The 288,358-nt window shown below is 42.6% G+C and overlaps 2 protein-coding genes across 11 annotated transcripts; both read right to left on the reverse strand.

Moving 5' to 3' along the window:
- Window positions 1-6,266: 6,266 nt before the first annotated feature.
- Window positions 6,267-129,743, reverse strand: IPCEF1 (interaction protein for cytohesin exchange factors 1). Of its 8 annotated transcripts, XR_012158098.1 has the most exons (12): window positions 129,721-129,743; window positions 70,217-70,268; window positions 65,223-65,259; window positions 64,432-64,601; window positions 53,141-53,214; window positions 49,289-49,360; window positions 46,878-46,939; window positions 42,704-42,795; window positions 33,146-33,518; window positions 19,618-19,808; window positions 15,190-15,873; window positions 6,267-9,407 (listed from the first exon to the last, which is right to left on the reverse strand). XR_012158098.1 is itself a non-coding variant. In XM_073337715.1 (11 exons), exons 1-11 carry the CDS (start codon window positions 129,726-129,728, stop codon window positions 15,709-15,711), a joined length of 1,101 nt encoding a protein of 366 aa, XP_073193816.1. In that variant the 5' UTR covers window positions 129,729-129,743; the 3' UTR covers window positions 11,627-15,708. The 8 variants fall into 8 exon arrangements, 7 of the variants coding, with proteins under 7 accessions (XP_073193816.1, XP_073193810.1, XP_073193811.1 ...); XM_073337715.1 differs by lacking the exon at window positions 6,267-9,407 and having other exon boundaries at window positions 11,627-15,873; window positions 33,146-33,323; XM_073337709.1 differs by lacking the exon at window positions 6,267-9,407 and having other exon boundaries at window positions 11,627-15,873.
- A 21,681-nt stretch (window positions 129,744-151,424) lies between these two features.
- On the reverse strand, window positions 151,425-250,643 carry CNKSR3 (CNKSR family member 3). Of its 3 annotated transcripts, none has more exons than XM_073337708.1 (14): window positions 250,413-250,643; window positions 213,417-213,494; window positions 201,439-201,602; window positions 188,206-188,408; window positions 186,750-186,837; window positions 179,496-179,537; window positions 177,281-177,400; window positions 175,514-175,573; window positions 167,934-168,002; window positions 166,994-167,140; window positions 158,114-158,238; window positions 155,457-155,665; window positions 154,900-154,989; window positions 151,425-153,002 (listed from the first exon to the last, which is right to left on the reverse strand). In XM_073337708.1, the coding sequence occupies exons 1-14, from the start codon at window positions 250,462-250,464 to the stop codon at window positions 152,704-152,706; spliced, it is 1,746 nt and encodes a 581-aa protein (XP_073193809.1). In that variant the 5' UTR covers window positions 250,465-250,643; the 3' UTR covers window positions 151,425-152,703. The 3 variants fall into 3 exon arrangements, 2 of the variants coding, with proteins under 2 accessions (XP_073193809.1, XP_073193808.1); XR_012158097.1 differs by lacking the exon at window positions 213,417-213,494 and adding an exon at window positions 154,206-154,495 and having other exon boundaries at window positions 152,915-153,002; XM_073337707.1 differs by lacking the exon at window positions 213,417-213,494.
- Window positions 250,644-288,358: the final 37,715 nt, after the last annotated feature.

Consider the following 288,358-nt stretch of genomic DNA (forward strand, 5'->3'; position numbering starts at 1 on the left):
TGGGTAAAAACTAGGAGATCAAAGAGCTGATCTGGCTATCTGATTTAGAGGTTTCTATAGTGTCTGCAATTGTAATTGCTATTTCCAATCAATTATCAGTTCCCACCATGAGGACAGTATTCAGTTCTAGAAGATGTAGATAAATATTGTTATATAAGCCAGTGGCTCAAATCAGTCAGTAGTGCACTCTTTTATAACATCTGTTGGACCAGGGAATCTTCTGGAATACTACCAAACACTCTGAGAGAATAGTGAAAACCATTCGTCTAGGTCTGAATCACTGCTGGAGAAATGAGTCAGGTTTCTTTTGAAAGTAATTGCTCATATTTTTATATGAATTCCCCAAACAGACCGACTGAGCTTTGGACAGAGTGATATGGGGTTTAACATACTGAAATTAGTGCACCAGAAGAGCCAAAAGCTTTACAGTTATCAGAGGAAATGAGATTTGAAGACTAACTCCTGTTCTTGTCAGATTCTTTTCAGAGAGAGACACCAGGGGCCAGATTCTGATCTCACATGTGTCAACAACAAGTCATTCAGTTGAACTCAGTGGAGTGAAAGTGGTAAAGTCAGCATCAGGCTCAAGAGCCTCACATTTTGCAGCTGTGGTGTGGGTATAAATATAAAGAAAGTGGGAAAAGTTACACCCAGAAAGCCCCAGGATTTGGGCTAGGCTGGCTCCTCAGCGATACAACAATGCACCAGTGGGAGTCTGAACAGGAAATCTTCTTGACATGTTCTCTCACTCTGTCCCACCACAACATGCTCTCTGGGAAGCGCAGTGTCAGGCGGAGGGAGTGACCCACAAAAGAAGCTGCTTAAAAGCCCATCCCCAAGATCCGAGAAACTTATATTGCCACCCCTTTCTGCCCCCGTCTGTCTAGGTGCTTATATAGTCCTCATCACTGTATCATTTGAACGCCCCACAGTTACGAATGGATTTTTATCTTCACTGCAACCCTGTGGGGTTGGCAAGTCTTATCTCCTTTTTACAGTTGGAGAATTGAGACACTGGATAGATGGCATGACTTGACCAAGGTCACACAAGCAGTCTGTGGCTGAGCTGGAAATTTAATCCAGGTCTCCTGAATCCCAGTTCGGTATCCTATCCATTAAGCCATCCTTCCCATCACATGCAGATCTCTTACACTGTGTGTATGGGGGGGGGGGTTAGTTACAGTACTTTGTACCATAAGCTTGATTGCTCTGGGATGAGATCAATATACTTTGTTGTGCAGCTGCTCCAAACTCTTCCCCCAACCAGCTGCCATGCAGTGGCTCCTTAGCTGTTACCAAATTTCTGCCTTGGTCTACACTACAGAATTACTTCGGTATAACTACATGGTGCAGGGGTGTGAGTGACGTAGTTATACAAAACTAAATGCTGGCGTAGAGAATACTCTGTCGGCAGGAGAGCGTCTCCTGCTGACTTAGCTACTGCCTCTCTGAGGTGGATCAACTAATCCAACAGGAGCTCTCTCCATCGGCTTAGAGCATCTTCATTAAAGTGTTACAGCAGCACAGCTGCATTGGGGCAGCTGCACCAATGCTGCATTTTAAATGTAGACAAGCCCTTTGCAACAGTTAGATTATAAGGCAGCAGGATGCTGATGTAGATAAAGCCCCAGGTCCCTACTCAGGTAGGTTTTCTGTGATTTTCCTCTGATCGGCATCATGCTGCAGAAAGGAGCATGCGCCCCCTAGTTGGAGAGTTCAGCCAAACACTCAAGCAGCCATGGATATAGAAAGTGACTGAATTGATCCTATCCTTAGCTCCAAATCACAAAAACATTCCCATCTGGAAAATCTACCAGCCTCAAACTATATTCCTGCCTGATAAACTTTACCTAGAATAAATATCATTGATTAGAGACAGGACTCACAAAAACCAATTTGCAATATAAACACACAAAGATAGCAAAAGCCACAGATTATCTACAGATGCAATCTGCCCCTCACCTTGCACTCAGAAAGCTTTCAAGCTCCCCGTATTTGACAAGAGTCAGGTGGGAGAGCCTTAAAACCTCCAAACAATGAAGCAAGTCCAAGTCATCCTTCTTCAAGGCCATTTGGGCTGCTAGAGTTAAAAATAACATTTTAAAGCTAGTTCTATCATCTGTACAACTTCTATCCAACAAAGATGCATGTTACTGTCCTGCCTCTCTTGTGTTAGTAGGGTGAGAGGGGATAGAACTGTCTGTACACTCCACAGAGCCACAGGAAGGGCACAGACAGGTCAGGCTCCATAAGAGAGCGCCACACCTGAGACACTGGGAAACCAGGTGCCAGCCCTTGCCAGGGCTTTAGGCTCAGCCGAGCACTGACAAATTCATTGCTGGAAACCAGTCTGTTTCACCTGCATGTTAGTATGGTTAAGATGGATATTGCACTTGTAACAATGGGTTTAGTGTTTAGACTTTATGAAATGCTTGGACGTTGTTGCATGCATTAATTTCACTTATAATATTTTTATCACTATTATTTATAATATTTTTATTAGGTAATATTTACATTTTTGCTTTATAACTGTAAAAAAATGTTTGCTCTAGAATCAGACGAACACACACACACGCACTAACAGAGCGCGTCTGAAAAGGACCGGGTTAATCAGCACTCTGACCCCTTATATGTCCCTGGACTCAGGAGGCTGTGTTGAGCAGCACTTCCAAGCTGCCACCCTCATATGCCCCAAGTTCAGCACGTCCCTATCCCCACTTTCACGTTACAATTGCACTGGTAGTAACCCACCTGATGAGCAAACCCCACAGGATTTTTGGGTGCTGCAGGGATTTTTAGCTTAGGTACGAGAAGTGTTGCTGCAGAGTGAATGGGGAAGCCAAAAAACATCCACGAGAGAGAGAGAAGCAACCAGCTTAATCATGAAAGTTATTTATTGCCAGGTAATAACCATACAAGGGGAGCCAAACAAACAAAACAGTTATAATATTAAATCTAACTTAAATTTGATTATAAAAGTCAGGTTTAGAAAACTATAACTGATCACACAACTCAGGGTCAGAAGGTCATACCTACAGAGAGAGAGTGAGAGCTGGGTTCTCACCACGCCGTGAAACTTGAATCGATCGGGGCTCCCAGGTGGAGGTGGTAGCTGAGGGTCTGGAGTGCTGGAGACAGGCAAAGCTCCCAGCACAATCAGTCAGGAGAAGATGAAGTCCCAATGGAACTGATGCAGATTTTGGATCCAGGCATCAGAGCACTTACTTGAGCATTGGTAGGGGTTTTTGTAGGCAAAGAACAGTGGTTCAAGGGAGAACCCTAGATTCATTTATGGGTAAACCGATGGCTCAAGGAAATATACTAAAGTTGTTTTGTTCAGGCTAGACAAGGAGTGGAAAAATTTTTTGGCTCAAGGGCCACATTGGGGTTGCGAAACGGTATGGAGGGCCAGGTAGGGAAGGCTGTGCCTCCCCAAACAGCCTGGCACCCACCCCCATCTACCCCCTCCCACTTCCTGCCCCCTGACTGCCCCCCTCAGAACCCCCGACCCATCCACCCCCCCTTGCTCCTTGTCCCCTGACTGCCCCCTCCCGGGACCCCCCGCCCCTAACCGCACCCCTGGGACCCCACCCCCTATCCAACCTCCCCCGCTCCCTGTCTCCTGACCACCACCCCCCAAACTTCCACCCCATCCAACTGCCCCTGTCCCCTGAGTGCCCCCCGGGGCCTCCTGCCCCTTATCCAACCTCCCCCCTTACCCTTACCATGCCGCTCAGTGCGGCAGGATAGGCTTATTTGAAAGCCTGGGAGGTGGGTGGGCACAAGCTGTGCTGCCCGCAAGGCGGCATTGCTGAGGGGGAGGGGCCGGGGGTGAGCCTCCCCAACCGGGAGCTCAGGGGCTGGGTAGGACGGTCCTGCGGGCTGGATGTGGCTCGTGGGCCATAGTTTGCCCACCCTTGGGCTAGACAATAGGAACTGCTCATTCCTGACTATGGGTGATGTTCCTTCGAGGGAGCTAACAATACAATTAGGCAGCTTCAGTATTTTGGATTCCAATAAAGGATTTATTATTAGAATTGGTCTGATAACTACTGAGCTGGATGTGTGCAGGCATGGGTTCGTTAACATCTGGAGCAGAGATCCCCCATCATGCAGTGCTTCCCTGCTTTTCTGGTCCCAGAGTTCAGTGCGGTTCCTGCCTTGGAATCTCTGTTCTCCATTCTCTATGCTAATGGGGATGCCTCCCTGTCCCATCCTTGATGCAAATGAGGCACAGGGAGTTTCCTTAATCCTGTCACCCTTGTTCAGAGAGGTTTAGGTGCGTCTCCCACTGCCTTTTCATTGTTTTTTGTAAGTCTTTCTTCTGCTCAGCTTTGGTTCAAGCGGGGGAGGGGGGGAGAGATCTTTCATGAGTCAGACGGTCTGGGTACTGTGCCCTGGTTCCCCAACAACACAGAGCTGATAGGTAACAAGCTCACAAGAAAGGAAGCATTAAGGTGACGTAATGTGAAGCTCAGCTTGATCCTTCATGCTGACTGCTGGAGTTTCAAATAACATACTCAGAGCCAAATGTTTGTGATCAACCCACCCAGCAGCACAGAAAATAAATACATGTCTTTGGTAAAACTGCAATAACAAATTCAAGGAAATCACACTCTGCTCACTGATGTTTCTTGAGCAAGGAGAGAGGCTAAATTAACTGTGTGTGTCAGTCAGTTCTACTTCGTACCCTTGTTCTTACATGGACAGAGTTGTTTTACAAGCCATTCCTTCCTATATCCTCAAAGCCCATCTAATTTCCTGAAGACTGCGGAAACCATGTTTCCTTGGTAAGCAAGCTATGTCTCTCAGTCACAGCAAGCTATCATTTGTGTCACTCTCAGAGGCTCTGAGTTGTGTCTGAATAGACGGGATGTGAGCATTCTAGAACTGCCCAAGCCAAAAGTATTAGCAACATAATTCAGCATTTTACAGTATAAGAAAATGGGGTTCAAATCACAGGCTGCTTGAATTTGAATTCCCTTTGCTTGTCATCATGCAAGCAGGAGAATTTCCAGACTGAATAATAATACAGAGTCAATAGCAACTGACAAGCGGCCTCAACGTGAAATAGAAAACAAAGGCCACACACGCAGACAATGAAAGTAATGCACATTTTTTCTAGTTATGTGCAACATTGTGTATGGTTTCTGCTGGCACAATCCCCCCATTGCAGGGTTGAAAGCTGCTCTCCTTCAGCAGAACTCTGCTGGGTGGACAGCAGTGGCAACATTGCCTTCACCACTCATGCAGTTTCTGTCACCACGTGCTAGCAGGAACGAATATAATTCACTGTCTTTAAGAAGACTGAGAATAAAAAAAATGCAGCTTGATCTACAAAGAGAGCAGTACTTGAAGTGCCATAAGGAAAGATGGTTTTGTGGTAACAACAGTGGATTATGATTCAGGACTGCTGAATTCTATTCCTAACTCTGCCATAGACGTCCTGTGTGACCTTGGGAAAGTCACTTCTATTCTTTAACCATAAGTTTCCCAATGTGTAAAAGGGGAAATTTCCCTACCTCAAGGAGAGATTTGCAAGGATAGGTTCATTAATGTTTGTGAGGTGCTCCGCTACTGCCTTGAATAATGCCATAGAAAAGTCTATAAACACAATATTTGAAGGGCACATTGCTTGCTCAGACCAACTTCCTCACAAGTTCATAACTTTGATAATTTCTAACCAATTTTTCTAAGTGCGGTAAGGGGGATACAGCATATGTGCTAAATTTCATATTTCAAATCACAGCTGGGTTTTAGCTATTTGTAGGAAGAAAAAATGTAGCATATTTTTAGAATGGGAAGAGTGTATTTTTATCCATGCTCTCAGTAACTTAAAAGCAGTTGGATTCAGCTTGCTTAAACTTTCACCAAAAAAAAAAATCATTTTTGGGACTGAGACAAAGCATGGAGTATCTCAGAATAAAAAGGCAAATGTTTTGGGAAGTTCTGACGTGTTGTGAGAAAACTGTGTATTATAACAGAAACAACACAGCTACTCTCACAATAGCATTTGCTACCTATGTGCAAAATAGGTAAGGGAGAGAAAATAATTATGTATAAGAATGTAAGTGAGGGACCATATATTTCCGTACCAGTTAATACCTTAACTAGACTTGAAGTCTGTTAGATAATACAATGGTGTGTTTTGTGGAGCTTCTGATGTCATTTCTACAGTTAGCTAGGATTTACTAATATTTCAAAATCATTTTTCTAGCCCTTTAAAAATTATTAGTAGATTCTAAAATACAGAATTGCTTAGATATGTATTAGTGCCCTTGCATTGATATTTGCTTGTACCAACTTAATATATGGAAGCAACAACAACAAAAAACCAAGGAGAGCCAAACAACCTTCATAAGGCGTCTAACAAAATCAAGCTTCTGTCATGAAGATAGATAATGTTATACCATTTAATTATTAGGCACCAACTTCTTGTTTAAGCCACTGCACATAATGGATGTGCCTGAATCAGGTTTGTTGAATGACAAGGGCCTCATCCCAAAAAAAGCTCCACCTCGAGTGCTCCAATACAGAGGTCTACTGGGATTCCTTGTGGGCAAAGAGTCTGCCTGTCTGGACTTCTTGCAGGATCAGGGCCTAACTTAGCCGTTTACATGGCACATAGCAGAAGCATAACTGACATACAGCCTGCATAACATGTTTTTGTGCCGGGGAAAGTGAGTTGGCCAACTGACGTACACGGTTACTATAATTAGGTTTCAGTGCTCAAGTTCAAGTACCTATAGATGTGACAATGGTTTTTGTGCATAATGCCAAGACTTTCAGTGATGCAATAAAAATACAGATGGGAAAATATAAAGATATAAAAAGGAAAAAAAATCATTAAGTCCTATGAATGAGCTCATTGCATTATTACTTCACTTGCAATATCACTAAAAGCCAGCAGGCTGTGCATGTGTACTAGCTTTCTTAATTAAAAAACCCTACTATTTGATAAAGCTATCATAAAGCTGCCTTTTCCCAAAGGCAATCAAAAGGTAGTTTTAGCCCAAAACATTGTCACCTGCTTTCCTTTGTTTTATTCAAATGTAATAAGGGAACATAGGCTGAGGATCTTGCCCAATAACCATAGATTACTGTGATATATACAGAATGATACACACATACACACATTTTATGTATATATAACACAGTCTCCCACATATTTAAACCTTTTAGTTACAGATAAGATACATGCCCAGATCAAAGAGTTCCCTTCATTTACATTCTTACAAAAATAAGTTGATGAGCAGTTACACTTTATGCCACCAAAGGACAGTGTAACCTAAAAAACTGACTCGAAAGGAGGAAATGGAGAAGACTTAAGTTTACTTCATAACAGTGTATGACGAGGATCTGGAGGAAGGATATTTCCCATGCTGTTGCATGTGTTGCCTTTCTAAAGTGAAGTGAAATTTCCCTTATGCAGCTCCCATCACCTTTATTATTTTATTTTGGTAAAAAGAGCTGCCTGGCCGTGCTACATATATGAAAATGTAAACACATCACATGTCTTTCAAGGACGTTCATTTGGCATGAGGTGTCTTTCTTTAGGAACAGATACAGCAGCCAGTTCAGGGGACTGTTTCAGCCAGGCTGTTCCAAAAAGTACATTCTCTCCCAGAGTGCAAGGCATTTTTCAAAATAGCCATTCACAGAAACTTCCTGATTCTAAAAAAACAGGCTTTGAAATAATAATCCCCAAGTAAATGTGCCTGTCTTAAGAATGTGCCTGTTTTTTATGTTACTGTTAGGTTTGTTTGGGGGTTTTTTTTTCAAAACCAATTTGGAAAAAAAACAAAAGTCTGAGTTAAGAATTCTGTCTTGCATGTTTAACACAGAAGTATCAATGTAAGAGGCTAGTTCCCCTTGGCTACATGCATGTCATGTCCCCTAAACTTAGGAGTTACATGCATGCACTAAGAGGCAAAAATATTAGTACTGAGCACACTTATAGCACTTTAAATTTTAAAATACTGACTATTAACTTAACTAGCTAGTAAGCACCAGACTGGGGCTCAGAAGATCTTAGTTCTGTTCCTAACTCTGCCACTGGTCTATTGGGTGACCTTGGGCAATTCACTTCATTGCTCTGTGCCTTAGTTTCCCTAACTGTAAAAAGGGGATAATGATACTGCCCTTCTTGGTAAAGTGCTTTCAGATCTATTATTATTATGCATGTGTGTAACTTTATTCATGTGAGTCATTCCATTGACTTCTCATGGGTGAAGTTACTCACCTGTGTAAGTGTCCACAAGACTGGGAATTAATCAATCTTCACATCACCATATGAGGTAGACAAGTGTTTATGTATCTTCATTTTACAGCCGGGGGAAAGTGAGACAGGAAGGATAACTTGTGAGTGCAGCTACAGTAACCTGTTCAAGGCCACACAATATCTGGGACAGAGTGAGCATTAGCACTCAGATGGTTCCTAAGTTCTTGACCAATCTACTAATGCAAAACAAATTTTCTTGGAGAAAATTTACCCCTGTGCAGGTGGCCCACAAAAAAGCTCATGTTCACGTAACTCCTCAAAATAGGGTTTAAGTGGAATATTAGTGGCACGTCAACTTGGTAGTGCCCCCATGCAGAGGGGGAATTTCACTTTAATAGTAAGCCCTTCTGTTTAAAGGGCCCATGTAAAAAAGAAAGCAAGATTTCTAATTTCAGTGGATGGGAACAGAGTAAACTGCAGAACTTGCTGACAGTTCAAGGAAATCATGACTGACATTTCAAAGTTTATCTTCTTTCTACATGTCCCACATAAAACAGGAAATACCACTTTGGCCCTACCACTAGAAGAAAACCGCTCCATTTCCCGTTATTAGAGTTTAGCTTTTCTCATAAATGACACATACTGCCATTGCAATTGGTCACTCTTGAGCCACACAAAAAATCTTCCCATACAGTACAGGGAAACTCCTCCTGCAGAAATGCCTTACAGTTAGAGATGGATTTTATCAAAAAATAAATTGGTATACCAAATATACAGTATTATATTCACACCCATGCCCATATATATAGACCTGATACCCATGTGATAAATTGCATTTATCTTCCACATTGATTTACCTGAACTCTGCCCATTAACTTCTCCAATCAGCATTAATTCCAAAACTCTGAGTAGATTTAAATTAGCTCCATTATCACACATACACATACTTCAACATACTGCCACAAAAACATTTCCTTTCCCCCTAAATGGTAGGATTTTCTCCCCCCAAAAATGACGTCTGTCTGTGGCACAAGGCTGTCGCCATTCAGTCCTGGACCAATGACAACTTTTCCGTCCACTCTCTGATTAAATCATTACAGCTAGAAATGACGCTCTGGGATTCTCTCCCATCTCAGTGGATTACAGCATTCACGTCTAGTCCTTGTAGCTTCTGAGCTCTGGAACACTGAAATAGAGAGACATCCTTGATTTACAGAAAAGCCATTAAAAATGGATTTTAGAAATGACTAAAATGGTTAAGTTCTACTTTTCCAATCACTCCAAGATCTGTACAGCCGGACTCCCTGTACTAATGTAGAGATGGGCCTTACGGACAAAGAAATAACAACAAAGCTTTTTATTTTCTCTCTCTCTCGCGCGCGCGCGCACACACACTTAATTCTAAAACATTTCTAACTAAGTTCTCCTGAATAATATATGAAACAACACACATGTATGCGGTAATATAATGGCACCCATTTAGCACCATGTGTATTTCACATTTTAGAGTAATGCTGCCATTTGAAATTCATGCCCAAAACCTTTTATACAAACACAATTGATGGCAAACACCACTGAGCAGAGAACATGGTGCTCAGTGCTCTCTTGTATTGATGTGATTAGCAGTTACATTCACCTCTTGTGTACATCTATTTACATAGAATTCATCCCCTCCTGTATTTCCTCTCACCCTGACTTAGAAATCTGAGATTTTTGAGCTGTTTTTGCTGCAATTATTTCAGCATCTGACAGTAGAGTTATTTATCAGCTAAGAAGATTGGAATGTTTTCCCTTAATGAAAAATATGTCCTTTTATTCTGATGCTATCTTCACTTCACATGCTCCATGCTTTCTATTCCCTTCATGTCTGGGAGGCCTCAAAACTATCTGAAGAGGCAGGAGATGAGTTCTGATTGCTGCACTTATAGTAAGGTAAATTTACTTTTTCAGACAGGAGTTTTTTGCCTGAGATATTAGCTACTTTAAAGTTACCCCGTGCTGAGAATTCTCTGTTCTATTTTAAGTAAAAGTGATGTGACCCATTCTCTGCTAGTTGCGGAAACGTCAATAGTTCAAAAATTTATTGGCCAGCTAACAGGGCAGTATTCCAAAACTATTTCAGGCTACATGACCCTGTTACAACCAATTGTACTGCGTTTGTCAATCCAAGGACATTGTTGCATCGCTATACATTATACAAGACATACACTCATCTACAAATACACACGTGCGTATGCATGCATTCACACTGAGAGTAAGAGAATATGAATCACTGGGCCAAACTCTGCTCTCATTTGCACAGTGTAAATCTATTTCAACCAGTGGAGTTACTCCAGGTTTGCAAGGGTCTGAGGGCTCATCACTGCTGCTGCTGATCACTCTGGCCCTGGTTCAGAAAAGCTCTGGAGCATGTGGGCAGTGGAGGTGTTTAAAGTTAAGCACATGGGAAAGCAAACAGCAGCTTGCAAGACCAACCCCCAAATGACTGAAATTTGGCCTTCATTTATTTATTGATTGTTTAGCACTAACAACAGGTTTAAATTGACCCCAGAGATTAATCCCCAAGTTGGTACCTCATGAGGATACCACAAATGGGTTAAGTAATTATTTGATCTAATGCCAAATACATGGGCAGAGATCCCTCTTCATTTCCACATCTCTTCATTTTCACATCTAATCATGTAGTTCTCATTTCGGGAGGCATCTCATCCAGGCATCAGACAATTGGATTTTCCCACCTTCTACAGGTTTTGCTGGAAATGATGCAAGATAACAAAAAACACTCCATTTGCTGTTATTAGAGTTTAGTTTTTCTCATAAATGACACATACTGCCATTGCAATTGATCACTCTTGAGCCACACAAAAAATCTTCCCATACAGTGCAGGGAGACTCCTCCTGTGGAAATGCCTTACATTTCAAGAGATGGATTTTATCAAAAAATAAGTTGGTATACCAAATATACAGTATTATATTCACACCCATGCCCATATATGTAGACATGATACCCAGGCAACAAACTGCATTTATCTTCCACATTTGACTGATTTACCTGCACTCTGCCCATTAACTTCTCCAGTCAGCATTAATTCCAAAACTCTGAGTAGATTTAAATCAGCTCCATTACCACACATATATGCACTTCAACAATCTGCCACAAAAATGTTTCCTTTCCCCCCAAATGGTAGGATTCCCCCCCCCCCCCCCCCCACCATGACATCTGTCTGCGGCACAAGGCTGTCATCATTCAGTCCTGGACGAATGACAACTTTTCAGTCCACTCTCTGGTGGAATCATTACAACTAGTAAAATAAAAAAAGAAAAAAAAATGTTACAGGTGAAAAAATATATACACAGATAAGTCAGCCATGAGACGCTAATTAGTAGATAAATGTCTTTCTTCACTGGAGTCTGTACTGCTATAAAGCCAACAATTTAATTCTCACTTTCAGTTGTATGCTAATCATTTACATTATTTGTTTTACTTCCGAATACACATACACATGGGTTCTCCATAGGTAAAATCCACTCCTATGCAGAGGGCCCATACAAGGCCTAGCCACGACTTATATCCCACTTAACATTATTTCAAGGGCTTGCATGGGACTGATGTGGTGGATGGGCCTTGCAGCTCACCCTATGTTGGTATTATCCAGCTGATTTAATTTCAAGTTCATCACATGCACTTTGGGAGGTAATTTTGTCTGTCAAGCCAAAAACGTACTGACAATAAAATCTTACATCATCGGTAGACTTTAAGGCTAGAAGGGCTCAGTTTGAATAACTAATTATATGACCAAAGCATGTATCAGAGGGTTGGGGTGGAATGAATTTATTCCATACTGAGTGAACACTGTAACAAAACAGAATTGAAAAAGTTAGGCAAATACAAATACACACACACACACACACACATATATATATATATATAAAATGTGCAACAAATTTCTGCATTGTCTTTATATTTTTCCAAGGCTTTGGCCAAGTTACTAGACTGAGGTCCAGCTGTTTGGTGTCACTTTCCCAGTGGAAAGCGGCCCTAAACTCAGCAGATCAAGCCCCTAAAGTGACTCTCCTGGATAGATATATCCTTGAGTGGTACAGAGCTCCTGTATGACTCCCACACCAACTACTCTGGCTGTCAGTGTAGAGGGTGTGGCTAGGAACAAGGTCTACTATTTTGAGCTTCCATAAACCTGGCTGCCATATGGGGCCATTGGCAGCTGATGAAGGTGAAAGGATCTTGGGACTGTGGCCTGGTACAGAGCAGCCCCAGAATCAGGAAGTCCAAAGGGCACTGCACCAGGCACTCTATGCCTACAGGTGAAGATCTGTCCCTTCCAAGTTTAGTTTATTTTAAGACTTTTTTTAAAATGTACTTATTGTCTAAAATCTTGACAATTGACTTTTTTTTCAGAAATGAGGAAATATTCTAAGTGTGAGTGAAAATATTGGTTTAGCATAGTTTGTTTGTTGGGTAGTGGGTGCACACTTTACAAAATGACAGATGATTAGCTTTAAGGAAAGATTTTTTACCAGAATAATAAATGTCACTAAAAAAAAATCTGAATTTTGTTGTTCACTAGGAACAACTGAAAAAAATACGCACAAAGTCTAAAAACATAATGAGGAATTCCTTAATTTCATAAGTCAATATTTTCTTGATTTCTCTTAAACAGAATTTTCTTTAAGTTCCTGAAGTATTTTACAGCTTTGGCTGCATAATGTCAGTGTGCAACTGTCAAAAAAAGAACAAAAAACCTTCAGTATTGTTGCTTAACACAAGAGAATCTATATATCTATATACACACACACACACTTAGACATAAACAAACCTTCATCATGTTACAGTTAAGGTTGCTAAGTGCAATTCAAAAGAATGGTCTGGATGGGAAAGGCTGATGTCAGATCTATTTACATCACTTAGCTTGTGGTTTCCATAGTTTAGAAGGTTTAGTTAAAAGATTTTGTGGTTTTATTTTTAACAGATGTGCCCAGTGATTGTTTCAGTTTCCTTCTCTGATTCCTATACTAGTTCTTACCACCCAGTTCCAGTCCCCAGCTAGTCCTTGTTCTCTAGCTACAGCTCTCCATAGTCCAGCACTAACGCGGACTCAACAACCAGTCCCACTCCCTAGTTCCAGTCCTGAGGCAGTGCTGGTATCTCAAATACAACCCTACTTCCGAGCCACAGCATCTAACCACCTCCTGTTTTTGCCTCCTGTGTCTCTCCATCCCTCAGTCCACTCTTCTCCTCCCGCTAATATCTGCAGAAGGGAAAACCTGCTTCACGGGAACTTATACAGTCCACCTAGGCATGGCTCCCTTCAATCAAATTTTAGTAGATTTACCAGCTGCCAAAAGTGCCCAAACCTCAGAGCCTTCCTGCTGCATTCAATTCCCAAGTCCAACCCATCTCTAATGATCCAACATTTCCTGGATGTTCTGGGATACAGCTAAGGGTTTAGATCTTAAAACATTAATTGCTTAGTAATGAAACATTTCCAAGCAATTAAAACTAATTGCTAAGCAAGTGGAGGAAATCCAATCTGTTCCAGTGAAGATGGTTAATTTTTTTTCATAATCAAAATTCTAATAATCTACACTATGCATACACATGGGTCAATATCTGAACATGTATGATTTTTTTATATTTATAGCGTATTCTGCTTTAAAGCTAGATGAGTCCAAAAACTCTTGAGAACATCTTTACACACTGGCTAACTGGAGTGCATCTCCTTCACACCAGAGTATTTGGGTGTATATCTTTAAATGCTAGTTCCTGTGCTGGGGATCCATTTAATAAGGAGGAATATTTCTTAAAACTCAGTGACTTTACAAAGTCACATATGCTGAAATGTGCAAATCAAACTATACTGCACATGTATAGACAATTCAACACCCAATTGGGAGTTCAAATGTGTATCCTGTGCTGAGAAACCTAAGGCTGAAAATTATGACCCATTGCAGCAAAACAATGTGTTAATTTTTTATTTGATTAACATACTAGTTAAACTATGCCACCTGGGGTTATGAAACCATGTCACCTGGGGTTATGAAATTTTATAGAAAAATATTTTCCTACCCTAGAATATACAGTGAAATTTTCAACCAAATCTCACACTGAGGTCAAAAAGTAGAAGCAAGGTACTCAAAAATAAAGCTTACAATGCAACTCCCAATGTGTCCGTAACTTTGGAATGGTATGAATAATATAAATGTATATTAATTATATTTGGGTATGAAGACTGTGCAGGCATTTCTCTTGAAATCAACAGATAAACAATCTCATCTATAACATGTGGTCCTTTTTACAGTAGAAAATGTACAGTACATAAATATATAAATAAAAATATATACAGTACATGGTCACACATTCACATAAGCCATAAAGTGACACATATTAAAAAAAAATATAATCAACTATGTTTTATATGTTTGGATCTACCCAGCTCCACCACTGCGTGCTGAGTGTCATCAGCCAAGTCACTGCCGTTCTGTGCCTCAGTTTCCCCTGTAAAACAGGGATAATAAACTGACTTCCTTTGTAAAGCATTTTGTGTTCTACTGATTAAAAGCGCTGTAAAAGGTCTATTATTATGACTATGAATTCAAGATGAACTTGTACTTTACGTATTCACTACTATCAAAAATATGTAAGCAGAAAATTGTCCTTTACTGAGTCCTATATTCCATAAGAAAAGTTGAAACTTGATGAGACAGAGTTTCCGCATTGCAGAACAAATTTATTTGTCACGAACACACATTAAGGGACCCTCTCCAGATGACGTGGGAAAACAGCATCTTGATCTTGTCCATACACAATTAGGAAATGTTTATGGTGTCCATTGACTGGGTGCCTTGAAAATTATTTAAAATTCAGATTTATGCATAATCATTATCCTTGTTGCCACCGTTTACATAGTAATGCAGTCAAAACAAATGTAAGTAGAGATAAAAGTTCTTACTTGTAGTTGTCTTGAAGAGACAAATGGTAGGAGAGAAGATTGTATCCTGTTAGCATTATCATAGCTTTAAAAAAGTTTCTTCCATCAATAGGTTACATGAATAAAATGACCCCGAAGGTCTAGTATCTACAATATGTACATTCCTCTGAGACTTTCAGGTCTGTGTGTGCTCAGTTTACCTCTGATGAAAGATCAGCCATTCCTGAATGTCAATCCATTTCCTCTCTGCTTCAGATAATGTTTGCCTCAGACATGTACCCAGAGGGGGCATCTTTTTTTAATTTTGGGGTTCCATTTTATTGGCATGAAATGAGTTTGAGGAGAGGAAATAATGCTTTGGAGAATGGGTTGTTTTTCTTTTAAAGGGGAAGAGATAAGCACTTGGAAAAAACAAAACCTGAAACTGTAGTAGCTTAAAGCATCAGGAGGTAAAGAGGGACAGGGAGGAATCCTGTTATGTACTGCAGGTTCCACTGTCCTCAGATAGCATTTTCAATTAAAGAAAGGTGGTGGATTCATCTATGGTTCCTTGCTATTCCCTTCCACAACAGCTAGGGCATCGTGCTGCTGATAGATCTCTTGGACCAACATGGTGTTTGTATTCTTCCATTCTCTATACTTCTTTGCCGTCAGCTCAGGATCTTCCAGCAATTGGTTAATCATGGCCAGGTCATGCTCTTTACACTAGTAGGAAATCAAGAGGGTTAATAAATATATATTTTCCCATACGAACTGTACACCGTATTTTCCTTAATAAAACTAGTATGAACCTAAATTGCCCATCTTGGCAATGTGATTCCCTTTTTGAGTATGGGAATTTTAAAACAAGCCCATGGCAAAAGTTTCTTCCAATTGAAGTTACAGTTCTGTTTATACCTGAGTCTTTAAAATATCCCATATTTTTCACAGGATCTTTGCACAAAAGCCCAAGAGAAGAGTTACATGAAGAACTGATCACTTTTCATAAAATGCTAAATTTTAAAAAAACTGGTAACAGCAGCAGCAATTACTGCAATTTGGACACAGCTTTTGACCTTCAAGAAAAACACTCCCTTCCCACATTGTAAATACCCCTACTTTCAGTCCTAGACATATTAAATTTAGATGTAATCCACACTCACATAGGGTGGCTATCTGTCCCACTCTAGTGGCTAGACCATATAGGGAGGTTTACAAGGCTGCTGCTACTTGTAAGTTAATGAACCCCGTTCCTTTAGCTCAGTATGTAGGGCTCACATTTTTAGGCCCACAGATCTCAGCTTCAGTCCTCACAGAGGATGTGAGCAGAGACATCAGTACATGGAGAATAAACACCTTAAGGTGGACAGGGATGGTGTCCCTCGCCTCTGTTTGCCAGAAGCTGGGAATGGGCAATAGGAGATGGATCACTTTATGATTATCTGTTCTGTTCATTCCCTCTGGGGCACCTGGCATTGGCCACTGTCAGAAGACAGAATACTGGGCGAGATGGACTTTTGGTCTGACCCAATATGGCCATTCTTATGTTCTCTATTGCAGAGCTCCATTTTCCTTTTCCAGGTCTACAGTATCTTACTATTCTTTTAGTGTGTCCCAGGCATACAGGGCTTCTCCAAGCAGTGATACTGGATTTCAACTATGGAGACATAGACTTCAACAAAATGTTCTTAGTAATTCTAGGATGAGGACAAATGGATCTGAACTGAAATGGTTCTCCACCAACCATCATTTAGCTATGCCAGCTCCAGACAGAAGCCTCTGTTGAGACAAATTAACTGCAAAAGTGCCAATTCTCTCTGGCGTATGCACGGAGTAGGCCTCTGCTGTTAAACAGCCCCATGAGATGGAATTCTAGTATTATAATAAGAAGGGATAAGCAAACACCCATTCTGGATAGAAAAAAATAATAAAAACAATGTATGTAGTTTGTCCGTTGCTCGTCTCCCTCCAGTGGATGTGAGGCAGCGGACCCCTCCACTGGCCTATGTCAAGCACCTCTAGTCAGCCTCAGGTAAGGGTCATTACAGAAGAGAGGCAAAAGTAAGACAGAGAAGGTTTCAAGGTCAGAGCTAGGAGGATGAGACAGAGAGTAAGTGGGGAAATAAAGGCAGGTAAGAGGGCCTAGAGCTTTCTTGACCTCAAGAATTATGCACAAAAGTGATCCTGACCCATAGCCTCAACAACTTTCCCAGAAGGCCTAATCTCTGTGATCTGTGATTCTTGAACCAACTGGAATTGGACAGCTTGTTAGAAAGGCAGATTACTCAGGTTCAGCCCTATGTCTAGCTGGCAACTTTTGTAAGAGGACAGCAAAAGGCACAGGACAGAGAAACAGACAGGTGCTGCTAACATAGAAGCGGGGATTTTTTTTCCCCGATGGAGAAATTTTCTGACAGGGTGGATCTATCTTTCGTATCTCTGGAAAAAAGACTAATTTCCTCCAATCATTTAGCATATGAAACACTCTGCAAACAGCTTCCCTCTCTTCCTAGCCATCCGAAATATGTTTTGCTATTGATATATTGTGGCAGCAGCAATGATTCATTGCTAGAGATGTGGAGTAGCAAGTCCAAACTAATAATCCCAGTCAGCCTCGGTATGTTCATAAATCACTCTGCTTGAAGCTGATAAAGGTTTAGTCAAAGCACAGCAAATATGGATCAGATGTAAGACTTCCCGGAATTCTGTATTTCCAATAGATCACGCAGGGTTAATTATGTCCTGCTTCATATAATATTAAGAAGAAATTACTTTAAAAGCATACTTTTTTACTGATTCACAGTTTGGCATTTCCTTACTATGAGAATGTACCTTTCACACTAACTAATGTAAACACCATTGCTTAAAGAATTCTATTTGTCTCTGTATGAAATTCTCTAATGCCATATTTATCTTGTCGACACTCCAACTTCTTGGTTTGAATAAAGCAAAACCCATATTTTCTGCATTAAGAAAAGCATCCAAGAAAATGATCTTTCCATACTCAATTAGTGTTAGACAAAAAAAAAAAAAAAAAAAGTCTGGTTATAAAAGAGTGCTAACCACAGTCAGATCCATAATTTACTCATTTGTTTACCCAGAGGAATGTGAATCCCCTTAGGAAATAAACAAAAACTCTAATAGCACTAAAGTTTTTATCCCCAACTCACCATCATTCTAATCTGAAGATTTAACACTAAAATGTGAGCCACCAATTCACTTGGCACTAAGCAGTTCTGTTCTTTCCTTTATTGGTGACACACATTACACTGGAAAAGCCATGTAACGTTTTTCTGTCTCTCAGTTTCCTCACCTGTAAAACGTGGATACTATTTATCTATCTTACAAGTATGTGGTGGGGCTTACTTCATTAATGATGAGATCCTCAGACAGCAGATGCTACAGAAGAATGTATTATTATGAGTCTCAGAACAGCTGATTTGGCATTAGTACCAGTGAGAAATTTCTTTATAAATTTCTCCAAAGTAGACATGACTTAAAGCTAAGTAAAAACAATTGAGGTAACATACTCATTTCTTACTTCTGATAAAAAAAGCAAGAGGATGGGGAAGGCAATTGTTTTAATGTTCATTCATAGAATATCAGGTTTGGAAGGGACCTCAGGAGGTCATCTAGTCCAACTCCCTGCTCAAAGCAGGAACAATCCCCAATTTTTGCCCAGGATCCCTAAATGGCCCCCTAAAGGACTGAACTCACAACCCTGGATTTAGCAGGCCAATGCTCAAATGACTGAGCTATCCCTCCATCTCTCTATTTACAATTTAATTTTATATTAATAAGTTTTCTCTCTCTCTCCTCTAGTACCACCCAGAAACAGGACTAGAAATTCCATGAGACACAAATGAGGCTCCAAGTGATTCCTATCCATCAGAGTATTGCAGAGTCTATCTATCTCTCAGACCCTCCAGGGAATGTGCTGAGAAACCCTCTCATCCTCTACCCATGGTAAAATTCCAACATGAAAGCAGGATGCTTGTGTTATTGAAACTATTTTAGTTCCAGGAGGCCCTTAAAATAGCTTTAGCACATCCTGTGCATTCTGCAGTAATCCCTTAAGGAAAACTTTCTTGGCTAAGGGTCATTTGGTTGTCCACTACCGTCCGTGTACTTTTTCTGCTCTCCCTCCTTTGACACTGTCCCATTCAGTGAACTCACCAAACATGCACTGAGTGTGTGAATTTGACAACTGACTACCATGTGATCTCTTATAAATTCCTGACACCTTCTCCAGTCAGGCTGGAACTACAGCAAGAACTGAACTATTGCTTCTGATTCCACTTTCAAATATAGCCACAAAACACAGAGGCAGGAGAAAGTGAAACATTATTTGAAAGACTTAACTGAACAACATTCACTTTGAGATTGGGTGAAGCTTCAGATTGTTTCTTTTTCAATACAAACTGTTTTTCCTCTTTTCAGGCTGGAACTTTACCCCTTGTGACACCTCACCTTTAATGTGCTATTCAGCATTCGGATTTGGTGGAGTTTCTCATTCATGGAGGGGTTTTTGCTCCGTTTGGCGAAGGACTTTCTGAGCTCTTTTTTGGTTGAAGGTCGACGGTCCCCGATGGGAGACAAACTTGCTTGTTCTAATGACTTGTAAAGTCGCTCCATTTCGTCTTCGGAGCATTTTGCCTGTTCTATAAAGAAAAGAATAATAATAAATAAGATAAGAATGTGACTACGACAGCAAGTTGCAGTGATGCTGGATTCAGTTAATAGGATTTTTACAAAGTTAAAGGGACTATATTTTCAAAATAAAAACAGATGGCAGTAACATACATATGACCAAAAAAAAAAAAAAGTAAATGCTGGTATTGATACTTCCAGCTGCTGTCTCAACAGTGACATGTCTATTTCTTGAAGTGAAGGGTTATTTTGTGTTCTGAGTGTCTTTATTATTTAACTCTGAACAACTGTTAACAACATGCACTTTGAGCAAAAAGAAGCTTTGATAGAATCTACTCTCATTCAGCTTTTCCCTTCACTCCAAACACCGTTCATCACCTTGAACACTTGTTCCACTGATCTCTCTCTGTTCCTAGAAAACACAGAGCAAATTCTGCTTGGTACAGCAGCATATCTTAAACTAACAGTTTGTAGTTTTTAAACACACAACCAAAAATATTTTGATTGAGGGAATAAAAAAAAGGGACATTTCAGGAGTCACATAAGAAGTTTCCAAGACACTGGGACAAAGTATGAACAAGTAAGACATATGGTCACGTTACATATAGTTGTCAAATTTCATACACTGTGGCACACAATTCCGCATGGAACTTTCACAATGAATCCTTGTTTAAGACTGTTTCAGTTATTCCTTTCAGTCTGACAGCTTTCTAGTTGCAGCACCATCTCCTCTAGATGGGGACACTTGGGAAAAGGAGAGAACAGCTGGGAATTTAGCAGAAAGATAAGACAAAAGCAACCTGGGATAAAAGGTAAATTTTTAAAGACACTATTTAATATGAAGGTGCAACAATTAATATGTGCCAGGTTTAGATGAGTGACGATTAGTAAAAAGTAGGACTGTCACTTAATCACAGTTAACTCATGCGATTAACTCAAAAAAATTAATCGCTATTAATCACAGTTTTAATCGTACTGTTAAACAATAGAATACCAATTGAAATTTATTAAATATTTTGGATGTTTTTCTACATTTTCAAATGTATTCATTTCAATTACAACACAGAATACAAAGTGTACAGTGCTCACTTCATATTTTTATTACAAATATTTGCACTGTAAAAATGATAAAAGAAAAAGTATTTTTCAGTTCACCTCATACAAGTATTGTAGTGCAATCTTTTTATCATGAAAGCACAATTTACAAATTTTGTTACATAACTGAACTCAAAACCAAAGCAATGTAAAACTTTAATGCCTACAAGTCCACTCAGTCCTACTTCTTGTGCAGCCAATCGCTAAGAGAAACAAGTTTGTTTACATTTATGGGAGATAATGCTGCCTCATTCTTATTTACGTCACTTGAAAGTGAGAACATAGCTGGCATTCCAAGGTATTTACTTGCCAGATATGCTAAACATTCATATGCACCTTCATGCTTTGGCCACCATTCCAGAGGACATGCTTCCATTCTGATGATGCTTGTTAAAAAAATAAAGTGTTAATAAAATTTGTGACTGAACTCCTTGGGGGAGAATTGTATGTTTCCTGCTCTGTGTTTTACCCACATTCTGAAATATATTTCATGTTATAGCAGTCTCGGATGATGACCCAGCACATTGTTCGTTTTAAGAACACTTTCACTACAGATTTGACAAAATGCAAAGAAGGTACCAATGTGAGATTTCTAAAGATAGCTAAAGCACTTGACCCAAGATTTAAGAATCTGAAGTGCCTTCCAACATCTGAGAGGGATGGGCTGTGCAGCATGCTTTCAGACGTCTTAAAAGAGCAATGCTCCAAAGCAGCAGCTACAGAACCCAAACCACCAAAAAAGAAAATCAACCTTCTGTTGGTGTCATCTGACTCAGATGATGAAAATGAACATGCGTTGGTCTGCACTGCTTTGGATCGTTGTAGAGAAGAACCCATCATCAGCATGAATACATGTCCTCTGGAATGCTGGTTCAAGCATGAAGGAACATATGAATCTTTAGCACATTTGGCACATAAATATCTTGCTGGCTACAACAGTACCATGCGAATACCTGTTCTCACTTTCAGGTGACATTGTAAACAAGAAGTGGGCAACATTATTTCCTTCAAATGTAAACAAATCTGTTTGTCTGAGTGATTGGCTGAACAAGAAGTAGGACTGAGTGGACTTGTAGGCTCTAAAATGTTACATTGTTTTATTTTTGAATGCAGTTTTTTTTGTATATAACTACATTTGTAAGTTCAATTTTCATTATAAAGAGATTGCACTACAGTACTTGTATTAAGTGAATTAAAAAAACAATTTCTTTTATTTTTACAGTGCAAATATTTATAATAAAAAGTAAATATAAAGTGAGCACTGTATATTTTGTATTCTGTGTTGTAATTGAAATCAATACATTTGAAATGTGGAAAACATCCAAAAATATTTATATAAATGGTATGCTATTATTGTTTAAGAGCACGATTAATCACCATTAATTTTTAAAGCACTTGACAGCCCTAGTAAAAAGACATTTTCAATATGGGAATTTTGACTGTAGGACTCATTTTTCTGCTGGTCTGACAAGGGCAGAGATTTTTGGTCATCAGAGATTTTAGGCTCATATAGTCCACATAATCTCTCAGGAAAATGGCCTGAGTTTATTGTTTCTTTCTGTGATTTTGGGTCCTTTAGCTGGCAGGGGTATAACATTCAACTTTATTTCACTGATTTTTTTTTAAATGGGCACCAACTGACTTTTGTTGATCAGAATATTTTATAAACTGAAGTAAATTAAAAAGTGAAATTAATCCTTTCCTTTCACCCTACCAAACTGTCTTTTCTTGTCTGAAGTAACAGGTGCCACCCACCTTCCCCCCCACCCCACCCCACACACACACTCTGTCTGTCTGTCTCTCTCTCTCTTCTATACAAAAGAGCCTTCACATTATGACTCCCCTAACCTCTCCAAGGAAAGGATTAATTAATACTGCCTACAGTGAGCCCTCTTCTTGGATCTCCACAGTAAATGTCTTAAGGAAAAGGCAAATGGAAGCCACCACTGTGTCACAAGCTACTTTTATAAGCCTATGTCGTACAGGTTCTTGAGTGACTCTTGCAATTAGAGAGCAGCACTAGAGGAGATCAAAGAGTAGGCTAAGAGCCAAGATCCCAAGAATATCTCTGTAAGGTTTTCTTATAGCACCCATGACCATAATGTCTAACGGCCTCATCCTGTATCCACTGAAGTGAATGGGAATCTTTCCATTGACTTCATTGGCAGTGGCTCAGGCACAAAATGCTGAAGTAGTAGAAAAGATCTTTCCCATGTTCTAGAAAATGTTGCTCTCTTTCCCCCTCCCCACAATGCTTTTTAAAACCCTTTGGCTATAGTGAGAAAACTTTAGTTTTATGGTACATTACACATATTTGTGTTTCCAGTGCTCAAGGCGTATGTGGGTTATCTGGCATTTTTACATTACTCTGCAAATATAAACAGACTGACTTTACCTTGACTGGAACTAAATATAGCTTATGGCTTTGATACAATATTTGAGGGAGGGGGGATATTTAACAAGCTACAGGAAACCGAAAAAAAATTGCACGTGCTAGGCATAATACACGGCAGTAATATTTCCTGAAAATTGCTGGCTCACACTGTTTACTTTGGAAGAAGCAGCTGCGTTTGGTTCCAAAGTGGATTTCTGCTCATGGCACGGTTGGTTTTGCTGTTAACATCACACACTGGGATCGTAAATTTGACACTCAATTTCAGAGTGAAGGTAACAATTACCAGGTGTATAAGCAGGCTATTAGCCAGGATGGGTTGGGATGCAACACCATGCTCTGAGTGTCCCTAAACCTCTGACTGCTAGAAGCTGGGAATGGGCGACAGGGAATGGATCACTTGATGATTGTCTGTTCTGCTCATTCCCTCTGAAGCACCTGGCCACTGTCAGAAGACAGGATATTGGGCTAGATGGACCATTGGTCTGACCCAGTATGGCCGTTCTTATGTTCTTACACAAGACTTTCTTTTGGAGCTACTCAATGATGATCACTGATGCACTACAGGGGCCACTGAGGAGCATGAGACATGCCACCCATGAACACACCTCTTCTGATTTCTGCATACTGACATCTCATAGAGCAAAATTAATATTCTTAATAATAAATAATAATAATAATCAGGGTATTTTATGTGGCAACACAGAGCAGTAATTCCTAGGCCAACCAGCCAATTTTCAAACTCTTTTTGATCAAATCCCCTTTCCATCGCCTCCACAAAACAATCCAATTGGAAAGATTCTCAACTTGCTACTAAAACACTCACATAGTCAAAGCCGAAAACCAGCTATCTATCTCAAAGCCTATATGACAATGAGCTGATGTAAATTCACATTTAATTAAATCACTTCATCAATTTGGAGAGGTTAAGGCCAGAAAGGACCATTATATCATCTAGTCTAACCTCCTAAATCTCACAGGCCATTAAATGTCACTCATTTACCACTCCACTGAGCCCAGTAACTTGTATTCTCATCCTACCTGCCTATTTTCTCAATGTACATCTTATGATACAAGAAGGGAGGATTTCCTTATGGCCAAAAAATCCACACAGCAGCTCCCAAGAAACTCCATATGGTAGCTCCCAAGTGACTAGCACTTCAAAGGACAGACAGAATAGGGTGACCAGATGTCCCAATTTTATAGGGACAGTCCCGATATTCAGGGCTTTGTCTTACATACGTGCCTATTACCATCCCCCATCCCAATTCTTCACACTTGCTATCTGGTCGCCCTAGACCAGAATTTTGAATTCCACTTGCAAAGCCTTTCAAAACTGCAGAATTAAAGATTTTTGCCAAAAAAGGTGGGTCAGAGTCAGTAGATTTTACATGGAATGTTAAAATACAAAGCTGTTTTGCTCAGGTGAATAAAAGTAGCAACAGTGTAGAATCTAAATGGAATTTTAGGAAATGGTTTAAAACAGGGTTCTGTTGACCATGGTATGTGGAGCACTGATGGAGTGGTCACATGATGTTCCCTGTTTCCAGTTGCTCATCAACCAGGAGCTGTAACCAAGTAGAAGAGTTGCCACCAGAAAAGTTAAAAATTACTAAATAAATATTTTCCTAATATTTCTCTTTTGTAAACAAATCCTGTAGTTATCAATAGATAACATGTCTGTCTATAGATCAGAAGATTTCAGATTTGACTCCTGCCTGGCTTGTAGCTCTGACCTCAGCAGCCTGGCTTTTGAGCTCCCCTTCCCCAGAAGCAAAGCCCAATGCTTTGTGGCATTGAAGGTTTTGCTCAATATTTCATATTCAATGCTATGTGGTTGCAAATGTGAGAGGTGATCCAGATGACTATAAATGGCAAAGGAGTTGTCCACAAGACACTCATTTTTCAGATGTGGTCCATGCCTTTGAAATGCCTCATTTTAATATGTCAATTAGGTGTTTTAACAAGTCCAATAAACAATTTGTGATAATAAAAAATACTTAGCACTTGGACAGTGCTTATCAACTTTGAAGTGTTTCACAAGCCTTTTGTCATGTCAGAAAACAAGACACTAATTGTAGTTTTGTTCCCATAAAAATATTAGGGAAAAAATTAAGGTTGGATGGTTGTGATAAAGTAAACACTGACCCAAACCTTGACCTGGAACTGAACTTTTTCTGAGGTTCAAATCATAGGTGCTGATCAGCTGTTCAGTAGCAGGCAGGAGGTGCTGGGGGGAGTGGAGTGAGGGTGGGACATTGGGGGAAAGGGTGGAGTGAGAGTCGAGCACCCCCAGGGAAATCTGAAAGTTGGTGACTCTGGTTCAAATAATGTGATGTACTCACAAGTACTCAGCTTAGTGCTTCTGGTTCCATCCATGACTGGAAACAGAGTACTGATACAGTATATCACAAGAGTGACTCAGTATTTCTATTCCAAACAGAATCAGGAAGCATAAGAAATCTCACAAGGAAGCAAATTCTCATTAGCTTTGCAAACAGATGTTTTGGGTTCCAGTGAATTCAATAGTTCATATAAAACTTGAGCAACCTTAGGGTGTATTATTGTATCATTGCAATATGTTTACTTTGTGTCAGATAGTGAAAGGATATGCAGAGAGTACACATCACTCAGTCTCACATGTCTGCGTGAAAAAACAATAGGTCGTCTATATTGTCACACCCATGTAAAAGTTTATCCTTTCAGGGCCTTCCCCCAGGGTTGGCTGATCAGCCAAATGGGGTTTGTTCTGATGATGTACAATAGAACCTCAGAATTATGAACACCTTGGGAATGGAGGGGGGGGTAAAGGAGACAATTGCCCATAAGCCCGCAGCAGGGCTAAGGCAGGCTTCCTGCCCTCCCTCGCTCCACACCGCTCCCGGAAGCGGCCGGCATGCTCCTGAGGCCCCTGGGGGCGGGTCTCTACCCACTGCCTCTGCCACAAGCACCGATTCCACAGCTCCCATTGGCTGGGAACTGCGGCCAATGGGAGCTATGGGGGCAGTGCCTGAGGGCAGCGGCACTCTGCGGAGACCTCCTGAGCCCCCTTCCTAGGAGCTGCTGCCAGAAGGGTGTGCCGATCACTTTCGGGAGCCTCCTAAGGTAAGGGGCGACCCTCTGGCCCCCTCCTGAACCCCCACCCTCTGCCCCAGCCTAGAGCCCACACCCCCTCCTGCACCCAAACTCCTTCCCAGAGCCCACATCCCCTCGGACAGGGGCCCCACAAAATCTAATAGCCTCAGGCCCATAAAAGAGTTAATCTGGCCCTGTTTGTGGCTATCACAATGCCCCAACTTCTGACTGTACCAAATATGTTGGTGTCAAGGTTCACAGAAGAGAAAAGAGATCAGAGGGAAAAATTTAAAAACAAAAACAAAAAAAAGAGAGTGAACTCTGCGCTTCCATCTTATGGCTCCCTTTCTCTCTCTCTCATCTCGTCTCCTTTCCCAGTTATGACTGTGGGATTCCACTGTCTGTTTTCTATGGTAATGGAAGAACATAGAACCTGTGGTTAAGAGGAAACCAGGGAGACTTAAAATCTTATTGTTCATTTTTTTTAAAAAAAAGTTCTGTTTCAAGATTTTGATGATGTCCCTGGGAAGTTAATTACAGCTCCCTCAAAGCCTCAGACAAAAGAAACTGGGAAATAATTGACTTAAGAGAGCATAGGTTAAACATACTAGTCCCAGTGAATGCAGAGCTGCAAAACTCAATTCTGTAAAAGGGAGAGACAGAAGAATCAGGAAGGACATGTCATTACAAACATTAAATACCAGGCCATTTACCCAGCTTGTACTTTGGGTTCAGAACTGAATCAATTTTTAAAGAACTGAGACCTGACTAGGAGCTGCACCGTTGAAAGCTCATTTGCAAAGTTCTGAAAAATGTATAGGTAAATTTTCACTTTAAAACTTTGATCCTTTTCTACATCAATCAGAATTATCATCAAAATAAAGCTCAGGTTAGCCGCATCCACTTACAGGGCTACCTTCCACATGCAGCGCCAGATTCTCTCCTGAAGCAGAACTGCACCAAGAGAACTCTGTTACTCAGCTACAGCCAGAATCTGACCCCTTTATACTGTCAGAGCAGGAAATGGGGGTCAAGGCATACTATTGAATCTGGTCCATGGCATTATTAGCAGAGCTGGGTTAAACCAAGGGAAGAGAATGTCAACTCTGAAAACCAGGAATTGTTCAGATCCAGATCTCATTAACAAATTCCTTCCCACAGAGCCACCCCTGCCAAAGTTCAAGGAGATTGGAGAACAGGCTCCAGTTTTGCACCATCTCTAAGTATAAGCATGTGACAGATCATCAAATGTTACTGTCTAAAATGAAACAACAGAAGAACCATCATGAGAATCATTCGCTGGAAGAATTTCTTGCCTTAAGCTTTAGGCCATTGACCTCAGCTGTTCGTAAATCCTCAGGAAGAAGGATGTTATTGCTGTTGTAGAAGAAACCTATATAAATATAAATAAATGTTCCCATTCTCTTGTAGTAATATTTCAATATCTTCTGCTTCCTTTCTTTCTTTGTTGTTATTATTTGTGGTGGTGGTCATAATCAGGCAATTTGTTCCAACAGTTGCCAAAATAAATAAAAATTATAGGGATTGGCTATTGAGTGTAGCTTGCTGCCAGGGAGGAGGTAAGAGAAATTCCTGGATACAGAGCACGTAGTCAGATACTTGTTTATATTCTTAACTGACTGGTGTTTACTTCTCTGTTTCTTTATGCCAGATGGAGTTTTGATTCCTTTGTCTTATGTGCAACAGGCAACAATCCTGCAATATTAATTTCTATAAAAAGCAGATAATGGAATCAACCTACTATTTCAGAGTGAGAAACCTGTTACTTCTCTCTACAGAAAATAGTCCCCTCTGTCTTCTCTCTTATCTAGGGTTTTGTATCACACTCATTTCTACAATATCTGAACCTTCCTCAAAATACAGCGCAGTGGATTTAATACTACTACTGCTATTTAAAAGCGCTGTGCAAGTCTCAAAGTGTTCAGCATTTCAGTCTGAATAATAACTCGAGTCTGAACATTTAACGGAATCCTTTGCTTCTCGTAAGGACATAGCCATTTTAAAAAGTGAGAATGGGTTTGTTTCATTTCCGTCTTCCTGTGTCCATACAACGTTACTTCTTAAACATGATATTTCCCTATGACCCACTGCGTGGTTTTGGGTCTACTGAATTCGGTCTCCGAAGGTGCATCACATAGTAGGGTAGGGACTCTGCTGGTGTAGCTGGGATTGTATTTCATAAATTTACTGTTGCTTGTTCCTACTCTTATCAGCTCATTATTATACAGTTGGTTTTCTTTGCAGCAGAACATTTTTGTTTAAAACTGGGGTTGCTGCGTTTCATTTGGTCTTGCCAGTATATCAGTAACACAAAATTCCTTGTTTAGGGTTGAACATTCTCCGAGGTTTAAAATAACTGTTTAAATCTATTTTTGTCCCAGTTTTTTTTTTCTTCACATATATAGTCATCAATGGTGCACATAATCCTCATAGCAAATGGCAAAACATCAGGCTAAACTCAGCTGAAGACAAACAAGCTGTGTATATGCAACTAACCTGATGTTGGGCTTGGAAAGTCTCATTTTGGGTTATGGAACCCTTTTCCCACCAGGCCCCCTTCTTTCCTGCACAGCCCCTTCCTACAAAGTCAGAGATACTCCTCCCTCCCCGTAGGTCAGGATTTTCCCTATGTAGATCCTTTTTCCCCAGTTGTTGATAACCAAAGAATTCATCAGTTCTGGCAACCTTTCACCTAGGTCCTACATGCCACCATGTTAGAAATTCCATTCTGGTACTTCCCTTTGCCAAAGGGCCTCAAAGCAGATTGTGTGATAGGTTATTTCTCTCCCCTCAAGAGTGAAGAGGGAGGCATGTGCATGGAGCTGAATGTGTCAAAGCCAGAGTATTAATCAACTGTATAATTGTTCTGGTTACAATGGTTCAGGCCATTAGGCAATAGAAGTATTGGGCCTTCAAGGAGCTGCAATATAAGCTGGGACCTTGCCCCTTACATCCTATCTCAGAGGCAGAGCGGTATGTAGGGGCACGTCTACACTTACCTCCGGAGCGATTGATCCAGCAGAGGTCGATTTATCACATCTAGTGAAGATGCGATAAATCGACCGGCGAGCGCTCTCCCTTCCACTGGAGCAAGAGGCACAGGCGGAATCGACGGGGGAGCATCAGCAGTCGACTTACCACAGTGAAGACACCGTGTTAAGTAGATCTAAGTACGTTGACTTCAGCTACATTATTCACGTAGCTGAAGTTGACTAACTTAGATAGATCCCGCCCCCCCGATTGTAGACCAGGCCTAAGAGAGTGCAGTACAAGTACAGGGAAGAACCAATACTGGTTGCATTAACAAATCTTCAAGCCATGGTATATTTGTTTCACTGATTAAAACAGTCCTTTTGTTCTGTTGTTGCTTGCTCTGAATAGAGTATTTTTACATCTGGCTTGCCTGGGCTTTGCTAATGTACTTCACAGGGTTCAGACACATCACTATTAGCTAACTGGAGTGGGAATGTCCTGCTTGATGAGCCTCAGAACCAGCATTATATTCTTTCCAATATGCTCATCTCAAGCTGAATCCCTGATTTTCTCAAATCTCACAGCTGAAACACCATGAAATTTATCTGCCACTGAGACTTCACCCCCCCCCATCTGCTACAATAAAAAGCTTTCACTCTCCACCCTCACCCTCACCCTCCCCTCCACCCCCACTCCCAACCAAATAAAGGAGAGAAAGACGTGTACAGTATGTAATTGGATTACTCGGTAGTGGGTTATGATGCACACAAGCAAACATGGTTATTCAGTTTCCATAGTGACTATGCTGTTGAAGTTATCTATTTCTGGAGTTCCATCACAGACCTTCAATAGCCAGGGATCAGTTTGCAAGCACTCTGCCTTTTTGACAGCTGCCAGCTAGACAATGGGGGAGGAGGAAACATTACTTTTCTCCAAAATATGTTCAGCCGTTTTAAACCAGTGTACCAATGGGACCTTTATAACTTCACAAGACAATTATACCAAAACATTCACAGATTTTCTTCATCGTTTTTAGTGGTTGGTATCGTGTTATCTTAGTAAGATTTGATTCTGAAAAATTGTATTCCTAGTTTTTTATATATTCTTGTGCCTATTCATTATCATGCTAAATCTTAGAGACAAGGTGGGTGAGGTAATTTCTTTTATTGGACCAACTTCTGTTGGTGAAAGGGACAAGCTGGTCCAATAAAAGATATTATCCCACCCATTTTGTCTCTCTAATACCTTGGCACCGACATGGCTACAATTATACTGTATATGCTAAATCTTAGTAATACAAGTAATTGTCAAAACAACTTATTATATCACAGTAGTATATACTAAGCAAAAAAGGTACAGCTAAAAGGATTTGAATAGCAACCTCTGAGCGATTGGGGCAGTCCTCTCCCAGAGGCATGGAACCAAGCAAATATTGCACCCCATCACCTACTATTTAAGGAAGTTTACCCCACCTGAGTGAAACTATGGGATCTTGAACATAGAGCTCTTGGCATTAACACTGCCTTTGAACAGTGGTGTCACTACTTGGAAGGGATCCATCATCCAGTCCATGTATTTACTGAGCTCAAGAACCTCGAATACAGCGCAGGGCCAAGGCCATAAATGAACAACAACTCCAGTGGGCCCTATTCTTTTCTCAATTCAACTTTACCTTGACCTACCTCCCTGGAACTAGAAACAGCAAGACTGACACCTTGTCCCAAAAGATATAGCTCTAACCCACAAGGCCCTAGTCCAGAACCAGCTCACATTCACGTGACCCACTGCCAGGACCTGCTGATGCTCATCCGCTCTTCCTCTGTCTCTGGAGTTCCACCAGATGAGATGGCCATTACTGACTGAGAAACACATGACACCCAAGAGGGGATCACGTTTCTCAGGGACCACATTTATGATCCCCCTGGACTTTCAAGCGTGGCTGTTCTTCAACTATGCCAAGACTCCACCCAGAAAGGACACTTGGGGTGACGTAAAACAATTAACATCTGGTACTTCTGGTGGCCCTGTATGCACCCCACAATAGGGACCTTTATTGCTTACTGCCAGACATGTGCCTGCACCATGATCCCATGCCAGAAAGCCTATGGTCTCCTCCGACCTCTGGACACCCCATCTCAGCCATGGAAGGCCATTTCCTTGGACTTTGTGGTAGAACTATCAGAATCCAGTGGTTTCATGACCATTCTGACAATGGTGGATTGCTTTTCCAAAATGTCCCACTTCAATTCCTGCTTTGATTTACCCTTTGCAGGGTTAAACCACCCAGCTCTGGCTAAACAATGCAGTCTATCTTCATGGCCTCCCAGATCATGTCACCTCTGACCAGGGGCCCCAGTTCACTGCCTGCTTCTGGCACTAGGCCCTACATCTATTAGGGGTCAATGTGCACCTGTCCTCTGTCTACCATCCTCAGTCAAATGGCCAAATGGAAAGAATCAACCAGATCCTAGAACAATACCTATGATGCTACACCAACCATCACCCGGATGACTGGTCTACATGATCACCATATGCTGAGTTCTTGTATAATAATGCAGACCATGCAACCAGAGGCCACAGCCCCTTCTTTGTCAACTGTGGGTCCCACCCCTGATTTCACCCACAACTATCAACATCCTCATTCCCTTTCATTGGCCTCGGACCTAGTATAACACATCCATAACACCCAAGAAGAGGAGAAGTAGGACTACAAAAGGCATATAGACCAGCATAAGCAATAAGGCTCTACCTACTCTGTAGGACAGAAGATATGAATTTCTATAGAGAGAGAAACAGACCTTCTCAGAAACTAGACCACAGGTTCCTTGGCCCATACCAGATTTGGTGGCAAATCAAACAGGTCATCTTTGAGCTCCAACTCCCCCAGTCCCTTGAGTCCACCTTGTATTCTATGTCTCACTCATAAAACCCTACACTGAGAACGCATTTCCCCATAGACTCCCGTCACCACTCCTACCAGTACAAGTACAAGATCAGGAGGAATATATTGTTCACAAAGTCCTTGATTCCAAAGTCAAGCAGTGTAAATTGTGGTACCTGATTGACTGGGAAGGTTACAGCCCAGAGGAGTGCACTTGAGAGCCAGCTGAGAACATTCACATTCCTGTCCTGGTTCAGGTCTTTCATAGGAGCCACTCTGAGAAACTTGGACCCATGTCACCCAGAGGGCATCCCTAGGAGAGGGGATGATGTCATAACCCACAGGCCTTGAACGTTGGCCCACAGGGTTCACAGGAGCAACCACGCTCCAACACACCCCTTGGCAGCCTGCTGACAACTGTTTACCCAGGACTCATGAAGCCCAGCCCCTGTTTGAGGTTCCACCCTTGAGGTCCTATTGGTGGCCTAACCTAAGCCAGCAGCAGGAACAGAAAGCTGTCTGAACTGAGATCCACCCTGCTCTGGGCTGTGTGCTTCCCACTCCCACTCCTCCAGCTTGACTTTCTGGCATCCCAACTCAGCTTGACTCCTGGCATCTGACTTGTGGTTCTGATCTCAGGTTTGTCTCCTTCTTCTGATCTCCCAGTATCCTGACCTGGCCTGACTCTTGACTCCTGTCTCGTGATGGTGGACTCTAGCTCTGACCACTAGATCTGGCTGCTAACTACCCAGCCGTGACAGCACTTTATATACTCAATGCACTGTACAGACATTCTCTCATCAATCACACTCCACTGGCAAGTTATTCAGAGAAAAATTAAAAAGAAGAGAGGAAAATGCAGAATTCATGTTGTATAGTCCTGCAGAGAGATGCCTCTCCAACATGCTCACCTTTGGATAGTGTCCTTGCTCCTATCAAATCTTCTGGCACAGTTAGGCGATCCCTGCTGCTGTCTGATGAAGTTGTGTCTTCACTTAATAAAGAGTTCTGAGATCCATTATTAGATCTGAGAAGCTGGCTTTCTGCCATTTCACTACAGTCTGCCGTTGGATGATCATCATCATGAATCTGGACACAGAAGGATAAAGGCTGATCAACCTCTTCCGTGTTAACTATGTCAAGCCAAGACTGTCTCTCTGGATGAGCCATTTTGGCTATCAAGGAAGATGAGGAACCTTGTGACTTCATGGTGCTTTCCAGGGAGGAGAGAGAACAGGATGCTTCACTTGATAGAGGCGAGATCAACAAGGGCTGCTGCTGAGCCTGTTTTCCGGAACAAATTGCGGGGGGGGGGGGGGGGGAAATAGTTATCTTATTATAATGGCCCATGGAATAGGAGATAGCTATATATATAGTTTTGCTGAAAGTTTCCCACATTTTCAAAGTATGAAAAGAAGTGCATGGTCACAAATCAACAACTTCTCCCCATACACACTTTCACACACCATCGAGTGCACATTCTCTTTTGAAAATGTGAGCATATGGCTTTCAGATATCAGCTAAGGCCTTGTCTATACCAGGGACCCGCTCTGCTTAAAGCCATTGGTTGCCAGTCATTAGGAGTGCAGCAATGGTGCAAACTCCAGTGTAGACATGCACATCCACTATTTGCACTAGTGAGACTTACCCCAGTTTCAAACAGGGGAAAACTCTATCAGTGGAATGCTTATATTTTGGATTTGGTCTTCTTGGTACCTCAAACTTCAATAGATTTTAGTTGTCCCAGCTTTAATGATCTGTGTTCTGGTGACTACAGGTGTCTGTCCTACACGTGTCTCAGACCTTGTCTATACTAGGCAGTTGCACTAGTGCAACTACACTCATAGCTGGCCACCAATGGCTAAAATCAGATCAAAACCCCATTGTATACTAGGCCTGAGGTACAACAGGCAAGGTCCTTCACAAGATGCTATTTAAGAAAGTAAGAAGTCAAGGGTGAAATGCAAAATATTGTTATGACAAAAACTGCCGAAGACAGAAAACAAGGAGCAAGAATAAATGGTCAATTTCCGTCATGAGAAAAGGACAACAGCAGGGTGCCTTCAGATTCTGTATTAGGTATGGTGGTGTTTAATATATTTATTAATGAACTAAAAAAGGAAAGGGCGGAAAAGGCAGTGAGGTAGCAAAATTTGCAGAGGACAAAGTTATATAGGTTAGCCACACCCAGAGAAGACAGAGGAATTTCAAAGGCACTTCACTATGATAGGTGAATGGGCAACATGACAGAGGATGAAAGTGAATGTTGATAAATGCAAAGTAATGTACATTGGAAGGAAAAACTTGTACTACTCATACACCTAACAGGGCTTTAATTTTACTTAATCAACTCAGGAAAGGAACGTGAGCATCACCATGGACAGATCAATGAAAACATATTTCATCAACATGAAGCTATAGTCATCAAACCAAACAGTGTTAGAATGTACGGAAAATGGGATGGAGAAAGCTTACAGAAAATATTATGTAAGTCAGTAGTGTGGTCTCATCTAGGACACTGTATGCCATACTGCTCACCCCATCTCAAAAAGGATATTGCAGAACTAGCTGGGGTTCAGAGAAGAGCGACCAGAATAATTAGGAGCATGGAAAAAGTCTAATATGAAGTGAGATTGTAAAGACTGTGAATAAGAAGGGAGTAATGAATATAATAGATGGAGTAATGAAAGGTATAGAGAAGGTAAATTGGAAGCTTTTTGTTCTCCCTCTCTCTTGACACATGAGCAAAGGGGCAGTTAATGAAAGTAAAAAGATGGCAAATTCAAAACTGATAAAAGGAAATATTTTTCTACAGACAACACAGTTAGACTGTGGCACTAAGAGATTAGCAAGACTCAAAGAGGGACTGAACATTTATATAGATAACAACAGCACCTTGCATTCAAACAGTTGATGTGAAAAATAAAAAGAGTATGGGAAGGGAGGCAAAACCACGTTTCAGGGTTTAAATCAATCTCAAACTATTCAGGATTAGGATGAGACCTTTACGGAAGCATATTATCCCACATCTTCCAACTGTGGAGTTCTTTCACCTTTCTCTGAAGCATTTGGTACTGACCACTGTCAGAGACGCCATGGGTCACAGCACTGAGCCAGTATGGCAATTCTTATGTGGGAAGGGGGTGTTCACCCCACACCAGAAAGGATAGGGTTAAAAGCAGCCTAGGGAGGCTGCACAGGGAGCAGCCAATCAGGGCCCAGCGGGCTTACATAAAGGGAGATGCAGGGCCTGAGACATGCAGTTGCCACAGGGACCCTAAGGAGAGAGGACTGTGTTCTTAGTGGACTGCAGGAAGGTAGCACTTTGAGCAGAAAAGCTGCTGTCAGGGACCGGGGGAGCCAGAGGGAGCTCCTGGCTGGCTGTCGGGTCGTGCTAGCTGTAGGCCCTGAGAAGAGGTGAAGAAGTTGCTGGGACTGTGGGCAAGTGGCTCAGGGAATTGAAGCAATATTGCCGGAGCAGTTAAGGTGAGGCAGCAGGAATAGGGTCCCTGTCTATAGGGTCCCTGGGCCAGGACCCAGAATAGTGGGTGGGCCTAGATCCTCCCCACTCATCACTGGGGAAGTGGCTGGACTATAGAACTGGGAGATACTTCCCCTCCCAGAAGGGGAAAAACACGGATAGTGATGCAGCCGGAGGGCTAGGTCATACAAAGGATGCTGCAGTTCCTGGACTAGGGTGGGTCTACAAGTGGAGACAAGGCCAGGAGAGGCACTACCAGGAGAGGGTGCGCCTGATGAGGGAGCTAATCTATGTGATGGCAAGCAGGGGGCGCTCCTCTGGGGAGCAAACTATGTCCCACTGTGTTCCTAAAATAGGCGAGATATCTGTAATGATCAGAAGAGAGAACATAAAAACTGGGAGCACGGGAAAATGTTGAAGGTGGGTTGCTAGGGAAACCTGCTGGCTAGGCATGACAAACATAATACATACTCCTATCCTTAGATAAAGGGCCAGTCTATTATACCTATTAACAGTACACTAATGATCCATAGATTAACAGCGTATCTAAAAACCAAATACAACATTTTATATTATGCTGTACCAGCTTTTGCGATTCACGATTTCCTTTTAAAGTTGGTGGGAGGGAAATGAAGCATAGTTTCTTCCTGGGGTGTAATCACTAATCTTTTGCAGCAGACAAGGAGAGTTGATTAAAAAAAAAAAAATCCTGGCTAGAGCTATGTGAGTAATTGATTTTTCAGTCACTGGCTGGTCTGAAAAATTGAAAAAAAAATCTCAGTTTGGGTGGAATAGAAACTGAAATTTTTCAGAATTCTCAGTGAATCAAAAAAGGTGGAAAAAAAATTATTTCGTGTCAAACAAAATGTTTTGTTTGGGTATTTTCAATAGAAGAAAATGAAGGACTAGATTCACAAAACTGGAGTGGGGGGGGCAGAGGTGATGTATGGGGGGCTACGTGCCCCCTCATTTGCACCTTGGGTTGTACTGAGCATGCTCAATAACTCTGCTGACACTGGCTGCCCTTCCTCTGTCCCCCCACTATTGGCAGGCACAGGTCGTCCCTGGCAGTGCCCTTATATCCAGTAGCCTGGTAGCTAGGGCACTTCCCAGAGATGGGGGATCCAGGTTGAAATCCCCTCTCTGGAGCAGATATTTGAAACTCAGACCTTCTCTCTCCCAGGTGAGCGACTTAACCACTAGGTTATTCTGGAGTTGGTCTCTCTCCATCTCTACTGTTCCACTTTGTATAAAATATTCATTGGGCCAGAGAAAGAGAACAGGAATGACACTAGTGGTTCAGATACTCATCTGGGAAGATTGATGCCCAGGGTCCAGTGCCAGCTGCAGAGTAGGGGTTTGAACCTGGTTCTCCCATTTCTCACATGAGGGCATAACTATAGGGCATGATGAGGGCGCTGACAACTCCACTAGCTACAATTTTGTGAATGGTGAGTAAATCCCTTTCTGAATCTAGCCCCAACACTGAAATGCTCCGTTCTGATAATGACAAAAGGATTTATTTTGACATTTCCAAAATATTTTCTCTTTTTGTTTTAACAGAAACAATTCATCCAAAAAATTTCATCCAGCTCTAATCCTGGGACCCTGCTTGTAGCACTGACTGCATTCTGGTAACTATATTAAAAACATTTTTTTCAGAGCTCTTGAGCCTAACCCAGCTGCTTACAGAATTTAAATTATTTACACAGTCATAAATTTCATCTGCTAGAATCAGAAGTTCCTCATGGTATCCCAAGAAATAAAGCTGACAATAAGCAAATCAGGAGGGTTCCTCTTCCCTATAATTTAAGTCAAGGAGAGACACTGGCCAAGTATTTGTACCCCAAAGCAGTACAAGTAAAACATAAAAATGAATGCCAATGTGATGTTAATGTTCTGATTTTAAATGCTCAAAAATCAGGAAAGAAAAAATTGGAATTTACATATGTAAAAGAAAAGCCTTAATGATATGTAAACTTTGCATCTGTATGAAGGACTCTTTTTCTTTTCATTTTGTATTACAGAGAAAAAGGATGAGGGGGAGACAGACGAAAAACTCTTCCAGCTCTCTCTCTCTCTATTTATTTATTTTAAAGATATCCAGTATTTACCTAACTTACCATAGTGGTTGCTTTGGAGCTATTGCAATCTTCCATATACTAGTAAATCTTCATTTTAGAGACATTTTTAAAAGCAGATGTTTGACCAAGGCAATCCTAAGGATCCCACTAGAGATCAATGAGTCTTTAGGGCCTCTTTTAGAGAGAAATTACTGACATGAAACCCCTTAACTGTCCTCTTGGGACCTCTGCAATCTATTATCTCAAGGTAGCTGCTGTTTGGGAGCAATAAATACACTCACATGCGGGAAAACCTAACACACATGGGCAGCAACAGTTTTTGTCCTACAAATGTCCAAAAGGACTTGTTTTTAATATTTTTTTTCACAAATACCCAGGGACACTACTCTACATAGTAGACTTATGACCATTCATGTTTTGTTTTTAAACTATCAAACTGATTTTGGGTTAGAGGACTACAAAGAAGCAGCTGAAACTTTACATTGGGAGTACAGCTCAATCCTCACTACCCTAACAGACACCATGAACTGAACTGGCTGCCTATTAGTGTCTGGAGAGAGTTTAAGATGCTGATTTTGACCTTTAAAGCCTCAAGTGGATTGGGACCTTCCTGCCTGAGAAGCCACAGTTTTCAAGAGAGCCTAAGTGACTCGAAAGCTTGAAGTATATAGTCCGGCTTGAGAAGACATACCTGCGCTAGCTCTGACCAAGAATGTACCTATGGCCTTGGATGGGCTCAGAATCAGGGTGGCTAGCTCCTCCTGCTAATTCCTAGCGCACTGGCTCAATCGAATTTACACCTTCCAGCTCTTGTGTAGACATACCCTCAGGAGCATAAATCCCATTTTCAAAAGTGACATAGACACTTAGGGGCCTAAGTGTCATTGAAAGTCAGAAAGATTTAGGCTCCCAAGTGTATCACTTTTGACATGGGTTTGTGTTCCTAAGATAAATGTTACTTCTAATAAAAATTAGAAAGTATGCAACTAGGGTATGGATTCCAACCTTGGGTGTGTCCCAAAGAGCAGATTTTTCATACAAAAGCATCCAAAGTCTGGCAAACTTCAGGGATTTATAGCACAAAAATTCTATATTGAAGGCACACGTCAAAAGCATCACTTCACATACCTTCCCAAAACCAACTGCTCCATTTCAAACATTACCCCAATATGAGACATGCTGTTCATTTGTCCAGTGGCCCTGCTGCTCCAACAGCTGCCTCTGGCGATTTATGAAATTTTGGCCAAGGAGGACTTTGGTATGACATTGAATCAGGTCTGCTGGTGTCTGAGTGCGCTCTGCTAGCTGTGACTAGCAGTTGAAGAAAGCTGTGGGTAGGACCGACCAATGCCAATCAGTGCACTGCCTACTGACCAGTTCTAAAAAAAGACTCGGTTGCTTAGTGGATAATAGGCTTGTTTCCATCAGAAAGGTGATGTGGGGGTGGAGAGATGAAAGCTAAAGGGGGAAGTGGGTGGAAGAAAGGAAAGAGGAGCTTGATGAGGGGAGAGATCAAGGAAATGTGAGTCCTCACAACATCCATCTTGCTTGCACCCCTCCCACTCCTCTGCCTTGCTGAAATCCTAAAGCCAGCCTTACTCCTGATGCAGTGGATTTTACATACAACAGAAGAACATATGGGAAGGAGACACCCAGTGATGGCCTTTGCAGTAATGGAGTGGCAAGCTTCTGGCATGCCAGAAAGAGAATATTAAAAATAGTACCTGATTAAACCCACTTATGGAGAAATGCAGAGATATTCAATTAAAAACTCAAGATCAACATAAGGGAAGGGCAGCTACAAAGTATTGTAACAACCCATTTGCTTTTATGCTGGCACTCTTAAGACAATCATTCACTGCAGTATAAAATTCAAGATACTTTATTCACTACTAGCCTTTGACCCAGAATAAATCTTTGAGCAGAGTCTTTAAGGTTTTCATTCTCTCTGCTATTTATAGCCTCTAGACCACATTTAACTTTCAGTTAGTGCAGGAAATAAAGAATCTTGAATTTTATATACCAGTGAACAATATATGTTCCAGGAGTGCCAGGTGGGTTGTTTGACAGTGTTTAACATTAGACAACGGTTTTAGGAGAGGAAGTGCAGATTAATTTATCTGACTGAAACAGAAGGGGAAATAAGTGAGCGTGTGACACATAATCCTAACTTTATAAACGCAAATTTAGCTCTGGTGCAGGGTGCCAGACGGACATTCCTGCAGACAGATTCTCTTTTTATCCACAGAACAGTACTCACAACTACAGTGCAAGCTTCACTGACTAACCCATGTGCCTCAACGTATTCAGGAAGAACCACCTCTATAGGTGAGGGGGTATTTAGTATTTTACTTTTTGCTTAGGAAAAATCAATATGGGAGCCTCTTAGTACCAACCACGCTCATGTTTATTGTGATGTGGACACCTGTTTACTAGGAACTGGAAATAAGACCAGTTTATTTCATGTCACTGCACTCCTTTTTGATGTTAACAACTTTCATTTATTCCTGGCCTGGGGTGGATTATTTAGTTTGCACTAGTGCCCAGAACACGCTAGGCACTTTCCTAACACAAATTAAGACATAATGTAAGACACACACACACACACACACACATTCACTTCAGCTGCAAAGGTTGTAGGTCCCTCTCCATCTGAACCCCCTCCTTACACATGAGATAAGTAGATAAAAATGTATAGCTAGACCTACTGTCTAGAATATTCCCTTCTGCCTGGCTTCTGTTATAGATTAAAGTAAATGGCTCCTGGGTGAGGGGAAGGGAACATAAAAACAAAAAATCAGACAAATCAACACCTGCCATGAGTTGCAGTGTCAACGTTTGGGCTCAGGTTCCAGCCCGAGCCCAAACGTTGACACTGGCCATTAAACAGACCCTGACCCTGAGCCCTGCAAGCCCAAGTCAGCTGGCCTGGGCCAGCCACAAGTTTTCCACTGCAGTGTAGAGATACCCTGAAAGAGTCTAAAGAGAAAGAGAAAGGAGGGGGTGGGGCAATGTGCTGCAACGTGCAAGGAAGATGATAAGTAACTCACGGCAGGTGTTGATTTGTCTGATTTTTATTTTTATGTTCCGTTCCCCTCACCCAGGAGCTGTTTACTTTAATCTATATCAGAATCCAGGCAGAAGGGAACTGGGGAATATTCTAGACAGAAGCTCTATGGGGAAACAGAAAGAAAGAGACAACCAGCCTAGCTTTAGCAATAGCACTTTTTCCCTTTTTCTTATCGTTTCCCTGTTCAATGTTAGAAGAAAGTGATTTTTTATCATTGTCACATGACATCCTCCTCCCTCCATTCTCTCTCTCTCTCTCTCTCTCTCTCTCTCTCACACACACACACACACACTGAATTAAAGTAATAATTAATACATTTATGTTATGGAAAAATGTAAAAATGAATAATTCCAGAACAGACCCCAAATTTTGCCTGACCCCATTAGAAAGAAATAGGTCTCTCAGTCTGCTGAGTTTGTGCTAATTGAAACATGCCTTTCAGTTTACAAGGTCTGTGTTAATTGTAGGAGAACATCCTGAAACAGAAATCTGTTCTAAAGTAATAAAATAACCATTAAGGACAGCTGTTGTTACAACTCTGTTTTCCAAAATTCAGAAATAAAATTTGTTAACCCCCACTCTTGCATTCTTATCTTGATTGTTCTATTTTCATATGTAACAAGTGGTATGAATGGGCTTATTAAAGTCTGTCATGCCCAATGATTTTAAAATAGTCATGGTAAAAAATAAATAGGCAATAAAATGTAAATGTAATAAAAAATATGTTAAGTAAAATAAAATGTAATTGTAAATGCATGTTTAAATAAACAATAAAAGGTTAAGGTGCCAGCCTTAAAATAAAAAAAACAACTACCCAGGACCGTTTGGCTGAAAAATGCACTGGGTGAAATAGACTGATAACCCTGAGGGCACACCGGAATCCACCCACAACCACCCCAAGGACAGAGGGGGGCCAAAGAATCGAAAAACAAGATAACAAGTCATCATTGCTGTGCCATCTGCGTGATTGATTTTCACTTCAAATGTGAGAACAGCATGATGAAGAAAACTCCATAGACTTGTATGAGAATGAATCCCTATAAAAACAGATCCTAAAGACTGGGGTCTTTGGGTCTGGTTCTGCAACCAACTTCCAGGGGCATTGGATGCGCATCTGACAAGGCCCTGCTCCATCCTCGTGTCCAGGCTGCCTGGCCAGTGACTTGGCACGAGCAGCTTCTAGGCTGGTAACTATAACAACAACCTTGCAGAACTTGTATTCACAATAAACATGGCATATTGCCTTATCCCCTGAATAAGATCCTGCTGGTTTTTATTTTCTAAGTATAACACACACACACACACACTCACTCACAAACACACACACTCGAGTTCCAACGGTTTTAGGTCCCTCTCTCAACACCAAACCCCCTCATTTCAAGCTAATGAGAAGCTTACTCATGAGATAAGTAGATAAAAATCGATATGCTGGGTGACTATGAGCTAGATTCTTTTCAGTATCACAGAAGAGACTCTTTGGGAGGGATTTAAATGAGGGCAGGGTAGTGCCCTCCAACTTTCATTCTAAAATGATAACTTTTGGTTTAGCTCTTCGTGCAGATTAATCATTTCGTCCATGTGTTCAATTCTCAGTGCACTATCATGGAGAAGGATGACATATTAGTGTGAACTGTCACCAGGAAGGAGGAAAGGAAAGGATGGAGGGGAAGGGTGCAGCAAAATAAGAGCATCCATATTTCACAGGCAGATTAAATAAATGCTTACAGCCCTTATTGTAAATTATTAGTCAGATGTGCACCTTTTGAAGAGGGTGTGATGACATTTGTGCCAGCGGTTTAGCAACTGGAAACAAGCTAATTACTGTAATACATACCAAATGAGGAGGAGGTGGCTGTTCTGTGTAAGGAGGGGGTGGAGTCTCTCCTGCTATTTCTGGATCTTCATGTTCACTCTCACTATAGCATTCTAGGAAAAAAGAGTAAAATGAAACAAAAAATAAATAGACACCCATTTATTCCTTTTAGCTGCTCAGCAGCTGAAGATCATTATATGATTATATTCAATTGTATGATGGAGTTGCCGCCGATTGCAGGGAACTGCACTCAATGACCCAGGAGGTCCCTTCCAGTCCTATGTATTTTGGTCTGAAGGCCAAAACCCATGGTCTTAATGTCTCCTACAGCAGTATCTCTTCATTGGTATTTTATGGCAACTTGTTTTGAAATGTATTTTTATTCCAATGTTATCGTTATGGCAGGAGTCATCAGATGGCACTGCCATAGACAATTTTACCAGTTCCTTTTCTTGGCACGTGAGCAGTTTTCAGTCTGCAGAAATGCTGTGTTGTTGGTTTTGCAATTTTGGGGAAGCTGTGGCAAGCAGTAGGAAAGTTTGTTCCCTTGCTTAGTCTCTCTATCTCGTGTCAATTCCTGGGGCAGAGTTGCTCCCGGAGAAGGAGGCATTGGTGTTTTGGCCAAGATTCCTGGAAGAGGGTGATTGCCTGCATACTGTTTGTGACCATCTTCATTCTAGGATTGATGTACATAGGGTCAAACAAACAAGTTGCACTAAGAATACACTCAGATTCCACCTCACTATTTTTAACTCCAGTGACAAAGACCTGAAAGGCCCCAACATCTGCTACTGCTCAGCAGAGGGACAACAAAATGAATAAAAAGGAAAATAGTAGGGGAGTTAGTGGAAGTATTCACTGCTGCCACTTGGGAGGGGTTTTTTTAAAACTAGATGAAACAAACAAAGCATTCACAAACATGGTATAGGTTCTAATCCAGTTATACTCTTTTCCGGACCGAGAAATTGAGACACAGAGCTTAAAATGGCAAAGAAGGTGACAAACGAAATCAGCATGCTGTTGGTCCTAACTTCCAGGGCCCTGCTGTAGTCACTGAAAAACACTGCTTCCACTGGATTAAATCCCTCAGCAGCAGCCACCAGCACTGCAGATTCAAACTTGGAGCAAGTGTTTATCTGAGAGACTTCAGTCTGTTTAAATGCTTTCCCGTACCACATACCATGTGCGACAGAGTACACACATACCCTGTACCTGGACATCTGCTCTGAACTGAGACATTGTGTGGTCAGCAAGAATCAGTTAAGCAAAGTGTAATGACGACAACATCAGTGGGTGCTGGCAGACTGAGGTACTGACTGTCCCTGTGGTTTCAATTGGAACCAGTATTCTGCACTTCCTCTTCTAAGCTGTTGCACAATATTACTATGTGCTGCTAAACAGCAGTAGCAAGACCACCTTACTATCTTTGACATCGCTTACAGGGAGTTTGTGAGGTTTCTATTTTTATGTTCATGAAGCGTTTTGTGGTTCTTGGATTTCATGGCATCATACAAGTGTGCAGCATCACCATTTGGTAACAATCAATTATCTTTCAGATAAATTATTGGCTGTACTTTTTTTCCCCTTCTTTTATCTATGGAAAACTGTGTGGGTCACTTTTTTGGTTCTAATAATTCACCTGTCAGCAAAAAGCTCTGACGTGAAGACTTTAAGCAAAGGAAAGATGTCACAAAGATGTTGATGAAATGACATCCAGGGGATTTGCCAGGTTTTGTGTAGTTTTGCACATGTTCTCATTTTATTATTGGCAGAACTAGAGGATTATTTTATAACATAGCTACGGTTTTGTTTACTGCAAACTTTGGCCAGCTACATATTTTAAAATCATATTTAGAATAACAGATTGAAATTTTATGCCAGTAGAAACATTTAAGAAATCAAAGGAACTATTGATTAATAAATAAAATATTCTTTCTGCGGTTTTTCTTTTATTCACACACATGACACAGGAAAAGTAAAATCTATATCTGGTTTCTGATATTGGAAACTGATTGAAGGAGGGACTAAATACACAGGAACCATTCCCCTCAGTCTCCCCCCTAAAAAGGAGGAATCCAAGAGTGGGGATCTAAGAGCTCTTTGAATAGTTATGATGTGTGACACTCAGGAAAGACTTACAATACTGGAAACTGCAGCATGTCCTTAGGCTATGTCAGCATTTTCCCAAAATGTGAGGTGTGCACACCTAGCTAATGGCAAGAAGATGGATAAGCCTTTAACCACACACACACACACATCAGGAGTACAGATCAGGAGATGGGGAGGGGTGCATTTTCCTGAAAACAGCGGTGCGGGGTGTCAGCTTTAAAAAGTTTGGGCAATACTTGACGATGTTAAGTTTGTTCTGATGATGAAGTGCTGGTAACTTGGTCACCTGCTGCAGAGGTCAGCTGGGTAGAGTTTCTCAGGACAGGAGCTCTCTCGTCTGCTTACATAGTTCCCATTAAGATCAGTTGACTTTCCTAATTTTAATTGCTTCTTATTTTCCTAACTCTTCTCTTGCTTCAGCTATTTCTCCAAACACAACCAGCATACTGTACTTCCTGGAACTTTCATTTTTAAGCTCCTGTTTGTTTCCATAATACTGAGAGGTTGCCAGTCAAATTATTGTCATCATCTTTCAATCAGCCATTTTGCTGCTTGTCTAAACAGCTCAAGCCAAAGCTGGACCCCTTTCCTCCTCTGGTAAAATTATAGACTGGGTTCCCTGCTACCTAAGATTCAGTATAGCAACGTGCCCTCCACTTGCCCCAAACCACTCTGCTCTAACACCTGGGTGAGGGGATGAAAAGGCACTAGGGAACGTATCCACAAATGGCAAGTTTCTGGAGAAAGCCAGTGGACCAGTGAATAGAGGTTTCTCTTAAAGAGAAGGAAGGGGAAATGCACTGTATCCCAGTCAAAACAAAGGAGACAGTGAGGCATCCTGATTCTCCAGGCACCTCAAGTTATCATCACCAGTGATTTCTATCAGCACAAATAGCTTGTAATACCACTCCATATGGCACTGAACTAGCTCAGCAAAGTTAACACTAGCACTGTATGAATGAGTCCTATGTATGAGCTATGCCCCATTCACAAACGTGGCAGAGGGCCTAAAGCAGGGCGGGGTTAACCTTTTTTCTATCATGGGCCCATAGGCACCAACTCCTGGGTGTTCCGGTGCTGGAGCACCCACGGGAAAAAAAATGGTGGGTGCGAAGCCTCCCCCTACGAGAACCTCCCCCTCCCCCCAGCACCTCTTGCCCGCTGGTGGGACCCACCGATCAGCACCACCCCCTCCTTCCCAGGGCCTACTGCCTTCTGCTGATCAGCTGTTTCATGGCATCAGCAGGCTCTGGGAGGGAGGAGAGGAGCAAAGGCAGAGCGCTTGGGGGAAGGGGAGGAACTGGGCAGGGAAGGGGTGGGAAGAGGCGGAGCGGGGGTGGAAAGAAGCAGGGCAGGGGTGGAGTCTTGGGGGAAGGGGTGGAGTGGGAACAGGGCCTGGGCAGAGCTGGGGGGAGCACCCCCACAAATCAGAAACTCAGTGCCTATGCACAGGCCATTGACCCACATAAAAAAATCAATCACGGGCCACATACATCCCCACAGGGGGGCATGGAGCCTCAGGGCTTCCCACCCGCAGCAGGGAAAGCCAGTGCTCACAGCTCCAGCCCCACAGGGTGGGGCACTGAGGCTCGGGGCTTCAGGCCCGGAGCACCAAGACTAGCCACGAGCCAGATGAAATCAAGCAACGGCCAGATCTGGCCCGCATCCTGTAGGTTCCCCACCCCGGCCTAAAGAGAAGATTGTATCAGAATTCTTTGATGCTCATAACACAAATAGAGTGAACCATTTAGGCTGTAAACTCCTTGGGTACAGGGACCTGCTATTTTATATCTCTAAAGCACCATCAACACATATAGTACTGTATTAATGAATAAATTAAGGGAACTCTTTTAAATCATAAATTCCACAGTTGTCAGACAGTTAATTGTTGTGCCTTGGTTGATATGGAAATCAGATATTTCAGGGCACAACTGGCTTTTTGGTGCTAGTGAAACATGCAACAGCTGATGAGCCACAAACTGAAAGTTTAAAAAGAACAGCGTTGATATGAAATTAATTGTAGCAAAAATCTCACTGTGTAAAAAAAATGAAATCGTTCCATGCAGAAATTGTGATGTGAACATACCTTCTTCATTCTTTCCATTGGATGCCTGAGGAATTACAGCTAGCCCCAGTTTATTTAGCCACCTATGTTATAAACAAAAAGCAAGCACATTTTAAGGGATATTTGTATTCTACCCTGCAACACCTCTGACAGTCTTCAGATACAGTGATCTTCCTATCTTTTATTATCACCACCAGTATTTTTTTCTTTCATCCTCAGTTTAAACTTCCTGTGGGATTCAGAGCTGGTCTACACTAAAAAGTTAGGTTGAAAAATTTCTTGCCCTCTGCAATGTAGTTAAGCTGACATAAGATCCAGTGTAAACACCACTAGGTTGATGGAAGAATTCTTCTATCAACCTACCCACTGCCTCTTGCAGAGGTGGATTTGCTACAGCAATGAAATAACCCCTTCCGCAGTGCTACAGCAGCACAGCTCAAGGTGAGCCCCCCTGTAGTGCAGACTTTCCTTAAAGGGTGCTGAATACCTGCTACTCCCTTTGATTTCAAAGGAAGTTGAGGAGCATTCAAGCACCTCCCAAGGAGATATGTACTCCTCACCTCACAGGTTAAGGAACAGTTTATAAGGCTATTTAGAAATCCCTCTGTTTTTAAACTGCTTCCATACATGGGTATCTGAACCAGTGACTTAATTATTTAAGATACTGTAACAAATTATTTATTCCTCACAGTTACGCAATCTTATGCTCTTATCAGACCATGGCATACTTTGTAAGAGTAGGTCCTTTAACTCAGGCTTCCTGACCAAATTTAAAATTATGTAAGTTATGCTCTACGTCCCCTTACACCCCCAGTTTTATATAGCATTCTTCACTTCCTGTTCTAAACAGTTAGGTAGCATTGCTGCATGCTATTAACAGCTGCTGCGTTTCCCACCTTCCCTAGAGGGCTGTGTTTTCTTAGTGCATGAAGTGACACCTGGTTATAGTTTGTGTATCTTTTCAATTTATAAACCTTTTGGATCCTTTGAACTGTAAGGTGCTATAGTATGTAAGACATTACCTGCTCAAAAATTCATTCACCCTCCTCGTCAGACCAATCTCTAGGTTTAGTGGGCCTCTGGGAACTAGTTATACAATAATTAGATGACAGTGTCTGATCTTGCTCCCATTGAGGTCACTGGGAAATTTGCCAATAACTTCAGTAGGAGTAGGATTGGGTCCACCTCCTCCTGATCACTGTATGAAGCATCAATGTGCATAACAACTAAAGATTACGGATTGTCATTCCTGTAAAAATGGAGAATGAATTTTGGCTCCAGTTTATTAAGGACCTTGACCTTACTCAATGAAGATTAATAGAAATGAAAGTAAAAAAGAATTCTTAGTATTTCAAACAGAATGGATAGGTCAAAAAAAAAAGTCCAGATTTAAAAGGTTACCATCATGTAGGAGTGTAAAGTGCACCGTGGTAAATGCATGCGGCTATCTGCTATCTTCTAGCACATGTACTAAATAAATGAAGCAAACTACTTCCTGAATAAACCCATTAGTGGTTTAATGGATGGATGCCTGTAAGAGTTACAAACAAATGTCCTGCTCCTATTAACATTTATGTACATGAGTAACTTTACACGCATGAATAGTCCCAACGAGTTCAGTGGACTACTCACAAGTGTAAACAGTTTCAGGATTGGGACCAAAAAGGCAGATACCGCTCACTCTAGTTTTATGCATGTGTGATTTTTATATATAATACATTTCCATGGAAAACATCAGTACTAATACCACACTCAGCAATTAAGTTCTCATAAATCAGCAAATCCACAAAGATTAACTCTGACCCTCTGTAGGGGTGTCTCACTCCATCCTCAAGAAAGATTTTCTGCAAACTGCAGTTGTTAAGTAAATTTCATTATGGCTTTAAAAATCAAGGCCAATATTAAATTAGTGTATGCCTTGTTGTACCGTAACTTAGTCTGTAAGGTTGTATAAGAAATTTCAGTTTGTATTATATAATATATATTAAAATTTGTCAGACAATTCATAATTCACAATACACATCATATTTTAAAGGCCTAAATTCAAGGGTCAGAGTTAATCTTTGTGGATTTGCTGATTTATGAGAACTTCAGGAACATTGATTTATTTTTATGAAACATTGGTAGGCTTATTGAAAATTGGCCTTATAATGGGATCCTAACTTAACCTTAACTATGGAGCAAATATTGCCACTCCATAATATCTTAATTAAATTGACATGTTTTTAAATAGCCACCACTAGAGCAGGGTGTTTTATCTTACATTTACCTGGAAGATAACCACTCCATCAGCATGAAAAAACAAAAACAGCAGTCCAAGAATACTCTTGAATCACAAACTACTACTTGACAACTAAAGAACCAACATGCAAACAAAGCAACGGTTCTAAGATGGTGGGCAAGGATAGAGATGTTCAGCTGCTGTTACTTACCTATTCATTTCCTCCACATTCTCTGCTGCAAAATAAAATGTCTTGATCTGTGGGTGGCTGACCTTAATAGCACTTCAAGAAAAAACAACAACAACAATGTACACACACACAGAGGAAGGAAAAGTTAATGTACGTAGGAAAAAACAATGAAATTGTGAGAGCAAATTATCCAAAGCATAACACCTTTGTACATCCCATTCTATTAATGCAGACCAAGTTATCCATTAAGAAATGTATTTCTTTCCTCAAAATTCTGTGCCATTTTTAGTGGAATTTTATAGGTTTGTCATTTTAGCAAAGATACAAAGAACTTTGGGTCAAGATAGATAAGAGGTGTTCTAGTACTGAAAGGACATTTTCAGAAGAAAAAAAAATAGACGTATTTCTAGTCTATTAGCATCATTTTATGTCCTCCTGATTTGTACACCTTTTTGGTGAAGAGAAGGGAGTAAAAAAGATTCTTGTGAAAATAAACGTTATAATGATATTAGCTGCCCTCTAACAAACCAACAATGGTACACGCTTGGGAATCAGCGCTAAAGTATCACAAGAAAGATGTGCCGGCTAAAGAAAAAAGTTTCTAATTCTGGATGTTCACATGCCAAGAATCCATCTCAATTCACCTCTGTTCAGTTGCCCCCCCAAAAAGAAAAGTTGCCTTCTAGTGAAGGACTGGAGGGCCAATGGGACTGGAATCTGCCTACGGGACTGAATTGAAAGTTGATTCCATTTGATGGTTGTCTGGTGGCTTATATAAAATGAATTGAACTCAGTCCAAATACTGCAGGCAAGTAGCTACATAAAGACCATCATCAACTCTGTCAATAAGTGGCAGCTACAATGAAGAACTGTAGAGCAACGGAGACTGAACTAGCTAGTTGAAACACACTGGTAAGTTAAAACAGAAGAAATTTACACTTCAACAGCCAATTTTATCTCTGTTCTGTGGATAACTAGAGGATTTCAGGCAGCCTAAGCAGATCATGGGGCACCTTTTCTCAAAATACCTATGATTTTTTCATTTAAGACATCTCACCATTTTTGAAAGGGCACAACTTTATATGCCCTTCTTCCTACATGTTATTAGGTAGCTTTCTAATTATATGCACCAAACTCTAGAAAGGAGATTATTGTTATCACATAATTTAAATAATAAAGCAAATTATGCTAATTTCTGCATTTTGAAAATAAGATCATAGCAGGTCCCCCATATGTGATCATTAGTACTGGGAGAAAACTTCAAAAGTTTCTGGTAACATTCATTCCAATTTTTAGATGAATTCATTGACTGTTTGCAGCCTTTTTGTGTTGTTTTATTGCAAATATTCTACCAAACCAGTTTCTGTCAGAAATTATCACTGAAACAACCAGTTGGAAATTAATTGGAGAATATCCACAGAAAGCAAACACTGAATTTGCAAATAAGAGTATTTGCAGAGGAATCCTCATTCTAAGAGTTTCACTCATCCAGTCAGAAAATGTAAACACACCCTGTGACTTAAAATTGAACACTTCATACTTGAGCCCCTAACTTTAGGCACCTGTGCCCCTCATTTGCAAACACCATCTATCAGGCTTAGCACTGCAAACGGTCCATTGAAGCCAAAGGCAACAGTCACCACTTGCTGTGTGTTATGTGGATCAGCAAACAAGGGCTCTGAGAAACCAACAGGGAACTCTGGAGCCACAGACTTTCATACTCAGAACATTTTGCCTCTGTTCCTCAAGAATTCAAGTAACAGGCCTGCCAGCAAGCATGCCTTAAGAAAAATGTGGGGATAGAGCACCGGGAGGAAGGCTTTCTCTTAAAAGCTAGGATAAAACCATGTAGTGTTTTGTAGATGAAAAACCAAATCCTTGAACTGCATTTAGAAGCATCTGGAAGACAGTGCAGTGTATGGAGCATGATGGTTGGGGCCAGGCCTAGATAAAATGGTGCCCTAGGCAAGGAGCATCTCCAGCACCCCCATCCCCTTCCATTTGTTAAAATTTTGAATACCTTATTTTTTATTGCATTTGTAGCCCTTTTCATGACTTTGATGCATGACTTGCATACATGACTTATCCCTGTCATATAAGATGATAAATTTTCACGCTAGGATCTGTAAATCTGTATTTATTCATGCCATATGTAAGCAAATAAGAAAAAAAATGTTTCCTCAAATCTTATAGAAATATTTTAATTTTTAAGAATAACTGAAATATACTAATATCAAGAAATTGAACTGTGCACCAACAGGGTGGACCAGTATTAAATACAGGTTTCAGAGTAACAGCCGTGTTAGTCTGTCTTCGCAAAAAGAAAAGGAGTACTTGTGGCACCTTAGAGACTAACCAATTTATTTGAGCATGAGCTTTCGTGAGCTACAGCTCACTTCATCGGATGCATACCGTGGAATCGGTATGCATCCGATGAAGTGAGCTGTAGCTCACGAAAGCTCATGCTCAAATAAATTGGTTAGTCTCTAAGGTGCCACAAGTACTCCTTTTCAGTATTAAATAGTGTTACAGTAGGTGACAATCTTAGAAGGTTACCCTAGTGCTGGGCTCTCATTTCACTTCACTTTGTTCTTATATCTCACTGACTGACTGCTGATGCCCCTCCCCTTATATAGCATGGCTGACAACATTCTAGGAGGTTCAAGGAAAATGTAGTTCTCGGAAAGTCTGGAAGATCCCACAAGATTCTGCAAAGAACATTCCAGCAGGTTAGTGAAAAGTGATTTCACATATGGAATACCTGAAACATTTTACTTCAGACATTCTATTTTCCCCTTTGTTGCTAACAACAAAAACAGCATCTTGAGCCTGGTGCCCCCCAAGCCTGGCACTCTAGGCAGTCACCTAGGTCACCTGCCCCAACTGTAGTAATATATTAAACAGTTTATGCTGCTAAGTAAGTAAGCTGTCATGTCCTGAACAAGCAGAGATTCTGTGTGATCCTCAAGCATATCCCAAAGAATTCATTGCAGTAATCTAATCTAAGGAATAATCCCTGTTAATACACAGCAGTATTATTTATATCATTATTAACCCTCCCAGTTAAGAAAAGGTAGCTAATCAAGAGTATTCTCATTTGGACACCAGTTGGAAGAAAGCCTTTGGCATAAAGTCATATTTGTTGTTTAATAGAGTATTATGACTCTGCATACCAGAGATTTTATCTTTACAAGGGTGCACCAAATTCACTTTCCACAACTCCTAAAACTGCATAAATCCCATGCCAGGTTCTCCGTGGAAGGCTAGCTGCTCAGTCCAGATAGGGCGGCAATACACAGGAGGCGTAGTGAGCAAAAGGCATAGCAGGAAAATAAAACAAAACAAAATAAAATAATAATAATAATTTTCCAGGCAATGTCAAACACACAAAACTAGCTATTCTTTGCACAAAAGTTAAGCCCAGTCATGGTGAAAGTAAGAAACTCAAAAAGAAAAGGAGTACTAGTGGCACCTTAGAGACTAACCAATTTATTTGAGCATAAGCTTTTGTGAGCTACAGCTCACTTCATCGGATGCATTCAGTGGAAAATACGAGGTATTTTCCATTGAATGCATCCGACTGGTATTTTCCACTGAATGCATCCGATGAAGTGAGCTGTAGCTCACAAAAGCTTATGCTCAAATAAATTGGTTAGTCTCTAAGGTGCCACTAGTACTCCTTTTCTTTTTGCGAATACAGACTAACACAGCTGCTACTCTGAAACTTGTAAGAAACTCAGAAGTTCTTGAGATAGTCTATTCATGCCATTTCTGACCTCCATCCCTTTTCATTGACCTGCACCAAATTCAAATGTAGCTTTTGGCATGTAAAATCTTTATTCAGCCAAGCATGGGGCTGAGTGACAAACTTACTACTTTTTCTTGCATTCACTCGCTCGGTCCACAGTGAAGTCTGGCAGGTTGATGAATCCTTCAGCTTTCTCTGCCTGCAACAAAATACGTCACCAGAATTAACCCAGGCTGCAGTGGTGGACACTGCTGACCAAGATTAGATTAATTCCCGACAACCTTTTATTCCATGCATATACATTCCTAGTGCAAGGAGCAAGATAGGACCCACTTTTATGTGACTGTGTGTAGGGGAATCAGAAACCCTGCATGGGTTGCCCATCTCATTGTGATGGCGGTGCCACTCCACCTCCTGTGCAAGTGGGCAGGGTGTGGGCATAGCTTTTGCTCCACACCCCCAAGAATCAAGCCGCACAGGTGAACTGGCACAGCAGGGGATGGAATCTGCACCTTGTATAGGGTTAGGAAAGATTACTCCCCCTTCTGGAGCAACCATGCACTGACTCATATTCAGGATTTGTCACACTCTGGTTCATAGGGTCAGCTATGGATACAAGTTCCAAAAGCAAAATTTAGCCTCGGGTCTGAAGAGGACTAAAATAGAGGAGGCGCTAGGGGAAAGCAGCTCCCTTTGTAATGATCAGTGATCACATGCTGGTACTGCTGTACATGAGCAAAGTCATCAGCCAAACCTCATACATGCAGCATGGGAAACTGAACCCTTAACCTTCAGCTCCAAAAAACAGAAGTTTCTTCTCATTTGAGGTGAAGGATAATGTCAATATAGGTCAGTAGGAGTGAGAACCATATCCTCTTTTCAGGTGTGGCCATTAGAGACAGTCTCAGAGGGGTAAGCACTTGAGTTGACATTCAGTACAACAGTGCTTCATACACCTTGCTAAAATAAAGGGCTCGATTTCCCAGGCTTCCTTTATTCACCCACAACATAGCCAGTGCAATTTAGACATCTAAATCTCTGATTTGCAGGTATAATTAGTTAATTAAGCATTTGCAGGTGGGATTTTCAGAAGTGCTCATCCTGGAGCCAGTTAAATGCCTGGTAAGTGAAACACAGAGGTGCTGAGGAAGGACGGACAAAGTGCACTTCCCCTGATTTGAGTTAATAAAGTTGCAGCCTGCTGCTGAAATCCATCCCCATGTCTGTCTTCATTCACCTGTGCATCCTGCTCAATCACTGTAGACCTGAACCCTTCCCCTCCTATGAATGGCGGTGATGCAGACAAATAAGAACCTGCATCTGTATGTGTGGGGGGGAATATGGATTTGTTCTTTCAAAAAAAGATTAGAAATATTAATTCCTGAACTATGCATTTCTTGTGCCTCCCCCTCAACCCTACCGCATTATAATTCTGAAAACATATACTGTGAAAAGCAGCTGAGCTATCTAAAGATATTTCAAAGAGCAAGGATAATTCAGATGGAGCAAAGATGCAGAAGACTGACAGCATCTCAAACTACATTGTTTGTCTGTGAATCTGAAGTGACTATAAAAAAAGGAGGATATTAGCCAAGAATAGTCTCACATTTTTATACGTCAAATATTTAAACTAGAGCAACTGAAGACATTGATTGAGAAAGTAAGTGCAAAGGAAGCAATGAGGTTAATCATAGGAGGTGAGGAAATTACAGTTTGGTAGACGGGCTTCTTCTGCAGTGAGAAATGTTATTGGTTTGCTACTGTTGTTTTTTGTCTTCTCTGGATTATAATTTTAATTATCTGTCCAGGGTGCTGAGAGAGTGGGTTAGGTTTCTTTTATGTTTCACATGTTGAAATGTAATGAAGTTAAATTAACAGCAAGCAGGAGATCAGAAGTTTGTTTGTTTTTTTAAAGGAAAAATAATGTGTAGGAGAGAATTTTACCAAAATCGTATCATATTTAAAATGGGATAAACAATACCCTGAACAAATGCTTTCAACCTAGCAGCCACAAAATAAATGAAAGCCAGTAAGAGAAAGAGGAATTCTGGGAAAGTGCCTTCCAAGGTTTGGCCACTGACAGTACTAAGGGAAGAGAACAAGTTATGCAGGTGTAAGCAGTGTCAGGATGAGCTCCACCCTGACATCTGGTGGTGAGGTGTGTCAAGTTGTGGAAAAGAACTTCAGGGGCTGATCTCATTTGCATAGGCACACCGACCCCACCTAGAATGAGGCCATAGCTGCCCAAATGGTCACTTTGGCTGCTGTGGGATCCCCAGTGTCTCTGTTATTGGGGCAGGAAGAATAATTTGTTATTACCCTGATTATGGGAACTGTGCTTGGAACTGTACTTGGCCTTTTGTTATGATGGAGGGACTCACCATCAACTAAGTAGCACTCGCTAGGCAAGGGTCATGGGTTTTAAAACTCTGTGAATTGAGAGAGGCTGGGGACAAGTATTAATACTTGGTGGCATGGGCCCCCTTGGTGAGGGCCTTACATGCTAATTGCACTTCCTCCTCTCTCCACTGTGGAATATCAGAGCTACTTTTGATTCCATTAGGAATCTAGTTACAGGCTGCTGAGCTCACTTTGGGCTAATGGTGCACCAGCACTGAGGCTCCCCTACTACAAGCTGAATTCACCAAAGAGCTGAACTGACTAAGAGCTGAAATCACTGAGTGTTGTGTTAAGTAGTGGGGGAGCCTGAAGATATATTGTGGAGCAGTTTGCGGGATGGCTGGAGTGCCTTGTGGACAGGCTGGTGGAGCAGTCCGTAGGACGGAGGGAGCTGCTGGTGGGACGCGGAGCAGTTTGTGGACCGGCTGGTGGAGCAGTTCGTGGGACGGCGGGAGCTGCTTGTGGGCCGCGGAGCTGAGTGAAGGAGTTCGTGGGGCAGCTGGCAGAGCGGAGCGAAGCGAAGACCTATGGAGCTGTGGGGCGGTCAGCTTCAGATCATGTAAGGTGCCTCTTACCCCCGTCCCATCTCCACCCAGGTTGGGAGGTAAAGCTCCGCAGATAAACTTTCGAACTCTGGGGCTGCCCTGACCAGGGACAGAGACTTTTGGGTCATTGGACTTTTGGGACTTTGGGTGATTTGGGGTTGCTGGACTCAAGAACCAAAGGGAAAGGGGCATGCCCCAGTTTGCTTGGGGTGGGTTTTTTGCCCATGGGTTGTGTTATGAATTCTGTTGGTGGTGTTTCCCCAACGTAATGCCACATTGTTTCTCTCTGTTATTAAAAGGCTTTTTGCTACACTCAGACTATGTGCTTGCGAGAGGGGAAGTATTGCCTCTTGGAGGCGCCCAGCGGGGGTGGTATATATTTGTCCCAGGTCACTGGGTGGGGGCTCGAGCCGATTTGCATTGTGTTATTGGAATGGATCCCCTAGATATTGAACCCGGCCCTTGTTGCTGCCAACTCTGACGGGCAGAAGGGTTACACAGGGTTAGAGTACCGAAATCTTGGTTACCTCCTGAGCTAAGTACAGTAAACAGACTATGTCTACATTTCTCTTCCCAGTATAAGCCTACAAAAACAAATGCCAACACAGTTGAGTGCTCCATGTGGTGCCTAGCATAGCATTGAAACAGAGGTTATTAAATGCACCATTGGACTGGAAAGGTACATCCACAATGCTGGGTTCTCCACTCCATCCACCGCCAATCTAGCTATACAATTTTAGAAATCGAGATTAAGATGATCTTTCTAAAAAGGAACATCCCTCACACCCTCACCCCCAGCCCTAGCCACACACCAACTAACCGAAATTTAAAGCAAGAATGAATAAACTTTGCAACACCAGGAGGCTCTTTGGCAGCACATAATACGTATCTCCATTTATAGAAGAAAGAAGAAGAAGAAGAAGAAGAATGCACACTACCATACTATATGTTTTTATATCTTCCTTGAGGGATCAACAAGATACTACTTGTTGGTAAATTTTGCCATTACTGAAAACGGATGCAAATTTAAGGCATTCAGAGTGTTCTTAATACACTTTTTACCATTTTAAAAGGTTGTTCAAAAATTGGAGCAGGTTCAGAGAATAGCTAAAAAATGGATCGAAGTTTGGACAAAATGCCTGACAGTGAGAGATTTAAAAAGCTCGATCTGTTTAGCTTATTAAAAAGAAGTTTTAGAGATGATTTGATTACAGTGTATAAGTACCTTCATGGGGATGAAATACCAGGTATTAGACTCCTTAATCTAGCAGAGAAAGGTATAACAAAAACCAGTGACTGGAAGTTGAAGCCAGCTAAATACAAATTAGAAATAAGGCACTAATTTTTTTTAACAGTAAGGGTGATAACCATTGTAACCAGCTCCCAAGGGAAGTGACACTTTTTCTATTGATACCTTCAAATCCAGATGGATAGCCAAACACTTGTTATGCTTCAGTCACACAAGTTACTGGGTTCAACATGGGGAGAACTAGGTGAAATTCTATGGCCTGTGGTATACAGGAGTTCAGACAAGATGATCTAATGGACCACCCTCACCCCCCAACCTTAAAAATCTATGAATTTATAAATCCAGGGAATCCTAGCCCTTTCCATTCATCTACAGAGAGTGTACCTTTATAAACAAGTGTAGGATATAGCTGTAAGTCTCATTTGGGGATTTTTCAGATTACAGTTGACCTTCTTGTTCCACTGTGGGCCACTCAGTTTTAAATGGGAATCTTTCCCCTCAGTCATTTAGGAAGATGGATACTTACAGCCTCAGTACAACAGTGCACTTAAAAAAAGGTGCTTCAACTAAGCATGGGATTCAGTCCAGCTGAAGCCACATGACTATTCATGTTCTTAACGTTAAGTAGGTGATAAATACTTTGCTGGAGCGGAACAATGGTGCTCAGCACTTTGCAGGATCAAAGTGTAAGTGCATTTTAGGGTTCCATGTTCATTGTGACTTCATAATTTCCACAACACATTTGATTCATTTGCAAGTTGGACATGCCTTTGTTGTTTTGGGTTGTGTGTTTTTTTATTAATTATTATTCTTATTGCTTTGTTTTGTTTCTGTTTTAAACTGACAGCTCTATAATCTAGACCTGGTATCTTCCCTGAAATCCCAAGACATGCAGCAGGTATAATTGGGAACAAAGTTGTGATAGCTGTGTTTGCTCCCCAATATTAGCATGTGTAAAAACCAGTCAAATTTTATTGTCACAGAAATCAGCAAATGGGATGGATTCTAAATAAGCACAGGGAGCAGAATAATGTGCCATTTTGACAGTCACTTTTTGGAGTGGAATGGCATTTTAAAAGCTTTTTAAAATTTTAAAAGCTGAAAAGTCATAAGCCATTATCTTTTGTCTCAAGAATTATTTTCTAACATTATTTTAAATGTACCATTATTAATTTCATAAGGATATGGTCAAGCTTCTCTATGATCCTGTTGTAATATCTCAAGATGGCCATGAAGGATTCAAATTAAAAGAACCCTGATCTACCTTTATAGCAGGATGTTCAAAAAGAAAGAACAAACTGATACATTGTGATTTTGAGATGGGTTACCCTACATAGAAAGGGAAACTGCCCAATCGTTTGAAAGTTCACAAATCAAGATACAGTATATCATCATGCATAAACTGGGATGTGCATTTAAAAAATATATATATATATCATTGGTATGTTAGAGCCTAGTATTAGAAGCAGCTCTCTTGCTGAAAAGTCAGTGACTATAGCTGGTTTGTGAAAAATTTCAAAATTTTTAAGCTGTCAAATGATTTTAAAAATCATAATTAATTGCGAGATTACAAAAATTGTTGCAATTAATCGCACTGTTAAACAGTAATAGAATACCAATTTAAATGTATAATATCCATTTCAATGGGTTTGAAATAAACCCATTTGTTTTTTAGTTTTAATGTTTTGCGATATTAAAGCAATTTATAAAATATAAATCATTTCCATTTTAGGCAAACAAAAAATATCTATAAAAATCTTGAGAAGTATTTTGATTAAAAATGTCACCAGATTTGTTGCAAAACACAAACTGGTTCATTAATGCCAACTTTTTTAAAAAACGGATCAATTTTTGACCAAAAAAACCCTTTTCATTCAAAAGATTTCAACCAACTATATTTGTGATAGACACAAAACACAGGATCCCAGTGAAAGATACTAAGCCACTTTACCATTTACTTTAATAGGTTGAATACCCTTGGCTATGGTTTTGGATTCTTATCTTTACTTTTTACGTGTTATTTATGTGATGCTGTATGGAATCTGGGGGACACTTGAGGATATTATGAATATCAATATTGTCAAATTGCAATGAGTTGTGCCAGATATGCCCTGTAAGGTATCTGAAAAAAATGTTATAATTTGCCAGATATGATGATCTTGTTTATATGTTTGTACCACCTTCGTATTATGGGTTATAGATATGTATGTATGTCTGTATTTCAAAACTTGTGCTATGTTTCTGGGTGACACCCCCAGAGAGTTTCAGCAGTGCCTAGCCTGCTTGATGGCTCATTAAGGATCATCAGCTATACAACTGACTCATTGAGAGAAGGCAGATACACCTTGTGACTCAGCAAGGCATGCAGGGACATGCCTATGGACAGAACTCTAAGGTTTCCAAGCCATGTGCTGGGCAGCTTGCGTTTGGGACAAAGGAAGCACAGGCCACATGGCAAAAGACTATAAGAGGCAGCTGCATCTTCTCCATTTTGTCTTCAGTCCTGCTTCTTGTCTTCAATCCTGCTTCTTACCTCTGGAAGGACTTTGCTACAAACTGACGCTCTGAACAAAGGACTGAATGATCTATCCAAGCTGTGGATGTGTTCCAGAGGGACTTTCAAGCCAGCAAACACACCAATTACTGCTAAGAACTTGATATATTGACTTTGAAGTCTTTGTACATATGTGATTGTTTTACCATGTAACATCTCTCTTCTTGTTTTTTCTTTATAATAAACCTTTAGTTTTAGACACTAACGGATTGGCTGGCAGCATGGTATTTTGGGTAAGATCCAAACCTATATTGACCTGGTAATGTGGCTGACCCTTTGGGGTCAGAAGAACATTTTGTATATGTGAGCAGAGTTTTTTTAAAATAACTTCTCACTGTACTGGACTTAGGGTGCTGGCTGGGAGCCAGAGAACTGGAATGCAATAAAGAGGGCTGTGTGATTTTTTTTCTTCTTCTTCTTCTTGATAATTGGTGTGGGGAATCAGAAGCACAGTTTGTCACTGGTTGGGGAGTTTAACTTCAGTGTTATCCACCAGTCTTGGGAGTATCTGCTCTCCCTTTTGCAATATGCCCTGACCTTGGCATTTCCAGTGAGGGCTATCCCAGGCACCATGCTTCTGTTCTCTTAAAAGTTAAGAGAACATAAGCAATAGGGGGAAAGGTGAGAAATTGATAGCGCTGGAGATTGAAGTTGTCACTTCATCCACAGAACAGCAGAGCACTGACAGCACAAACTGGTTTCTGTGGCCTCATCAGCATGCTTCAGTTGTGGCTGGGGGGACCATTTGTAGACATGAGTGAGAAGTTCAACCTCCATGTCTACTCAATGCTCTGCTTCTCCGATAAATCCTAAGATTGTCAGTTGTGGATAATTTTTGTAATGTTTATCCAGGCCTGTGAGGAACCAGAATGAAAATGAACTGACCTCATAGTCCAACGAACAGTCAGCAGAAGGCAATGACTTTTCGTCAGTGCCAAAGGGTCTGATGAGCACAGTTTAAACACAATTAGTTAGAGCAAAACTTAAGGATAAATGTTGAGTCTATCATCACCTGAACCCCCTTTTATTGTATTCATCAGATGATTTTTCTAAGCTGATTCCTCATGAAACGGTGTTAGAGATCAAGACTTTGAACAATGTGTATAGCTATAGAAGGAAACTTGGAATTTTTGTCCATCCACTGAAAGTCACACAAGTAATCCTACAGATACACAACAAACAGTTGATTAGTCTCCCACTTTCCAATGAATCACAGGTGCACATGTGAGACAGATGTGAGATGAAACAGGAGTCTAGCACCAGAATTATTTGTGTTCATTTTTTCCCTTCCATGCAGAAGTAATGCCCCACTCACAAGGTTTCAGTATGAATGCTCCAGACTAGAACTAAAACTGCTTGGGGGAGGCAGAACCTGATGATGTCCTTTCTAAATGTTCCGTTTAGAAGCATCCATCCGTACAGAACAGCAACAAAAAGAGGGAACTAGAGACTAGCAGACAGTGACTCTCAAAGATGTCTGGAGTTCAGTCTGGATACGCATTCAGACATTTTGGAGCTTATCAGACTAACTTATTAAGATTGCCCCACTTACTCCCAAATCAGTTCTCATTCACACCTTTCAACCCAATCAGATCCTTCTCCGTTTCCTTCTCCCAAGGTACTTCCTGACTACCTTAACTGTCTCTCCTCATCCTTTTTTATTAAGGTCACAAATCTGCCACTGTTCCTGTTGAGATTTCCCAGCTGCTGTCTTCTGATACACTGCTGGTGAGTCGTGAATGCATTCGTTCCCCATTCCCTCTTCCGTGGAAGACCCAATATTTGAGCACAATAGCCAGATCAACAAAGTTCCAGAGCTTCTGAGGCCTTAGGACAGATTTAATCAAGAGCATGCAATGCACTGGGGACTGTGGAGAATACCTCACCCTAACCTGAGAAAACAGAAATGTGGATTCAGTTAGAGATTCCACACAAATTCTGATATTTCTCCAGCCTTACTAGAAAAAGGCCATCAACAGCACACTGCTGTTGCTATGCTACCGTTGTCAGTATCTGGTTGACTGTAGCATCTACAGAAAGTGAAAAAACCTCTTGCTTCTTAAAATAAAGAAAGGGGTCATACAGAACCACAGACAGCCTAGGTCACTCACTTCATTCATTCATTTGACCTCAGCTTGATTCCGCCCTCACCACTCTTCACCAGTGTGTCAGTGTCAAAGGATCTATGTTTAAAGGCCCTTTTCTACAGTAATCTGAGTTGAGTGTTTAGATGCTAAAGTGGAAAGTTACTCTGCTGCCTCCTCCCAGCCTGACATACAGCAGCTGATCCCCACATTGTTGAAACTACAGAATATTCTAATGTTCTTTAAAACATATAGGGCCCAATTCTTAGGTCAGTTGTGCTGGTGTAAGTCAGGATTAACTCTACTAACGGTAATATAATTGCACCAGTATAAAAATTGGTGTCATGCAGGTGAATTGGGTCCATAATATCTTTCAGCAAGTCAATAAGAAACCAGCAGAATCTTATTATATGCTGGTCCACAAACACTGCATCTTTATTCTGCTTCAGGCACTTGCATTTAGGAGCAGGAGTGATTAAGTGGCCAAGGCATTAACGAGCATTTCTAAACATCAGTGAAGAGGTGAAAATATTCGCTAAGCTATAAAATATAATGGGCAAAATACAGCCCCAGGAGAATTCCCCTGAAATTAATCAAACTGCACCTGGGATGGCTTCGATCTAATAAAGGGTAGGCGAGAAAGGTTTCCTCTTCCTTTGACACCTTTTCGTTGGTGTGATGCTGCTGAGCACTGTCTAGAGCTACGCTGGGGGGAGGCCTGTTCTTTAAGTTGTCCAAGGTAACAATAGACCAGCTCAGCCTGTTACATAAAATTGTTTATAAAATCAAGAAAAGGTGGAGACAAATGAGCCAGTACAAACTGGACTGCTTACATTAAAACAACGGTGATGAGGGGTCTTCCAGGCATAAAGTTGCAGATTGATAGGACATTGATCTGAAAGAGTCTCAAAATGGGAGGAAATGTTTAGGGTTGAAATCACTGAAATGTTTTTTGAATGGTTAACTAAATAAAGTAGCCACCCCTTTTTGGACATGGTCCATCTGGGGGTCACTCAGTGACAGTCAGGGGTGTGGGACATGGACTGTAAGGAGACAACTTTATCACCATAGCTTCTATCTCCATCATCTCCTCGGACCCCAGAATCTACCATTGGGCCTTCATCATCCTGATCCTAAGAGAGAGTCCTGAACAGAGCAAGCCAGGGAGAGGAAACTGATGATAGCGCCACCTCCACCTGGGATGTAAGATTTGCATTTCACTCCCTCATGTCAATTTCCTTCCCACTCTTAGTTTTCCTCTTTCCGATCTCTCTCTTTCCTTTTACTTTTGGTCCAAAAAAATTCTGTTTAGCAGGCCAAGTCTGACATGTCTCAGAGTGGCTGATAAACCTGTGCTATGCCCGTGCCTCTCCAGTATCAAGGCTGAAAGTCAGATTCAACAGCAGAGTCAGGAGCTGCATTTTCTAGCCTTGTTATTCTTCTCTCCTCGTGTGTCTGTCTTCTTTTTATATTAAAGAAGGAAGGATTGGACTCAACAACAACGGCGGCAACAAGAACTGCTGCAAACCACCTCAATGGTCTTCTCTTTTCCTCTAAAAGAACAGTTAATAGCATCTAAAAAGAGCCCCGGAAAGGAGTTTCTCTCTATAAAAGAACTCTCTCCAGCTAAAGGGATGTTAAAATGAAAACCTTTCTTTATATTTTACGTTTAAATGTTTTAGCAGCTTTCTTTGACAAAAGGTTTTTAAAAATTTTAGCGGTAATTGCTACAATTTAACTAAGCCAGTGAAGATGTGACAAGAAATCCCAGACCACACTTAACTGTTCACTGTTGTAATTGTAAACAAAGCTTTCAGTGACATCTTACCCCTTGTTGGGCCCAAGACATCCCTTTTTCAGCAGGACAGCTATTTGCATTTTTAAAAGTTAATCATTCACTATTCAGCAATTTAAACTCCACTGTGCTGTCCTAGTCGCCTAATCCCCTGACCCCTCCCAATTCAGTGCAGGTGTCCACAGAAAAAACACAGTAGGAGCTTTTGTGCCAGATCCATGGGACACATGAGTGAAACAGAGCAGTGAATGTGATGACAACAAGACAAGAGATAACACCACAATGAGCTGGCCAAGCTGTAATTCTGACACCAGCTTTACTATCAGGCAACAAAAATATCAAAAGGAGAGTAAAAGACAGGTCAAGCAAGGTTCAAACTGCAGGTGGGAGAAATAAGCAAGTCCCCTTATTAAAATTATGCAATTAGTTCCATTGAGAACATGAGGAGAGTGCTGCCCCTTCCTTGACGGTAAGTGCCTGTAAGCTTCTTCAATTTGCAAGTTCCTTCCAGCATTTAAATGACAGTGGAGCCTGTGAAGAACACGCAGGCTTAAAGGAACAGACTGTCTGACAAATCCATTTCACAAGTGCTTGCAGAAACAAAAAATGTAGAAAGTTTCTAGTATTTGCTCATTTTGCAAGAAATCTCAGGGCTGAGCAAAAACTAAATAAGCCCGATCATTTATATATCTCCAGATTATACTTCAGATCTTCCCCAACTCTTTCCTTCCCAGTGCCAGTAGTCCCTGCTTAGTCACTCACACACAGTTAAGAGTTTATTGTACTCACCAATTGGCTGCTGTACCAGTATAATGATGACCCCTTCAGCACAAACCAGAACTTTTTCCATTTGTTACCAATGAAAGGTCCTTTTTCCTTTTTCTTGTAGAGCCACCCCTGGTAATCAGCTTGTCCCAGGTCCTTACACGATATCCTCCGTCGACTCATAACAACAATCTCTGTGCCATTAAAATAAATGGTTCTGCTTGTTTAAATCTACAAAGCTAAATAAATTAAATATATCAGACCATCTACATTTGCTATATTAACAGTCATCCAAGTGTCTCTTAAAATGCACATCAAAGTCAGATGGTCAGTCAGTTTTATGATGTCTGTTAGACACATTCATTTAAAAGGCATTCTAAATGTACAAAGATAAAATGAGAAGATGTTCTCAGAAAATAAATTACATGTACTGATTACTCTAAAGATAATTGCACACAAATAAGACATGAATTATTGTAAAATAAAACAAACTAGATAAAAATGTGTTTCGTCCTTCTTACAGCTGCATTAGAAAACAATAGATCTATTTAAGTCACAGCTAGAGAGGACTAGCTTTCAACTAAATGAAAAGCTGCATGTCTCTCTCTAGAATCTCCAGCTCTGTGTCTATTGACATACCACAAAGGCTTAGTCCAAAAGAACAGCATGCTGTCATTTTTTCAGAATTGATGCAAAAATAAGCAGAGTTTAACCAACAGTCCTTCACCAGCTAACCAGCGGTACGAAAACCTCGACCTCCCCCCAACAAGACACACTTTTAAAAAAAAGAAAAGAAGAGGGGAAAGATCCGTTACCTTGACTTTTCTGTTTGGTCTTCTGACGCAAGGGAACCTGCAAGAAATGCAGGAAGGAAAGAAAGGAAATTTCAGATTGTGTTACAACATTTGTAAAGAAAGACTGGGGCAACTGGAGAGGGGGGTGTTTATCTAAAAACCCACTTGCAGCTAAAGGGAAGCTACTAGCTGAAGCATAAAATGTGTTAATTAAAACTGATGTATGTGCAGTTGAACAAGAACAAATGTAGCACTATTATACATATGAATCAATCCACTAGTGCTTCCTGTTTCACACCCACAGGAGCCTCTCTCGGATTGCTTTTTAGCTGAATCGTATAATGTTCTCTGAAGCAAAAAAAAGAAAAGTTAAGCCTGCAACATTTTAAGCCTCATTGCCTTTATTAGGGATAATTACTAATATGTAAGGGTGAAAAAAACATGGCAGGTATTTTATCATCACTGATATAGCACATTGTGGGCATTACTGTAAACAAATAATAAAAACAAAAATATCACTGCTTTTCCCCCCTCTTTGTCTTTCTGGTACACATTGCCCCCTACATGAGTAAGATGTTGACAGAATACGTTACAGATAGGAGGATAGTGTCTCAATATTAAAAAAATATGGTCCACATTTGGTGGATTTTCCTCATTATAATGTATAATATATATGCTTAGTTGATTATGTTATCCCATATATATTTATGTATTTTAATTATAGGCACTCATTTTCATATTTTACATATAGTATATTTTATCCAACATTATTATATGGAAAATACATTTGCCTTACTGAAAAATAAAGACATGAAACTAAGGGTTATCAGCTTGAGTTAAAACCTATAGGGGAGCCTGACGTTGAATTTGAGCTGCCAACTCAAATTAAAAGCTGAGTTGCTGTGTTTTCACTGCTATTTTAACCTGAGTTAGTTCATGTGGGTTAGCTAACCCAAGTTAAGAACACACCATTTTGTGCAGTGTACACATAACCTAAACTGAATGAAGTGGAGTCCAGAGAATAGGGAATTAGGAATCAAAAGTCCTGGGTTCTACTCTTAGCTCTCCCCTGACCTGTTGTGTTACCTCAGACAAGGCAACTCACTGCTCTTTGCCTCAGTTTTCCCATCTATAAAATGGGGAAAATAATAGATACTCTTTTTAAAACATTCAGACCTCTCACTGAAAAATGATGCATACAAGCTTAGTATTTTGATATTTGTTTACACACACATCCAGCTATGCAGAGGTGATATTCATCTGATGAATTGCAGAACTGTGTAACAAAGGACTATAATGTATCTTTGAACACTTAACTTGCCAAGATATTCGTCCTTTAAGTTATATTATCTTTAGGGAGAGAAAAGCTATTTTATGCTCTTTGGGGAGGTTTTCATGGCTCCACGTACCGGTGAACTCATGGTAACTAAGACGCTTAGCTTTAGAGTGGCCAGGGACACACACACACAAATATCAAAATCATGTTTTTCTAAACCTCAAACATTTTCTCAATATTTTGCTCTGTAACATAGGTAACACATACATAACTGTGCACCAGAAAGTTTTTATTGGTGCTTATTTGGGATGACCTACCTAACTCACTTGTGGATGGCTTTGCCAAGAGTGAACGATCCCAGACTCATCATTTTTTATTTATGCTGTAGTCCATTGGATGTTTCTCTCAGGACAATGTTTTCCTTGATCTATTCCCATGGAGCAATGAGCAAATAGACCAGTTACATGGGAGCCACTAATGTTCCCCCACTCCCATATGGGATGACCCTGAAGTCGTCTTTCCAAAGGAAGTTGTCCCTGACTCAGGCCTGAGCCCATAGGAAAATAGTAAGGGCTGCCAGGACTACCTCCTTGGACCCAGTACCTCCTACCTAGCAATTAGGCTGGGATGACGAAAGAGGGAGACGAAATAACACCTCTTATGCAGAAACCAGGTAGTGGGAATGATTCCATGATGCTGTAAATCGCATCGTGTAAATCCAGATTAACGAAATGTCATGATGGTAAAATTGCAACACAGTGACAGGATGTGGCTCTCTGTAACTATTTGATGAAGAAGTAGCTCTCCTGCTAATGCACGACCTTTATCACTGAGCTAAAGCAAAATAGCTTAGACCATAGACTGGTTTGAACGGAAGAGACAGAATCCTCATTGCATGAATCATTTATAACTGAACGGGACGAATCACTGGTAAATACATTGGAGGCAGCAATCCCAGGATCTGGGCATGGATTGCAGTCACCATGAATTAATATACACTTCTGGTACCAGTTTCTATGGTTCTAGTAGCAGAAAGCCATGAACTTTTCTGTTAGATGACAAACATGAAACCTATGACTAGTGTGCTCTGTTTTCACAAGCCCAACAGCCTTTATTACGTGTTAATAAAATCATATAAAAATAAGAACAGGAGCACTTTTTCTTCTTTAAAAAAATATTCCATTTATTCCTAACAGGTCATGGGCACAGTCAAGGGTCCCTGTAGTCCAGGACTCTGCAGCAGTGGAATTTGTCATGGAATCTCCCCACTCTCACAGAATTTCAGCTCTGATATCCCTCCTGGTCCCAAAGCTAATAAATTTAATATGGGGAAAAAACAGCTGTACTCACTGAACTCGTGTTCATATTTAATATTGTTGAAACCTCCATTTTTTTAAATTTAATCTACCACTACACTTGCAGTCTGCAGTTTGACAAAAAATCCAGAGACTTGCAAAATTTAGGTCCAGCTTGTCACAAAACACACAGGATGTTGGGTTGTACTAGCAAATGGTTCTCCAAAAATCAGATTGAAGTTTCCCATCTGCAAGATATCCAGATATGGCCACCATGTATAGGGAATCTTTCAATTCAGGATACTCAGGTGGGTAGCACAAGGAATCAATAGAGAGCCACTTGAGATTTTCCGGTTTGCAAGTTTAATTTCAGATCAAGAGACAAATCCTTTCAACAAGGAAGAGTTTTTCAAGACAATGAGAAGCAGCTGAAAATCACTATAAAAACACACCCAACCATAACCAATAGAACCGATGGTCCAAACCAGTGGTATAGCAGCCATGTCAGAAGAGACTATATGGATTACATAAGGTGCACTCACTGGAACAATATATGACTATTTGGTATGCTTCTTAAAGCCCCAGCTCCTGGAGTCATCCAATTTATGTGAGAATCTCAGCTTTCATTATCCTTCAAAGAGGAAAGATGAAAACATGAATCCCCTAATGGTCCCAAAACAGAAAGGCAAATAAACCGAATTTAATTTTTAAAAATTTCATTATTTTTAAGCCACTCCTGATTTTGTGCAGCCTGACTCCTGATTTTTGCTTGCAGTTGACAATACTGCAATTTTTTTCATTGTAGTTTTACACATCAGGAATGTGGTGGACAGTGATGGGACTGTGGCCTACTGGAACCTCTGCACCTAAATGTAGACCGCAAACCTATGGCTTACTATCCAGAGCTCCTCCTGCAGAGTGCAAATACATACATGCCCTAGCTGTAGCTTGATGAAACTGCAGAGCTCAAACTAGGGCACATTCACTTACCTCACTGGCTGACCCAATCAATAGGCAGGAATTATAGAGGTGTGACAGTTTGGGGGATACGTCTGTGGCAGCTGACGAATTCCATTTTGGTTTTGTGAACATCACGTTGTATTTTCAACCTCCCTCTAGAAGGTAGCCTTTGGTGTGGCTTTGAACATTCATTTGGTAGCAGGAACTGACATCTGGAGGACAGATTAGGAGTATGCTCCATAGTGTAGCATAGCTCCATAGTGTAGACTCAGCCTATGCCAATGGAAGGGGTTTTTCTGTTGCTGTAGGAACACCACTTCCCTGAACAACGTTAGCCACATCAACAGAAGCACTCTTCCAGCAATACAGAGGAGTCTACACTGGGGGTACTCTTGGAATAGCTGCGACACTAATGGATGTGGATTTTTCACACCCCTAAGCACGAACCTAAATTTTAAATGTAGACCAGGCCTTAAATTTAATATGGGGAAAAAACAGCTGTACTCACTGAACTCGTGTTCATATTTAATATTGTTGAAACCTCCATTTTTTTGTAAATCTCTTGTGTTTTAATGGTAGAGTGTTAGAGATTAAGGCCAAAAAGGACCACCAGATCATCTAGTCTGACCTCCTGTATAGCACAGGCCATCAACACCACCCAGCAACTGCACACTAACCCAACAACCAAAATGAGGCCAAAGTATTAGTCCATAGGAGACTAGACTATTGCACTGCAAGTAGAGAATAGGAGAGCCCAATGTGCACCAATGCCCGAAGGACCCATAATGGTAGGGAAATGATTAAGTGAGAAATACCCAGATCATCCTGGCAAATGACCCGCATGCAGATGCTGCGGAGGAAAGCAAATAATCCCCCAGGTCACTGCCTATCTGACCTGGGGAAAATTCCTTCCCAAGCCCACATATAGCAAAGTGAGAGTATGAGAGTGAATATAGAAGCAAATATATTTGCTAAGCCTGTGTTCCTTGCTTTACTGCCATGCTATCCCTGAAGGGTGTAAGTAGAAAACCAGAGCTCCCACACCAGGTGATCTCTGGGGAAAAATGTGTCTAAGCAACAGGAGGTTTGGGAGGGCTGACACACTGATTCTGGGGTCTAGGCTAACAGATTGTGGGATACCACTGCCCAAGAAGGGTCAGACATGGGATCTGCACCTGAGAGAGTGCCAGAGAGACCCAGAATCAGGAACAGTGATCAGAGTCACTACCAAGACCCAATGGGCTTAAAAGAACATGGGACTCAGCTGTTGGATCAAAGCAAAACAGACTGGCGCTCCTCCAGAGAGCAGGACTGGACCAGGTTGTGACAATCTCATTGGCTGTCCCAATCAATAATCAAGAACTTATTTAAAGATTGAATGTGACCTCAACCTTTTGGAGAGCAAAACTACACACACAAGTAGGGCACTTCCCTCAACCCATCCTGCAACTAATGGCTGTAGCCAAAATTGTAGATATACTTACAAGAGCATTCCCATCAGCAGCCATGTAGGATTCCAAAACCCAAGGGGAAAAGCTGCAACAAAGAAAAAATATATGTTTATTTAAGATCTAAGCCACACTTTTACAGCATAAATCTCAGTGAACCGAGAAAATAGTTTTCAAAAATGTTCTAAATTGCCTAAGTTTACAAAAGTTATGTTCTTCAAACTTAAGGGTGCTGTATATGATGTAACTTTACTAGCAGAGAAGTAAAATAATGATCTGGACCGGAGGTCTAGCTTCATCAAGTCTTTTTTCAAGATGCGCAATATAAAAGCTCAAGGATAAAATTTGTTTTAGGCAATGGGTAGAGCTGGTCTAAAAATATTTTTCCCTATAGAAATTTTTGATTAATATGAAGAACTGATTAAAAAAAACCTAAAATTTTCATCAGAAATGTAGTTTTCCGACTAAAGACTTTGGCCAAAAATGGGAGTAGTGTATCAAACGAGTTTAGTTTGTTCCTCATGTCCCCATTCTCCTCTATGGGCTAGGATCCCCAGCTGGACTACATCTCCCATAAGCCATCCTGGTGTCCACTTTTGGTGGGAAGAAACAGTGCAACATTAAGTCCTTGGCCAGGGTGTTTTATAGGAGATATAGTCCAGCAGGGGATCTCTCCCAAAGAGAGAATCTCTCTCCAGGTTTTAGGCCACCAGTCTAGATAATATCAACTGAAGACTCAGTATGATTTTGGAGAGCAATATTCTTTTGGACCCTGAAATATTTGTGTCAGGGAAAAAATCAAAGCAACTTACTAGTCAGAAGAAAGCCACAATAACTTTACTAGGACCAGATAACTAACTAGAAAACCAATCCCTCAAAAATAATGGACATCAAAGAGTCTTTCAATAAACCGGAGAGTTTAGAGAATATAGTATTTTGTTTAAATGAGCAGCAGCAGGAATGTAAGGAAATATAGTCACTCTTTAGTGAACTATAATTAGTACTTTTTTTCTGTGCTGTCTAAAACTGTGAATTTAAGAGATATGCTATTCTTAACATGTAATATTTGTTTTATTTTGAAAATAAAAACAGTAAACAGAAAAATACATATATACAGAATCTGGCCTCCAACAGTTTCAAACCAAAAATAAAAAGATGAAAGTACCTAAATCTGAAAAAAATAGATTAATAAGGAGAGATGCTATAGAAAAGAATGTCAAGGTTTAGAAGTCATATCCAAGTAAAAACAGAAGGGGGGAAACATCTTAGTTATACAAGCAAATTAAAGCAGAAGCATCAAATGCTGAACCAGAAAACAAGGGAGTAACTGAATGAACAATTGACAACGGTGATTACTGTGATGTGACAGGTCTTTCCATAATTTTTCATTAATTTTTTTGTAATTATGAGAATTTACAGATTCAGATCACTCTGAGCCTGTGAGCGAAAGATAAGAGATTTAGGTAACTGTCAAGGAAAAAGCTTCTGTATGGCTAATAGGAATCATAGAATATCAGGGTTGGAAGGGACCTCAGGAGGTCACCTAGTCCAACCCCCTGCTCAAAGCAGGACCAATCCCCAACTAAATCGTCCCAGCCAGGGCTTTGTCAGCTGACCTTAAAAACCTCAAAGGAAGGAGATTCCACCACCTCCCTAAGTAACACATTCCAGTGCTTCACCACCCTCCTTGTGAAAAAGTTTTTCCTAATATCCAACTGTCACAGGGTCCCCGCAGGCTTTCTCCCTCTTGAGCCTGTGCCCTGTGTTTAAGCTGGTATAATAAAGAATCCTCCATGCCTTCTTTTGCTGGATCACCCAAGTGTCTTTATTTACCGTTTCAGAGGGGTAGCCGTGTTAGTCTGGATCTGTAAAAGCGGCAAAGAGTCCTGTGGCACCTTATAGACTAACAGACATATTGGAGTATGAGCTTTCGTGGGTGAATACCCACTTCATCGGATGCATGCAGTGGAAATTTCCAGAGGCAGGTATAAATATGCAAGCAAGAATCAGGCTAGGGATAACGAGGTTAGTTCAGTCAGGGAGGGTGAGGCCCTCTTTTAGCAGTTGAGGTGTGAACACCAAGGGAGGAGAAACTGCTACACACAGATGGAATACAAGCTGTCAGGAACAGTATCCCTGATGATGCCACCGCACAACTGGTTGCTGAGCTCTGTAACTTTATCCTCACACACAATTATTTCAAATTTGGTGACAATATATACCTCCAGACCAGTGGTGCTGCTATGGGCACCCACATGGCCCCACAATATGCCAACATTTTTATGGCTGACTGGGAACAACGCTTCCTCAGTTCTCGTCCACTCACACCCCTTCTCTACCTACATTACATTGATGACATCTTCATCATCTAGACCCATGGGAAGGAAACCCTGGAAGAATTCCACCACAAATTCAACAGCTTCCACCCCACCATCAAACTCAGCCTGGACCAATCTACGCGGGAGGTCAACTTCCTAGACTCCAAGGTGCAAATAAGTGATGGTTTTCGGTATAGGGTGGTGTTAACGTGACCTACTGACCGCTATGCCTACCTTCATGCCTCCAGCTTCCACCCTGGACACACCACACGATCCATTGTCCACAGCCAAGCGCTGAGGTACAACCACATTTGCTCCAACTCCTCAGACAGAGACCAACACCTACAAGATCTGCACCAAGCATTCTCAAAACTACGATACCCACATAAGGAAATAAGGAAACAGATCAACAGAGCCAAATGTGTACTCAGAAGCATCCTGCTGCAAGACAAGCCCAAGAAAGAAACCAACAGAACTCCACTGGCCATCACATACAGTCCTCAGCTAAAACCACTCCAGTGCATCATCAGTGATCTACAACCCATCCTGGACAACAATCCCTCACTTTCACAGGCCTTGGGAGGCAGGCCAGTCCTCACCCACAGACAGCCTGCCAACCTGAAGTATATTCTCACCAGCAACTACACACCGCACCATAGTAACTCTAACTCAGGAACCAACCCATGCAACAAACCTCGATGCCAACTCTGCCCACATATCTACACCAGCGACAACATCACAGGACCTAACCAGATCAGCCACACCATCACTGGTTCATTCACCTGCATGTCCACCAACGTAATATATGCCATCATGTGCCAGCAATGCTCCTCTACTATGTCCATCGGCCAACCTGGACAGTCCCTATGTAAAAGGATAAATGGACACAAATCAGACATTAGGAATTTTCTTCAAAGATGAATGTTTTCATTTTCAGAAATCCTTGATATTGAAAAACCATTGAAATTTCTGCACATTGGGGAGTCAGGGGGTAGCTTGCAGAGTTTAGACCAGCACAAATTATTAGTAGTCTTTACTCCTGTTCTTACAAGATCTGCATTAACCAAGTGGCATGTGAGTAACAGATGATGCAATGAGCATGAGAACACAAGCAAGTGACTTATAAGAAATATCTTGCAATCATTTCCACCTGGTTACTGCCTCCATTCTGAAAAATAGAGATATCACTGTCAAAGAGCAAAAACACAGAGAGGAAATAAACAGGTACCCACAGTCCTCATGTCAAAGGGAAGCCATAATCTGCTAATCACATTTTTCTTGCAGAATTTAAAAGCTACAGTGTCTGAGTTTGTATCTCACAGGTTGTAAAATACAGTGCATGTGCTGATTTCCAGTGCTTTTGGCACAAGTCTGGCTTTTGGCACATCCCTCAGATGACATCCAGAAAGAGGGAATATGCCTTGCAGCTTGTGAATAAACACTTTAGATGTGTCACATGACCCTATTTGTATTGTGGTAACATCCAAAATGAGCATGGCTCCGTTCCTGCTCAGAAAAGTGTACAGTATAAAACAGACTGGCCGAAAGAATTCCATTTTTCACTCAAGCTAGAATCAGGGCTCTGAAACAACCTGAAAGTAGGCAAATGATTTGGAGTTCTCTCATTTTTGTTTGCTTTTCTTACGTTTCTCACTAACTTTAGCCCCACTGTTTTTTTGTTGCTGGAAAGACCGTGCTGCAGTAGATAATGAATTGACAGATTACATTAAACTAGCCACAGCTTTATTTAAAAAAAAAGACTTCACCATAGATTTCACTTAATCACCATTAACAATTTCATCACAACAAACTATAATGATGCTTGAGGCATGTCTGCAGTTGATTTGCATCAAGGTCATAGTCTTACATAACAGTCCTTGAGTCATCTCTCATTCTCTGGGGAAGGTCCTTTCAGCCACACGGGGTAAAGCCACATGAGCTTTAACCCCACATTGACTCATCTGGACTGAAAACAGATGACTCATCTGGACCCAGGAAGCAACACCTTTTGTGTTGTCCTTTTGGCAACTGGAGATGTTCTCAGTTAGTGTGGACTTCCCTATTCCCAAATTACTATCTCACTTGTATCTCAAGGAGATGGAGGATCATCTGTAGATTTTCTCTGACGTACCTGTATCCAGGAAGGTCAGAAACTAGACTGATCAGTTGTTTCACCAGGCCAGCTTCAGACCCAAACGGTGAACACTTTTTGAATTCCCCATGTACTGTACCCCATGTTGATGCAGCTGCAATCTGCCCTATGTTGGCTGCAATTAAATAACATTTCAAAATGTAAATGCATTAAAGCAGCTGCAAAACTACAGATTCCCCATTTGATTTTTAAAGGACAAGAACTCTACACTGAAGCATCGTCAACAATTAATGTTTTTCTAAAGAGTTCCTGCACCCTGGACTAGAATTATATATTCAGGGGTTGACAGGGCCCCCTCTGGATAAATGGCCCTTTACAAGGTGATGATAGGTATAAAATCAAGGCCAGTCCTGGAAGCAAGAAATGCATTTAACATTCTACACAGCTTGGTTAGAGGATTTCATATATTTCCAAATAGGTTGAAGGGGATTCAATCCCCTCACATGGATGTCCCCCAAAAAGAAGATTTCTGACTCCTCTTGAGAGAGGCCCAAGAAAAACTGGGGCAAGGTTCACTGATCCTACTGTAAATGGAACCGTAGATATAATCCTGACTGGATCGCAGGCAGTTACTGAGCTGTCAATCCAGCAGGGAGATATGCAGACAGACTGAATGTGCAAGCATTTCTGAGGAAGTCTGAAGGAAGCAGTTCCAAGAGTAGCTGGCTCCCAGAAGAGAAGGGGAGGACGAAAAAGTAGATTAAAGGGAATAAGGATGCTGGTGCTAAAACCACTCCTGAAGCACTCAGGACAAAACCAAATTGTTATGGTGGCTGACTGTACTGGGGGTATATTTCTACCCTTTATCTGCACTAGCCAGTGTAACCAACTGGTGAGTATGTGGTATAGGATACCTTTTGTGCTGATCTACAGAGGGTCTGAGCTGTTACAGCCCCTAACTATAGCACTTTGGCTCCAGCTCTAGCAGCTCATGCTGCTAGGTCTGGAGATCCCTGGTTCAATCCCCAGCATATCAACGATGTGAGCAGTCCTCACACTTGCAGGCTTGTAACATGCGGCAAGTTCAGGTGGATGAGCTGACTGGCAGCCTGGCTCTGAAATTTACTCTGCTACTAGCCCCAAAATAATCCCAAATGGGTTGCCAGAAAAGCAGAGACCTGCTGAGAGACAGGACTGTGATTCTGAAGGTGCTAAAGCCCTCTTACTGAACCCCTTGTAGTGTCCTCAAACAGTCATACAGCAAAGCTAAGCCAGAGGCTGATGAAATGGGTGAGAACAGCTCCTGAACGCCCATTGCTGGTGGGTGTAGGTGCTCGGGGGAAGCGTTCCCACAAGCTGCTCTCCATTCCAAAACACAAAATTCCCTTGGTAGTCCAGAAGATGAAAGAAAGGAGCAGTGAGGCAGCAAAAAGGCCTTGCCTGGAATCCTTCCTGAGATACTGAGGCCCAGGAAAGACTGACAACAAAGGCAATGCAGGGGTCCTAAGCTGTAGTGTTTTTCCTTCCCTCTGTGGAAAAGTAAAAGTAAACTTTTCCCCCCCAGAAACAAATCCCCGGCAAATAACACACACACATGGAACAGACAAGAAACATCTACTCCCCCCTGTGGAAGCCAACTGCAGAGAGCACTGTCCATTCAGCAAGCATGTCAGCAGGGGAGATTTCAAATATCACCTTCCAAAAAGAGAAAAAGCAAAACTCTGCCTCCATTCACCAGAAATGGACAAGCATATCCAGAGCAGTCACTCCAACACAAGGTAAAGAAAAATCTCTCATACTCCAACTCCTGTTGCTCTCATTCAGAATAACTGAGTTCTTGGTTAGCCGAGTAGAAAGAGGTCTCAGAGTGAATCTCCACAATAGAGAGCTCCAAATTTATTCTTAGAAGCCACATTCATCTGAGTCTAAATATAGCGAGTGCGTCACTGTTCCCTCTAAGCTGTGCATGTGTGCACGTGCATGCAGATCCCAAACCCCGCGCACAAGGCGAAACACCATGTGCACAAAAATTTGCACAGAAGAAAATTTTTGCGCACACAGCCTGTCAAAAATTAGAGGGAACATTGGAGTGCGCTTAAAAATTTCTCCCAGTTGTTGAAATAGAAGGTATAGGGAATATTTCTGGAACATGGGAAATAGGATGTAGAGCTAGAACTAGTAGAATTTTTTAAGGGCACCCACTAAAATAAAATATTTGTTTCCAAAACATTCCCTGAGGTTTTAGCTGCACAACTCACATTAGTCAAGTGAAGGAATCCTGGGAATAAACCACTGACAAACATTTAGAAAATGTAGGGGGTAAGGTTCATTGTAGAGCTGGTCAGAAAAATGCTGACAAAGCATTTTTTCCAGTCAGAATTTGGTTAGAATTTGTGGATTTGTCAAAAATCAAAATCTCTTGTAAAGACAGGTTGGTTTTGATATAGTTCAAATGTAACCCCACCTGTCAGGCAGGTTTCCAGAATAAACCTACCAGGTTTGTTGTCAGCTCACCTGCCCGGCTCCTCAGTAGCCCACCTGAAGAGGAGCTAAAAGCCTGGAAATCCCAGCTCCTAGGCTCACAGCCGCCTGGTGTGCTAGGGTCCCTTGCTCTGGGGCAGTGCACCTACCAGGCTGACAAGGAGCGGAGATCCTGGAGACCCTGGTTCCCACGCTCCTCGGCTCCCAGCTCCTCTTCAGCCACCAGGCAGAATTTCATTTTGAAATTATCAACATGTTATGATTTTTTTTAATGTAAATGTATTTTTAATTTCTGTTTCATGTAGAATTTCAATTGCGGGGTTTTGTTCCAAATTGGAAGGAAAATGCATTTTAAAATCCTTTGAAATGGATTTTACCGATTCTCCTCCCAGCTCTAGTTCATTGCTATGTCATCCGCATCAAGGTCTTAATAAGGAATTTACCCTATAACTGCATATATACAGTTATTGGTATTTATTGTTTAACCAATTTATTGGTTAGTCTCTAAGATGCCACAAGTACTCCTTTTCTTTTGGCGAATACAGACTAACACGGCTGCTACTCTGAAACCTGTATATATGCACAGAGCCATCTAGTGGCCAGAAATAATTTAATTTAAGACAGTGAACTCATTAATACTTCAGAAACTAATCAACCCACCAACCCATGCCTAAAATGCCCTCTGATTTCATTAGAATACTTCATGTTCCAAACTGAACATAGAACAATCTAATATCTGAATCTAATATAATTGACTGGCAGGCAATTGAGGCAAGAGCAACCAGTCCTTTTAAGAAGTGATACTAAACATGTCACGACTGTCAGTGGAACAAGATAATAGTAGCATGTTTCAGAGTGGTAGCTGTGTTAGTCTTTATGAGCAAAAATAATTAGGAGTCTTTGTGGCACCTTAGAGACCAACAAATTTATTTGGGCATAAGCTTTCATGGGTTAGAACCCACTTCATCAGGTGCATGGAGTGAAAATACAGGAGCAGGTATAAATACATGAAAGGATGGGGGTTGCTTTACCAAGTGTGAGGTCAGTCTAACAAGATAAATCAATTAACAGCAGGATACCAAGGGAGGAAAAAAACTTTTGAAGTGGTAACAGAGTGGCCCCTTACAGACAGTTGACAAGGTGTGAGCAACAGTAGGGAGAAATTAGTATTAGAGAAATTAAGTTTAGGTTTTGTAATGACCCAACCACTCCCAGTCTCTATTCAAGCCTAATCTGATGGTGTCCAGTTTGCAAATTAATTCCAGTTCTGCAGCTTCATGTTGGAGTCTGTTTTTGAAGGTTTTTGTTCAAGAAATTGCCACTTTTAGGTCTGTTATTGAGTGACCAGAGAGACTGAAGTTTTACTGGTTTTTGAATGTTATGATTCCTGATGTCAGATTTGTGTCCATTTATTCTTTTGCATAGAGACTGTCCAGTTTGGCCAATGCACATGGCAGAGGGGCATTGCTGGCACATGATGGCAGATCTCACACTGGTAGATGTACAGGTGAACGAGCCCTTGATGGTAAAGCTGCTGTAGGATTGCTCAGTCACTAATACTCAGCCTTTCCCTTTGATGCATACATTTAAGAGTAAAAGAAAACAGAATGTCTCTACAATTTTTGCTCTTTCTGGTTTGTGACTGGATATTCTCCCTGATCTGGCCACCTTTGTAAATTCATTGTATGTATAAAGATCTGGCACTGAGAATCAAAGAGAAATGTCATAGAAAGTGAACAGATATAAAACAAAGCAAAACAAAATCCATGATGCTGGTCAGAAAGGGGAAAGCTGTGGAGAAACAGCTTGGCCACAGCTGTCCTCTTCCATCATAGAATCATAGAATATCAGGGTTGGAAGGGACCTCAGGAGCTCATCTACTCCAACCCCCTGCTCAAAGCAGGACCAATCCCCAATTAAATCATCCCAGCCAGGGCTTTGTCAAGCCTGACCTTAAAAACTTGTAAGGAAGGAGATTCTACCACCTCCCTAGGTAACATATTCCAGTGTTTCACCACCCTCCTAGTGAAAAAGTTTTTCCTACTATCCAACCTAAACCTCCCCCTCTGCAACTTGAGACCATTAGTCCTTGTCCTGTCCTCTTCTACCACTGAGAATAGTCTAGAACCATCTTCTCTGGAACCACCTCTCAGGTAGTTGAAAGCACCTATCAAACCCCCCCTCATTCTTCTCTTCTGCAGACTAAACAATCCCAGTTCCCTCAGCCTCTCCTCATAAGTCATGTGTTCCAGTCCCCTAACCATTTTTGTTGCCCTTCGCTGGACTCTCTCCAATGTATCCACATCCTTCTTGTAGTGTGGGGCCCAAAACTGGACACAGTACTCCAGATGAGGCCTCACCAATATAGAGGGGGACGATCACGTCCCTCGATCTGCTCGCTATGCCCCTACTTATACATCCCAAAATGCCATTGGCCTTCTTGGCAACAAGGGCACACTGCTGACTCATATCCAGTTTCTCGTCCACTGTCACCCCTAGGTCCTTTTCCGCAGAACTGCTGCCTAGCCATTCGGTCCCTAGTCTGTAGCGGTGCATTGGGTTCTTCCGTCCCAAGTGCAGGACCCTGCCCTTATCCTTGTTGAACCTCATCAGATTTCTTTTGGCCCAATCCTCCAATTTGTCTAGGTCCCTCTGTATCCTATCCCTGCCCTCCAGCATATCTACCACTCCTCCCAGTTTAGTATCATCCGCAAATTTGCTGAGAGTGCAATCCACACCATCCTCCAGATCATTTATGAACATATTGAACAAAACCGGCCCCAGGACCGACCCCTGGGGCACTCCACTTGACACCGGCTGCCAACTAGACATGGAGCCATTGATCACTACCCATTGAGCCCGACAATCTAGCCAACTTTCTACCCACCTTATAGTGCATTCATCCAGCCCATACTTCTTTAACTTGCTGACAAGAATACTGTGGGAGACCGTGTCAAAGTCAAGAAACAATACATCCACTGCTTTCCCTTCATCCACACAACCAGTAATCTCATCATAGAAGGTGATTAGATTAGTCAGGCATGACCTTCCCTTGGTGAATCCATGCTGACTGTTCCTGATCACTTTCCTCTCATGCAAGTGCTTCAGGATTGATTCTTTGAGGACCTGCTCCATGATTTTTCCAGGGACTGAGGTGAGGCTGACTGGCCTGTAGTTCCCAGGATCCTCCTTCTTCCCTTTTTTAAAGATTGGCACTACATTAGCCTTTTTCCAGTCATCCAGGACTTCCCCCATTCGCCACGAGTTTTCAAAGATAATGGCCAATGGCTCTGCAATCACTGCCGCCAATTCCTTTAGCACTCTCGGATGCAACTCGTCTGGCCCCATGGACTTGTGCACGTCCAGCTTTTCTAAATAGTCCCTAACCACCTCTTTCTCCACAGAGGGCTGGCCATCTATTCCCCATGTTGTGATGCCCAGCGCAGCTCCCAGACTGCTGACTTTGTTAGTGAAGACAGAGGCAAAAAAAGCATCGAGTGCATTAGCTTTTTCCACATCCTCCGTCACTAGGTTGCCTCCCTCATTCATTAAGGGGCCCACACTTTCCTTGGCTTTCTTCTTGTTGCCAGCATACCTGAAGAAACCCTTCAAAAGCCTCCATCCTATATTCATGACAGTGAATTTCTTAGAGGGCTAAAAGGATGCTAGACTGTCATGACAGGATGTAGTGGTGATGAAAAATACCACCATTCGAGAATGAAATCCATTCAGATAAGGACCATTTTGTGCATGTCCTGTGTATAGAATGGTGAAGGGCACTTCCAGAACAACAGGGTGCTAGGGGAACCAGAGTGCCAGCATCGGAGTTTTTGTTGTAACAGTTGAATTGGCAATGGCTCCAGAACTTAATATCCAAGCCTAAACATCAATACGGTGCAGAGCCAGATTCACCAAATCATGCTGTTTCAGGTATTTATGAATCAAAGCAGGTATTGCTCCACTGAAGGGAAAAATTCTATTTTAAGATATTAAACTCAAAGAGCAACTGTACTGTAGACACTGTTTGCACTGAAAAATATTTTTGCTACTTACTGGACAGTCTCCCCACTAACTGTATTACTGATTTTAGCAACACGTTTCATTTCCTTTTATTCCCCTGTTTGATTGACCTTCACTTTTTTCACCATCATTTTAGAAATGAAAGTTTGACTAGAAAGGAAGAGGTTTGTAATTGTACTAAGCACTTATGTAGCACTCTATAGCTCCAAACTGCTACATGAACATTAAGGGTGCAGAGTTGCACCTGTAGGAGGAGGGTTCAGAGAGAGGCGGGTAAGCAGAGGAGTATGAACATACAAGAACAATCAGTATTAATTGCATTCAGTCCCCACAGAATGGGAACCTTTCTCCTTCCTCGGTCTTTTAGGGCTTCCTTGTCTCACTGACTCCTGCCCAAGGAAAACCGGCAATATGATTAGCCTTTATCGCCATGTGATGGGTGAGGATATTAGACTGAACTGGTCTGGGTAAAAGGACTCTGGGAATGACACATGATAATTGTCAAGAAGAGAAAAGAAAAAACTGACCCTGAGCACCCTCACAGTGTCATCTAGGGAGGGGTGCACTGGAAGTTTTCCCACAAGTGTGAGTTCTGCACTTTTAGTATTTATACAGTATTTGAAGATTCTGGCACAGATTTTCGGAAGCGACTAATGGCTGAGACATTTTCAGGAAAAGCTGAGCACTTGCCCAATGAAAATCAGGCCTTTCCAAGGTGTCTCAAATGGTGCACCCACAACCACTAGTCGCTTTTGAAGAAAATTTGACCATAGCTTTAGTATTGCTGAAGCTAATATAATGTAGAAAAAAGGGGATTTCTCCCCCTACATTCAGTGTTGCTAACTCACAATTTTATCACGAGTGTCGCGATGGGCATGGATTTTTTGAAAGCCTCAGCTCTTGGGGTCACATAAGTATGTAAGAATCTCAGCTTCCATTTAGAAAAGTCTTCACAGTTGGAGAGAAAAGATTAAAAAATGTGAATTCCAAAGATTCTGGAAGCAAATAAAAAACCACACAAAGTTGATTGCTTTTTACAATCATGATTTTATTGGGGCCTGACTAATTTTAAAAGCTGGAAGTTGGCAATAGAATCCACAAATGGTGACACACGGACAGGCAAAAGATGGCAGTGGTAATAAGCTGCATGGCGTAGTTCAAGAATTTCCTCTATACATACCCAGAAAATGTAGCAATCAGTCATAGTCTGACACCGTTTGCGCAGAAGGAAAGAGAGAAAATGGTGTTCAATGAAAGGATAATTAGTACTAGTGTGTTTATATTATTAAATCGTTGGGAATTCAGACCCCCAAGTAGAGGAGGCAGGAAGGAGAGAAACATGTGCGAGGAGTGAAGCTCCAAGCACTAGGAGCTGCATGTAGAGAATGTTAGGTGTTTCTCCTGTAACTGAACCACAGATAGTATTCTAGTTAAGCAGCTGTTTCATAATACAAATCTTTTATCTTCACCTAGCACTCAAATGCTACACACCACAACCAGGGAGAAGTGGCAGAGGTTAACTGTCCTCTTTACCATCTTCAAAGCTTCTAGAAAAGTGTGACAATTTCAGTTTGGACGTAGGAATTGTCTGCATGGAAACTGCTTCCTTTGGATCATTAGAGAGACAAGCGGTGAGATAATATATTTTATTGGATCAACTTCTGCTGGTGAAAGAGACAAGCTTTTGAGCTACACAGAGCTCTTCCTCAGGTTCTGGGAAAGGTACAAGGTAGGAGACATTAAGCACAAGGAGTTAACACACATGTTGCAAGAGACCATTCAGGTTGAAGTGGGTAGTTAGCACCTGCAGCGATAGCACAGAGAGTTAATGAGTTACGGATTGTTGTAATGAGCCATAAATTTAGTGTCTTTACCAAGTCCATGATTTTTAGTGTCTAGCAAAATTATGAATTTAAGCTCCCAAGGTCATCTTTTCAAGGTGTAGTGCAGGTTTCAATTGAGGACAAGGACTGAGAGGTCAGTTGTGGAGTGATTATTCTGTGAAAAGTATTCACCCCACAGGTGATATGGTATATTTGTCTTATTTTTCTGTGAGAGTTCATTTGGGAGCCTAGGGATTGTTTCATTTCACCTACATGGTTGTTACTGGAGCGCTTAGTGCACTGGATGAAGTACACCATACATTGTGATGGGAATGTATAGGACCCATGGATCTTGAAAGGGATGTTGGGGGCGGGGGGGTTATTGATCATTGTAGCAGTGAAAATGTCTGCAGGTTTTGCATCTGTTGTTCTGACAGGGCTGATGCTGCTTTGAGTTGGTGTGTCTTAATCTGTGGGAAGCTTGCCTTTGATGAGTTTGGTGAGGTTCAGGGGTTGTTTGAAGGCCAGAAGAGTGGGTTTTGGGAAAGAGTTCTTTCAGGATGTGGTCCCCATCAAGTATGGGTTGTAATTGGTTAAATGATGTTCTATAAGGAGTCCAGTGTGGGGTGGTAGGTGACAACTAGGGGTGTGCAGTCAGCGGTTTTGGTTTTTTCCCCCCCTGTACCGAAGTAGGTTCTTTTAGGATATTTGGGTGGCCCATTTCATGAGATGATCTATTTCTCTGGTGGAGTGTCCTGGTTTGGTGAAAGCAGTTTTAAGTGTGTCAAGGTGTCATGATGACCACAAAGAAACTCAGAAGCAAGACAGTCACTCGGAAGAGGCACCTCTCTGTAGGGATGGAAATATCTCCAAAGGAATCTTACTGCTGCTCTGCTAAACTTGAGCTAACCAAGCCGTTCCTCCGTCTCTGAGTTAAAGTCCAAGAATTTATGTAAGGCAGCAAATAGCCAGATTCAGATTTTAAATATAAGAGCAAATCCAGAATAAATTCTTTTAAATCCATGGCTTTATTTGAGTAATATCAGTGGGTATAAGACAGCAGATTCAGGCCCAAAATTACCAGATGTTTGTGCACTTGTACCCTTCACAGATCTTAGACATGCCCCGTGCCTTTTTTGGTTAGGGTAGTGATGATGGAGAGGAGACAGAAGAGAGGAAAACCTGCTGTGTTTATAGATTACACAAAGAGCCTATGTTTGGAAAAATTCCTATACCTATGGACAGTCCGGAAAAGGGATCGCATATGTACCAGTTATTTAAAAAAAAAAAACCCACCAGAGAGGCCTAGGAGCAAGAATAAAACATTAGCAAAGCTCACTGATAATGGCAAGGGTAGTTGTAGATATTTTACTGTTGTAATCGGCCAGACTGAACAGACTGGATCTATTGTAGCTATAGTTTCCTGTTTAAGCCTAAAATGCACAGAAATGGATCCCCAATGGAAGATTGTTAATTACCACTTGTAGGGGGGTAGCCCCAGCTCAGACAATTGCTTTTTGAACTTTTTACTGTTGAATAGCTGATGAACACACTCAACCCATAGATTAAGAATTGCCATCATTGCACCTCAAATTGGTATCTGATTGCAACAACTTTGGTCCAAAATAGTGACCAAAACTTGCCTCTTACAAAAAATGGCCCTTTTTCTAAATGATTTTTTTTAACAAAATTAAAATAGTGGTGGAAAAATTTTCATCATTTTTTCCCATAAAAAAAATTGAAAATTTCTGTGAAAAGCCTGGAAATTTTTCAAAAATTTTAATCAAAAATACTTACTATTTTGTGACCAGATCTGAATTACACTTTTTGCTCTCATGGGCTGTAGAGTGTGGAACTCATTGCCCTCTAAAATCTATCCTATTACATCTCTCGCCACATAAAACACAGCTTGAGTGCTCCTTTTTTAAAATGGGAAAAAATGTATTTTTGAATGACCACAGGTGACCCTCTATCACCTTCCCTCTCTCCCACACCCCCTTTTTCTCTAAATCGGACCCAATTTGTTTGTATAGGGTGTTTGTATTTTAAGAAGATATTTTATTTGAATTTACACTGTTGTACAGCACCTCAAATACTTCACCAATAATTTTGATGCAATTATTATTTTTACAGTTCTGATGGGAAAAGAAAGCATACTTTCAAAATTTTAGAGTGATAAATGCATGGACTACTCTGTTGAATACAAAAAGTACAAAATAAAAACATTGTAACAAACTGTTTAGGGTTTTTGTGTAATTTAAGTCTAACGATATAGCTTGCATATTTCAGTGGCACATGGGTGGGGGGATATGGATCAGCGTTCACATCACACTCCCTATCAGTACCCGGACCAAGCCGGGGAAGCTAATGATCCAAACAGCAGACCAAATTTGGTGATCAGTCCTGGTCATGTGTCACCTGAGGCATGTTGTGCATACGCTAAGAAGAATGACACATGGTAAATAGAATTAGGAACAAAGACTGAAGAGATTCATTTAGACACATCACTTCTTGAACATGGCACATATATGTTATCAAAAAGCAGTAAGTGCCTGGAAGGTAGCTAACCCACACTCAGTACATCCAACAGTCATGTACGTTGATTTCAGCTGCAGTAATTTAAATCAGCTAGAGTATTTTTTAAAAGATTAATATCAGTAGTTTAAATACCAGTGATTTAAGTTGCCTTGACTTAAACCAATCCACCTGGCAGGACAGTGCTTTTGGCCTGAACTCTTGCCTAACATATGGAATGGCACTTTTGTCCCTCCCACCTAGTATTAATGGCCTGTCCAAGTACATGCTGCTATGCATCCTGTTTTTGTTGGCTGCTACATGACTCTTCTCACCTTCTGACCAGATATTCTAATCTAGTGCATACGTTTCAAAAGTGCTATCATGCATAAGATAATAAACAAATAGTAATGTCTTACAGAAGTACTGTAATGGCAAGTTACCTGGGCAAGTTACACAGGCTACGTCTACACTGCAATGAAAAAACCCAGGGCTGGCTCGTGCCAGCACACTTGGGCTCACGGGGTTTGGGCTGTGGGGCTGTTTCATTGCAGTGTAAATTTCCAGCTTCAGGCTGGAGCCCGGGCTCTAGGACCCTGCAAGCTGGGAAGGTGCCAGCCCAAGCCAAGAAGACTACACTGCAGTGAAACAACCCTGTAGCCCAAGCACTGCAAGTCTGAATCAGCTGGCCCGTACCAGCCATGGGTGTCTAGTTGCTATATAGACTTGCTATGTAGGAAACTGAGGCACAGAAAAACTATCTGCAAAATGGGGTTAACAGCTGTCACAGGGATGTTGTGAAGATAAATACATTACAAGTTGCGAAGTGCTTTGTGACCTACTTATGAAAAGCACTATATAGGAGCTAGGTATTATTATTACTATTATTTAATGTTTTGGATGTAGCTCATCTAAGACCAGTCTTTGGCTGGCACTAGTACCCTACCATAACTGAATTAGTGCCTTGTGACCAGTGATGATGCCTTTCTGACACCCGGGTCTGACTGAAGACAGTTAAAAGATCTCAGAAAGCTGTGAGTGCACTTGCAGAAAACCAGGTTCCTATTCAATAAGGGCAAAAAGCCAGTCTTCCTGAGATAGGGCTTCTATACCGCATGCTCAAACCTGCTTTTAAATAGTGAAGAAATATTTGGGAAAATTAAAAGATACATAACAAACACCACAACTGAGGGACAAATTTGCCCTTGCGTATGCAAATCTCACAAATCTAAATCATATCTGTTGAAGTAAGTGCTGGCCAAACCAAAAGAATCAATTATTCACCCAGCTCTAGTTAGAGCAGAATGTGTGTAGAGGAGTGTACTACATAAGGTCTTGTTTACACAGGGAAAAGTCCCAAAACAGCTCATGTGGAATTGCTCTTGCTGAATAGCTATTCATATTAGCTCACTAGCTCCCTACGTGAATACTCTTATTCTACACTAAGGGCTTACCTACACAGGGACAGGCAGGGAAGTTAAGGTGACTCAGCTGTAGGTGTGATGTGAATGTGCGTGAGTTAAAGCATGCTACCACCAGCTTTCACTCCGGAGTAAAATGATCTTAATTTGCTGTAACTTAATCCAGCAGCAACCAGAGGCTACGCCTATACTACGGAGCCTATGCCAGCACAGCCCCCTACTGTAATCACAACCCATACCAACACAAGGAGTTTTTCTGACAGTGCAGGAACACCTCCCCAAACAACATTAGCTACGTAAACAGATGCACTCTACTGGCATAGCAGCGTCTCCGCTGGGGGAGGTTGCTGGCATAGCTACATTGGCTAGGGAGGTAATGGGGGTGTTTTTCTTTCACAGCCCCAACTGACATAGCTATAGTGATATAACTTGTAATTGTGGACCAAGCCTAAGAGTGCCTTTGTGAGCTTTAGCTTAATCCACTTCTGAAGTGGACTAATCTAAACAGCACAAAGGCACTCTTGGGGCATGTCTATATGGTGACACTCAGAAAAAATAAAGTGAATCAAGTAAAGGCGTGAAATCACTGTGCATGAGTTAAAGCACATTTAACACCCCCTGGCTCCTCACATGACCCTGTGGATGCTCTCACTCAGGAATAAAGTGTAGTCTTATGCTTGGACTAAGTTATAAGTTATGCTTAAAAGTTTATATCAGCATAGCTATAGCAGTCAAGGGTTGAAAAAAAACCAAACAGATGCCAACCAGCATAACTATGCTGACAAAAATCCTAGTGTAGATGCAGCTGTGTTGACAGAAAAGCGCTTCCATGGATGTAACTATTGTCATTCAGGGAGGTGGTGTTCCGACAATGACAGAGAAACTGTCAGCATAGGCGGCTCCGACACAAGAGGTCTATGACGGCACACGGTCTGTAGTGTAGATGTAGCTTTAGTGCAGCATAAGAGTGCTTACATGAGGAGTTAGTGCAGAATAGCTTTGCACTTTAAATTCACATCTTAACTATTTCTCATTAACTTTCCTGCAACTTACCTGTGTAGACAAGCCCCAAACCGTAACTGATCTATTGAAACCTTATTCCGAAATAGGTGTAACAGCAACAAAGTGGGGAAGTCTGTTTATGGAACACCAACAGGTTTATTGCATGACAGATGTTTTTAAGAAGTTATTCAAAAGTATTCCTGCAGATTTCAGAGTAGCAGCCGTGTTAAGTCTATATTCGCAAAAAGAACAGGAGTACTTGTGGCACCTTGGAGACTAACAAATTTATTTGAGCATGAGCTTTCGTGAGCTACAGCTCACTTCAAAAGTATTCCTGATACTGTTTGCAAATGTTTGTGTTTGTATTACTTGTTTGTCAGTAAGAACTCGCATGGTACTCTCTCTTTGAGGCTGTGAGACAGCTATTATTAACACCTACATTTAGAGTTTTACATTTCATAGCTCTTAGGTTTAACTCTGTTTAACACTCCTCTGAAAAAATTGTGAAAAGACAGAACTCTGACCTGTGCTCCCTCGAAGAGGTAAGCTGCAGTGCAGAAAATGTGGACAGTAAAAAAAGTGAGTGGATTTCCTGCTAGCAAGTCAAACACTGACAGGTACCTTACATGGAAACTGGATCTGACCAGGCCACAAATCCAAAGTGCAACTCCAACCTCCTCATGGTGCAACCCAGGTACTTAGTTACATAAACCAAAAAAACAACAAAATGAGTAAGATGGAATCTGCTCATAACCTCAATCCTACCTCAACCTTGGCATTGGAAAAAAAGAGATGATAATGATGAGAGTTATACGTAATATTATCTCATCACCCATTGCACATGCAAGCAGCATTGCTAAGTCATCATGGAACCACATTCAGCCTGGTTTCACTAGCAATAAGTGGTGCAGCAGCCAGGCCTCTTTCTCCAGTTCCACTAATCATATTACATGCACTATCAGAAGTCTGAGTGGCCTTCAAGCCCAGCCCTGTGCACAGCATAATAAAATAATTAAACCTGACAGTGACAAAGGCCTGGACAACTGCAGCAATTTGCATGTCAGAAAAAAAGGGGTGCACCCACCCAGCCAAATCTCAAAGGTACAGTGTTCATGGCTTCTCCTGTATGCTGGAATCCAGTAGCAGTTGAAGATCCAATAGGATCTCCATTCTGCAAACCTGCTCACAAAAGTCTGCATATTCCCCATCCTTTAATCAAGGGAGCAAACCATATCTCCCTCCCTGGATAGTTCCCTCCAGCATATTCCCCATCCTTTAATCAAGGGAGCAAACCATATCTCCCTCCCTGGATAGTTCCCTCCAGCCACTGCTACTACCTCTTTCATCCTGATTGAAGCCCAGCCAATTCATTCCCATCCATGGCCCTATTATTTTAGCTGGGCACTGAAACCATAAAAACAGAGACTTTACCAGAAGCCTGTATTGTCTCACTGTCTCCCCTAGCTGCCTCAGAGTACCTTGAACAGGATGGGGAACAGTATAAAACTCAGCAGTGTAACACACAAGCAAGCACACCATGCTGAACTGTAACATCAAAACACTGCGCCCATCCTGAAAGACATTTAACACCACCTTAAAGTCCTTTGCAGTGTAGTTGTAGCCAGGTTGGTCTCAGAATATTAGAGAAACCAGGTGAGTAAGGTAAACTCCTGTTGGTGAAAGAAACTACCTTTATGCCCTGTAAGCCCTGCTTGCTGGATGCAAGAGAGCTCCATGAAAATCAGAAGTGTGCCACAATTATCAGGACAATTGGCAAGCAGCTTGTGCATGAAGAACTAACAGTTACTCCACTAACGTGTGCAATTTCACCGCTCTCTCTCTCTCCAATGAAAAAGTCAGTGCCATATTCATAAAGACCACAGAAGCTGCAAACAGAATGTGCACACCCCACTCCTTCTATTAGGAGTAAGAGATTTCCCATTTCCAAAAGGAAAAGAGAGAGAGCGAACAAAATCACAATGAAAACACAGTTAAAAGAGGAATGTCCACACATCACTGAATTCAGAAATATGGAAATAGATTTTCTTGAACTGTAGGACTTCTACCTGATCAAGGTACATGCAGGAATGTGGCTAGAAAGCCTATGTAATAATGGCATAGCAGGAATATTTACTACTCCCAGAGTGCACTAAATATCTCTAGGAAGCTACAGAACTTGAAAGACTAGGAAAAGAACAGAAGTGATAGCACCCAATGGAAGTTACCAAAACATTTCTCACTATAGTAAGAGATACCTAAAAGAAGCTTGCTCTAAATGCTGAATTGTAAAACACTGGCAGAACTGAAAGACTACCAAATCCTGAGAGAGACAAGGTGGGTGAGATCATATCTTTCATTGAATCAGCTTCATAAACAAACTAGGGAAATATAACATAGATGGAGCTGCTATAAGGTGGATGCATAACTGGTTGGAAAATCATTCCTAGAGAGCAGTTATCAGTGGTTCACAGCCATGTTGGAAAGGCATAACGAGTGGGGTCCCACAGGGATAGGTTCTGAGTCTGAATATCTTCATCAATGATTTAGATAATTACATAGAGAGTACACTTATAAAGTTTGTTGACGATACCAAGCTGGAAGGGGTTGCAAGTGCTTTGGAGGATAGGATTAAAATTCAAAATCATCTGGACAAACTGGAGAAATGGTCTGAAGTAAATAAGATGAAATTCAATAAGGACAAATGCAAAGTACTCCACTTAGGAAGAAACAATCAGTTGCACAAATACAAAATGGGAACCGACTTCCTAGGAAGGAGTACTGCGGAAAGGGATCTGGGGGTCATACTCGATCACAAGCTAAATATGAGTCAACAGTGTAATGCTGTTGCAAAAAAAGCAAACATCATTCTCATCAGTATTAGCAGGAGTGTTGTAAGCAAGACACGAGAAGTAATTCTTCCACTCTACTCCATGCTGATTAGGCCTCAGCTGGAGTATTGTGTCCAGTTCCGGGTGCCACATTTTAGGAAAGAGGTGGACAAATTGGAGGAAGTCCAGAGAAGAGCAACAAAAATTATTAAAGGTCTAGAAACATGATCTATGAGGGAAGATTGAAAAAATGGGGTTTGTTTAGTCTGGAGAAGAGAAGACTGAGAGGGGACATGATAACAGTTTTCAAGTACAGAAAAGATTGTTACAAGGAGGAGGGAGAAAAATTGTTCTTCTTAACCTCTGAGGATAGAACAAGAATCAATGGGCTTAAATTGGAGCAAGGGCGGTTTAGGTTGAACATTAGGAAAAACTTCCTAACTGTCAGGGTGGTTAAACACTGGAATAAATTGCCTAGGGAGGTTGTGGAAACTCCATCATTGGAATTTTTAAGAGCAGGTTGGACAAACACCTGTCAGGGTTGGTCTAGATAATACTTAGTCCTGCCTTGAGTGCAGGGGACTGGACTAGATGACCTCTCAAGGTCCCTTTCAGTTCTATGATTCTATGATTCTATCAAAGAGACAAGTTTTCAAGCTACACAGAGCTGTTCTTCAGGTCTGGAAAAAGTCAACAACAGATATTACCTCACTCACCTCATCTCACTAATATCCTGGGACCAACACAGATGCAACACTGAAAATAACAAATACTCAATAACTGAAGACACTGTATTCAGATTTCTTAGCTGAAATAAAATAATATATTAGCAAGGGGTATATTAGGATTTAAATTCAACCAAGCAAAGAGAGACTATCATACTTCCCAAAGGGCACCTCTTGGGAGTCAGAGATGCTTGGAGAGGTTACTTATCTGAACCTTAAATAGGTCTGAGTTCAGTTTAGGGGAATTGGTATTATGTTTGGATCCAGTGTTTTGTAATCTGGAATAACCTATTCACAGAGAAGCCCAGGATTTGAACAATACGAGAGTGACAGTTAAAGCCTTAGCTGAGTGAGAAAGCTGACATAATACATGCCTGTCAATTTGGATACCACCACCGCCCCCCTTCCCCACCGCCACACACATTTTTATGAGCAAAAAAGATGAAAGATTCACATATTCATTCCTTCTTTTAAAAAAAAAATTACTTAGGGCTATTGCTACAGCAGATTAAATCCCATTGTTTATATAGCACCATAAATCCATATACCGTTATGAGACTGGCACATTTTTCTCTGAGAAACTGAAATTGGTTTAGCAGTTTCTGTTTACTTCACTATCAAATACTCATCTTCACATACATCAATCATATTTCAGTGAAGTAACCAAAACGAGGCTCTCACACTCACTTCTGATGCAGCTGAGAGATAATCAGTGGGATCTTTTACAAAGTAGAAATACATTCATTTAAAAAAAATATTTCAGAATAATCCATTTCCTTTGTTTAACCAAAGGAAAAAAGGAAGTAGCACATCTCTTTTAAGCAGACCTTTATAGAACAGAGCAGTTACATGCCAATGTGAACAGTTTCTTTTATAAGTGTAATTACTGATCATTTGAAAGGAAGTGAAAATTCAATACCATAATAGTCATTCAGCAAAGACAAGAAAGCATCCAATTTAGGAGGAAAGGATTAAAAGTTACATACCCACCAGCTAAGAATTCCTGTGACCAGCCACACACTTGCCCTGCCAACTCCTATACATCTCAAAATGGAGAGGAAATTCTTACTCAAATTAGTTGCAATGCTGAAGTTGCCCAAGAGGAAACTGGTGCGTCTCTGAAAAGTCATGACTATGCAAACTAAAGGTGGTAAATTGGTTGACATAGCAACTGCTGAACACCATGCCAACCAGGATCATGCTAGTTGGGCCTGCAAAATTGGGATGGCTATTTCATGAACAAGTTCTCTCATGGTATTCCTGCACATCTAGTCCTGTAATCCAAAAGTGTAGAATGAAACAACGGGGCAAAAATTAAATGAAACTTTACAATCGTCTTAGTTTAGATTTGGGGCTTTCAGTGCTAGTGGTTCCATATTACTGTGGTTAGCTTCTTCTTGGGTTTGTTTTACGGCACAGCACATTTATTGTTTTGACTACTGGTGTCATTGACACTATTGATGTCATTTGTAGACCATTCAAAAGACAAATTAAATCTGGGTTTGCTTTGATCTGGCCAGAAAGGCCGTATTACAGATTATTGCGCTTATTGGCAATGGAGCAGAGGCCCAGGATTTAATGACCACAGAAAATGAATGACTCATTTCACACGCTAGTGGCAGTCATTCTAAAGCCTCAACCATACTGGGGAGATTGTACCACTTTAAATATATTGGCATTGTTAAAGCAGTACAGCTACTCACCTCCATGGGGACACTGTTAGATTGGCATAAAGGTGCTTGGATAATTAATCCTGTATGGGAAGGGGAATACCTACAGCAGTGTAAGGTACCTTTACACCATTACAATTCATCTGTACTAGGGTTTGTACTGGTATAACAACTTTATCGGTAGAAAGTCACACTCCTAACCAACGTGGATATATGGTATAACTTCCAAGTGCAGACTAGGCCTATGCTAGACCTATGTTAAGACTAGGCTTATGCCAAGGTTGAGACAGGTTAATAAGGCAAAAGTTTACACTGCTGCTGCCCATGTCAGATTTTCTTTAAATAGAGGACTTCTGCTCTTAGCAAATATCTCCAACAGCCAGAGATGGGAAAGTAGACATGGAGGGCTCTGAGTTACTACAGAGAATTCTTTCCCAGGTGTCTGGCTGGTGGATCTTGCCCACATGCTCAGGGTCTAACTGATCACCACATTTGGGGTCAGGAAGGAATTTTCTCCCAGGTCAGATTAGCAGAGACATTCGGGTTTTTTCACCTTCCTCTGCAGTGTGGGCATCTTCACTTGCTGGTTTGACCTAGAGCAAATGGTATAACTTGAAGACTTTAAATTAAGATCTGTGGATGTCAATAACTCAGACAGAGATTATGGGTCTATTATAAGAGTGACTGGGGAGGTTCTGTGGCCTGTGATGCGCAGGTCAGACTAAGTGAGCATGATTGTCCATTCTGGCCTTAAAGTCTACACACCTGTATGTAAATTCAGCACCAAGGTTACTTTTTTTAAACAGAGTAAAAATATGTTTTATTATTAAATATTTAGTTGTTCTTGTGCCACATCTCCATGATGGATGAAGTCATCTGTGTTTGGAAGTTTGTACTGTTTATAAAGCACCACTGGAATTTTCTGAATGGGAATGTGCTAGTTAAGCATTATTAGGTACTAATATTTTTTAATCAGAAGCAGTTGTACAGTACAGACCCATTTATGTGCGAATCTGCTTACCGCGCAGTAGCGCCATGCCTCCTATTGCTACCTATTTAACACGCGAGGCTCGTTAACATGTGGTACAGGAACTTGCTATGTAGCGCTACAGATTTGCTCACTAACTTGCTGACGTAGAAATCGACAGGAAGTGCGGAGCGGAAACGTGTTGTACATCTTTACCGATATTGGTAAAGACGTATCATGCACGCTTAGTCATAGTCACGCTAGAGAGAGAGGTAACATATAGTAGTTATATAGTTATGTATGTGTGTATATATAGTTATATATACACACACACACACACACACACTACATTAGAAAAGCTAGCTGCAATAGATCGAGTAAATAGCGGAGAAACCCAGGCCAAAGTTTCAAAAGATATAGGGACTGCCGAATCTACTCTCCGAGGCTGGCTAAAAAACAACTCTAAACTGAACGGCTTTGTACAAAATATCGATTCTGCCATGGGGCTTAAGCGAAAACGTGTGTGCTATTCAGCAAAGCCCACACCAGACAAAGCCATGCCCGCGGGGTTTGCTCAGGAAAGGCTGAAAGGAATGCCACTAAGTGGGCCAAGCCTTCAAGCCCAAGCAACAAAATTTGGAAATTTAATGGGGGGATGAATCATTCCAAGCCAGCAAGGGGTTTATAAGTCGTTTTAAAAAGCATCATGGCATAGTGCAGGTATCAATTTCTGGAGAAAGACGATCAGCCGATGTATCAGCCGCGAACGCGTTTCATCTGCAGCGAATGACAGACTTCATAAGAAAGAAAAAAAATGCGAGCCAGAAAGACCATAAAATAACAGCTTTTTTTCTAAGTGAATCAGAGACACTTTTTTCAGCATGGCCCTTTTAACATGCAGTCGTGACGGGTTGACTCCCGACATCCGCACGTAAATGGGTCTGTACTGTATTTATTAGTCTATTTGCTATATTTTTATTCTATATTGACAAAGGTTCCACTCCCTCCATGACTAGTCAGTTTGAGTCCCCTACCTGACTCCAGGGAGAAATAAAACTGGAAACAGGTGGACATTAAAATCAGAAGCTTTTCAGTTTCTCCAGTCCCTAGCTATCTAAGGTACTAGTACTTGCCAGAGAGAAAAGTCTATTTACGTCTTCTTTCCACTGTATAATTTGAGGGTACATAGGAAAGACAAGGGTAAGTGTGTGCATATTTGGCTCTGTATTACCATTTTAAATATTTGAAGGGTATTCAGCAGAGTAATCTGTACCAACTGAACCACAAAAGTATCAATTCAAAAGAGGAACCTGGGTGTCATATTAGACCGCTCAGTGAAGGCCTCTCTGCACAATATGCAGCTGCAATTAATAGTCTGAATAGGATGCCCAAGAAATGGCATGGGGAATAATACAAGTAATATTACAATGCCCTTACAGAAATTTAAGGTGTGACCTCCTATGGACTACTGTGAGCAGTACTGGTCACCTTGTTTCTAAAAGGATACTGCAGAACTAGAGAGAGTTCAAGAGAAGAGTCATAAGAATGATCCAGAGCCTGGAAAAAACTCTCATATGAAAAGAGATTGAAAAGATTAGGATTTTTTACCTTACAAAGGCGATGAATAAGAGGGGACATGGTAAAATAGCGACTGGTCTAGGGAAGGTAGATTAGGAAATTCTGTTTTCCCTGCCTTGTAACACAAGAACACGGGCTGTTCAATTAAATTAAAAGGTGGCAAAATCAAAATTGAAAAAAGAAATACCGTTTCACACATTGTGTAGCCTGTGGAACTCACTGCCACAGAAGTCATTGAGGCCAAACACATCACATGTTTTAAAGAGACTGGGTATCTAGAGGGATATCAAGAATATCCAGGCTTATGACAAAAAATGGAAGAAATATTAAACCTTATGCTTCAGGGTTTAAATCAAACTATCAGAGATCAGGGTGAGACCTGACCTAGGAGGCAGTTTATCCGATATTGCCCTTCTGGAAGGTTCTGACACCCTCCTCCAGAGGTGCTGGAATAATGTTTATAGTGTGGGAACTGATGATGGAAACTATGTATTTGGGCTGTTATTACTACTTCAAGCCAGGGGAGCAGAGCACCCCCAGTACCCCTAGTTCTAGCAACACTGTCTTCCTATGAAGCATCTTGTGCTGGCCATAGTCAGAGATAGCATTCTGGACTAGATGGACCTTGGGTCTGCTCCAGTCTGGCAATTCTTATGTTCCTAAAGGTATGAGGGACATAATAAAGAAAGTGGACCCCTAAGGTCTGGCAATCAGGCAGCAGACCAAGTGTTTTTATAGATAGCTCCTTAGAGATTTGCATTGCAGTTTGTGTAAGTAAAGATAACATGTGAAGGGGATTCCTTGCAAACACAGAAGCTAGAATGGAAGATTGAACCCATGGGGTTTTCCAGGTGCATGAAGGCATCAGCAACTGTATGCTACACCTAGAGCTCTGGAAGCTGGCATGGAAGCAGAATTATTATACCTGTGAAGCATAACAAATGGTGGATCACTGCGTATGGGACAGCCAGGAAGAAAGTACTTCCCAGTAGAAATATTACATCCCACATGTCTAACAGGCAATAATTCAAATATAAGAAGTTAGCTATAGGCATAGTTTTCCAGACTCAAATGGTTATGCAAAATAAAAGGCCATTTCTGGGCCAGAGGATAGATTCTGTGCACTGAATATGTGTGGTTTTGATTCTGCTGAATGATGCAAACCCCCAGAAGAATCAAAACTATTTTCCCTCAGCAAAAAATAAATCCTACTAACATTACCATGTATTACACATATCTCAAGGGAAAAAAAATTGACCCCCACATCCCCTGCACACATGCACATACACACTCTGTTCATTTAAATGTTTTGTCAGAAAAGCTCAATAAATACGTTTTTAGCACAAAAATCTAGTAATCTCTGTATCTCCCATCTGAAAGGAAAATCAAGCTGTCCATCTATTCTTCCCATCCACTCCTGATTGTCTATCCAATTTAATAACTGGTGGCTATGCATAAAGAAACAAAAAAGCCACTGAAGGCAAATTGCTCAGCACACTTCCCAAATTCTGCACTCCGTGTGATTTCTGCCGAATATTACATACCACAAATGAGAAGATGCAACTGTTTTCAACCAATATGATTCAGATTTGCCACACCCACTTGCTACAGAGAAACAGTCACAGCACATATCTAAGATTTATATTTAAAAACCATACACCATCCTCACCTCACCCTTCCCTCTCCCTCCCCCCCCCCGCCCCGCCTCCCCACTCCACATACACTATGTTCAGATAACTCTAAAGGATTTTACTTTAACTCATCAGAGCCAGGAAGTTCTGAGTCATGCACAAAGTCGTTGTTTGGGTTCGTTTCTACTTGCATGCATAAGAGCGTGAAGTGGTTTCACAGCTCATAAAAATCAACTAGTGTCTGAAAACTGTAGCAACGCTTCAATACAAAGAGGCTGGTGGGACTTAAAAACACATTTGTAGCCTGAATTTTACTTTTCCTTATGTTCTGTGTTCAAGTCAAGCCCTCAGGAGTATTATTTCAAATCAATTGGGAGGGATTTGGCTGTGCAACTCCCATTAAGGCCAGTTCTTGTCTTTGAAAACAATCTCAATAGATTTTGAGGGATTCATTTTCTTTTGGTTAGAATAGGGAATCAGACCTCCTAGGTTCTAGTCCCAACTCTGCCACTGACTCACCATGTGATTTAGGGCAAACAACTGACCATCTCTGCACCTTAGTTTCTCCATTTGTAAAATGGGTGTCAATAGTAATTACCTACTTCAGAAGAATGTTGGATGGTTTCATTAATACATACTTGTGATGAAGTGTTGGATGCTGCTTAGATTAAATGTTTCATATGCGGGCAATATATTGCAGTTGTTAAAAAGACAACAAAAGAACAAGAGGAAGGAGAAAGAGAATCTCATCAGAGTGAACAGAGGGTTGATTAAATGATTTGAAAACAAAGAGCAGCCAGTGAACCTAGCGGAGAACAAAATACTGGGTCAACAGCAGCACTAGCCAGGGCAAGGTGTTGTTAACATTTTGTGAACAGAATCGTAAATCTCAATGCATCTTTTCAAATTACTCATGTAAGCAGAGTCAGGATGAGCTCCACCCTGACATCTGGTGGTGAGGCTTTCTTCCGGCAGCTCACGGAAGCTACTAGATCGCATGCCCTGATTCTCATGGGTGACTTTAATTTTCCTGATATCTGCTGGGAGAGCAATACAGCGGTGCATAGACAATCCAGGAAGGTTTTGGAAAGTGTAGGGGACAATTTCCTGGCGCAAGTGCTAGAGGAGCCAACTAGGGGGGGCGCTTTTCTTGACCTGCTGCTCACAAACCGGGTAGAATTAGTGGGGGAAGCAAAAGTGGATGGGAATCTGGGAGGCAGTGACCATGAGTTGGTTGAGTTCAGGATCCTGACGCAGGGAAGAAAGGTAAGCAGCAGGATACGGACCCTAGACTTCAGGAAAGCAGACTTCGACTCCCTCAGGGAACGGATGGCCAGGATCCCCTGGGGGACTAACTTGAAGGGGAAAGGAGTCCAGGAGAGCTGGCTGTATTTCAAGGAATCCCTGTTGAGGTTACAGGGACAAACCATCCCAATGAGTCGAAAGAATAGTAAATATGGCAGGCGACCAGCTTGGCTTAATGGTGAAATCCTAGCGGATCTTAAACATAAAAAAGAAGCTTACAAGAAGTGGAAGGTTGGACATATGACCAGGGAAGAGTATAAAAATATTGCTCGGGCATGTAGGAATGTTATCAGGAGGGCCAAATCGCACCTGGAGCTGCAGCTAGCCAGAGATGTCAAGAGTAACAAGAAGGGTTTCTTCAGGTATGTTGGCAACAAGAAGAAAGCCAAGGAAAGTGTGGGCCCCTTACTGAATGAGGGAGGCAACCTAGTGACAGAGGATGTGGAAAAAGCTAATGTACTCAATGCTTTTTTTGCCTCTGTTTTCACTAACAAGGTCAGCTCCCAGACTGCTGCGCTGGGCATCACAAAATGGGGAAGAGATGGCCAGCCCTCTGTGGAGATAGAGGTGGTTAGGGACTATTTAGAAAAGCTGGACGTGCACAAGTCCATGGGGCCGGACGAGTTGCATCCGAGAGTGCTGAAGGAATTGGCGGCTGTGATTGCAGAGCCATTGGCCATTATCTTTGAAAACTCGTGGCAAACCGGGGAAGTCCCGGATGACTGGAAAAAGGCTAATGTAGTGCCAATCTTTAAAAAAGGGAAGAAGGAGGATCCTGGGAACTACAGGCCAGTCAGCCTCACCTCAGTCCCTGGAAAAATCATGGAGCAGGTCCTCAAAGAATCAATCCTGAAGCACTTGCATGAGAGGAAAGTGATCAGGAACAGCCAGCATGGATTCACCAAGGGAAGGTCATGCCTGACTAATCTAATCGCCTTTTATGATAAGATTACTGGTTCTGTGATGAAGGGAAAGCAGTGGATGTATTGTTTCTTGACTTTAGCAAAGCTTTTGACACGGTCTCCCACAGTATTCTTGTCAGCAAGTTAAGGAAGTATGGGCTGGATGAATGCACTATAAGGTGGGTAGAAAGCTGGCTAGATTGTCGGGCTCAACGGGTAGTGATCAATGGCTCCATGTCTAGTTGGCAGCCGGTATCAAGTGGAGTGCCCCAAGGGTCGGTCCTGGGGCCGGTTTTGTTCAATATGTTCATAAATGATCTGGAGGATGGTATGGATTGCACTCTCAGCAAATTTGCGGATGATACTAAACTGGAAGGAGTGGTAGATACGCTGGAGGGGAGGGATAGGATACAGAAGGACCTAGACAAATTGGAGGATTGGACCAAAAGAAATCTGATGAGGTTCAATAAGGATAAGTGCAGGGTCCTGCACTTAGGATGGAAGAATCCAATGCACCGCTACAGACTAGGGGCCGAATGGCTAGGCAGCTGTTCTGCGGAAAAGGACCTAGGGGTGACAGTGGATGAGAAGCTGGATATGAGTCAGCAGTGTGCCCTTGTTGCCAAGAAGGCCAATGGCATTTTGGGATGTATAAGTAGGGGCATAGCGAGCAGATCGAGGGACGTGATCGTTCCCCTCTATTCGACATTGGTGAGGCCTCATCTGGAGTACTGTGTCCAGTTTTGGGCCCCACACTTCAAGAAGGATGTGGATAAATTGGAGAGCGTCCAGCGAAGGGCAACAAAAATGATTAGGGGTCTGGAACACATGAGTTATGAGGAGAGGCTGAGGGAGCTGGGATTGTTTAGCCTGCAGAAGAGAAGAATGAGGGGGGATTTGATAGCTGCTTTCAACTACCTGAAAGGGGGATCCAAAGAGGATGGCTCTAGACTGTTCTCAATGGTAGCAGATGACAGAACGAGGAGTAATGGTCTCAAGTTGCAGTGGGGGAGGTTTAGATTGGATATTAGGAAAAACTTTTTCACTAAGAGGGTGGTGAAACACTGGAATGCGTTACCTAGGGAGGTGGTAGAATCTCCTTCCTTAGAGGTTTTTAAGGTCAGGCTTGACAAAGCCCTGGCTGGGATGATTTAACTGGGAATTGGTCCTTCTTCGAGCAGGGGGTTGGACTAGATGACCTTCTGGGGTCCCTTCCAACCCTGATATTCTATGATTCTATGAGGTGTGGCAAGTTGTGGAAAAGAACTTCAGGGGCTGATCTCATTTGCATAGGCACACCCACCTCAACTAGAATGAGGCCAGAGCTGCCCAAATGGTCACTTTGGCTGCTGTGGGATCCCCAGTGTGTCTGTTATTGGGGCAGGAAGAATAAATTGTTATTACCCTGATTATGGGAATCAAGGACAGTGGAACTGTACTTGGCCTTTTGTTGTGATGGAGGGACTCGCCATCAACTAAGTACCACTCGTTAGGCAAGGGACATGGGTTCCAAAACTCTGTGAATTGAGAGAGGCTTGGGACAGGTATTAATACTTGGTGGCATAGGTGAAGGCCTTTTATGCTAATTGCACTTTCTCCTCTCTCCACTGTAGAATATCAGAGCTAATTTTGATTCCATTAGGAGTCTAGTTACAGGCTGCTGAGCTGAATTCACTTTGGGCTAATGGTGCACCAGTACTGAGGCTCCCCTACTACAAGCTGACATCACAAAAGAGCTAAACTTACTAAGAGCTGAAATCACTGAGCGTTGTGTTAAGTAGTGGGGGAGCCTGAAGATATATGGTGGAGCAGTTTGTTGGATGCCTAGAGCAGCTCATGGGACAGCTGGCAGAGCAGAGCCCCATGGAGAGGTGGGGCCATCAGCTTTGGACCATGTAAGGTACCCCTTAACCACCACCACCCCATCTCCACCCAGGTTGGGAGGTAAAACTCTGCAGATAAATTTTTGAACTCTGGGGCTGCCCTGACCAGGGACAGAGACTTTTGGGTTGTTGGACTTTTGGGACTTCGGGTGATTTCGGGTTGCTGGACTCAAGACCCAAAGGGAAAGGACATGCCCCAATTTGCTTGGGGTGGGTTTTTGCTCATGGGTTGTGTTATGAATCCTGTTGGTGGTGTTTGCCCAACATAATGCCACATTGTTTCTCTCTGTTATTAAAAGGCTTTTTGCTACACTCAGACTATGTGCTTGCGAGAGGGGAAGTATTGCCTCTTGGAGGCGCCCAGAGGGGGTGGTATATATTTGTCCCAGGTCACTGGGTGGGGGCTCGAGCCGATTTGCATTGTGTTATTGGAATGGATCCCCTAGATATTGAACCCGGCCCTTGTAGCTGCCAACTCTGACAGGCAGAAGGGTTACACTCATTTCATAAACGTACATCGCTGCTTTTTCCCCTCCCACCACCTTTGACTGAGTAGACTCCAGCAGCTCCAGTCACAAGTTAACACAAATACTGTCTATTGTATGTACATAATTGTAATGTGTTTGTGTAATTAGTAGCATGCAGTAGTTTATCTTCATATGAGTACTCATGTAGACAGTTTTCCTTGACATCTGTCAGGAACTCGTCTGGCTCCAGGTGCAGTCACCTACCAACCCAATGAGCTCAGCTGGACCCAATAAATCCCCACCAAGTGACTGTGTTCCCTGATTAGACAGAAGGGCCAATCGATCACCATTTAAGTCTTGTAGCAACAGTAGGACAGTGGCAACTCCATGCATTCCACGGCCTGCAGCGGTGCCAGACATGCTTCCTGTACTGGTCCTGGCTCCAACCCATGCCTGCTCCCACTCCAGCCCTAGTCCCTATCTTCCTTAGAACTCCTGGCTCCGACTCCTGGCTTTCCCCTGACCACACCTCTGGCTCTGCACTTTGATTCTTCTCCAGCTACTCAGCCAGACTCCAGTTCTGACCACGAGGTCACAGTGCTTACATCCCAGCGTGACACCACCTTTGTATAAACCCCCATAACCCTTGATTGATACTGAATATTCCAGATACAGTAGGTACCTGCTGTGGTTGCTGGTGTTACCAATTCCATACGAATGTTCCACTAAGGCAGGGGCGGCTAACCTGAGTCTGAGAAATAGCCAGAATTTACCAATATACATTGCCAAAGAGCCACACTAATATGTCAGCAGCCCCCATCAGCTCCCCCAACTCCAACCTGCAGCGCCTCCTGCCTGGCGGCAGCTCCACCAATCAGTACCTCCCACTCCCTCCCCCCACCTCCCGTGATCAGTTGTTCAGCGGTGCGCAGGAGTCTCTGGTGGGGAGGGGGGAAGAGTGAGAGCATGGCAGAGCAGGGGGTTGAGCACTCCCCAGCACGTTGGAAAGTTGGCATCTACAGAGCTCCAGCCCCAGAGTCGGTGCCTATGCAAGGAGTCGCATATTAACCTCTGAAGAGCCACATGCGGCTCCGAAGCCACAGGTTGGCCACCCCTGCACTATGGACAGGTCAATACTAGAGACTTCTGCTGATATAGTAATGTTGATTAAGGGTGCGATTATTTTTAAGGACATTTCTATACGGACAATAGCCCTAGTATAGATGAAGTTATACCATCCAAAAAAAGCATTCTTTTGCTGCTCTAAGCTGCGCCTGCACTCATGAGGATAGTTATACTGGCAAATGTGCTTAAAGTGCTCTGAAAAAAAGGGGGAGCCTATCACAATCTGGGCGCTCAGCTTTGGGAAGGCAATGCTTAAAGTGGCCCCTTCCCTGACATGGCTCGATTAAATATATTTGCCGGGTTGTGACCCATCCCCCCACGGCACCTCCACTTTAAGCACTGCCAGCAATGTTTTCTAGTGTACTGTAGGCCTAAAAGAATGATGGCAGCACAGCAGGTTCAGCTGAAGGCCTGCTATAAAGGAGTTCAAGAGACTTTAAAGGTAAGGAAGGCGGGGGGGGGGGCAGGAGTGCAAACTTATAGAATCATAGGACTGGAAGAGACCTCGAGAGGCCATCTAGTCCAGTCCCCTGCACTCATGGCAGGACTAAGTATTATCTAGACCATCCCTGACAGGTGTTTGCCCAACCTGCTCTTAAAAATCCCCAATGATGGAGATTCCACAACCTCCCGAGGCAATTTATTCTTCATACCAATAGGGCCTGATCCAGCAAGACTTTTGCACATCGAAAAACAATGAAAATCACTCTGCACACAAACTGCTTGGCCGATTAGTCCCACCGATTACAATACAATTATAGCAACTTCTTTTTGACATGACAGGTTGTAACAGCCCCTTGTAGGACCAGCCAAAGTAACACAGTATGGATGTAATGGCTAGACAGATGGCGAACTGAGATTGTTTATTATAAAAAAATGGGTGCATTGTAGCATATACCTCTCCCTCCCAAAGTACAAGAAAAAAAATGTAAGTGTTCCATTTTCAAAAACTGGAAATGGAAAAAAAATGCATTTCCTAATGAACATTTGCATTTAGAAACTTTTCTGCCAAACAAATTGAAAAAATCTTCCAACAAAAATTGTCGAATGAAAACTTTTTGGTCAGAATTTTTTAAAAAACAAATAATTACATATAATTTTTTTCAACCAGCTCTACTTGACTGTGAACTTTCTGGGGTAGGGAGCAGTTTTTATTTATTTGTAGAACACCTAGCACAATGGGATTCCAGCCCAATGGTAATACAAAGGACAAGAACCACTACATTGATATGGATATGCAATTAAACCATTAACAATTGTTACTCTATATAGGCCTGACCTGGAGTCTATTGACTACAGTAGTCTTTGGTACAGGCCCCATGTGCAGCAGTCACCTCTCAATGTTAATATGACGTGAATGTTTTAACATGCAAGACCTCATCTTCATTACGGACTATTTTAAATTTACAAAAAGGCCATTTTTATATTAGTAACAAAACAGGAAAGTAACATCGTGTAAGTTTTATGTTTGCATCCCAAGTTCTAAAATAGTGGCTTTAAAATATATATAATGCAAGAAGTATGGGGAATAAGCAGGAAGAACTTGAAATGCTAGTAAATAAACACAACTATGACATAGTTGGTATCACAGAGACTTGGTGGGATAATACACATGACTGGAACATTGGTATAGAAAGGTACAGCTTGCTCAGGAAGGACGGGCAGGGAAAAATGGAAGGAGGTGTTGCCTTTCTATTAAAAAATGTATACACTTGGACTGAGGTTGAGCTGGAAATAGCAGACAGACTTGTTTAAAGTCTCTGGGTAAGGATAAAAGGAATAAAATACAAGGGTGATGACATGGTAGGGGGTCTACTAAAGACCATCTAACCAGGAAGAAGAGGTGGATGAGGCTTTTTTAAAAACTAACAAAATCATCCAAAGCACAGGAGTGAAGTTCTGGAACAGCCTTCCAAGGGAAGCAGTGGTGGCAAAAGACATATCTGGCTTCAAGACTAAGCTTGATAAGTTTATGGAAGGGATGATATGATGGGGTAGCCTAATTTTGGCAATTAATTGATCTTCAGCTATTCAAGGTAGATATGCCCAATGGCTTGTGATGGGATGTTAGATGGGGTGGGATCTGAGTTACTACAGAGAATTCGTTCCTGGGTGTCTGGCTGGTGAGTCTTGCCCACATGCTCAGGGTTTAGCTGATCACCATATTTGGGGTTGGGAAGGAATTTTCCCCCAAGGCAGATTGGCAGAGGCCCTGGGGGTTTTTCGCCTTCCTCTGAAGCATGGGATATGGGTCACTTGCTGGAGGATTCTCTGCATCTTGAAGTCTTTAAAGCATGATTTGAGGACTTCAATAGCTCAGATATAGATGAGAGGTTTGTTACAGGATTGGGTGGGGTGAGATTCTGTGGCCTATGTTGTGCAGGAGGTCAGACTAGACGATCATAATGGTCCCTTCTGACCTTAAAGTCTATGATTCTATGACTTGGTGGTGAAGGGGGACTTGAACTACTCAGGCATCTATTGGGGAAAATAACACAGCAGGACACAAATTATTCAACAAGTTCTTGGAATGTATTGGAGACAATTTTTTATTTCAGAAGGTGGAGAAAGCCAGTAGGAGAGAGGCTGTTCTAGAGTTGATTTTGACTAATAGGAAGGAACTGGTTGAGTTTCAAACTGGTTTGAAAGTGGAAGGCAGCTTGAGTGAAAGTGATCATGAAATGGTAAAGTTCATGATTCTAAGGAATGGTAGGTGGGAGAACAGCAAAATAAAGACAGTGGATTTCAAGAAAGCAGACTTTAGCAAACTCAGGGAATTGGTAGGTAAGATCCCATGGGAAGCAAGTCTAAGGGGAAAAACAATTGAATACAGTTGGCAGTTTTTCAAAGAGACGTTATTAAACGCAGAAGAGCAAAACTATCCCACTGCGCAGGAAAGATAGGAAGTATGGCTAGAGACCACCCTGGCTTAACCGGGAGATCGTCAATGATCTAAAAATCAAAAAAGAGTCCTACAAAAAGTGGAAACTAGGTCAAATTACAATGGTTGAATATAAACAAATAACACAAGTATGTAGGGACAAAATTAGAAAGGCCAAGGCACAAAACGAGCTCAAACTAGTTAGAGACATAAAGGGAAACAGGAAAATATTCTACAAATACATTAGAAGCAAGAAGAATACCAAGGACAGTGTAGGCCCATTACTCAATGTGAGGTGTGGGGAAGAGAAGAGACAATAACAGAAAATGTGGAAATGGCAGAGGTGCTTAATGACTTATTTGTTTTCACCAAGAAGGTTGGTGGTGATTGGACGTCTAACATAGTGAATGCCAGTGAAAATGAGGTAGGAGCAGAGGCTAAAATAGGGAAAGAACAAGCTAAAAATTACTTAGACAAGTTAGATGACCTGATGAAATGCATCATAGAATATTCAAGGAGCTGACTGAGGAGATATCTGAGCCATTCACGATTATCTTTGAAAAATCATCGAAGACGGGAGAGATTCCAGAAGACTGGAAAAGGGCAAATATAGTGCCCATCTATAAAAAGGGAAATAAGGACAACCCGGGGAATTACAGACCAGTCACTTAACTTCTGTACCCAGAAAGAACAAATACTTAAGCAGTCAATTTGCAAACATCGAGAAAATAAGAAGGTGAAAAGTAATAGCATGGATTTGTCAAGAACAAATTGTATCAAGCCAACCTGATAGCTTTCTTTGACAGGGTAACAAGATTTGTGGATGGGGAGGAAGTGGTAGACGTGGTATAGCTTGACTTTACTAAAGCTTTGGTACGGTCTTGAATGATCTTCTCATAACAAACTAGGGAAATGCAACCTATATTGAGCTACTATAAGGTGGGTGCAAAACTGGTTGGAAAACCATTCCTAGAGAGTAGTTATCAGTGGTTCACAGTCATGCTGGAAGGGCATAACAAGTGGGGTCCCACACGGATCAGTTCCGGGTCTGGTTCTGTTCTATATCTTCATCAATGATTTAGATCAGGGGTTCTCAAACTTCATTGCATAGAGACCCCCTTCTGACAACAAAAATTACTATATGACCCCAGGAGGGGGGACCAAGCCTGAACCCGCCCAAGCCCTGCCGCCCTAGGTCAAGGGGCCAAAGCTCAAGGGCTTCAGCCCCTCATGGGGGGCCTGTAACCTGAGACCTTCCACCCCAGCCTGAAGCCCTTGGGCTTCAGTCCCAGGCGGGGGTTCGGGCTTCAGCTTCACCCCAGAAAGTCTAAGCCAGCCCTAGCAACCCCATTAAAATGGGATGGCGACGCACTTTGGGGTCCCAACCCACAGTTTGAGAACCACTAATTTAGATAACGGCACAGAGACCACACTTACAAAGTGTGCAGACGATACCAAGCTAGGAGGGGTTGCAAGTGCTTTGGAGGATAGGATTAAAATTCAAAATCATCTGGACAAACTGGAGAAATGGTCTGAAGAAAATAGGATGAAATTCAATAAGGACAAATGTAAAGTAATCCACTGAGGAGGGAACAATCAGTTGCACACGTACAAAATGGGAAATGACTGCCTAGGAAGGAGTACTGCGGAAAGGGATCTGGGAGTCATAGTGGATCACAAGCTAAATATGAGTCAACAGTGTAATGCTGTTGCAAAAAAAGCAAACATCATTCTGATCAGTATTAGCAGGAGTGTTGTAAGAAAGACACGAGAAGTAATTCTTCCACTCTACCCCATGCTGATTAAGCCTCAAATTGCTGTGTCCAGTTCTGGGTGCCACATTTCAGGAAAGATCTGGACAAATTGGAGAAAGTCCAGAGAGCGCAACAGAAATGATTAAAGGTCTAGAAAACATGACCTTTGCAGGAAGGTTGAAAAAAATGTGTTTGTTTAGTCTGGAAAAGAAAAACTGAGAGGGGGACATGATAACAGTTTTCAAGTACATAAAAGGTTGTTAAAAGGAAGAGGAGAATTGTTCTTCCTAACCTTTGAGGATAGGACAAGAAGCAATGGGCTTAAATTGCAACAAGGGAGGTTTAGGTTGGACATTAGGAAAAACTTCCTACCTGTCAGGGTGGTTAAGCACTGGAATAAATTGCCTAAGGAGGTTGTGGAATCTCCACCATTGAAGATTTTTAAGAGCAAGTTAGACACCCGGTCTAGATAATACTTAGTCCTGCCATGAGTGCAGGGGACTGGACTAAATGACTTCTCAAGGCCCCTTCCGGTCCTATGATTCTATGATATACACCGGGGGGGGGGTGGCTGCCAAAGCCAAATTAACACCCAAGTTGCAGCCCTTTGTGAAAATGTACAGATCAAAATGAATTAATGCCCAAAATGAAAGCTTTACAATGGAAATGCTGATAAATTCTTGGTTAGAGCAGGATTAGCAGGTGCCACCCTCCAAAACTGTTCACTTGTCATTTCTCATCAGCACTTTCTGCTGAGACTGCAGACAGCAGTGTTTTTCAGTTCCTCTTTTTATACTTTGCTCCTCCACTTTATTGCTCTCTTGAGCATTGCAAATGCTGTTCTAGCATGCAAAGAATGACACAAGTTCCTTCTCTTTGGGTTATTTTTCTTTTTTCTGTGCTTCCTCCACCCCCGGTTTATTTGCATTCTCCATTATTAAAGATCAGTTCACTAGGCCAAGGAAGGGACTAATTACTCAGACACATCAAGAAATACTCTGCTAATGTTAGACTCGTGGTCTAGTGGTTAGACTCCAGCCTTATTTATTTTTAATGTGCCCCTTACTATAGTATCTAGGAACCAAGAATCAAGACATCTGAGTTCTCTCTATTTTGCCATTGATTCACTTGTTTACAGTAGCACTTTTTTCACCATTGATTTACCACTGGTGCAAACGCCACTAGAGGTTGCAACAGCAGGAGTAACAGAGTTGAGAAGGAACAAACTTTTTCACTCGTGTGCTGCCTACCACTTGTGTGTTAAAACTGGAGACTTCAAAGCAACATTAAAGTATGGTCCAGTACTGTATTATTCCCACTTTGCATATGAGGAAATTGAAATGCTAATGTTAGATGACATCCTGCTTAAAAATAAAAACCTCTGCCATTTCTACTCTGGCACTTTCACCATTGCTACTGGTAATGAAGATGCACTCATACTAGACTAATAGCAGAAGCACTGGAAATGCCTAGTATAGTTGTTCTCACTCCATGAACTTGGGCAGGTCACATGATATCTTGGTGCTCAATTTCCTCATATGTAAGATGTGAATAATCCTTAACCATCTTTTATTTAAAAAAAAAAATCAGATTCCCATAACTATTATCCAGTCGTAGTGGCACGCAGAATGGACTTTTGTCTTGAATGACCCCTTGCAAGTCTTCTTCCTTTGGCAAGAGTCCGTATGGAAGGGGTTAGGCTTCTTAAAGCCTTCAAAATTGCATCTTCCAAGATCATTGGCCTATGCACTACATCCTTCAACTTCAGTTCTATGAACCTTCTGTAAAAGCATACCTTCTTCTGCATGTCGGACATGACCCCACCATGGCGGTTATCTCGTTCTCAGCTGGCACAAGATTCCAACTTGCTGGGATCATCCAAATATCTTGTTTGTGACAAAAAAATATCAAACCATCAGATGCTAAGAACACACCATAACTTTTCACATTGAATATTTCTTTTAGTTTCCTCTCTGCTTTTAATGACCATGTCTCTCTGCTCCATATAAGACAGCTGTCATATCTGCTGTGTTGAACACTTGTATCTTAGCTGTCACACAGACATCCCATCACCCAAACAGATGCCTTGGAGGACACTCAAATGCCATTGGCGCAAGACCAATCCAAAGTGCAACTTCTTCGGATGTAAAACCTTCTGCTGTCAACCGAATAGCCACGTGGATAAAAACTATACGCCCATTCAATGTCACTGCCATCTATGTTCAGCATTGGCAGGCCATTCATTTCTGTTTTATAGGCGGCATGCATAGCTTTAGTTTAATCACTGTTGACCTTAAGTCACATAGATTCTGCCGTTTTCCCACCGCTCCTCCAGCATTAGCTGTAATCTCGTCAAATAAGGCAATATCATTTGCATACTCAAGATCATCTCATCAATGTGACATCAGAGCAAAAGTTAGCTATTGTGTTTTTAATTCATGAACACCTTAGATTCTAAAGGAGAAATCTGCTTTCCTTTTAGATCCTGGTTTAATTTCAAAAAACATTTTTAGTCATTTTTACTGATGAGAAGGAATATAAATTAAACCCATGAATGGCAATGTAGGAAAATTGCACTCATTTTTCTCAGTCCACAAGTCTAAAAAAAATCCTGAAAATTGTATTATTTTTATAAAAAGGTCTTTGAAGTTGGCACTGCTGACCCAATTGGTGGAGGTGGCCATCTTGGTGAAAGTGAGCTCATTTGAGAGTCTGACAGCACATGAGAAGAACTGACAAGAAACAAGTTTCCAATAATCAGAATACATTTCACAAACACACAATCTACAGTTTATAAACGGTGACCACTGTTGCTTATATTGTGCACTTTCCTACTGCTGGACTGAGTAAAAGGGATGCACATTTTCTTTTCACTGCTTAAGCCTTCTGCAGTGTAGGAATGATGAGAGAACCCCAAAAAGTACAAAACCCTTTAAAAACTCTGCTTTCAGTATACCTACAAAACATTGAAACTTAGTGACTCACAGAGGACTGTTTATCTTGTAAGATCCTCTTAAGAGTTGGCAATGATTCCAACTGCTCAAAGCAAGCAGATGCAAAGTCCTTCCTTACCCACTCTCCTTACAAGAACAACAAGGTGTCCGGTGGCACCTTAAAAACTAACAGATTTATCTGAGGATAAGCTTTCGTGGGTAAAAACCCCACTTCTTCAGATTCATGGAGTGAAAATTACAGACGCAGGCATAAATATACTGACACATGAAGAGAAGGGAGTTACTCCACTTGTGAGGTACCAGTGCTGACAGGGCCAATTCGATCAGGATGAATGTAGTCCACTCCCAATAATAGATGAGGAGGTGTTAATTCCAGGAGAGGCAAAGCTGCTTTTCTAATGAGCCAGCCATTCCCAATCCCTATTCAAGCCCAAATTAAAAAAGGGAAGAAGGAGGATCCTGGGAACTACAAGCCAGTCATCCTCACCTCAGTCCCTGGAAAAATCATGGAACGGGTCCTCAAGGAATCAATTCTGAAGCACTTAGAGGAGAGGAAAGTGATCAGGAACAGTCAGCATGAATTCACCAAGGGCAAGTCATGCCTGACTAATCTAATTGCCTTCTATGACGAGATAACTGGCTCTGTGGATCAGGTGAAAGCAGTGGACGTGTTGTTCCTTGACTTTAGCAAAGCTTTTGACACAGTCTCCCACAGGATTCTTGCCAGCAAGTTAAAGAAGTATGGGCTGGATGAATGGACTATAAGGTGGGTAGAAAGTTGGCTAGATTGTCGGGCTCAACGGGTAGTGATCAATGGCTCCATGTCTAGTTGGCAGCTGGTATCAAGTGGAGTGCCCCAAGGGTCGGTCCTCGGGCCAGTTTTGTTCAATATCTTCATTAATGATCTGGAGGATGGCATGGACTTCACCCTCAGCAAGTTTGCAGATGACACTAAACTGGGAGGAGAGGTAGATACGCTGGAGGGGAGGGATAGGATACAGAAGGACCTAGACAAATTAGAGGATTGGGCCAAAAGAAATCTGATGCGGTTCAACAAGGACAAGTGCAGAGTCCTGCACTTAGGACAGAAGAATTCCATGCACTGCTACAGACTAGGGACCGAATGGCTAGGCAGCAGTTCTGCAGAGAAGGACCTAGGGGTTACAGTGGACGAGAAGCTGGATATGAGTCAGCAGTGTGCCCTTGTTGCCAAGAAGGCCAATGGCATTTTGGGATGTATAAGTAGGGGCATTGCCAGCAGATCGAGGGACGTGATCATTCCCCTCTATTCAACATTGGTGAGGCCTCATGTGGAGAACTGTGTCCAGTTTTGGGCCCCACACAACAAGAAGGATGTGGAAAAACTGGAAAGCGTCCAGCGGAGGGCAACAAAAATGATTAGGGGCCTGGAACACATGACTTATGAGGATAGGCTGAGGGAACTGGGATTGTTTTAGTTTGCGGAAGAGAAGAATGAGGGGGGATTTGATAGGTGTTTTCAACTACCTGAAAGGTGGTTCCAGAGAGGATGGTTCTAGACTATTCTCAGTGGTAGAAGAGTACAGGACAAGGAGTAATGGTCTCAAGTTGCAGTGGGGGAGGTTTAGGTTGGATATTAGGAAAAACTTTTTCACTAGGAGGGTGGTGAAACACTGGAATGCATTACCTAGGGAGGTGGTGGAATTTCCTTCCTTAGAAGTTTTTAAGGTCAGGCTTGACAAAGCCCTGGCTGGGATGATTTAGTTGGGGATTGGTCCTGCTTTGAGCAGGGGGTTGGACTAGATGACTTCCTGAGGTCCCTTCCAACCCTGATATTCTATATTCTATTCTAACGGTGTTAAATTTGCAAATGAATTTTAGTTCTGCTGTTTCTCTTTGAAGTCTGTTTCTGAAGTTTTTTTGTTCAAGTATAGATACTTTCAAATCTGTTAGAGAACGTCCAGGAAGATTGAAGTCTTCTCCTACTGGCTTTTGTATGTTACCATTCCTTATGTCCGATTTGTGTCCATTTATACTTTTACGTAGGGACTGTTCGATTTGGCCAATGTACATGGCAGAGGGGCATTGCTGGCACATGATGGCATATATAACATTAGTAGACGTGCAAGTGAATGAGCCTCTGATGATGTGGCTGATGTGGTTGGGTCCTCTGATGGTGTCGCTAGAGTAGATATGGGGACAGAGTAGGCAACAAGGTTTGCTACAGGGATTGGTTCCTGGGTTAGTGTTTCTGTGGTGTGGTGTGTAGTTGCTGGTGAGTATTTGCTTCAGGTTGGGGGGCTGTCTGTAAGCAAGGACTGGTCTGCCTCGCAAGGTCTGAGAGTGAGGGATCATTTTCCAGGATAGGTTGTAGATCGCTGATGATGTGCTGGAGAGGTTTTAGCTGGGGGCTGTACGCGATGGCTAGTGGTGTTCCGTTATTTTCCCTGTTGGGCCTGTCCTGTAGTAGGTGATTTCTGGGTACCCATCTCACTCTGTCAATCTGTTTCCTCACTTCCCCAGGTGGGTATTGTAGTTTTAAGCATGCTTGATAAAGAACTTGTAGGTGTTTGTCTCTATCTGAAGGATTGGAGCATATTCGGTTGTATCTTAGGGGTTCGCTGTAGACAATGGATTGTGTGATGTGTCCTGGATGGAAGCTGGAGGCATGTAGGCAAGTATAGCGGTCAGTAGGTTTCTGGTATAGGGTGTTTATGTGACCATCACTTATTAGCACTGTAGTGTCCAGGAAGTGGATCTCTTGTGTGGACTGGTCCAGGCTGAGGTTGATGGTAGGATGGAAATTGTTGAAATCCAGGTGGAATTCTTCAAGGGCCTCCTTCTAGTGGGTCCATATGATGAAGATGTCATCAATGTAGCACAAGTAGAGTAGGGGCATTAGGGGACGAGAGCTGAGGAAGCGTTGTTCTAAGTCAGCCATAAAAATGTTGGCCTACTGTGGGGCCATGCAGGTACCCATAGCAGTGCCGCTGGCTTGAAGATATAAGTTGTCCCCAAATCTGAAGTGGTTGTGGGTGAGGACAAAGTCACAAAGCTTAGCCACCAGGTGTGCTGTGGCCTCATCAGGGATACTGTTCTTGACAGCTTGTAGTCCATCCTCATGTGGAATATTGGTATAAAGAGCTTCTACATCCATGGTAGCCAGGACAGTGTTTTCAGGAAGATCACCAATGCACTGTAGTTTCCTCAGAAAGTCGGTGGTGTCTCAAAGGTAGCTAGGAGTGCTGGTAGCGTAGGGTCTGAGGAGAGAGTCCAAATAGCCAGATAATCCTGCTCTAAGAGTGCCAATGCCTGAGATGATGGGGCGTCCAGGATTTCCAGGTTTATGGATCTTGGGTAGCAGATAGAATACCCCTGGTCAGGGCTCTGGCAGTGTATCCTTACAAGATGCTCCCTCCAGGTGACTCGCCTACCCTCAAATCAAGCAGGGGTCAAACCCATTCACCCACTCAACACTCGTAAGAAATTGTTTCTTCAGTGCAATCAAGTGCTGAGCCCCCACCCACTCATGACACAGTGTTCTGGTTGTGGTACTATTTTCAGCAGCTTTCAACTCCTGTTTTCCATGATTAAAACAGTTCCTTGTTTAACTACCCAAAATGGTGAAGCAATTAAGAGAATGAAATAGAGTGTAAAAGGAAATAGATTTTGAGGGTGGTGGAGGAAAGGCAAGAGACAATTAAGGCTCTAACTGGGCTGGCATTGTATTGCTCATTCCTGCTTTACTGAATTTGCTTCCATGATGTTCTGCTTCTCTGCTACACACTGCATGTGTTCCATCCCCCGGCTCAACATTTACAGACCCTTCAGGGAGGGATGGAGATCCTGGACATTTAGCCAGAGAGGTAACAACATATTTTGGGAGCTCAGCACAGCACTGGATAGTTTCTAGCTCCAGTCACTCCCTGCTTTCCAAACCCAACCCTCTTAGGCGGGCTCAATTTTTTTTAAATGTCACCATTTCAAGGGCACTGCCTGTCCTGAATGCTGCCTGCTAAAACCTTTTCTAGCCCCAGTTCCTATCCATTTGGGATTAAATAATGTAGGTTCAGCTCCAGAATTTCACAGTCAAAACTAACAAGGCGTTATGATGGAAATTCTCTCTTGCCCCAGTAGATAGCCCCCAGGAGACCCCCTCTCCAGGTGTTTCACACTAAACCATGCCCACCTCAGTCCCTAGCCTTCAGTTAGAGTTGCCTCCCAACTCAGACTGTCCCTGCAATCTTGCTCCTGAATCAGTGCTCATCTGAGGCCGACATGACCCAGGGTGTGGAGGAACAGCAAAAGGCCCTTTGCACTCTTTGGCCCCACAGCAGGACCAGGCAGTGAAACCGTGAGCAGAGCAGTCATGCAGAAATGCCCTTATATCTCCTGGGTCTTTGAACCAGCCTTAAATAAACTAGAGCAAAAAGCTGACCTGAGGGTCCATAAAATCCACATTTGTGCAGATCCAGTGGCTTCCAGGTCCATGCGACTGGTGTGTGGGGCCAGATTTTCAAAAGTGCTCAGCACCCAATATGCACCCAATGCACTTTTGAAAATCTGGCTGCAGCACCTATTCTTCTTATACGGGGGAAAAGCGGCTTCAAGAGGATAGCATTGCAGCTCTGTACCTTGGATTGGGAAAATCGCTTTGACTTCTTCAGTCTCTGCACAGAACTGCACCAAGTTGTTCTAGCTTTACACAAGTGAAGTGGATTTCAACTGCTGCACTGACCTCAATACATGGATCACACCTATAATGCTATTCTCTACATGCAGAAGGCAGTCTGGATTTGTCTGATGATGCATTTGTAAGATGATGCAGACCTAAAGCTCATACTTTTTAGAGGACAGAGTTGTGGTAGATGGTTTCCATGGGGGCGGGGTGGGGGGATGAGAAAACCTGGATTTGTGCTGGAAATGGCCCAACTTGATTATCATACACATTGTAAGGAGAGTGATCACTTTAGATAGCTATTACCAGCAGCAGAGTGGGGTGGGAGGAGGTATTTTTTCATGCTTTGTGTGTATATAAAAAGATCTTCTACACTTTCCACAGTATGCATCCGATGAAGTGAGCTGTAGCTCATGAAAGCTTATGCTCAAATAAATTGGTTAGTCTCTAAGGTGCCACAAGTTCTCCTTTTCTTTTTGCGAATACAGACTAACACGGCTGTTACTCTGAAACATGTTTTTCTCAGTTAGTTCACACTGTCCTAATGGAAAGGAAACAAGTGTTGAATAAGTAGATCTATATCTGTTCAAGTCTAGTGAAGGTGAGATATGTGGGACTGATTGTAGCATGTAACCTTTCCCCGCACCCTCCCAAAATCTGTTTCTCAGGGCTACCTCATGTCCAGAACAAAAGTTTTGCCTATAACATTTTTCCCACTCAATAAAATTCTGAGCCAAGTTCATCCTAGATATGCCTATTTATAAGGCTTCCCTAGCCTGAAGGCTTTTTCAATCCTCAGAAAGAGCATCTGAGGGTGAGTAAGAGTCCATACCACCTTGAAAAGAAATTCTATGACATTGCATGTCACTCATAAAGATCTTGAACTGCACTAAGATTCAAAACAAAAGCTGATTTTTCACTGGCAGTCCTGGCCTCTCCTTGAGAGCAGCTGGAGTTTGTCTGTCATGGTTTTGCCCAAGAACTTCCACAAGGTGGCAGCACCTCAGACCACAACTCCCGGGTAATTTTTACATTGTGGCATTCATAGGAGTTTTAAAGGTCACTGGCAATGTTGTGCTGGGAAGCGGCTGCACACACCAAACAAACAGAAAAATGGAAACAGTTACATGCCAGCACTGCTATGCAAGACTGCTTGATTAATAGACATTATACAGTCTGTATGTATTGCATGCACACTCTAAGCAGCTATTGCTTATTTTTTAAATATTAAGTATTATATTTACATCATCAGGCCTTCTACTCCAAATCTTTGGGCTGTCTGCCATAAGCACTGAAGTGGAGTAACTCCCAAGATTTTTCTAGATCCTGACCCCATATAACAAATGTAAAGCATTCTGCAACCCTATCTCCTCCAGCCGTAATGTCTTTAACTATTAACTACTTGCTGGACTGTGAAGGATTTCTAAGAGGTACAGAATAAGTTCGGTTTTACTCAGTGTGTTAGGGCTGGAGCAAGCAGTGTTATAAAAAGAAGGTATTTTTGTGATGTGACCCACCTGAACAACCAGAAAGACCGTGGGGACCCACTCTTCTCCGTCGGGGCTCAAGCTACAGAGAATTCAAATTTCAACCATGTGCTCCTTTGTACAGATCTCAGTTCAAAATGCCAGAGAATCAGGGCAACAAGTGAGGCTATTAGTCCCTACAGGAGGCTACAAAATAATTTAACATGATGATCCCATCCACTGTAGCTGGCCAAACCGTGATGAAAGCTGGTCAAGCTAGAACAGTGTTGACTTGTGTTATATTTTAGAGCTTATGATCAGCACTATGCAAGATTTTCCAGAGAGTGCAAGTTACAACCGGCGCTAAATTCCCTGAACAATACTCAGATTAAGCACTTAAGAGCCTTACACAGTCCTGCCCTACAACACATATGGGCGCACAACTTTCTGTGAACCCAGCCAAATGACCCTGGGAGAAGAAATGGGCAGCAAAGAGAGACTTTGAAAGAAAGGGCACAAGAAGGTTATTAAGATCCTTGCAAAACTATGTACAGATCTTACTTCAATGCCATTTGAACAATTATAACCCAGTACAAAGCTCCCCTCTATTCGACATTGGTGAGGCCTCATCTGGAGTACTGTGTCCAGTTTTGGGCCCCACACGACAAGAAGGATGTGGAAAAATTGGAAAACGTCCAGCAGAGATCAACAAAAATGATTAGGGGTCTGGAACACATGACTTATGAGGAGAGGCTGAGGGAGCTGGGATTGTTTAGTCTGCAGAAGAGAAGAATGAGGGGGGATTTGATAGCTGCTTTCAACTACCTGAAAGGGGGTTCCAAAGAGGATGGCTCTAGACTGTTCTCAATGGTAGCAGATGACAGAACGAGGAGTAATGGTCTCAAGTTGCAGTGGGGGAGGTTTAGGTTGGATATTAGGAAAAACTTTTTCATTAGGAGGGTGGTGAAACACTGGAATGCGTTACCTAGGGAGGTGGTGGAATCTCCTTCCTTAGGAGTCTTTAAGGCCAGGCTTGACAAAGCCCTGGCTGGGATGATTTAGTTGGGGATTGGTCCTGCTTTGAGCAGGGGGTTGGAGTAGATGAGCTCCTGAGGTCCCTTCCAGCCCTGATAGTCTATGATTCTATGATTCCAATTTCTGTGGACCCCTACATTCTACCACTACAAAAGGACAATCTAGGAACTTAAATAGAACTCACCCTATATGTGTAACAGATATAGCAAACTACAAATCTCAAGCCTCTCTTACACATAACTTTCCAGTAACTTGTGAATATCATCTCTCTCTCTCTCTCTCTCTCTCTCTCTCTCACACACACACAAACACAATTTGGTGGTGTGTGTGTGTCCATTCTCAAAAATGGGAAAAAATACAGGCACTCTATATTATTAAGAAAATAAAACTGAAAACTAGCAAAAAACAAATGACAAAAGGCTACAAGGCTGTCTGAGATGCATCTAAAACTACGATTCGTTAAGGACAAACATCTTACACTGACTTAGCTCCAGTAGAACTTCAAACGATTTAGACATTGATCATTGTTGTCTCTGCCAAAGAAATAAAGAGGGGGTGGGGAGGGGGACTACAAACATAAGTTATGGAATTGCCCTGACAGAGCAGAACAGTAGCTGGAAAATCAAAATCCTTCTAGATAGAGCGAAATCCTACCCTACACCTTTCTCCGTGATATCATATAGATTCTTAGTCTCATGTGTTCTCAATAAACTAGGCTTCTGACCATGCACTGAATGCTCTGCGGGCATATGGGTCTGTCCAGCCAGAGGTCATTGCAGGATCACAGAATCCTAGAAGATTAGGGTTGGAAGAGTTCTCAGGAGGTCATCTAGTCAAACTCCCTATTCAAAGCAGGACCAACCTCAAATAAATCATTCCAGTCAGGGCTTTGTCAAGCCGGGCCTTAAAAACCTCTAAGGATGGAGATTCCACCACCTCCCTATGTAACCCATTCCAGTGCTTCAGCACCCACCGAGTGAAACAGTGTTTCCTATGTCCAACCTAGACCTCCCGCACTACAACTTGAAACCATTGCTTCTTGTTCTGCCATCTGCCACCACTGAGAACAGCCTAGCTCCATCCTCTTTGGAACCCCTCTTCAGGTAGTTGTACGCTGCTATCAAATCCCGCCTCGCTCTTCTTTTCTGTAGACTAAATAAGCCCAGATCCCTCAGCCTCTCCTCATAAGTCATATGCCCCAGACCCCTAACTGTTTTCGCTGCCCTCCACTGGATTCTCTCCAATTTGTTCACATCCTTTCTGTAGCAGGGAGGCCCAAAATTGGATGCAATACTCCAGATGTGGCCTCTCCAGTGCCAAATAGAGGGGAATAATCACTTCCCTCGATCTGCTGGCAATGATCATACTAATGCAGCCCAAAATGCCATTAGCCTTCTTGGCAACAAGGGCACACTGTTGACTCATATCCAGCTTCTCATTTACTGTAATCCCCAGGTCCTTTTCTGCAGAACTGCCCCTTAGCCAGTCGGTCACCAGCCTGTAGCAGTGCATGGATTTTTCCATCCTAAGTACAGGACTCTGAACTTGTCCTTGTTGAACCTCATCAGATTTCTTTTGGCCCAATCCTCCAATTTGTCTAGGTCACTCTGGACCCTGTCCCTACCCTCCAGCATATTTACCTCTCCCCCAGCTTAGTGTCATCCACAAACTTGCTGAGGGTGCAATCCATCCAGATCATTAATGAAGACATTGAACAAAACCAGCTCCAGGACCGACCTCTGGCTCACTCCACTTGATACCGGCTGCCAACGAGATACTGAGCCATTGATCACTACCCTTTGAGCCCAATGATCTTGTCAGCTTTCTATCCACCTTATAGTCCATTCATCCAATCCATACTTTTTTAACTTGCTGGCAAGAATACTGTGGGAGACCATATCAAAAGCTTTGCTAAAGTCAAGGTATATCACGTCCAGTGCTTTCCCCATAACCACAGAGCCCGTTATCTCATCATAGAAGGCAATCAGGTTGGTCAGGCATGACTTGCCCTTGGTGAATCCATGCTGACTGTTCCTGATCACCTTTCTCTCCTCCAAGTGCTTCAAATTGGATTCCTTGAGGACCTGCTCCATGATTTTTCTGGAGGTGAGGCTGACTCATCTATAGTTCCCCAGATTTTCCTTCTTCCTTTTTTTAAAGATGGGCACTACATTTGCCTTTTCCCCATCGTCCGGGCCCTCCCACAATCGCCACGAGTTTTCAAAGATAATGGCCAATGGCTCTGCAATCATATCCGCCAGCTCCCTTAGCACCCTTAGATGCATTGCATCTGGCCCCATGGACTTTTGCATGTCCAGCTTTTCTAAATAGTCCTTAACCTGTTCTTTCACCACTGAGGGCTGCTCACCTCCTCCCCATACTGTGTTGCCCAGTGCAGCAGTCTGGGAGCTGACCTTGCCTGTGAAGACCTAGGCAAAAAAAAAAAAAAGCATTGAGTACTTCAGCTTTTTCCACATCATCTGTCACTAGGTAGCCAGAGGTCATTGCAGGATCAGGGGCTAGGTGACTGATGGTGCCTTACCATCATAGTTTAATGAATAGTCTGCCAACACTAAATTGAGGGACCTTTGAGAGGCAGGAAGGATGGCACAGTTGTTTGAGCACTAATGTAAGACTTAGGAGACCCAGGTTTAATTTCCTGATCTGCTACGGGCTTCTTGTGTGATCTTGAGCAAACACCATGAAGCCTTGTGCTATTCCCATTAAAGTCAATGGCAAAACTCCCATTGACTTCAGTGGTGTAAGAGCAGTAGTAAGAATAAATACATTAAAGACTGTGAGGTGCTCAGACACTATGGTTACAGAGACGATATAAATATCTTAAATACTAGATAGATAGTCATTCTGCATGAAGACCCAGCCATCCATAGCAGTGTCCACCTTAGAAATTAGACAAATTCAAAGAAATACAAGAGCATATTAAACTGATCAGCCAAAGTGTGATTAATAAAGGCTAGGCCCTGTAAACAATAACTGCAGTTGTACAGAAAGACTTCCAACTAGGTCTGACTACAACAGAATGCAACAGAGCTGACCCCGCTACTAAAGAAGTCCTTGCCCTCAGCACCAGAGACGTAGACCCTGACGCTGCAATGGGATCCATGCAGGCCAATTCTGATATCCGCACAGAGCCCTATTGAACACAGGGGCTGCAAACGTCCACCCATGAGGATCCAATCGCAGAAGTAGGGCCTAAATACCGAGCAAGCCTCCCTTTGTCTGAAATCAATGAAATAGAACAATTTTCCTGGACCCAGCAGAAGACATGATGTTTCCCTCTTCCCAGATACCAAAGGTAACAGGGCAGAGATGCCAACTCTTCCTATTTTCCACCATATTTAATCTAGTATTTTGTCACTTTCCCTCCACAAGCATCTCCCAGGACAGTTAATCTCAGTACAGTGAAAATTATGGGGAGTTGTTTTAATTCCCTACTTAAAACATATTCAAATGTTGCCAGATATGATATGGGTATTCACCCCTCCATACAATAGATTTCCCTCTCCATTTTGCTCTTTAAGATGGTCAGGCAGGGGCAGGGAAGGGCTTCTGGGAACGTAAGTTAGAAAAGGAGGCTTTCTTGCCACCAGCTTGTTTGTTTGAAATACAGAAGTTAGAGAGCAGAACTCCTGAGAAAGTGGGTAGCAGTCTCCTTTCTTCCATTTTTAAAATCCAGCGATATTACCCTTTCATTTAATCTTCTCTGCTCAAAGAATCTTTTCTCCAGGGGAGGGAGAAAGAAATACAAAAACCATGAATGATACCAAACCTTCTTTCAAAATGATATAGTATCTGTCTCCCGAAGCCTGCCACAGAGAAAACACTTTTTCCTTCCTTCCCCTTGCCCTTTAAGGAATTTATTTCGCCTGCTGTCCTCTCTCCAGCCTGATCCAGAGTCTAGATCTCTGAAGCATCCAGATGTTCCTGGCAGTTACTATTGTTAGGGCTGCACTAATCCAGCTGAAGCTAATGTAAAGACTCAGGTGTGACAACAACAGGAATGGAGGCAATAAGAGCCCCACTGTTCAATAGGCTACAAACAGATGGGCAGACCAAGACAGCTAAGCAACAAAGCACTGTGAGAAGCCATTGGTTGGAATACTTTGAGCTATCATTGTCTGTATACGCCAGGGATCGGCAACCTTTGGCAAGTGGCATGCTAGGATAAGCCCCCGGGCGGGGCAGGCCTGTTTGTTTACTTGCCGCATCCACATGATCAGCTGATCGCAGCTCCCACGGGCCACGGTTCGCCACTCCAGGCCAATGGGAGCTGTGGAAAGCAGTGCGGGCCGAGGGATGTGCTGGCCTCTGCTTTCCGCAGCCCCCGTTGGCCTGGAGCGGCGAATCGTGGCCAGTGGGAGCGGCAAACAGTGGCCAGTGGGAGCTGCAATCAGCCGATCCTGTGGACGCGGCAGGTAAACAAACCGGCCCGGCCCGCCAGGGGGCTTACCCTGGTGGGCCACGTGCCAAAGGTTGCCAATCCCTGGTATACGCACTTTTGATAACCAATAGCTGTCTCAGAGACTTTCCAGGTATTAACAGTAACCACTAGTGTTTGGCTAAACTGGTGCCAGCTAAAATAAGGAACAAGAAGTCAGGCCTCCTAACGTTGTTTCCTAATTCAGCATTAAACATTGATATTTCATTATTATCCAAAACCCACAGATAGGATCAGGGCCCCGTTGTGCTAGTTGCTGCCCAAACACATAGGAAGACGCCATCCTGCCCCAAAGATCTTACAAAGATGAGCTTGCAAGAACAAGTGAGATAGCCATCAACTGATGTCTTTGCAATGGTTAGAAGCAAAGCCTGCCCCCACCTAACTAGCCCACTTTTGGCCTCTGCCAAAATGATAATGAAATTAACAGGAATATTTAGAAATCTGAACATGTTTGCATATCTATCAGGAATCAAACTCAGAACTGGGGATGCTGTTTATGTTCTTGCATATGCCTTCTGATCAGAGCCAAGAAAACAGTTTAAAAAAACAAAGTGTCTTCGCTCTGAAATGCCACCATTTGTGAACTTTTTTCAGTTGCTCCAGTTGGTTTTATTTATGTAGAGACACAAGCATGGAAAATTTCAGAGCTATAATTTGTGGCTTCCTGACTCCAGGATCATTTTGATGGAGTTCTCCTGTGGCCATTCTGCTAGCTAAATATTTACACACATATACTGTGCATAACATTTACTTATGTGTATAGGCAAGAGCTCAGCATATTTCACATAATTTTTCAGGGTCCACATGTGTTTCAGATCATGACAACATGTGCCTACAAAACACATCTTAAACGTATTTATACAAAACATTACGTGCTTGTCCTTGAGGTGTTTTCTATATATAGAAAAACTGAAGATTAGATTTCCTGTTCTCACTCACGATCTTTTCTTATTATTAATTACTTCCTTCATTAGGGATCAATCATGCGTTATTTTTATCAGTGTTTTATAAACTCAAAACTTAAGTGAGATAACACACACAACATCCAAAAACCACCCAACCTGGAAAAAAAAAATCCTGACAAAACAAGTGACATTTGATAATTTTACAGCAATTATGGTGGAACAGTACAGTGACTTGCTTTATAGCCAGTAAGGTCATGTCTGTTAAGAAGCTACTTCTGACAGCTCCTGAATGCACAGCCAAAACAACTGTGATTAAGAACGGTTGCTAAGCTTGGCTGTGGCTGGACTTAAATAATATTTTTTTATAACCTGTTTATAATATAGTTTGGCTTTGTCCACACATAGTGAAACAAATGGTGTCAAACCTGATCCAGTCACAGTTCAGCTCCCCAACGTTTTAAAATGTGATTGCTTAGGTTGTGGTTTTTACTGTATGGACAGGGCCATAAATGCGCTGAGATCGCCTCCTCACTATAAGATCCAAGGGTCTTTGTTCTCAATAATCACTCTTAGGCCCTACTCCTGCAATAAGTTACACACATGCTGAGTAGTCCCATTGATTTCAAATGGGAATACTCATCCAGCTAAGATCTATCTATGGCCCCATTAGCGCAGTCTCTGAGCACCTTAGAATCCTTAATGGTATTTATCCGCACAACACCCCTATGAGGGAGGGCAGTACCGAAATCCCCATTTTACTGATGGGGAACTGAGATACAGAGAGCCAGATCCACAACAGGACTTCAGTGCACAGCAGAGCCCAGCGCTAGCCCACTGGGGGCTCTAAACAGGAATATTTTTGCTGTCCTCATCCCCCTTGCCCCCCGCCCCCACACACAAGTAAAACAGGCAAGTTCTTATAATAAAAAGCAAACAGAAGGTCCCCTTGAGCTGCTCATGGCCCGAAGCAATTGCTTAGTCTGCTTATAACTAGCTCCAGCTCTGATGAATAAACCCCAAATTTAAGCTCCTAAGTCCCAATGTTAGACATATCTGTGATCCACATAACCCTTGCTTGGCTGCTGCCTAACCCTGTAGGTGCCTACACTCACTGGGCACCTACATTTCTGCTATAAATGTTCCCTAGGCACTTAACTTTCTGCCTGTTTGCATGCACATGGCTGCCTCACTCGAGACATCTGGATGCCTCTCTTCTGTCTAAACCCTGTTCCAATCTCCTCACGCAGAGAGGGAGAGGGAATGGAACTGGGGTTCTCCCAGTTCCCAGGTGAGTGCTCTACCCACTGGGTTAATGGTTATTACAAACAAACATTCACCGCCTCCTCCTATGTGTGGTGTTAGACCTCTCAGAAAATGCCTACTGGATAAGGCCCTGCAGGCAAGACACGTGCTCTTCTGGATGAACCATCAGAGACACTCAAGTATTTATTTCTCCCTCTAGTGCCTGATGTGTAAAGAGGATAAAAGCCTTTATACTGTGGACAGTTACCCCAGCTGATAATATTCTATGTTACACACTTTCAGTGAGAATATAGTCATTTCTTGGCAATTTCATGAAAAACAATGTTTCAGCAAATAGCACAGAACAAAAATGACAAAACATGCTGCCCCAAATGGGTGAAAAAGTAACCCCCTTTGCACAGCTCTGCTTAAATGATAGCATAAAGAAAGGTTTGAGAAGGCGTGTTCAAACAATTATTTATTATTTGTTAACCACCATCAGTACTGCTCACATGATAGTCACCATCTTGGCCAACACTCCAGTGATAGATCTGGGGAACCACCAGAGCTAAAAGCAAAAGCTGCTGCCAATAAAGCTAAAATTCTGTAGCTGAGGCTATAACAAATTCATAGCCTCTACAGATCGGGCACAGATGAGCACTTATAACAATATTCATCAGCGGGTTACACTCTCTATTGTTAAAACATAGAGGCAGACTTGGTCCTTGTCCATAGAAGTGGACATTCTAAATGAGATAGTGAATATAGTTCAGACACCCCATGCCCGAGGGCCCCAGATGCTGGTCATCCTAAAAGCAATGCTGATGCCCTTGCCCTAGGCATTTCATTGGGCTGTTGAAGCCCCCTTTATACCTCTGAAACGTATAAAGGAACCATAGCCTGTGCCAGAATCTGGCCCACTCTGTTCCCTCCTCCTGAGGAGATGCCACACCTTCTGCTGGGGTTACTGGACAGTAGAAGTAGATTCTGAAAAGAAGAGGAGCTGCTCCTGGAGATGAGAGGGTGGGAGGAGCAAGTAGTGGAGAGGTATTCACCTGCCAGGGCAGTGCTTGAGCACGTTTTGAAGGCATGCTCCTTTCTGCTGGGTCTCCTAGCACTAATGCCCCCACCTTTGTTCAGTCTCCTACTGTTAACCAAATGGTAGTGGCAGAGGTTGCAGCTAAAAATGCAGCACCAGGCAACATGAGCTCACCAGCCAGGAAGGACAGAAACATGGAGATTTTCTTTCCAAAATACTTATCGTGCTTTTCTGACTCTCATACCAAGTTTCAGGTTTGCGGTAGAAGTTCAGGCCACTTCTTGTTTTATCCAAATAGGTTTGCCCATCCCTACCTGAGACGTGAATTCATTCAAAAATATAGGGCCAAATCTCGGTTGATAAAAATGAGCACAGCTCCACGGAACTTCAGTCATTTTCACCAGGAAAAAGTCTCTGTAACATTAGAGTAAATCCAGAATGCCTTACCTTATCCACATGCACAAAGAGGGGGGTTGAGCCAGAGGATAAATGTGTCTATACAACCAAAGGAGGCAAAATAAAGCATATTTTAAGAAGTGCAAGTGGCGCCTTGTAGTCTACAATCTGTCAAGTTAAGCCAACAAAAAGAAAAGAAAAAAAGCCACCTTGTAAATAAAGTGGTTACAAATCTAGTTTCTAAATTCTGGCATGAGGCCAGCATCTAAGCGTGAAGGACTGAAAGGAAAACCTGCTGTAAATTCTTTCACGTAAAAGGCTGTGTTTAAAAGGCACAGGATACCAGTTTCAGAAAGGTCATGAAGTCACACCAGTATTTCCAAAGCAGAACTCAAAACAAAGGGTAAAGCTGCAGATTCGAGCAAGGTCAGCATTCAACCTGACTCATTTTTAAAGACAGACAGCTGCCACAGAGGAGCAAATCCTTTGCGTAGGAATGCCGAATAGTGATTGATGAGAAAATCTTGCACTGAACCTTGTATATACTGTTAGGCAGCCATGACCACAAATTAAAACACTTTCAGAACCTTGCATAAGCATCAGCATCTGAACAATTATAAAGAATATGTGTTGCATATTCCAAAACAAAAGAGTCGCACCCTCCCTCACACATGTTTAAAATAGTAATGAAGTATGTCACAAGGTGAGCTGGGGCTGGTTTAACCTGCTTCCTAGGTAATGGGATTGAGTCCAAGGGTCAGCTGACAGTCATGTGACTTAACTACAGTATATAAGGACAAGCAGTAGCTTGCAAGGAGGGGATGTAATAAAGGTGAAAAAGTGGAAGCAGGGGATTTAGTTCTCTTCTGAAGGAAGCAAGAGAAATATCTAGGAAGTCTGGTCTATTCTCTGGTCTATTTGACCAGGCTAAAGGCAGTGTTTGAACCTGGGCTATAAAGTATGGTAAAGTGCTAATAAGAGCTAGTGAGCCTGGGGATGAGGGTTGGGAGATCTGCTTTATGGTAAGCTGATAGTTTATATTAATAAACTAGACCCCAATATGGTGAACTAATTCAAAAGCGCCAGTTGTAGGCCCTTTGACTGGAAGAGGTAAACGGAGGCATTGGATGGGCCTGACATCAGATCAAGTAAGATACGGCTGCTACAGGTCTCTAAGTGGACATTTGGCTGCACTCAAGCAAGCTTCAGTGTTATCAAGAGCTGGCACCTAACATCAAATAGCAAAGAAGTTTTTTGGTGCATACATTCCTGGACAGTGCGGGGGGTATGGTAGTCTGTTCAAATGCGTATTCAATCACACTTCTGCATCCGATGAAGTGAGCTGTAGCTCATGAAAGCTTATGCTCAAATAAATTGGTTAGTCTCTAAGGTGCCACTAGTACTCCTACACTTCTACTGTAACTACTCACATAATTGTGCCTCTAACCTTGCTGAGCTTGCATGGATCAGTAATTATTACAAAGAATTCATTTGTAAAGTTCTGTTCTCTGTTCCCTAGATGGAAGTACCTGATCCTGGTTCCCTAATGAAGTCAATGGGAGCATTGTCATAGACTTCATTGGTCACAGGATGGAGCTGTGCTCAAGGAAGGGAGAAAGTGGGGGTACTAGCTCTCTACTCCTTGTCCCAATTTTACACTGGTGTACCATTCCACCCACCTTGTGGTGTCTTGTATGCTTCTGTAAAGTGAATGGAAAATGCTACCATTATGCTTTGACAGCATTTTGCACAAGGTGTATGGGGCCAGATTCTCTTCTTTGGTCTGGTGCTTCTGTGCTGCTTTGGGTCAGAAAGTTTGCAGATTGTCCCAGCTAAGGATTCTACTGGCATAGAACTGACATAGCACCAGCTTCCCTATAGCCCCCAGTGCGGAATACCTGAAGAGCGGTAAGGGTGTGTAGTCATAGCACTATCATGCTCCAATAATCTCCAGGCGGCAGGAGCTGAGAATCACAGTTGCTATTGTACTGTAGAACACCCCAGGGATTGTACTAAACTATGCTGGAGCTTGCATAGATCAGGGAGCCCCAACCAGCTTCTTTGCAGCTCCCTGCCCCCCTCTGAACCTAGCTGATACTGAGAATTTGGGCCTTAATTTTTAAATCCTTTAAAAATGTTGTTTGCATTGCATCTTGGCTTTGTGTGTACTTATAAAGTTTAATACAAGCCCCCAATCACAAGCCGCTGTGACAGAGAACAAATTAATACTTTAATATGATCTCCTTCCTCCTGTACAAGTCAGTTGTAAATTGCTGTAATGAATCTTCCACTTCTTTGCATGCGTAACCAGTCCTTGGCATGAACATAGCTTTTTCATCATCAAAGCACTTTACAAGCTAATTGCCCTTAAAATGCCCTATTTGAAAAGCTAACCAAAAACATATCTTCATTTTGAAAGAAATTGTTCTTATAAGTGAATGTGCATTAACAGAGCCACCTAACTATTGCCTCCCAAATGAAATCGCCCCTTTATCAGCGAATTGCACTAGGCTTACAACCTGCCTAGTGAGTGATGGTGACAGGCCTGAAGAGACATATGTGTTACTTTGTGGAAAGAGTGGAGGAGTGGAGGACACTGCTGGATGTTGCTCAGTAATTTCACTGGTTTCAGAATAGCAGCCGTGTTAGTCTGTATCCACAAAAAGAAAAAGGAGGACTCTTGTTTTTTCCTACCCCCCCCCCCCAGATGTTCTGGTTTAACTTGGATTTAAACTTGAAGAGTGGTCAGTTTGGATGAGCTATTACCAGCAGGAGAGTGAGTTTGTGTGTGTATGGGGGTGGGGGGGATGTGAGAAAACCTGGATTTGTGCAGGAAATAGCCCAACTTGATTGTCATGCACATTGTGTAAAGAGTTGTCACTTTGGATGGGCTATCACCAGCAGGAGAGTGAATTTGTATGGGGGGGTGGAGGGTGAGAAAACCTGGATTTGTGCTGGAAATGGCCCACCTGATGATCACTTTAGATAAGCTATTACCAGCAGGACAGTGGGGTGGGAGGAGGTATTGGTTCATATTCTCTGTGTATATATAAAGCCTGCTGCAGTTTCCACGATATGCATCTGAGGAAGTGAGCTGTAGCTCACGAAAGCTTATGCTCTAATAAATTGGTTAGTCTCTAAGGTGCCACAAGTACTCCTTTTCTTTTTGCGAATACAGACTAACACGGCTGTTACTCTGAAACCTTAGAGACTAACCAATTTATTTGAGCATAAGCTTTCGTGAGCTACAGCTCACTTCATAGGATGCATTTCACTGATTCTCAAGGGAAGGCTGGCCTAGTCTACTAATTAGTAGAGTCCAAATATGATAGATCCTAGGTTCCAGGCATGTCTCAACCCACTCCTGCTGCAAAGAACCTTGAAATACACCTGTTTTGCTGAAGTGGAAAAAATAGTTCCAGGCCTCTGATGCCGGTGGGGTGCTTTTGCCACCGATAAAAGGGTTCTTCCACCTGCTTCTCTTGTATTACTTTTGAGCGAAGGCCTGCTTTGCCAGTGTACTTGGGTTTCTCTGTGCTGCTCCATCTGAACAAAGCTGCCCTAAATTTAGTGACTCTGGTCACCGAGGAATGGATTCATCCTGCATAGAGCCACCATAGCAGCACCCCTACAACCCACTCCCCTTTGGGCCACTGGCAGCCAACTAGGACAAGGTAGCCCAAAGATGATTTTTAAAGCCACCTTTGAATGCACACTTATGAGATGAACTGAGGGTTCCTCAGCTGCTTGTCAGGATCTTGGGCCACATGTTTTCTCCTCTTGGGACACCAAATGGGATAGTTCTATGCCTTTTGATTATTGAGGGGAAGAGAATCTTAATTCCTTTTAAATTACAGTTTACAATCTGTAAAAACTGACAAGACATCTAGAGAAATGCAAGGCTAGCATTCTAGCTGCCTTCAAGCTCTGTGTTATTTTCCCCCTTTTATAAGAATAAGAATCAAAATGGGGGTGGGCAAAATAAATGTTCTCTTACCTGATCATTTCTGTATCAAGAATGATCCTTCCTGGTATCTATAGTATATGAAGAGAAGATTTAAAAGGCCAGTGTAATAAATATATGTGATGAGAGAGATTGGGTGGTTTTTTAGCAAAGCAACCTGTTTTGGCACTGTCAATCTTTCTCCATTAAAGAACCCATCTAATCCCAACCCCCCCCCCCCCCCTTTCTGTGCAAAAAACTGAAATAGCTCTTAAGAAAAAATACCATTCAATTTCCTCAGCTACACTGACTTCTGGCACAACTTTTCTGCCCGTAGGAAATGAGGGTTTTAATTTAACAAGCTGTCAAATTACAAAAATGGGTAGTTTGCAGATGACTGTTGTTTTTCAAAGTAAACTGGTGCTCTGACAATACATCTGGCAAGATTGCTTTATCCCAGTGCATTCTCCTTTATTGCAAATCTAATAAGCTATACAGAGTTGAAGATTTTTATCGCATCCTTCATCCATGTGGAGCCCAAAGTGCTTTATTAACTTCACTAAAAGCTTGTGCAGACGATAGGCCTACTCATCCTCATCATTTGTGAATAACTCAGTGAGGAGCAGAAAGTCCTCACTTATCAGTTCGCACAGGATGTTATTTGTTCCCCCTCCCCACATCCCCTTCTACAGGTTTTCGTCCTGCAAACCTGTGTGTGGAAATACAGTAAATCTGCTGGAAATGCAGGCGGCTACTCCTGGCGGCTCCCATTCTACTGTCCTGCTTCAACAGGAGACCCAATCAGTTCAGAGCTGGAATAGGAGTCATCCGGACTGTTTGACCTCTTGTACCATTCGAGTGGCACAACGTGCAGCCATATCTCATTATGTGGAGATTCCCCCAGCATGGTGCAATTCCTAGTTGATACAGAGCCGGCACAGACAGTGTTTATGTCATCCCCTCCCCCTGCACCTCTTAACATAGGGGGCACGTTGGAGGTGGGGCATGCTGCACTCCCACACTTCCTGGCTAGTGGATGACACCCCCACACCCTCTTAGGGGCTGCTATCTTCTGGCTGACTTTAGAGCAGTGGTTCTCAAATTTTTTGTATGGGATACTCCTTTCACACAGCAAGCCTAACACGTCTCCCCCCCCCCCCCCCCCCCGCACACACACACACACCTTTATAAATTAAAAATGGGGATTTCAATTTAATTTTAAATTAAATTAAAATGTAATTTAATTGAGACTGTCAGCCCCGCCCCTGGCAGGGCTGACAGCTCGTGACACACACACCCCACCCCCGGGCAATAATCTCGCCACCCCCAGTTTGAGAACCCCTGCTTTAGAGCAACCTCTGTGCTACTCTAAAGTAGCCCAGGCTCAGCACAGAACATGCCCTAAGTTCAAGGAGGCACAGCCTGAGTGAAGCTGCGGCTGTAGGCCAAGGAAGGCTACTAGCAGTACACCCTAGTTTAACAAAAACAAGGCTGAGAAATACTTCTTAACTATAAATGAAGGCTTCCTTGGGGTAGCTCAGAACCATACCACACACATCTCCACTCCACTGGAGATCTTTTACTTTACCAGGACCAGAGAACCCCCACTGATTCTAGCTAGTCTGCATTTGAAGCTGGAGCGTGGCACTTTTTCCTTTGACTCTCTGCCCTCTTTTAATTCTCTCCGGGGTGACTAAAGGAGGGGAGGCATCTCCAGCTGCATGCAGAAGAAAATAGCAGTCCAATAGAGCGTGTCTTATTCAGATCACTTCGCTTATGCATTTTTTCCACGCAAACTTTGCAGAAAATGCACAAATGGTACATTGTGCTTTTCTGAATCAAGTCCATAGTTAATAGTCCAAGTAGTACACATCAAAACAATCTCTATTTGAGAAACAGAGGAAGGGCATGTTTAACTATCCGGAGAGTAGCACATTCAGCTCAGTGGCAGACAACAGCTACAGTTCTTGCTGATCAGTGTTTTTAACAACCTTTTCCCTGCGTTACTCCCTCATTGTAGTGTATATGTACGGTAGAGTGCTTATTTAATAGAAATCTATTTTAAAGCATGCATAATAAAATAAAAATGTATCAAAAGATCTAGTTGAGGGATCACCAATTTTAAAGCTACCTGACCGTGACATGTGTTGGTTTTAGGGAAAAAAAACAAAACAAAACACACCAGGCTGTTTCTCAGAGGACAGTGAAGACTCGTACTTACCAGGCAGCAAGCTGAGAAGCAGCGCTGTTTTGAAAGCTCTCTCTCCCCCTCCCTGCGGCAGCATTTTGAAAGCTTGTGATGCTTGAGGTGTTAATATAGTAGCCTATTAGAACAGCATTAAGACTGAAGCTTTCTGAGCAGTGGGGAACTGCTAGCCAATACAAACTTGCATGCAGTAAGCTCTCAGTAAACACAAGGAAGTGCCTCTTTTACTTCTCTAGGTGCAGTGCCTTTTTGTTGAAACCTTCAATTTAATACACTGCACCCTATTCTCCTCTCACTCGTGCCAGTGTAAATCAGGAGCGACTCCATTGGTGTTGGTGTAAAAGCAGTGTGAAAGAAGAATCAGGCCCAGTGCATTCTGGGAAAGCACTCAGTGCCAGACTAACTGCTCACTCCCAGTATTGTTTTTCAAGACAAACATTCAAAATATAAACTCAGCTGGAGGGCTGAACACTCTGTTTACAGAAATCTAAGTCCTTCTTATAGAAATCATGTCAGTTGGTCAGTGAATAAAGATAAACTATTGCTAAAGCTGTCTAGAGCAGTGGTTCTCAAACTGTGGTCCGCAAGCTCCATTCAGGCGTCCGCAGATAGTTCCCTCGAAGGTGAGTGCCTGGGCGGCTGCACACGAGAGAATGAAGGGCCACCCACCTAATTAGTGGAGTCGCACAGGCATGACTCCACTAATTAGGTGTCTGGACCCTGGAAAAGATGCACATGTAAGGTGAGGTGGTGGCCTTGGTGGAATAGGTAGGTGGGAGGGGGCAGTGGGGTGAGAAGAGGGGGTGGGGGAATTTGGGATGTGCAGGCCTGCGGTGGCCAGAGAAAGAGGCAAACTTTCCCTAGCTCCAGGGCTGCAGCTGCTGGGGAGAGATGGCCCTCCTTCCCAGCCCCAGCTCTGCAGCAGGGGCAAGATCTTAGCCCCTGTTCGGGGGCTGCTGCAGTGGGGGAGAGAGGGAGAGACCCCACACCCCTTCCTTCCCAGCCCCACCTTGAGGGCTGCCGCGGCAGGGGAGAGAGGGCACATCCATCGCATTAGAAAATATTATATTAAAATATGATAGAAAATATGATATTAAAATATGAGTTGTGTGTTTTTATTTGTAGAACAAAAAAAACTCAATTATTATTAAGGTTTTTTTAATATAGCACTTTACAATATCAAACTAACGGTACAAACAACATTTGGAAAGATCATTAAGTGGTCCGCTGAGACCCTCAGCAATTTTCAAGTGGTCTGCGAAAAAAAAAAAAAGTTTGAGAACCACTGATCTAGAGGAACACATTGCAGCCCCAATGCATGGTGGGAATCTGCACCAGTCCTGGCAATCTCGTTAGAGCTGGGGTAGGTAGGGGTAGGGGAAGGTGACACTGTGAATATATTTATTGTTCATTGTTGCAAATAGTTTAACATCTCCGAGAATGATGAAAATCATGGTACGTGCTGGTGCTTTAATTGATAGTTGATTTAATTTCCACGGGATTGTGGAAAATGTTCATTTGCATTGGTTAAGCGGCTGGGATTTTTGGCCACTGGTGAGCACAGGTCCTATCATCATGGGGTGGAAGGCACTTGAGGAGCGTGCTGCGGTGGTGCCTCTGTTCCTCAAACAGCCAGTGGCTTTGTTTTTCTTTCAGAATGATCTTCATTGTCCCAATTCATAGACCTAAACATCTTAAAGCCAGAAGGGATTACGATGATCAGCCACGCTGGCCCACATAACGCAGGCCATAGAATTTCACCCAGCAATTCCTGCATCAAGCCCATATTTTGACACCCTCCCTGTATAGCAGCAGGTGCCTCAGCCCAGCCATCCTACGTATGTACAGCAGCCGGGAGCATGCCTCCAAACACAGGTAGGCAGACACACACTAGCTCTGCTGGAACTATCCCATTCAACACAGCAATGTGGCCCCAGCTCTAGCTACCCACCTGAGTTCATACCTTGGGGCAGGCAGCCTTGTACGTGGACAGCTAGACTGAGCCACTGCCTGGACCACCATGGCCCTAGCATTTTTAATGGGCTAGCTCCAGCATGCATGCATCTCCTTTTGCTGAGAGTCCATGCGTACTAGAACAGTGGTGCTCAACCAGGGATCCGGGGCCCCCCTAGGGGGGCCGCGAGCAGGTTTCAGGGGGGCTATCAAGCAGGGCCAGCCTCAGACTTACTGGGGCCCATGGCAGAAAGCCAAAGCCCCTCTGCATGGGGCTGAAGCCTGAGCCCCACCACCTGGGGCTGACACTGAAGCCTGAGCAGCTTAGCTTCATGGGGCTCCTTGTGGCATGGGGCCCTGGGCAACTGCCTTGTTTGCTACCCCCTAAAGCCGGCCCTGGCTTTTATATACAGAAAATCAATTATTGTGACACAGGTGGGCCGTGGAGGTTTTATTGCATACTACTGGGGGCCTCAGAAAGAAAAAGATTGAGAACCCCTGTCTTTGAATACACTCTCTTCCAGAAACTGGAATGGAGTGCAGTGTGAACATAGCCTTAGAGAACTACATACAACTAATAAAGTGACCAAAATCCTCTACATTTTTAATTTTCATCAAAATTAAGAAGAGAAATTTAACAAAAAATGATTTTTTTTCAATTGGTTATAGAACTGGTTGAAGTTTTCTAACTTTAGAAAGTTAAATTTCAATGTGACTGAAATTTCAATGTGGGGGGGGGGAACTTTTCACACACAAAAATGCTATTTTTTCTTAATTTTTCCCCAAATTAACTTTTTCAATAAAATAATTACATATTTATTTTCCTTCATCAGATGGGGGAGAGGGGCTGTGTGCACATGCACACGCATGTACACTCTTTAAATTATATTTTTAAATGGTGTCCTATGATGGCTTCCTAGGCGTGTTTATCAGTACTTGAAGAAACAAAATTTAAGAGAATAATGTGCAACAAATGTTTTATATTGCTTACAAATTTTCCATGCACAATAGTTGCAATATTGCCAAATTATCTGTGATTCAAATATATTCACAAATTTCTTCAGCAAATTATTCTTGGTCTATAGTTCATCAAAACTGTGACTATTACAATTAAATACATGAGGGATTCTCAAGATGGGATTTTGCAATTCCTGGACCATTAGAAGGGGGTCACAAAAAAGTGATAGGGGTTGTGACAGCCCAGTCTTTTTCATATTGTTAATGCGGAATAGGTACCACCTATCTCCCAATTAACGAGAGAAGTATTGGTGGGAATCCCAGTATGGACGAATCTGAGAACCACCTCAAGAATTGCAAATGGAGTAACTTTTATGACTAACAAAAGGATCCGTTTTAGGCAGATCACTGAGTAGGACCCCAAAGCCCTTTCCCACTCCACAATGACCCCGCTGAAGTAGTTGATGGCCTACAGTTTTGGGTGTTCATTCCCAGCCAGGTTTCAGAAGCAGTCCCGCAAGGCCTTCCAAGTCAGGAGATAATTAGGTCCACCTGAGTCTATGTTTTGTACATTCTGTTTTATGAGTTTATTTCTTAAAACCACCTGCAAAAGGCTTTTGTCTCCTCTGCAGCTAGAGGCTCCAAGTTGGTGGCTCTGCAATAAGACCCAACCCAGTGGGTGTAATTTTATGTTCAAACCTGAACTTCTGGCTAATTTTCCTCTTTTGTTGCACTCCTTGTCCTGGTATGTTGCACCTATTGTTCTGAAGTAGACCATCACATAAATTTAACACAAACTCATTCTGGGAGTTTTTCTGCTTACACAATAGCATTTGTCAGTGTACCTACCATAAGCAATTTGTGTTCCCTCTAGGACTTCTTGGTAGTGATGGCTGCCATTTTAGTTAGGCTGTGAAACAAACGCGAATACGCTTGGTGGAGGATGGAAGTTCCCAAGGCCTGACCATTCTGTGTATCTCTTCTTTCATGTATGCAAATCTGGAGGTCAGGAGGAAGTATTTCTGAGAATACCACAGGTCAGCAGCGCCTGAAAAGACCAGACAGAGCCTCTTGCCCCCCCAGTGGGATATCACATTTTAAGTTGTGGGGTAAGGGAAGGGTACTGGGCTCAGTGTTCTCAATACATTAGTTTCCCCCAATCGCTCCGTTCATCACAGACTGGAGATAATATTGGTTTAAGAGCTTGTGCCCACTCTGGAAGGGTATGCTAGGAAACCAGATTAAAAATTACTTCAGGAAGCCTGATTATACCGCCCCCCCCCATCCCCGTTTGGACACTACTTGATAAAAATGATTTTTTAGGATTGTTCAGGTCTAGTCATTCAAACTGTCTTAACCAACTTCTGCCCCTGTACTCCAGCACCACGAGAGGCATAGGCAGAGGTCGACGGGGGAGCAGCAGCAGTCGACTCACCACGGTGGAGACACCATGTTAAGTCGATCTAAGTACATTGACTTCAGCTATGTTATTCACGTAGCTGAAGTTGTATAACTTAGATTGATTTCCTCCCCTCCCCCCGCAGTGTAGACCAGGGCTAAGACTCCTAACATTTCCTGCCAGTCGGTGGAGCAGTATTAGCAGTTGATGGGGAAGAGTTGTCCCATTTCACTCCCTCTTCTGGACAAAAACTGTGTGCATCTTCTCTTCCCTGCTACTAGCTCTTCCTCCATAGGGAATAGTCAGCTCAGCAAAAAGAGGGAAGGACAGAAAAGGGAAAGAAACGAGGAGATCAGGATTATAGCTCCACCTCCTTTCACTAACAGGGTCTGCAATTGGGATTTACAGTTCAGCAACCAGGAAAAAAAGCAGATTTTCCTTTGGTTCAAGTCGTAGAGACCTGTGTGTTTGAAGATGAAGGGCCAAGCTTCCAGACAACTGCTGCTCAGGGTGGTCCAAGCAATTCTTAAGCAGAGTCAAAACTGACTGCTTACTAAGTATCAGAGGAATTTTCAGAAAAATCAAAGGCCTGGAAATGAGGATCGCTCCTGGACACACTGTCTTCCAGTCAATGCTATTATTACTGAAAAGAACAGTAAAGCTCTGGCTGACGTTATCTTAGGCAGTAAACCAAACGGCTGGATAAACACTATAAATTAAAATAGCATTTATAGTTAACTGTTTGTGTAATAAATTCCTGGAAAGAGACCACTTGGAATTAATGTAATACAATTCTAGTTTGCAGGAAGTTCTGATCAACATCAGAGTCTCTTGTACTCCGCTTCCACTTTAAAAAAGAAAAGAAAAGATGGCTCTTTATGTGAAGCAGTTAATCAAGAACTTTGATGTCAAACTATTATAAATCATCAATATATTGAGGGGACTGTACTTCTGCAGAAGATTTTGGATTGTGAAAAGTTCAGCTGTAGCTGTGGGCTTGTTTGTTTGTTTAAAAAAAGAAGCTTCATTTGTACACCTATAAACTGAACGTCTCATTCTTACAACGTACCATGAGAGGGAGGAATAGTATTGGAGTTTTAAGTACCGACCTTGAAGCCAGAAGACCTCATTTCTAATGCATGCTGTGGCAAGCTTTCCTCTGATCAAGGGTGAGTCAATTACACGTACACCACAAGACATTGATCTAGGAGGCGGAGGGACTTTTGCAGAACTAGGCCAGAGACAGATCTAAGAGCCGCTAGATGTTGGCAAATTGGGGGAAACTGAGGCAGAAGATGATAAATGACCACCCCCCCCCCATCTGTAAGAATATACAATTTCTTACTAGCCACTCGACACACTCTCAGAGTTACATAATGAGGCTGGTTGATAAGTCTCCATCCCCCCTTACAGTCTAGTCTAATGAGAGATGAGCTATGTCCTCTCCCCTCTAGAAATTAACTTATAAGAGGGCAAAGGCTTGTGCTGTATTCAGAGCCATTGCACAGATAATTAGCATCAATTTAAACTCTGGAAGGAACCAGTATACTATAGTTATAATTGCCATAAATACTTGTTTCCCATGATCATCCAATAATTGAACCCAAATACATGTTTTGAGAAACAGCTATTAGAATTCACTTTGCCAGGTGTGTATATCCTTGGACAATAGTGTCTCTATGGCACCTCAAAAAACTTTTTCCAGCTTCTGGACTCCTTTAAAACCTAAGTTTATGCATACTGGTTGGCATGAACCTTTTCAACCTGATCATTGGACCAGCAATATCCAGAAAAGTTTGCTTATAAATAGTAATGGGATGCACCTTCAAATTCTTGATGTTCCTGTGAAAGGTCCTAGTGTAGGGATAGACAGTTGAATTTCTATTCAGAGCTATAGAACATACCTCAGTCCAAATAAATAGTCCTCTGCAATAAAAACTTCTTGAAGCTGTAGAGGAATGGTTTGATGCTTATTAGCCATTTAAAAAATAAAAAAACCTTCCTGACAAGTCCCAGAGCCACAGCAGCTCTGCCTTCAGCTGGAAAATAGCCCAGTGGGTTCCACTAGACTCTCCGAGTGTGTTCTAGTTAGACCTTTTCTCAACTACATTTTCCCTTACAGACCAGCCTAGAAGGGTTACCTTACTCACAGGTGAAATGTTATTGCTCATTTACATTAAAAGAGGGATTGGTAACCAACCAATTTACCAGTTCAGACCCAGCCTAAACTCTCAGTGAATTTAAGTGATTGACTTCAATCCAGTTCCCAAGGGGCAGATTTCCTCATTCCAAACCACCACTATTTGGCAAACTTGTGGCCTCATCAGAGGACAAGCACTGAACTACAGTCAGACACTAGAGGGGGGTCCTTCCAGGTCAGGAATGAGAGATGTTTGTTTTTCTGCTGCCTCTTCTGTGAATAGATACAGCCTCAGGCTCCAGAATTAACTCACACACACACCTAAGAATAGACAAAGAGATCGATTTTACTGCATAAACTCCACATGGGAATGAGGTGCTTGCATTCTTTCAAGGGATGATTGAGGTAATCATGCAGGGAGCTGTAAAAAAGTATATTTACATCTGTTCTAGGTCATGCTACAATGTTTCTCTCTCCCACTGGGAATAGAGCTGGAGAATACTCAGGTCTGATTTCTTCTCTAGTAAACATATAATCCTCATTCTTCCCATCAGAGAACTAGCCTTGGCAGCCATCTCATGTCTAGTGCCTAACTAGAATAAAATATACATATTCAGCTTGGCTTGTGTGGTACATTGAGGACTTGGCCACCATCTTCTGGCCCCACCTCCTATGGCCAAGAAAACCTACACCCATATTTACAAACTCCAGGGGCTGCCTCAGGACCTGGAAAGCCCTTCACCCCTGCTCTTAAAGTGAGAGCTTGCCATTCAAAACTGTCCTCAGTACACCACAGCTCTGAAGAATGTTAGGTCAGTGATATTGTTAATGGGATTCAATCTTTCAGCTCTAGACTAAGTCCATAGTGACCAAAAAGTAGCCATCACCTTCCAGACTGCTGTCTGGTGCTCTAAAACAAATTAACTGATTTCCACTACTTCCCATGTGACAGGTGTTCACAATCACCCAATGTTTTGAGTGTGCAAACAAGTCAACTACCCTGTTCTATCTAATCTAACAGTCCTTTATTCCCTCCCTCAAAAAAAGTGAATGTGCTGATGACATGATGGACAAAGTGCAGAGTTCTCATAGTGCAGCTTGCTGTGAGTTTTCTATTTAAAACTGATGCTGCAGTGTAGGCAGTTGAGTTCCGTGAGATTACACGTAAAAGCACTCTACTGCTTTTGTCATATATTTTACAGTTCAAGTCCTGTGCACAGAGCTATATATAACCACTTTGAATGACCGTCCTTGTTTCATATATTTCAACACCACACAAATCAGAAAATCAGCCAATTGGGAAAGTAATAACTTTCGAACTTGTGTCGGTTTTCTTTCTAGATTTGGCACTAGGTTACTAAAACTGTGGTAGGGAGAATATGGAGATATTTACTCTTCACAGGCTAGAGCAAATCTTGTTCCAAAACGTGTAAATAATTATTTTTGAGAACTCTTCCTACACTTAATGTTTTTAATGAATTCCCTGGCTTTTTAAAGCACTGTAGCACATTATAAAACTCAAAGGCTATGAGAAGAAAAGAGCACATCCATACAATTGCCCAGATCTTTTATTAGTTCTGCACTGGCACAGCAAGTCTGATGCAGGATCAGGGCCAAAAAGAGGAAGGTAAAGTAGAAAGCCTTGTTTATTGTATAGTATCAAATAATCCAGCCAACACTTCACTTCTATATCGGAGTATCTGATGTTGAAGTCATGCTCTGAGACTGTGTAAGCTGTTAGTTATGGAGAAAGTTAGATAAACAAGTACAAAAAAATAATCTAGAAACCATGTGCAATGAGGCTGTTTAGAAGGTGCATTTTGATGACTGATAGGTCCAGGTGTCGTTACCCTACTCAGATAAAAGAGAGGCAGGAGAACTCAAAGAAGACCTAGGATGTAAGTTGAACAGTTCTTAGGAAGGAATCCTAGAAGCAGCAAAACCTAGAAAATAGGTGAGAGCTGAACTTACTGTTGAATTCTTGGTTAAAACCGAAGTCCAGAATTGGGTTTAAATTGGACTCTCTATGCTGTGGATGTGTGTGTAGGACAGTAGAGGAAGACACCTGCTCACCGCATACAACAAAAACCCATCACTTTACAACTTGTACTTGAAAAACAAGTCACTTAAATCATATTCCTGCAAAGAGAAGTCCAGTCACTCCTCCAAATGTAAAGCTGTCGAATTTTTACCATCTGCTTCCTGATTTGGCTGAGTTTTAGGTTTCATGTTGTATTCAATGAACACATAAGTCTACACAGAATATTGTTTTAAAGCAAGTTTTGCTTAGTAAGAGAAAACATCTTGTTAATTTCCTTTAATCTTTGGTTTAAAGAAACCACACATATAAAATTTACCCTGTATGTGTGTCACTGTTGGGCAGCCCATTTCCAAACAGCAGTTTCCAGAACACTTATAAATTTAGTCATCCCAAATCCTAGAAAACCAAAACTGCTTTATAGTTGTCCTGAATATATCATTACAGACTGTCCTCATTCTACCAGTTAATTTATTTCACTTTAACTCTGAAGACTTCTATTGGCCTGGCTATCCCCCTCCACTGCTTTTGATGTAAACAATCCTGCAACTTCAATGTACAATGCACACACACCACGTACTAATGCTAAAAATTCAGTACACCAACCTTTTTTGCAGAATGGAAAATGATTTGTCTAATGTTGTTCCCTCAGAATGTGTTGTTCCACCTCCCAGAATGATATTCCTGGACAGACGTCAGGATATGCTTCTACAGACACAACGTTCTGAAGATTCAGAGCGGGCTGCACTGCGGGGACAGGAGGACAGTGAAGAAATTTGGCAGCATGTGACCTCCAAAAGAAGAAAGGGGAGCGTCCATGTACCAGCAACACAGATACAGGTAAGTAACCATTTTCATGTTCTCTCCACAGGTACTAATGCGGAGGGTGGACTAGATGATACATCTGAGGGAAGGGAACAGAAGGAGAGTCCGCCGATTGGAAGGCATGACATGCACTGTCCTAGGGTTGGGGGTTCCACGACCACCGCTCCCAAGAGAAGGAAGTGGGTGGTGGTGGTCGGGGACTCTCTCCTCAGGGGGACTGAGTCATCTATCTGCCGCCCTGACCGGGAAAACTGAGAAGTCTGCTGCTTGCCAGGAGCTAGGATTCACGATGTGACGGAGAGACTGCCAAGACTCATCAAGCCCTCGGATCGCTACCCCTTCCTGCTTCTCCACGTGGGCACCAATGATACTGCCAAGAATGACCTTGAGCGGATCACTGCGGACGACGTGGCTTTGGGAAGAAGGATAAAGGAGTTTGAGGCGCAAGTGGTGTTCTCGTCCATCCTCCCCGTGGAAGGAAAAGGCCTGGGTAGAGACCGTCAAATTGTAGAAGTCAACGAATGGCTACACAGGTGGTGTCAGAGAGAAGGCTTTGGTTTCTTTGACCATGGGATGGTGATCCAAGAAGGAGGAGTGCTAGGCAGAGACAGGCTCCACCTAACGAAGAGAGGGAAGAGCATCTTCGCAAGCAGGTTGGCTAACCTAGTGAGGACGACTTTAAACTAGGTTCACCGGGGGAAGGAGACCAAAGCCCTGAGGTAAGTGGGGAAGTGGGATACCAGGAGGAAGCACGAGCAGGAGTGCGCAAGAGGGGAGGGCTCCTGCCTCATACTGAGAAAGAGGGGCGATCAGCAAGTTATCTCAAGTGCCTATACACAAATGCAAGAAGCCTGGGAAACAAGCAGGGAGAACTGGAAGTCCTGGCACAGTCAAGGAATTGATGTGATTGGAATAACAGAGATTTAGTGGGATAACTCACATGACTGGAGTACTGTCATGGATGGATATAAACTGTTCAGGAAGGACAGGCAGGGCAGAAAAAGTGGGGGAGTTGCATTGTATGTAAGGGAGCAGTATGACTGCTCAGAGCTTAAGTATGAGACTGCAGAAAAACCTGAGAGTCTCTGGATTAAGTTTAGAAGTGTGAGCAACAAGGGTGATGTCGTGGTGGGAGTCTGTTATAGACCACCGGACCAGGGGGATGAGATGAACGAGGCTTTCTTCTGGCAACTCACGGAAGTTACTAGATCGCAGGCCCTGGTTCTCATGGGCGACTTTAATCATCCTGATATCTGCTGAGTGAGCACTACAGCGGTGCACAGACAATCCAGGAAGTTTTTGGAAAGCATAGGGGACAATTTCCTGGTGCAAGTGCTGGAGGAACCAACTAGGAGCAGAGCTCTTCTTGACCTGCTGCTCACAAACCAGGAAGAATTAGTAGGGGAAGCAAAAGTGGATGGGAACCTGGGAGGCAGTGACCATGAGTTTGTCGAGTTCAGGACCCTGACACAGGGAAGAAAGGAGAGCAGCAGAATACGGACCCTGGACTTCAGAAAAGCAGACTTTGACTCCTGCAGGGAACTGATGAGTAGGATCCCCTGGGGGAATAACATGAGGGGGAAAGGAGTCCAGGAGAGCTGGCTGTATTTTAAAGAATCCTTATTGAGGTTACAGGGACAAACCATCCCGATGTGTAGAAAGAATAGTAGGCAACCAGCTTGGCTTAACAGTGAAATCCTTGCTGATCTTAAACACAAAAAAGAAGCTTACAAGAAGTGGAAGATTGGACAAATGACCAGGGAAGAGTATAAAAATATTGCTCGGGGATGCAGGAGTGAAATCAGGAAGGCCAAATCACACCTTGAGTTGCTGCTAGCAAGAGATGTTAAGAGTAACAAGAAGGGTTTCTTCAAGTATGTTAGCAACAAGAAGAAAGCCAAGGAAAGTGTGGGCCCCTTACTGAATGAGGGAGGCAACCTAGTGACAGAGGATGTGGGAAAAGCTGAAGTACTCAATGCTTTTTTTGCCTCTGTCTTCACGAACAAGGTCAGCTCCCAGACTGCTGCACTGGGCAGCACAGCATGGGGAGGAGGTGACCAGCCCTCTGTGGAGAAAGAAGTGGTTCGGGACTATTTAGAAAAGCTGGATGAGCACAAGTCCATGGGGCTAGATGCGCTACATCCGAGAGTGCTAAAGGAGTTGGCGGATGTGATTGCAGAGCCATTAGCCATTATCTTTGAAAACTCATGGTGATCCGGGGAAGTCCCGGATGACTGGAAAAAGGCTAATGTAGTGCTCATCTTTAAAAAAGGGAAGGAGGAGGATCCTAGGAACTACAGGCCAGTCAGCCTCACCTCAGTCCCTGGAAAAATCATGGAGCGGGTCCTCAAGGAATCAATTCTGAAGCACTTAGAGGAGAGAAAAATGATCAGGAACAGTCAGCAATGATTCACCAAGGGCAAGTCATGCCTGACTAATCTAATTGCCTTCTAGGACGAGATAACTGGCTCTGTGGATCAGGGGAAAGCAGTGGACGTGTTGTTCCTTGACTTTACAAAGCTTTTGACACAGTCTCCCACAGGATTCTTGCCAGCAAGTTAAAGAAGTATGGGCTGGATGAATGGACTATAAGGTGGATAGAAAGTTGGCTAGATTGTCGGGCTCAATGGGTAGTGATCAATGGCTCCATGTCTAGTTGGCAGCCGGTATCAAGTGGAGTGCCCCAAGGGTTGGTCCTCGGGCCGGTTTTGTTCAATATCTTCATAAATGATCTGGAGGATGGTGTGGATTGCACGCTCAGCAAGTTTGCAGATGACACTAAACTGGGAGGAAAGGTAGATATGCTGGAGGGTAGGGATAGGATACAGAGGGACCTAGACAAATTAAGAGGATTGGGCCAAAAGAAATCTGATGAGGTTCAACAAGGACAAGTGCAGAGTCCTACACTTAGGATGGAAGAATCCCATGCACTGTTACAGACTAGGGACCGAATGGCTCGGCAGCAGTTCTGCAGAAAAGGACCTAGGGGTTACAGTGGACGAGAAGCTGGATATGAGTCAACAGTGTGCCCTTGTTGTCAAGGCCAATGGCATTTTGGGATGTATAAGTAGGGGCATTGCCAGCAGATCGAGGGACTTGATCGTTGCCCTCTATTCGACATTGGTGAGGCCTCATCTGAAGTACTGTATCCAGTTTTGGGCCCCACATGACAAGAAGGATGTGGAAAAATTGGAAAGCGTCCAGCAGAGGGCAACAAAAATGATTAGGGGACTTATGAGGAGAGACTGAGGGAATCGGGATTGTTTAGTCTGCGGAAGAGAAGAGTGAGGGGGGATTTGATAGCTGCTTTCAACTACCTGAAAGGGGGTTCCAAAGAGGATGGATCTAGACTGTTCTCAGTGGTAGCAGATGACAGAACGAGGAGTAATGGTCTCAAGTTGCAGTGGGGGAGGTTTAGGTTGGATAGTAGGAAAAACTTTTTCACTAGGAGGGTGGTGAAACACTGGAATGCGTTACCCATGGAGGTGGTGGAATCTCCTTCCTCAGAAGTTTTTAAGGTCAGGCTTGACAAAGCCCTGGCTGGGATGATTCACTTGGGGATTGGTCCTGCTTTGAGCGGGGGGTTGGACTAGATGACCTCCTGAGGTCCCTTCCAACCCTGATATTCTATGATTCTATATTGCAAACAGATGCAGTGATTCTGCATTGTTGTACCACAGCAGGCTAATAAATACTACCAGCTTCCTGTAAATTTACTATTGCATACACAAAGGTCAACCGTTGCTGTGTTCTTTAGTAAAATTAGTCTAGGTATTGCTCATTAGCGTACACACAGCCTACATACCCAATAGTCAAACCCATGGCAGCCAAGTTTGTACTAACAAGCCATCTTGAACTTGTATGGTTCCCAAGTTTCGTCCAGATCCCAGAAGCTGCAAAGCACCCACAATACTTGTTGCTGTCACTGACGGTTACATGTGCTCAGCACCTCTCAGGTGCAGGCCCTATGACACAAATGTAGGTCAGGAAATATAGTTAAGCTTGCAGCACGTGTGCATGAAACCCAGGAGAAATAAAAACATTCAGAAGTTTCCCCTTCTGAGTCAGAAACAGCTATTTGAATAAGGTGGGTTGTGTCAGAGATAACAGGAAGCTAAGAGAAAAACATTACTCACATAGAGACACATGTACACACCAGATGTGAGGCTCCCTTCTACAGCGGAGAACTAAGAAGGGACAGGAATGTTTTGGATAAGTCACATTTTTAATACTTTTCTATGCTACAAACAATGTTAAAAACAGGTAGAACTTTTAACAAAGGCCGTTATGGTACAGAATAAACACAATCCAGACTCTGCCATAATCTGACCTTCATTGCTGCCAGTTCTTCTCTGATTTTAAATCCTTCTAGCTAAACCAGTAGTTGCACTTGTTCTGTATCGTCTTGCTATCTGCTAAACATCAGCTAATTAATACTGAAGCTTGAGGTGAAGGTAGAGAGCTGTTCAAGTAAGACTTAAGTCTATTCTTCTCCCATATACTTCATTTTCTCATTGCCAGCAAAGGAACATCAGATAGGGAAGTAACCACTATCTGCAGATATACCTTGCTTGTGGCAATGACGACACACTATGCTATCTTCAAGTTCCTGCTCTTTTTATTCTGTGAATTTCTCCGTGAGTTGGTTTTTGGATTTCTCATTCATTTAGTGCTCATGAAAAGTGAGAGGCTTGATATTGGCTTGAAAAAGGATGTAGGGCTTGATTGTCATTTACACTAAGGCCCCTGGTACACCACTCTACCAGTGTCAATAATACAGGCCACCAGTGTGTACATTTCCCCTTCACAGCTCTGACAAGGCTCCTCCACCCCTCAATTATAGCCTGAACCCCCCCGCCATTCTAGTCCTCCTTCAGTACAGGGTTCCAGCTGTATGGCCATTTTTTAGGTATAACAAGGTATTAAGGGCTAAATGCTCCCTGCCTTGGTGTGAGGGAGATCACTTATTCATGAATCATGGGGCAGGAAACACATGGAACGCTCTGAGAGCCAACTGCAGCCTCTCCACATAGAACGTGGGCTCACGGAACTGAGAGATGACCATGGGGCAACATGGCGTGCTTTCCTAGCAAAGCACGGTGGGAGCCAGAAATTAACAATGTTCCTTGCACAGACTTCTGCCCAGCTGCTTCCCCCCACCCTTCCCCAAGGAAGCAAGAGCACAGCTACCACGGGGAGCAAACACCTGGCCATGCTGCTAAAGAGACAGAAGAGCCTTAATCAGAGCGCAAAAAAAAAAAAAAAAGGAGAGGCATTCAAAGGTTGAGCCTGGTTTTTTCTCTAGATTCTTGGACTGAAGATGTTTTAATAGCTACACCCCTTTCCAGGGTTTTCCTAGCTTCCTCTCTCTCACCCTGCCCACCACCATGATGGGAAGGTTGTTCCCTCTCCTGTAACCCAACCCAGTCTGAAGCTTTGTTCCCCTTGTTCTCCCTATTCATCCTCTTCCCCATGCTGAAGAGGAACAAAATAGCTCTAGGAGAAGACGCTTGCACCCTGAACCCAGGGCTCCAGAGGTAAAAAGTCTGTGCAGAACCCCAGCTCCCAGAAACAGTTTAATGATATACACTAATAATTTAATGTTTTCATTGGATTAGAAACTTTTAGTGGTTGCTTTAATTGTTAATCGTGTTCCTGTGCAGCAAATTCAGATTGGGTCCTCAGGAAGATAACACACTTGCAAAAGGGTAGGCCAGGTGCACCAAAGAGGGCCATGGTGGCAGACTGCCAGGAACTTGAGTGTTGTCTATTTGACAACACTATCAAATATATAAACATACACAGCCATTATATTTGGTGATATTTCTAGATTCTTTGATGTGCTGTGTTCCTTATTAATTGGATTTACCAGCAATGAAAACAATGAGCCAGGGTAGGCTGTTCACAAGGATGTCAGAGAGCAGCAATAGGTTTAGTGTTCTAATATATAGAAAACCAAAAGCAGGGCTGCACGTTAGGTACCTCTGTGCCGGGCAGTTTATGCCTAGAAACAAACCACTGGGCTGGTAAGATGTTAGTGTCTCTTTCCTTCTCCAACATCCTCTGCCAGCCCTACCTCAAAGGAAAACTTCCCAGATGCTCCCATAGAAAGAAAGAGTGTCGCCTCCCCATTTGGCAATCCAGTACTTTTTAATTAAAGTCACCTCCGATCAGGCCTGCAAAATGCCAGCTTCACAAAGAAAGCAATATTACAAAAGGAGCTTGCAATCTGCGCTGAAACAAAGTAAGCAAAGGCTGGGGCTAAGAGACTTATTCCCCCCTGAGAGGAGCGAGCTCAGGCAGCTTGCTCAAACACACATTAAAGCATGGTTGATAGGCACATGCCTTTTGCAGCATCTGGAGCCAGTCCATCGTGCTCTGCTACCAGTGTATGCCTGTTGGTGCTCGCTAACCTTGGCAGACCCGATATGGGGTGATCTATTATTTCACAGCAGTTATGTTTAGGAAGAAGGGATTGCAGACTTGCTCTCAGGAAAGTGGTTTTCTTTGTGGTGGAACTGGCAGAGGCAGCTTCCGCCAACTCAGTTTCTTGCAGAACTGGGGTTTTTTTTATTGCATTCATTCTTTCCCCCCTTGTGCAGCCTTAGTGCTACTAAAAAGGTACAAGGTGGGTGAGGTAGTATCTTTTATTGGACCAACTTCTGTTGGCGAGAGACAAGCTTTCGAGCTACACAGAGCTCATCCTCAGGTCTGCAAAAGGTATTAAGGGCAGGTCTACCCTTAAAACCCTATATTGGCACAGATGCACCACTATAGTGCTTTAATGAAGATGCTCCTATGCCGACAAGAGAGAGCTCTTATGTCAGCCTAGTTAATCCACCACCTAAAGAGGGAGCAGCTGTGTCGATGAGAGAAGCCCTCCCTTTGACATAGCATTCTCTACACCAGGGGTGAGGTGGGTATAACTGTTGCTCAGGGATGTGGATTTTTCACACCCCTTGGGGATGTAGTTATACCGATGTAAGTCTGTGGTGTACACCAAACCTAAAAAAGTGTCTCCGCTAAATACAAGGTTGAACAAATAGTTCAGCATAAGTAGTTAGCATGTTTTAATGGGACCATTCAAGGTAAAGTGGCCCATTAACACCTCTGTGGTCATAGGACAGAAAAAGGGGGGTTAGTGGGTTATAGGTTGTTGTAATATGCCATAAATTCAGTGTCTTTAGTAGGACCATGATATTAGCTGTTAAAAGTATCCGTCTCAGACACAGCTTAGATCAGGGGTAGTCAAAGGGCCAAACCTGGACCGCCAGACACTTTTGAACAAACCCTCAAATCTTTTTATTGGCTTATTACTACTACTGTTGGTTTTTTAAATTATTTTCTCTGGAGCGTGGACCTTGACTATACCTTGACCAAAAAATAATGGACTACCTCTGGTTTAGATGTTGTTGAGCCTCCTCGCACTGCTGTTTTGATTGCATTTCTTGGGTACCATGTACATTATTTGACATTTGAAAATTTGTTGGGGTGGGTTTGGGCGGAGGGGCACGCACTGTGTCTACAATGGCCAGCTAAATTATTAGTGATGGGCAAGCCTCCAGGGTGTGGGGACTTATTATGTACTTTGGGCTAGAAATCTTGCGAGATCAGGCTCTTGTAGTATTTTGGTTTCCAATGGAAGCAGCAATACAAAAAGAGTGACTACTTCTCACAGTAGTTTCCAACCCAGCCAAAAATCAGGAATTGCCAAAGTACAAAAAATATCAACCTGCGCTCCAAAATCACAGTAATTGATGGCAGGACTTTGAAAGAAGCCAGAGATTTCTCCAAGGTGAACTGTAAATCAAAAATAAATTTGCTTGTACCTTTTACTGTTCAATGACGTTCAAGATAGTCGCTCCGAATGTTTCAGAGAATCCTCTCAGGTGGTTGGCTGGGGTAGCGTTTTTCACCTTCCTCTGCAGCATAGGTCCTGCTAGGATTGTCTGGATATATCCCACCTAATCTCATCTCTCTGCCATTGCAGAGGCTTCTGCCATTAGTGGCACTTCAGTCACACCTGTCCTCTGCCTCTCCCGATGACTGAAATGCATTGATCTAATGTCACTGGAGTCAACAAAGGGCATCTGGGTGAAGTTTAGGGTATGTCTACACTGCAATTACACACTCACAGCAAGGTTTGGGCTAAGGGGCTGTTTAATTGCAGTGTCAGCATTTGGCCTCAGGCTGCAGCCCAAGCTCTGGGACTCTTCCACCTTGCAAGATCCTAGAACCCGGGCTCCAGCCCAAGCCTGAACACGCTGCAATTAACAGCCCCTTAGCCTGAGCCCATAAGCCTGAGCCCTGGTCTACACTTGGGGGGGGGAAATCTATCTAAGTACATTGACTTCAGCTACGTGATTCATGTAGTTGAAGTTGACGTACTTAGATCGACTTACCATGGTGTCTTCACCGCGGTGAGTCGACTGCTGCCGCTCCCCTGTTGACTCTGCCTGCGCCTCTCGCGGCGGCGGAGTACAGGAATCAACGGGAGAGTGCTCGGGGATCAATTTATCGCTTCTAGACAAGAAGTAATAAATTGACCCCTGCTGGATCGATCGCTGCCTGCGGATCCAGCGGGCAGTGTAGACATACTCAGTCAGCTGGCAGAAGCCAACTGCAGATTTTTAATTGTAGTGTACACATATACACAATGGCCTGTGATAATACAGGTAGTCAGACTAGATGATCTAATGGTCCCTTCTGGCCTTACATTTCATGATGTTTATGAAAAAAAAATTAAGAGCAAGGGCCATATTTTAAGGTAGTTAGGTGCAGACATATGTAGATGGGGCTAGTGGGATTTTCAGAAATGCCTAGGCACTAAACTCCCATTGAAGTAAAGCGAGGTTAAAATTGAAATAAATGGGAATTAGGGCACCTAGGCACTTGTGAAAACCTATTAAATGTCTATCTGCACCTGCAGACACCTAAATAGCTTTAAAAATCTGTCCCCTAGAATCAGCGTCACAGCACCTCTCAACTGGGGGGAATGAGCAATGCCACTACAGAGGTGAGAGACATCACTCTTGGGTTCCTCCAACAAAGAGAAAGAAGTAAGAGCCTTGCAATATCATTTGTTTTTATTAAAAAGTCTGAAGCTATGTTTTATTTGTAGTAAAGGGCAAGATCAAAAGTTTAGTTTTGCTTTGCAGCCTAACTTTAAAGAAAAGGCAGAGAGGAGGAAGAGGGAATAGCTGGGAGACAGATTTTTAGATTTCTAACATGGTTTGTTGGACAGGTGTGGAAGTGACCAAAGACTGTTGTAATAGTGTTCAAAATATAGGGATGCTAACTGGCCATATCAGATCAGCACAAAAGCTGCAACAGAGTAAACTAAACTTAAGATCCAAACTAGGGTTAAGAACCATTCTCAAGCACAATTTAAAGCCAGTGTAGATTAAGCTGTAATGACTACCGAAGTTTTAAACTACTTTGACTAAATTAGAGCAAGCTTTTCTCACTATTCTTGTTAGACTGAGTGTGGCTTCCAGAGAATCAGACTGGATGAGCTACCACTACTACACCCAGGAGGGGTCAAGTGTTCTCGGGAGGCAAAAAGCAGTACATATCTCTGATTCCACCCATCTGAACACATGTACAACCCTGTTCACAAATGTGTGCTTCTACAGACACCTTTAAGCCTATCAAAGGCAAGCAGAACTTGTATACTATGAATTACACTGAATTTAACAGCAGTTGTTGAATTGGACCACAGTTCAACAGCAGCCAGCCTAGCCTGTGTGCACAGGGCTGGACTATGTTGTAAGTGGCTTCTGACACTCAGCGTTCATTGCCTAGATCTATTTATACCAGAGCAGTTTCTGCACTCGGCTCCGCCCCATCCACGTAGATGGAACTCAGTTGGCCTTGTCTGCACTACCAATTCTGTCATGCTGGAGGAGAGTAGTGCCGTAGTGCCCTCACTATTATAATGTGGTACGGTCATGTCTACGAAGATGGGGCCAAACTGTGTTATAACCGTGTTACAGAATGGGGTTACAGCTCTAGGGACAAATTCCACCCTCGTACAAATCACCATTGAAGTCAGAGTTGCACTAGCTTACCAGAGAGCTGAATTTAACCACCTGGTCTCCAGAGGGCCATAACAGAGTTCCATAACATTTTCGTAACATCAGCTTGGTCACATAGGCAAAACCGTGCTATGTCATAACATAGTCAGGGCAGTGCCCCAACATGCTAAAATCCACAGTACAGACAAAGACTTTAAAAACTGTTAAAGTGTTTTTCTTTTCTTTAATGTAGATGGAACACAGGAGACTGTCATTACTGCAAGATCACCCAGTGCAGCATTTGGCAGTTGATGGAATGGAGAACATGACAGTATTTGTTTTTTGGCACTGGTTAATTAGTGCACAGTGCTGTAGATAGGAATGTACAAACTACATCTGGTTAAGAATAAAAAAAATATACAGCTATATTTAACACTTAAATTAAACACTTTTTTGCATACTAACAACCTCTTGTACATTCAGTTTTAAACAAAGATTCTTTAATAACCATAATTTTACAAGCTTTTTCCCCCTTCCCAAAAACCAGATGCTGCTTGAGACTTTTAAAGGTGAAAAACTGGAGCTACATTTAAAAATAGCCAGGTGTCTTACTACTGTAATGTATCACAGCATATTTTTCTTTCTGAAAACACAGATCTATCCATTCAAAAACTGAACCACTGTAGAGGTTCCATAAAACCAGCAGGGTTTGTTTTTATATGGATACTTTGGTTAACAGCAAATCATTCTTAAACAATGAAGGGAAAAAATCATTTCTTTTACCACCTCTAGAGATGCACTTCCTTGGCATGTTGTAGCAATCCACATCTTTATGGATGAGCACTGCAGCAAGTCAGAGAACACTAGTTTGCCTGTACTGAGATCTCAATAACTGGATTATAAACCAGGTTTAATATATTCCTAACACAGTTCTCTGGTTATCACAGAGAAGAAGCTACCTTTATTCCTTACAAAGTTAAAGCTGCAGCAGTACTTGCCACAACCCCACATTATTATACAAAATAGATGTTTCCCCTCTTGCCTTTCTGGTCAGGAGAACAGCTCTGGATTTTCACTGAGCCCTACGTTTTCAGCAACCCAGTAGGTTGCGCAGCATCAGAGCATTTTAGCAAATGAAGTGCCACTGGACCTCATTGTAATGCAACGATTGCTTCTGCACAGGTCATACGGATTTCAGATCAGATGTGACCTCTGATTCACTGGAGCCTTACTTGTTTCCAGAGGAATGAATTCCCTCAACTTTGGGGCAGGAAAAAGAAACTAGACCTTTATCCCACTTCCATCTCACGTTATCCAATCCTCTCTGTTCCAGTACATTAGAGCCATCAAAAATCACACTCAAAAAAGGGGAGGTGTGTACAACTCTCCAGGAATAGATCAACACATCAGTCACTATGTAATACTGTAGCTGAAAAGCAAGAAGTCTGACTGAGAAACAAAGGCACTTGGTAACAGAAGATGAGAACACATTCCATTAAACAATCAGTGAGTCAACAGTTTAAGTCTTGTGATCCAACTGACCAGTAGTGAAGGCTCTGTGGAGGAAGATTTTGTGGGTGATGTAACAGAGAGTTTTTTAGCTCCTTCCTCCTGGAAAGGGATGGTTGCACTGTTATGAAGATCTGTATTCACAAAGCACCTGCTGCCTCTAATGTAGTCTGCGCCCCTCACTAACTGCCTGTCAGCCACTGGCCTTGCAAAATGCTGCTGCGAGGAGGAACTTTCTTCAATGATTGGGGGTATCCTCTCATTACTGAAGTACCTGCAGAGGACATCTTCACCTGCAGTAAAAAAGAAGGTGGAAATCTTTGTAGTTTTTGCCTCTACAATTCATTATTAAGTAACCATCTTGCTTTTTTATACCTATTGAGAGGATCTCAAGGCATGATACAAATACCAATTAAGGCACAAAAAGCGTGCTTATGAGGTGAATAATTATTATTTGCATTTTACAGATGGGTAAATTGCGGTCCATGGAGGTTTCAAGTGACTTTCCCATGTTTAGACCATGAAGTCAGTGACAGAACCTAGGAGTGCTGGCATCCAACCACCTGCCCTATCTGCGCACACTTAGCCAATAAAAGTGTGGCAAGGTTATTCAATACCCAAAACAAAATAAAATTGATAAGCACGGAACAGTGTTTGGAGGTTAATTGGAAGACTCAAACACGGCAAACCTGCTGTAAAGCAACATTTCACATGAGTGAAAACCATGATGATGCATGTTCGGTGACTGAAAACATTGTTTTCATACTGTTGAATGACAAGTTGAACATACATCTACTCCTGACTCGCTGTAACCCTCTTAAAGCCACAATATTCTGTCTGGACACTGGAAATCAAGTATTTTGAAAATATAAATTTAAGCTCTTTATTTCTGATTGCACATTTATATTGTACTAACAGTTCAGGTACACTTAAAAACCTCCTAAAATCTAAACAAAAAGCAGCCCTGCCACCTGCTGATCATTCTGTTGGATTGGCTAATTAGTCAGTTTTCAGCATTTTGCAAACCTCAAAGGAGCTTCTCTATATTGCAATGACCTTTCTTGGAAATGCACATAGTCTTCTGTAACTGACTTCAAGAACACGTAACAATAGTCATCCTGTCTGCTTTCCTATTCTGCACAGGTTCTTATACAACCCCATCACTACAGTACCTGAACTTCAGAGAAACAATATGAACCAGAAAGCTAGTATCCAACTCCATCATACTAAGTTTCTCTGCCATTCTGTGCATGCTGCTTTAGGATCCCTCACCTCCTAATTGACCTCCCAATTGCCAAGCAGGTCAAGTGCTCATGCATAATCGCTAATCAGTTTTGCCAGCATGAGTACATGTTAAAAGAAATTTGATTTTCTCCTGGCTTCATTTAAAAAAAAAAAAATTGTTCAAATGGGACCATGTCCCATTAGCAACAAAAAACCTGGGTCCAAAATTTTAGAAGAGTCCTGATGACCCAATTTTGTTTTGGATTTCTTACCTTGACGTTTGCTGAAGCTTGAATTGGCACTTCTGGAGGAAGTGCTTCTTGTCTGTCTGACAATGATGCTTATCTCACGAGAGAGAGTGCATTGTCTATAGCATTCCTGGTTTTCTCTCCTTTTCCTTTCGCCTGGTCTCCTCTCCCTGCAATCACTTGGCTAAATCGTGCCTCTCATCCCAACCACTTTCTAAGAGCGTCAAGCTTCTAGTGCTGGACACTAGCAATAGTTGTAGTGGGGATAATTCCTGGAAAGCTCTGCTTCTAGCTTGCTTCAAAACCAGCCCCTACTACAGATTGAACAAACATAAAAGCTCTGATCAAGAAACAGCTTAGTCCTCAACATTCACGGGACAGATGTGGGAGGGACGCGAAGGGTATGTGGGAAATGGAACAGCCGTTAGTAGAAAGCAGAAACATATACAAGTACAGATCTGCCCTAATCAGTCCAACCCATCTCAGATGCTTAAGTCAACTGCAAGACAGAACAACAAAGGTTTTGGTCTCAATGCAAACTAAGCCTGAGTCGTCCAACCACTGCCTCGTGTTATTAATACTTAAAGCATAAAACAGTGACATCAGCGCTGAACATCTGATCTGCAAACAGCAATCCTTTATTCCTAAATTTAAGATTTTATTCCTCCCAATTCATCTCCTGATTGAAGGAAGTTTTTGTTTGTTTTAATAGTCTTGCCTTTTCTTCCTTGTGCTCGGGGCCTCAAGAAAGGATCTGCAGCTCCCAGCCAGCTCCCATCTGCAGGCATTGACAGAGGACGAGGTTTTCCTAAGGGCAACATGGAGAAGGTTATAAGAGGAATGTACTGTTAAGCTTAGGAGAACATTATCTCATCTCCATTTATCTCATCACAGTGTTGTGGGAACAAATTATTTCAAGATAATTTTTGCTTTTAAAACAAGGAAGCATTATGAGGAGATCTGACAGCCACACAAAATGCTTATCTCCAACTCTACTATAACTGACCACCAAAAGTTACAACCGATGCACAAACGGTAAACCAAAATCTGATCTCATCCAGCTGGGCTTTGATGCCAGTCATTAAAGTAATGAACAACAGGGTTTAATTTTTAGTGAAATGAATAAGTGGATTCAAACTTAGAATTCTGTTGTTTATGTTTTCCTCAGATTACCTTTAAAATTCAGCGAGCAGTTCTCATACTCTCACAAAAAATCCACACCCACCCAAGCATTTAAATCTTGAATAGCAACAATAAAAAGAGGCATGAACTCACCATAAGACTGTGTTTTTTCTCTCATCTTTGTTGGCAGTATATTTGCTTCCATGGGATATCCAGGCAACTGATCAGAATCCGCAATAGTAAACCTTCGCCTTCGGCTTTCCTGATCGAGGAAAGAATTAGGAGACTCTGCGCCCTTGGAGCCAGGTAATGGCTGCTTAGGTTTATTACCTCCTCCATAAACGAGACACTCCTTCTGATCCCTGAAAGGACATTTGCCTCAATTAGCAATGTGAAAGGTATTTTATACTGCAGTCATGAGCCCAGAATGAGCATTCTCGCTCAGAGGTGGGCAAACTACGGCCCGCATGCCACATCTGGCCCGAGGGACCATCCTGCCCAGCCCCTGAGCTCCTGGCCGGGGAGGCTAGTCCCCGGCCCCTCCGCCAGTGTCCCCCCTCCCCCGCAGCCTGAGCGTGCTGCGCCACGCCGCCAGCACAGCAGTGTGGCTGGCTCCGGCATGGTAAGGGGGCGGGGAGTCCCAGGGCGGCAGTCAGGGGCCAGGGAGCGGCGGGGTTGGATAGGCATAGGAGTCCCGGGGGCCTCTCAGGGGTGTAGATAGGGGTTGGGGCAGTCAGGGGACAGGGAGAAGGGGGGGGTTGGAAAGTGGTTGGGGTCCCGGGGGGCAGTCAGGGGGCAAGGGTCCCAGGAGGGGGCAGTCAGGGGACAAGGAGCGGGGGCTTGGATGGGTCAGGGATTCTGAGGGGGGCAGTCAGGGCGTGGGATGTGGGAGGGGGCAGATAGGGGGTGGGGGCCAGGCTGTTTGGGGAAGCACAGCCTTCCCTACCTGGCCCTCCATATAGTTTTGCAACCCCGATGTGGCCCTCGGGGTTGCAAAGTACTTTGGATACTGTGGTTCTCTAGTGAATGCATTAAAAATTCTTTGAAGGGAAAAGTGCTGGTTAAAATAATGATGTTCTTAATTTTTTTTCAGTTTTGGGTGCATATCCCTATTTGGGAGGTTTGGCATTTCAGTCATTACAAATGATATTAGCCAATGGGAGTATATCACCTTCCCTGCCCACTTACCAAAGTATGATTCTCTTAGAGTTTTTAATTATAAAAAAAAAAAATACTCCAATTAGATTTTCACATGTTCTAGGGTGGTTTCTGCATGAACTTCCCTTCCTAGAGTGACCATATGTTCATGAAAACCAGAAGCATCTGTTTAATTCTAAAAAAACACACACATACCACCCCACAACCGTGATCTGACCCACTTTTTACACCCACTATAATATGATTATTTGAAGGAGCTGGCAACCAGCATGAGACGGACAGCAGGCTCTGAGTATATATGCACCTTAGGGCCCCCCCCATCCTCACTCATATAATTCCAGGCCTATCCAGGCCTCTACGGGGCCCAAGAGACACATGTACAGTCATATCTATGGGAATTCAGATCAGAGCCACACAGAACTGAAGCGAGTGTCTAGCCTGCAGAGAGCTCAGCTATGTAACCACCATATGCAAGAGGCAACTGAGACAGGCTGGGCAAATGCCCATGGTTCTCTTCACACTAAGGGTGGGAGGAGAGAAATGACAACAGGATACAAAATATAAAAGGAAGTGGGCACCCTCTCTCCTGCTTCCAGATGCCAAAAGCTTCCCACGTTTACTTCCTTAAGGGAACAAAACCAACATACAACTATCTACTGCCTTTCCCTGCCCCGTCCAGGAGGGGTGTCCAAGTTTTATAAACCCCCACCCCCTAATTCCAACTCTATCCCTACACACACTTATTCAAGATGCACACAGTTGGGCTTAGATTTGCTATTCTGGTCCTAAAAAACCTTAAAAGGGCTTTTTAAAAGCACTGCAGAGCCTCATAGTAAAAACTGTTTAAAAATGCTAGTCAAAGCATATCTAGTCTGACAAATTTTAGCACTGAAGACCAATGTTTTAAAAACCTGAGTATCTCAGTTAGGTTGCTAAATACATATTTATTTACATTTATGTTTCGTATTTATGGACAAGTCACCTGACTTTCAGAAGTGCTGAGCACCCAGCACCTTCTCAGGAGTATTACCATGGGAGGGGAGACTAGGTAGGTCAGATCACCAATGATTTGGGAACAGCCTAAAGCTAGCATGATCTCAACCACCTGATATCTCTCTCTCTCTCTGTCTCCCCTCATGTGACTAAGTCTGAATTTTATTATGGATTGAGATCCTCAAAGACAAAAATACAGCCTGCCAACTGATTCTTTTACTCTGCCTAGAGTACTCCTGAGTTTTAGGGTTCTTTGGGTCTAACAAATTTAAAACCGGTTGTGTTCAATCATAAAATTCTTCCAAGTAGTTATTGAAGCTGATCAGAACAGAACATCGGAAAAAAGTATGTCATGAAAAGGATTAAGTATGGCTATTTTTGCTACTCAGTGGTTTTTCACATGCCAGAATAACACCCATTAAAGTTTTTTGGGCAACTCTGCTCTATGTAGCACACAGTGATTTTCTAAAACTGTACACAATTGTTTTCTCCAACAATAAGAAGTACTTAGTGGCTTATGCATTTACTAAGCCCAGAGAAAATCTGCAAGATCTGCAATTTCCTCAAGATAATTTGCACTGAGTTTTGCAGGCAAGCCAGCATAGAGAAGTCTGATAAAAAGGAACTTTTTGTTCAGTAGTGCATGCTTATCTGCATACCGAGGAGAATATGGAACAGCTGGTGGTGGGGGTATATAGAGGTCCAGGATGGCTGGCTTCTCTTTCTTCATCGAGGTATCCATGGTGCTTTCTGGTGACTGAGTTGTAGTTGGTGGAGGACTGGTCTGAAATTAAAGCAATATAATACCTGTAAGATATTTTTGAAATTATCTTCTCCAGCATCTCCTACCACCCACCAGAAGAAGCCAACCCTATAATCAGAGAGTTACCATATTTTACACTGTGGAACTCACTGTCGAAATAGACTATTCAATGTGTATATGAGACTACAGAAGTTATTGCTGATGTAGGGACAGTGATGGATGTCTTCAGTATGCTGAAGAAATATAATGTCATTCAACCCATTTGCATGGTTGAACAATTTACTTTATGTCTAAAGGGCATGGATGAGTACAAGATATCAGACAATGTAGGTAACACTGTTAGGGTAGAGGAAGAAAAGCATGGAATATTTTTGCCCCACTATTTGGAAGGTTTGCCCTGCCACCTCTTACTCAGTTTTACAACCTCCTAGTGCAGCAGAGGTTATAAGGAATGTTTTAATCTTTCCTTAGCAAGGAGATTGTATCCTTTATTTTCGATGAAGATCTTTCCACAGCTGTCCATTATTTTGTCACCTTGTGGGTAGATCACTAGTATCCAGTTTACATAAAGCTACACCTTGAAACCCATTTGGAAGTTGCTCGTGCACCAAGCGCTTGCTCATTTATCAGGTTGTATTTTCCAAAGGGATAAATATAAAAGCTGCACCAGTTGATTTCTCTGAAGTTTCAGATTGATCTAGAAAGCCAACAAATGGTTTGATCTCTGACTACCACAGAGATCACCTCTCCTTCTTCGTGATACCACAGCAAGAAAAGGTTACTTACTGTAACTGAGTTTCTGAGATGTGATGCAAACATCTATTCCATGTAGGTGAGTGCGCACCCAGCATGCTGGAGACAGACACTCTTGCCTAGCAGTACCCATAAAGGGGTGGGACTTGAGCCTCATGACTGTGGCCCCAAGCCTGGTTCTGTGAGGCAGCACCACCCCAACCCCCCTCAGTTCCTTCATACTGAAAGCCCATGAGGAGATGCAGGTGCAGATTGGACAGAGGGAGGGTTGTGGAATATATATCTGCATCATGAAAAATCAGTTACCATAAGTAACAGTTTCTTCTTCTTCTTCGAGTAGATGCCAACATGTAATCTACATAGGCGGCTCACAAGCAGTACCCCAATCTGGAGGCGGGCTTGAAGTCTACTGAAATAGGGATCGCAGGACTGCCCTTCTGAGGTGTGCATCTGCTCCGGAAGATGTGACAATAGCATAATGGTCTGTAAACATACCTATGAGTGACCACTAGGCTGCCCTACAAGTGTCCAGTCTGGAAAATGGTCACTGAGGAAGGCTATCGATGTCACTTGCGCTCTCGTGGAGAGAGCCCGTATCTGCTGACGAAGCAAAGCCGATGCCACCTCAGACAGTCTTGATACAGGATATTATCAATCTAGAGATGGTCTGTGCAGAACTATTTTCCCCTTCATGAGGTGCGCATATGACATAAAATGGTTTAGTCCTGTCTAGATAAAAGGCTAGACATCACCTGATGTCCAGACTATGGAGGCGCTGTTCCTCGGGGGAAGAGTGCAGTTTAGGGAAAAAACACAGGTAAATACCATCGGCTGATTTAGATGAAAGAGACCATCCTAGATAAAAAAACTTTGGGTGTGGTCACAACGTTACCTTGCCCTTCAAGAACTGAGCATAAGGCAACTCCGCTATTAGGGCCTGCGACTCTCACATCCTTCTTGCCGAAGCAAAGGCTAACAGGAACACAGTTTTCTGAGACAGGAGGGGAAGTGGGTAGGGAATGAACCATGTTTAGGTCCAACAAGGGAATTGGCTCTTGGACCAAAGGACGCAGGTGGAGAAGCCCCTTCAGAAATCTCATTACCATGGCATTAGAAGAAAAAAAAATTCCCTTGAACAGGGGGGATGAAACACTGATATTGCTGCCAAATGCATTCTCAGTGAACTGAGCACAGGGACGATTTCTGAAGATGTAACGGGTACTCTAAGAAGTCCAGGATGAAAGCCCCTATTGTTTGAGTTCTATGAGCCAAGGACCACACCAAGAACCTCTTCCATTTCACTAAGTAGGCCGTCCGAGTGCAGGACTTCCTCCTACTTTTGAGTAGATTTGTTGGACAGCCTCTGAACACTGCTCTTCCTCTTCATTCATCCATGCCACAGCCATTGCACAATATGCAGGAAGCTGATCACAGGATGCAGGGTCCAGCTGTGGTTCTGAGTGACAAGGGTCAGGATGGAGACAGTGTGGAAGTTGAACAACAGAGCAAGGAGATCTGAGAACCAGCACTGTCTCAGCTGTGCTGGAGCAATAAAGATGAACTTGGCCCAGTCCACCTTAAGCTGGAGGATGGACCTGAGGAATGATCAGAATAGGTGTAATGGTGTACAGAAGAGTTGACCACCAGCTGCAGTGGAAGATATTTGTGAGAGTGCCTCTGCTGAGGCCCCGTCAAGAGCAGAAAACTAGTCACTTTCTGTTTTCCCTTCTCACAAACAGGTAGATCGCGGGGATGCCCCATGTTGCAAAGATGACCTGGAAGACACTCTCCTTCAGAGACCACTCATGACTTAGGGAAAAAACTCTGCTGAGGTGGTCCACAAGACAACAACTTTGCACCCCCAACAAGTGGGCTGCTACCGTAGTGATGTCTTCAATACAAAATTGTCACAAATTGATCCCTAGAGAAAGAGTAACACGGAATGCACTTCCCCTTGTTTGTTCACATATTACATCGCGATGGTTTCGTCGGTGAGTATGTGAACCACTGAGTTTCTGATGTGGTTCTGGAAGTCGCAACATGTATTGTAGATGGCCCAAAAGTTCCAACATGTTATGGAGTGAGGCTTCCTATCCTGACCACAGACCCTGCACCCTCAATGAGTCCAGATGTCCATCCCTTCCTCCCCACATCCAGAAGGGAACCACTGACTTGGTTGGCAATGGCCGAGTGAAGGAGACTCCTTAGCACACATGGTGTGGGGACACCCACCAGCACAAGGAATCTAGGACTACTGAAAGACAGCGAACCAACCTATCCAGGATATGCAAAGCAGGGCAATAAACCATCCTGAGCCACATCTGAAGAGGGCGAAGGCACAGCCTGACAAACTGGACCACTTGCATGCAAGCGGACACATGACCCAACAGGCTCAGACACAAGCAGACTGTCATGGAGGGCTGAGGCTTTAGACTGAGTCAGAGCCATTGAAATGCTTGGAAGCAGTTGGCTGGCAGGAACACCCTCGACCTCATAAAATCTAACTTGATTTCTTGAGTAGAACCAAGGTTGACTTTGTGGTGTTTAAAATGAGTCCCAGACGGTCAAGCAAACACTATGTGGTGTCGATGTGGGCTAGAACCTCCTCTCTGGAGTCACCCATCAGTAACCAGTCATCGAGGTACAGGAAATTGAGGATTCCCTTTCTCCTGAGATATGCCATGATCACCACCATGCATTTGGTGAAGACTCGAGGGGAAGAAGAGACCCCAAACGGGAAAACCATATACAGAAAGTAACATTCTCCTACCACAAAACAGAGAAACCTCCTGTGGCTCCATAGAATTACCACATGAACATAAGCATCCTGAAGATCCAAAGCAGCGTACCAGTTGTTCTGAGACAGTATGGGAAGGATAGCCAATAGAATGGCCATGTGGAATCTCATGTACTTGATTAATTTGTTGAGGCCGCGAAGGTCAAAAATAGGTCTCTCATCCTGCTCTTCAGTTTCAGCATCAGGAAATACTGGGAGAAAGAGCTGTGGCCCAGCGTTCCTGCAGAACTTCCTCTATTGCTCCTAATGTCAACAGAGAGCTGACCTACTTGATGAGCAATGTCTTGTGAGAGGGGTCCCTGAAGAGGGATGGAGGGTTTGGGGATGAAGGTGGGGGTGGAAAGAGAGCAAGGAGAGGAACAGGATTGTAGCCCGATCTGACCATGTCTAGGACCCTGCTGTCGGAGGTAATTGAGTCCCAAGAGAGGGCAGAGTAATGACTGGGCCATTGCTCTGGACTAAGGAGTCAAAATAGGTGCTTAGCCAGCACCAAGGGAGTGTGTGTGGACTGTCCAAAGCCTGAGACCAACTGCTTCCTCTGCGTCCCACTGTTTCAGAGGGAAAGGTTGCAAAAAGGATTGCTGCAGGCGATAATGTTGTTGCTGCTGCACCCTATAGTGGTGTTTTTGTGCAAACAGCATGTAAACTCCTAAGGACCGCAAGGTACCCCTGGAAACCTTAAAGGGGTGTAGAGTGTCATTGTCTTATCCAAGAACAAAACAAGACTTGGCTGTCAAAAAGCAAGTCCTCGATGGTCTGCTGGACTTCCAAACCAATCCCAGAGTTCTGCAACCAGGAAGCCCATCTCATAGTTACTGCCGAGGCCATGACCAGGTGTCCATAATGTCAAAGGCAGACTGCAAAGACATTTTGGCCACCAAGCAGCCTTCCACAACAAACGCACGAACTTCTTCATGCAAGACATTGGGCAACTGGTCTTTGACTTTAGATATGGCTGTTCAACTGAGGAATCATACTTGGACATCAAAGCTTGTTGATTAGCTATCCTCATCTGTAGGGATGAGGAGGTATAGATCTTACTGCCCAAAAGATCCAACCGCTCCGAGTCTCTGTCATTGAGTGTTGTGACAAAGTTCCTGCTCTACCTTGGTGGGTCTTGCGCTTACTGGCAGATTTGCTCGCCTTGGAGCTTCACAGCACTCCCTCAGCTTGGCCGTTTTTCTGAACCCACAGTCCAGGTCAAGTCCTCCTATGTCTGACCAGGAGTTGGGAGGTTTGGGTGGAACCTGGGCCCGCCCTCTACTCTGGGTTCCAGCCCAGGGCCCTGTGGAATGCAGCTGTCTAGAGTGCCTCCTGGAACAGCTGTGTGACTGCTACAACTCCCTGGGCTACTTCCCCATAGCCTCCTCCCAACACCTTCTTTATCCTCACCATAGGACCTTCCTCCTGGTGTCTGATAATGCTTGTACACCTCAGTCCTCCAACAGTCCGCATTCTCACTCTCAGCTCCTAGTGCCTCTTGCTCCCAGCTCCTCACACGCACACCACAAACTGAAGTGAGCTCCTTTTTAAAACCCAGGTGCCCTGATTAGCCTGCCTTAATTGAGTCTAGCAGCTTCTTGATTGGCTGCAGGTGTTCTAATCAGCCTGGCTTAATCGTCTCCAGAAGGTTCCTGTTTGTTCTGGAACTTTCCCTGTTACCATACCCAGGGAAAAGGGACCTACTTAGCCTGGGGCTAATATATCTGCCTTCTATTACTCTCCTATAGCCATCTGGCCTGACCCTGTCACAGTGTAGACTTAAACCTACCCTGCCAGGCCCAGTTGTTTACTGCCATTATGATCAGGGAATTCAGGGCCAGGCGGAAATAGAACCCCTCAAATCATGGGAACAAAATAGCACTTTTCCATATACTAAGCCACCAGCAGTACCAAGGCTGGTGTACTCCAGAGGTCGCTGGCTCGAGGAGTGCATCATTAATTGGGAGGGCCACTCTCACAGGGACATTGGGCTATAGAATATCTACTAGTTTGGGTGTGTTCTCTTTGAGAAACTCTGCTTGTATGTCAAGGGATTTGGCTACACAGCATAAAAGGTCCCGATGCACATTAAAGTCCTCCAGAACCAAACAGCACAGCATAGTCCAGCAATGAGGATGAGGGTCTTGGTTGAGTGCAAACCAGCTCTTACTCCCAGGAAGGCATACCCAAGAGGGAGGACTTTGGAGATTCTACTGGGAGGAAGACTGCCAATGCCTAGGCTTGCAGCTGATCCGCCGTCACCATTGTTGACCTGGCATGGGATTTCGGCTTTGAACAAGACAAGGAATGGGATCACTGGGAATGAGGAGCATCCCGCTGAGTCCAAGGAGGTCACTGATATGGATAGGGCATTGGTGGCCAGTAGGAGCACGGACAGGGAAATTCTTCCCAGCCTGGGAACATGCCAACTCTGAGAACCATACTGGTCCACTGGCGGACCTCGGAGCTCATCATGTGATGCAGAACAAGAAGATGACGACGCTCCCTCAGAATCAGAAAAGCCCCAAGATCTCAGAGACATGGGAGAAGCGATGCTCAAGGCAGCCAACAGGCAGTCCAATTCATCCGTCACCCAGAACGAGATGGAATTCGTGCCCCTGATGAAGGCCGAGCATGTTGGTGCTGCAGGCAGCGTTGGTCCCGGTGCAAACACTGGTACCGGAGCACCCAAGCATGTCAATGTCGAGGGTGATGAGAGCCACTATGGGAGCATCTGCAGTGTTGAATGTAGCAGGGCCGAAGATGGTCCCAGTGCCATGGTCCCCCATACCGATTCTGATCGGGGTGCTGGAACAATTTGCGTAATGAAAGTGCTGAGAGCCATTGAACCAAACTGCAAACTCTCAAAATAATGGAAACCTTCAAGCCGGGGTGTGTGGCAGCACCCCTAGTTCCAGCACCGGCTCTCTCCCCATCATGGGGAGGGGAGGGTCTGGATGTGGTTCTGACAGACATGAGGATTCAGAGGGGATATAGGTGATGCAGCCCTGGGAGGTCTTGGACCAAAAGGCAGAGTAGGTCCACAGCTGCCTGGTATGCCTACGAAATGGACACTGTGGGTACCAGCACTCCCTTGTCAGTACTGGCCTCAATGGACACCCAGAGGCCGGAACCAGACCAGATGGTACAGGGTTTCTGCCCTTCCCTCTTGGTACCAGAGAAGGGTCAGAGGCACCAATGCCATCCCACATGCCAGAAATTATGCCGGACCAGACTGCTCTTTTCTGGGGGAGGCAGAAGAGTCGCCCCGCAACCTAGAGCTGTCCCAGTTGGTCTTATGAGATCTCTTCGTTGGCACTGATGATGGAGAAAGGCTCCTCCGCCTCTTTGGAGAGGCGCTTGCCCTGTAACAAGAGGTGGCAGTGCTTTCCACGCCCAAGAATGATCTTCAGCCCGAGGAGGGCCTCAGTACCGGAACAGGTTACATGGCCTGTTCGTGGAGGTGCTGCTTGATGTGAAAGTCCCACGCCATTTGAATCCACTTCTTGAATGAGATTGCACAATGCTCTTTTGCCAAGACAAAGCAAAGCGCTTCATGTAGGGGGCATTGCTGGGGATCACCCCTCCACACAAAGGATAGTGAGGGCTTCACCAGGGACACAATCGAGCAATTAACACTATCTACTGACTAACTAAAATAAACTAGGCTAAGACTTAATGTGAGGTTGAGAGTCTACAACCACACAGAGCTCTGACTCCAGCCAATGGCAATGAGAAGGAACTGAGCGGGGAGGGGAGGAGGTCAGAGGGGCAGCACCTCATATAGTCGGGGAGGGACCACAGACATGACCACCACCCCTCTACAGGTACTTCTAGGCAAAAGTCTCCAGCTCCAGCGTGCTGGGCACAGACACACCTAAATGGAATAAACGTCTGCATCTATACAAGAAGAACTGTGATCAGCTGACGCACTCAAGCTAACAGGCCCTGGGAGGGGCCAGACAGTCTCAGAATCTCCTAAGCTTTGAAGAAAACTTCTCTCCCTGTGGTCTGCCAGACCCTGGATTTGATGTCCTTCAGGGGAAGCTTCAAATTCTCTTTTTTCTCTTGCAGGGGAGAGGGAGAATGAGGAGGAAGACTATCTTCTTATAACCTGTCATCATAACACTCAAGTTCCTGGAATGGAGGGTGTGTCCAAGAGAAAATGGTGTGTGTGGATGCAGGAGGGTTAGTTTTGGACACTGGGGCAGAGTTTTTATATTGGATAGATTTATTAGTATTTTGTATATGCACCCAGATCTTTAGATGGTCACATTTTAAATGACTCTGTACTATAAATAGTGTCCACATTGTAAACCATGTAAAATAACGATGCTCAAAGAGCACAGGTGTAAGATGATAGTCTCATTCATAAGTAGCAAGGAATTCAGATTTACAGCTTTCTGGAGCATGCATGCACATACACACACCCCTCAAGCACTCCAGATAGCCATCTATACACTTTGCTGAGAAAAAAGTACCCCCATAGCTATAGACATCTTGTGCAAGAACAGAGGCTGGAACAAAGGAAAAAATGGTACCTGTAGTCATAGGCAATTTATTAGATTAGAATGTAATTAATTGTATCTTCCTGTAGCTGTTAAACAAATTGCTTTCTGCTATAACATGCTGTCCTCCAAAACTAGTCTTTGAAGTTATTAGAACCCCTGTTCCTCCCCTACCCGTTACCCCGCCTCTGGCTTTCCCAACGTCCAAATTATGCTTACATACGTCATTTGACCACGTACACAAAACAAGAAGCTCACACCCTTTTCTTTCAGTGCTTGAACTACTTTTCCCTCTCCAGACTAAAACGGAAGTATACATTGGATAACATTGGTTTGGAGAACTTATACGAGATTATCTTTGCTGAATAAACTAATCTTGGTATTTATTGTTTATTTACAAAATTCATCAGTGCAGATTATCAGCCTTTCAGCCTCAAATGACTTTTTTCTAAAATCAGTGCCTTGAAAACTTGGATTATGAAAGTCAACATTAAATACTCTTATTCTTTTGGAATGTTAGATGAGATTTGGCTAAAGAAAGGACCCTTTCCCATTTTAATTCTGATCCAAAAGGGACAGCCACTGCACAACGAACACCCCCAAAACTCCATAGATATATGGTCACATTGGCTGTTGATGTCAGATATTAAAAGAATAAATTATCTTGGGGGGGATTGCAAAGTAATTCATATCCAACTATTAACGTATGAACACAACTCTTCCATCAGCGTATCACCTGTACAAGTGGTGGTTTCCAGCGTAGGTTCTTCAGTGGGGCCGGAGTAAAATTAAAAGAGCCTGTAGGACGTTTCTTAAGTAGCAGTTTAACTCCAGCAGGATTCTCTCGCAACTTTCCCACAAGGTTTTTTAGTTGCCATCCCACCTTAAAAAGAAGAAAAGGTACCTCTTGCATGCATTCAGAATGAATGGAATATAACTAGGACAGACACTTTCTCTCAAACAACACAAACAATAGAAGAAACCCACTGAAGCAGCTGTAAAGGGTACAAAACTTGAAACACTAATTTTTTTTCTTTTTTAGTAGGTCTCTCAAAAATGTATCACAATTATTTCAAGTGCACATCCATTTTGTGATAGGTCAGGCTCCAGAGTTCAGCATGGGCTTATGCATTTGCTCAACTTTGAACACGAGTAGTCACACTGAATTACTCCAATATAATCATACCTGATATTTAATACCACTGAGTTCTATGGGTCTGCTCTTGTGTGTGAAGTTAAATGCAAATGTGACTGTTTATGGGACAGGGAACTAAAATGAGGGGGGAGAGGAAGAATCCCTCAACTCTCCGAGGGGCAAAAAGGTATTTGCCAAAAAAATTTCTTTAAAAAATACCAACTTTTTATTAATAAAACATATACAAATTCAACATTTCACTTTAAACGTAGGCCCTAAGTAAGAAATCATTTTATCCAAAAATATTGCAAGGATTTATTGAAAAACAATGTGTGATAAAAATCAAATCTTTCAAGTATTTTCAGTAGAAGAAATGACTTCTACATTAAAGTGAAACCATTTTTACACATATTGCAATAAGGACACACACAAAAAAAACCCCTAAATACAAAGCTTGTTACCCAATTATCATCTTGGAGGGAAAAGTCTTGCAGAACAAGCAAGGCTTAGGAAAAGGTTGATAGAGTTTTTGATTACTTACTACAGTCTGATGATTAACCTGGATCACCTCATCACCAGCATGAATCTTTTGAGATCGATCAGCGGGGGACTACAGAGAAATAAATAAGAGGCATGCGTTTCAATAGGCTTTCCCTTTTTCTAAAAAGAAAAAAAAAAACAAACACAGAAAACCAAAAACAACCCTGCTCTTTTATGCCAAAACTCAGATTGTGAAAGTAATATTTAAAGCAGCAGCAGAGCTAATATGTGTATATATAAACTATATTTATACACAGAACTGTCAAGTGTGTATTATGTCCCCAGTACCCATGTGGTTTGAAAACTCATAGCGATCAGGGGAAGTCCCGGAAGACAGGGAAAAGGCTAATGTAGTGCCCATCTTTAAAAAAGGAAACGAGGAGGATCTGGGGAACTACAGACCAGTCAGCCTCACCTCAGTCCTTGGAAAAATCATGGAGCAGGTCCTCAAGGAATCAATTCTGAAGCACTTAGAGGAGAGGAAAGTGATCAGGAACAGTCAGCATGGATTCACCAAGGGCAAGTCATGCCTGACTAACCTAATTGCCTTCTATGATGAGATAACTGGCTTTGTGCATGAAGGGAAAGCAGTGGATGTATTATTCCTTGACTTTAGCAAAGCTTTTGATACAGTCTCCCACAGTATTCTTGCTAGCAAGTTAAAGAAGTATGGGCTGTATGAATGGACAATAAGGTGGATAGAAAGCTGGCTAGATCAGGGGTCAGCAACCGGCGGCATGCAAGCTGATTTTTAGTGGCACTCTGCTGCCAGCCAGGGTCCTGGCCGCCAGCCCCGCTCAGCCCGCTGCTGGCCTGGATGGACAGAACCCCGGGCCGGCAGCAGGTTGAGTGGTGATGGCAGCCGGCACTCTGGTTGGCAGGGGCCGGAGGAGGGAACCCCAGACTAGCAGCGGGCTGAATGGATCAGCACACTGCCGGTCTGGGGTTCCATCTGCCACCTGTACTGCCAGTCTGGGATTCTGTCCGCCAGCCCCGCTCAGCCTGCTGCCGGCTGAGCGTTACCTCCATCCAGGCTGGCAGCGGGACCCCAAACTGGCAGCGCGGGCAGCAGACAGAACCCCAGACCAGCAGGGAACTGAGCCCTGGCCGGCCGGGGTCCCATCTGCCGCTGGCCCCAGCCGGCCAGAATCCTGTCTGCCGCCTGGAGGGAATTTTCTGACAAAATGGTTTTTCATTGGAAAATATCAATTAATCAAAACAGAACTTTTTTTGCAGGACTTTATCAGTTTTGACAGAACTGTCACCGGGAACAGTTTCTCAGGTCTAGGATGTAATTCCTGGTCTAAATCAGAACTTCAAGTCCCTGCTCTGCCTGATTCGGACCAGACACTTGAAGTAAATCAGTCTCCCACATCTCAGCATATGGCTGTTCTGTGATCTCAATCTCTCCTGTTGGACTGTTTGGATTCGACATTGGTGAGGCCTCATCTGGAGTACTGTGTCCAGTTTTGGGCCCCACACTTCAAGAAGGATGTGGATAAATTGGAGAGAGTCCAGCGAAGGGCAACAAAAATGATTAGGGGACTGGAACACATGAGTTATGAGGAGAGGCTGAGGGAGCTGGGATTGTTTAGCCTGCAGAAGAGAAGAATGAGGGGGGATTTGATAGCTGCTTTCAACTACCTGAAAGGGGGTTCCAAAGAGGATGGCTCTAGACTGTTCTCAATGGTAGCAGATGACAGAACGAGGAGTAATGGTCTCAAGTTGCAGTGGGGGAGGTTTAGATTGGATATTAGGAAAAACTTTTTCACTAAGAGGGTGGTGAAACACTGGAATGAGTTACCTAGGGAGGTGGTAGAATCTCCTTCCTTAGAGGTTTTTAAGGTCAGGCTTGACAAAGCCCTGGCTGGGATGATTTAACTGGGAATTGGTCCTGCTTTGAGCAGGGGGTTGGACTAGATGACCTTCTGGGGTCCCTTCCAACCCTGATATTCTATGATTCTATGTTCAGCTTTGTATAAATAAATACTCAGCTTTCACAATTTAGCAATTGAGACATTCACCCTCCCCACCTCCCGGACTCCAGAATAGCCCATGGGTTAGGGCACTCAGCTGGGATATGAGAGACTGACATTCAAGTGTCAGGTCCAAACTGGGCAGAGCAGGGACTTGAATTTGTTTGTCCCATGTTCCAAGTGAGTGCCCTAACCAGTGGGCTATTCAAGGAGAAGCACACAGACACGATCTCTCTTTTTGGGAAAATCCTTGAAAAAAAGATCTCAGTTTGGTCCCAATGTGGATCAGGAACACATCTGAAACCTCTAAATTTTTCACGAGACAGGAAAACACCAAGCTTCAGTTAATATACACCCATCTGTGCCGGTTCCTTATCCTAGCCTCACATCCAGAACACCCCCAAGACACACCAGTCATCTCAGACACTTCAATTTGGATGTTCTAGAGTCTGTGTTAGCTAACAGCAGGTCAGATAGTTATCATCAATAGCAACATAAACCTAAGTAAAGAAAAAGTGGCAATTAATAAGTGCTAAGAAAATCCAGGAACAGGAGCTAAGATGACCATCACAAATTGTTTGGTTCTACAGGGATGGAATAGTCAGCTGCATTGCAAAGAGTTTTTAACTTTGTGCTATTTTAAATTTGGTTTAAAAACAAAATGTTTTTACACAAACTACACTGAATAAAAGGTTTTAGAGGAGAAAACAGCTTTGAAGTGGATAATAAAAGATTAAACATATCCTATTAAGAAACAATATGGGCACTGTTAGTTATTTATGTTGCTACTTGTTATAACTGAATCTAAACACAATAACGTGGTTTCATTTAGCGTGTTCGCTAAAAGCCTTAAGTCTCAAATACTGAAGATATATGACAGAAAAGTAACGAGTGCAGCTGGGGCCATTTCATTTTTCCCCTCACTGCTTACTAATCTAAAAGAAAGCTGCAAGTTTTCATTTAAGTCCCTAATTTAGTCATTTAATCCAAATGCCTGCATCAAGAAAATAAGAAAATTATATTTAAGTAACCGGACAACATTATGTGTGCGCATGATGTGTACTGAGAGATATAGGTGTTAAAAAACCAACAACATTTAAAAATTAATTTCCTCCCAAAACAGACAACATGCTCAGCTAGACATTAACAAGCAGCTGTTAAACATGTAAATATTTACTCTGAGTTATCTAAAGCTGGTGCCATGCACAGGTTACTGCTACAGTTATTTAAAAAATATTCCTGCTACCATAACAACATATCAACTCTGATGAAGCCGTGGCAACACTGGCAGAACAGAGATACACTAACAGACGTGTCCACAGTGCAATTCACACAGGGAGGGCTACTCACCATAGCAAAAGCCTCACTCTCTCCCCACAAACAACAATATGGATAGGAGGACAATATCCCTGAGCTACTGAAGAACTGAAAGCCTGGATGGAAGTTTCTCTCTCATCACCACCAGACCTTCAAAACTCAAGTAATATCTTGTAATAGTGGGACACTATAGGAGTAAATTGTGCAATGAGGAAGATGCTGTACATGTGACAGAGGCTCCAACTACTATGAGTAACCACATTTCTTTGCAAAAAGAAAAGGAGTACTTCTGGCACCTTAAGGTGCCACACATACTCCTTTTCTTTTTGCGAATACAGACTAACACGGCTGCTACTCTGACACATTTCTTTGCTATCCTCTTGCTTCTTCATCAAGGAAATGCCTGTTTGGAGGGGTGAATACTGTCCAAACCAAGGCTAACAGCATCTTTTGGGCTGTGATTATGCTTGCAGAAAATATTCTAGGGGGGTCCCACACAGGTCAGTTCTGGGTCTGACACTATTCAATATCTTCATTCATGACTTGGATAATGGAGTGGAGAGCAGACTTACAAAACCTGTGGAAGATATTAAGGGGTTGCAAGCACTTTGGAAAACAGGATTGTATTTCAAAACTACCTTGACAAATTAGAGAATTGGTCTGACACTGAATTCAATTAGATAAAATTCAAAAAAAATTGCAAAGTACTATATTTAGGAAGGAAAGAAATCAAATGAACACCTACAAAATGGGGAATAACTGGCTAGGTGCAGTACTGCTGAAAAGGATCCGGAGGTTATAGTGGATCACAAATGGAATGAGTGTCAATAATGAGATGCAGTAGGGAAAAAGAACATCTCAGAATATTAGCCTAACAGGAGCATCACATGTAAGAGTCAGGCGGTAATTATCTCACTCTACTCAGCACTGGAGAGGCCTCAGCTGGAGTACTGTGTCCAGTTCTGGGTGCCACACTTCAGAAAAGATGTGGATAAAAGGGAGGGAGTCCAGACAAGAGCAACAAAAATAAGATTTAGAAAACCTGACCAGTAAGGAAAGGTTAAAGAACTATGCCTGCTTAGTCTTGAGAAAAGAATACTGACGGGGGACCGGATAACAGTCTCCAATATGTTACAGGCTGTTATAAAAAGGATGGGGACCAATTGTTCTCCAAATCCACTGCAGGTAGGACAAGTATGGGCTTAACCTGCAGCCAGGAAGATTTCATTTTTTTTTCTAATAGCTAATCTAACTGTAAGGGAAATTAAGCTCTGGAACAGACTTCCAAGGGAGGTTGTGGAATCCCCATCATTGGAGATTTTTAAGAACAGGTTAGACAAAAGAGGTGTCAGGTATGGTCTAGGTTTTTGCTTGGTTCTGCCTCAGTGCAGGGGGCTGGACTTGATGACCTCTCAAAGTCCCTTCCAGCCCTATATTTCTGTGATTCCTGATTCATTAAGCAGTGAGCACTGAATTCAGAATATCCTACAGGATGATCAACAGTCTGCTTGAGAGATCTCAGATAGTACATATATAGCCAGTTTCAGCTCACAAGGCAGCTATTCCACGCCTATGGAGAGCATGGAAGAAGGTGGAAAGTTTTGTTTTGGCCAGTGTGTTCTCATGCAACACAGGAAATCACGAACAGGCAGGAAGATCTTGGAAATCCTGACAACTGACTGAAATTAGACAGTGTATTGATTTCCTGGAACCATTCAGTGTGGTTGGTGCAGTACTAGAGTTCTGATAACAGCCACCTGGCAAAGGTTTCATTCACATATGTTAAAAGTAATTTTTTGAAAGCTAAATAAAATGCAGATACTACTTTGGTCAGAAAGGTAGTTTGTAGCCGAATATAAACTAGATCTTTTGTCATCAGAAAGGGGGGAAAGAGTCTAATTATTGCTAGTAGATCTCTCACTGTCATCTCCTAGTTGATGTTATTTCTCCAAGGAGAATGCGGTTTCCTAGGAGAAGAACTGATACTTACAGATTCACCTGGGTTCAGAGTTTTGGTTTATGGTTGCAGCAGAGTCTCACTCAGAGCTTTCAGCCTGTGTTTCAACTACCTATACAACTTAATGGTGACCAAAGTTACAATCTTTTACAATCTATCAAATGTTGACATTGCTGCACAGTAGACTCAGTCTTTCAGCCTATGGTGAACAAGTTATGCCAAATAACCCAGTAAGATTAAGAGTTGGCAGATATAAAAGATTATAGTTTTCATGATAAATGGTAAGTACAGATTTCCACCCACTCCTCCCTAATCACTATAACTTAGCAAGGGTTCAGAAGGAATCACCAGTCCTTTTTCTAACTAGAATAGATCACACAAGCTGCACTTCACAGGTTCTTCCTTTCAGCAACCACACCATCCACATAGAATAGTCCTACTATTATTATCTATTTGGATTATAGTAGCACCTAGGAGCCACAGTCATTGACCAAAACCCTATTGTGTTAGGCACTGTACAAGCATACAATAAAGAGGCAGCAGTCTCAGCACACCAGAGGACTAGTATCTAGACGGCAACATCCTAAACCCAAGAGGGGGGGGGGGAAAAAAAAAAAAAAAAAAACTTTTTGTGATCTTAGCTGCTGTTACTTTGCCACTGAGAAGCACATAGTTTATTCCTGGTCTAAACTACCCTCCCTGATCTCCTTTGGTAAAGAGAAGTTGTCCTAATAAGAGCAAAGTATGGAAGAGCATATTTGCTCAGCAAGCACTTGTTTACTCAAGACACCATAAAAACTTTGTAACTGAACAATAATTTCTAGTAATTCCGTAAGGCAAATATTCTAAAGCCAATGGTATTTTGAACATCAACCTCAACTCCTGTTTTCCGACAGTGGCCAATGCCATGTGCCCCAGAGGGAATGAATAGAACAGGTAATCATCAAGTGATCCATCCCCTGTCGCCCATTCCCAGCTTCTGGCTTTCCTGCCTGAGCGAGTGGAATCTAGGTTCTGCTAGATGAGAGTGATGGGCAAAAGCTATGTGGAGTTCAGTGATTCCAGGAGTTGAAGCAGGAGGGTCACCTGTTATCCAGTACTCCTTTAGGAATGCCTCACTGTCTGTCAACCAACAAGAACTGTGGCTTTTCTGTAGCTTGGGGGGGCGGGGGGGGGGTGTGATATTCCATTTTGTGCCCTCTTTAAGAAGGCTGATGAACCTGATGTTTGCAGGTATCCTGTGAACCACTTTTCCTGTGGTTTCTGAGTAGCTGTTCCCATAGGCCTTCCTCAAGTTCCAACACAGCCTTGGTAGCAATGTGATTAGGGGGACTTGGAGAGCAATGTCTATGACAACAGGAGGGTGCTCGCTATGCATAAAATTGTCAAGGACAGTTCATTCCACAACTAGAGGCCACGTGTTCTGGCCACAGAACACAAACCACATGTCCAGCAAGTAGACTTGCCTCCGTCCGGCAAAACAGAAGGTTTCTTGCTACTTGGAATTGAACAGTAGATGCCTGTCTTGATTCGAAGCCCATTCAAAAAGTTGTTCATCTTAAGTATCATTGTCTCGTAACCCCAGGATTTATGATGGCTCTTGAGGTCTCCAACCCATATTAAAGAGTGGTGGTGATTCAGTAAAACCTGCGTGGTACAGGAGACATTTGGTGGCTTATAGATGTTGGGGATCGCAAACTCACCGACTCTCGTTGTGACGACATATGGTGAAGAGTTCAAGACCATGCAGCAGATTTTCCAGAGCCTGTCTCACAAATGTTGTTAGTTCGTGTTTTGTTTTGCTAGTTCGTGTGTTGGCTCTCCACTAAATGTTATTCTGTAATGTTACATATTTTGATGCTTTTTCATTATACAATAAGTCTCTCTCTTGTTAAGTGCTTTGGCATAACCAACACTATCAACATGGCAACCGAACAGCAGTCCATGGCCTCACAGTCTAAAAAGCAACTCAAGTGACAATCCAGTGAAATGGCCCTTCTTAGGACCATCACCGAAAGAGAAACATAGGATCATACCTAGATGTATGCCACCACAATGTAGAAGGCTGTCTCCTACAAAATGTGATTATTTGACCAAGCTATTATATCAACAGGATACCCTTGTGTTATTCTATTAAAACATACATATATGCATAATCTTCATAAATCCAGGATAAACCAATGGTGTATCACACAAAGTTGCTCGCAATAGGATTTTGCGATCCATACATGGCAGAAACAAAAAGCCTCAGGAATCTGCCTAAACATACTTTCATCCAGAATAGTTTAAATTAAAAATACATCTACTTCAAATTGAATTAGACGTACTCACATTTTCTGTAGTTCCAGTAATTACATGCAATCCATCATAAGTTGATTTGATATACATTCCCTAATGTGGGGCGGGGGGGGGGAAGGGGAGAAGAAATTGAAAATAATCAAATTTAAGAAAGGCAGTGCCAAGAATAAAAACTTGCATACTAATTATGTAACAGGTTAAGCAACATCTTACAACAAACTTAAAACTCATTCTGTGTAAAAAACATCAAATATATGAAAATTCATGGACTCACATTTGTAAATAGTGTGATCTAGTATCAAAGTACTAAATGTTCCTCTTTTCCTGAATTCTTGGGCACTCAGTACATATAATTTTATACTTGACCCTTTGCAGATGATCCTTAAAATATTTATTTTTAAATCATGTAACTTAACTTCTTTATAGCCTTGACTATCCTGGAGAATTTTAGATAAGCCATTTAGAGTTCCTTGCATGCCAAGCACCTCCTCACAAGTTTGCTACAAATATTCTACAGACAAGCAAGTTCAAATAATCCCTGTTCTTAATGCTCGCCATCTTGTAACATTACAGTGTTGGCGTAAACCAGGAGCACAGGCAAACCATACGCTAGCACCACTTTACTATACTACTGGGTGTGGCTGCAAGGATAAATGCTAATGAAATAGGTCTAAGCGTGTGGATTCTTAACATACCATCTACAAATGGGCTAACATTCACATTTTAATTACACATAGTAGACTTCTGTATCAATTTCCATATAGATAACATAGGTCATTTTCCTTCCTGATAAGCTGTTTTGAAGATTACTTACCATGCTGTGCTTTTTAGCTATGCAGTGCCATTCAAGTGCTAAGTGCAATTTATGTGCCAGGAATTACTATCCACCACTTAGAAGCGTGAACACAAAACATTTTTCTTTCTTGATTTTCTTCTCCATTTGCAAAGATTTATGCTCCCTGCCCTCCTCCTCCTCCTTCGCTGTCCCCCCATTTCTTGCAGAGCACAAGCTATCATGCTGCTATTCAGCGAATACCCTTATTTGATACCCAAACCGCACTGAAGAAGTTGCCATAGTTCTGGAACATGGTTAGTTCATTTGTGTCCCTTCCGTTAGCCCTGCAATAATGTAGCTCAAAACACTGTAGGTTCTCCATCACAGCACCCATGTTTTTTAAAAACTGTTCAACAAAAGATATTTCTCACTTCTTCATAGTTTTAAGAGTAAGTTAAATAATTTCAGATAAATATTTCAGTTTCCTTTAAGGCATTTAAATGTGAACCACCTCCACTCCAGCCAGAAAGGTCCCATCTCCAATTTTTTGTAAACACCATTCAATGGAACATCCAACCCGACCAACCATATTCAGCACATGGTCAAAGGTTTACCACAGACCCCTGCTAAAAACGAACGCCAAATACGCCCCACATCCAACCAAAACTACAGATAAAAAAAAAATCTCACAAAACAGTATAGATAAAAAAAAATCCTTCAGAAAGTCTCTATGTACAGTTGATTTAGGTGACCAGCGAAGGTAAGGGACCCCTTTGTTCCCCTCCATCGATGAATCCCACCAATAGCCAGGTGTACTCAGCATACTACCACCTCAAAAATGCCTTAAACACAGGCAAGGGACTGATCCTGCAGACAGTTTTGCCCATGAGTCTAGTTAGTCCCACGCTGAATCCTTACTGATTTTAATGGGAGTAAACAATGCACATAGGCGTAACGGCTTGCAGGGCCAGGCACTAACAATGCAGACATAGTAACCACAGAAGCAGACACAGCTGAGTTCTTACCAGGCCTTCCCCAAGTTTAATGTTGGTTAAATGAACCTCCTCCAGACATGCACTCTGGCTCATCAACGGATCTGTAGTTGATCTGATCATCTTATCACAAATTCCATTTAAAATCTTGGACTGAAAATGAACAAAAATTCATTAGGAAAGCCACATTCTAGAATTCCTCCCCACACTAATTTCTCAATAAAGCAGAAGTTATTTAATTATAAAATCTGGCCCACTAAGAAAGCTTGATAGAACTGGTAGCAGAATACGAGACCATTCAGACAATTCTCCTTTATGGCCTTGTCTACCCTAGGCTTTTGGGGTAAAAATCTGCCACTTCTGCTACCACCAGTGACAAGGCATGTTGGGAAAAGGTGCCGCTACAGTTGCCTGGAAAAAAAGGCAAAAACGACACCACCACACTCTTGCAAAAATTTAGTCTATATTTTTTTGGAATTTTTATTTTTAAATCCCGAACATTTGACTACCTTTAGTGCCAAAAGCTGCCAACAGTTATTTAGATCTGCTTTAAGAAAGGTTAGGCAGGATGGTGCTAAAGAAGCCAATGGCAACTGGTGAGTACTCTACACCAAGCTTTTGAGTAGGTAGGCATTTAACAATTAAGTATTTTAGCAGTTATCTCCTTTGTGCCAGTTGCTGGAATCCTTACAAACTTATATTTCCTTGTTACCAAAATATATCCAATCCCAACCCAATACCATTTCTAAGGACACATTCTGACCTTAAACACATATAACTCGGACTAACGAAGCCAGTGAAAGTCAGGCTTACGTATCAGAAGGGAGTAATTTGTCTTTTACATTCTAAAAGTTTCAAACAGGCAAAATGACTGTTTAATCAGAGAAAATATAATGGTCAAAACATTTATTTTCTTCCCACACACTCAAAATTTACATTATACACCTCAGAGTAACAGCCGTGTTAGTCTGTATTCGCAAAAAGAAAAGGCGTACTTGTGGCACCTTAGAGACTAACCAATTTATTTGAGCATAAGCTTTCGTGAGAGGAAGTGAGCTGTAGCTCACAAAAGCTTATACTCAAATAAATTGGTGAGTCTCTAAGGTGCCACAAGTACTCCTTTTCATTATACACCTCATTGTTTGAATACATATCAAGACACAAAATACAATGTATTTAACTTAAAGTTGTTTTCAACAGTTAAGAAAAAAAAAAAAGGCCCTAAAATCTTCAGGATAGCATTTATTTGTAATTGGCTGTGAAACTGGAAGGTAGCTCACCTGAGAAAGTAAATATCTCCAAGTGCCCTTGGGACTTCTCACTCAGTGGAGACATATGTAATTAAGGGGCCGCACAAAATGCAGCCTTGTATAAAGATACCTCTATCTAATTTACCGTGGGCACACGGTAAATTATTCTCAAGGTTTTTTATTCTAAACCAGATTTATAGAACTGAAGTAATGTAATTTAAATAAATCGAAACAATGCCCAAACATGAATATGAGGAACTGCTAAAACAAGGGAATTCCAAACAACAGTACATATATGGAATGGGGTGTGGAAAAATGAGAAACTGAAAACTCCTATTTGCTTGGTTTCCTTATTTATGGACACAATTATTTTTAGCTATTGTGCTACTGAATGCCTAAGCATCTATCAGCAAACGGAAGGCCTTATCAAAGAACACAGCCTGGCTCATGTCAAAAGCAGGAAGCGATGATTAACTGTTACAAAATATTAAAAGTATTTCATTACATCCCACTGTTGGTCACAAGGTTGCTTCAAAATGATTTTGAAAACTTAGAGCTTTCAGAATGAAGAATAATTAGACATAGATCTTTCTACTTCCATAGGCAGGACAGTGTCTTTACAGGACCACAGCAAGGTACATTATCTATTAAATAAAGTGCTATATCCCACGCTGCGGATCATGGACATTTTGCTTTACTTGGTGGAACATCCTTTTACATTCCTTCCCCTCCCCTAAAAACTGAGCCAGACATTGGACTTGAAGAAATACCTATGGAATAAAACCTTAAGGATCATCTACTGTATACAGCAGTGCTGACTTATACATCATTAAAAATTCACCATTATCCCTTCTGAAAGAATAATGAATGAAAAAAACAGCCTGCAATGGAGTTTTGCTTACATGGTATATTTCAACTTTGTCAGTCTGAGTAATCAAGAAGTCATTGAAATAAATGGGAATACAAATAACTAGGTCGTAACTGAAATGCATACTTACTACATGTAGAACTTTGTCTTCCATTTCAGCCACAGTGCAATCCTAAAAAGAGAAAACAAGCACTAAATTAACAGAACTGTGTAAACAGACTAGGTTGCAAAATACTGAAATATAGCTACCCCTGACCTCAGGCAAAAAGGGTAGTATCTTTGGAGCAGGGATTAATCAGACATCTGCTTCGCCTTCTAGGCATGAAATGTACCATTGAACAACAATTTTCTGACACCTGATCTAAGAGGCAATACAGACCTTCAAAATGTTAAAAGAATACAAGCCTTCAGTTACTGCAGAAGAATTTTCCAGGAAAAATGAGTTATGCACAAATAAAGATGGACTTTGTTAAGGTAAACCATATAAGCTTGTTTTAGATACTACAAATTCTGAGCCAGCTATTACTGTATTCATCATTTCAAAATGGATAAAAAAACCACGGGTTAAAAATAGCTTCAGAAGTGCTTTTAAAATATGCTATTGATGGCATTCACAAAGGCAAGGGAATGGCACACAGAGCATTATTTACACAGCTCAGGTACAAAAGACTTTGAACTGAAAAGAGTTCATTTAGTAGATTACAGAAGAGACCATTGTTCTCTGAAAAAAAACAGCAAAACTGGAACACACCAATACATTCCCAGGTAAAAAGAAGAAGGAGGTGGGGAAGGGAGGGTAAACCACAGGTACGGTTGTAAATATTTATTAATTACTTAAGAAACCCCCACTAACACTTTTCTCAAAAATAACAAAACGTTTTGAAAATACAAAGTTAAGGTTATATTTGGGGGAAAAAACCCAAACATCACAAAGATCACTTTAACAATCTTAACTCTGACCCATATCGCACCAGAGTTCCAAGCTGCACAACTGTCACACCTCATCGTAAAAGATTGAGACATTTTAACGAAGAGATTTCATGAAGAAGGATTTGCTGAAGACTAAGTATTCACAGTCTGCATAAATCTTTAAGTCTACTTACTTTATATAGTTTGCCAAAGAACTTAGCACACAACTTGGGTTTTTACATAAACATACATGTTATGGAAGCGTGAGCTCAATATCCTGAGTCCTTAGCATTAAGTTTATTTTTGGCCTGGTTCTTAAGGGGGTTAGAGCCACTACATATGTATCTATACCAAGTCTGACCACACGTTTACATTTGATGCTCCATATGCTTTTGAGACTTGTCCTGAAAATTGCTCCAAAGGCCGTCACTTTTAGCGAACAGACAGTAACCTCACTTTTTCTGGTGACAGTGTAGTCGTATGAGGAAAAAAAGAAGAGTAGCTTGCTATACTAATGTAAAGAGAGATGTACTTTGCTTTAAGTGCTCCAATAGAAAAATAATATATCAACAAGAGTAAGGTACTAGAAGACCTTTTAGATCACTTCTCAATTTTCAGTCACTGAAGTAATGACAACGTTTCCACGTAGGATTGTCTTTTTGTTGTTCTCTGGACAGCCATACAAGGACAGAATAGTGTGGTGACTAAAGCCATGTCTACACTACAAAACTTATGTTGACTCAAGTTATGTTAGCATACAGATGGCACGGTTGGTACATCATTTGTGCCCATGCATACTTGGCTCCTTGTGTCAGCAGTTTACGTGCTCACCAGGAGCATTTGTATTGATGCAGAATGCGGTGCACCACGGGTAGGTATCTCACTGCGCAACTCGCCACCATCCAGCACACTATCTTTTGGGAAGTTTTGGCAATGCATGATGGGGCTGAAATGAGTCACGCAGGGGTGACTGGAAGCATGGGGTGAATGTCCCATTTTGCAACTGTCTCCATCCCATGATGTTATCTGTATCCCATAATGTTCATGCTTTTTAAAAAAAAAAAAAGCCCACAAACACACACGGCCTCCTCTGTCCACCATTCCTGAAAGAAGCATAAAGCCTGCACTATTATCACAAGCATTGCAAGTACAGCTTGCACGCTCCTGAAACATTTCCAGAGCTATAAGAACCGCCAAAGGAAGTGGGGAAACACGACAATTCCTCACAGGACAGACTGCTGTGGGACATAGTAAGAATCAATTCAAGGTTGTTCGTAGCATTCAGGGACCACCTGCAGATGGTGGAGTGTTGCTTCTGGGCCCGAGAAACAAGCACTGACTTTTGGAATCGCATCATAATGCAGAACTTTCAGATGAGCAAGGCCACATTCCTGGATCTGTGCAGGGATCTTTATCCAGCCCTCCTGCACAGGGATACCAAAATGAGAGCTGCACAGACAGTGCAAAAGTGAGTGGCAATTGCACTGTGGAAACTTGCAATGCCAGATTGCTACCGGTCAGTCAGCAATCAATTTGGAGTAAGGAAATTCACCAGGAGGGCTGTTGTGAGGCAAGTATGCAGGGCCAGTACGCAGGACTGTGACGACTCTCAGCAACGTGCAGGACATAGCAGATAGATTTGCAACAGTGCTGCTCCTGAATTGCAGTGCGATAGATGGCTTGCATCTCTCTGTTTTGGCATCAGACCACCTTGCCATTCAGTACACCAAACAGGAAGGGCTACTTTTCTGTGGTTATGCAAGCACAGGTGAATCACCAGGAACGCTTCACTGACATCAGTGTGAGCTCATCAGGGAAGATGCATGACACTCACATCTTTAAGAACACAGGACTGTTGTGAAAGCTACAAGACTTTCTTTCCTGATCAGCAGTTTTCCATTGGAAATGTTGAAATGCCAAAAAATGATCCTGGGGGACCCAGCCTACCCTTTGCTCCCCTGGCTCATGAAGGCATATACGTCCACCTTGACAGCACCAAGGAACAATTCAACTACTGGCTCAGCAGATGCAGAATGACAGTTGAATTAACTTTTGGTGGTTTTAAGGGTAGCTGGCATTATTTACTTACAAGATTAGACCTCAGTGAGAAAAACATCTCAATGATTATAGCTGCCTGCTGTGTGCTGCATAATATACGTGAAGCAAAGGGGGGAAGTTTCCATCAGGCTGCAGGGCAGAGGTGGAGGAGCTGTCATCTGAATTTGAACAGTCAGACACAAGGGCTATTAGAAGAGCTCAGTGCAGAGCTATATTGCTCTGGGAGGCTTTGAAAGACCATTTTAACACTGAGCAAGAACAGGGTGTGTTGTTGTAGTGTGTTCTACCTGGCTCTGCAGGAGTTGTGTGGTGATCACTGTACATGTAGGAATACAACATTGTCAATGCACCTATTAATTTTGTTTTTGAATTATCTCATGAGTTATGTGGCACTTAGCAATAATAGGTAACTGGTTGCTTTCAGAACTGCTGATCACTTGGCAGCATATGTTGTGAACTAATAAAGATGAATTGTGTTAAAAAAATCACAATCAGTGCAAAAAAACCCCCACAATTTTAAAACAATACATTAAAAAACTTAAAATTTAATAAACAGAATGTATGAAGGGGAAAGAACACTGATGCCCATTTCAGCTACACATACACCAACCGTGGCTGTCACAGGAATGTTTAGCTATGATTGTCTTTAATGTCCCTTGGGTGGCATGGCAGGGGTAGTGCAGTGGCCCCTGATGCCACACGGAATGTTGGGGGAATGGGAGGGGTATAGGGAGGTCCGGATATTGCGTTCTCAGTGGTCTGCAGAGGGAGGTGAGCCCAGGACTGTTGAACCTGCAGGTCCACCACAGTCTGCAGCCTCTGTGTTTGCTGCCTGAGAAGCCTCATTATGTCTTTGTGCATCTCCCTCTCTTTTTCCCGCTGGAGCTCTCTCTTCTCCACTCTTTCCTTCTCCAGGCTGGCCACAATATTCATCCTCCAGGCCTTGTGCTCGCAGTCTGATGTGGCAGTGGCTTGCAGGATCTCACTGAACATGTCATCCTGAGTCCTCTTCTTTCTCCGCTTTATCTGGCTCAGGCATTCTGCACGTGTGGAAGGCGGTGTGAAGGCCAGAATGGCAACAGCTGAAGATAAAAACACTGAGGTACCTTTATCAGCATATTCACAACAGAAAGGGAAACTTGCTCCCTTGCAGTTGTAAACACAACATTCTCACTTCTGCTAGGGATAGTTTGTGCACGGCGCTAGTCACAGCACTAGCCATGGTGAATATGGCCCGCCGGGGGTTGGGGGAAATGGAGCGAATTGCTTGGTTGCATGATTCCAGTCATGTAGAGCAATGGCACTGAATATTCGCACCATTTTCCATAGGCAGTGGTGATTTTAGCTGACATCTCACTTCTGAGGGTTACAAAAGGCAGAGACCCCACAGTTGCTGCGGTGTCCTAAAGCTGCCCGAGCCCATAAGCTGCTAGCCTGTGCTGCTATTGCAATGGTGCCTACTGAAGTTACCGTTCAGCATCATAGAAAAAAGTGCCCTACCACAGAGGACGAAATAAGGCTGCCAACCCTAAAAACCTTCAGGAGGGGATTGCCGAGTACCTCAATGAAAGTTTCATGGAGATCTCTCAGGAGGATTCAAGGGACACCCCTGTATACATAAACAAACTACTCTGTGTGGCCCCTGCCTAACTCCAGAGAGGAATGAAAAGCAAATAGCAACTCTACGTCTCATGGTTGTACCACTACCTCTTCTAGCATGAGTAAATTAATGAAAAAAGTCAAAAGATGTGTCCTGCCATCCCTGTAATTGAAAATGTATCTAAACACTTATCTGAGGTTCCTTTCCCTGCACTGGGCTCGCCGGTGATCCACTGGTGAGACTGTGGCATCACCAAAAAGAGGTCTGACTTGCTGCGCAGCTGGATCCCAGGTTGTCTGACCCCATACTCCTCCCCCTCATCCACCTCCTTGCTGTTCACAGCAGGGGCCTATGACTCGGTGGGCTCCTCAGAGGTATCCACAGTGCTGTGGGTCCTCCACCAAGTATGGCTTGCAGCTCTTTGTAAAAAAGTGGCACATCTGCAGGTCAGCACCAGATCGATTGTTGGCCTCCCTGGTCTTCTGGTACACCTGCTGCAGTTCCTGGACTTTCACACTGCATGGCTGCTGGTCCCCATCGTACCGGTTCTTCTGCATCCCCTGAGCCATCTGCTCATAGACGTCAACATTTCTAGGCTGGTTCAGAGCTGTGCCTGCACAGCCTCTTCTTCCCACAGGCCCAGGATATCCGGTATCTCCTGTCTACTCCAAGCCAGAGTGCTTCTGGAGCATGTAGCCAGCACGGGCAGCTGCACTCAACAGTGGAGAGCTGCTAGGTGTGCTCATCAAGCTGGACAATCGAGAAAAGGAATTTCAAAAATGCACTGGGCTTTAAAGGGAAGGGGGCTTCCAGTCTCGGTCTCTGTGATGCCTGCAAAGTAGAGTTCATAATGGTGACCCAAGAGGTCAGCGTGGGGCATTGTAGGACAGCTGCTGGAGGACACTTAGGCTCAACGTAAGTAATTCAGTGTCTACACTTGCTCTGTGTCACTCAGGGAGGTGGTGTTACTACGTTGGCATAACAGGGTGCTTATGTAAGGGGGAAACCAATTTAAAGTCAAGACACATGCACAATTAGGTTGATGTAAACTGTCTTGTGTCAACCTAACTTTCTAATGTAGACCAGGCCTAACTAAGCCCTTCCTTATTTGGTTTTGTTTTAAGTGCAACTTAAGTAGAAAGTTTGGAAAAACTTAGTTGTGACAGGTTTTTCGAGAAAACTACCAGGTGCTCCGAAGGGCTGTCTCTTAAGTAATTGATAGAAATATACAACTTTGACTCCAGTATAAAGTTGCTTGTTTTTTTAATAAGAATTCCCTTTGGGTATTTGAAAAACATATAATAACTAATTAGTGAGTCCTTGTGAACCATGCCAGCTGTGTAGGAATTAAGTCTTGTCAGTGACTAATCTTGCTTTAACCATGTTACTAAAATTCATGTTCTAAACATGACCCTCAAACTGCAGATTTGATAGGGCAGATGAACCCATGTCTCCATACCTTCCTCCCCCACCAAACACAACCACAATCCCAATCCCCAATTATTTCAATCTGAGTTGGCCTGCTTAGTACACATGATCCAACACTGATTGCTCCCATGGTTAGAAACAATTCTAAAAGCAGCAGCATCGCATTAATTTCCATACACTGGTTAAAAAGGGAGGCTTGTGAACATGTCGGGGAGCAGATTGCAGGGGGGAGGGGAGGGAAGGAAGCAGAGGTAGATTGAGAAGCCTTGAATGGTCATCTGCAAATGCACTGTTAAAAGTTAGCTAGCTATAGGGTTATGTGCAGAATGCCCCACAGCAAGGGTAAGAAGGGCATGGAGCAATTAAGCAATAAACCCTGTTTGGGTCCCTGTTTCCTGCTTTTAATAGGACACTCCAGCACGAATCATTTGAGGTCACCTGCAAGAGCTTCTCTCCCAAAAGGGGAGAAGCAATTAACTCATTTTCTTTCAATATACTGTATGTATGGTTTTGAGAAGTTTTTGAAAATGACATAGCTTTTTCCTCACACACGAAGTGCACAAGTCCATGCCACAGATTTCATCCCACCTACAAAAAAACCCCCACAATAAAATCCCCAACACACACCACTTACCTGACCATCTCCTACAAGGGAGTTCCATGCTCCAGCAGGCATCAGTGGGAGCTGCATATCACAGTATGGTACGTACTGAGGCATCGAAGGAGAGTGGGAGCCAGCCACTCTGACCCCAGCTATACCCAAAGCATGAAATGAGTTGGTCTGCTGAAAGTCACTTACATGCCAAATGACCCTCTAGCCATTACGATTTTGGCCAATCACAGCTAATAGTTAATTTTTAATAAAACATTGTGGAAGTCAGCCTGGTGGAAACAGAAACGTGAGGAAAAGGCAGCTCTTTCCGTCACCTGTTGCAGTCCACACCCAGCGGCTACTGCTCTCTTCCAGGGTATAATTTGAGTTGCTATTTTATTTATTAAAACAAGTTACCAACGTTGATTCTAACTGGAGTTAAAAAAACAGCTTTCAGGTTTTCAAATTCAAAGCAGCTATTCCAGGGCCAAACCCAACCCTTAAAGTTAATGAAAACACTAATGGACTTTAAAATGGGAGACACCTAGCTCAACATTGCTGAGAAGTTTTGAAATTAACTAAACAAAAATCTCAACTGCAGGAGAACAGAATGACCAAAGTTGGTAGCAGCCAGCATGCACTTGATCATTATCACGTGTATGGTACTCCAGCATATGTTTTCCTCATTAACAAGTTGCACATAACTAGCACACAGTTATTTCCCCAGCCACCCACCTTCCTTCCTTTTTTTGGAGAGGTGAGAAGAAAAGCTGGGAGGAGGTAAAAAGTCAACTGACCTTCTGAACTGTGGTAGTGAGATCCAAGCAGAGCTGAATGATTCTGTTCTTTGTCGCTGAGAAGTCAGCAATCCCTGTAAATGGGGCCCTGTAACAAGACAAAATCCCCTTAGAATGAAAAGCCCTCTCGGCTTCCAACTCTGGCTGTTAATGGGCACAGCACATAGATTTACACAGTTGCAGGTCAGATAGCAAACCTGAGACATGCTGGAACTATCCCGTTAACACAGTAAAAATGTAATCTGAATAACCGTAGCTGCAGTAAATAGACTAAAGTGCCTTTTAACACAAGTGCACCAATATGGTGAGCAACAAACTACCCTTATAACAAGTGTATTCTTTATCATGAAAAATATCTCAGCCAAGATCAGCCTCTGTAATGGCTTGCTTTCCTCTAAGAGGTAAATCTGAACAGCTGCTAACCTTTCAGCACTGTTTACAAAGGACTCAATTCTAGCTCAGTGATTATACCCTCCCTTAAAGGAGACCACTTTAGAGAGCTGTTGAGGGGGCACCTCAGCCCCACCTGCTACTTTATGAGGGGCAGGGAGAGAAGGGAAAGAGTTCCAAAACACTGACTGGGCTCAAAGTTGGATAAGTCAGCCATCTTGCTGCTGGGGCTAGCAGACAGGAAAGTTGGTGGGGGCTGGCAGTGACCGCAGGAAAGGACCAAGTGAGAAGAGCAAGCTACTGCCAGGGAACACCACCTGACAGTGACAGGAGGGCCATTCATGGGATAACAGCTCTTCCTCCCCATGATCTCCTTCTGACTTCCCTCCCCACAAGCTGGGTCCCTAGGAAAGCTGGCAACATGCGAGAGAATTTACAATCCTCTCTTATCCTGTCCCAGCATCACTGCTTGGACACTATCTGCTCAGCTGCCTGTCTGTTTCCGCAGCAGCTGTCACAGAGCAACCCTAGCCCGTGTAAGGAAAAGCAAAGGAGTCTTTCTTGCTGCCTGTCTTTTTCCAGGCCACTGAAGCACACATTTGGGAAAGGAGCAAATTCAGTCAAAAATTAAAGCCACGTTAACAAATGACTGTTTTTTAGACAATCATTTTGTGTGAGGGGGTGGAGCAGAAAGTTGCATCTGTATAAGGGGGCGGGGAGAATGGGGAATTTTCTTTAAAGCCCTGTCTGAACTAGGGAATTTTTGGGGTGGGGGGTGTGGAGGAGAAGAGAGAGTTTCCAATCACTGTAAACACTGGTCAAATCCATTGATTTTAGAAGTATCATCACCCTATGCCCTGCAGCCACCAACAGCCTGGCAATTCAACTTGCTAATTACCGACATCCTAAGATTTAAATAAAGTGGTGGTCTGGGTGGGAACAGAGACATTTACATCCAGACATCACTCTAGAAGCTGCCTTTGGAAGCCGAAAACATTCATTTCACTAACACAAGTGACCATATAGATTTTTTTTTTTTTTTTAAATGAGAGTACCAATCTCATACCTGTCCAACCATGCTAGCAAGGCCTTAGCAGCACCAATGAGCTCCACCACTGAGGTGAGGAATTCATTGGGGGGTTTGTGTGAGGTTTTTCCATCATAATTCGAATTTTTCCTCCGGCTGCTGATGTAATTCTGCAGGTTGTTGGAAGAAGCTCGCAATTTGAGAACCAAGTTCTTCATATTGTCTGTTTCAAGGCCATAATTCTGCAAAAAAAAAAAAAAAAGAAAGATTTTTTTTAAATAGTTTTGTAAGTCAATATAGAGATCCCATCTAAGTCTGTTTTGTGGTGCAATTAGCTATTTGGGATGGAAGATCCAGAGTACTGCTTATAATTACTCTCTTGACAAAAGAAAAATTGTTTGGGAAAAAAGCAACTTGATTGAACCAGACACCATTGGACAACCCGCTCTGTGAAATGCAGTCTCTAATCTATATTAGGCATTTGAAAGTATGCTATTAATCCCAGTTATCCTCAGTGCTCTTAACTCCTAGACAATGCAGGAAGTCCCCAAATCCTGTTGTGGGTGTGTAGGTAACTGGTTTGGAAAGCAGGTGTAGGTGCTGTCCCAGATGCAAAGATTTGAAAAGCAGTCCATAGATTTCTGAACATTCAGATGCAGCAGGGTTCCACTTCCAGCTGCAGAATGCCACGGAGACAAAAGCTACCTGACTGAAGGCCTGACTTTACTATGTGACAAACCTCATCAATTTCCACTGAAGTCACTGGGAGTTGAGGGAACTCAATCTCAGAATATTAGGGCCCCAAATCCCATCACATCACTTGATTCTTAATGGAACACAGCAGCGTTGATTTCACTTTTCTCCCTTTAAAGGTAATGGAAGTCTGGCTGCTCCCAGTACTATGGTGGAAAACCAGAAGCAGCATAGCTATGTTCCACTCACAACAAAAAAGAGGGGGAAGTTTAAACCTGCTGAGGGACAAAAGCTGAACTACCAGGCAACAGATAGGATTAAATATTTACACTAGGGTTTTGACTGTGAAATTATAACACTTCTGAGGTAAGTGTTCCCCTACTAGGAAAGGGCATTTATTTGCAAGTGTATGGACAGCATCAACACTATGCATAAAAGAGTGAAAATTGCCTTTGAAGTCCCTTCCCCCCATCCCAAAAGGTAAAACCTATGGAATACTAGATCACTCAGGAGAGTGATAATACAGAGAGAACCTGTAACATCTAGGTCGCGAGTTCAAAGGCACCCAAGTCACTAGTAACAAAAATTAGAATCCAGTTGGCTTACGCAAAATCAGTTTGTCTCAGTCCAAATGTCAGTTACAAAACCCATGCTGTATCTGTTCTGTAGACAGAGGTTAAGGCCAACATTTTCAAATGTGATTAATAATTTGGGATGCCTCACTGGAGGCATCTTAAAGAAGCTTGATTTTCAGAGGGCAAATAGGTCCCTCAGCACTTTCTGAAAAATAAAGTCCCTTTTTCAGGTTGAGCACCAAAAAACAGGGGTACCCAAAATCACTAGTCATGTTTGAAAAAGCTTGACCCTAGTCTTTAGGGTCTTATCTGCACTTGAGATCTTTGTGAAATTCTCCCATCACTGCTATTGCCCAGATGAATTTCCACCATCCCTAGCAATGGCAGAAGCCCTAGCACAGACTAGCTATGCTCGGAGTTGGAGCTACACTAATGCCAGGGCAACACTGGAACTTACAAAAACCTCTGTTTAGACACAGCTCAAGGGCACCACTCTAGCACAAAGATTACTTAGAAAGAAAAACAAAACAAAAAAAAAACTACACTGCAACTCAAGAAGTTATTACAGAGACATGATGGGCTAGAACACGTGCTAGGAATGGGGAAAGCCTTCTGATGATTTTCAACTGCACTTTGTATCTATACTGATTTGTAAGAGATGAGAGACAACAAACCACTTGTCCCCGTACAAATCTCATGCCGCCACCACTTCCTCCCCTCAATCACAGCATTTCTCCCAGAAGCCCCCTTATGGCCTTCAAAAACACCTCTTCCCACTCCATTAAGCTTACATGATCCGTGACCCAGCTTTACTGGCAATATTCCTGATCTAGGATCTCTTATGCAGATTGTTGTGCTCCACTCTACTCAAGTTTCATGTACTCCCTGGCTTTCCTGGTCAAATGTGCCTAATGAAGTCTGGGATACCATGGACTGAAAAAGCTGTAGCACAAGTGACAGGGAACTTTTTATTTATTTATTTTATTTTAAAAGAAAACACCCCACCCACAAAAAAAGCCTATAGAACTCCCCTCAGGAATCCACAAAGCTAACACATACTGGCATTGTTCAGCCACCAAATTGCCTTTAAAACTACCTCCCAGTTCTGGCCACAGTCCAGCGGGTATACACTGCAAAAGTCTACTAGAGCACTTGACAAGGGAGCACATGGTATCTAGAGTACAGCTAGAGAGGTGTTGCTGAGATGAGAGAGGATGTGGTCTAAGAAACAACACCCTTCCAACAGCAGAGGATATCCTTAAGTTTTCCGTCATCCCAGAGCAGGAAAATTTCTGGCTTTAATAATAAAAGTCTGAGCATTACATTCTGTAGCCATATAAAAACTTGCCACCTTTCGATTTAAAGTAAAACAAAAACAAGAGACGATCATTTTGATGAGTTTCTTGCAGCCAAGTTCTTTCATCCTCTTACACGATGCTGCAATATTGTTTGTTTTTGGTGTGCTGCTTCCTCACCACCAGCTCTGAGTGCCAAGCCACTTCCTGCAGCCACAAGAACGTGAAAATAGCAGCGTCCTAGAAGAGTATAAAAGCCTAATTACTCTGGCAAGGGGAGAGAGCAAACAGAATATCCCTTCACTCGGGACTGAAAACATTATAGGCCCTTTTAACCCATAAGGAGAGCAACTTACTCAAACAAGTTATTAGATGGTTAGAACCACTCGATAAAGAGCTGTGATCCTTTCAGATGAGGCAGGGTGAGGGACAACTGCAGAATTCCCAAGGCCTGAGTTTCAAGCACTCAGGCATGCACTCAGATGCATAAAAACGAGAATGCAACTGCATGCCTAATTAGTGCAAGCAATTATCACCATTGCACGCGAAGAAGTTACTCACTTTGTGCAGCAACAATGGTTCTTCGAGATGTGCAACCCTACGAGTTCCCCATTGTAGGTGTGTCTGCTTCCCTGCGCTGCTTATCGGAGAACTTTGGTATCAGTGTCTGTTGGGCCTATGCTGCGCCATGAGACTAGTCAGTGCGTGTGGGCTAACTGTCCTCACTTCCTTCTCTACCACAGTCAAAGAAGTACTCCAAAGTAGAGGGGAGGAGGGTGGGTTGTGGAACACTCACAGGGACACACATCTCGAACCACCATCATTACTGAACAAGGTGAGTAATGACAGGTTTCAGAGTAACAGCCGTGTTAGTCTGTATTCGCAAAAAGAAAAAGGAGTACTTGTGGCACCTTAGAGACTAACCAATTTATTTGAGCATGAGCTTTCGTGAGCTACAGCTCACTTCATCGGATGATGATGAGTAATAACTTCTTAGGGACACTCCTCGATGGATGCACCATTGTAGGTGACTACCAAGCTGCAACCCTTTTGGAGGGTTGGGACTTCGGAGTTGAGTCAGTCACAGATGACAGTACTGTGAAGCCAAAGATGGCATTAGAGGTGGAGTCCCCAGTGACCTGTGAAGGTGTGAGCAGACACCCACATCACCACTCTGCAGATATCTGCAATAGGGACATCCTTAAAGAAGGTGACAGATGAGGAGATCAATCTTGTGGAATCTGTATGGATAGAGTCTGGAGGGGGTCATGTTACGAATTTGGTAGCACTGTCTGATGCAATTCGAGACCCACTTAGAGTGTCTTTGGGCTGATACTGCTGAACCCTTTGATCTTTCCACCATGGAGAGGAATAGTTTAGGGGACTTCCTGAAGCTGTGTGTCCTATTGAGGTAGGATGCAAGGGCTCTCCTAACATCTAAGGTATGCAGTATGGCTTCCCTGTTGTCTCAGTGAGGCTTGGAGTAGAAGATGGAAAGGTGGATAGACTGATTCATATGAAATGACGATGTTATCTTAGGAATGAACTTTGGATGCGACCTGAGTGTAACCTTGCCTGGGAAGAATACTGTGTAAGGGCGATGCACCATCAAAGCTGCTATCTCCCCTATTCTTCTAGCCGAGGTGATTGCTATCAGAAAGGCCGTTTTCACCGATAGGTATGTCAGTGAACAGGTAGCCATAGGCTCAAAGGGGGGTCTGGTCAGCCTTTTCAGTACCAGGTCTAGGTTCCATGAGGGGTAGAAAATCAAAGTTGAGGGAAGAGGTTAGTTATACCCTTAAGGAACCTTTTGGTCATTGGATGCGATAGTACTGAGTATCCCTCTATGGGTCGGAGAAACATTGTGATGGCTGCTAAGTGGACCCTGAGAGAGCTCAGGGAAAACCCCAATTTTTAAGGGTCAGAGCATATTCCAGAATACGTGGAAGAGTTGCTGACACTGGAAAGATTTGTTAAGACATGCACCAAATCTGAAACCACCTCTACAGGTAACTGCTTTGCCTGAAGGACTTTCTACTGTGTTACAGAACTTCTTGCACTTCCCTTCAGCATGACCTTTCTAGGTGCTGGAACCATGTAGGAGCCATGCTTTGAGGCAGAGTATCCCCAAGTTGGGATGTATGCTTTGTCCTGTGAGAGGAGGTGCAGAGAGTTCAGAAGGGAGATCAGCAAGCACATCACGAGCTGCATCAGGTAAGGGTACCGGGTCTGTCTTGGCCAAGTAGGAGCAAATCAGGATTATGTGAGCTCCATCCCTCTACCTTTAGCAGGATCTTCAGCAGAAGGGGAAATGGAAGGAAAGCGTAAAGAAGGTCCTTGTCCCAGGGGAGAAGGAGAGGATCTCACAGAGAGTGCTGTCCAATCTCCACCCTGGGGTAGTATCTTGGATACTTCTTGTTCTGGTAAGTGGCAAACAGGTCTGTGAACTGTGTTCCCCACTGTGAGAACAAGTCGCGAAGAACTGACAGATGCATCTCTAATTTGTGATCATGCAGAAATTTGCCAGTGAGCTTGTCCGCTATCGAGTTCTGCGAGCCCGGGAGGTAAGCTGCGGACAAGGTGACGTGAGAGCTATACCAGGTCCATAGCCTAATTGCGTCCGTGCATAGAGCGGGTGACCTTGCCCCTTCCTGGCGGTTCACGTAGTACATGCAGGCTATGTTGTCCATTAGGATCTTCGTATGTGATCCTGCTCTCAGTGGGAGGAAATGGGCGCAGGCATTCCTGACAACTCTCAATTCAAGGAGATTGATATATAAGAATATCTCCACAGGTGACCATTTGCTTTGCATTGCATGGCTGTTCAGATCCGCGCTCCATCCTCTGCGCAATACGTCGGTGATAAGGAGCAACGATGGTGACACCTGTAAGAAGGGAATCCCTTTGCATGCATTGGCTGGGTTTTTCCACCAGGCCAGGCAGTTTTTGATCCTGGTAGGTAGTGACAGGGTTTGTTCACACTGTCTCTATTCAGCCTGTAAACTGAACTGAACCATAGCTGTAGGCATCGCATGTGGACTCGGGCATCCGGTATCACAGCTTTGCTCGCACCATATGCCCCTGGAGTTGGAGGCAGAGTCTGGCTGGTATTTGAGGTCTGTACTGAGCTGGATCTATGAGTAACACCAGGGATAGGAACCTGTCTTGAGGTAGGAAGGCTTTGGTGTTGAGCTGAAGGCCCAGACCTGTGAACAAGCATATCATGAAGTCGGTGGCTTGACAAGCCTCCTGGAGCAACTAGGTTGTGAGAAGACAATCATCCAGATAAGTGTAGATCATTATCTCTTGTAAGTGTAGATGAGTGGCTACCACTGAGAGAACTGGGAAAATATACTCTCAGGGCTAATCAAAATCTGAAGGGGAGGACTCTGTATTAGTAATGGTCATGTTCCAAAATAAATCTGAGAAATCGTCTGTAAGCCAGTAATATTGAAATATGAAAGTAGGCGTCCTGCAGGCTGAAAACCAGTCTCCCTGTTCCAATGATGGACTAATCATTGATAAACTGACCATCTTGAACTTCTGATCCTCAAAAAACTTGTTGAGAGCTCTGATGCCCAGGATAGGTCTCCAACCTCCCTTCCTTTTGTGCATTGGGAAGTAAAGACAGCAGAACTCCTTGCCTCGTAGATGCTGAGGTACCTGTTCTATAGCTCCTAACTGTAGGAGTTGACCTACCTCCTGACATAGTAGACTCTTATGAAAAGGGTTCCTGAAGAGGCAGGGGAAGGGTGTTGTGGGGGTGTAGAAAGGTGAACTGGATGGAGTACCTGGAACTGATAATCTCTAGGACCTATCTGTCCCACATTATTTACTGTGGAACGCTGCCAAACAGTAGTCAAATTGGTGCATGGTCACAGACAGTAGTAGGGAGTGGTCTTGTGATGCCTCGACCCGCCTGTCAAAAGTGGTGTTTAGGGCAGGTGGTTGGACGAACATTGAAGAGAAGGTTTAAGGTGGCCTAGGAATACAATTTCCTATCAAGGACATCGAGGCACTTCCAGTCTCTGTCATAGGGTGCTCCCCTAGAACGATGATGTTGTTGTCACAGCATCCACCACGATGGAACTGGGTGGTGGGTAGGAGAAAAAACTGATTCCTTTGTGGGGACATAATATTTCTTGTCTACCCACTTGCACATTGAGGCTATCGATGCCAGGGTTTGGCACGCCGTTTTAGCCAGTTCTAAGATCGCTTTATTGATTGGGAGGCTGATTTTTTAAAAGGACAAAAAGTGGAGGATGACAATGAGCTGCTGGTGCGTGTCTGATCTCCTCCAATGGTATGTGGAGAGTATCTGCTACTCTATTCCCCTGCTCCTGAAACAGGTGGAAGTCATCTGCCACAGATGGTGATGCAGGCATGACCACTTCATCCAGCAAAGAGGAAGATATGGCTTTAGGTGTTATCTCCTCTCCTCCTCCATATCCCCTTCTTGCTCCACTGTCTCTTGAGGCTCTGAAACCTTCAATGCTGTGGCTGAGGGAGCGTGCTTGGAGGGTTGTAGGTGATGCTTGAAGCTCATGAGGCAGGCTGTCAGTGTGCCACCCAGCAGTCCCAGTATGGCCACTGTGGTGCCATAGGGCCTGATGGACTTGCCCACTGGTGGCTGTACCAAGATGGTGGTGGTGCCATCTGCTGGTACATTCCCAGACCCTACTGATAGTAGGTCCATATGGCACTCGAGAGGAGTACTGCAATACGCCGTCCGGTTCACTATCCAATCCCTCACTTGATAGTGGGGGAGGGCATGGCATGATTGAAGGGACATACCCGTGCCCAGCAATGGCTTGGTGCCATGAACTCAGTATCGAGGGGCAGAGAGTTGGGTGCCTCCATCATGCCTAGATCACCAGCTTGATGGAATTCTAGTGGTACCGAGTGTCCCGGTATTGGGCGAGATGGAGACCTTGCCTGTACTGGTCTCTCCAGTGCCTGGTAGGCTATTATCGCTGGCATTACCAATGTCAGCACACATACCAGGAGCATTTTAGGGCATTTGCCCTTATTTCTCAGTATCAAAGATTCGGTTTCCATGCCCAAAGGGTCCATGGGCCTACAGCAGTACCAGATACTGATGGTCACTGTGACGCATGGGTGCTGAATTGTACTCTCGGTGTTGGCAGTGCCGAGGATACCAAGTGAGATGGCAGTAACTTTCAGCTATCCCGGTTCTCGCTGAGGGAACTCCTCTCAGAGGTTTAAAAAAAGTGGGGAGTCCCTGGACCATTTCTTAGACCCCCTATCCTTCAAAGTCTAAGACTGAGGGGAAGACTCATGCTCATCAGAGAGCTGCTTCCATAAAGATGATTTTTGGAGGTGCTCTCTGTCCTAGGGGGATCTCAGGTGGAGCTGATGACAGAGGGAACACTTCTGCTGGATGAGGCCCTCGCCGAGGCAGTAGATGCACTGGGATTGCTTGTCCATGACTGGGATTGCCTTGTTGCAAGTGCAGCACTTCTCGAAGTCCAGAGAGCCAGGCATACCCTTGTGTGGGAAATGTCTTCCCCCCTCCCCACTGCAACAGAGGTTGACAAAAGAACAGAGTCCTTTCTTCTTTTCAGTTTGGTTTGTTGTTTTTTAAAAGGCATGGCCAAATAAAATGGAACAAGGAAAGAAAAAAGAGGTTTCAAGGGAAGCTAAATTTTAGCAAAATAAGAATGTTAACGATCCACAAACATACAGCAACGGCTCCATCTCTAGCTAGGGGTGGAGCTAGCTTGAAAAGCAACTGAGGACAACGACAGAGCACGTGTGAGCCCAACAGACACTGCTACCGAAGTTCTCTGATCAGCAGCGCAGGCACACAGCCATACCTACAGTGCAGCACCCATAGAGACTCAACTCGAAGAACCACCAGCTACTGCACAACTGTTTGAAAGAAAATCACCCTCTCATACAGGTTTTATGGGAAAATGAGGGTTTCCAAATTGGATTTAATTCCGTTCCACGCTATCTGAGTTCCCATTCTGCACCTAATACCATGGGATCTGAACACCTACGTTATTCTGATGCTTGATCTCCCTCCAATTACTTCTTTGATTTAATCAGAACTTCTTTCATGTGAATTAATGTTTTTAATCTTCAAAACGTTTTACAAATATCAGTCAGTCAATCTTCAACACCGCCAGGAGCTGGCTAAATATAATCCACTTCATTTTAGTTTCTCCATCTTTAAGAACAGATTAAGTGACTCACCAGAGGCCACCAAAGGAGTTAGAGTCAGGATTAGAATCCAGGAATTGCTGGTTCCCAGTCCCATGCTCCAGTTATGCCACCTCTCCCTATTTATACCAAGTATCAGTCGCTGATGTTTGGCAGGTAGCTGAAGCCCCAAAAATTTAGCTTTTTGCTTTAAAAAAAAAAAAGTTTAATACAACCCGACATTAATGTTTTAACTGTTTATTATTTCAAGAAAAAAAGTTGTGTTGCTTATGTATATAGAAACTGTTTTCTAGTTCAATACATCAAACTTTATTTTTCATCAACACACACAAAGAAGTGGGCCCTTGGGAGCACATTATGTCAAACATTCCTATCTGATTATTCATTAATTTGGGAAGACACATGTAAGGGTTCAGTTTAAATAAGACACCTCAAAGTGCGTCTACTTCCCCCACTCCGCCACCAAACCACGTTATAGTTTACAGAGACAACAGTCTGCTAAACACTACACTGATCTGACAACTAGTTGAGTTAAGGTAACCGACATAGAAGTAGATGACATTTAAAAAAATAATTTTCAACTGGAGACTTCTTAATAAAGTGTGTGTGGGGGGGGGGGGGTGGAAGAGGGCAAAAGATCCAAAAAAGTGTAAATTCTGAATATACATTGATTCCAATTTCCTTCAGCATCAAAATGTTAAAGTGAATATAGTGCTGGGGTAAGTTGTGGGCTCGAAACCTCCACAAACTTAAGTTATAAATTTATATACATAGACAGTTACAGCACAAGCACAGCAGCATACACTTAACCTAAAACAAAGATTGCTATCCATCCTGGTATTTTTGGTTCATAGAATATCAGGGTTGGAAGGGACCTCAGGAGGTCATCTAGTCCAACCCCCTGCTCAAAGCAGGACCAATCCCCAACTAAATCATCCCAGCCAGGGCTTTGTCAAGCCTGACCTTCATCTTTAATTTTTCAGGTCAATTCTGCAAGAACTACTTATATGTTGTCACTTTGCACTGGAATCCTCTAAAATGCCATCATCATACAACTTGATTTGGTGGTCTTGTGAAAAACTGATCAGATCATGCATGTCACATGATGCTGAAGACGACGACACGCCAAATATAATTACATTGTACTGCACCACACTGATACAACATCACAAGCATTGCTACAGCATGAGGGAGGAGTTTGCCCTATCAGGCAAAACTATCAAAGGCAGATCCACCACACCAAGATCCCTCAACTCTAAGGTAGAGAAAAAAAAAAAAAAAAAAAACAGCTGCATCTTTCTACCATGGTTGAAGATCTAGTCTGTGCTTTAACATATATAGGAGTATTATAAGCTACAGGAGAATTTGGGACCCTAATCCCAAGAGCAAACTAAAGATGAAGCTATTATTTCCCATTAATGCCTGCACTGTTCTTCATTCACTGAACCTATGCCAAAGTCTAGTCATATCCTCGGCAAGATGTTCCACAAGTTTACCACCTTTCCAGGTGATTTTTGCACAATTCTGCTTCATGGTGACATCTTAACTTTTAAATTTGTGCCACCATTTCTGTGGTTTAACTGGAGTTTAAAAAGCAAGTGCATGTCCCTTTAAAATTTCAGTCAACTAAAGTGTCTGCTCCCCACTTTAATGTATGGAAAGCCAGAGATACTCAATTTGATTTTTTTTTAAAGTTCATTTTCTGACAGAACACCCTTTTAATCCAAGGTTTAAAGAAAAAAAAAAAGTTTTTTCTGCTCCATCTACCTGTTGAGAAGGGTATTTTAGGCAGGCTCAAGAGCAACAAACATACATGCTCAGAGGGGAGCCCCTCGCCCTCTTCCTCAGAGCACACACTTGCCTGTTGTCTCTTCAGTTACAGTACTGCTGCAGGTGTTCTTGATAAACACCCTTCTGAAAAGGCTAGGGGGAGGATATACAATCAAAACACAAAACTGATTTTGCACAATGAACTGTCAAATGAACAACATAAACAAACAGAAAAAATAGATCTACTCTAATTTTCACTTATACTATCTTAGGGGTGGTTTACTACAGCAACAGACAACATTTACAGATGGAAGTTATTTTCAAGTTGACAGTGTCCTTTTAATATCATTAGCTCTCATCCTTCAATGTGGTCCTCCTTTAGATTTTCTTTGATGTCCTTTCCACAATGACATCTTAGCCTCAGACTCTCCTGTATTCAGTGGCTGGATGGGCCTAGAAAAATCTCAGAGGTTGACAATCTGGCGACCATTTAAGGAGAAAGATGCTTCAAAGGCAACTTTCCTTTCTTTCTTTCGGGGTCGCAGGAGTTCTTGTGGTATGCAGTGGAACCAGAGGACACTCTTGAAAGAGGTCGAGAAAAAAAAACATGCTAGGCAGGACTGGGGGAAAAGAGCAATCTTTTATAAAGGCTCAGAGTGGGAATAAAGCACCAAGTTCCTGAGAAGGCCACGTTGTGGGGTATAAGCCCAGTTGCATTTACTATGTGCCAGGTCACGTAGGAGTAGATTGTGGGAGGTGGAAGAAGTCTTCATAAAAGTATGCTTCTAACAGTAATTATGGATTGTTTTTTGGCTTTTTAATTCGGGGGTTAGGGGGAAAAAGTCACTTCAGCACAAAATACCAGAATGCATTAATGCATAAAACTGTATCTGAAGGACCTTGGGATGGTGAGGGGGAGGAAGGAGGGGGAGGAGGAGGAGGAGGAGGAGACCTTCTCCTTCATATGAAAAGTGAAAGCGCTAGCAAAGCCATGAAAAGCTGACTTACATCCAAACATGAAGCAGAAACACTGGAGCACAAAATTAAGGCTGATTTGATACAATAATGCCTTTCCTAAAACTCAAAAAAGAAATTAAGGTGACGACAAAAGACAAAGCTAAAACACAGGAACACCTCCCCCCAAAACTCCCTCTACCCAAAAAAAGAACAAGGACATTTTAGTTACAGCATATGAACTCTGTCTAATGCATTAACTTGAACTGTACTACACAAAAGTATTTCCAGAAATGGGCCTGAGGTCAAAACTTTTGTCTACAAAGGAAATTAGGAGGAAATTGTAGGAGATAAAACAGCTTTAGGTTCTGGCAGTCATCCAGCTTTGTTTTATTCTCATATTATAATAGTAAGGAAAAAATGCCTTAGGGTGGCTGCCACATCCATTATTTCACTCAGGCCAATATACAGTACATTTGTGAATTCACCAGACTCTCTCCCTTGCCTGACACACTATACCCCATCCCCACAGCATGAGTTATGTTTCAGTTCTTCCGTTAAGTGAAGATTAACGTTAAAAAATATTGATATACAAAAATATTTAGGAAAAAAGCCTTTGCTATTGTACAAATGTTTTGGCTGAAGTATTTGAACAAAATATTTATAAATTCTGTTGATGAAACACAGTGGCTTTGTTATAGGATATCCCGTTTGTCGTTGGTTTAATCGAGTACAAATGATCTCTGTACCATCTTTCTGAAACAAGAATAGCACATTTCACATGGAGTAACAGCTCTGTCCATTTTAAGAAGAATACACTCAGTGCAGCAAACGTTACATAATGAATGGAATGTAGGCCAGTAATGGCAAAAGAATTGCTGAGCATTCTTTCCCACCATTCTCAGTGATGTAATTGTATATATTTCTGGCTCTAGCTCATAGCATTACATCAGACACGTACTCAAAGTGTGTCCAAATCATGACTTTTAAATAAACTGTATCTGTAATACTGTACCACCAATACAGACATCAATTTATGCATTCATTCCAGAGCAGGTCTACATTTAAAACCCATACATACAATTATACAAAGGGAAGGAGGGAAACAGCTGAAATTTCAGATACAATGATTTTTTTTTTAATAGTCCTACCATCAAAATATTCCTTAAATCATTTTTAAAAGGTCTTTTTATAAATTATCTATAAGAGTACAGAGTTCTATAGTTTTGCTAGTTTATGGAGAAGAGATGTGGCTCGCCTAATCCAGTTTATATCAACAATTATTAACAACTGCCATTTCCACAATGTCATTTTTTATGACCAACGCACTATACTTGACAGTTATTTTCTCGGTAATGTGTACAGTGACAGGAACCATGTGATTTTACCTTAGTGCCACTCAAATAACTTCATTCTTCAAATGTAACCCATAATTTAGTACAGGGGTTCTCAAACTGGGGGTTGGGACCCCTTAGCGGGTCGTGAAGTTATTACATGGGGGAAGTCGCGAGCTGTCAGCCTCCACCCCAAACCTCACTTTGCATCCAGCATTTATAACGGTGTTAAATATGTAAAAAAAAAAAAAATTTAGTTTACAATGGCGGTCACACTCAGGCTTGCCGTGTGAAAGGGATTACCAGTAAAAAAGTTTGAGAACCAAGGATTTAGTATGTTAACAGGCGGGAAAAATATGCAAACACTTCTGAGATGGCACTGATTTGAATTAAACAATCTGCTACTATTTCATTTTCAACACAGTAAGTTTCTTAAACCACCTGTATGTTCACTGAATAACTGACCAGTGCACAGAGAAGATCCACCGCCTCCAGAACCAGTTCCTGGTGTCCAATTCGTGAGATACCCAACTCTTCAAGATCTTGATGTGAAATCTGTAACAGCTGTTCACCATTTATCTTCTCCCGTTCAAATTTGGGGACATACTGCTGCAGGCAATCATCCAAGCCTACCAAGAGCGTGAAAGACAAGCCAGTTAGAATTTTTGTTTTATTGTAAACACCACAAAGAAATGCTGTCACCAATATATGTAGCATTAGATTATCAAGCAAACACCACCTTACATCAGGTTGCATATTGGCAAAAAAGGGAACAAGGCCTGCTGCAACTGGTGTTCCGTCCACCCTGAATCGGTTATTAGGATTGACCCAAGACCCTTACAGAAGAACACAGCAAGTAACAATCTATACTATTTAGCAGCCAAGATAAGCGATGTGCTTTATAGGAAGCAAGAAAAATCAAGGCCCGTCATACTTTGAAAAAAGTTCAGTCTAAAAAACAGAAAAACACCACGCTGAAAGGAAGGGAAGCAATATAAAGTCAAAGTAATCAAGATGTTTGACATGTCTCAATATTTTCATGATTTATAGGAGACAAATTGCATATACTATCATTCCCTGAATCATCCATTCCCCATTGGAAAAGTTGAAGCCCAAAGTCAACATGAAATCTAGTTAGCTTTGTATTTATATTTAAAAAGAAAATATTTAAAAGTAGTTCCAGGTACAACACCTGCTATCTGAGTTCCCTTGTTGATTTTTACAATTATAATTTTCCTAGTTTTACAAAAATAAATAAATTCCATCTCTTGTTGCTACATGCAAGATCTTTAAAAACAGAGGAAACTGACTATGACAAGGAACTCATGAAAATCAACTATACATCATGGAATCAAATGAAGAAAAAAAAATCTCTTCTCTAATGCCTTACAATTATAACAATCTTAGATGCTAGTTGTAAGAATAGAAGGTTGTCAAGGTTCCTCCCCCACTCTGAACTCTAGGGTACAGATGTGGGGACCTGCATGAAAACCTCCTAAGCTTACTTTTACCAGCTTAGGTTAAAACTTCCCCAAGGTACAAATTAATTTTATCCTTTGTCCTTGGAATAACCACTGCCATCACCAAACTCTAACTGGGTTTACTGGGAAACATAGTTTGGACACGTCTTTCCCCCCAAAATCCTCCCAACCCTTGCACCCCACTTTCTGGGAAAGGTTTGGTAAAAATCCTCACCAATTTGCATAGGTGACCACAGACCCAAACCCTTGGATCTGAGAACAATGAAAAAGCATTCAGTTTTCTTACAAGAAGACTTTTAATAGAAATAGAAGGAAATAGAAGTATACCTTACAGGGTAATTAGATTCAAAACATAGAGAATCCCTCTAGGCAAAACCTTAAGTTACAAAAAAGACACACAGACAGAAATAGTCATTCTATTCAGCACAGTTCTTTTCCCAGCCATTTAAAGAAATCATAATCTAACACATACCTAGCTAGATTACTTACTAAAAGTTCTAAGACTCCATCCCGGCAAAAGCAGCATACCGACAGACACAGACCCTTTGTTTCTCTCCCTCCTCCCAGCTTTTGAAAGTATCTTGTCTTCTCATTGGTCATTTTGGTCAGGTGCCAGCGAGGTTACCTTTAGCTTCTTAACCCTTTACAGGTGAGAGGATTTTTCCTCTTTAAAGGGGTTTACCCTTCCCTTTATATTTATGACAAAGGTAAAAAAAATATTCGAACAGAAGTGTTTTTAAAGTTGATGGGGTCCTCTTAATGTCCTTCTCCAATTTGTAGACATACTTAAACAGAATAAAGGGAAACAAATCACCCTGATTCAGTCAGCTTTATATAGATGCATCGGTGTGACTGACAAAATACATGGCTAGACACATGAGAACTACATATTTGAAATATAGCCCATGTATATGACAATTGTATAACATATACTGTAACTGTTGACAAGAATGTATCAATATGTTTTCAAGAGTTTAGTGTTAATATTTATTTTTCCTTCTTCATGGAGATTGGCCTGGGGGTTCCACACATCACCAATGGAAACAGTAATAATATCCTGAACTAAAAGGAATGAGGAAAGATGAGAGTACGGAGTACACTCATCAACTTGCGACAGGTGACAAAAAACCAAGTGTTCCAGACACATTGACTTGCCACACCCATATCTGTGAGAAAATTAAAGATGACTTCGCAAGTCAAATGCAATGTGTTCATACAACAGCAGCAAAGTGTAAAGTGACTACTGCCGTACAATTTCTAGCCACAGGATCCTTGCAGATTGCAAGCTCTTGTGGGCTGAAACTTGTTTAATGCACTCAACCTGCTCTGATGGCACCCTACCAGCAATGAACAGCAGCAATGGGCACCACTGGGATTAGGCAGTCTCTCCCCTTCCAAGAACTGTGCATGCTTAGTTGTTGTGATATGTCAAACCCTGAGTGGATGTACTCACACACGACTATTGACATACATGTGCTTAAAAAAAAAAAAATCAAGCTGTTTTGTGCTGCCAACACCTGCATTAGTGCCCAGATGCAAGTTGGCTGAACACAAATTTCCCAGTGCTCTGTCTCCTATTAAAATTGCAGTCTATTTTGGCAAGTTCTTGAGGGTTCTGAAAACTGAGTCCAGTGTTTGCTTTCTCCCGTGTGTGCCAAATTCCCCTTTGGGGTATGCAAACTATTTTCCCAGAAAATCTGGCTTTCATTGTTTAAAATATTCAAATCTAGATTTAAACAAATCTAAACCGAGGCTAATATACAGTACACATATTTGGCATTCCCCATTTTTAATGCTTGTCCTGTAGACCACTGTTTCCCATCATCACTTCCCATTGGAAGTTTCCATTACAAATTGTACAGACATCTCAAGCAACTAAATTTTACTTGGACTGCTAAAAAATTTTCTTCAAAATTTCTTGGATACAATATTCGTGTTCCTAGTATCTGTCCTGGTGCTGACCCAGTTTTTTTGACGGATTCTTTGGCTATATATATATATATATATATTCATATTCTACACAAAGAGACACCAGACACATTAATGTGCACATCCCCATGAGAAATAGAATTGTGCCTTTCAGTTTCCTTGGGGCTTTTCCCTATTCACATTTTCCTCCTCTTGAATATATATCATCACTCAACATCTATTTCTGAAAATATGTATTTAAAAGAAAGATCCTGTGCTTTTCATAATAACCCTTAAGAACAATACTTTCATGGTCACTACACAAGAATATTTGTAAACTGAAATAATGCTACCAAATTATAAGGCTATTAATCCAAAACAGTCAACCCCAAGGCACAAGGATTGTTCATAGAGGGAAACACGCTTAAGACCAAAGTCATGAAAAGGTAATAATTTTTATGAAAAATCAGAAAACGAAGACCTTGAAACCCAAACACTTTTATAGCAAGTATTCACACTGATTTTTTTTTTCTTTTTTGCACTTAGGAACATGTGTGAGATTTTTTATATTTTAATTGAGATTGCAAGCAGATTTATAGTCTATTGTTTAATTTTCCATAGTGTGAATGAAATATTTATGTATGGTATGTAAGCCAAAAGAGCTCATGTTCCCATAATAGGGCAAAAGAAATTTCAGACAAACTCATGTAAATCTGGTTAACAAAAGAATTTGGAAAACATCTTCAAAAACAGCATTCAAATGCATCATGTGATGGGAATCTTGCTATATCAGCAACATTCCATCTCCTCCAACCATCTGAAATGTTCCAGATTCTATCAGCTTTATATATTAGTTTGTGCAATGCAGAGATTCTCTTATACACTTCAGTTTTCTCCATCTGCAGAACCTGGATGTTTCAGAGAACTTGGATTTTTCAGAAAGCTTACTTCTTCAGATACTTTTTAGATGCAGGGCACTTCAGAAGGAATACAATATTCTATCTCCTGCTTTCCAGTTCAGTTTCAGCAGATTTACACAATGGACAGTAGCATCAAAGCTACACAGAATACACGTGGTAGGAAGGGCAAAATATTACCTGTACGGTATGTGGCAAGGCAACTTTATAAAAAAAAGTTAGACTAGCTTATGGCAAATTAATGAATCATTCAGTATCACATCCAGGGCCAGATTCTGATCTCAGTCACACTAAATAGTTAACTCCATTGATTTCAATGGAGTTACTCTCAATGTATACCCCTGTAATTTAGAAAAAATGTAGCCCATTTGGAAAAGCAAGCTAGTTTTCTTCAGTATAACTAGAACTCCTCTTGCGTCTCATAAAATGCAATTCAGAATATGAAGTTGGAAAGAGTCTATATTCAATGTTATAAACCCACTTCAAATATGTCTCTAAAACAGTGGTCCCTAAACTGTGGGGCGCACCACTAAGGGGGGCGGGCAAATGGAGAAACATTCAGGGGGCACGCAGTAGGGTCTGGTTCAGCTACCATGGGGGACAAGGGGGCACGTGATGGGGTTTGTGTCAGCCTCCATAGGAAGTGGGGCGCATGCAACAGGGCCCAGGTTAGCCCCAGCCCAACTCTGGGCCAGGGCACAGCTCCACCCCCAGCTACAGTTCCACTCTACCCACTGCTCCAACAGCTGGCCAGTTCTGTCGTCATCCCCAGTTCAGCCCCCAGCTCCACCTTCAGCCCAAGCTCTGCTGAGCCAGCTGTGCATGAATGGAGAGGGGCAGACAGCTTCCAGTCTTGGAAAAGGAAAATATAAAGTTGGGTCCCAGCCTTAGCCAATAGTTCACTGTGCACAGGGAATTAAAAATGTCCACTATTTAAAAGACCAGACACTCAGCAATGAAATGATAAATTTGATTCTAGGAATATTGGAGGACAAAAAGGTTTGTCAACACAACAAACACATATATATGCAACAGTGATTTGTTTTGCTTAATCTGTATGCTGGGCCGATATCAGACAATTTAATTAGGACATAGCATGGAAATGGGCCGAAAACTTAGAAACTTATACCTAGTTTCCCTTCTGTAAAACGAATTATCTGGTATGCTAAAGCTGTTAACACTAATATAGCATCTGGCTATAAAAGAATAGCTGAACTCTAGTGCTAACTGGAGAAACCAATTAAGCGGACACCTAACACTTTGGATAGCATTTTAGGTCTCATGTTGACTGCCAAAGCCTTATCTGTTTCCTTGTCACTTTCAAGTAAACATTCTGAGGTTGTAAAAATCTGACCTTCATAACTGAGGATATTACAGTCTTACTCTGCTCCATTACTTCAGCATTTACTGCAGCATTGACACCTACCATTGGGAAACCACCCCTGGAGGGGGAAGAATCTCTCTCGATCCAATCCTCTACTGGTTTTAAAGAATGTCACTCCTTGGCTAAGAGCCTCACTTATCCCATGTTTTGGTGATACCGTAGTGTTGGTTTCTTATATTTGATATTATGTTTTCATTAATTATCATCATTTAACCCCATTAATTCATTTTCACAACTCCAGGACTGAAAGGAATGGAAGTTGTAGAGATTATAGGGACCATATGGCATCATTAAGATAGGTGGGGGTGACAGAGTAGGGAAGCAGCAAGTAGGCTTAGGGGCACCATAGCAGGTAGATGGAAAAGGGAACTGGACCTAGAAAAGCTGCAAGCCAGCTCTGTGAAGCTAAAGAAGCAGCTCAGACTGAAGTAGCTGAGTGCCATAGGGTTGAAGAGATATATTAGAGGGAGGTACGACAGAGCCAGCTCAGAAGAAAGAGTCAGCTGGCTCGAACAGAGGCAGGCTGCAGCACAGGGGAAGTGCTATGTTACAGATAGGGCCATACCAAATTCATGGTTGGATTTTAGTCAATTTCATGGCCATAGGATTTTAAAAAACATAAATTTCATGGATTTCAACTATTTACATCTGAAATTTCACAGTGTTGTAATTGTAGTGGTCCTGACCCAAAAGGGAGTTGTGGGGGAAGGGGGGCGTCCCTCAAGGTTATTGGCGGTGGGGGGGGGGTGCGATGCTGCTACCCTTACTTCTGCCTTGCTGTTGGTGGCAGGGCTGCCTTCAGAGATGAGCAGCTAGAGAGCGACGGCTGCTGGCCGGAAGCCCAGCTCTGAAGGTGGTGCTGCCACCAGCAGCAGCACAGAAGAAGGGATGGCAGGGTATGGTGTTGCCACCCTTACTTCTGTTCTGGTGCAGGCAATGCACTGCCTTCAGAGCCGGGTGCCTGGCCACTAACCGCTGCTCTCTGGCCAGTCAGCTCTGAAGTCAGTGAAGAAGTAAGGGTGGCAATACTGTGAACCCCACCCCACCCCCGCTACTCCCTTTTGGGTCAGGACTCCCAATGTGAGAAATGCTGGTCTTCCCTGTGAAATCTGTATAGTATAGGGTAAAAGCACAAAAAAGACCAGATTTCATGGTCCATGATGCATTTTTCATGGTCATGAATTTGGTAGGACCCTAGTTACGGAGTGATATCACTGACACCATCAGCCCCATGCAACTCATGGAATGTCAGGGAATGATGCAGCCACAGAGGTCTTCAGCAAACCAAAAAGTTCCTTTGACAGGTTTTGTTTTTAAAGGAGCAAATTAAAACTAATTTCAGTGTTAATTCATGTTCCCTCCCCACCCCACCCACAAATCACAGTTAGCAATAGGTATTCAGCACCTGCTTCTGGGTATTTCTTAATTGTTATGTTTGATTTTCCATTCATCTTGAATTATCTAAAATATTCTCTCTCACTTTGAGTATCATCAGATTACACCATTTTTTAGAGGGCTTCTTGGATTTGCTAAAAGAAGCTACAAGCTTCCAGGAGATCTTTGAAAAAATTTCTAGCACAGGGGTCAGCAACCTTCGGCATGTGGCCGCTCAGGGAAATCCACTGGCGGGCCGCGACACATTTTGTTTACATTGTCCGTCTGCAGGCACAGCCCCCCTACAGCTCCCAGTAGCCGCGGTTCACTGTTAATGGAGGCTGTGGGAAGCAGCGACCAGCACAGCCCTGCAGCCCGCGCCGCTTCTTGCAGCTCCCATTGGCTGTGAACGGTGAATTGCAGCCACTGGGAGCTGCAACGGGCTATGCCTGTAGAAGGTCAACATAAACAAAATGTCTCACGGCCCGCCAGCGGATTACCCTGATGGGCCACAAGCTGAAGGTTGCCGACCCTTGTTCTAGCATATCAAGCAGAATAAACAAACCTCTTTCAATGTGTGCTTTTGGCCATACATGTAAATTGCCCCACTGTCAGTCATGGCACAGTCATTATCTCATCCTAAGTATCACATTACAAAAAAGCCAGGAAAAAAAGAATCCATAATAGACTCTCTGCTACATAAAAATAACTTTTATAAAACTCCTACACCTTACATGGTCAAGTTTACTTATGGGCATATTAGCTCCTCCAAATTTTTGTCAAATCATTTAAGTAGGTCTTGGTGAAGCAAACAAAGGTCTGGTGCTGTATGATTAAGTCTGGGTTTACTGGCTGCTGATATTGCAGAGAACAGCATGACCTGGTGTATGGGTTCTTTCTTCTCTCTCCTTGTCATTCAGAGATGGGATTGGAAGGATTGCCAGTGTTTGCCTGCCAGCTTGGCCACACCTAGGAGAATGCCTCCCTTCTCATTTCCTCAAGCAGATCACAACAGGGATAGGAGAGGTATCCAATCTTCAGCTTTGCTAATGGACACCTACTGTCCCACTAGATCCCAGTGCACACCTTGTGCAACAATCGTTTTCCTTGTATATGATGGATATTGTATTGTACATAAAAATATTTGACCTGAAAATACACCAGACCCTCGCTAGAACTCGGGATTTGGGATCCATGCACGGTACCGCATTATAGCGGGGACCGCGTTAAAATGAATTGCAATTAAAGTAATTAAATTTGGGATCCATGGCCACTGCTGCATTATTTGCGAATTTGCGCTGTATAGACGCGTGTTCAAGTGAGGGTCTGGTGTACTATTTATTAAAGTTTGCCCAGAAATTAAATCCATATAGTTCACATTCACCCATAACTCTATTACAAGATAAAACCAAAAGCTTTGAATATAACAGGGTGGCCAAATTTACCGACCCTCTGAACCGCATGCGACAATCTTCAGAAATTCAAGAGCCAGAGCACGCCTGCCGGGGGTCCAGCCCCATTGCAGCTGGAGCCCCGAGACAGCCCCCATCCCCACTGGCAAAAGCCAAAAGCGACGTTGGTGGGGGGAGGGGTGAGCAGGGGGTCACATGCCTCCCCCAGATTTTTGTCAGGGTTTGCTGGCCCCGCTTAGTTAAAGGATGCCACCGGGCCCCCTCCTTGCATGGCAGCTGCTGCAGCCGGCAAGCTGGGAGCTGCGGCAGTAGGGAGAGGAACTGCTTTTGCTGCTGCCTCTCCCCATGGAGCCCTCCTTACAGCTGCCAGCTGTTTGCCTCTGTCTCTCCACACAGAGAGAACACCTGGGAGCTGCAGGGAGGGGCCACTGAGGGTGGGGGAGGGTCTCAAGCTGTTGGGGGGGGGGGTGAGCCTTTAAATTGTGCCCCCCACCCCCACCACACATACTCAGCAGGCACAGTCATCTCTGGCAGAAGCCCCTAGCCCCACCACCCTGCTGCAGGGTAGAAGCCCTGAGTCTCCCCCTTCCCGCAGTCTGGTAAGCAAAGAATTGGGGGGGGAGGGGCAACACAGTATGTGGGGCTCTGCAAGCCCCACTTTAACTGTAAAAGAGCTGCAAGCAGCTTGCAGTTTGGCCACCCCTGATAAAACTTACCACCTTGACCAGCACTGGCATACTTGTCATTTTGAATTAATTGAATGGCTATCCAGACTGAATTACCTCTCACCCCTTAGACTGCATCTATACCAAGCAGGTTTAGCCACCACAGTAGCAAGAATGCATGGGCCCTGTCTACACCGGTGCTCCAACCACTGCTACAACTGTTGGAGCAGCATCTGTGGTAGTGAAACAGTTAGAGGCAGACTTTCTGGGTAGTATGCATTAGCAGGGCAATAGAGGGAAACTGCCATTCCTATGTCCCATGCTGTAGGGCCTATAGGGCTGATGATGCAGAGCCTTAGGCAAATATCAACTTTTTTGTTGTTGTAAAAAAGAAACTATTTTACCCTTTTCATAGCTTTGTTATTTAAAAGAACTAAATACATGAATATTTACCACCACAGAGGCATAAGATCCTTCCATAATCTCAAATAATTTATTAAAAAATGAAAAGGGCTAAAGGTTTAATATTGAACTGCAGCATGACAATTTAAATGAGAAAAATACAGCCACAGTTTCACACTCCAGTGAAAAAGGCTAGCGAACATCAGGCCCTGTAAATAATGCTACGAAAAACAGACAGGGGTGAACTGCACAGCTGTTCATGCAGGTTTTAATCCAGGTTGCGATATAGACAGCAAGCAGCAAGGCACTCTGGGATTTATAGGTCTAGATTGAAGCAGGATTTCTAACTGCAGAGTTTTCACCAGCAAGACAAACATGTAACCAATAGAGGCAGACAGTATCAGAGCACAACATCGTACTGAGTGAAAGACATCCCATGGGAGAAATGATGATTTAAAGACCTGCGGCCCATTCCCAGGGAAATCTTGGCTAAAGCTCAACCAAATTCATTTTTAAAATTGCTCACTTTCAGAGAAATCTTAGACATAACAAAAGAAAGATCCAGGGCTCCAATAATGTTATCTTCAGCTAGAGTTATAAGTCATTGCCATTATTTTCCATGGGGATTTTTCTGTTATTTATGGCCTAGGTTTAAGATTTAGAATTACAAGCAAAATAGAAAAAACAGCAAAACCTGGAAAGCTATATAAATAGAAAAATGAACTGTACTGTCACATCAGTGTTAAAAAAAAAAAAAAAGGTAATGATGTAACTTAATTTGGCTTTAACCAGAATGACTTAATAAAAACATTTGGCACGAAGATATGAATTAAGAGCCAACCATGAACCTTCGTCATACCTGACAGTGAAAAATAGGTTATAACACCTCCACAAATGTAATAGTACGAGATCTAAAGTGCAGCTGTGTACGTTTGCAAGAAACCATTGGCTATACACTGAAAATATAGACATTGCTAGCGAAGAGAGATTCATTGTAGTACACACCCATATATCTCAAGGGCTTCAGAAGCCAAAAAACCTGTCAATTGCACGCATCCTGCATAAAGATCATCCCCAATCATTATATCTGCACATGCTGGCTTGTTTTGGTTTTATTTAACATGTGCATACACAGAGAAAGAGACATACATGCTTCCCAGTATGAGAAAGCAAGGACTTCTAAAAGCAATGCTATGCTATTCATCTTATTCCTCAGCCCAATCAGTTTAACACGTACTGTGGGTAACATTTGGACTTGATCCAGGAATTATTGGGTGAAATGGCCTGTATTATGCAGAAGATCAGACTAGATTATAATAATGAACCCTTCTGGCCTTAAAAATCTATTAATCTGTATTACACACATTTATATTTACCTGTTTACAAGTTGTACACAGTGACACTGAAAGATGGCCAGAGTTACCTACATTAAATGGTCATTTTTCATGAGACAGGTCATTTGTTCACAATACAACTTAGTCACATAAAAGCAAACAAAGCGGCACTACATATCATTGCGGTAGGAACATCAAGAGCATCACACTTGTGCATTATGCAGGAAGAGAAGCAAAGAAAAAAACTCTACAAGTTGCTCAGTTCCTTCCCACCTCTCTCTCTCCCTCCCTCCTTTTGAGGTTTAAAGGCAGCTAGCAAGGATAGCATAATCTTGGGGATATGCATGATTTCCCTCATTCCAGTAATTAGTTTAACACAAGTACAGACAAAATTGTCAAGGTTAGTTGAACAATATTAAGCACCTGAATGCACCATACTTTAGGTACCTATTATGTGGCCTGATTTTCAAAGCATCTGGTCACCCACCCATAGCCTTTGTCTCGGGAAAAGTGGATGCATTAGGCTGGGCTTAGTTAATACATGCTAACTAAAGCTGACCTAACTTCAACCTTTTTCCTAGTGCAGTTGTAGGAAAGTTTAGGTCAGGATTAGCTAGCACATATTAATTGACTTAAAGTTAGCAACTTTTCCTAGTCAAGACAAAACCACTGACTTCACCTTTGAATAGCAGGTCACTTCAATAGCTTTAGGCACCATGGTTGAAACTGGCTCAATGAGGTAGAAAAGATGAGCACACCCCTCTTTAAGGATTTACCACTCAAACTTTAGTATCCAGACTCTTCCCTGAGATACTGAATACTCAACTTGTAACAGGCAGAAGCACAGGAATTACAAACAAGGCCCACATCCAGGTCTCAAACTGCTGGCAGCAGGATTTGCTGCTGGCAGCTCTTCAATGCTAACTCCTCACTAATTCCAACCTCCACCAAAACCGGGGTAACTGACTAGAGCAGTGGTGCCCAAAAACTTTTCCTGTCGCACCCCTCCACCCTCCATTATTGCACAGCAGGGGAGCTTGGGCTGATGGCGGAGCTAGGAACTGAACTAGGGATGGGGGAGGAGCTGGGGTTAAAAGGTGGAGCTGGACTAGATGGCACTTCCTTCCCACCAACCCAGCCCCACCACCCGCCTCCCCTCCCCCCCAGTTTGGGGACCACTGGACTAGATAGAGTCAGAAGCAATATCTAAGCATGTAGTAACACACACGTACACAAACACGTGCACATGACATGAAGAAACAAAATGCAAGTGTTTACATCAAGATTTAAATTTCACTGGACGAGGAGGCGGCTTTATAAATATACATTCTTGGGCTGAGTCACCTAACAGCCAGCTCTGGCATTCATCTAATCTGCTGCATATGGCTAAATCTTAACCTTTCCACACATTAACAAGTTTAGTTTAGCAAACTTAATAAATCGGATGAAAGCAAAGTGTGTCCACATGTTCACGGCAGACACCTGGCATTTTTATTTTCAACAAAAACCACTTACAAAAGCCAACTTCCACCAAATACATTCAATATACATTAAAATAAAGTATACCTGCACTGCATAGACTGCCTGGGCTTGCCTCACAACCAACACCACAAAGCGGCATTGCTGACAGCATTATACATGACTCTGTAGATTAAAAAACAAAAATAAAAAACAAAACCGTATTTGTGGCAAGATACAATTCACCTGCATCCCTAACTAGTGTACAGAGTGAACGAGACAAATCAAATGAATGGGCACATATCCTAGCCCTAATAATTTCCAGACTTTTTATTTAACTGACATACAGTACTGTTTAGATAGCCGTGGGTGATGTAAACCCAGCTGCAGCACCGTTGGTAATACCCAAACATTTCTCCACAGAAAAGGGGGACGGTGGCGGGAGGCAGAGCTCAAGGGAAAGGGGAGACTATATCTTCTAAAGAAAGAAACATCCCTTTCCATTTTTTTTTAAACATAATTAAATGTAGTGTTTAAATAAGTCATCATAACCAGTGCCACTGACATGGATATACTGCCATCAAGTCAAAAATGTGACCCAGATCTGGTTACATTCTGTATCTTTCCCCAGTTCATTATCACTGTATTTAATAACAATCCACTCATTTCCCCAGAAAAACAAAAACAAGAACTATCCATACACACATTCATTACACCCTACAAAATTTTCCTGTACGCTGAATACCAAGTTTAGGACAAGAACTTGTTAACAGTTTCAGCCAAGCTCTTCCAACAGTAATCATCTGAAGTAATTGTTGTGATGTAGCCTACTGTTTATTACAGCCTATTAGTGAAATCATCTGGCTGAACGAAAACACATGGCTGGGAAACTGTCCGTAAATAAATCGCTTTTAACATGGTGACAGAACAATCATCAAAAGCAATTTTATGCATGTGTGTTTTAAAGGGGAGGCAAAACAGAAATCTTCTATTAAAAGATATGCCAGAAGTAATATAGATAACAATCTTAATGATATATCTAACAAGACCTTACAGATTGTGCCATGACCAGCAACACCCAGTCAGAACAATTACCAAAATCCTGCTTCAACACTGGTAACAGATCTCTTAAGAAGAGTTGCATTGATTTAACTATGGCCTTGTCTACACAGAAAAATTATACAAGTTTAACTAAAGAAAATTATTTTAGTTAACTCAGTGCAACTTGTGCATTTAGACTAAACCACACAGGAGTTCTCTCCAAACCCACATACCTCCTCAGTTTAATGTGGTATATAGACTGATTTTAACCTCAAAAGGACCCTTCCAGTTTACCTTAAATACAAGGCACAGTCAACAAGGCTACAAGTCCCAGTGCACTACTTTCAACATGGCTGAACATCAGCATGAGCTTCTCTACTGGCTTCAGCAACATAATGCATGATCTTGATTAACTACATTTGAGTTTTAGCTTTTTTACTCAATGAACCATTCAGTAACAGAGATCCCTTTTCGTAGATCTCCTCCTATAAAAGGACTGCAACCCTATTCTCCAAGTTGTTTTTATTTTGGAAACTGCCAGGAAGAACTCTGCTCCACAGAGGGCTTGAAAACTCAGTTATCCAGGAAGAAGAGAAGTTTTCCCCAACTGAGTGGGGTCAAAGAGCTACTGGATCCTCCCCTAGCAGCTGGATGCAAAAAACAGAAGCTTATGCACAGGAATAGAGTGGCATGAGCATCACTTCTGAGTTGAAGCTGAGTCTAGACTAGAAAAATAGCTTGCATTTTAAGACGTGTTAGTTAACACATTTTAACTAAGTTTTAAACTGACAATTACCCCTAGTCTACAGAGATGACAGTCTCAATCTGAGAATTTTAAGGAAGTTTATGAAAAAAATAGGGAGGAATTAGGGAGGTTGCTTGGAAATTGACCCCGTCCACTCCTGACTGTAGAGTGACTATCTGAGAGGAGGCAAGCCACAGGCTTGCTCTGAGTGCCCATGTGGACCCTGCTGGTGCACTCTAAGGGTATGTCTACACTACGGAATAAGGTCAAATTTATAGAAGTCGGTTTTTTAGAAATCGGTTTTATATATTCGAGTGTGTGTGTCCCCACAGAAAATGCTCTAAGTGCATTAACTCGGCAGAGTGCTTCCACAGTACCGAGGCTAGAGTCGACTTCCGGAGCGTTGCACTGTGGATAGCTATCCCACAGTTCCTGCAGTCTCCGCTGCCCATTGGAATTCTGGGTTGAGATCCCAATGCCTGATGAGGCTAAAACATTGTCGCGGGTGGTTCTGGGTACATATCGTCAGGCCCCCCTTCCCTCCCTCCGTGAAAGCAAGGGCAGACAATCGTTTCGCGCCTTTTTTCCTGAGTTACCTGTGCAGACGCCATACCACGGCAAGCATGGAGCCCGCTCAGGTAACCGTCACCACTACGTCAACCGACATAGGTAACTATGTCTCCCGGGTGCTGGCAGACGCGGTACGGTATTGCTACACAGTAGCAGCAACCCATTGCCTTGGGGCAGCAGATGGTGCAATAGGACTGGTAGCCGTCCTCGTCATGTCCGAGGTGCTCCTGGCCACATCGGCTGGGAGCGCCTGGGCAGACATGGGCGCAGGGATTAAATTTGGAGTGACTTGACGAGGTCATTCTCTTTAGTCCTGCAGTCAGTCCTATTGAACTGTCTTATGGTGAGCAGGCAGGCGATACGGATTGCTAGCAGTCCTATTGCATCATCTTCTGCCGGGCAGGCAAGAGATGAGGATGGCGAGCAGTCTTACTGCACCATCTTCTGCTGAGCAGCCATGAGATGTGGATGGCATGCAGTCCTCCTGCACCGTCTGCTGCCAGCCAAAGATGTAAAAGATAGATGGAGTGGATCAAAACAAGAAATAGACCAGATTTGTTTTGTACTCATTTTCTTCCCCCTCTCCCCCATCTAGGGGACTCATTCCTCTAGGTCACACTGCAGTCACTCACAGAGAAGGTGCAGCGAGGTAAATCTAGCCATGAATCAATCAGAGGCCAGGCTAACCTCCTTGTTCCAATAAGAACAATAACTTAGGTGCACCATTTCTTATTGGAACCCTCCGTGAAGTCCTGCCTGAAATACTCATTGATATAAAGCCACCCGCTTTGTTGATTTTAGCTCCCTGAAGCCAACCCTGTAAGCCGTGTCGTCAGTCGCCCCTCCCTCCGTCAGAGCAACAGCAGACAATTATTCCGCGCCTTTTTTCTGTGCGGACGCCATACCAAGGCAAGCATGGAGGCCGCTCAGCTCACTTTAGCAATTAGGAGCACATTAAACACCACACGCATTATCCAGCAGTATATGCAGCACCAGAACCTGGCAAAGCAATACCAGGCGAGGAGGCGACGTCAGCGCGGTCACGTGAGTGATCAGGACATGGACACAGATTTCTCTGAAAGCATGGGCCCTGCCAATGCATGCATCATGGTGCTAATGGGGCAGGTTCATGCCGTGGAACGCCGATTCTGGGCTCGGGAAACAAGCACAGACTGGTCGGACCACATAGTGTTGCGGGTCTGGGACGATTCCCAGTGGCTGCGAAACTTTTGCATGCGTAAGGGCACTTCCATGGAACTTTGTGACTTGCTTTCCCCTGCCCTGAGGTGCACGAATACCAAGATGAGAGCAGCCGTCACAGTTGAGAAGCGAGTGGAGATAGCCCTGTGGAAGCTTGCAACGCCAGACAGCTACCGGTCAGTTGGGAATCAATTTGGAGTGGGCAAATCTACTGTTAGGGCTGCTGTGATGTAAGTAGCCCATGCAATCAAAGATCTGCTGTTATCAAGGGTAGTAACCCTGGGAAATGTGCAGATCATAGTGGATGGCTTTGCTGCAATGGGATTCCCTAACTGTGGTGGGGCCATAGACGGAACCCATATCCCTATCTTGGCACCGGAGCACCAAGCCGCCGAGTACATAAACCGCAAGGGATACTTTTCAATAGTGCTGCAAAATCTGGTGGATCACAAGGGACGTTTCACCAACATCAACGTGGGATGGCTGGGAAAGGTACGTGATGCTCGCATCTTCAGGAACTCTGGTCTGTTTCAAAAGCTGCAGGAAGGGACTTTATTCCCAGACCAGAAAATAACTGTTGGGGATGTTGAAATGCCTATATGTATCCTTGGGGACCCAGCCTACCTCTTAATGCCATGGCTCATGAAGCCGTACACAGGCAGCCTGGACAGTAGTCAGGAGCTCTTCAACTACAGGCTGAGCAAGTGCAGAATGGTGGTAGAATGTGCATTTGAACATTTAAAGGTGCGCTGGCGCAGTTTACTGACTCGCTTAGACCTCAGCGAAACCAATATTCCCACTGTTATTACTGCTTGCTGTTGCTCCACAATATCTGTGAGAGTAAGGGGGAGACGTTTATGGCGGGGTGGGAGGTTGAGACAAATCGCCTGGCTGCTGGTTACGCGCAGCCAGACACCAGGGCGGTTAGAAGAGCACAGGAGGGCATGGTACGCATCAGAGAAGCTTTGAAAACCAGTTTCATGACTGGCCAGGCTATGGTGTGAAAGTTCTCTTTGTTTCTCCTTGATGAAACCCCCCCGCCCCTTGGTTCACTCTACTTCCCTGTAAACTATCCACCCTCCCCTCCTCCCTTCGATCACCGCTTGCAGAGGCAATAAAGTCATTGTTGCTTCACATTCATACATTCTTTATTCATTCATCACACAAATAGGGGGATGACTACCAAGGTAGCCCAGGAGGGGTGGTGGAGGAGGGAAGGAAAATGCCACACAGCACTTTAAAAGTTTACAACTTTAAAATTTATTGAATGCCAGTCTTTTTTTTTTTGGGCAATCCTCTGTGGCAGAATGGCTGGTTGGTCGGTGGCCCCCGCACCGCGTTCTTGGGCGTCTGGGTGAGGAGGCTATGGAACTTAGGGAGGAGGGCGGTTGGTTACACAGGGGCTGTAGTGGCAGTCTGTGCTCCAGCTGCCTTTGCTGCAGCTCAACCATACACTGGAGCATACTGGTTTGGTCCTCCAGCAGCCTCAGCATTGAATCCTGCCTCCTCTCATCATGCTGCCGCCACATTTGAGTTTCAGCCCTCTCTTCAGCCCGCCACCTCTCCTCCCGGTCATTTTGTGCTTTCCTGCACTCTGACATTATTTGCCTCCACGCATTCGTCTGTGCCCTGTCAGTGTGGGAGGACAGCATGAGCTCGGAGAACATTTCATCTCGAGTGCGTTTTTTTTTTCTTTCTAATCTTCACTAGCCTCTGGGAAGGAGAAGATCCTGTGATCATTGAAACACATGCAGCTGGTGAAGAAAAAAAAAGGGACAGCGGTATTTAAAAAGACACATTTTATAAAACAGTGGCTACACTCTTTCAGGGTAAACCTTGCTGTTAACATTACATACATAGCACATGTGCTTTCGTTACAAGGTCGCATTTTGCCTCCCCCCACCGCGTGGCTACCCCCTCAACCCTCCCCCCTCCCTGTGGCTAACAGCGGGGAACATTCCTGCTGGGCTGTTTGCCTGTGGCAAAACAGAAATGGGCTCCTCTGAGTGTCCCCTGAAGAAACCAGGTGACCATGAATTATATCTCACTCTCCTGAGGATAACACAGAGAGATAAAGAACGGATGTTGTTTGAACGCCAGCAAACATACACTGCAATGCTTTGTTGTACAATGATTCCCGAGTACGTGTTATTGGCCTGGAGTGGTAAAGTGTCCTACCATGAAGGACGCAGTAAGGCTGCCCTCCCCAGAAACCTTTTGCAAAGGCTTTGGGAGTACATCCAGGAGAGCCGCGAATGCCAGGGCAAAGTAATCCTTTCACATGCTTGCTTTTAAACCATGTATAGTATTTTAAAAGGTACACTCACCAGAGGTCCCTTCTCCGCCTGCTGGGTCCAGGAGGCAGCCTTGGGTGGGTTCGGGGGGTACTGGCTCCAGGTCCAGGGTGAGAAACAGTTCCTGGCTGTCGGGAAAACCGGTTTCTCCGCTTGCTTGCTGTGAGCTATCTACAACCTCATCATCATCATCATCTTCGTCCCCAAAACCTGCTTCCGTATTGCCTCCATCTCCATTGAAGGAGTCAAACACGGCTGGGGTAGTGGTGGCTGAACCCCCTAAAATGGCATGCAGCTCATCATAGAAGCGGCATGTTTGGGGCTCTGACCCGGAGCGGCCGTTCGCCTCTCTGGTTTTCTGGTAGGCTTGCCTCAGCTCCTTCAGTTTCACGCGGCACTGCTTCGGGTCCCTGTTATGGCCTCTGTCCTTCATGCCCTGGGAGATTTTCACAAAGGTTTTGGCATTTTGAAAACTGGAACGTAGTTCTGATAGCACGGATTCCTCTCCCCATACAGCGATCAGATCCTGTACCTCCCGTTCGGTCCATACTGGAGCTCTTTTGCGATTCTGGGACTCCATCATGGTCACCTGCAGCTTGCCACGCTGGCCAAACAGGAAATGAGATTCAAAAGTTCGCGCTTCTTTTCCTGTCTACCTGGCCAGTGCATCTGAGTTGAGAGTGCTGTCCAGAGCGGTCACAATGGAGCACTCTGGGATAGCTCCCGGAGGCCAATACAGTCGAATTGTGTCCACAGTACCCCAAATTCGAGCCGGCAAGGCCGATTTAAGCGCTAATCCACTTGTCAGGGGTGGAGTAAGGAAATCGATTTTAAGAACCCTTTAAGTCAAAATAAAGGGCTTCATCGTGTGGATGGGTGCAGGTTTACATCGATTTAATGCTGCTAAATTTGACCTAAAGTCCTAGTGGATTCCAGGGCTAAGTACCTATAGCACATTAACATAGTCCAAGTAGGCTGGGCTGGTGAATCCAGGAGCACCTCAACCCATTCATAATTACCACAGCTTGCCTCTTACATCTCCTCACTGCACACAGTCTGCGCATGTGCAACAAGGGCAGTGGGGAAAGAATGCCCCCCCGCCCCCGGCTGTGGCGCTACTTGCTATATTCATTGGACACAAGCGGTAGTGAGCGACACCCATTTTTATACATATAAAAAATGTGTGCATGCTTGCAAAATTTGTAGATTTAAGCCTTAACTAGTCATATCATAATTACACGTAAAAATTGGGAGGATGATGTAAAGTTAGGGAGGGCTGGCATTTGAGTGCAGTGTAAAAAGGGTGAGCAGTGTTTAAAAAGTGTTAATTGGTCATAGGCAACCCTAGACTCTTCCCCGTGAAACAGGGGTCATTTCCAATAGTGCAAATGGCAGCTCTGCCTAGCTATACTAGGGCTTTGTACAGGCGCTACTATAGTGGAGGCTGGCCATTGATGGCTGTAACTGGGGATAGCCCCTGGTATACACAAGGCCTTTGTTTCCCTTTTCATACTATTTAGGACTTTGTGGAGAGTGCATAACATGCTTAACCACATGCGTTCTTCTGTGTATAATATCTAGTAACAATTAGCTGAGGCAGAGAACACCAGCGGGAAAATCATTCATTTCTTGTGCAGGTAGGTGGCAGCAACATGAGGTCAGAACAAGTTGTTGCTTCCAACTTCAGGTTGAGCATTCTGGTCAGTCAACTCACCCAAGACCTTCTAAGCACATATGAGCAGCTCATCCAGCTTCCCTCATCTGAACCAGGGTTTTTGGATCTCCTGGGCTGCTGAAGGTTCCAGGAAATTTACAAGGAATTTTCCTAGGCTATTCAGTGGTGCTGACTACCCCGACATCAGCTTAGAGCTCCATGGACAAATAGTTAGTGCAGTAACATTCACAATTTTCTGAACTCTATAACCAAATTTCAAGTCCATCCCATATATATCCCTATATGTCAGAGTCCATTATACATAGCCCACGTTGTAGAATATGAAGCCTAGCACCTTGTCACCGAGTGAACATTTCCCAGAATTCTAAGCAGTGGATCCACAACAACTGGGGACCATAGCAGCCACCAGTGCCAAGCAAGCAAGATCCAACAACACTGGAAGACATTCCCTCAGCCACCAGCAGTCACTATGTCACAAAGAAATCTGTAAGAAGATGTCACTGCAACTACCAGATACAGAAGTTTTGGCTAAACTAAAACACACAGAATTCAGTTTTCCTCAAATTTTGCCAGCTCACAACCATACTGAATTCAACCTTTTCACACCACTCAGTTTTATCATATGCACAAGGCTCAAAAGAGAACTCTCCCCCCCTCAAGAGTGGTCTTTAAGTATTTCATCATTTCACTTTCAAAAATGAGCTCAAAACACTGTCCCTACTTAGAAAGGTTTCAGAGGGGTAGCCGTGTTACTCTGTATCAGCAAAAACGACGACGAGTACTTGCGGCACACTAGAGATTAACAAATTTATTTGGGCATAAGCTTTCGTGGGCTAGAACCCACTTCATCAGATGCATGGAGTGAAAAATACAGTAAGCAGGTTTGTTCCTACTTAGAAAATTACTCCCATGGTTATGAAAACCAGAGCATTTTTTTTTAAATGGAAAACAAAGATTTTTACAAAACAAACAATAGGCTTTGGTTTCCTGTAGTGACTATCACACTGAAGCCTTATCCACAGGAAGAACGGTAGGCCCTGTAATTCAAGTGGTGGAAACTGCACACAGAGCTCAGGCCTTTTTAATCTCTGTGTTACCACCACCATAAGTGCTGTTGACAGAGTAGTGCCTAATTCAAGTCTACACTGTGGACTACACCATTGTTGCCATCACCTGAGGTGAATGCTAAGTCATACAATAGTGTCACATTCTTCAAGATAATATAAAACAATTGGCTAGATATCAGATGCATGTTATGCACTATATACAATCATGCAGCCTCACACCTTAGATTCCCAAGTTACTGGGAGAATAGGTCAGTCAGGACACTGAAGTGGCATTCAGCCTGCCTTTAGCTTGCACTAAAGAGAGATGGATCATCATTTTTATGCCTCATCATCAGAGAGAAGTTCTTCAAAAGAGCCCATCTCTCTCCCTGCTCCAGGTGCTCTGATTTTACACTGAAAAGGCAAAAAGACCAAGTGACATTTTAAACAAAACCTGCTAAGAGAGGCAATGAAAACACATTTAGCACCACCCTGCCCTATTTTAATTCTCCTAGCTCATCTTATGGTGAAAGTAAAGCTCTTGAGTAAATCACTAAGGGCTTGGCTACACTTGCAAGTTACAGTGCAATAAAGGAGCCCCGGGCGCACTAGCTCACTACCCGTCCACACTGGCAAGGCACGGAGAGCGCTCTCACTCCGTGGCTACAGCGCTGCTGGTACTCCACCTCAGGGAGTGGGATAACGTTTGCTGCGGCCCTGCTGGAGTGCCGCGGCGCCAGTGTGAACAAGGTGTTGCATTACTGCCCTCTGATCTCCGGAAACATCCCATAATCCCCTTAAGTCAAGTGGCCACTCTTGTCCTTGTTTTGGAATTGCTGCAAGAATGTGGATATGCCCTTTGAAAGCTTCATTTCTGACAACTGGCATGCTTATCTGCTCCAAGACAAAGCAAGTCATTAGTGTGGAATGCTGTGAGAGAGAGAGAGAGAGGCGGGAGTCTCCTGATGTCTGAACTTACAACACAGCATGGTGACATGCTCTCAGCCACCCAAAAACCCACTCCCTCTCTCCCCACATACATACACACTCCACCCATCCCCCGCATTTGAAAACCAAGTTGCAGCCACTTGCATGCTGGGATGGCTGCCCACAATGCACCGCTCCCAATGCCGCTGCAAGTGCCACAGATGTGGCCACACCAGTGCGCTTGTAGCTGTCAGTGTGGACAGACTGCAGCGCTTTCCCTACTGCGCTCTACGAAGGCTGGTTTAACTCAAAGCACTCTATATCTGCAAGTGTAGCCATGCCCTACAAATACAGCCACAGACTGAAACACTAGGAGCAGGAGAGGGGTGAATCTTCCTATACAGCTTAATGGTATGTTCTCATCAAAACACACAGTTGTAACAATGTAAGTTTTAATACTACCTTTTAAAACAACCTTGTAACACCTAGTTTGAGTCATCACCATACTATTAATGCAAGGGAAGGCTTGCCACAGTTTTCAATCAATGCATGCATATTATCTCTCTCACACATACACACACACAGAGTTGGTGTCTAGTCAGTTCCTTTGTCTCTCTGTACAGTCAGTCTGTTTTTCATCTGCTGAAGAGACCTTTATGCAAACAGGATTTTTTTAATCTTTACTTTAAAGGGGTACTTTTTTAGAAACTGGAATTTTTTGTACAGTGATTTTAACATTTTAATTGGCAGAGTCTCTAAGATTTTGTGCAAACACAGAATTCTCAATTACACACATGTTCGAGGGGATACAGTATCCTATAAATGGTTGCTAGGACAATCCCGGGGGTGGAGGGCACGGCAGGCATTGTGTATTTTTGTGGTATACAATACCAAGTACAATGGGGCCCTGATCCTGACTGTAGCCACTTGCCACTACTGCAACCGCAACATTAAGTACAAATAATAATAGTTGTTCTGCTTATTCTAATATTGCAGCAGTCACCAAAAGATCATCTATTAACTTAACAGAGACAAGGTGGGTGAGGTAGTATCTTTTATTGGACCAACTTCTGTGGGTGGAAGAGAAGCTTTCTATTAACTTAATCACTGCAGCAACAGGCAGCGTTTTCGTTGCTTTTCTCAAATTTAACTGTTCTCCTCAGTCTGCTTGACTTGTAATTTAATACAGAACCATCTTTTAAGGACCAATTATTGCTGGAAGCCCCTCCAACTTTGAGGACATGGATAACTACCAATCAGAATATGGCTTAAGCACACAGAAGTTTTTACATAGTCATGTTTACACATCTGTTAATAACATTAACAGAATTCTACATTTTCATATCTTAGCGCTATAATGTTAGAGAAAGAGTGAGGAGGAGGGGCAGCACTGCACTGCACAGAAGTAGTTCATCCCAAAGGTAAGAACGAGACAGAGCTAGCATAGGCCAATCAGCACTGAAAACAAGCAAGGGGTCTGGTACTTGGCCTAGTTTTCTATCCAATCCTCCATCCTCTACCTATTTCTAGAGTCACTTGAAAGAAAAAACTTGTTTCTCTTTCGGTTTCTTATAAAATTGTTCTTCTAGTTGTTTAATGATTAGGGGTTTTTAGTGTCATTCATAATTTTCTATTTGATTTAGCCTTCTATTGGTGCTCAGAGGTCCTACATTGTCCATTAAGAGGTATTCCAAAATACTGAGTTGCATGTACAGTCCTAAGCAGAAGTGTGACTTGAGGGGAGCAGTACCCCAGCACAATGTAAGAACTACTGCAGGTTGTATAACAACATTCTTTTATATAAAAAAAGATGCACAATTCCATAAGAAATCCAATGCAGAGTGATCCTGGATCAAAAATAGCAAGACACAGGGAGAATGGAAGGTAGACAGGTGGGAAAAGGAGAACTATGTTGCATGTTTACTATTCTAAAACACTCATAGCTTTGTTAGTTCTCTTTTTTGTAACAAGCCTAGCTGCCTTTAACTCTCCCTAACAAAACAGTATTGTACCTCTAACACATTTTCTAGGTTGAAAACCATGTTGCTAGAATGATATATTAAGCTCTCTCCTTCCCCCAATCTTTTATAGGAGTAATATTCACATCTATCACAGAGTGGTTTTATTAGTGCTACTAACTCAAAACAAGGAAAAGGCTATAAAAAAATCCCTAGCAAAATTAGAGTGTTGGTTTTGGGGGGTTTTAACCTTGCAAACTACACATCACTTTTTAAAAGGTTGCATCTGTTCTGGATAAGGTCTGTATAAAACTAAAAGGCATGGAAACTTATGGTGACTGATGTATCCGCTAATCAAAAGATATTAAGTTTGATCCAGAAAATGTTGTGAGCTTTGTGAATTCAAACAATATGGAAAGATTTAATTTTGACAACAAACTCACAGACTGGACGGTTTCCTCATTACCCATTTGTCTAAGCTAAGCATTGGAGGGCCTTATATTTTCAATCTACCCAAAAAGATGAAGAACCCAACATAACTAAAATCTAGGATTTATTTTTGGATGGTCACCTGTACATAGGTGTGATCTATTAAAATTTCCAGCCTATGTTCACATTTTCAGTGTTCCAAATCATGCAAAATTGCTCATCATGCCAAATGGCGAGCATGTACCAATATAAACTCAAAGAAGTACTTTAGTGCAAGCATACATGTTATTTTGGGAGAGGAGACTTTAAAACCAAATAGAACTTCAAGGTTAGAGGACTAAAGTCACTTTGACATTTAACAGGTTTCAAGATTCTGTTACCTCATATTTAGCACATGAATTACAAGATTATTGATTTTTATGTAATGATTTCTAGACACTGATCACTGAACAGCTTTGTTCTCCCATGCACTTACATGCCCTATAGTGGCCTTCTTTATATCAAGCTAATCTTTACCTTTATTTGTGAGAGGTCAGGATTTCTAGGGATTTTTAGTGGCAGTTTTAAAAAGACAGGAATATTTTTGCGAGATGCCAAACCGACAGCTCTGGAAAATGAAGCCTCTACCCACAGAACAGCAACAAAGCAGCAGTAACATATGCATCCCCAAGCTAGAGAGAGTGCCACTAGGAGCATCATTCAGTCGCCACTCCCACTTGGCCTCTCTTGGCTTCCTTCTGGCAGCTTCAGTAAGGGTATCGGTTGCGATGCTGGTTTCTGCAAAGTGGATCCCATTCATTAGAAAGGTGACATAGTACTAACTGGTTTAACAGTTGTCATCATAACAGCTACACATAATGAATTTGGCCACTCCCGACTGGGGGATGATGAAAAACTCAGTCCATACTAGGAGTTCCCAAACCAGGTTCACTCCATGAACCACTGCTGCTCCACAGAGCACTTGCTGGCCACATGGCATTCATCCTCCCTTGTTCTTTCTACACTGTCTGGGTTCTTCACTGAGAAGAGCTTTGAAAACAACCAGGATACAGCCAAGCTGGCTCTTAACTATGTAAGAGCAAAGAAGAGAGGGAACAGGAACTACTGTTTCAACGACAGGAATGCCAGTAGACAAGGAAATAAGATAACTGGGCAGTTTATTCAACAGAACAGGGGGAAAAGATGAAAGCTAGATATCTAGACGGAAGCATGGGGAAGAGGGTGAGGATAAGGACAAAAGGGAAGCACGTGAGGAAAAAGAGGATTAGTAGACAGATGTATGCAGGAACAAGGTGAAACGACATTAAGAGCAAAAGTAGGCTGTGTAAGACTTTCAAAAATCATATTGCATTGAAGTTTGATAAAATGCATTACTTCCCTCATCTTATTTTTCCTCATTAGCAATTGATTTGATTGCCATACACAGCATGATCAGGAATGGAAAAAGAAGCTGCCCACAAGACAAAATGAAAATTTGTATATCATATTGCCAGATCACTCTATCCATGTACAATCCCTTTAACTCACTATTTTCTCCCTCAATGGAAATCCTACCTCTCCCACATCAAACAAGCATGAAATTTTCCCCCCATCCCAGAAGTTTATAATTCTAAGTTTAATGGCATTAGAATCAACCAGTACTTGTGAGTATGCAGGAATTAAATCTCTCCAATTACCATTTTTCCTCTCAACTTCTATCCTGCACCTTCTTTGCATGTGTGAATTTAGTGCTTGTAAAAGACACTGGACTGACAGCCCAAGCAAACCAAAGTCTTCCATTTACTCACATACAGTGATGGCAGTGCACGCTTCACTATACTCTAACCCAAAGGGACTGATTCTAGGATGGAGAAGATAGGTCAGCTTCCAACCCATTCAAATCCTTCACTGCTTACTCCTGGGGGAATTCTGTATCAAAAAATTAAAAATTCTGTGCACAGTATTTTAAAATCCTGCATATTTTATTTGACAAAACAACACAATATAATCACTCTGGTTTCAAGTATTTCGGTAATTCATTTAAACTACAATACAATGGATGGAGAAAGGGAGTGGGTATCAAACCCCTGGCCTAACGGTAATGTAGCTAGGTTTGACCCTTTATGTCTAGTTATTAGTCAACAAATATATGCAGCCCTATGCTCAGTGTTACAATATAGGCAACTGAAGAGCAAATGAGGGCTGGGGGATCAAACTCACAATTTATACTGGCTACTAACCATCTCCAGAAAGGTCAGTAGCAAACAGTTCAGAGAGTACATTTTAAGGGGAAATTTTTTCAGTCCAAAAATCTAGACCAGTTCTAAATCACTAAAGCACTATAAACATTTATAAGCCCATACTTTCTTTTACACCTGTTTTATACTCCTGGGGGAATTCACAAAGATAATGGGAATAATTCACTAAGCAGGCAGGCTGCTACATTCTGCTCTACCTGAGGGGACAGAGCCTGCCCCCCACCTAACTCCTCAGAAACACCCTGAAGCCCTGCCCCTTCACACCAAGCATGCTGCCATAGCAAGCGAGAGGGACAGAGTGTCTGTCTCTCACACACACACACACACCTGCCCAGCCCTCCCCACCCCAGTGGTGATTTACGGCTCTACCAGCTACTCCAGGTGCTCAAACCAACATGCCTGCACTGCCAGGGAGGGGCGCATGACCGCTCTTGTAGCTTTCCTTTGCTTCTCTGTCAAAAGTCATTTTTCTGTGGGGAAGCAAAAAAATCTGCAGGGGACATGAATTTTGCGCACGAACAGTGATTCCCCCAGGAGTAACCACTTTGCTGAGATGCCCAACAAGTGAGCAATTAATGCCAACTATGGCAATGGCTTTTGTGATATGAATACCCGGTCACGGACAAATAGACTGAAACCAACCAACCAATTCCACTTAGGTCAGTCAGAAAGACGTCTGTGACATCTTCTAGTCATAGATTATGCATCCTATTTACACAACCTCTAGCCATCTAGTTGTCCTTTCTTACCACTGCTAATAGGAGAACTTTTACTCAAGACAGAGTCATTAATTTCCTTTAAGAAAAAAAGAGAAAAAAAAGAGATGAAGTGTGCAATTCAGTCGCTTACACTGTCAGTACTCTTTGGTATAAAAAATATGGGTTATTGAAACAAACAAAAGTTCCCTTTGAAGCACGCTTCTGAGGGATTTACCTTCATGGCTGGTCAACTAATACTTTAATATTTTAGGCTCCAGCTACACACGGCCCAGAGAAATTAGGTCAACACCTTTCTTCCAGAAAGAGACATGTTTATTGATACACATCGGCAAACGTAGCTAGGGACCTTGCTGACCTTTAAAAAAATAAATAAATAAATAAATACTAAGTTTACACAGGTCAAGCCCAAATTTATTTTGTTTTAAAACCGTGTTAGTATACTGTGCGTTACTTGTTTGTATTTCTCTTACATCAGGTTTGTGTGCTCGGTAACTTAATGTAGTTACTGCGGTGCAGCAAACCCTGCTCTAAGGCCTTCACCTAAAACATGCAATTAAGAGCTCACTCTGTTCAAAAGAGTATGGATTTTGTGGTTTAAGGAGTAGTTCATTAGTCACAACAGCTCCTTTTCCGAACTCCACTAATTAAGGCTCTGATGTCCTGTTCCCACAGTGGAAGCAGGAGGCAGTTTTGCAACATTTACTCTTGGTTCCCAAGAAGAAATGGGGCAATCTCCTCTCATGCTACCATGTGGAACTGATCTAGTTGATGCAACAAAGTCTATTACTTTGTGTATGCACAGATGAATAAAGTACATATGTGGGAATCCGCCACAGCTATTGTTACATCCATGAGCTAGTCAAAGAATAATACGCAGTAAGCCAAAAGCCGCTAAAGTTCACAGATAACCAGCCTTTGAGACAGTAATCTAGGAGATTACTACAAAACGTCATGAAACATTTATGAATAGCAAGCCTAGAATCTAGTTGTTACCAGATGTTTTGTTTATGCCACTCCTGTAAGAATAACTAGCTATCAACAGTTGCTAATCACTTAAATATGGTAGAGCAAGACTTATGAAAACAAAATTAAAATACTGTTTGAACTCCCAAATTAAAAACAAATTGTGGATACATTCCTTACGACAAAGGGACAAAGGTTTTCACTTACTAAGACCAGCATTCTGACTCCAGTGGAGGGTTATTATTTGTATTACCGTAATGTCTAGGAATCCCAGTCATGGACCAAGCCCATTGTGCAAGGTGCTGTACAGACACAGAACAAGAAGATGGTACCTGCTGTCCCAAAGAGGTTACTATCTAAGGCTATGTCTACACTAGAAACTTCAAAGCACTGCCGCAGGAGCACTCCTGCAGCAGCGCTTTGAAGTATGAGTGCGGTCATATGCGGAAGCGCTCTCCCAGCGCTCCTGGTAATCCACCTCAACAAGGGGAATAGCTCCAAGCGCTGGGACAGGGCTTCCAGCGCTTGGAGCCTATCCACACTAGCGCTTTAAAGCGCTCAAAATTGCTGCGCTCAGTGGGGTGATATTTCACACCCCTGAGCCAGAAAGTTAGAGCGCTATAAAATATAAGCATAGACAAGACCAAAGCAGAAGACAAGAGACAACAGGTGGAGATAGACTGAGGAGTACAAGGAAACAAAGGCAACATTGGTCAGCAACAAAGGCAGTGGTCTCAACACACCAGCAGCCTAACCATTATCAAGTTATTTGTAGGCATCACAACAGGAGAGTTTTAAGGAGATTTTTGGAGAACGAGTTAGTTTTGCAGCTATTTATGAGGCACTTCTCCTAAGCATGAGGGGCAGCGCACGGCAGAAAGCACCAAGGACTTCTTAATTTTTTTTTTTTTTTTTACACAAGCGAGCAACAGTGGCTGGCATCATTGGCTGATCAGACAAAGGAGTCAACATCTCAATAATGAAAGATAGATAAGGAGGGAGGAAATAGGCTGTAAAGGGCCTTGAAAAATGGAGAAGTAGCTCCTGTTTGATGTGATAGAGAAGGGGAACCAGGGATGCACGAAAGGGGTGACATGGTCAAAGCGATGGGTTTAGAAAATGATCTTTGCAGCAAAGCACGTTTTTCCTGCACAGGTGATATCACAAACCCTATCCTAATTAACACAGAAACCAGTCTTCAGTCATCCCACTACTACAGACTCTCTCGTTTTGCAAAACCTGGTTAAAACATGGTTCAGAGTTTTCAGTTTAGTCTTGTGGCACATATTGAACCAAACTGTGTTCCCAGATCATGCTAGAAACTTAAATCTCAGCAGGGAAGTAAGAGGAACTGAAGTGTTTGAGTATGAGAGGGGTAGCCGTGTTAGTCTGGATCTGTAAAAGTGGCAGAGTGTCCTGTGGCACCTTATAGACTAACAGACATATTGGAGCATAAGCTTTTGTGGGTGAAGTGTTTGAGTATTTTGCTTTGAAGTGTATTTGCAGTTTTAAGTCTACAGAGACACAAAATGATTATGGATATTGAAGTGTACTTTTATTTTAAGCATTTTAGCTTATTTTTAAAAACTATACTTAAAAAGAAATAATGTCAAAGGGAAGCCATGAGTCTCTGTGCTGTGGAGTTTTGATAATTACCATCCCTCTGTAGAATCCAGGTCTGCACTCCAAAGCTATTTCTTCACAAACTTCCCTTTGGGACAGATTATGTAGATGCTCAATGCATGGAATAGCTATAGAACTGGACCTTTACAAATCATAAATAAATTATAGCCACAAGCAACTCCTTCCTTAGGGGCCCTGTGAAGCACAGAGCCCCCACTCTGCCCTCAACACCGAACAGGTTATTATTCCAAGTTCATTTCTTTTCTGGGGGTTGCCTTTAGTGTTAACTTGAACAACAAAACAATCATGAGCCTAAATTTCCTCCTGAGTCAGGCTTGTTCCTAGGATTTCTCCCTGCAGGACCCCTCCGTCAAGCTCCCTAAATCCTCTGCAGCAGAGACAGACCTCAACTTCAGCCAAATATGAGATTTAACAAGAGCCACCTGCCACTGGGTCAACAAAAATTGCTCTGTAGCTGGCTCCAAGCCCTCCATCAATGAGTCCAAGCCCCCCATCAATATGCAAGGTTCTAGAACCTGCCATGCTGTTACCGGTCTATTTACATTTTACCATGCTGGAAAAGCATATTAAACCACACCACAACACTGCAATAGTTTATGTCGACAAAAGCGAAATGGAATGGTGCAATATACTATATTGATAAGTTTGAGATGCTAAAACATGTAGTATGTGGTGTTACACCCCATATTCTTAATAGAAATATGGTTATGATATGAATACGGCATAACTAAGATATACTTTATGCAAGATGGCTCACGTAAGGTATCACTGGAAAGGTTATGATTTACTGAATGATTATCCAATTCATATGCACGTATCATTTCTGTATCTAAAAAGTTAGGAATATTGACTATGTAACAACTACAACTGTGTGTGTACTTGCAGAAACACCCATCAGACAGTAGGACAATAGAACTCTGAAGATACTAATCTCCCACCTTCTCAAGGTGCTTCCTGGAATGCTGCATTGACACTACAAGGTCAGGTGATAGCGTCACCTGATGAAAAATACCCCCTTGGATTCTGCTGGTATTTTCCCACTCTACGGGGGATGGGGATCAAACAAAGGATTTCTGCCTTTTCCTTTTTAAGGGCTGGGGAGGGGGCTGATCTGGACTCTTATCCATTGCCTATCCAAGAAGGAGTACTGCTGAAAGCACCTGAAAGGAAAGGTAGGGGTGAGTCCAGACTGAGACAGGGGTCCAGTCTGTTTGAAGAAATAACTGGAATATTAAGCTACTGAAACTCTGAAACTTACCTAAAATAATATTTAGGGTGAGAAAATACATTTTGTAACCTGTTTCTTTGGTGAATCAAGCTTAGTTTGCGTGTTTTGTTTTATTTGCTTGGTAATCTGCTTTGCTCTGTTTGCTATCCCTTATAATCACTTAAAATCTGTCTTTTGTAGTTAAACAAATTTATTTCTTGTTTATAACATAACCCAGTTTGTGTAATCCATATCGGACAGCGGGGGGGGGGGAGGGGGGCGGACAAGAAGCTGTGCATCTCTCTCTTCACATCGAGGGAGAGGGTGAATTTTTATGAGTTTGCGCTGTGCAGATCTTTCTAAACAGCGCAATACAATATACCTTTGGGTCTGCACTCCAAGGGAGGTGGGCACCTGAGTGCTGGAGCAAGTCCCTTAAGTGGAGTCTTCCAGAGCTGATCTCAGTGTCTGTGTCTTTCTGCAGCTGGGTGTAGCCCTCCCTGTGTGTGTGCTAGAGAAGGCTTAAGAGCCTGGCTCATCAACATAGGGTAAAAGCGGCCCAGGATGGCAAAACAGGTGAGCTCAATGGTATCCCAGTACATCAGGAGGCACCTTAAAGGGGGACAACCCCTCACAGTACGATTTAGCATCTACAGCATTAGAAATTTGATTTACTAGAATACCGTGTTTGATTCTGAGACCAAACAAGATCTGTACAAATCTTTCCTCATTCCCATATTTTTATAATTGCTTTAAAGAATTACCTACCTATCCTTTAATTATTCCATGTCATAAAGCCAAGGTGAGGCGCACACTGATTGTTACTTCCCAATATGGCCAAAGAACTTGCCTGCATACAAGCACATGTGCAATGCTGTTAACTGTAAGAAAGTTGACTAGTAGCATTGTGACTTTTATATGTTTAAAACACCAATTCATATCAAATATTTGGAAGCCTGGTCAATTTTACTTATGTGATCTGTACTTACTATTGTACTCAAACATTCTGTAGCACCACTTCATGCTTAAACATGTTATTTTGGCAACATTTATCATAGGAATATTTTTCTTTAGTGGTGTGTGTTCTAGAGTCAGTGGGAGGCCAAAGTTTGCAGAAAATAGTCACTCAAACACACACAAGGCAATCTCAAAAGGGCCAATCCTGCAAGAGGCTGAGCACCTCTTGGGAATGCTCTCAAGGTAAGTGGAGGTTTCAGAAGTTAGCAATTTTGTGTGAGAGCACAGCGGTTTTAAGCAATTTATACTGAAAAGCAGAATTAATTTTGGTAAAGCTGCAGCAGGTGTTTAGCAGAATTTACCAACTGTTAATATGCCGTAATTTCAACACATTTAATCCTTGGAAACCTGACAATGATACTGACCAATAAGAATTTAGTTGAATGTACAACATATACAGATAGGTCTGAGACACATGGACAGTCCATTCATCATCCAGCATTTCCTGCAGTAACCAAGTTCTATTAACTGAAGTATAACTAAGTTATCAGAAAAGTTCAGGATCTGGAAAGTAAATATTTATGTGAATGACTACTGAACAAAAGGCCCCGAGCATGTCAGGCATGTGACTTGTCTACCGAGAGCTGGAATTCCTCTCCAATTAGACTGCCTTGGGATTTGTGTCAGTACAATTCTTACTGAGCTAAAACCTCTGCCATTTAAAAAAGAGTGGCCAATTGTACTACAATCACTATCTGATGCTTACATACCAAGTTGAGAAGAGCCTTAGAAATTAGAAATACAAGATTTGCATCACTTTTAAAACAGGTGGATTAAGAATATAAGAGTGTTCTCTAACAGGATACATTTTAAAACTACTTTTTAAAGCATACAACTGAAGGTATTTCACTGACTATATGTTTTTATCATGTCCAGGGATAGCCATGTTGCAACTAGTTCCACTTCTATGGCCAATTCTGTAGAACAGGCATGATTTTAGATATATCAGGGATTAAAATTAAACTCTGAAGGGGGTCCAAAGAATACCATCAAGGTGAAATGGAAAGCATTCAGAAAGTATACCAATACATTTTAGAATTAACAGAAACTTGATAGCACAAGATACCTGACATCATCTCTGTAGAGTAGGTCACCCTTTAATCTATTCAGCAGCTGCTTTCCTGCCTTTTTACAGGCCAACTTGAGGTCTATCAATTAGTAATATTTCATCAGTCCTACGTGCAGTCAGGCTAAGTTCTTTCCACTCAACATTACCTGGTTGGCTTGGACACAATGTCACTCCTTATATACAGTATTATGGCAGCACCTAGAGGTCTAACACAAAGAAGAAGGAGGGTCCAGTGGTTAGGATGGTAGCCAGAGACTTAGGAGAGCCAGGTTCCACTTCCTCCTTTGCCAAAGCTGCTATAGGCACCAACTCCGTGGGTGCTCCAGGGCAGGAGCACCCATGGGGAAAAATTGGTGGGTGCTCTGCACCCACCGGCAGCTCCCTGCCCCGCCCAAGCTCACCTCCACTTCTCCTCTTCCCCATAGCACTTGCAGCTCCGCTTCTCCCCCTAGCTCCCAGCATTTGCTGCGCGAAACAACTGTTTTGCAGCAGCAAGCGCTGGGAGGGAGTGGGGAGGAAGGGGAACGCAGCGCACCGGGAAGAGGCGGGGCCATGGCAGGAATTTGGGGGAAGGGGTCAGGATGGGGGGCAGGGGCAAGCACCCACTGGTGCCTGGAAAAGTTGGCGCCTGTGCCTAGAGCAAGTTGCTTAGTTTCTGTCCCTCAGTTCCCTAGCTCTAAAATTAGGGCAATAGTCTTTCCCCAACTCACGGAGATATTGTCAGGATAAATACATTAAAGATTGTGAGGTGCTCACATGCTACGGTAATGGGGGACCATATAGATACCTACAATAGGATCTGGGCACTGTGCAAACACATAGATGACAGACACTGGCCCTGCCCCCAACAAGTTTGTTTGCAGAGTCTTTTTAAATCGTTACCTACTTTTTGGTGGGTTTACACACACACACACACACACTAAACAATATGCCTCATATGCCAGCATCTCACCATTCACAGACAGATCACGCACATGCATATGCTCTGGTGGGTTACCACTGATGTCTGGGAAAGTGGTTAGGACATCGCTGAAAAGACAGTAACAAGTATGAAAACCTCTCTCAAATATGACTAACAGGTCCTCACATCTTAGTGGCCTTAAGGTCAAAGGGCATACGCTATGCCACCACAGGCGCCACCCCCCTCTCCTTGCCAGGCGATTATCTGTGCCATATTCAGGGCAGGGGCCTTTTATGTACTTGGCATTACTGTGGCCCTCCTCTCCCGCTCCCCCCCCCGCACTTATTTGCTTCCCCCACCCGCAACAATGGATGAGCCTCATCACCCAGGACAGAATGACATCATATGCGCTCTTAAATACAGTCAGATTACAGTTGATCATTAATCAGTGCCAGAAAGGAGAGGGGGGAAATTAAAAATATTCTTTTAGCTTTATTCATGTGTAGGTACCACCGAGGGAAGCTGCACTTCAGTGAGTCACACAAAATGCCTTCCAAAGGTTAATCTGTGGACTTGGTTTTCAAAATTATTATATTTTGATTATATATGGAGTTTGTTAATTTTTTATATATATTTACATATACTTAGATCTCATTAAAAGATATGCAATTGCTATTAAACACAAATATTTTAAGTCAGTCTTTTTACATCTAGCTGAGCATTCATCACAGGTGAAAGTATGCATCTGAGGGGGGGGGGAGAGAGAGAGAGAGAATATATGCGTGTGTATACACACACAAACTACAACAGTACATCATGTCTTATTTCTTCTTTCCTCCAAAGTCCCTCTCTTATTTTCTTTAGGAATTTTTAAAAGTTCTGTTTGTGGTTTGTTATTATCACTTTAAAATTGACTTTTAACTACTACTATCTAGCGATTGAGCAACAGGAATTTTGTACTGGGGGGTTGGGAGGGGAAAGAGGGAAATTAAGCAATCAACAGATACAGTTCCTTAAAATCATTCTGAAAAAAGTTATCAGGTGAGCAAACTAATGGGTCAGTAGCACTGGTGAGCTCTTAAGTCACCTCTGAAAATTCCATCTTTCATGTTTTTCATATTGTTGGTAAAATGTATTAGCAATGCAGTTTTTTGATCTTTATATTGTTAGTTTGGGACAGACAACAATTCTTTCAAATTTTATATCTTAACATTTTATAGTTAAGGTAATGGTTTGGGGAAAGCGTAACTCCTTTTTCTCCTGAATATTTTTGGTAACAATCTCACACCAGAATTCAGATTTGTGCTTTTCACTGCACTCTCGCTTGCTCTTTCCAGTTCATAAGCTGCCTCAGCCAAGCACCATCCTCTCATCTTCCAAAAGGGGTCTCCCTGTATTGTTCCGACATTCTTAAGGCATGTCTGAACTTGTTCCTTCTTGCCTTCTAGAGTTCCTCGGGCGGGGAGTCCTACACAGAAATCTTATCGTTCCATGTGCCAAACTAAACACTTTAAATGAGGATATTATTGAGCAGACAGTGTCAAGTTATCCATTCAGATACGCACTCCACCACAGTACCTCTTTTTGGGCAACGTGGCAGTAGCCAACTTTCAAACTAACTTTTCAAGATGCTGGCTGAAGCTGCAATACTACCTCTCTCCAGAAACCGACTAATTTAACAGAAGGCCCACACCAGCCATTCGAGAGCGGTGATGAGCAAACGAGGAGAGAGAATGCTAATCTGATAAGTTTAAAATGGGAGTAAAATGTTATGTCTGTGAGTCACAACATATGCACACTCTGAACAACAATGGCAGCAACAGGAGTATCTTGGACCAGTGTTTAGCAGTGGAGGGCAGAGACCCTTTTGGGCTCCATAACCAACTGCCCTGTGCCCCAACTAACAAACCCAGACTGCTAATGCAACTTCAATCATCTAATGAGAGCCCTCTCTTGAGGGAGCCGCCTCACTGGCCTACTGTTGTCACAAGACAGTAGGGATGGGATAGGGGGACAGCCACACTCTTAGGCCTGCCCCTGCAGTCCCAAGCTGGCTGGGAAAGCGGAGCTGACATGTCCTTTAAACAAGCACAAGCTTCTGTCCTCGCAGGGCAAGATTTACCCTCATGCAAGAAGGGCGGGGGATGCATTGTGGAGCTGTTACATAAAAGGCTGATTGAAGTGAAGGAAATTTCACTCCTGTAGCATGGAGGTGGGTTTTCTGGGTGGCACAGCAGGAGGAGAATACAGGAACAAAATCCTATCCATTAATATTAGTGGTATGGCAACCCAGTCGTTACCCATTTTGTGCATGAAAGACAGAGGAATCAGGATCACGCTAGCATGGGTGCATGTTCTGCAATCTAATTCAATGGGAGGATCTGCCTTGTACCCTTGATGTACACCAAATTAAGAGTTTTTAATGGGATTCTTTCCGTTGATCAAGCAGCAACTGTAACAATGCTCGTTCTGGTGGGACCCAAATGAGGGGGCCAATTCAGGACAAATTCCTTAAAGCAGGGCAGTTACAGCCCAAGGCTGAGGTTTCTATGCACACCAAGGCAAACCAAACCAGCCAAACAGAGAAGACTTTGGTTTTACCCCACTGGCTAACCACAAGTTACACAAGCAATTCCCTTAGACACTCCAGTTTCCCAGTATCACCACCAGTGCCACTAGTTATGGGGACAAATGGTTGTGAAAACCAATACCCCAGTAAAAGAAAAAATGGCTCTCTTGATCCCAAAGGACCAAACCCCAGACCCAGATCAATATACAAGTTAGATCTTACCCACAAATCACGCTGTTGCCAATCCTTTAGAATCTAGAATCTAAAGGTATAGTCATAAAAGGAAAAAGATATAGATGAGAGCTAGAATTGGTTAAATTGAATCAATTACATACAGTAATGGCAAAATTCTTGGCTCAGGCTTGCAGCAGTGACAGAATAAACTGCAGGTTCAAATTAAGTCTCTGGAGTACATCCACAGCTGGGATGGGTCCTTCAGTCCTTGGTTCAAAGCTTCAGTGTAGCAAAGTTCCTCCAGAGGTATGAATCAGGATTGAAGACAAGATGGAGGAGCCGCAGCAGCTTTTTAATAGTCTCTTGCCATGTGGTCTCTGCTTTCTTTGTTCCAAAGACAAGCTGTCCATCACATGGCATGGAAAAACCTCAGAGTTCTGTCCATAGGCATGTCCCTGCATACCTTGCTGAGTCACAAGGCGTGTCCGCCTTCTCTCAATGGGTCAATTCTATAGCTGATGGTCCTTAATAGGCCATCAAGCTGAGAGCTGACATCAACTTGTCTGGGGTGTCACCCAGAAGCACAGCATAAGTTTGAAATACAGGCAGTATAGAGCCAATATTCATAACTTCAACTACAAAAATGATACACACATATAGCATAATCATAATCAGCAAACCATAACGTTGTCTCAGACACCTCATTTGATCCCCTTTACATAAGATTTGTTGCCACTACAGGACCTTGGTTGCAACAATGATCTATACAGTCCCAAATTATGTCAATAACGTCACACCCCCAACACAAAACTGATGTAGGAAGGGATGACACAAACATCACTGACTACATCCCAAGAGCTCCCCATCCTTGTTTTTGTCTTACTACAGCTAGTATTGGATTAGAAGCCATATCAGTGTATAACAGAAATGGTTTATCAAAGTCATGTTCAATAACATGAGTGAATCTCTTTACAAACTCAAGGTAAAACTTGGTTAGAACAATAGTGGATTGGATCTGCTTTCGCAGCATAGTTCCTGTATGTCTCATGTGATCTTGCCAAGAGCTAAAGAACTTAGATACTTTATTCGTACAAGCTCTGGCAAATGTGTGAAACCTAACTAACATCAAGTCAATGTAGATATTAATGTTGTCCATAGTATAGGAATCTTGGCAGTTAGCCATAAAAGCAATATGGCAGTGTGCCTCAGTTTCCCTTTTCATACAGCACATCTGTATGAAAGTCTGGAGTGTCCTTTCCCTTTGAAGATGCACTGACAGCAACTGTGCTTTCAGGCACCAGTTTAGGTCCAGCTAACGGCAGGTATAAACAAAGCACTAAGAAGGATCAATCACTGATGTGCCAATGGGAGAAAACCATCTTCATGTAAAGGGATTTATGAGTAATTACACTGACACATACCCTGCTGTTTGGTGCAGTAGGATAGTACACATTACTCCACAGCCTGATTCAGTACACAGCTAAGTGAACCATACAAGTGTAGTTTTAGCCATTGTCAAATCACTAACTCATAGCTTCCAAGTTTTGTCCAGCATTGTGCGTGACATTTAACGCAAGTTAGCTCATTTACATGTGTGCAGATAGCTTGCCTATAATCATAAACATCAGTCTTGAAAACATTGTTGATTTAGTGCCAGGGCAAGGAGTCAAGATGACACCAGATTTCCCTTGCAACGCTCCTCCACCTGGGCAGGGAGCACATGTGGGCACCCCACTTAAGAGATGGGCAGGGGAAGGTCTATGGGAAGCCTCAGCTAATCAGAGGATTGGACGGGGAACAGTTGCTGGGTGGGAGGGAAGCATGACCCAGCATTAAGAGTGCTAACCTGGGAATCAGGAGACTCATTCAATTCTCTGCTTTTTCAAAGACTTCCTCTGTCACCTCAGGCAGGTTACTTAGGCTATGTCTACACTATCTCTTTTGTTAGTATAACCTTATGTCACTAAGGGGTGTGAAGAAGAAAAAAAAAAACACACACACACACACTCCTGAGCAATGTAAGTTACACAGAAAGAAGCACTGGTGTGAATAGTTCTATGTCTGTGGAAGACACTCTCTCACTGAGATCACTCATTGGGGGTGGTATAATTATGTCGATGGGAGAGCTTTCTCATCAGCATAAAGCGGCTACAGTTGCATCAGTACAGCTGTGCCACACTATAAACTCTCTAGTGTACACATGGCCTTAGTCTCTATGAGCCTCAATTCCCCATTTGTAAAATGGGGATAACACCATTGCCCTACTTCACAGGGATGATGAGAATAACTACATTAGAAAAATCACATAGTCCAACTGCAGAGGAATGGTTCAAAAAGTATGGGAGGTGGTGGCTATGGAAAAATGGAACCCACCAATTACATACCCAGCAAAAACAAACAGAACAAATAGATACTTGGTTACCTTTTATTCAATACTCAAGGTACATTCACCTGAAAAAAATAAAAACCACACACACACCAGCATGCTGTCCCATTATTTTGACTAGTATGTTAAAAGATCTATCAGAGATTTCACTCAATTTAATAAAAATCATAGGCATAGTTTGACTTCTATATTTGGGAAGGCAAGGGGCTTAATACTATTAATAATAGGCATAGGTCTAACTTCTGGATTTACTGATTGTTAGCGGTACTTAAATTACAGTGTACTTGAAATCACAAATACAGTTTACGTTCATTATTTAATCACCCTTTTTTTGTTTTAAACTTAATTATTTGCCATGTCTACCAGCTGCCACTTAAAAATCAACATTAGCATAAAAACAAATTCTTGAATAAACGGAACCGAGCACTTTCATGTAACTATGAATAATGTCTCCCTGGTTTTAGAGATACATGAACATGTAATGCACACAAACAAATCCATCGCTAAAGTCTGTCCCCTTTGCCCATCTGCCTAAGCACACTGCATTCACATTTAACCTTCTCTGTCACTGTTAGTCTCTAAGGTGCCACAAGAACTCCTTTTCTTTTTGCAGATACAGACTAACACGGCTGCTACTCTGAAATCTGTTCACTCTGTCACTCTTCTGGGCTTGACGCAGTCAATGCTGTACACTATTCAGATGCTTGGGAGCAGCTCAGAGCTGTGTTCACTTTCTTACAATGTTACCGGTGCTGATTAGAATGTCTAGATGCCTGTGTTTCTGGGGCAAGTCTCTTACTTTATAGGCTAGTAAAACTGAAACGGCCCCAAGCTGGAGCTCTGCTGTGAGCATCAGGTGCTGCTCTCCTGCCCTCCCCTTAGCAACCCAGGTGGGGAAACTGACCTGGACACACAGAGCACCTGGCAACATCACTGCTCACAACCCACCCCCTGAATATTCTTCTGCAGGGAGAAAACAGGGCCAAATAGAAGGGAGAAATCTGCCTCCACCCCCACGCGTCATATCCATTTGGGGGAGGGGGCGATGCCCCTGCATAAGCCTCACAATCTCTGCCCGTGATAAAAATCACTAGAGATGACATCACAGGTGTTGAAAGGATGCACACTCTGTAATAGGGTAATGCCTGTTCTATGGAAAGATCTGATGAGTTACTATATAATGGCTCTAAACAAAAGCTCACTGTTGTAATTACTGTTTTGTTTCTGATATTTACATACCAAGGATTTGTGAATTTCAGTACTTCCTAAACAAACAGTTTAAAAAAGAAAAAGAAATCATGAGCAGCTCAGATACTATGACAATTGGGGCCATGTAAGTACTTTAGATGGATAATGGGTTGCTTCAAGGCAGCCTATTTTAGCCCTTGGTCCCATAACTGCTTCCCATTTCTCCTGCCTAAGCCAACTCCTTGCCACCCCACTGCTCCATGTAGCTGGGATCAGCAGGGGGAGAACAGTCAGAGAAGGAGACGGAGAAGCTGATTTCTCAGCAAGAATAGTACCCTTAGTGGTGAGCAAGCTGACCTGCAACCCATATTCTCCTGCTTGCCTACAGCCCAGGAAAGCAGAACATCTAAGATGTGGGAAACAGTGAGGGGTGGCCCGGAGGACAGGCCTTCAAATCAGGTCAGGTAACACCATTATGAATATTAAATACAATAATTATTGATTCATTAAGTCAATGAACAGGGCCATTATTTGGATTAATTCATTAATACTTGTAACTTGTGATGTTTCCTTACCTATGCAAGTTCTATTGCAACAAGAAAATGCAACAGACAAAGAAAACTGAGTGGCTGCCTGATATTTTGGGAGAGGAATTGAGGTCAAGTCACTTCTTTTGAACTTCCCTGAAGTTTAGGATTATTGGTTACTAGTAGTCGTCTGTTTTTGTTTCCTGGGGGCAGCACACCTGCAAGTAAACAGCTCACTCCAGACGGGCCCAGGGACTGTGATATTTAAAAAAAAAAAAAAAAAAAAAACACACTTAAAACATGATTACAAAACTGTAGGAATTCTCTATATACATGTACACACACCCCTCCCATAAATGCAGTTCAAAAGGGTGTCATCTGTTGCAGTAAAAGAGCTAAAAGTAGAAACTCTTGTTTTCAGCCAAGATTGTGACAACATTGACAGCATGTTGTCCAGTACACACTATAGGTTTTCAGTAGCCCATGCAATGTGCCAGGCACTGTACAAGCATAAGGAAGTATGGTCCTTGCCCTAGAAAGATTTACATTCTAAAAGTGACCAGCTTTCTTCTACTCTGGAAAAAACATCAAGTAAAAACGTAAAGCAAGAGCCCATCACTAACTAGCAAGCACCCGTTTTTAAAACAGGAACAAGGCTTCCCCTACGTCAACACCAGATAAAATAATAGATACAGAAGATTTCCTGTCACTGAAAAGCTTTTCAGAGGGAAAAGCTATGACTTGGGTTTATTTACCTATCTCTGCTTTTGGGCAATTTACAGGGGTCTCTCTCAACTAAGACACTTGACATCTCCAGTAAGCTAAAATTGAGCGCACATCTTTGGATCCCAAAACACTTAAACACACTGTCATCACTCCACATATTTCCATCCACACGTAGTATTTACATTGTTTCTTTTTAAAAAAGTTTATAATCAACTTTCTAATAAGTCACTGTTGCTTTAAAGTTTAACAGGTTTTTTTAAGTAACCTGATGGAATATTGTCTGTAGGCTTCTGATCCTTGGTTAAAATAGTTTGATCAGCCATGTAATGTAAAGGTAATCAGACAGAACTGACTGTGTACACTCACATTAAAAAAAAAAAAAAAACTCATTCATGGAACTCCTGAGCTGTTCAAGAAATTGCAACACAGCAAAATCTGAAAATATGAGCTAAACATACGAACGTTTACTTCACACTTCAGTTGTTTTTTGGTACACATTCACTGATCTCGGTGGATGTAAATGAATAAAACTTTAAAAAAAACAGTAATAGAAACTGGTTGTGCAACTTAAAAAAAAAAAAAAAATTGTCAGTTTCAATCCAGATAAGTGATTGTCATAAATATAAAGGAAAGGGAAACCACCTCTCTCTGTACAGTGCTATAAAATCCCTCCTGTCCAGAGGCAAAATCCTTTCACCTGTAAAGGGTTAAGAAGCTAAGGTAACCCCGCTGGCACCTGACCCAAAATGGCCAATGAGGGGACAAGATTCTTTCAAATCTGGAGGGGGAGGAACAAAGGGTTTGGTCTGTGTGATGCTTTTGCTGGGAACAGATCAGGAATGCAAGCCTTACAGCTCCTGTAAAGTTAATAAAAGTAATCTAGCTAGAAAATGCATTAGATTTTCTTTTGTTTAATGGCTCGTAAAATAAACTGTGCTGGAGGGAATGTGTATTCCTGTTTTTGTGTCTTTCTGTAACTTAAGGTTTTGCCTAGAGGGATTCTCTAGGTTTCGAATCTGATTACCCTGTAAGGTATTTACCATCCTGATTTTACAGAGGTGATTCTTTTACCTTTTCTTTAATTAAAATTCTTTTTTAAGAACCTGATTGATTTTTCATTGTTCTTAAGATCCAAGGGTTTGGGTCTGTGTTCACCTGTACCAATTGGTGAGGATTATCATCAAGCCTTCCCCAGGAAAGAGGGTGTAGGGCTGGGGGGCGGAGCGGATATTTTGGGGGGAAGACATCTCCAAGTGGGCTCTTTCCCTATTCTTTGTTTAAAACACTTAGTGGTGGCAGCATATTGTTCAAGGACAAGACAAAGCTTGTACCTTGGGGAAGTTTTTAACCTATGCTGGTAAGAATTAGCTTAGGGGGGTCTTTCATGCAAGTCCCCACATCTGTACCCTAGAGTTCAGAGTGGGGAAGGAACCTTGACAGTGATCTGTTAAATATTTTCAACTGTCGCTAACAGAGCATTTACTGGCTGGCTCTATTCATAATTTCAATAGACAGAAAAAGCATCCATTCAAAGCCATTTCCTGGTCTATTACGCAAAACATCTTTAGAAATAATTGTAAACATGAAAAACAAAAATTCTTCTGCAGCCCAATTAGAGGTAACTTTCAAGTCAGAAGAATGGAGATGCAAGTACTTATCTATAATCCCCACAATATTGTGCTTAAAGTTATTTGGTGCCTTACAACATTATTCAGTTTTCCCAAAAGAGCATTACAAAAAGTGAGGACTTAGAGCAGTTGGGTGCCCATGTGCCATTCATACTTGTTCCAGCTATGGTTTTCAACTGAATAGCATAAACAATTGTGATACAATTGACCTTTTCCAAGTTGTATAAGTTAAGCAACATAAAACACAAAGAGCTTTAAATAGTCAAGAAGAGCCTCTCAAGATGAATTGCTGCTAACTAGTAAGAAAATAGAAAAAAAAATGGGGAAATGCATTAAGACATTTAGCACAACTGTATTTACAGGCACCATTAACAAAAATCAGAGTAGTTTATGACATACCAGAGGGCAGAAGCCAATGATACCCATGAGTAGATGCACAGAGTAACTAAACCTGAAGCGGCAGTAAAAGAATGAGATGTCATCTTGGTTCAGGGCTACATGAGTCCAGAATTGTAACAGAGATACACAATGAAAAGGTCTACACTCCAGTATAATTTCACACTATCTTTGCTGTATGCAGTTTGGTTTGAAGTCACAACTAATATAGACATGTCAACAGCTAGACAAGAACATGGCTGTAGAGAACAAAAGAAATATAGATGAAATTCCTTTCTGTTTCAGGAAGAAGTAATGGCAACTATGCTGCTTTTACACAAAAGAGAATCATACCATTAAAAAAAAAGTCAGAAAAGAACAAAGCTACATTCTTCCCTATCAACATTTTTTCTGAAGAATGAACACAAAATGGCTAAGGTTCCCGGATCAGAGGCCTCCGGGAACTTGTCTACAGAGGGAAATTTACTAGAATAAAATCATACTGTTATAGTTGTACCGTATAACTCCCCACATGAACAGTCTTATTCCAGAATAAGTGTCCACACAAGCGCCATTCTAGTGTAACTATAGTGGTATGATTATGCCAGTGAACTCTCCTGGTAACTAGGTGGAATCTATCCCAGACTGGCAGAGACTAAGGGTATGCCTTCACTGCACAGCTATCTCAGTCATCAGTACCCAGGTTGACCTACCTTGAGTGACAGCAACCACACTGCAAAGCTATAGCCACGTGCTTCCACGCAGGTGCTGCACTCACTCACCTGAGGGCGCTAGGACTCCTGGCATCATTTCCCACAGTTTAGGGCTGCAACTGAATCACGCTAGGATTCTTTCACAGTGAATAGTGGTAGAACTTGGCCGTCCTTCTGAGCACACGGGGAAATTGCGGGAAGGCATTGGAGGACTATCGACACTTGAGTGGTTCAGCCTGTGCCCACATTGCAAAGTGGGCAGGTTACAGTTGGAGCATAAGCAGTACTTTGAATAGCCTATGACAGACCAACTACCCTTGGTATAAAAACAACACCACCACACTTGGGTGAGAGGATGTGTTTACCAACAGGACTCAGGTTAAGGACAATACCTAAGAGTATGAAATGGATTCTGCAGTGAAGCCCTGAGAGTGAAATCCTCAGTTCCCTTGAAGTCAATGGTTAAACTCCCATCAACTTCAGTGGAACCAGAATTCACTCTTATCTAACAGCTGGTCAAACATAATATGTAAGATAGGTTGTTGACCTCAGTACAATCAGTCAGTTTCCAGTAAACAGGTGACCACACGACAACTGGCATGACTCTTCCTAGCGGTCTCTATAATGATTCAAAAGGCCTAGTGACCTAGACAATGAAGTATGCTCTCACTGCTAAAGGTGGGCCCCAGAATGGGGTTGAGGCAAATTTGTGGGTCAGTGCAGAAAAGCTTGCCAGTCACTCTGGACTTTTTCCTGTAAGCAGAGGAGAGCAGTCCGAAGCACCATTCTCACTGGGGCCAGTAAGCATGCTCCAAACAGTTTTCAGACACTATAAGAAAACACAAAAGTAACATGGTTTTCACCTCTCGTTACAAATACTCAGAAACATCACTATAGACTTGTCAGACGGTAGTCTGGAGCACAGCTCAGAGAAAAATTCTGTGCACATTGAACAATGAAGCCATGACAAAGACATGTATCAAACGTTATTTCCAAACAAGTTTAGCTAGCTAGCATGGTTCTGCTTTACTGCATGCAGTGTCCAGTAATGTCAATTCAGCCCACTTTAATCACAAAAACGTATTTATATTAATACACTTGTCCAGGAAAATCATGGAGTACTAGTCTGAATCAGCAAGTGACAGTAACTAGTCTATATCAGTTGTTAGACTTTGATGACCAACAACAAGGCCCTACACAAAAACTGTGTATGCCTAAAGCCCATATTCAAATTAAATTTAAACCCTGTAATATAAGCTTCTATATGATTATCTCTTAGGCCAACAGTTAGCTTGTCAATAAATCCAAGTACAAAAGCCAGAAAACATACGCTAGCCACACTTCCTGCCCCCCCAAAAAAAGAAAGTCAAATTTGCTTAAACTAAGCGCCTCTACTGATACTTCTACTAAAAGCTTTGTTTGGTTGTTTTGTTGAATTTCTTTTAAAAGGAGAAAGGAACTCCAGAAGTTCTGCTCTAGAAGAATTAGAAGCTGATGAGGCTTTAGTAGTAAAGAAAACCTCTTTTACAACCTCCTGTTGAGCTTCCAAATGGGTTAGCCAGATCCAAATGGTTATTCCCCACATTTTCTAAAAAGTGTCTAACAGGAATGCACCAGTATCTGCAAACCTGAATCCTCCACTCAGAACTGTCATCCCCCATTGCATCTATTTATACCATTTTGTCAGAATTCATCTCAATGCCATCACAGTTCTGAGTACAGGTAGAACAGAGCACCAACACACAGGAAGTTTTTCCCTCAGAAAGCATGGTCTGTTCAGCTATGCTGAAGATTATCTTAGCTATTGCTCAGGGCACACATATACTCAAACAAATGCTACAGGGTATTCCGTTTATAGTTTCGACGGGTATCATTGCTGTTTGTTTGTAAGCATCTTTTATTTTTATTTTAATTTCCCACAACTGTGAAAGTTTTGGCAAGTCAGACAATTATTTAATGAGAACAGACACGGTGATTCAAAATGTTTAACCTTTATAACCATTAACACACAAACTGTCAACATCACATGTCAAAATATATAAAGTATACTTAAATCAAATGCTAATAAGTTCTCAGGCAAAGTAAGAAAAATGTTGCTTATCTATACATTTTGATTGACAGAAATATTTTTCATCAGTTTGAGCGTACAGTGAAGTTGATGTTTACTGACATTTACTGATAAAAATCTAATCCTTCCAAACCTAGTTATAGGCTTGGAAGGTTCTTTTGTGTGCATGCTGTAATTAGAAAACAGTCCTAGAAAACTAGGCTTTTTTAGCTATAGTAGTCACAGGATAAAACTTAAAATATTGATCTTTGGTCAGAAATAAAATCTGACAGTGGTGGGCTGAAAGGCAGACTTATTCTGGATTAAAAATTAAACATGAAACATTGTGCCAACATGGCTATTACCCAGTTATTTACAGGCTTTTAAGTTACAATTCTGACATTCAGATGCAATGACAGAAGTTAACGTGTACCCATAAAGAAACACTTTTTCCCTGCCTATTTCCTTATTACAAAATTGTCATGCATGGAGTAGTACCAGAAGGAGATTTCTGTTGTGAAGCTAAGAGGTCAAATTCACACTGTGAAATTGGAAATCAACGACAGAGTCTTTAATTTATTCACTCCTATGAGCCTCTTCGTTTCAAAGCACACATGTCTTAGTGTCAATCAGATGATTAAACTGCAACCAGGCCTTGATTATTCTGTGTCATACTAATTGAGAGCCCAAGTAAAGAGTGACCTGTTAAAAGGAATAGACAAGCTAAAATAAATTATGCAAGAAAACAAACCAAGTTTACGAAAGGCATACAATAAAACCTTTTCAAATGATTAGCAGATTTATCCCTTTATGAAGTAAGGCAATAAATTTGAATGCTAAGATAAAATGCAGGAGAGACAGACTAGTAAGAGGAAAGAATGTGTTAGGTAAATATTCCATGTGACAAAGCAAGATATATTTCCTTTTAAATCAACACCACTGAAAGAAACAGATCTTTCTATAGAAGTTATTTGTGTTGTGAAGTTATGCATTACATCACATTTCTACAGCATTCTCTTTCATAGAGGCTGCTTGCATGCCCTGTCATCGTAAGTGCTGTAGCATTCTTACATGAGTTCAGACTTACAAATGCTGAAATTACCCATGTCATCCAATAACAAAACAGTAGCATGGCTTCCAAATCTGCCTGCTCTTCAGACAAAGTTGCCAAGAACTGACCACAGTTATGCAGCTCAATCAGCATTAAGATGCTTAAGTGAGGGCTTCTGATCAATGGGAAACTTTCTCTTCACAGGGACAGTAATCATAGCTTCAAGTCAGCGTGATGCCAACAGAACATTTTGATCCATCTTACTATATCCAAGTGAACCCTGTAATAAAATGTATAAACTCTCAAAAAGATGCAAATGATAGGATGCAGGAAATGAAGCTCTCACCCAATTCTTAATCATTTTCCTCTCTGTGTAGCATATTGCAATGTACAACAGCAGCTCGTAAAATACTCTATGATGTGACAAAATTTCTGTCTTTAATAGATGGATCATAAAGTAAGTCAAACTAGAGCTGCCAGGATTCGACTACTAAAAAAAACAAAAACAGATATTAATACTCTAAAGCTGCCTTTCCAAAACAGTGTTGCCAGGAGGTTAGAGACGATCACACATAAAAATCCAGAGTGAACAAAGTTATGGCATCTTACATCTGCAAACACATAATGCAACCGAACAGCCCTGACCTCTCCAGGTGCCTGCCTCCCCATCCTCCAGAAAAAAAAAAACTTGCCCATTTGTTCAGCTTTGAAGATGCTCTGCACTCTTTTCAAATGCAACAGCTACATTGAAGCTTCCCACAGCTATGTCAACACGCTGATGAAGCCTCAAAATGGGGTGGGAAACTTTGGTGGATAAATGAGAGATGGGTACTATAGTCACAGAATCTGGAGCTCAGCGTTCCAATCCCAGCTCTAACACTAACTCCGTTAGTTTCTCCATCTGTAAAATGGGGTTAATAATTCTTGCTTACTAGAGCTGGTTGCAGTTTTCCAACAAAATTATACAAATGGCATGCCTTTTTGAGAGTAATTGGCTTTGTTTAGAACTTTGCAGAATGAGTCACATAATACTTGTAATATTCTTTGAAAATAATTGCATTACTGATTATGCAAATAGACTGGGCAATATGACCACAAGTGAAATGGACAAAGGGACTGAGCATTGGACAGAATTCAATTAAAGAAGAACCCACACGAAGTACCATGGAGCTCTCAATCCCAACCCAAAGCAAAGTTATCCAGGTCAAAAATGTACTCCTCTCCAAAAGGTAATACTATAAATTTGCTGGTTTCTGAACTATGGAGCTAGGAGACCAAAGTCACCTAAGTGGATGGGAAATCTCCCGGCAAACTGCCAGGTTTCCAGCAGGATTCTGGAAATCCTAAAGTAGTAATGCCAAGCTTACACGCGCTCATGGAAAATAACTTTTCCTGCCCAGGAGACTGACTGACTTGGAATCAACATCAAATACATCCTTCAAGTTGTAACGTTGGGACGTTTTATCAGCTCCTCTCCTCCCTTGGGGAGTTGAATGGCTCAAAGCAGGACTGCTGCTATTTAGCCAGGCATTCAGGAGCCCTACCATTCCAGAGTGTGTTATTTAATGAGCATTTCAGGGATCTTCAAAAGGATCACACGAGAGTCACGGTACGCCCCTGGTGGCCAAGCACCAACAACGGGCGCGTTGCACAGAGACCAGCAGGAGGCCAGAGCTGTGCAGCACGAGCACTTGTATATACAAAAGCAGGAGGCGGCGAGAACTACTAACATTAACTCCACAGCCGCGGCTCCCCCCGCAAGCCGCAAAACAACATGTCCGGAGGCGCGGTGTTCGCTTGCGGCGAGTCCCGGGAAGGGGACGGCACGGAGCTGGGGAGTCCGCAGGCGGCCGAGCTTCGCAAAGCGCGTGGAAGGGGAAGAGTGGGAGCTTGTTCGGCAGCGCCCCACGTCCCCGGCAGAAACAGGGGGGGTGGCGGGACACGGCGAGTCCCCTCCAGGCAGCTGTTCCCCGACCCAGAAAGTTTGCGCCCACCACAGGGGGCGCGCGGGGGACCCCTGGCTGCGAGCCCCGGCGGCTCCCCTGAGCGGGACGAGCCCGGCTGAGTCGCCCTCTTACCTTTGGTCCAGTCCACGACTTGCTTCGGGCTCCACTTGGTAACGGGCTCCATGCTGGGCGCTCTCCCGCCGGGCTGAGCCGCGCCCCAAAGGTCCCTGCCGGGAAGCCTGCGCCAGCGGGGCACGCTCAACCCAGCCACTTGTCCCGCTCTCCCTCCTTCGGCCACAGACTCCCCTTTCAAGCGCCCATCCCCGCTCCCCGGCTGGGCGGGCTGCCCCCGCTCCAGCAGCTCCGCCCGCCTCCTGCGGGCTCCTCCCCCACGTGCTGCCCCCGTCTCTGCCGCGCGTCCCGGCCCCGCCCTCTGCCTGGCCGCGCACCATCCCCCGGTGCTCGGCTCTGCCCCTTCTCCTCTCCCGGCTTCGCAGGCTGCGCCCAGCGGAGGCGGGCCGGGAGCGGCTCGGCGGCTCAGGTTGCGTGTGCAGCTGTTTCCAGCCCAAGCGGGGGCTGAAGCGAAACTCCTGGGCCGGGCCGGGCCGGGCCGGGCCGGCGCTGTCTGCTCCCCGCCCGCCGGCGCCCACGCGCACTCCGCAGCCGCTTTGGGCCTCTGCCCGGATGGGTTTTCAGAGCGGGGCTTATAGCCTCCCCCGGGGAGCGGGCGCAGGGGCTGTGGCATGGACCCGTCCCCGGGAATGGCTTCGTTCCGTTTGTACAGTGGCGGCGCTGAGAGCCAGCTGGGAACCCTGCAGCACTCCTAGTGCCAGCGCCCCTACTTCCAGCACCTATGCCAGCATGGACATTTTCTTCTTTAACCCTTCTCCCCTGGGGTTTTCCTTTCCTTTTCCTGGGTCTCATTTTCCCTTAGAGGGCCTGAGTGGGGCTTAATTGTTTGGCAGGGTTGGGTGGCTGAGCCCTGCTGGCACTTCTAGGGTTGGCCCCAGCAACCTCAGAGCTTATCGCCCCTCAGTTATGAAAATAAAACAATTGCTTGAGCACCTCTTCCATTACCAATTAAGCACTGGCCAGGATCCTGCAAGGAGTTGGGGGAGGACCCCCACATGGAACTCAAATACCCAACCAGAGAGCCAGGGCTTAAATTCAGTCAGAGCTATCTGGAGCAGAGTTCCAGTAAATATTTTCAAACCCATAGGAGCCCCAGCATGCCTTGTGGGGCAAAAGTCCCAAGCTCCAGGAAATAATCTGTGAGAATTTAAGTGCCACCTAGGCCCCAAACAGGCAAAGACCTAACCCATGTGCCTAACTGTATGCATTGGGAGTAGCACTATCAAAGTGGGACTGCCCAAAGTGAAGCACATTAAGTCTTTGCCAAAGCAGGGCCCTAGAATGCACATCTCTGTCACGAATACGCTTAGATGTGCTTCCAGGGGAGAAGAGACTCTTTAGTAAAGTAAGATTTATGGTCTTGATTCTCAAAAAGAAAAGGAGTACTTGTGGCACCTTAGAGACTAACCAATTTATCTGAGTATAAGCTTTCGTGAGCTACAGCTCACTTCGTCGGATGCATAAAGTGGAAAATACAGTGAGGAGATTTATATACACACAGACCATGAAAAAATGGGTGTTGATCACTCTCCTTACAATGTGTATGATAACTTAAGATGAGCTATTACCAGCAGGAGAGTGGGGTGGGGGGAGAGAAAACCTTTTGAAGTGATAATCAAGGTGGGCCATTTCCAGCACATTTCCAGGAGTTAACAAGAACGTCTGAGGAACAGTTGTGGGGAGGAGGAATAGACAAGGGGAAATAGTTTTACTTTGTATAATGACTCAACCACTCCCAGTCTCTATTCAAGCCTAAGTTAATTGTATCCAATTTGCAAATTAATTCCAATTCAGTAGTCTCTAGTTGGAGACTGTTTCTGAAGTTTTTTTGTTGAAGAACAGTCACTTTTAGGTCAGAAATCCAGTGACCAGAGAGATTGAAGTGTTCTCTGACTGGTTTATGAATGTTATAATTCTTGACATCTGATTTGTGTCCATTTATTCTTTTACGTAGAGACTGTCCAGTTTGACCAATGTACATGGCAGAGGGGCATTGCTGGCACATGATGGCATACATCACATTGGTAGATGTGCAGGTGAATGAGCCTCTGATAGTGTGGCTGATGTGATTAGGCCCTATGATGGTGTCCCCTGAATAGATATGTGGACACAGTTGGCAACGGGCTTTGTTGCAAGGATTGGTTCCTGGGTTAGTGGTTCTGTTGTGTGGTGTGTGGCTGCTGGTGAGTATTTGCTTCTGGTTGGGGGGCTGTCTGTAGGCAAGGACTGGCCTGTCTCCCAAGATCTGTGACAGTGATGGGTTGTCCTTCAGGATAGGTTGTAGATCCTTGATAATGCGTTGGAGAGGTTTTAGTTGGGGGCTGAAGGTGATGGCTAGTGGCGTTCTGTTATTTTCTTTGTTGGTCCTGTCCTGTAGTAGGTGACTTCTGGGAACTCTTCTGGCTCTATCAATCTGTTTCTTCACTTCAGCAGGTGGGTATTGTAGTTGTAAGAATGCTTGATAGAGATCTTGTAGGTGTTTGTCTTTGTCTGAGGGTTTGGAGCAAATGCGGTCGTATTGTAGAGCTTGGCTGTAGACGATGGATCGTGTGGTGTGGTCTGGTTGCGAATACAGACTAACACGGCTGCTACTCTGAAACCAGTCTTGATTCTACAAACACTTATGCACATGCTCAACTTGAACAGAGTAGAGCTGTTTGGAACATTTTCCAATCAATCACAGTTTCAACAACAACAAAAAGGAGGAAAAATAATTCTATGGGTTTTTTCACAGATTTCAAACCTCCTTCCCTCACCCCTCCATTTTCCCCCCCTAGGTCTACTCTACCTCCACAAGATGTGGTAGCTATGTTGATAGGAGAAGCCCTACCTTCAACATAGCGCTGACTATGCCAGGGGTTAAGTCAGTAAAACTACATCGTTCAGAGGTGTGGATGTTCCATAACCCTGAGTAACATAGTTATGCTAGCATAAAAAGATAGCATAAAAAGTCTCCCTTTTTCTGAAGGTTAGCATTTACAGAAGGAAGAGCCCTATTTTATGGCCCATTGAATAAGAATTATACAGTAGAACCTCAGAACGACAAACACCAGAATTACGAACTGACCAGTCAACCAGACACCTCATTTGGAACTGGAAGTACACAATCAGGCAGCAGCAGAGACCAAAAAAGAAAAAGAAAAGCAAATACAGTACAGTACTGTGTTAAATGTAAGCTTCTACAAAATAAAGGGAAAGTTTAAAAAAAATATTTCACAAGGTAAGGAAACTGTTTCTGTGCTTGTTTCATTTAAATTACAATGGTTAAAAGTAGAATTTTTCTTCTGCATAGCAAAGTGTCAAAGCTGTATTAAGTCAATGTTCAGCTGTAAATTTTTGAAAGAACAACCATAATGTTTTGTTCAGAGTTAAGAACATTTCAGAGTTACGAACAACCTCTATTCCCTAGGTGTTCATAACTCTGAGGTTCTACTGTAGTACAGCTGGTCAGAAACTGGAATTCCCATTCCATGGAAAATTCTGAAATTTCAAAAAACTTCCATTCCAAAATGGAATGAAAAATTAAATTTTCCCAGGAACAGAAATTCCAAATATTTTTTTTAGAAAAAAATCAAAAGGGCATTTCATTTTGGATTTCTCTAAACACTTCTGAGGTTCCCCAAGCTGCTCAGAGTTCCAGGATCCTGCTTTATTGGGAAGCCAGACAGCTTGGGAGCTAAGGTTTTTAGGCTGCCAAGGAGCCAGGACCCTGAAAGACCTAAAGACCAGGCTGCCCAGAGCCAGATGGCCTCAGAGGTGAGAATGATTTTCCAATGGAAAATCTAAATTGTCTAGCAAAATTGAAATTTTTTGTGGAAAATTTTGATTAGTCAGAAAGTGATTTTTCCTTTGGAAAATAATTCTAACAGAAGATTGCCCCAACCAGCTCTACATTGTGTACTGCCACAGAACCTGGAGACCTGGACAAATCTAAACAGTCAGTTTCTCCAGCAAGGAGAAAATGTACAGGTAATGATTTTAGGATCGAGAGAGAGTGCAGCTGCAGCACACTTTTGCACTCTCCCAGCCCTGGTCTACACTGGGGGTGGGGAGGAGACACACACACCGATCTAAGTTACGCAATTTCAGCTATGTGAATATCGTAGCTGAAGTCCACGTACTTAGATCAATTTACCATGGTATCTTTACCGCGGTGAGTCAACTGCTGCCGCTCCCCCGTCGACTCCGCCTGCACCTCTCGCGGCGGTGGAGTACAGGAGTCGACAGGCGAGCGCTCGGGGGTCGATTTATTGCGTCTAGACCCCTGCTGGATCGATCTCTGCCCACCAATCTGGCAGGTAGTGTAGACATACCCTCAGAAGCTGATTATGGGGTGGGGCTGCAATACAGGAAAAGTCTGACTGCTGCAGAACGCTCATATTAGAAAAAAGGTCACCCAGTATTAAACCATAAAAACTTTTAGGAACCCACTCAATAATTTGGGAAATGAACCCTTGGCATAGGTAATTACGGCCCATTCCTAAAAGAAAAATAAATGGTTGACTATGTCAATAAGAGGGAGTATGGTCTAGTGGTTAAAGCTGGAGATCTAAATTCTGCTTCTGGTCCTGTCATAGACTAACTTAGTTCCTGATGTTGCGTGAGTTACTTCATCATCTTTGCTTCAGTTCTCCCATCAATGATAACATCAAAACAGCTTTACTGGGGCATTGTGTGGTTTAATTCATTCACGTTTTAAAGCATTTTGAATCCTTGTATGGAACGAATTATAGAGATGCAAAAAACTATTATAATCTAACATGTTCTGTCAGGTAGTTCCTTTAAATGCTTTAGACTGAGAATATTCCAGCAAAACAGTTAATCTTTAAAATTTAATCCTTTTACATTAAGTGGAATAGCAATCCTCTGATGCAATGGGATCAGAGAACATAGAATGGGACTAGAGATGGAAATGGTTGATTCCTTTTCCATCTACAAAGTATTTGGATATTGTGTTTTAAACTGAAATTTCTTGCACAGGGCCTCCAAAATGGGTACAACATATATCATCAAGCAAGGATTTGCTACACCATAGGGATTTTTACAGGGGCATAATTTGAGGAAATGGAGGAATTTAATTCCAAGCCATGCGAGATCAGTAGTTGCAATTGCAGTAAACATTTTAAGGAATGCCATACACTGCACCCACGCTGTAACTGGGGAACTCACACAGGTTAGCAATTGGGGGAAGATTATTCTTCATTTTTGGAAAAAATTATTTCTTTTTATGTTTGCTGTCTCTCTCTATCCCTACCTGTACTTCTTGGTTGATGGCAGAAATTGGGGACATTGATGGTATGTGGGGAAAAGCATCCCTAACCACCTGGCAGTGTTATTAATTAATTATTATTATTTATTATTTAACTAACATTTATATTGCAGTAGTGCCTAAGCCACAACCTGGTTGGGCCCAGTCTTGCAAGGCAATTACTGTGGTGGCTGATGTCCACGCTACCCTCCTTCTGTTGGTGGTGTGCATCCTGAGCAGGAGCAGTGTGGGGATCTCTCAGTGGGGGCCAGGGCTCTAAGCTCCATACAGCTTTCTGCCCGGAGCCCAGCTGCACCCCAGGCTTCTTGCTCCCCCCACTCTCAGCTGGGAATGGGGGGAAGCTGCCCAGGGCATCTTGCCTCCAGCAGGGAGATCCACACCTGGAGTCCAGCCGGCTGCTGTGCTCCCGGCGAGGAGCCAGGACCTGGGGGGCAGGAGGGGGACAGTAGGGCTCCCAGTGGGGAACCCAGACGGCAGCCCTGCTTGGAGCAGAGACCAGGCAGCAACCCTGCTGGGAAGCCCAGAGCTGGCTTTCTTGTCAATTTCACAGATCCAGCAGAGCCATGAAATTGACAAGACAGCCAGCAGCCAATGTAGGGAAGACAGTATCTACACAGACACTGCGCCACCCTAACTATACCGACATAAGCCCTACGCGTCTCACGGAGATGGAGTTATGTCGGTGTAGTAGGAGCACTTACATCAGCGGGAACAAGGCTGTAGCATAGACACTATGCCATATTGACATAGGTCAGGTCAACATACACTGCCTTATGTCGACCTAACTCTCTCGTGTAGACCAAGCCTGAGACCATACTAGGATATTGTCTATGTGTTAGGGCTTGTCTACATTACCCGCTGGATCGATGGGCAGCAATTGATCCAACGGTAAATCGACCACTGAGAGCTCTCCCATCAACTCTGGTGTTCCACCAGGGCAAGAGGCAAAGGCGGAGTCGACGGAAGAGCACCAGCTGTCGACTTACCGCAGTGAAGACACCATGGTAAGTAGATCTAAGTACGTTGACTTCAGCTATGTTATTCACATAGCTGAAGTTGCGTAACTTAGATTGACACCCCCCCACCCCCACCCTCCCCACGCCCAGCGTACACCAGGCCTTAGAGAAATGCTTTCCCTCTCCATTCTCACTTTAATTCTGGTTTTGGGTGGCCAGAGTCCTACTACTGAGTGGGAGCCACTGACTGCATGGAGGAGCACCACAAAGACCAGGATTGGAGCAAGAAACACTCCGCAGTGTTGCCAACTCATAAGATTTTATCACAACTCTTATTGTGTTTTTCTTAAAGTCCTGGCTCTTGGAGTCATGTGATTACATGAAATCTCCGATTTCATAAAAACAAGGTACATTTTTGGCCCTCATAGTTGCAGAGAAAAGCTTGAAAACCTGAACCCTAAAAGGCTCAAAACCCAGAAGGCAAATTAAAAGAACCCTATTTTTTTAAAAAAAAAACCTCAGGGGGACCTGATGTGATTTTCAAATGCATGGGGATGGTAACACCAAAACAGGGAGGAAGAGGGCCTCGGACAAGGCAGGCTGAGTAGTAGAAGATTATCGTAGTGCCTAGGTGCCCCAGTCATGGACCAAGACCCCATTATGCTAGGAGCTGTACAAACACAGAACAAAAGACATTGCCTCCCCCCAAAATGCTGACAGATGCTGTGCTGAGAGCAGGGAAGGGAGCAGGAATCTTTGGTTGCCTGAAGTGGAAGTGCTCTCAAAGATAGCAGCAGCAATTGCAGGTTCCCCAGGACCACTCCCTTCCCATGTTAGCACCCTAACATGCTAGTTGATATTCCTACTCTAAACCATTCAGTTCTGGGTGTTCCTGGTTTTGGAGATACTATTACCCTCCTTGTGGGAGCTATGTTAAGTTTTTCAGTGTTTTCAGGCTCACTGTCTTCTAAGGAAATGTTTATAATTTGTCCAAGGCAACTCTATGTGGTCAGAGCAAACCCCTAGTGACTGACAGAATATACTTGGAGGTTCTAAGGTCTGTATGAACTAGTGCACAGCCCACTTTCTTCAACTGTTACCAAGTATGTCACTCATCTCAGAATCACTTTTCCATTCACCAACATTAGAGTAGCATGGGGGAAACTATCTAGGTGTTTATACAATGTTCATCCAGAGGGATCTTGCTCAGTGACAGCTTCTTGCTCTCCGTACCTGAGGCCCATTTGTCAAGTGCACTGCTCCTCTTCCCATTCAAGCAGAATGGTGAACTCTAATGTGATGGGTGAGCATGTGTGCATGAAACTTTTTGTTCAACATTATTAAACTGTACAATGGGTATATGCAGTGGTGGTATAGCCGTGTTGGTCCCAGGATATTAGAAAGACAGGTGAGTGTGGTGATATCTTTGATTAGTGAGAGAGACAAGCTTTTGAGCTTACACTGAGCTCTTCTTCAGGTCTGGGAAACAAAGGTCTGGTCTACAATACAGACCTATATCGGTATAACTATGTCACTCAGGGGTGTGAAAAATCCACACCCCAAAGCAATATAGCTATACCCCCCATGTAGACAGCGCTATGTTGGCGAGAGAGCTTCTCCCACCAACATACCTACCTCCTGTCGGAGAAGTGGATTAACTATGCCTTAGCTTAGACAGAGCATCTCCATTATAGTGCTACAGTGGCACAGCTGTAGTGTAGACTTCCCCTACTCTGAAGGCTTGGCTACACTTACATTTTATAGCGCTCTAACTTGCTGGCTCAGGGGGGTGAAAAATCACCCCATGTGCAGCGAGTCAGAGCGCTTTAAAGCGCTAGTGTAAACAGCCGCGCTCCCAGCGCTTGGAGCTAGTCTCCTCGTGGAGGTGGATTACCAGGAGCACTGGGAGAGCTCCCATGGGAGTGCTCCCACGACAGCGCTTTGAAGTTTCCAGTGTAGCCATGCCCTGAGTGTCAGAGCTACTTGCAAGGTGGAGCAGATTGCTTAGCATAAGTAGTTAACAGATATTTCAAGGGACCATTCAAAGTGAAGTGGCCCGTGAACTCACCTGTCATAAGGATGAAAGAAGGGGGGTGGGAAAGCAGATGGGGGGACTGTAGTGTATAGATTGTTGTAATAGGCCATAAATCCAATGTCTCTGTTCAGTCCATGATTTTTAGTGTCTGGCAAAATTATAAATTTAAGCTCCCAAGCTCATCTTTCGAAAGTGTTGTGCAAGTTTCCTTTGAGGATGAGGACTGATCACCTGTGGGTGAACGCTTTTAACAAAGCAATCACTCTGTATCTAACCTATCAGACCTGATCCTCAAAGGAAACCTGCAAAACACTTGCAAAAGACAAGCTTAGGAGCTTAAATTTATAACTTTGCTAGACGCTAAAAATCATGGACTGAATAGAGACACTGGATTTATGGCCTATTACAACAATCTACAACCCTTCTCCCGCAGCTGCTTTCCCACCCGCTCACCCCCTTTATTTCCTCCCTATGATAGGAGGGATGTTAACGGGCCACTTCACCTTGAATGGTCCCTTGAAATATTTGTTAACTACTTATGCTGAACAATCAGTTCCACCTTGTGACACTCTGGGTAAGGGCATGTCTACACCACAAAATTAAGTCAACAAAATTTATGTCGGTATACAGACACTGCAGTAATTACATCACTTGTACGTGTCTACACTTTGCTCCTTTTGTCAGCGGTGCACGTCCTCATCAGGAGCGCTTGCACCAATTGAACAGTCGACGTAGGCAACACAGTGTCTACACTGAGACAGCACTGACTTAACTACCTCACTGTTGACTCTACATCTCTCATGGAGGTGGAGTTAAGTTGGTGTAGTGGATGAATTACATAGGTGGGAGCGAAATTTTAGTGTAGACACTTACATAGTTAGGTCAATGTAAGGTGCCTTGCGTCGACCTAACTCTGTAATATAGAACAGGCCTAAGTTTCCCAGACCCGAAGAAGAGCTCTATGTATCTCAAAAGCTTGTCAATCTCAAGAATTTGGTCCAGTAAAAGATATTACCTCACCCACTTTGTCTTCACAATGGTTAGGCAGCTGACATGCTGGGCCCACTGTCCATCATGCTGTCCAATAATGTCTCGTTGTTTCCTTGTGCTCCCCCCTCCCCCACATCTCTCTTACTGTATCCATCTGTTGTCTCTTGTCAGATACTTACACTGTAAGCTGTTTGGGACAGGGACTGTCTCTTTGTTCTGTGTTTGTGTAGCACCTAGTATATAGGGTTGTGGTCCATGACTGGGGCTTTCAGACACGACTGCAACAGCACACAAGTGAACAAATACATATACATACACCCTGAGGCAGAGTCTGTTGAGGCTTATAGCTGGATAAAGCATTTTAGAAATATAGTTTTAAAAAACAGAAACAACATGAAGTTAAGACTTTTGAGTGAGAGGAAGAAAAAAAAATATATATATATATACACACAGACACATACACAAACACACACACGAAAACCCTCTCAATATTAATTATTTTTCACTTATCGGAGAACCATCATTTTGCTCAGTTTAGGTTCTGGTTCATTTATTTGCTATTCAGTTTGTGAACCATGTGCCTGTCAATTAGTCTCCAAACACTTTGGAAAGACTACAATGAAATTAGTTAAAATCCACATTGTACACATTTAACTGGTACAAAAGCCAGAAGTTTACAGATTCCCCATAGTACCTATGTCATTCAAATTTAAACAACAACAAAAAAGCAACTCCCTCCTAACCAGCCCACCTCAGGCAAATGACTGAATAAACAGATGGGGCTTGCAGTGCCCATTTAGCAGTTTAACAATGGTTAACGTAACAATGATTTTGTATTGTCTACACAGGTGCTGAGCTCCCCAGATTGTAAGAAGAAAAGCAAATGATTCTCCCTGTTGGCTTTAGAGCATTCATCTGGTGAGCAGCATCTCCTTTGTCATCAATGTTGGGCCCAATCCCACTTGGATAATCCCCCTCCCCGGTTTAAGGCATACAAATCAGGTCCTTTGTCAGCAGACTAGCAAGGTGGTACATTCCCATGTGGTTCTTAATTATTCCTCACTGGTATATCTGACAGTTTTTTTAAATGGCTGATTTAGCGTTCTTAGACAAGATGGGATTGTGTTGACTCTGTCTGTATGACGTACTGTACCCACTTACCCTCAGGTTACTGAAGGAGGTCTTTAGGATCTCATTTGGGGCAGAGGCAGAGAGTCAATGGATCCATTTCTGAGTTGCTTACCTGTGTTTCTTCAGTTTAAACCCAGACAGGAACTGTGTATTGAACTGCTTTTTCTCCAGCTGCATCATCTCACTCTCTTCTCCCCTTAAAACAAGGTTCACTGTAAGTGACTGTCATGATGTAATTAGCTGGCATGATTAGATGAACTGCTGTTTGTTTAATCATGGCTCTGTTTAAAATACTTGCTGCAACAGGAGAAGGGAAAAATCAGTTTTACCAGCTTTCTTCATTTCCATCAATGCCTACTTGAAAAACAGCATTGCCCCTTGGCATGACTTCAGATCCTGCATATTTTACTGGACATCTTTAATGCCAATATGTTGTCTGACATGACTGTGGTGTCAGTAAACATGGTAGTGCTCTTTTTTTGCTTACATCTGGTGTATTCATGGAGGATGGAGTTCAATCCTCTGCTGATAGCCAGAACAAGGGCCATCCAATTATATGAATTTCACTCAAAATGCATCGCACTGATTTCATTCAGACAACCATGACGATCAATAGTTTGCTGTCTCCCTCCAGTCCTCATTCGTAAAAGTTTTTCCACAATGACAGATGAGTATTTGAAGGCCACATTTCCCAGGGGCATCAACCCAGTGACTATATTTGAAAATTTGGTCTTGCAAGAATTTGCATGTATAAGTGTGGGTACAGATCAGATAACCATAGAGAACTAATTACCCAATTTGTATGCTCTGCTATTGTGCGTGAAAATATGGGGATTTTGAACATGCAGTTAATCACACTTGCAAATTTACACCATTTACAATTTACAATTTTTTGAAAATGTGCCCTCCTTGTTTATATAATTAATTTAAAAGTTATGTTTAATCTCAGTCCAGTAAGGTTTAATTTTAACTGTATTCTCTCAACAGGTACATTATTTGCTTAATTATAATCATTAGTATTTATAGCACTTTTAGGGCTAGACTGACTCTAGCCCTAAGGTGAGTATGAGGGAATAAGTACTTCCTTATAGCCATGCAGCTGCATTATGGATTCTGGACTGGAGCTCCGGGTGTAGGAGGGAGTCAAATGGGAGTGACTGTGTGCCCACAGAGTTTTTGAATGCCTGCTGTAACTCAGGCTGCTGTGATGCACAGCAGTCTCACAAGTCCTGAGGGGTCCCCTTACCATGAATGGGTCTGGAATCTTGAGTCCCAGTCATCGAATGCCTAACACTCCCACCCACAAACACGTGTGCAGGAAGGGTCTCGGGAGTACAGAGCCATGGCTCCATTCCCTCCTCCACACAGCCAGCAAACTGATCAAGTGCACCCTGAAAAGGGGTGAAATAATGTCATACACCCCCAGTCACAGTGAGGGAGGAGGAGGGGAGGAATTGTGTGAATGTCTGAATCACGATCCTTCACAGTGCTGTTCTGGAGGTGATACAGCTATGTTTGCCCTATACTCAGGGCTGAGACTGAATCTAGTCCTAATCTGCAAATCCCTGATGCTGGAAATCAGATCCCTGCAGGTGGATCCCAACAAAATCAGTAAAAAGAAAAGGAGTACTTGTGGCACCTTAGAGACTAACCAATTTAATTGAGCATAAGCTTTCCTGAGCTACAGCTCACTTCATCGGATGCATACTGTGGAAACTGCAGAAGACATTATATACACAGAGACCATGAAACAATACCTCCTCCCACCCCACTCTCCTGCTGGTAATAGCTTATCTAAAGTGATCACTCTCCTTACAATGTGTATGATAATCAAGTTGGGCCATTTCCAGCACAAATCCAGGTTTTCTCACCCTCCGCCCCCCCCCCACCCCCCACAAACTCACTCTCCTGCTGGTAATAGCCCATCCAAAGTGACCACTCTCTTTACAATGTGTATGATAATCAAGGTGGGCCATTTACCAGCAGGAGAGTGAGTTTGTGTGTGTGGTTTTTGAAAAAGGGGGGGGGGGGTGAGAAAACCTGGATTTGTGCTGGAAATGGCCCACCTTGATTATCATACACATTGTAAGGAGAGTGATCACTTTAGATAAGCTATTACCAGCAGGATAGTCGGGTGGGAGGAGGTATTGTTTCATGGTCTCTGTGTATATAATGTCTTCTGCAGTTTCCACAGTATGCATCCGATGAAGTGAGCTGTAGCTCACGAAAGCTTATGCTCAAATAAATTGGTTAGTCTCTAAGGTGCCACAAGTACTCCTTTTCTTTTTGCGAATACAGACTAACACGGCTGTTACTCTGAAACAAAATCAGTGAGGTTCTACATGGGTGTAAGATTTTGTCTGCACAGATCCAGTTGCAGGATCAGGGCTTAGATCTCAAAATCCTTTTTCAAAGGTAGGTAAGCATTATTATCCCTATTTAGAGGTGTGGGAAACTCTTTTATTGCAGTGTAGACACACTTAACCTTAAGGGTTAAGTGACGAGCTAAGCATCACACACCAAATTAAAAAAGCGTAAATGGTTTCAGTTCAGGGCACAGGAAACATTTTTTTTTAAAGGTCAGCATATTACAATGTATATCTTTGCACGTAGGAGTTGTTTGACTTTATCCTGTTTGTTCCTTCAGCAAATCTTTGGCTTAGAGAGCTTCATTGTATTTTACTGCGTGTGTCTAAAGGGTTTACGTATTTATTAATGTGGGATTCGCAGTGTACCAGAAATAGTGGCAAACTTCGAATAGTAGAAAAATAGAAATCCTGTGCCTCCCCTTGTCATCAGTGATTATCATCAGGGAATGATTTTCCTGACCATGTGCCATTCATACTGTAGCATGTCATTTATTACTCCTCCTCCCCATAACAACAGCAACAAAACAACAGTTTAGCATTTATAGAGAGCTTTTCAAGCATTGCCATACTCATTCAGATAATCCCAGTGAAATCATGGGACCACTCACAGAATAAGAAAAGGATTTAACCCTAATTAACTAGCATTCACAAAGACTCTTTGAGGTAGGTAAGTATTTGAAACCTCACTTTACTGATTGGGAAAACTGAGAGAGAGAGATTAAGTGACTCACAATGAATCAGCCTCAGAATTGGGATTGGTCCTTATGGAAAAACTAGCATGTGATCATGTCATTAATGACTGAATCATAATACATGCACACAAGGGGGACAAATCAAGATTGCATGGGCATTTATATCCCACTCCCTACCTTGATATCTGAAATTGTCACATGCTCTGTATATGTGAAGAGTTTTGTATATGTGTTACAACATGAAGATGTTAATGTTCTACACTATATACAATGCGTCTGTTTTGTCTGCACTTTGAATATGGAGTATTCCATTGGAATGATTTTCCTTTTGAGAGGTTCAGAAGAATATCCTGGACTGCTCTGTGGCTGGTTTGTGCTGTACCATGGGCTTCAGTAAAGGGAGTATGGCAATGTTTTCCCTATGCCCCAGAGATCCCAACCTACCATTTCAGCCCTTTGGGGCTGTTGGGAGCAGGCATAATTTAGAGCAATTTGAGGGTTGTTAATCTAAACTGTACTGGGGGACTGGCCCATCCCACAGCCAGTCCCGCACTGGGGAGTGCAAAAGTCACCTTTGTGTCCTTTCTTCCCATGATGCAATTTCTACTACATGGCCACAACTGAGGATATCAACTCATGGTGTTATGGGTGGGATGTTAACGGTGAAATGAAATTGATCAAAATGTATGCAGTCATTTCACTTTAAGTCCTGAATCTAAAATTATTTAGTTATAAAGCTATGAAATTTCTCTCTGTAAGACCAAAATATACATGTTAAATCAGAATGTTAATAAAAAGGGTTTTTCCATAAGCAAAATATTGAATGCAATGAAGAGAAAGGAGGGGAGTCTATTAAACTGACCCTTTGGCTGGAAGCATCAGGATCTCTTGAGCTCTAATCCCAATTTTGACATTGATTCCATTGACAGACTGGTATAAATCACTTACCCTGTGCACTTCAATTTCCCTATGTCTGAAATGGGGTTAATAATACTGACCTCGGCTCACCTGCTTGATGTGAAATTAATTAGTTGATGTTTGTAAAATGCTCTGAAGAGGACTAGGTGCTAAGTGTTGTTATGATTTTAAAGTAGAAACGGGCCAGACTTTTTCTTGCCTTTGTTAAATTAGTTTCATTTTCTATGGGTTTACAGTTGATCATAAAACTATATTTATTACCATCAAGAGGAAAGTAATTATGAGTGTGCCAACAATAACCACAGCAATCTAGTGTGATGGTTATCAAAAGCTCTTGATGGAACTACCAGGCTCTTCAGTGAAAGGATTGTTTTTCGTCAGCCTGTTTCATGCTACTTGTTTCCTATAGATTTCATTGCAGTCTGGATCAGGTAGGTCTTATACCTGGATCTTCCTAGTTTTCTTTAATAGAGGTTTCAGTCAGCAGGTTCACAACTAAATCTCCCAGTTGTGAATTTTGGGACTTGCTTGCTGCTGTGCCTATTTGTAGGTACATTGACTGCTGATACTTTGCAAAACACAGCTAAAAAATATGGAGGGGCTCCTCCTGCAGTTCTTACTCAAGGTGAAATCCCCTTGACTCTAATGGCAAATTGCCTCAATAAAAGTGCAGAAATGGGCTCTGCCTTATAATCTATTTACATTGCTTAACTCCTTGAGTTATTTTAGAAAGTCAGTCTCAAATCACTGAGCAGAAAACATGTTCTTTCATAAGTTTTGTACTTACATAGCATTGTTCATGCAAGGATCTCAACATTGTTTACAACTAACTAAGCCTCCCAGCATCACCCAGGGGTGGTTAAATACAAAGTATAATTTTACAGCTGGGTAAGTGGCAGTACAGAATTTGTCAGCCTGTCAGTATCAGCCTTAAATAGAAGCCTAGGGTGAAATCCTGGCCGTACGGAAGTTAGTGAGAGTGTTGCCGTTGATTTGAGTGGAGCCAGGATTTCACCCTGAAGTCTTCACCCTCAGTCGCTTGACCTAGCTCTTGGACCACACGTAAGAAGAGAGACACCTAGAGCAGACACTCCCATCATGGCCAGTTTCCTCAGCTCCAGAAGAATTATGCCCCTGGATGAAAAAGAGCTGGCAGAGACTTAAAACACAAGTGAAGTGATGGTTATGCTGGTAGAGAGGGAGAAACACCTTGAGAACATAGCAGAAGCCATGCCTACTCCCATCTGTCAGGGATGTCTGTCCAGCGGTCATTTATCAGAGTGGTGCAGAAACATCGACTCACACTCAACTCTGTCCTCAGCTTAGACCCAGTGCCTCCAGGAGGTGAAGCAGAGATGGCACAACACTGCGGGCGGAGAGGGAGGAATATCTTTAGGCCACTTTGCACCTATCGGCTATTTCAGGGGCTGAAACAGCCTCCAGCGTAATTTAGGCAGCTCGGGGGGCTACTCAAGCCATCTCTTGTTGTTGCCTGTAGCATGCCACACAAGCCAGAATGGCAACAGCAGCACGTGCTACATCCTGACCCTTACTGATGAACACCAGGGCTCCCACATATTACAGCAGTGGCCAGAAATGCCTTCTGCCATCTCTGGCTGGTCTGTTTTCTTTCTTCACTCAGAGGAAGACCTCAGGAATAGGTCTCACTAATGGGAGAGCAGAGAAGACAATCTAACCGAGAGAGTGCTGACAGTTCTTTAATTCTGGTATTTGTGCCTAGATGGTCTGGTGATGGCAGCACTAGAAATAGATAGATTTTTAAAGTTATATAGGAGATCATTTTCAAAAATACTGCAGAATTTTTCTCTTCACCCCTTCTTCCCTCACACTCCTCCGAGTATATATATTTCTTTTTCCTCTTCTTCTGGAGGGGATAAACAAGCTAGGCAAGCAAACATTTTACTTCAGATGCCTGTCATTCTTACTATTATACATTTGTTTCCAGACTCTAGTCTCTTGGAATACAAGATAGTTGTGAGGAAACTCTTAATTATTTCCACTGGGGCTTTACATGGAAATATAAACGTTAGTTATGAGGATGTGGGGATTCAAACATAAGGGAAAGACAGGAAATATGTCTATTGCCTATTTAAAACAAACCCCAAATAATCTGAGCAGATGTTTTGATGTTTTCCTGCACTGACTCACACCGTTTAATGCGTGTTTTAAGTGTAATCAAGATCGCAAGACACACATATTACAAACTGATTACTGCAGCCAAACAATGCAGTATCACCAAGAATAGAAGCCCCCACTAGTTTATAAACAAGTTTATCTAGACATCAGTAAACACACTACAATGAAAGGCAAATCCACAGCTCTTATAATAATACTTTGTACTTCTACAGCGTCTCTCGAACCATGTTGCAAACATTAATGAATTGTCTCACTAATTACATGTGGCCCTGTGTGGGTAAGACATTGAACTGGGACTCAGTTCCTTGCCCTGTCAGTTATCCTCCAAGTCACTGGGCATGTTGCTAAGAGCCTGATTCTAAACCAACTTCCACACCTACTTAACTTTATGTCTGACAGTAGGTCCATTAATTTCAATGGGAAGCATGTGTCCAAGGGTATGTCTACATTGCAATTAGACACCCATGCCTGACCCATGCCAGCTGACTCAAGCTAAAGGGCTCAGGCTAAGGGGCAGTTTATTTGAGGCATAGATATTCTCTCTGGGACCCTCCCACCTCGTAGGGTCTTACAGCACCAAAGCCAAAACATCTAGATTGCAATGGAACAGCCCCTTGGCCGGAGCCCTTCCAGCCTAAGTCAGCTGGCACAGACCAGCTGCAGGTTTTTAATTTCAGTGTAGACATACCCTAAGGGCAGGTCTACACTACAGCCTAAGTCAATATAACTTATGTCTCAGGGGTGTGAAGAATCCCCCACTCCAAGCGATGCAAGTTTTGCACTGTCCACACCACTTCTCACCAAGGTGGAGTACTTATTGGCACAGCTGCACCGATGTAGCGCTGTCATGAAGACTTGCCCTAAGAGTTTCCAGAGTAAAGAGGCCTTAATCTCTCTATGCAGTTCCTCATCTATAATGAAGGGATATCACCAGCGGGTTGCAAGTTTAAATCTGATCACGCTTGTGAGGCGCTCTGATACTACAGCAATGGGGCCCTACAAGTATGTAGACATATAGGAAAATATTGTCCTCATTTTACAGATGAGAGAAAACTTGCAAAACTTAGAGGTTAAATGACTTGTTCAGGTCCCATATGAAGTCTTTAGCAAACCCTGGAGCTGCACTCCCTAGTCATGAGGCTTGCATACTAGTCTTCACCAGGAATGCTGTTTGTGCTGTGAAAGTATCACTACCATAACACATTTGTCTTTTGCTTCAAATAGGAATTTTAAATTAAACTCATGTGTTTGTTTTGACTTTTATATATTAGTTCTTTTTTACTTATCATTGAGATGTTTAAACTTCTCTTTTGTTTAAATAAAATAATCAGAAGGGCAATAGTGAAATACAGTAATTTTACTGTATGTTTTACACAGATTTTTCCAGATTTTTCTTGCTTTTGCATAAGAGCCAATTCTTTCCTTATTTCAAACCTAAAACTCAAAGTGAAACTCTGGCTGAGGAACTCCATGCAGACAGACAGGAAAAAAAGGTCTCACAATCTATCTGTGAACTGGAACTGGCTTGCACAGCTCTATGGATTTGGACCAAAGAGTAAGACTGTCAGTTGAATCAATGACTACCTTGAGGGCAGTACAAGTCACAAACAATTGTTGGTTCATTCTTTGGGAGTCCTTATTAATCATATAAGAAAGGGTAAAGCAATTATCTGAAGTACAATAGTCCCTCTTGAAATCTATCTACTCTTCAAAAATAGGTTTACTGTCTCCCCTCAGGACAGTAATTTTCATAACAGAAATCTGGCAAAAAAAACTTTGGAAACTACTTCCAGTAAATATATATGTCTACAAGTCTTCCCTGTCTCCTATACAGTGATAATTATATTTCCTTTCCAGCTTAGAGGAATTGTTTCAAATATGATAATATAATTAAAAAGTTGAACAACAGGCAAGGAGTCCACCAGACAAGGAAAGAATTATACACTTGTGCAGGAATCGAGTTCATGCCAGGAGCTTTTCTCTTCCTTTGTGTAAAAACCACAGCAGTGACCTCCCTCTCAGTAACAGAATCCTCAGAACCAAACTGCGTACAAGAAAGATGTAAAGGAAAACTCGCAGGACATGAACACCAAAAACAGCTTAATGATGGGAGATCCAATGGGCAGAAATTTCAGTATCAACATCAGCTGTGTGTGCATTGTTTATGCCTGAGGCCATAAGGAGACCAAGTTGTTTGAAGTCCTTGGCTTCTTGTGTGTGTAATATGTCTGTAGTATGTATTATCGCAGCACAAGCCAGACAACAGACATTTATTCTTTCCAAAAGTCACCAGAGATTGGCAGAATTGTTTTAATATTTAAAACATTGGATGTCTGGCATCTCTAGTGTATCACTCCTTACACAAGTACTGCCGCGGTCAGCATTAGGCATGAGTCAAAGTTGCGGTTCAACACATGAGTTTCTGGCTCTTCCACATTAATAGAAGCACACAGACATTTATTAGTGGGGGCTATTTTTGCATGTGTGATGTATTATGTCACTTTTAAAAAAAGTGAATTTCATGTTCAGAAAATGGACAGAGTGCAAGACTTAAAAGCCTCTTTATATCCACAAAACGGGTACAGCATGGAGGTGAAGTCAACTGCAATGGGCTTTGGAACAGGCCCCAAAGTTTTTCCCGTGCTTCATTGCCAATGTGCCTCAACCATATTCTGGCGGGACCACCTATTTATGAGAGTATAGTGTTCCCTAATGTAGAGAGCACCGTAAAACAGAGAGGGTATTTTGTATTCGTCTTTGCATTCATTCCATCTGTGGCAGTTTCAGGAGATCAGCCAGCTCAGCCGGAGGATTCCTGATGGACATTTATCCACAGCACAACTCTATGAGAACAAATCAGCACAATTTTCCCTCTGCTTTGGAGAGACACTTGTCTTTTGTAAAAGATGTTACATTAGCAGAGCTATTGGGGAATGGGTATCTTGTGCAGCTATTATATATCTTCTCTTTCATTAATACCTAATTCACTACATTATTTAATTATATATCTTACACACGTGCGCACGGGCACTTTTAAGACTGGGACAGCTCTAGAGTGAGATTTTCAATAAGTGAGTGCAGAGCATCAGTTCTATTGAACATCAGCACGACTTGAGCTCCTAAATTCTTTAGGGGCTTTTGAACATCATCCCCTGAAGGTGGCATTGACTGTTTTGCTTTCTAATGCGGATATTACATGAGAAATGGCTAAGAAATGCAACAGCTCTGCTGAGGCTCCTTAAGTGTTTTCCACATAACTTTACAGGAAGTCTAAGTTGGTTTTCTTTAGTTTTTCTATGTTTCATTAAGATCTTTTCTGGAGCTTGCTCCCAAAAGACATATCAATAGTACATAAACAAGAGTCCAATTTTCAAAAGGTGCCATGACTTGAATTAGAGCTGTGGGTGCTCAGGAACTCTGCAAACCATGCCTCAAGGTTTTAATGTCAGATGTAAGAAAACTATATAAACACAAGACCCTTTGCACGTGCAGATTTCTGGGGGTGACATCCCAGCACTATTGAAGTTAGTGAAAGTCAGGGTGGTCAGGATTTCACTGTTGGCCTCAAAAGGCCTGCCCCAAAGCCCATTGAAGTCAATGGGAGTCGACATTGACTTCAGTGGGCTTTGATCAAGCCCTAACTCATCTTCACTCCTGGCAATTCTGCCGGCATTTTTGTGTCAAAACATAAACCTCTTCTCATTGAGAGCATTGGTCAAATAGTTCAAATTAAAATGATGGCCAACGATTTCAGTACCTTTTGCCTTGAAAAAGCAGAGGGCTACCCAGACAATATTGTTAGTCCTTTGTTTATTTTCTGAAAGGAGAAAAACTCAATAGAAAAAAATACATATCCCGAAGGCTTCACAAGTCCCTGTTTCATTCAGTGTTATTGTACTGGAAAATCTTTTCTATAGTAATATTTTCCTGTCTTTTGATAACGTTTTAGCTTTATGGTGCTCAATGTAATTTTTTTTCCACCTTTCTTTGTGATAGCATGTGCGTGGTAGAGAAGGCCATAGTTAAGGCTGCCAGTATAGTATTTGAACAAAACAAGTTTAAAAATGCATTACTTGCTTGGTGAAGCATGAGATGGTTTGGCACATCAAATCTTTGTGTCTTCTAAAATAATTACTTTCTAACAATGAGGACCCCATCATGCCTTATTTTACAATTCTCATCACAGTCACCTGTTCTTTTTCTTATTGACTTTATTTTGAACAAATGTACATTCAAAAATGTAAAGCAACCAGCCATGCTGTCGATTAAGGCCATGTCTACACTACCACTTATGTTGGCAAAATTCATGTAGCTCAGGGGTGTGAACACCAACATAGCTATGGCCACTCTTTGAGGTGGTTTTATTATGTCAACAGGAGAGCTCTCTCCTGACGGCATAGAGTGGCTACACGCAAGATCTTACAGCGGCGCAGCTGCAGCGGTATAGCTGTGCAACTGTAAACACACTAGTGTAGACACAGCATAAGAAAGTTTGGGGATTTTGTTCAAGCAGGTGCTGATACAGCAAGGTATTTCAGCACATGACCAGTCCCCATGAAACAGAACTACTCCTATGTTTAAAGTTACACATGTGCTTGAATACCTTGCTGAACCAAACCTTAATTTTGAGGAATTGCTCTCAACTGGAATATCTTATTTAGGGGAAAGTAATCATACATTTCCAGGTTTCAGAGTAACAGCCGTGTTAGTCTGTGTTCGCAAAAAGAAAAGGAGGACTTGTGGCACCTTAGAGACCAACCAATTTATTTGAGCATGAGCTTTCGTTAGCTACAGCTCACTTCATCGGATGCATACTGTGGAAACTGCAGAAGACATTATATACACAGAGACCATGAAACAATAGCTCCTCCCACCCCACTCTCCTGCTGGTAACAGCTTATCCACTGAGTCATTAAATAGTTGCTTTTGTTAAAAACCTAAGGTGAGCTGCTTTCAATTCACTGTGTGCTGTAAATCTGCAAGAATGAACCTCCATAATATAATATTAAATGATGTAAGAGAACATAATCCCATAAAGCACTGATACCAGTGGCATGAGAGACCTTTTGTTAGGTTCTTAATGCAAAATACAGTATAACAATCCATTTAGCCAGGCAAAGTGAAAACCAAATCTGAACATTTAAGCCCATGGTGTTAAGCAATACTAAAAGGTGAACCAATAACTGCTGGTGCTAGTGTGCCCATTTCCCTGCAAGTCGTGTGACAATGGCGTAGCATTGTGGTTAAGTGTTAAACATCCTATAGCCGTCATCAGCAGTTTATCTGAAGGCAAGTTTTCCAGATGGTCCTTTAAATGATCAGTTATGTTGTTTGGAATACCAAGCTCCTCTCCTACATGTCTGCTTCCCTGCTGTTTCTGTGTGAAGAAAGGTAACGTCTTTAACCGGTGAACAGTTGGTATGGTTTATGTAAACAGTTACTACAGCAGTATTTGAGAATCATTACACAATCAGACAGACCTGAAAATGCATTTTCCTTTCATATTTTAGTAATTTTCATATAGGAGAAAGTACAGTTTTCACAAACAGAGCTATTGCCATGTAATATATATATTTTCTCCTTTCTGTGTGGAAAAAAACTAAATTAAAAATAGAAAAAATGCATTCTCAAGTCTTATTGATCATATATATTCATATACAATAGCTAGCTTTTCCAATGACAATATATATACACACACAAACACAGAGACATACACCAAAAATATAGATGAACACAAAAATAAGAGATATGTTTGAGTAATGCCTGTCTTCCTTTGCCAAATAAACCAAAGCCTCTTATGGCTGTAGTCTGTCTTAAAGATATACAACGTGATCTTGCTCCCATTGAAGTCGACAAGAGTCCTACCATTGAATTCAAAGGGAGGAGTATCCACCCCACACATAATCAGCGGGGCAAATTAATCTTTGGTGTAATCTACTGAATTTATTGAATTGCACTAACCGTCTGTGTGGCCCTATATCTGTAGCAATGCCTGCTTGTATCACTACAGTGCAGCGACTGTCAGATTTTTGAAATACAAACTGTTACTTTTATGAGGTTAGAAATTGGCCATGAAAAATTAGAACTGTATTTAGGTATTTTTAAAAAAGCAAAACACACCCACTTAGCATTTTTAATTAAAGATGTATATTCTCTCTGGCACTTGGGAATCTTTAAAACGATTTTACCATTTAACACTATAATTTTTCAGGCCATTTATCCATAATAAGGAGTAACGCTTTTGAGGTATGCCATAGGACATGCCCACCCTGTAGTGCCCTCCACTGACCGAGCAAGTCTCTGCAGGCACATGCCCCTCACTTGCCTCAGGCAGGGGTTCTTGCAACACATTGTTTGGTGGCCTCACTGACACTTTTTTCCTAAAATACTTAATTAACTTTAGGAAAAACAATTAAATATGCACAGATTCACATCCAAATCCTTGTAATGTGTATTTGTAGGGTTTCCTGACAGACTCAATAACAAAAATAATGCTGCCTCCCTCTTCGGCCCCCCTCCATCCAGGGCTGGGTGGGTCCATGGGGCTTGCTGTGAAAAGTGATCTTTGTATCTTTGTTAATATCAGAGCACACTTTGTAGCCACTTGGGAGGCTATGAAAAGTGATAAGTGATATTAACAAACATACAAATATCGCTTTTCACAGATAGCGAGTAAGTCTGATGTGAAAAGTGATACTCTACTTGCTTGTTTGTTAATATCAGCAAGCCCCAGGACCCGTTAAGTCCTGGATAGGGGGCGGGGGGAAAGAGGGAGGCAGCAGGGGCCAGAGGCAATGGAGGAATGGATGCAGGCCGGAGGAGGCAGCAGGGGGGTCCAGGGTAATGGGGGGGAATGGATGTGAGGCCAGGAAGGCAGCAGGGCCTGGAGGGGGAGGGGCATGGATACGGGGCCACGGGGGCCAAGGATGCAATGGAGGTGAATGATGAGTACCACTGTTCCATGTCCAGAGCCAGGGCATGGTGTCTTCTGCCATGTGGCCAGGGTCGGCTCAGTGCCCACGGCCAGAGCCCACAGCTAGGGACAGGAATGGTGTGGCTGGAACCAGGGATCGGAGCTCACTGCCGGAGCTCAGCGCCCAAGGCTAGTGCCGGAGCCTGGGAACAGAGTGTGGGTTGGCGCCTGTTGCCATGCAGCTGGGGCAGGGGATCAGCACATGGAGCTGGGGGCCAGCGTCTGCCACCGCACGGCCAGAACTGGGGGCCAGAGGCCGACTGAAACTCCGCGGCACAGCCGGGGCAGCGCCTGCTGCCCTGCGGCCAGAGCCAGGGGTGGCCCTCAAAGCCCTGTGCTTGGAGCCTGCTGCCGTGTGGCTGCAGCTGGGGGTCAGCGCCAGAGGCTGGAGCCTGAGACTGAAGCCGGGGGGCAGCGCCTGCTGCCATGCAGCTGGAACCAGAGGCTGGAGGCTGAAGCCCTGCAGCTGGAAGCCACGGCCATGTGGCCATAGCCGGGGGGGAAGGTCAATACCCACTGCCCTGCGGTTGGAGCCCGGGGCCACACGGCCAGGATCCTGAAGTCCCGCTGCTGGAGCCTGCCGCCACAACCCCCTCCCCCCAAAGGTGGGTCAAGAACTCACCTTGCTCCTGCAGTGTTGTGCCCCACCTCTCTCCAGAGGTGGTTCAGGAGATCCAGGAGCAGCCTAGGAGGCTGTTACGGCTGCACGAAACGCCCCTGGTGGCCGCATGCGGCCACGGTGGTCACATTTGAGAAATGTTGCTCCAGAGTCTTTAAACAATCTTCCCCTTCTTCGGGGTCTAATATATTTAGTTCCTACACCTTCCTCAATACAGCTCCCTTTTAAATTCCGGGGTGTTAATGGCCCTTCCTTCCGTGGGGGTTTTAGTACTGGCCTTCCTGGCCCATAACGTTTTCCCCTCAAGTTTGGAAATTTTCCCAGGCCCTTAAAGAATCAGTGACAGGATTTCCTCCCAAACACTACTTATTCCTTGGACAGCTTCCTCTCTATCAGTATCTCCTAGGTCCTTGTATATACATCAGCCCATTTCAAAATCTTAAAGGACCACACCACATGAGGGAGGTGGGCTAACCCCTAGGCACCACTACCCATAAGGGAAAGACTATCCCATTACAGGGTATTTTCAATAAATCATTAAAAGGGCCCAGTTCTGCTCCCCATGAAGTGAATGGGAATAAGATCATGCCCAAAATTATTAATGTATTTGAATCTAACAAGTGGACTACTGCCTATATGCATTCATTATTGGAGCGTTGTGAACTTTTCACACTGGACTGCAAAACATGTGGAGTTCATACATATACCTGAAACCCACTGGGTATTGTGTAAACCTGTTCTTGGCATGTGGCCCTTTGCTGAAATTCAAAGCAAAATTATTTGCTATCACTGAAAACTGAAAGTCATGGTTTAATTGTGGTTCATGAAGCTTCTGATACTTGGTGATGTGGTATGTTCTTCTTTGTTCAACCCCTGCAAACCCTTCTGAAACCTCTGTCGCTAACAATATAGCCAATTGATTGACTACACTTGGGCTTTGTTATGAAAAATGTTCAAGAGACTGAATAACAAAATTTAGTCTTTGTCTAAGACAAAATAGTACAATGTGAAAGGGAGACAGACACCTCATCTTTTGGGAAGCAATTCTTATCTCACAGCATGTTCACCTTACACAGTAGGTGTGCTTCAAAATGCACCCTCAAAACCACTTATATTTATATGACAGTAGCTTACAAGTTATAAAGCACTTTGTACAGCACCGAAGATCCAACTCACCAGTTTGTACCAGTTCCTTAACATGTTGTTTGGTACCTTTCCTTGTCTTTGTTTTGGATACTACATTTTAAACTGGTTGCCATGAAAGTGCCTGTACACAATAAATGTATTTTGCCTGTGACAGGCTTTAGATCTGCTAATGCCAAAAGCTATATTTAGCATTGCGGAATCTTGTGGGATATCTCTGTCTTGGAATAAGTGAGGAAAGTGCAGGGCTGTCCCTAGCTATTCTGGGGCCCTATGCAGCCCCCCGCCCCCGCAGGCCTCCATGGGGAAGGGGGTCTGGCTTGGGGGACAGGGGGGAACCACCCCGCAGCAGTCACCAGCCATGTGGCTAGGGCCAGGCCGCTGCTCTTCCTGCCACTGGTGAGTGCAGGCCCAGCCCTGCTGCAGTCCTCAAGGGAGTGGGGGTGGGGCTGGGGCAGAGCAGGGACAGAAAGAGGTGGGGCTGGGGCAGAGCAGGGGCGGGAAGAGGTGGGGCTGGGGCAGAGCAGGAATGGGGGCCATTGGGAAGAGGCAGAGCAGGGACTGGAGCAGCATGCAGCTATGCAGAGAACCTGTGTACTTTGCGTATGGGTAAGGACGGCCCTGGCAAAGTGGATAGAATTATGGGAAAAACACAATATAATTTGGTTAACATATCTGCCCACATGCTGGGTATAATACAGTATTAACATGATATGCTCTATACCTATGTATTCGCGACCACTCCAATAACCAATATGCAACATAAAGAACTTGTGTTCTGGGTCTTGTCTTTACCAAAGTGGATTCAAACCAAACCAACGAACCCCTATTGAGGCATTTGCCATACTGCTCCATTTTTTAGATAGAAGGGGTGGCATTTTCAACAGCACTTAATGCTGGCATAACTCTGCTCCCACTGAAGTCAACAGAAATTTTGCCATTGACTGCAATGGGAGAAAAATTAGACCCAGTTTTTTAATATCCTACACAAGAGATATAGATAATCATCCAAGTTTTTAAGAGTTTATCTGAACAGAGCCAAAAATCTGATTCTTTTGGAAAACTTCCATCATCTGTCATCAGTTAATTATGGTCCTGCATTGCCCATCCATTCATGTTGTCTATTCCTTTGTAATCACTTAGGACCAGATTTTTAAAGGTATTTAGGCATCTAGTGGTATTGTGCAAAAGCATTGGGTGTTAGGCACCCAGAAGCTTTGGAAAATCCCACTAGGAACCTAACAATCTTTACAAATCTAGTCCTTAGTCTACTCATGTTTGATATTAAAATCTTCGGAGTCTGTTAAGTTTTCTGTTTTTGTTTCAACACGCTTGTATTGCCATCGTATTTTTACTTGCATTATACATTCACTTTTTATTTCCTGCAGAACAGGAAGAACTGACAATCTCCTCCAAATCTCCCTACTAGGCTGTATTTGAAACTTGGCAGTTCTTCTTTATGGAGGTTCAGATAGGAAACAGCATTTCTGAAGTTTTCTGTGGACAGATAATTCTTTGTACAATGCCATTATGTTCAGAATTATATCCAGATGCTTTAAAAGCATTGTTCTATTTTTATTTATCCAGCTATCTGGTTATTTGCATACTTTGGGTGGGGGAGGAAGGAGGCCTAACCATTCAAGCTAATCAGAGGGCACTAACAGCATAAATTTTGTCTGTATTCTGCTACGAGAAATTAGGTGATTATTTAAAAAAACACTTTTCTAAATAAATATTAATAAAGCTTTCATATGATTTCTTTATGTTGTTTCAATATGACTCACAATTCCTGAACTTGAGCATTGATTTTGAAAATATGTACCTTGAAGAGATCTTATCTTAAGAATTCCTGACTTTTGTGCCCATCCTTATTATTTGTTACATACTGACAGTGTGCTTGGCCTGGTACACAATATAGGGTAAGACATGAACTGTGCCTCAAGGAGCATACAGTCTAAGACAGCAATAGATACGAAACACAAAGCACTTACTTGAGCTGGACAGTGATGCAGTAGTCACTTTTTGTTGGGGAAAGAGGGGAGGGAAGTTTTATTTAGTTTTGGTGAACTGTAGATTTCAACCAGTAAAGATCTTGGGTCTTGCAGAACCAGTGTGTTTTAAAGAGGGAACTGAAAGAAAAAGGATGCAGCTTACTATACTAGGTTGGAGAAGATATTCCAGGAAAAAGGGACAGTGTGAAAGAAGGAATGGAGAATAGAGTAGGGGAAGCATATAAAGGGGCCAGTGAGGCATGGTGTGGTGGAGGAGTGAAGGATCGTAGTAGGAAATAAGATTGGAGATGTATATCAGGGGCCGGGGCAGAGTTGTCCAAGGCTTAAAAGTGAGGAAAAACAGCTTTTATATAATGCAGGTACAGAAAGGACAATTGATAAATGCAGGTACAGTAATATAAGATAGTGGGACAGTTATTCTGCTACATGCAGTGCGTGCCTGTTGGTGGATAGCTAGAACTCTTGCACTATGCCTCCTCAATGGACACATCCCTGGTTGTAAGGAGTTCAATAACTACTGTATATTCATCTAAAAGTATATTTGTGGAAGTCTGTGTCCACACCAAGGCAGGCATGATTCTCATTTACACTAAAAAGTAGAATAATAGTTCAGCCATCTTTAAGAATGAAAACTTTTCCCATTTTAATGTTTTGGTGACTTCTCTGCACCATCTCTAAACTCCATGCTGTTTCATGTTTCACCTTGTTCGTCAGGATTCCTAGTGGCCATGTGACATAGATTGTCCTTAATTTTAGTTCTGGGTTTGCTCCAAGATTAAAATTTAAAAAGTACTGATTTTTATCAGTTATAGTACAGTATTAATTTTCTTCTCAAGTGCTTCTGCAGCAGTGCAGATACAGGTCAAGGGTTATATTTTAAAAATTGATGCCCGGAGCTTTTTACACCAATGGAAACTGAACAGCTAAAGCACTACACATCAAGTTGAGAGTATACCATGTACCACATATATAATTCATATGGCTAAAGCAACTGCATTGCTATAATGTTGAAAATAGGTGGAGTTTACATTGTGAAAATATATGTTCACTGGCAAAGTTATAGTACATTTCTAATTACTTTCAATTAGATGTGAGGAAATCATAACTGAAATCAGAACTTCTGCATAACTGCAAAACTAATTATGTCATAAAAAAAAGCTATAAAGCAAAAAGAAAAGGAGAACTTGTGGCACCTTAGAGACAAGGTGCCACAAGTCCTCCTTTTCTTTTTGCGAATACAGACTAACACGGCTGCTACTCTGAAACTATAAAGCAGACAATGTAAGATACAGAAACAAATTATCAAGCAAAGCACAAAGGGCATTTCCTTTTCACTGTCTCATGTCATGACATAGCATCTTTCATCCCGGGCTTTAATTAATTAAAACTCAAGTGAGACAGGTGTGGTCATAAAGAGTAACTGACTTGTCCACAGTCAGACAGAAGTAGAGTAAGGAACAGAGCTGAGGTCTCCTGACTCCAACTCCTATGTTCAACCCACTCAACCGCAGCTGAGGCCCTGATTCAGCAAAGCATCTAAGCACTCAAGTAGTCCCACTGAGTTCACTGACAGGTTTCAGAGTAACAGCCGTGTTAGTCTGTATTCGCAAAAGAAAAGGAGGACTTGTGGCACCTTAGAGACGAACCAATTTATTTGAGCATGAGCTTTCGTGAGCTACAGCTCACTTCACCGGATGCGTACTGTGGAAACTGCAGAAGACATTATATACACAGAGACCACACTGACTACTCAGTGTGACTGACTCACTGAGACTACACAGACACTTAAAGTTACGCATATGCCTAAGTGGGGGCCTGAATGTGGAGACTCAACCTGAAAGTGTGGTCTGGTAGCTCAGGGAAGCACTACAGCTGACTTCCGTATCTGTTCAGTGGGTAAGCAAAGAACTTCAACCTCTGGGCCTGCCTACTACAAACACAAAATTCGCTTTTGAAACCATTAGATCACGAGCCAGAGAAAATCATCCCACACACCAACAGATTGAGTGAAATGCATGACACCTCAGAAGTGCTGACTGTTGTCACGCCCAGGAGGGCCAGACTCCAGGCCATAGTGTACTCTGCAGGTATAACACCATTTTAAAAAAAGCTATAGAGTAAATCAGAGCAGATATCGTTTCATATTTTAAACAAAATGTTCCGGGACTTGCTGTCTTGAATGCAACACTCTAAAGTAACTACTGCTGCTCTATTTTTTTTACTAAAAGAGGGTTTTAACAATGATGTATATAATGTAACAATTCATTTAAAAAACAAAAAGAAAAGGAGGACTTGTGGCACCTTAGAGACTGACAAATGTATTTGAGCAAAAGCTTTCATGAGCTACAGCTCACTTCATCGGATGCATGCAGTGGAAAATACAGTGGGAAGATTTATATACACAGAGAACATGAAACAATGGGTGCTACCATACACACTGTAACAAGAGGTTCAGAGTAGCAGCCATGTTAGTCTGTATCCGCAAAAAGAAAAGGAGGACTTGTGGCACCTTAGAGACTAACCAATTTATTTGAGCATGAGCTTTCATGAGCTGTGAGATGCATCCGATGAAGTGAGCTGTAGCTCACGAAAGCTTATGCTCAAATACATTTGTTAGTCTCTAAGAAAAGTACTCCTTTTCTTTTTACTGTAACAAGAGTGATCAGATAAGGTGAGCTATTACCAGCAGGAGAGCGGGGGGGAGGGGAGGGGAGGGAACCTTTTTTAGTGACAATCAAAGTGGGCCATTTCCAGCAGTTGACAAGAACGTATGAGGAACAGTGGCGGGTGCGGGGGAATAAACAAGGGGAAATAGTTTTCCTTTGTGTAATGACACATCCACTCCCAGTCTTTATTCAAGCCTAAGTTAATTGTATCCAGTTTGCAAATTAATTCCAATTCAGCAGTCTCTCGTTGGAGTCTGGAACTTAAGTGGATTTACTTGTAGAATTGTCCAGTGATACAGGATCTCCAATGTTCTTCACTTATTCTACAATAGGTTTTTGCACTAGAGTAGTAAATTTATGTCATTTACAAAAGTTCTTTGCTGTCTTTGCCTATACTGCATTTTAAAACATTTGCCAGAAATCAGGATAACATAACCAGCATCTGGAGTGAATTCAGGCAGCTATCTGTTGCTCTGGCCCTAAATCACTGAATTGTAGTCATTAATAAAATATACATTCTTTTCACCATTTTGCCACGTTCTCCTAGAGAGTGCCTATTAAAGAAGGCAAGGTCATTTTATAAAGACAAAGAGAGGTTTTGCATGTCATAGGAGACTGTTATCTTAGTACATACTTAGCTGAAAGGATCAGTTTTCCACTGTCTTTCATCAACAAAGATTAATTCCTGGCTCAGATAATTACAAAAATATTCAGTCAGCAGATTTGTTCCAGATTTTTAACTCCTTTGGAAACAAAATTTCAAGGAAACAAAAGATTTAGAAATTAGTTAAGATAATGAACATCACTGAGCCAAGGATGCTTTTACTCTAGGCACAGATTTGGAAACCATGGGGAGGTGGGGGAAGGAAAAGATCCCTTCAATAGATTTCACAACTAATTCAATCTTAATTATTTTCAGGGGTCTATAAAAAAGAATAGCTCAAGCTCAAGCCACACATGGATCCAAGTGGCTACTTTTCTATAGGGTCACTAAAAACAGTGTGTGCATATCAAACTACCCCACTTAAACAGATACTGTACTCACCCACCAGAGACCTTTACCCCTCCCACAGCACAAATATCACACAACATGCCACTCAACACACACAAGCACAAACACACATTACAACATGTGCACACACAGAAAAGGAGAAAGAGTAAAAAGATCCATGAATAAACTAATCCAAAGATGGACAGTAAAAATATGTAGTGATTTATCTTGAAGCCCACAACATTTACACAAAAGGTACCTACACCAGCCTGGCATAAGAAATGCAGAGAACAGCTCTCTGCATAACAATGGATAGAAAGGGAGAGCTGAGTTGACATGGTAGTTTAGTGGATTAAAGCTTTAGTCCATTAGACCCTGATGCCACAGGTCAGGTCAGCTCTGTTTCTACTGTCAAGTCAAATCATGTCCATGTGATTTTTGTTTCTGGGAAGGAAGAAATACTTGCATTTAGATACTTTGTTTCCAGTGGAAAAAATAACCACTCCAAGCCCTGAATGACTTGCTGACTGTGTTTAGCCATGCAAATGCCTGGCTATGGAGTGGAGCTGATTGAATTACATAAACGAGTTTATTCTTCCAGGTTCATTTCCCATGTGTCATCACAAGTGGTGGACAAGACTCAAACATTTGGGAAGTGAATTTAGGCACAGTTAAGCACACACTAATTCTAGCATTGATCCAAATTTCATGGCATGGAAATCCCAACTGGTTTTAAACAGAGGTGGAAATAACTTAAGAACAGACTCCTCCATGGTTATCAGGTGTGTCTATTCTTGCTCCCACTCAAAACCACCCGTAGGGATAAATGTTAAGACTCTATGCCCACATTCGGTGGTTGGCTTCTCTTCTGAGAAAGCTCTTGTGGAAATACTAATTGAAAATTTTCATCTGGTTCCAGTGCACACCTGGGTTTTGGAACCTACCAATGTTTCTACTGGTCAGTTCGTCTATTGGTCAGTTGGTCAGAATTCAGTTAAAACCAACAAAGAACAACAGAAACCAATACAGAGCAATGGAATTTCCACCAGGGTGCCAACAAAGATGTTACTAATGACAATTATGATGGAGATTTTTTTGATTTTCCAGTGGATATTTGTCCACTAGGGACAGAACTGACACCTCCAACTTATTTCACACAGACCACTGAAAAGGTATGAAATGCTAATGATTTGGGGTTGCTATTGGTCTGGGCCAGATTCAAATTGCTGGGCACCAGGGTGAAAGGCCTCTTACCCCATTATCAATTCCTTCAGCCATCCCATCTCCAGTCTTTATTTTTTTTATTAGTTACAATAAAAAACCCAAAGCATTTTAACTTGATGCCTTCCCTCCACCCCAAGATTTTTAAAGAACTAGTATCAAGTTTTGTATTTTTCTAAAAGTGCTTTGGATATAACCAGTATAAAATTAATTCAGAGTTGCAGACAGATTAAAGTAATTTCAGTTTTCAGCATCATTTGAATATGTCTGGAGAGAATGTTCACCGGGAGGCAACCATACCAGACACAAGCTACAGCATTATAATCCATTCAGATACATTGTGTCATGTGATTTGATTTTTGAAACCCTACATTTCTATCCAGTAAGCTTAGATTTTCTGAACATTCTTCATAACACCTATCAACACACCCTGCTTTCCCTCCAGCACTATACAATTCCTTGGATACTTAGGAGAAATTAGGAGCAAGAGTCGCCTACTGTTGCTATGGGATGTTGAAAGAGTTACATGAATTAATATAGTCACCAAGTCACACCACCCATTCAGAAGACAAGCCACACTGGGTCTATGTTGGAGAGAGGAATGGAAAGGAGACAGGCAGGGCAGGGGGGAGATTCCAACCCATCATTTTACCATATTTGAATCTTTTTTATTTTTTCCCTTGTGCAAGTTGAGGCTTTGCATCTGTGGGGGGGCTATTCCCCTCAGACATGTTTAGCATTCTTCTGAAACAGCTGGATCTCCCCAGAGTGGCTTGCCTTAGCTGAGCTTTTGTGCTGGGCTGCAGGGATTCTTCACGAGCTCACCATGAAGTACATGCATCCCTAATAGGGTTAGGCCAGGGTTTTACCTGACAGCTGTTGCCATGAGCTGAGCTGTATTTCTTTTTGTGGGAAAGAAAGGTCTGGCACTCTTTCTCAGGGCAGGGATCTTATCTGTTTGAGCTCTGATGGGGGGGGGGGGGGAACAAGGCCAACCCCGCTTTTCAAGTGTTTTATGGAAGTTGTAACTAAATCAATTGATGCACATACGGGAGTCAACTGCTATTTAGAAGGGCTGGTTTTGAAGTTAGTTAATAGCAGTTAAGGAAACAACTTGCAGTGAGTGATAATAAAAATAAGAACCAGGAAAAAATAAATAACCAAACAAACTAGCACCTGCCTGAACTCAAGGGTGAAAAAGAAATTACCCATAAGGAGACATTACCTGCCCTCCCAATTATATGAAAATTGGTTGGGTGTTGGAACATAATTACCTGAAAATGACTAGGTGGTAAGGTTGAACCATATGTGGTCTAGTCAGTATTCAGTGCCACTGGTTTTTGTGGAAGCGTAGAAGAGGAAAAGGGTATACCACAGAAACACTGAGGAGAGAAAAAGGAGAGTATAGTTCAGCCCTGTTTATCTGAAGCAGCTGACTATGTAGCCACTGCTGAATCAAGCTCATAATGCTTAGAGGTCAAATGAGACATTTGCATGTAAAGAGTTTAAGCTTAGAGCTGGTTGGGAACATTTTGTAGGGATAATTTTTCAATGGAAAATGCAGTTTCTGAAAAATCAAATGTTTTGTGAAATGTTTCAATATGCTGCAGAAAAAAACAAAAGGAAGTATTTCATTTCAGGTGGGTTCAACTTGCATCAGAATATTTCAGATTGTTGAACTGACACCTGAAGTATTTCATTTCGGGTCAGTTCCACATTAAACTGCTTTTCCCTGTTGTGGTGCATTGGGAGTTGGAATTCAGGCCCCCATTCTGTCCTATTGGGGCCCATGGCTCTCCGGCAGGACTATTTCTCCTATGAAGCAATACAGTCTTTGTTCTGACTGACCAGCCTGGTGCATCATGGGAGTCACATGATTGTAAGATGCATGACAGAAGATGTAGATTTATTCACCTAACCAGAAACATGCAAATACCAGCACACATGAGGACAGTGGTATTTATTCCTGACAAAAACTTTGATAGAATTTTCACGCGAGCTAGGTGCAGACCTCTGCCTCCTGGGAAATTGCCATGGCAAATCTCAGTGCCACAGATTTTGGACAATGAGGGATCTTAAAAATTACTTTATACATAAATTTGCGTGCCAGAATGTTGTAAGTATCCAGGCATTGGATTTCAAGTGTTTCAAACATAAAGTATGCTAAGATACAACTTTCAGTAAACATCTGATGATATGTGCCACTCAGTGTTAGGGCCTGATTCTGCCATCTGTATTCATGCCACCTAATACTTTCTCTCGCACATCGTACCATGTATAAAACCAGTTCATTCCTTGATGTACAGTATAATGCTTTAGCTGTTAAGGCAAGCAGTATGACAAGCAATGCACAGCTTGAAAGAACAGCAAGCCTTTCGTTCATTGGTGACTATATTTTTAGAAGTGGCATTTATTTCAGTCAATGCTCTGGAAATGGGTCAATTTTTCTTTCCATTGTGGCCAGCAACAGCTTCCTGCATTTTCAAGATGCAACTACAACTTACTTGGGAGCTACCATAACTCTATATTCAGGAGTTTAATTACATAAGGAAAGGGTCACCCTTGCCCACCACATTTGTTTCCTCCTATGGAAAAAACTAAAATGTGAAGGCTGTGGCTGGAAAGGACTGGGTGAAACAGCTCCCCGAGATCCTGATTAGGGAAACAAGTTAAGTGTGTGCTTAAGTCCCATTGACTCCATTGCGTATGAATAAATGCTTTCCTTAACAAGAATGCTTTCAACTGCATACATTTCAGGCTAGTGGGATATCTGAAATTAACGCACAGGACTGATTTGATCTGTAAGCCGAGAGTTTAACAACCACTCCATAATAATGGAGTTTTTCTAGGAAACCAATATCTTCAGCTATTACTGAGCAGTATTTGTAAAAATCCTATTGCTTCCGTTATGTCATGATACCATGCAAGGACACAGTTAGAGAAAAACAAACAAACTGATGTTGCCAGCTACTGGGAAATAGCCAAACCAATCCCACGGTCTGCCAGTCCCACTCACTGATAAAATAAATTCCCTTCCTCCTGGCTACCTGCCCAAACCAGGGAATGTTAAATTATAGAAATATTCGGAGAGTCAAGGGATGTCTGATGGACTGTGAAAAAAAATGAACTATTGATTTAAGGACTTTCCACTGAGAACCTCCTGCCACCACCCCCAGTAGTTTAAACCCAGGGAGTGACTGTGAGATCATCTCAGCCAATTGTACTGGCCACTTCCGGTCAGATGGGGAGAGGAGACCTCAGAATCCCTGGCCTGACCCAGAAAGGGGTTGAGCACCTCCCAGAAGTTGCTAGTTGAAGTCCATTGCAGTTCAGAGGACTCAGCAACTTGTACAATTGAGTCCCCTGACATTAAGACAGATGTGATGGCCCTGTAAATTAACCTGAGACTTTCTGATGGACATTTAAAAGTCTATGTCCTCCCTACCCAATCCCTTTTTCACTTGCAGATTCACCTGCTGCAGATACAAGGGATGCACACTGCACCAAGGGTGCTGGAACAATTTGTATAGTGGGGGTGCTGAGAGCCATTGAACCAAACTGTAAACCCCATATATAATCGAAACCACTTCAAGTCAGGGGGTGCGGCTAATTCCAGTTAGCTCCCCTAGTTCCAGCACCTATGCACTGCACCCACCTGCACTTACAGGTACAGCTGCGTCAGAGTGGATGTACATTGAAGGAGAGCAGTTTTAAATCCTATCTGCTGGTCCACAAGAGCCCTCCCAGATGACCCTCCCCCCACAAATCAAGGTTATCCTTATTAGTTCTCTAGGTTTCTCTACAACAGTTGTCACAATGGCATTTGTAGGTTGTGCTGTTGGCCCCTTCCGTGGGAGAAAGGGTGTGGGTGGCCAGGCAGACTTCCCACAGCTGGACACTACCACTTACGTTTCACTAGGGCAAAATCCGTCCCTATAGCTATATCACTTAATCTTATTGCCATTCAGGTAAAAATAAATCCTTTGACTTAGAAAAGGAAAATTTGCCCTTACTTCATCATACACATCATCATTCCTGATTTACACCCACGTGAGAGGAGAATCAAGCCCTACATTTGTATTTCTTGCATGAAAATGAACATTGAAAGATTCCAATCAATAACTAAAATCCTTAGCTATCAGCCTTAATTTTACTCAAAGCTGAGCAGCTCTAATTGTTACCAGGGATGTACGTCAAAGGGGAACATACCCAAAATAGCAGTGGATACAAAAAAAGACAATTTGAAATAGTTCCCATTCTAACTACACACCATGGCTGTGTAGTAATAAGGATTTGACAGTGGCAAGGGGCGCATGTTTTAACCCATCATAAAATGAATGTGATTATGAGCCAAGTTCTTATCTCAGTTACACCAGTGTAAATCAGGAATAATGTTTTTGAAGTCATGAGAGTTACTCTGGACTTTTACAACTGTGAAATCAGAATCTGGCCCATTGTGTCTTTTGTGTTGAGATGAGATATACAATAAGAGGCAAGAAATTCAGAATTCAATGAATACAGGCAAATTTCCAGTGTAAGGCTGCATCTTTCTGTGTACAGAAAATGGAGTGAGTGCACATCACTGGTAGGTCTTGTGGGAGGATGACAATTCTGTTTTAAAACAGCGTCTAAGATTTTCATTCTGCACTGGAACAAAACCCAAACCTTCTGAATGTTTCACAAAAGGGAATGATATCAAAATGGGTATTTTCAGATCCAAAAGCCCAGGACTTCAATTAGAGTCTCTCTCTCTCTCTCTCATCAAAAGTGACCAGAGAGCCCTGGACTTCACCTTCTAGATGAAAACTTTTGCAAAATCGAGACATCTCCATGAAACATTTTGCTTTGATGAAACAGCATATTTTCATTTAGTTAAAAATGTTCTATCCAGCTCTAATCATTGGGTCTATGTTTCACATTACTAGACACTATGTGAAGATAGTGTGTATAATAATAATAATACCACCTCTCTCTTATATAGCGCTTTTCATCAGTAGATTTCAAAGCGCTTCACAATCTTTAATCTAGTTTTCCTCACAACACCCCTGCAAGGTAGGGAAGTATTAGCATTGCTCTTTACAGAGGGTGGTCTGAGGCACTGAGAGGTAAAGGGTCAGTCTACACTGCAATTAGACACCTGCGGCTGGCCCATGCCAGCTAACTTGGGCTCACAGGGCTCAGGCTAAGGGGCTGCTTAACTGCAGTTGTGACATTCGGGCTCGGGCTGCAGCCCAAGCTCTGGGACCCTCCCACCTTGTTGCTGGGGGAATTACTATATACAAGTTGACTTCCTTGATTTTCTGAAGCCAAGATGAGATAAATACATAAACTAAACAAAAGGCACAGATTATGACAAGTAATTTCGATTTTTGAATTTTGTTCTGTAGTAATAATATACCTATTATTATACAGCAATAACACCCTAAAGACATGTGTTTACACCATATGCATTTTAAGATGATGGTGTTCCTTGAAAAAAAATTTGGGGTCCGCTTTCCTGAACCGCTGCTTGGGCACCCACGCCACCATCTGAAGTCAATGGAACCTGGAGGTATGCAGTACCTCTAAAAGTCAGGCCCATTCTACCAAGGGTCGACAGAGCTACAGAATCAACTTTTCCAGTCTGCAGCTGTGCTTCACCCCAAGGCAACTATCGTCTCATTCAGCTTCCAGAGCAATAATTATAGAAATACAGTAGAAGAGACATTTTTACTTTTGCAACATTTTTACTGAATTACCACAAGAAGGATCTCTCAGCAACAGTATATAAAGGATCCTCCTCAGACACTTCCTTTCCCTCTTTT

This window comes from Lepidochelys kempii, chromosome 3, assembly GCF_965140265.1.
Source record: "Lepidochelys kempii isolate rLepKem1 chromosome 3, rLepKem1.hap2, whole genome shotgun sequence".
In the NCBI taxonomy this organism is placed as follows: Eukaryota; Metazoa; Chordata; order Testudines; family Cheloniidae; genus Lepidochelys; species Lepidochelys kempii.

Bases quoted from the DNA above. Each gene is read 5' to 3' on its own strand.
- IPCEF1 (XM_073337709.1), bottom strand. The intron at 42,796-46,877 runs GTATGTTCACAT...CTTTTTTCCTAG, and splicing joins CAATGGAAAGAATGAAGAAG to AATGCTATAGTGAGAGTGAA. The intron at 19,809-33,145 runs GTGAGCATGTTG...TTTTCTTTATAG, and splicing joins AGCAAGGACACTATCCAAAG to AACAGGCAAAATGCTCCGAA.
- CNKSR3 (XM_073337708.1), bottom strand. From the start codon at position 250,464: ATGGAGCCCGTTACCAAGTGGAGCCCGAAGCAAGTCGTGGACTGGACC. The intron at 188,409-201,438 runs GTCAGTTATTCA...TTTTTTTTGCAG, and splicing joins TGGATCTTCTCTGTGCACTG to AATTATGGCCTTGAAACAGA. The intron at 154,990-155,456 runs GTGAGTTCATGC...TGTTGCCCTTAG, and splicing joins AGAAAAAACACAGTCTTATG to GAAAACCTCGTCCTCTGTCA.